At 40.0% G+C, this 260,402-nt stretch overlaps 9 protein-coding genes, 3 long non-coding RNA genes and 2 other non-coding genes across 14 annotated transcripts; 5 read left to right on the top strand and 9 right to left on the bottom strand.

Moving 5' to 3' along the window:
• Window positions 1-18,757: 18,757 nt before the first annotated feature.
• On the bottom strand, window positions 18,758-204,066 carry LOC103524768 (titin). Its single transcript, XM_026819934.1, is given in 60 exon segments — window positions 18,758-19,370; window positions 19,856-19,938; window positions 34,182-34,494; window positions 35,217-35,447; window positions 35,804-36,004; window positions 36,417-36,485; window positions 36,984-37,059; window positions 38,324-38,538; window positions 39,008-39,179; window positions 39,914-40,145; window positions 40,256-40,389; window positions 41,002-41,155; window positions 42,149-42,364; window positions 42,918-42,990; window positions 43,512-43,651; window positions 43,894-44,191; window positions 46,607-46,699; window positions 50,841-50,980; window positions 51,255-51,513; window positions 52,069-52,275; window positions 52,868-53,175; window positions 54,277-54,505; window positions 55,501-55,695; window positions 56,277-56,495; window positions 56,863-57,108; window positions 57,561-57,612; window positions 58,107-58,324; window positions 58,775-59,127; window positions 60,389-60,565; window positions 61,504-61,719; window positions 62,265-62,475; window positions 73,304-73,494; window positions 74,005-74,148; window positions 74,624-74,836; window positions 75,380-75,599; window positions 76,230-76,450; window positions 149,962-150,198; window positions 151,006-151,278; window positions 152,017-152,298; window positions 154,285-154,428; window positions 156,154-156,411; window positions 157,590-157,826; window positions 163,668-163,832; window positions 164,435-164,615; window positions 165,186-165,400; window positions 165,962-166,198; window positions 166,658-167,601; window positions 172,473-174,138; window positions 175,052-175,285; window positions 176,732-176,871; window positions 177,391-177,629; window positions 178,031-178,177; window positions 180,467-180,681; window positions 181,061-181,243; window positions 181,711-181,855; window positions 182,264-182,488; window positions 184,398-184,651; window positions 185,061-185,206; window positions 186,726-186,792; window positions 203,812-204,066. Coding segments are annotated over 60 exon segments (13,860 nt in total). The 5' UTR covers window positions 203,978-204,066; the 3' UTR covers window positions 18,758-19,229.
• LOC113465487 (titin-like) lies at window positions 20,021-21,061 on the top strand. The gene is made up of 2 exons (XM_026820027.1): window positions 20,021-20,221; window positions 20,888-21,061. The coding sequence occupies exons 1-2, from the start codon at window positions 20,036-20,038 to the stop codon at window positions 21,026-21,028; spliced, it is 327 nt and encodes a 108-aa protein (XP_026675828.1). The 5' UTR covers window positions 20,021-20,035; the 3' UTR covers window positions 21,029-21,061.
• On the top strand, window positions 29,380-30,812 carry LOC113465493. The gene is made up of 2 exons (XR_003390192.1): window positions 29,380-30,028; window positions 30,688-30,812. It is a non-coding gene; the product is annotated as an uncharacterized LOC113465493 (long non-coding RNA).
• On the top strand, window positions 46,909-50,559 carry LOC113465494. Its single transcript, XR_003390194.1, has 2 exons — window positions 46,909-47,111; window positions 50,372-50,559. It is a non-coding gene; the product is annotated as an uncharacterized LOC113465494 (long non-coding RNA).
• Window positions 85,860-86,532, top strand: LOC103524490 (ras-related protein Rab-37-like). The gene is made up of 2 exons (XM_008489506.2): window positions 85,860-85,943; window positions 86,363-86,532. The coding sequence occupies exons 1-2, from the start codon at window positions 85,885-85,887 to the stop codon at window positions 86,478-86,480; spliced, it is 177 nt and encodes a 58-aa protein (XP_008487728.1). The 5' UTR covers window positions 85,860-85,884; the 3' UTR covers window positions 86,481-86,532.
• Trnav-aac lies at window positions 119,056-119,128 on the bottom strand. The gene has a single exon. It is a non-coding gene; the product is annotated as a tRNA-Val (tRNA).
• Trnav-aac lies at window positions 119,773-119,845 on the top strand. The gene has a single exon. It is a non-coding gene; the product is annotated as a tRNA-Val (tRNA).
• Window positions 120,302-121,583, bottom strand: LOC103524500. Its single transcript, XM_008489517.3, has 2 exons — window positions 121,268-121,583; window positions 120,302-120,599 (listed from the first exon to the last, which is right to left on the bottom strand). Exons 1-2 carry the CDS (start codon window positions 121,451-121,453, stop codon window positions 120,351-120,353), a joined length of 435 nt encoding a protein of 144 aa, XP_008487739.2. The 5' UTR covers window positions 121,454-121,583; the 3' UTR covers window positions 120,302-120,350.
• Window positions 204,067-204,176: 110 nt separating the features above from the next.
• Window positions 204,177-205,326, bottom strand: LOC113465498. Its single transcript, XR_003390197.1, has 2 exons — window positions 204,620-205,326; window positions 204,177-204,363 (listed from the first exon to the last, which is right to left on the bottom strand). It is a non-coding gene; the product is annotated as an uncharacterized LOC113465498 (long non-coding RNA).
• A 17,182-nt stretch (window positions 205,327-222,508) lies between these two features.
• Window positions 222,509-227,570, bottom strand: LOC103524757 (adhesive plaque matrix protein-like). Its single transcript, XM_008489792.3, has 4 exons — window positions 227,534-227,570; window positions 225,582-227,102; window positions 224,321-224,505; window positions 222,509-223,353 (listed from the first exon to the last, which is right to left on the bottom strand). The coding sequence occupies exons 1-4, from the start codon at window positions 227,568-227,570 to the stop codon at window positions 222,592-222,594; spliced, it is 2,505 nt and encodes an 834-aa protein (XP_008488014.2). The 3' UTR covers window positions 222,509-222,591.
• A 286-nt stretch (window positions 227,571-227,856) lies between these two features.
• On the bottom strand, window positions 227,857-229,549 carry LOC103524736 (uncharacterized protein PFB0145c-like). Its single transcript, XM_008489770.2, has one exon. It carries the CDS (start codon window positions 229,129-229,131, stop codon window positions 227,857-227,859), a length of 1,275 nt encoding a protein of 424 aa, XP_008487992.2. The 5' UTR covers window positions 229,132-229,549.
• Window positions 229,550-232,040: 2,491 nt separating this feature from the next.
• LOC103524724 (titin-like) lies at window positions 232,041-233,478 on the bottom strand. The gene is made up of 2 exons (XM_008489759.3): window positions 233,380-233,478; window positions 232,041-233,232 (listed from the first exon to the last, which is right to left on the bottom strand). Exon 2 carries the CDS (start codon window positions 233,190-233,192, stop codon window positions 232,041-232,043), a length of 1,152 nt encoding a protein of 383 aa, XP_008487981.1. The 5' UTR covers window positions 233,193-233,232; window positions 233,380-233,478.
• Window positions 233,479-236,910: 3,432 nt separating this feature from the next.
• On the bottom strand, window positions 236,911-255,064 carry LOC103524702 (myosin light chain kinase, smooth muscle-like). Its single transcript, XM_026819915.1, has 14 exons — window positions 254,797-255,064; window positions 253,518-253,706; window positions 252,897-253,080; window positions 252,101-252,545; window positions 251,528-251,733; window positions 243,727-244,008; window positions 242,064-242,272; window positions 241,412-241,651; window positions 240,661-240,702; window positions 240,226-240,406; window positions 239,499-239,728; window positions 238,823-238,960; window positions 237,767-237,947; window positions 236,911-236,978 (listed from the first exon to the last, which is right to left on the bottom strand). Exons 2-14 carry the CDS (start codon window positions 253,656-253,658, stop codon window positions 236,911-236,913), a joined length of 2,547 nt encoding a protein of 848 aa, XP_026675716.1. The 5' UTR covers window positions 253,659-253,706; window positions 254,797-255,064.
• A 69-nt stretch (window positions 255,065-255,133) lies between these two features.
• On the bottom strand, window positions 255,134-256,212 carry LOC113465409 (protein krasavietz-like). The gene is made up of 2 exons (XM_026819910.1): window positions 255,948-256,212; window positions 255,134-255,322 (listed from the first exon to the last, which is right to left on the bottom strand). Exons 1-2 carry the CDS (start codon window positions 256,185-256,187, stop codon window positions 255,134-255,136), a joined length of 429 nt encoding a protein of 142 aa, XP_026675711.1. The 5' UTR covers window positions 256,188-256,212.
• Window positions 256,213-260,402: the final 4,190 nt, after the last annotated feature.

The raw sequence follows: 260,402 nt of genomic DNA, 5'->3' as shown, positions 1-260,402 counted from the left end.
GTCTTTCGTTTTGACGACCTCTTTGCGAGTTTTGTAACGTTTGCCTTTGTCTTTTGTCAGTGTTTCCTGTACGTTCCGGACTTCCGGAGCTTGTTCGGTAACAAACGGTTCGCACGTTTCTTCCGGAATTTCGGTTGTCAATGGTTCGACAACACTCACAACTTCCTCTTTCCCGTCAACCGTTTTCTTCACTACCTTCCTTCTTTTCACGGATTTCTTTCCGCGTCCATCTTGCGTGATGGTTACCTGAATTTCGGTTTTAGTTTGATCTTCTTGAGGTACAAGAGATTTTTCTGCTTCTACAGGAATAATCTGTCTGTCAGTTTTGAAAGTTTCCACAGTTTCTGGTTCCTCAATGATTTCCTCTTTACCCCCTTGAACTTTTGTTATTATCTTCTTTTTCTTAATAGTTTTGTTCCCTTTGTTATCTAGCTCTATTACCTGTATTGTTTCAGTATTCATCAATTCAGGTAAATTTTTATTAGGTGTTAGTTGTTCTATGTTTTCTGGTTCTTCGATCACAAGAGCATATTCTTTGCCATTTGTCATATATTGCTTTGTTATTTTCTTTTTAACAGAAGTTTTTCTGCCCGTTTTGTCATGTTTAACCAAGTCAACCTGCTCTGTTATTATTTTTTGTGGAACACCATCGATCTCTACTGCTGGAATATCTTCAGGTAGTAGTTCTGGTACGTTTTTCTCCAGTTCTTTTAGTTGGTTCAATTTCTCGTCAGGAATATTCAACACATCAGGTAATTGTACTATTGAAATGTCTTCTTTCCCATCCTTGATTTTTTTAATTACCTGTTTCTTTTTCAATATGTTTTTACCTTTCTCATTTTTTGTAATGGTTGCTTCTGTTATTTTTTGTTCGGGTGATTTATCACTCAGTTCTTGTTCTTCTATGATTACATAGATTTCGTCTTTACCATACTTTCCTTCTCGATTTTTCTTTTGTATTGTTTTCTTTTTCAAAATATTTAGTCCATCAATATCTTTGGTCAAAAATTCTTTAATTTCGGTCACGACAGATTTTAGTGATTTTTCTTCCATGGGTTTAGGGTATTCTATTTCTTCCAAGGACGCAGATTCATCAAGAATTTGGACAATGTCAGCTTCTTTCTCAACCAATACATTGATGTTCCCATCTGGTTTCGTAATGGAAATTTTTCTCCTTTTTGTGACTTTTTTCCCTACGGTCGTCGTCACTTCTTCTTGTATTAAACCGTTTGTCAAATCAACAGACTTCTTCCGGATTATTTCAGTTTTAGATTCGGATTTTGGAACTTTGTCTTTCTTTCCTCTTCTCCATGGAATTTCCGGTTTGTCTGAAATTAGTTTTTCTGGTACTTTTTCATCAAGTATAGGTCTCGATTTCTTAATATTAAAACTCGAGTCACTGTCTTCAGGTACTGGTTCATCTGTTACGTTTAATTCAGAGGGTACATTTTTTATAATACCTTTAATATCTGTAGGAAACTCAGTACTGATTGGTGTTACCGTAAGATCTTCTGGAATTTCTTCTGACTTTGCATCAAACTGAACATGTTTAATTTCGTCAACTCTCTGAACTATGGTCTCCTGAGGAACAACAGTAGGTTCCTTCTTTGTGAATTTGAGCTTGATGAGTGTATTGTCAGTTTCTTCTAATCCCACATCCTTTATAATCGATGGTACATCATAATCTTGAGGTGTTTCTAATAATAAGTTATCCATTGTGGTTTCTTCCATTCTTTTGTCGTGTTTAGGCTTTTGCTTTCCTCTCTTCCACATCAAAGGTTCTTCTGGCAAGCCGGATAAATCCTTTGTATCTTTTTTGACAGAATCCACTTCTTTCTCTTTAACTTCATGTTTGTCTTCTTCTTTTATAATTGCGCCACTACTATCAGGTATATCATTGTCGAGTGCAGATTTACTCAATTTCTTAACAGGTTTTAGTTCAACGGATTCAAGATTTTCTTTCTCCACTTCTTTTCTTGTAATATTTGTTTTCTTTAAAGTTATTTTTTCTTTTGTCCAAGGTTTATCTCCTTTTAAGTCTGATTTTTTATCAGCTTTTTCTTCAGTTTTTTGTATTTTTTCTGTTTTCAGAGGAACTTCTTCCTCCGTCATGTCACCTTCAGGTTGGTCTCTTTCTCTAGTTTTCAGTGAAACATCCGTCATGACTGGTTTTTTAGTATCTTGATCTAGTTTTTCTTCTGGCTTCTTTCCTTTACCTCTTTTCCAAGGAACTCCTTTTTGTTCTTCATCAGTAGCTACAGTTTCAGCTGTTTTAGGTGTTTCCATAGCTTTTCTTCTCCATGTACTGGGTTTTTCTGTGGGTAATACTTGTTCTGAAACTTTTTCAGGCTCCATTTCTTTGGGGCTTATAAATGATTCACTTTCGAGGTCCTGCAACATTTTTTCTTTCTTCCCCTTAGGTGTCAATGTTTCGGATTCTGCCGTTTCAATCCAGGGATATTTCTTATCTGCTTTGTCAACTTTCAATTTACTTTTATCTACAATTTGTTCATTTTCATCTTGAGTACTGATGATTTCAGTTTTCTTGACTTTTTCAGTTTTCTTTAGGAGGACTTTTTCCTCAGTCCATGGTTTAACTTTCTTAGGAGTTGTATCATCCGCAGTTATTTCCACTTGTTCTACAGACGAGGACAATAATAAAACCGGCTTTTTGTCTTTACTGGAATCTTTTATGTCAGTTTCTTCCGCTTTCTGATCTGATTCTTCTAATGAATCTTTTACAAGTTGTTGCCCCAACACTTTACCGATTACTTTTTTGGCCTTGGTTTTCTTAATTGATTCAATAATAGGGTTTTCTTCTACTAAATCAATTGTATCTGAGGCCTGTTTCTTCCCAATTTTTTCTTTCTCTTCTTGTTTTGTCTTACTACTAACCTGCTGTTTACTTTCATCTTCAACTACTTTCTGTTTCTTATTTCTCCATGAAACACCTTCTTCTTTTTCCCTTGCACTACGTTCTTGTGTTTCCATTTCCTCTTCTGCCAACTTCTCACTTAATACCTTATCAATAATCTCTCTAGCCTCATCTTTATCGTGAACTCCATGACTTTTCAATACTACACTTTCTAACTTAGTTCCTTTCAGTTGTTTTTTCTCTACACTCACTTTCCTTAGTTTGATTTGTTCTTCATTCCAGGGTCTCACAGCTGGACCGCTAGGAACTGGAGCACTAACAAGTGCTCTTTTAGTAGTAACTCTTGGACCTTGACGTGTTTTTCTCCATGGTAAACTTTCATCTCCTGGAGGCAAAACAATTTCCTTTTCACTCAACTCATCACTATATTCACTTTCACTAGAGGTTTCTAACTTCACATCATCTTTTACACTCTTTGGCACCCCAGTTGTTGTACTCTTTTGACCCGATGGTCCTTTTTCATCTGGAACTCCAGGTGTGTATTTTAATCCAGATTGTTCTGAAATATTATTATTAAAAAATATACTGTTCATTTACATTTCATTACAAACATAACCTATAGAAAATTACCAAAAGCTTAAAATCTTAAAATATTTTATTGAATGGGGAGAAACAATATTATGGGGTTTAAGACGTTCAAATAGGTAGGTAGATATAGGATTAAAGTTGATTTCAGTTGTACCTACTAGGTATGTATGTAGTTCCGAAACCAGTTCTGTGTCATAGCTATATAATCTCATCTATATGAACAAAATCATATAAATTCCGATGATCACTGAATATTTAATTTCCTAAGATGTAAGAGAAGTATGAAGGTAATAATAATAATAATGAGACTGGTTTATTTAACGTAACTATAAAAATATCTTCCTTTTGTTCCTATAAACAAGAAAGGGGCGAGTTAAGAGCCGGACCATTTTTCAATAGGTAATTTAAAAAAAATAAATAAAATAATGATAAATAATAGTTATAATAGAAAGTAAACAATCAACTTGGCGATTTAAAACATGAGTGGGACAAAGTCCTAATATGGCGTTAGTAAGTGCCTACAACTTACGGATAAATTTGTTGGATCATATCTAGATTTTTCCTGTAAAAATATTAGATAACTATTTCAAGTAAATAAAATTGGACTTTATTTAAAATGCCTACAGGGAAAATGAATTTCTTTCAGTCTTGTAAAAATATACCTAAGCCACAAAATTGACTTGACCTTCCACAAAGCCGATATAAGTAGGTTGGACTTCCTATTTATGTTTATTTTTCCATTTGCTAAACATATCTTCTGAACAATACCTGCTCATTATTATGAACATTGAACAAAGTTGGCAGATAAAATCCGCACTCATCCAATATTTTTTGCTGACAAGATTTATCTTATATCTGCACTATATTTGTTCTTGACAAGACATGGTAAGCAGGTCACCAGGTGACCTGTTTCAGTGAAACAGATTAAATAAAACAATTGAAAAAAAAAAACACATTAAATATTGTTTCTAGTTTCGGTCATCAGCAAACGAATTCCATTTATATTTAACGTTTAAAATAAATTTAAAAGCCTGCTCATTATTATGAACATTGAACAAAGTTGGCAGATAAAATCCGCACTCATCCAATATATTTTGCTGACAAGATTTATGTTATATCTGCACTATATTTGTTCTTGACAAGACATGGTTTCAGTGAAACAGATTAAATAAAACAATTGAAAAAAAAAACACATTAAATATTGTTTCTAGTTTCGGTCATCAGCAAACGAATTCCATTTATATTTAACGTTTAAAATAAATTTAAAAGGGTAATGACAATATGCAATGTGTATGCAGTGAAAATGATAATGTTGAAAGCAAAAATGAAAACCGCTTGAAAGAAAGACAAAATAAAAATCGGACATCAGCGAAAATGTTTGGATCACCTAATAAAAATGTCACAAGAGTTGTATCAACACTAAAAAAAAAAAAAAAAAAAAAAAAAAAAAAAAAAAAAAAATATTAACCGTGCTACCGAACGAGCTAAAAGAAATAAACAACAAATAAAGTGAAATGAAGAAGAAATTACAGGAATATTATCTCACTAACAATAATGATAGTGTAGATATATGAATAATTAATTAACAGCTATAAATATGTATGAATTAATAATGAAGATAATTGTATGATATCATACCTATGGATAAAATAAGTTGTGAACAACCAAACGACTAATCATGGGTAATGCCAAGTCATTTTGAATAACTATGATTTGGCCAAATGATATTGAAGTAGGGATAGGTACCTGCATGATTGATATAGCTTTGTAAGATTGGATTTTTGCTAAAAATAACCAAAAGTCTCATTCAAATGGCTTGAATGGTTTGTCATACAATGATGTTAATTTGTCAGCGATGTCTCATCGAATTAACATCAATGAAGTGGTCCAAAGAATGACAAAATAACAATTCTGATTTGTGAGGTATTAATGGAGTTTTTCAGTGGAAGGTCAAGTCAGCTTTGTGTCTTAGGTCTATTGGGACAAATTTTGTAAGGATGAAAAATATTAGGGTTCGTGTACGAATATTTTCGTCACAGTTGGACCAAGACCAGTAAAATAAATAATACACCACAGAATATCACACATATTGAGGTACCAATTCACCACACCACGAAGTTCGAGCCTAGGTGCATACTGCAATATTTGAGAGTAAACACAACATCAAAGTGTGATGGTAAACCGAGCCAAAATTGACAAAATAATGCTCATCTAAAAGAGAGCAAGTTTTGTGACATTCAGATTGGCACAGAAATACATTAATATAATAATATTTGTCTATTAATATTGAAATGAAAAGTTGGAAATGGACATTACAAAAATAAAAATAGACGAAGCAAAAAAAAGTGAAATTGAAATTTTGGCACGGGTGGTCGATTTGCCGTTCATACTCATCTGATAGTGAATAATACTACTATTCTTAAATAGTGAAATTGAAATTTTGGCACGGGTGGTCGATTTGCCGTTCATACTCATCTGATAGTGAATAATACTACTATTCTTAAATCATATGAAACACTCGCAGCCAGGTATAGTGCGCATACACGCAGCCCTTATCCTAAGCGTATCAGCAAATACCTCCGAAATACTCTGTAATCCCTCCCAAATGAACATTCATTCTACAAACCACTAAGAACACCGTGTATAAAAGTGAGCGCCTGTTTGAAAATTTCCGCAGAAATTTGACGGGATTGTTCTGAAATATTGTTATTAAAAAATATACGGTTCATTTACATTTCATTACAAACATAACCTATAGAAAATTACCAAAAGCTTAAAATCTTAAAATATTTTATTGAATGGGGAGAAACAATATTATGGGGTTTAAGACGTTCAAATAGGTAGGTAGATATAGGATTAAAGTTGATTTCAGTTGTACCTACTAGGTATGTATGTAGTTCCGAAACCCGTTCTGTGTCATAGCTATATAATCTCATCTATATGAACAAAATCATATAAATTCCGATGATCACTGAATATTTAATTTCCTAAGATGTAAGAGAAGTATGAAGGTAATAATAATAATAATGAGACTGGTTTATTTAACGTAACTATAAAAATATCTTCCTTTTGTTCCTATAAACAAGAAAGGGGCGAGTTAAGAGCCGGACCATTTTTCAATAGGTAATTTAAAAAAATAAATAAAATAATGATAAATAATAGAAAGTAAACAATCAACTTGGCGATTTAAAACATGAGTGTGACAAAGTCCTAATATGGCGTTAGTAAGTGCCTACAACTTACGGATAAATTTGTTGGATCATATCTAGATTTTTCCTGTAAAAATATTAGATAACTATTTCAAGTAAATAAAATTGGACTTTATTTAAAATGCCTACAGGGAAAATGAATTTCTTTCAGTCTTGTAAAAATATACCTAAGCCACAAAATTGACTTGACCTTCCACAAAGCCGATATAAGTAGGTTGGACTTCCTATTTATGTTTATTTTTCCATTTGCTAAACATATCTTCTGAACAATACCTGCTCATGCACGCCCGGGAGCCGGGTTCGATACAGTTATACATAGTTCTGTTTGGTCCGATGAGCTTGTGCTTTTTGACAAAAGTGCTTCATTACTGTTTCACGGTATTTTTGTAAAAATAGGACCATTGCGCATCGGCCATAGCCCTATGTCACTGAGACCTGATTAGATCTTTTGTGAAGTTTGCCATGATTCACAGATTTTAGCCGTTCAAATGTTTTACGATCCCCATAATCCAGCAGTTTTTTTCATCGCCCAAATTGTTTATTTTATGATGTCCAAAATCCACGACCATTCCGATGCCAGATTGCGAGTAAGCGTGAAACACGAATGTGTCCCCCGATTTCATTCATCAATGTCAGTGCAATTTGAGTATGAACAGATCAAATCTGGGGACGGGGTGGTGTTTGTCCAATTCACCAGGGAGAAATGAAATTGGACAAGAAATCACAACACGCGTCCCAAAACGGAACCTTGTGACACACCACTAATGAAATGAAAACACATCATCATTCCAGTAAAAATATCACAAACGTCATCTTTTCATCATCACAACCGTGTTATTGTCAACAAATGTGTGTATCTTCGATTCGACACAGTCAACATTAGAAAACAAACAACCAATCAAATGCTTTCGCGAGATCAAAATTTGATTTTCTCAACACAGGGTAGAGAGCGGGAAAGAGAGAGCGAGGGGGAGGGAGGGAGAGAGGGGAGAGAGAGAGCTTTTACAAATAAACTCGAACTGTTTTGCTACCAAGTTAGCGCACAGTTTCCTTACTGGAGTTCTCTTTATTTTCTCAGAATATCTTTCAGGTTTTCAGAACACATCATTAGTGTTCACATTCAGTCCATAATGTTCGCTAGGAAGAATACTAAGTCGAAAGGCTTGAGTAGAATCCGAACTTTTAGGACTTATATGATACCAGGAGAGTTAAAAAATATCAAAATTGTCATAAGATATACCTATGAGGAGGTAAATGTCTCGTGAGATGCCTGGTGCAACAGGAAGGAATTTCTGGATTAAGAGTAGGTACCGAAATGAAGTCCGATGCCGAGACTCCCTCGAAGCCAACAGAAATGGCAGGATAAGTATGGTTAAAGTAAATACCTATAGGGTATAGGGAATGCACAGATATCGAGATTTTACAGCAACAGTCGATTTTTAGTTTCTTCTAATATGCAGAATGAGCTTATCATTAGTTCATGCTGCATATGAGATCACATCATCACAAATGGAATAATATTACGGTGATTGGGAAACTGCAAACTCGCTAAAACAATTCTCAAGGGCCCCATACTTATTATTCCGTTGGTCTTGTACCAAGTAGCGAAGCTATTCATCAGTAGCTGAGGGCCAGAGAGTACCTGATGTCATTTGTGAGACTCCGTGACTCACTTGTGAGTACGAAAATACATTTTCATGAGTCACTCGTTCTCCGCTTTGAAGATTTTTTTCAATTTTTGTTAGGGAGCCAAGAAATATTTCAATTTTTGCCCTCATCCAATCGTCGCGGGTAAGTGGGTGCGAGAGAAGAAAAATGTTCTCAGTCTGATTATCTGCCCGCGAGCCCTGCCCCCCCTGGGTGAGATGACGTACGGATAAATACCACAGACATGAGAGGTCTCTTGTTCTCGATCAATTTTTAGGCTCGCGATCAACGTTTGCCGCATTGCCCCCAGTGGGGAGTTTTTTGTGTCTATGGAGCACTTTAGGGTTTGAACAATCACAGCCTTGCACGAAAAAAACCCTGACGGTCAACTGAGGTAGATATGTTTGAGATCAACTTGAGAAAAACTTCAAAAGCATTCTCTATTAGGGTCGAAAAATCCAAGTATCTACACAAGTAAGTAATTACACAATTTTTTACTAAGGAAGTTTGACTTCACAGGAACTTTCTTCCACTTAAAGAGTTATTTACCAGATATTCTGCTCATTATAATTATTTCGAGCTAATACATATTCCAAAATATCCCCACAGAGGATGTGGAGTATGAACAAAAACAAAACCGTATTTAAAATAGAACTCAGCAGTTTACAGACCACCACATAGAATTGTTCTAAAAGATGTAAGATGACAGATAAACAATTTCGAGATGAAATTAAATAGATAAATTGAGGTTGAAATTTTAGAATCCAAAAGAGGATATTTCGATTGGCCACCCTGCTCACCGGATCTGAGTGCTTGTGACTTTTTTTTTTGATGGGGGTACTTGAAAAATAAACTGTATATCCATAAACCAAGAAACCTAGATGAATTAAAGAATGCTATTAGACAAGAAATCTATGATATACCCCGGGAAATGTTGGAAAGAGTGATGACCAATTTCAAAGAAAGTTCAGACGTACCTATTCAAAATGAAGGCCGTCATTTGTCTAGCGTTGTGTGCCACACCTAATGACCATCACTCATGGAATGTCTATAATACTAAATTGCTTGTTCTTATCTTTCAAATAAAAAAAAAAAATACGAATTTATCATGAAAATTAAGCGTGCACCATTATTTTAAAAATCGTCAGGTAACGCTGGCGCACCCTGTACGTAGGTAGCATCTAAATTTCCAAAGTGTAAAAATAAAACGGAGAAAATTTCTCGATTTGGTGGGTGTGTATAGTACACTGCAACTCACTCCCAAATCCCAAATGAACATTCATTCTACAAACCACTAAGAACACCGTGTATAAAAGTGAGCGCCTGTTTGAAAATTTCCGCAGAAATTTGACGCGCTTTTCGCCCGGTGGTTGTGTCGTGTGGCGGACCTTACACGCCGGGGAGTCGGGTTCGATACAGTTATACATACTTCTGTTTGGTCCGATGAGCTTGTGCTTTTTGACAAAAGTGCTTCATTACTGTTTCACGGTATTTTTGTAAAAATAGGACCATCGCGCATCGGCCATAGCCCTATGTCACTGAGACCTGATTAGATCTTTTGTGAAGTTTGCCATGATTCACAGATTTTAGCCGTTCAGATGGAATAAATCCCGAAGGAAACCGAATCGTAAGCCCGTTTCAAAGGAAATAGAGGAATGGGATACAGAAGAAAATGGATTACTCGTGTTTCTGAGAAGACTTAACGGAAAATGGAATAAATCCCGAAGGAATCCGAATCGTAAGCCCGTTTCAAAGGAAATAGAGGAATGGGATACAGAAGAAAATGGATTACTCGTGTTTCTGAGAAGACTTAACGGAACCAAATTTTGACACCTCTGAGGAATTTCTTCCGGGAAAGTAAGAAAATGTGAAGTTTTCTAAGAAATAATTTTAGTGACAATTAAATAACATATAACTCTTTAAAACATAGTTACAATACCTTTTCGAAATCAATATCTCCATAGATATTATACATGCATTTTAATTAAATATCCATACTTAGCTAGGCCCCTATGAATACCCACCTACTTTTTTAAGAGACTCGAGTACTCGAGAGATATTTAACTATTATTTACCAATAATAATTAATAATAAGTATATGAAATTATGCATCACTACAACCATTTATGCAAATATTTTATCGTTGTGCTCTTTCTGTTATTTTTCCCATTATCAATGACGTTCGCCAGTGGAACTTGTTAGTGCCTTGTATGGGAATGTCCTTATATGGACAATGTTAGCAGTTATAAGACTTACGAGTATAAGTAACTAAATACTCACAAATAAGGTACACAAGTAGACTTTGCCTTGTAAGCAAGTCATATTAGCATTGAGATGGCTTACTGTTATTACATTTCTTACTAATAGTGATTATTTCAAGTCAAGTACGAGCCTATTTGAAGACCCAGTAAGTAGAACTAAAGTACATACCTAGGTATGTAGGTAGGTACGTACGTAGATTTTTTTTTTTTTTTTTTTTTTTTTTTTCAAAAAAACGCAATTAAATAACATATAACTCTTTAAAACATAGTTACAATACCTTTTCGAAATCAATATCTCCATAGATATTAAGTATACATGCATTTTAATTAAATATCCATACTTAGCTAGGCCCCCATGAATACCCACCTACTTTTTTAAGAGACTCGAGAGATATTTAACTATTATTTACCAATAATAATTAATAATAAGTATATCAAATTATGCATCACTACAACCATTTATGCAAATATTTTATCGTTGTGCTCTTTTTTGTTGTTTTTCCCATTATCAATGACGTTCGCCAGTGGAACTTGTTAGTGCCTTGTATGGGAATGTCCTTATATGGACAATGTTAGCAGTTATAAGACTTACGATTACGAGTATAAGTAACTAAATACTCACAAATAAGGTACACAAGTAGACTTTGCCTTGTAAGCAAATCATATTAGCATTGAGATGGCTTACTGTTATTACATTTCTTACTAATAGTGGTTATTTCAAGTCAAGTACGAGCCTATTTGAAGACCCAGTAAGTAGAACTAAAGTACATAGGTAGGTAGGTAGGTACGTAGATTTTTTTTTTTTTTTTTTTTTTACAAATAACTTTATGAGGTTCTCAATGAGTAGCGACTAAAATGAAGGTCAATTTCTCCACTAATATCAAAAACCCTCGAGAATTTCACATCATTCTTATTCGCCCACTCGGTCAGCAAAATCCACCGTTTTTCACGAAAATGTTTATTTTCATTTCAGGGTCATCGTGAGAGATAATGGAAAAATGGTCGCGGTCTACCTTGACACTCGGGCCACTCCGCCATTCCAAGTGTCGTAAATTTTACGATCCCCATAATCCAGCAGTTTTTTCATCGCCCAAATTGTTTATTTTATGATGTCCGAAATCCACGACCATTTCGATGCCAGATTGCGAGAAAGCGTGAAACACGAATGTGTCCCCCGATTTCATTCATTCATCAATGTCAGTGCAATTTGAGTGTGAACAGATCAAATCTGGGGACAGGGTGGTGTTTGTCCAATTCACCAGGGAAAAATGAAATTGGACAAGAAATCACAACACGCGTTCCAAAACGGAACCTTGTGACACACCATACTAATGAAATGAAAACACATCATCATTCCAGTAAAAATATCACAAACGTCATCTTTTCATCATCACAACCGTGTTATTGTCAACAAATGTGTACATCTTCGATTCGACACAGTCAACATTAGAAAACAAACAACCAATCAAATGCTTTCGAAAGATCAAAATTTGAGTTTCTCAACACAGGGTAGAGAGCGGGAAAGAGAGAGCGAGGGGGAGGGAGGGAGAGAGAGCTTTTGCAAATAAACCTGAACTGTTTTGCTACCAAGTTAGCGCACAGTTTCCTTACTGGAGTTCTCTTTATTTTCTCAGAATATCTTTCAGGAATTCAGAACACATCATTAGTGTTCACATTCAGTCCATAATGTTCGCTAGGAAGAATACTAAGTCGAAAGGCTTGAGTAGAATCCGAACTTTTAGGACTCATATGATACCAGGAGAGTTAAAAAATATCAAAATTGTCATAAGATATATTTGAGGTAGTAAATGTCTCGTGAGATGCCTGGTGCAACAGGAAGGAATTTCTGAATTAATAGTACCGAAATGAAGTCCCATGCCGAGACTCCCTCGAAGCCAACAAAAATGGCAGGATAAGTATGGTTAAAGTAAATACCTATAGGGAATAGGGAATGCACACATATCGAGATTTTACAGCAACAGTCGATTTTTAGTTTCTTCTAATATGATATGCAGAATGAGCTTATCATTAGTTCATGCTGCATATGAGATTATGAGATCACATCATCGCAAATGGAATAATATTATGGTGATTGGGAAACTGCAAACTCGCTAAAACAATTCTCAAGGGCCCCATACTTATTATTCCGTTGGTCTTGTACCAAGTAGCGAAGCTATTCATCAGTAGCTGAGGGCCAGAGAGTACCTGATGTCATTTGTGAGACTCCGTGACTCACTTGTGAGTACGAAAATACATTTTCATGAGTCACTCGTTCTCCGCTTTGAAGATTTTTTTCAATTTTTGTTAGGGAGCCAAGAAATATTTCAATTTTTGCCCTCATCCAATCGTCGCGGGTAAGTGGGTGCGAGAGAAGAAAAATGTTCTCAGTCTGATTATCTGCCCGCGAGCCCTGCCCCCCCTGGGTGAGATGACGTACGGATAAATACCACAGACATGAGAGGTCTCTTGTTCTCGATCAATTTTTAGGCTCGCGATCAACGTTTGCCGCATTGCCCCCAGTGGGGAGTTTTTTGTGTCTATGGAGCACTTTAGGGTTTGAACAATCACAGCCTTGCACGAAAAAAACCCTGACGGTCAACTGAGGTAGATATGTTTGAGATCAACTTGAGAAAAACTTCAAAAGCATTCTCTATTAGGGTCGAAAAATCCAAGTATCTACACAAGTAAGTAATTACACAATTTTTTACTAAGGAAGTTTGACTTCACAGGAACTTTCTTCCACTTAAAGAGTTATTTACCAGATATTCTGCTCATTATAATTATTTCGAGCTAATACATATTCCAAAATATCCCCACAGAGGATGTGGAGTATGAACAAAAACAAAACCGTATTTAAAATAGAACTCAGCAGTTTACAGACCACCACATAGAATTGTTCTAAAAGATGTAAGATGACAGATAAACAATTTCGAGATGAAATTAAATAGATAAATTGAGGTTGAAATTTTAGAGCCCGTAAATAATTTTGTCAACTCCAGGGGATGAATCAGGAATGGGAGAAATCAGAGCTCTAGAAAATTTCTGAATAATAGAGGTCTTCATTTGAATTCTGTTCTTTTAATAACTAGGATAGATTAACCATTTGCTTGGATATTGATAGCACATTAGAATTTTATCTCAATAGGAATAGTATAGAAAAATGGACACTGGTAGACTGGTACCAAAAACGATTAGAAAATCGAGAAGCCTCTAGAGGCGATCAACGTTTGCCGAATTGCCCCCCCAGTAGGGAGTTTTTTGTGTCTATGGAGCACTTTAGGGTTTGAACGATCACAGCCTTGCACGAAAAAACCCTGACGGTCAACTGAGGTAGATATGTTTGGAATAAACTTAAGAAAAACTTCAAAAGCATTCTCTATTAGGGCCGAAAAATCCAAGTATCTACACAAGTACGTAATTACACAATTTTTTACTAAGGAAGTTGGACTTCACAGGAACTTTCTTCCACTTAAAGAGTTAGGTACCTATTTACCGGATATTCTGTTCATTATATTTCGAGCTAATACATATTCCAAAATATCCCTACAGAGGATGTGGAGTATGAACAAAACCGTATTTAAAATAGAACTCAGCAGTTTACAGACCACCGCATAGAATTGTTCTAAAAGATGTAAGATGACAGATAAACAATTTCGAGATGAAATTAAATAGATAAATTGAAGTTGAAATTTTAGACCCGTAAATAATTTTGTCAACTCCAGGGGATGAATCAGGAATGGGAGAAATCAGAGCTGTAGAAAATTTCTGAATGATAGAGGTCTTCATTTGACTTCTGTTCTTTTAATAACTAGGATAGATTAACCATTTGATTGGGTATTGATAGCACATTGGAATTTTATCTCAATAGGAATAGTATAGAAAAATGGACACTGGTAGACTGGTACCAAAAACGATTAGAAAATCGAGAAGCCTCTAGAGATGAGATTGGACATCAAAAACCTGACCAATAACAATAAACCCAGATGGTTAGGTCAGTAACTTATTATTTATTGAGTCTTATAGGTACATCTGTACCTATATATATGTCTTATCTGTACCTATAACTGGTACGTATATGTACAGGGTGCGCCAGCGTTACCGGACGATTTTGTTTTGTTCACTACTTTGTTATAACTTGTCGTATCTTCTTAAAGTAAACATTTCTGGATTCAGAATCATAAGCAATTTAGTCGCTATGGAGTCGTGGACCCCACAACATCGTACTTTCGCCGTAGAATATATATGTCTTATCTGTACCTATAACTGGTACGTATATGTAATTATGTACGTAGGTAGCATCTAAATTTCCAAAGTGTAAAAATAAAACGGAGAAAATTTCTCGATTTGGTGGGTGTGTATAGTACACTGCAAGTAGGTATGTAGGTAGATAGCTAAAAAAAAAAAACTAAAGTCTCTCAGCTTAAGTGGTTGTACAATGTACATGCATGTGTAATACACAGAATCGCTTAGGCTGGCATGCGTTATGATTTCCAGGAATCTGGCATGGGGAAGTGGCATGTGTAGATTTGAGTGTGATTTCTCTCCCACATGGATAGAACACACGTCTCGGTATTGTTTCGGTAACACTCTTCATTGAATTTTGAGCAATTCTTCATTTTATTATTTCATTCCAAGTTGTGATTGTGCTCTGAGTGTTCGATTTTGTTCTTGTTTCTTCTTTTTGATTTTTCAACATAGAGGTTTGTGATTTTTTAATTATTTTTCACAAAAATGCATACCGATGTATCAGGCGTGGCAATATTATATTATACTTATTTACACACAAAAATCTCAAAATGCATAAAAGTGGAATACATCAAGCATGACAGCATGCCACTCGTCTTATTCTTGCATGCCTTATTTCACCTCCATTCTTTTCTTCTTTTTCTCGAAAAGACATGATTTTGTAAAGGCGCGCTTACAATACATACAAAAATGCATACCGATGTATCAGGCGTGGCAATATGCTACTTATTATACACACAAAAATCTCAAAATGCATAAAAGTGGAATACATCAAGCATGACAGCATGCCACTCCTCTTATTCTTGCATGCCTTATTTCACCTCCATTCTTTTCTTCTTTTTCTCGAAAAGACATGATTTTGTAAAGGCGCGCTTACAATACAATCAGCAGAAGTCGACAAATATCTACTGGAACTCAGATAAAATAGGTAAGAACAGAGGATTTTGGTGGAATGCAAAGAAAAATTGCCCGGAAGAGCTCCTCCAGGAGAACCCTGTCACTTAAAAGGAAGCAAAAGAAGAAAAAAGAGTTTATATTGGGAATCAGTTTCTGGCAATGTCGACATCGGTCGAATGTAGGTAAACATACCTTTACAAAAACGACATGACAATTCGAAATTCAATACAATCTCATTATAAACGATATCATGTAAAGATGCAAAAAATATATTTTTGAGCATCATATTTCTCTGAATACCTATTTTCGAGCTGTTTTCAGAATTCTGTAAAATCATAATTCTGTCATAAAATAAACTTCATAATAATTCAATGCATGAAATGAATATTCAAAAATTCATACGTTGGAACAAGCCAAGTATCCATCCCCACACAGTACTACTCATTGTATCTCTTGCAGAAAACAATAATATGTAGGTATATAGGTATAGATTAATAGAACAATGAAGAATATTCAACATCAATCCAAAAAAGAAATTAAAAAATTAAAATTTCAAGCAGATTTTTTGTATTTTGATAAAAAAATTAATGTTTCGCCATCACATCCATTAAAAATGCCCGTGAAATTTTGAGGAAATTTATTAACGACTCTAGGCCTAAAGGCCTTGAAATTGAAATTTTATACAAAACATTGACAGGGTAGGTTCATAAAATTCCCATTAGAGGAGGGTAGGGCAGAGTAAAATTTTCACAAGTTTTCCAGAAGTTTCAAGTCGATTTACCTGACAGGTGATAATTATGTAAAACCACCCTATACATCGAGTTAATTTTAGCGTATGTTAAATTAATAAACACAGGAACATTTTACTTTCTTCTTCAAACAATATGAAAAAGACGAAAAGATGTTCTTCGGATAGATTTATCTTACACGAAAGAAATCGTGTACCTCATGACGTCAAGAGATATTTAGGCTCAAACATAAATAAATAATTTCGTTTTTTGATAGATTTATCTTACACGAAAGAAATCGTGTACCTCATGACGTCAAGGGATATTTAGGCTCAAACATAAATAAATAATTTCGTTTTTCATCGAGATTTTTGGCCTCGGATTAATCGGCAATAAAACAACAATAAATAAAATCAACATATAAACATATACAATAAATAAAATCAGCATATAAACATATACAACAGAATCAATAGAACAACACAGTCTACACTCTACAGGGTATAAAATTATCAACAATTAAATTGGAATCGAAAACAAACAAAACAATACATAATAATGAGCAGTTCAACATGAAATTATGGCATAAACATCGCATGAAACACAACACCAGAAATTCTTCTCAGTTTCTCAGTAGAAATTTAGATATCTATCACACTCAAAGAAATGATTATCAAATGAAGAAATCCAGTAGAAAATATTATTTAAAGATAGTACCACTATATCAATACTATCAAGGGTGCTGGAAAAGAAATATCAGCCATTAGTAGGGAGCGTATTATCTGCACGAAAAAATGGCCCGAATATGCATGAAACCGGTACAAATATGCACTCATCTAGGTTCTCATATTTGTGTTACAAAGGGTGACGCAACATTTTTTAATCCTTATGAATATTAGCCATTAGATCATATGCACGAAAGATTGACCCAAATATGCACGAAAGATTGACCCAAATAAGCACGAAACTTGGCAAAATATGCACTAATCTAGGTTCTCATATTTGTGTCACAGAGGGTGACGCAACACTTTTCAACCCCTAACTGATGTCCCTCCAGACTTGCAAGTAGAACCACCGAATTATTGGATTCTGAAGTGACTTTGTGAAGATTCATCTTGAAAATAAGTAGGTACACCAGTAACTTATTATTGTGAAGAGTACAAGTTATTGGTGTTCTTCTTTTCACCGAATCATTGCTCCTGTGATTTTTTACTAACTTACCCAGAACTTTCAAGTTGGCAGTCAGGACAACTTGACCTCCCTGGTTGGTGGCAATACACTTGTATTGGCCCTCGTCCAAAATATGCACTCATCTAGGTTCTCATATTTGTGTCACAGAGGGTGACGCAACATTTTCCAACCCCTAACTGATGTTCCCTTCAGACTTGCAAGTAGAACCACCGAATTATTGGATTCTGAAGTGACTTTGTGAAGATTCATCTTGAAAAGAAGTTCACCAGTAACTTATTATTGTGAAGAGTATAAGTTATTGGTGTTCTTCTTTTCACCGAATCATTGCTCCTGTGATTCTTTACTAACTTACCCAGAACTTTCAAGTTGGCAGTCAGGACAACTTGACCTCCCTGGTTGGTGGCAATACACTTGTATTGGCCCTCGTCTTCAGGGAAGGCCTCCGAGATTCTCAACACATAGCTGTCGCCCTCCTTGGACATCTGGAAGTACTTGCTGGGCTTGATGATCTTGTCTCCCTTCTGCCACTTGATGTTGATCGCTGAAACGTGACGTGAGGGGTGTTAGAAACTGGGTCATTAGCAATGACACCCCATTTGATTTTCAGAACTATTGACTGTGCTCAATTGTTCATACATAACGTGTTGAAGACGTCCACTACCGAAAAGGAAAACCCTCTGAATGTAAAAAAAAGTCAAATAGCGTCGATTTGATAGGACCAACATTTTACTGTTTTTAGTGTTGGAATTTAAATTTTGAATGTTTACAAGAAAGACATCTTGAAACCTTGAAAGTTTTCTAAAGAGAAGTTTGGTCCTATATGTTTGTTCACAAATTCCTCTTGCAAAGATCGTCCCATAATATCCGAAGGGGTAATAGCCTGAACATCAAGTTGCTAGTGTCCAGTTTAGAAACAAATTGAACCATTCGACATCTAATTTCGGGAAATACGACAGAGAAATCGACAATAAAACAATAATAGGAATACAGGGTAAAAATTCCCCTCTTCAGACCAAGGTAACAAAAAGATATAATTTTGCACGATTTGATCAAAGGACCCACTTTTGCTGACATTTCATTGTGACAAAGAAAATAGAAATTTAAAATTGGGCCTGAAGAGGGGAGACGAAAATTTTAAAATGGGTTAAAATTGAGTAGGTACGTATAAGTCTATAAGTACTAGATTAAAATATTAGAGAACTAGGATAAGTAGAAGAGTAAGGGTCAGGAAGGTGGCTTTTGACTTTTATTATTATTACTTTCTATTTTATTTTTTCACTACTTACAAGAGGCAAGCTTTATCAAACGTAGTGTAGCTTAAACCGAGTAGCCTAAACAAGTTTTACACTTGTAAGATGCTCGCTTAATAAGCGGGAGACCGCGGTTTCGAATCACAATCAAAGTAAGGCATTTTATCTCCATACCTGGTCTTGGAATTTCCAAGAATTCAAATATGCCTATGCAAGTATGCAATTTTGAGGGTAAAAGTACCCAAAGTTTAACCAAAGTTTCCCGAGTTATTTATCAAAAGCCACCGTACAGACCTCTACCAGGAGGACAAGGGATAAAAGAGAGAGATTTAAAAAGTTCAATCCTTACTTTTGACGGTGAGCCGGGCTGTGCTTTCGACTTGACCGGCTGAGTTGACCGCTCGTAGCGTAAATAGACCAGAGTCTTCCTCATAGGTGGTGTTCAGGACTAGAGAGGCGGTCGTGCCTTCGAACGACATCTGGGAACCAAAACCAGAAGAATAAGTTAGAGGACACTCAGTTCGGGGAGTACTTGACATGCAGAAGTTTGCAAATATTTTTACGGGTTACTTTCTGGTGGTATAATGGAACAACTTGTTCTATGCTGACAGTCTAAATAAAGCACTTCTTATACTTCTTATGCTTTAACACACATAAATTCATGTTTGATTGACTCAAAAATTAGAAGATAAAAAAAAAAAAAAAGCTGGAAGGTTTTTTAGGCCAGCCAAGTTAGCTTGGAAGGTAGCGCACCTAAATTTTTCCTGCCCGGGGGTTTGTTCTCGGAAAGGCACGCTTCCTTCTATTATGTTCTCCTCTCGATTTCGGAACGATCTCCGTCGTCACAGTTCTCCATATGAAATCTCTTTCACTTAATCTAATGCACATCACCAATTGGCGCAAACTACGAACATCTACGTATATCTATTAACAACCTATCAAAAATCAAGAAGGCAAGGCTTACCTGAAAGTCGGGGCTGGTAGGTATCAGCGCGCCCTCTCTGTACCAAGATACTTTAGGTACAGGTTTGCCGGTCACCTGGGCTCCTGTAACACAAATATGAGAACCTATATGAGTACATATTTTGGCAGGTTTCGTTCATATTCGGGCCATTTTTCCGTCAATATAATCCGCTCCCTAATAATGGCTAATATTTCGGTTTCAGCACCTGAGATCCAAGAGGTTCTCCCCAAGGTGACTCCCCTGAAGGACATCGTGGTGAACGAAGGTCAACCTGCCGCTTTCCGAGCCCAGGTGACCGGCAAACCTGTACCTAAAGTATCTTGGTACAGAGAGGGCGCGCTGATACCTACCAGCCCCGACTTTCAGGTAAGACTTCTTTCTTGATTTTTGATAGGTTGTTAGGTAATAGATATACGTAGATGTTCGTAGTTTGTGCCAATTGGTGATGTGCATTAGATTAAGTGTAAGAGATTTCATATGGAGAACTGTGACGAAGGAGATCTTATCGTTCCGAAATTGAGAGGAGAACATAATAGAAGGAAGCGTGCCTTTCCGAGAACAAACCCCCGGGCAGGAAAAATTCAGGTGGGCTACCTTCCAAGCTAACTTGGCTGGCCTAGAAAACCTTCCAGCTTTTTTTTATATCTTCTAATTTTTGAGTCAATTCAAACATGAATTTATGTGTGTTAATGCATAAGAAGTGCTTTATTTAGACTGTCAGCATAGAACAAGTTGTTCCATTATACCAACAGAAAGTAACCCGTAAAAATATTTGCAAACTTCTGCATGTCAAGTACTCCCCGAACTGAGTGTCCTCTAACTTATTCTTCTGGTTTTGTCAATCAAACATGAATTTATGTGTGTTAAAGCATAAGAAGTATAAGAAGTGCTTTATTTAGACTGTCAGCATAGAACAAGTTGTTCCATTATACCACCAGAAAGTAACCCGTAAAAATATTTGCAAACTTCTGCATGTCAAGTACTCCCCGAACTGAGTGTCCTCTAACTTATTCTTCTGGTTTTGGTTCCCAGATGTCGTTCGAAGGCACGACCGCCTCTCTAGTCCTGAACACCACCTATGAGGAAGACTCTGGTCTATTTACGCTACGAGCGGTCAACTCAGCCGGTCAAGTCGAAAGCACAGCCCGGCTCACCGTCAAAAGTAAGGATTGAACTTTTTAAATCTCTCTCTTTTATCCCTTGTCCTCCTGGTAGAGGTCTGTAAGGTGGCTTTTGATAAATAACTCGGGAAACTTTGGTTAAACTTTGGGTACTTTTACCCTCAAAATTGCTTACTTGCATAGGCATATTTGAATTCTTGGAAATTCCAAGACCAGGTATGGAGATAAAATGCCTTACTTTGATTGTGATTCGAAACCGCCGGTGGCTTTTGATAAATAACTCGGGAAACTTTGGTTAAACTTTGGGTACTTTTACCCTCAAAATTGCATACTTGCATAGGCATATTTGAATTCTTGGAAATTCCAAGACCAGGTATGGAGATAAAATGCCTTACTTTGATTGTGATTCGAAACCGCGGTCTCCCGCTTATTAAGCGAGCATCTTACAAGTGTAAAACTTGTTTAGGCTACTCGGTTTAAGCTACACTACGTTTGATAAAGCTTGCCTCTTGTAAGTAGTGAAAAAATAAAATAGAAAGTAATAATAATAAAAGTCAAAAGCCACCTTCCTGACCCTTACTCTTCTACTTATCCTAGTTCTCTAATATTTTAATCTAGTACTTATACGTACCTACTCAATTTTAACCCATTTTAAAATTTTCGTCTCCCCTCTTCAGGCCCAATTTTAAATTTCTATTTATTTTCTTTGTCACAATGGAATGTCAGCAAAAGTGGGTCCTTCTTTGTTGAAATTTTGATCAAATCGTGCAAAATTATATCTTTTTGTTACCTTGGTCTGAAGAGGGAAATTTTTACCCTGTATTCCTATTATTGTTTTATTGTCGATTTCTCTGTCGTATTTCCCGACATTAGATGTCGAATGGTTCAATTTGTTTCTAAACTGGACACTAGCAACTAGGATAGTACTAAAAGACGTGGAAGTACTAAAAGACATAACAGTTAAAGCTAAGAATTTTTTGAGAAATCTGGAAACAAGTGAGAGTTTCGAAAATGTTCAAACAATGCTTTTCTTTTCCCTGGAGAAGAGCATTGGTTCTACATTTTGATTGAAATCGCATACTCCTTCTTTATAATTTCAATTCAATTAAACTCTTTTTCGCTGCAAACTTGTTCTATTTATCACTTTTATTCCCCGATCAAGGTGATAATTATTACAAGTTTGTGGGATATCCTTATTTTCTCCTCTTATTGTGGAATTATGGATATATGCTCTTGAGGCGACAGAGTAGATCCCTGTTATCTCTTAGCCTCAAAAGTATTTATCCAACGCCAACTTTTGTGACATATTCAACGCACATCCAATTTACCACATATCATGAAGTCACCTTAGTTTTGAAGTTAGAAACAATTTGAATCATTTAACGATTTCTTCATTAATCTAATCTATGTGTCGGACTCATTTTTTTCGTAAAAGGCATTGAAATGCAATTTTTTAATTGTAACTTTAGGTATCAAGTTTATGGGAAAGTAGCTCTACTACGAAGCGTCTTAAAACATGATGTGTGATACCTGGATCTAGTCGTATTAGGTACATATACAGTGAATTTTGGTAAATACCTAGGCATATTTACACAGAACATCGAATGAGCAATTAGTATCTTTTTTTTATTTATTTATTATTTTTTTATGTAAATAGATAGGTACGAATGAGTATGTAGGCTGTAGAACTTAGGTATAGGACCAACTTACCCAATCCAGGAGGACGTTAACGTTACCAGAAATTTCAAGAACAAAACTTTATTTTTTAAACTTAGTTTTTTTTGCGAGGTTAGCTTTCCGTTAGCTTATTCATATTTTTCTATAATTTCGCGCGCTATTTTACTTATGTTTTTATTTACCTTTTTTAACCGTAAAAGCTTATCTCAACAAATTGTTTTAATTGTTTTAGGTTTAAAGAAAGTTACGAATTTAATCTATTTTAAGGCTGTATTAAGTTGTGACTGACAGGTGTTTCATTTTATTTGTTTTCAGGCGTGAGAGTTCACTAGGCTGTGTTATAGCATAACCCCACCATAGCATGTCCCGGCTGGCAGCAGTTAATGCATCATAATTGACAGGGGGAATGCAATTTCCAGTGCTGTAGGATATCTCATAGGACATTTCGTTAGGGCGGATGCAATGAGTTCCAGAGTACACTGCCAAGTAACAGGATCATGGATCACGAATTGTTACCAACACTCCGTAAAAGGTAAGTAATTTACATTGGATTTTACTTATTTAAAAAGTTCAACTTTTAAACGGGGCGAAAAATTGGGTTCTCTTTTAGACGAGCTTCACGAGTTATGAAACACATTAGCTTCATGGCATGGAATTTACATCTTCAAAAGACGCGGAATATATATCTTATTATTTTCTAGATAATATTGGTATCCATTCCCAAGGGGAGAGGAGGCCTTCAGCATAATTTATGAGGTTCTCAATGAGCCTCTTTTAGACGAGCTTCACGAGTTATGAAACATATTAGCTTCATGGCATGGAATTTACATCTTCAAAAGACGCGGAAATATATCTTATTATTTTCTAGATAATATTGGTATCCATTCCCAAGGGGAGAGGAGGCCTTCAGCATAATTTATGAGGTTCTCAATGAGAATTTCCTTGTCTCCTTTCTTTTCCTTCTGGACCTGCTGGGACTTGGCGGTGTGAATCTCTTTGCCGTGGACCCCGGACGCAGAAGGCTTAATTATTTTTTATTATTATCATAGAAATTGCCTGAAGAAATACAGAAATTCCAAGAAATGCTTTTTGTTACATAATATATTGTCTTAAATTAATCACTTGTTCATAACTTTTTCATGGATCCTCTTATAAAAATAAATGAAAAATATTAGGTATAATAAAAATAAACAATACAGCAAAACAAATTTAAATTAACCATAGAATAATTATTTTTTATTATTATCATAGAAATTGCCAGAAGAAATACAGAAATTCCAAGAAATGCTTTTTGTTACATAATATATTGTCTTAAATTAATCACTTGTTCATAACTTTTTTATGGATCCTCTTATAAAAATAAATGAAAAATATTAGGTATAATAAAAATAAACAATACAGCAAAACAAATTTAAATTAACCATAGAATGCGTATCGTTTCAGATGATGGTGATGTCCAGTGTTCAACATCGGTTAATGAGCTTTAGTGCCAAGAGGATCCAGGAATTCAAGATGACTGCAGTGGATCCAGGAATCCAGGGGTTTTGTAATCCAGGATGAAGATTTGTGGCAGGACTTCTTTGTAGGAACTTCTATGGAAACATTGCCAGTAGACCATCGCCGCCAGTGATGGAAGGATCTGCTTCTAAAGGAATCCTCTGTAGGGGATATGGATATCACAGGAAGGAATTCTACATTCCGGACTTTGGACGGAGTCATGTTGATATTCAGGACATCATCGGAATATCAGGTAAGAAAATAATTTTCATTTTTCAAAATTTCCGCCAAGAGCCGCTGGGTTGAACGTGAGTTGAGGCCGCTTTTTTTTTTTTTTTTTTTTTTTTTAAAAGTGTGTATAGTACACTGCAAGTGTTCATAAATATTACACTGTCATAAATTTTCACAGCGTCATTAATGTCATAAGTACAGGCATTGTCACGTCATGAAATTTATGAGGTAGGATAAGGAGGGGTAGAGGATTGCTCAGTACATTACTTGTACAAAAATGAATAATGCTCTTGTTTATTTTATTTATTTTTGGCGGGAAATTATTTGCCAACTATGTCTCAATGAGTAAAAAAAAGAAGTTTGGCAAATTTTGTCTTGAGGGAACAGCTAAAAAGTGATATACCTACTCTCATGTAGCTTATTCCCAGTATTTTTGTACATGTAATTCATATTAATTGCTTATGTATTATTGTTGTTACAAATTCTGGCAATAAGCTCTAGTTTTTTTTTATAGCTCCTATAAACTTATAAATTACGAGATAAAAGCCAATGCTTAATTACGTACAAATTTACCAAGAAGGTATAATGTGCTCTAAGCCTCTAATACTTGGGGAAAGAAACCCCCAAGTATGTATTAGAGGAGCTATCCAAATAATTGGAACGTAAAGACGTAGGCAATTTCCACTCTTCATTTTCTAATTTTCACGTAATTAAGAATAATTTGAAGTCTTGCCACACATGCCATAAATTAAATTAGAATGTCATAAATTAATGACATTAACATGACTTAATTAAACGTAAATCATTGGCTAGCTTAGTTACGGTTTTACTGACAGCTCTAATGTATGGGGCATGGCGATCGAGAAAATCTGGAAAACATTTTCATTTCCTATTTTCAAAGCCAAAAGATGATCTCAGAATCTTCAATAAAACCGGTTGTATTGTTGAATATTTGATGAAGTTTCTTAGAGACCCGCTGTGGCTAGTCATATTATAGGCAATTAGCCATATTATGACTGTTGATCACCAAAAGAGGTACAAAATCTACTCATTTACAGACTGGACTTTAGAGGAGCGATACCTCGCCTAGACTATTCAGTGGTTTTGTCTTTCAATGGCTCTTTGCTTGAGAACCACAAGAATGGCAAAAATGGGCTAAAGTTATTCTGAAAATTACAGGGACTCTAGAGTATTAAACTCGTTAATATAAAGTTAGGTAAGGTGGACCAATTAAAAGAATTAAAGAACACTCATTTAAATCTAAAAGCATTCAATTCATTTAATCTAAATCTAAAAGAGAGCAAGTTTTGTGACATTCAGATTGGCACAGAAATACATTAATATAATAATATTTGTCTATTAATATTGAAATGAAAAGTTGGAAATGGACATTACAAAAATAAAAATAGACGAAGCAAAAAAAAGTGAAATTGAAATTTTGGCACGGGTGGTCGATTTGCCGTTCATACTCATCTGATAGTGAATAATACTACTATTCTTAAATCATATGAAACACTCGCAGCCAGGTATAGTGCGCATACACGCAGCCCTTATCCTAAGCGTATCAGCAAATACCTCCGAAATACTCTGTACTCCCTCCCAAATGAACATTCATTCTCCAAACCACTATAAGAACACCGTGTATAAAAGTGAGCGCCTGTTTGAAAATTTCCGCAGAAATTTGACGCGCTTTTCGCCCGGTGGTTGTGTCGTGTGGCGGACCTTGCACGCCCGGGAGCCGGGTTCGATACAGTTATACATAGTTCTGTTTGGTCCGATGAGCTTGTGCTTTTTGACAAAAGTGCTTCATTACTGTTTCACGGTATTTTGTGTAAAATAGGACCATTGCGCATCGGCCATAGCCCTATGTCCACTGAGACCTGATTAGATCTTTTGTGAAGTTTGCCATGATTCACAGATTTTAGCCGTTCAAATGGAATAAATCCCGAAGGAATCCGAATCGTTAAGCCCGTTTAAAGGAAATAGAGGAAATGGGATACAGAAGAAAATGGATTACTCGTGTTTCTGAGAAGACTTAACGGAACCAAATTTTGACACCTCTGAGGAATTTCTCCGGGAAAGTAAGAAAATGTGAAGTTTCTAAGAAAATAATTTTAGTGGCAATTAAATAAGTAACTATATAATCTCTTTAAAACATAGTTAACAATACCTTTTCGAAATCAATATCTCCATAGATATTAAGTATACATGCCATTTTAATTAAATATCCATACTTAGCTAGGGCCCCATGAATACCCACCTACTTTTTTAAGAGACTCCGAGAGATAATTTAACTATTATTTACCAATAATAATTAATAATAAGTATATTCAAATTAATGCATCACTACAACCATTTATGCGCAAATATTATCGTTGGTGCTTTTTGTTGTGTTTGTTTTCTCCATTATCAAGGTTCCGCCAGTGGAACTGTTGACAGCCTTGTATGGAATGTGCTCGGTATATGGGACAATGTTAGCGTGTAGAGACTTACGATTACGGGATATAAGTAACTAAAATCTCACAACATAACGGATACACAAGTAGGCCTGTGTAATGCAAATCCATATTAGCTTGAGAATGGTTACTGTTATTACATTTCTTACTAATAGTGAGTTACTTTCAAGTCAAGTACGAGCCTTTTGAAGACCCAGTAAGTAGAAACTAAAGTAAAACAAAAGTAAATAGGTGGGTGGGTAGGTCCGTAATTTTTTTTTTTTTTTTTTTTTTTTTACAAATAACTTGAGTAAGCGAAAACCATTAAATGCAATATGATCCGTGCTTAGCTCACTACAGGGTGGTAGTAAAATTACTACAAGGTGGTAATTTCTGCAAAAATGGACTATTTGAAAAAATATATAGGAAAAATCATTCCTTCAAAAGCACAATGGAGTGATGGTGTCATTTTGAAAGTAATGGAAAGTCAAACAGGCTTGCTGACTAAAAAACACCCTAAAATTCTAAATAGAAGCCTACACTGCCTGCATATCTGGATAGCTTCATCACTTAGTACCCACAACGGTATACCTATCATGTATTGTTTCTTTGCTTGTCTTAGAGATAGTTTGGCGCTAAAAGTTCTTCATTTTTCCGTAAAATATCTGCCCCGTAAATACATAGTGTGTCTTTTGAAATACATAGGTACAAAATAATCTACATATTCTCAAACCAAAGTGCATAATCCAGAAGATAGGAAATTCTCGTCCACCCTGAACCGTAGGAAGTTTACCTCAAGATTTATAACCTAAGCCACATCAAGGTGACGATATATTTTAAGCCATATATGGCGAGTGTAAGGTTTCCATAGCCATATTCAAGGCTTAACACCCAATATGAACTAGACAATACCACTGGGCAGTTCCCTACAGTCAGTACCTACTTGGGTTTAACTAATAGACAGTTTACAGTTACTAGAAAATAAATGTCAAGTGAAATTTAAGTTTTAAATGTAAAATTTTCTGGAAAGTTACTATTCTAATTACCTACAATTTACAAAATAATAAAATTTAAGTAGTCGGGTTGAGAAAAAAAATCTTATACCTATACCTGGTAGTTAAAGTTACAGGCAGCCATTTTCAAAAAGTTTTTTAATAAAATAATACAAAGTAAGTGTATACGTAGGTACATAATAGTGTGTTTGCTTTCATAATACATTACAGTTTGAAATACATAGGTAGTTACAATAATAGATCAATCAAAATAAATAATTAAGTAAGCAGGAGTCTTTTTCCATAAGAAAAGGTACAAACAAGTGATTAAATTTAAAAGAGGAGCAAAATATGGCGCTTTTAACTAAATAAAATGGTATTTCTTAAATTCTTATAGAAAAAGAAATCCCAGTTAGAACCACACCGTATTTTAAGCGAAAGAATTACCTACACGTCTTAACTATGTATGTGAGAGCCAAAAACTTTGCAAAGTTTCTCATGGTAGTACTACATATATCCGTGAATAGACATGGGAACTTTACAATGAAAAATCACCAAGTACAAATCCCTAACAATGGTTTCATTAAATACTAAGAGAATTTTATTTAAGTAAAAAATAAAAAATAATAATAATAAAAAAATATATAATAATAATAATAATACTAAGTACATACTACGTAGGTATGTAGGTAGATAGCTAAAAAAAAAAAACTAAAGTCTCTCAGCTTAAGTGGTTGTACAATGTACATGCATGTGTAATACAAAGAATCGCTTAGGCTGGCATGCGTTATGATTTCCAGGAATCTGGCATGGGGAAGTGGCATGTGTAGATTTGAGTGTGATTTCTCTCCCACATGGATAGAACACACGTCTCGGTATTGTTTCGGTAACACTCTTCATTGAATTTTGAGCAATTCTTCATTTTATTATTTCATTCCAAGTTGTGATTGTGCTCTGAGTGTTCGATTTTGTTCTTGTTTCTTCTTTTTGATTTTTCAACATAGAGGTTTGTGATTTTTTAATTATTTTTTATTATTATCATAGAAATTGCCAGAAGAAATACAGAAATTCCAAGAAATGCTTTTTGTTACATAATATATTGTCTTAAATTAATCACTTGTTCATAACTTTTTTATGGATCCTCTTATAAAAATAAATGAAAAATATTAGGTATAATAAAAATAAACAATACAGCAAAACAAATTTAAATTAACCATAGAATGCGTATCGTTTCAGATGATGGTGATGTCCAGTGTTCAACATCGGTTAATGAGCTTTAGTGCCAAGAGGATCCAGGAATTCAAGATGACTGCAGTGGATCCAGGAATCCAGGGGTTTTGTAATCCAGGATGAAGATTTGTGGCAGGACTTCTTTGTAGGAACTTCTATGGAAACATTGCCAGTAGACCATCGCCGCCAGTGATGGAAGGATCTGCTTCTAAAGGAATCCTCTGTAGGGGATATGGATATCACAGGAAGGAATTCTACATTCCGGACTTTGGACGGAGTCATGTTGATATTCAGGACATCATCGGAATATCAGGTAAGAAAATAATTTTCATTTTTCAAAATTTCCGCCAAGAGCCGCTGGGTTGAACGTGAGTTGAGGCCGCTTTTTTTTTTTTTTTTTTTTTTTGTAAAATACACCTATCTACTTAGGTAGACTTGGACATTGAAAATTTGGCACATCCACTAAATTTACATATCGGGAAATGTACGCTGTCTCTTGAATATCTGGGCGAGAGAAAAATCCACTCTTTCGGTCGGTCGATCGATATTGCATGTCGTGAAATATGATCGAACATTCCCAATATTTCAGTTCAGCGACCACGACGGACGGCACGACAAGAGGGGAAAATGTCTATATTTGGAGCTTCTACTTTTCGAAATCCGAAATTTTTTCTCGACATAATCTTTCTCTTAACGTATTTCTAACGGTTTGCGCTTCTTTTTGTATTAATTTCCGAGGGCACCGGGCCAACAATCATGTTATCTTTATTATGTTGTATGAAAAAAAGTCAAGTACTGCGAACATGTTACCTAAACATTACCCGCTTGACCATACCAAGATAACGAGGTGCTCTGTTGTTTACTCAAAGAATCGCTTGTCGTTTGTTTTTGTTTACGCAAATGAGGTGAGACAAACTAGTGTGCATATTTTGTGGCTGACGAGGGACACAAATTTCGAGGCCTCCTCAGGGTGCTCGAGATATTGCCAGTGTAACAAACGCTTCTGGGGATTTGATTTCTGGGCTCTGTCCGTGCTATAGTTGCTTTACTGACGAGACACGTGTTACGGGAATTTTTCTCCTCTTTTCCCGGTCAATTTTACGTTTTCTACTCCATAAAAATGGTGGAATTTCGCCTAAAATCGTGCACTCTGTAGAGGCAGAAGGGCAAGACAAAGTAGCTCACTTCAGGCGAAAAAAGCCGGTGCCTACAGGTTGTAACGGAAGAGTAGAACGCAGATGTGTGCGCCTACTCTACTGGGCCACGTGTGACGCTAATCAGCAGAGACCCGCTGTGGCTAGTCATAATATAGGCAATTAGCCATATTATGACTGTTAATCACCAAAAGAGGTACAAAATCTACTCATTTACAGACTGGACTTTAGAGGAGCGATAACTCGCCTAGACTATTCAGTGGTTTTGTCTTTCAATGGCTCTTTGCTCGAGAACCACAAGAATGGCAAAAATGGGCTAAAGTTATTCTGAAAATTACAGGGACTCTAGATATGTATTAAACTCGTTAATATAGAGTTAGGTAAGGTGGACCAATTAAAAGAATTAAAGAACACTCATTTAAATCTAAAAGCATTCAATTCATTTAATCTAAATCTAAAAGACACTGACAGGTGTTTCATTTCATTTGTTTTCAGGCGTGAGAGTTCACTAGGCTAGGCTGTGTTATAGCATAACCCCACCATAGCATGTCATCATAATTGACAGGGGGAATGCAATTTCCAGTGCTGTAGGACATCTCATAGGACATTTCGTTAGGGCGGATGCAATGAGTTCCAGAGTACACTGCCAAGTAACAGGATCATGGATCACGAATTGTTACCAGTTTGATTTCTGGGCTCTGTCCGTGCTATAGTTGCTTTACTGACGAGACACGTGTTACGGGAATTTTCCTCCTCTTTTCCCGGTCAATTTTACGTTTTCTTCTCCATAAAAACGGTGGAATTTCGCGTAAAATCGTGCACTCTGTAGGGGTAGGAGGCCAAGACAAAGTAGCTCACTTCAGGCGAAAAAAAGCCGGTGCCTACAGGTTGTAACGGAAGAGTAGAACGCAGATGTGTGCGCCTACTCTACTGGGCCACGTGTGACGCTAATCAGATTTGCCGAAACAACCTGTGTGTCACACACGATGCTCGACAGACTTCCTGTATAATGCAGGGGAGCACAGAAATATGAGAACATTACAGATTTATTTTCCAAAATATCACTGACAGGCCAAACATCGAAATGTGTGGTTTGATTTCCACAGTCATCCTGTATATGGTATCAAAAAATAATCCTAAATAACATGGAGAAAATGTATTGTTTTCATGTCTGTCTCTTGAAGAATTCAACATAGTGAAAACTTTCAAAGGAGACAAACACAAAACAAGTATACTTTCGACGTTCCGTTGTAAAACCAACACAACTTAATACAGCCTTAAAATAGATTAAATTCGTAACTTTCTTTAAACCTAAAACAATTAAAACAATTTGTTGAGATAAGCTTTTAAGGTTAAAAAAGGTAAATAAAAACACAAGTAAAATAGCGCGCGAAATTATAGAAAAAATATGAATAAGCTAACGGAAAGCTAACCTCGCAAAAAACAATAATAAAAAAATTAATATGAAGTTTTGTTCTTGAAATTTCTGGTAACGTTAACGTCCTCCTGGATTGGGTAAGTTGGTCCCTATACTCCCTATACCTAAGTTCTACAGCCTACATACTCATTCGTACCTATCTATTTACCTAAAAATAAAAAAAAAAAAAATAAAAAAAAAAGATATTTATTCAATTAATTGTTCATTCGATGTTCTGTGTGAATATGCCTAGGTATTTACCAAATTTCACTGTATACCTATTACGACTAGATCCAGGTATCACACATCATGTTTTAAAACGCTTCGTAGTAGAGCTACTTTCCCATAAACTTGATACCTAAAGTTACAATTAAAAAATGGCATTTCAATGCCTTTCCCGAAAAAAATGAGTCCGACACATAGATTAGATTAATGAAGATATCGTTGAATGATTCAAATTGTTTCTAACTTCAAAACTAAGGTAACTTGATAAGTGGTAAATTGGATGTGCGTTGAATAAATCACAAAAGTTGGCGTTGGATAAATACTTTTGAGGCTAAAAGATAACAGGGATCTACTCTATCGCCTCAAGAGCATATATCCATAATTCCACAATAAGAGGAGAAAATAAGGATATCCCACAAACTTGTAATAATTATCACCTTGATCGGGGAATAAAAGTGACAAGTAGAACAAGTTTGCAGCGAAAAAGAGTTTAATTGAATTGAAATTATAAAGAAGGAGTATGCGGTTTCAATCAAAATGTAGAACCAATACTCTTCTCCAGGGAAAAGAAAAGCATTGGTTGAACATTTTCGAAACTCTCACTTGTTTCCAGATTTCTCAGAAAATTCTTAGCTTTAACTGTATTGTCTTTTAGTACTTCCACGTCTTTTAGTACTATCCCAGTTGCTAGTGTCCAGTTTAGAAACAAATTGAACCATTCGACATCTAATTTCGGGAAATACGACAGAGAAATCGACAATAAAACAATAATAGGAATACAGGGTAAAAATTCCCCTCTTCAGACCAAGGTAACAAAAAGATATAATTTTGCACGATTTGATCAAAGGACCCACTTTTGCTGACATTTCATTGTGACAAAGAAAATAGAAATTTAAAATTGGGCCTGAAGAGGGGAGACGAAAATTTTAAAATGGGTTAAAATTGAGTAGGTACGTATAAGTCTATAAGTACTAGATTAAAATATTAGAGAACTAGGATAAGTAGAAGAGTAAGGGTCAGGAAGGTGGCTTTTGACTTTTATTATTATTACACAATAGAACAACACAGTCTACACTCTGCAGGGTATAAAATTATCAACAATTAAATTGGAATCGAAAACAAACAAAACAATACATAATAATGAGCAGTACAACATGAAATTATGGCATAAACATCGCATGAAACACAACACCAACAAAAATTCTTCTCAGTTTCTCAGTAGAAATCTAGAAATTTAGATATCTATCACACTCAAAGAAATGATTATCAAATAATGAAGAAATCCAGTAGAAAATATTATTTAAAGATAGTACCACTATATCAATACTATCAAAAATGATGGTAATAAAAGATTTACAGTAAGATAATATTATATATATATATTTTTTTTTTAAGCTGTCCCACCGCCACCCCTGGATTAAGAAATTAAAATAAGAGAAAATAAATTTTAAAAGTAATAAAATTTAAATTAATTACCTACCTATTTATTCTAGTCAAAGCCTTTTGCTCAGTCATGAAACTGGTTAAAATTCAGTATCCCTTTTTCCATCAGCCTAAGCGAGATTTTTTGTGACTTTGGATTTTAAGATGATCTCTTTTGAGAACAAAAGGTCAATCTTGATAATAAATTAATAATTTTAATTCCTTAATTTGTCCAGGCAGCTTTTTTTCAAACAACAACCTATTATAATGAATAACATGTATTTTGAACAATATAAAGAGTAGATATAATTATTTCATTTTTAATAAATAAATAAACAATAAGTAATAATAAAGTAACAAAAATATATGGCAGAAATACAATAATATTTGAAAGCAAACACACTGTTTAAAATACTCGCATACAGGGTGAACTCGAACATCGAAATGTGTGGTTTGATTTCCACAGTCATCCTGTATATGGTATCAGAAAATAATCCTAAATAACATGGAGAAAATGTATTGTTTTCATGTCTGTCTCTTGAAGAATTCAACATGGTGAAAACTTTCAAATGAGACAAACATAAAACAAGTATACTTTCGACGTTCCGTTGTAAAACCAACACAACTTAATACAGCCTTAAAATAGATTAAATTCGTAACTTTCTTTAAAAGAAAGACATCTTGAAACCTTGAAAGTTTTCTAAAGAGAAGTTTGGTCCTATATGTTTGTTCACAAATTCCTCTTGCAAAGATCGTCCCATAATATCCGAAGGGGTAATAGCCTGAACATCAAGAATTTTAAGAAATATTTTATTTGTAAAATTTCATTGAACAAATTAGTAATGTAATCACCTGAACATCGAGAATTTTAAGAAAAAAATTATTTGTAAAATTTTATTGAACGAATGAGTAACGTAATACTTACGAGGTTTGCCAGTGATTCTGCACTTCAGCGTCACAGCAGATCCCTCCTTGACGTTTTGATCTTTCAGTGGTTCCGCCACAGTAGGGGCTTCATCTTGAGCCACCGCCGCTCCGGGGGCCGGTGCCTGTTTTCCCGGGGCCTTCTTGGATTGGACAACCAGTTCGGCCTCACAGCGGGCCTCGCCAGCGTTGTTCATGGCCACACACTCGTAGGCACCGCTGTCTTCAACAACAGCTTCGATGATGAGCAGGGTGAATAGGTTGTCTTCTTCCAGTGTTTTGTAGCGGATGTCCGGGATGATTTTCTTTCCGTTCTGAAAATTTAGAGATAGAAGGGGGTTAGATGGGAGTAAATTCAGTTTCAACTATGTACCTACCTACTTATGTAACGATACTACTTATTTACTTACTTGGTGACATTGTACCGGACACGGAAAGTAGTGTACCAATATCCAATTTATATGGCATAATTTGCCTGAGAGCTCCTCCACTTAATTTTCGTGAGTTTTTGTGCTCATGCCTGGGAAGGTGTGGGAGTAAATTCATTTTCAACTATGTACTTATGTACAGATACTACTTATTTACTTACTTGGTGACATTGTACCGGACACGGAAAGTAGTAAGTACCAATATCCAATTTATATGGCATAATTTGCCTGAGAGCTCCTCCACTTAATTTTCGTGAGTTTTTGTGCTCATGCCTGGGAAGGTTTCCCTTCAATTCTCAATGCATTTTTTCCTCCTTTTATAATTATTTTTTGCCTTTTCAATGGATCAGCTAGTAAGTAGATAGATCAAAGCACCTAGTCATAACTGGCGCGGTCGATCATTGACTTGGAAACTACCAATCATCACTGGTTTACAAACCAGCCAGGTAAGGAGTGAAACAACCAGTATTCACTGGTTTACAAATCGCTTTGTGAATCCATTCTAACTGTTGGGTTGTATTGAAAGGAATACTAAAGTAAAGCAGAGTAGTAAAAAAAAGTAAAAGTAAAAAAAAAAAGCTTTTCCTTCGTCAATGTCCATAACTTACCTTGAGCCAGTACACATCGAGCGGTTTAGTGGCGGATATCTTGGCATCGAATCGGGCCAGCTGACCCACATTGATGACGGCACTGGAGATAGTAGTGAGGAATGAGGGGGGCACTACACCACCGCGGCCTCCCTGTCTCTTCTCCTCCACTACCAGATTGGCGCTACACTTGGCCTTGCCTCCGCGATTCTCGGCGATCACCGCGAATACTCCTGAGTCTTCCATGAACACCTGAAGAAATGGAAGTATAAGTATAAGCAGTGTCAGAAAATAAGTTGCCTTATGCTAGCAGTTTAATGTAAATTACCATCTATCTCCCTGGTATAGTAACACTTCCGGAATACTTTGAGCATATTTTCAGACATCTGCTTTGAAAGAAAGTCTCATTTTGAACTCGTACAATCGTAGACGACGTCATAAAGTTCTGTCTGTTAACTACTAAACATCAACTGTAAACAACGCCTGAAACCCGTACTAAACACTCTTAATTGGCAATGGAAGCGGATAAATTATTCTTATTCCCTCAAACACCTATGTCGTTTCATTTTTTTTTTTCAGCCTAAAGATTCCATTTTCTGCCTCCTTACCTGTCTCATGATGAGAATGGACTTGGTGCTGAACGTATGGATTTGGAAGTCAGGGGAGGATGTGATGGGGAAGTCCTCACGGAACCATTTAATGGTGGGCAACGGGTCCCCGTCAAATTCAACTTCGAACCGGGCCTGATCCTGTTCGAATGCACGACAGGGCTGGATCTTCTTCGTGAAGACGGGGGGCTTGGCGGGCTTCTAGAAAAGTGGAAGGGGAGCAAGAGAAATTTGTTACAATTTTCTACAAGGTGTCCTTACTCTTAATTGATTTGGATTAGACGCGCCAATATGCAATCATTGCTTTCTTTTTCAATGCGGATAAAAGTGTGAATTTTTTCCACCATGACTATGATCAACCTTTGCTACACTTCGTAGGAGTACCTTTGTAAAAATCAACAATCCTCGCAGAAAAATGAAATCTGACATGTTGAGAGTAAGTAAGAACCCTTCACCAGAATTAACAAGGAAAAAGAAACATCCAAATTAAGAACTTTTAAAATAAGAGAAACAATTAAACATAGGTAACGAGAAGTCCATAACCAATATTTCTGAAACAGTGTTAGTAAAATATAAGGGAAAGGCCTCCACCAGAGTAATTTCGGAGACCAACCTGCTCTGATAGATCAGAGAGAGCATAGTATTTTCTCTCCGTAATGGCATAATATCCGTCATCATCCAGCTGTAAAGGTCAAATAATTTCGGTGCTAAGTATTTTTTTATTAACATTTATTAAAGTGTCGTAGTAAGTAATAAAAGGAATATCGTCTTTGAAATTCTACATCAATAGATATAAGCTGGTTAAAAAAAATAAATAAATAAAATAATAATAATAACTGGCGCAGTCGACCATTTATGCCGAAAAATGAAACACAATCGATTTATTGGAACACTCCCACCGAATCACACAAATGAAGATCCAGAAAACACCCCAGACTAAAACTACTACAATAGAAACAAGATATATTGTCTCTGACGACCGTAAGTCCTATGCTGGTAGCAAAATAAGATATATAAGACCTTGTTTAGACTACGAGAATAAACGGACTTTCCAGTCCTATGCTGGCAGTATAAACAAGGTAGATATATTCTATTGTCTATTCTATTCTAGTAAACAATTTATATTGTATTGATTTTCAAAAAAAAAAAATAAAATAAAATAACCAATTCAAATTCTTACCTCGCTTGCGTCTACGACTCTCTCTTGGATCTTTCCCTTGTGTTCCATCTCCGTGGTTTCTGTGGCGGTGATCTTCCTCACAATTTCCTTGTGTGATGGAATTTGATTTTGATTTGATAAATTGATACCCATCCGGGAAAAAATGTACAACTGTCAAAAAGGTTTGTTGTGAGACAAATTGACAAGTAAAACTTGTAAAAAGAGATATTTTTTCGAAGCAGAGTAATAATCAGGTGGGTCTACGTTGTTCATCTGCTTTATACTTTCAGTCATGATTTTATTTAGTAAAGTGATGAGAGCAAGTGTTAGTGTTGCGAATGTCGTTTGTGCTAGGTGCTAAAGTTATCAAAAGCTGTGGGATAGCTCGATACCAATGCACTTTGTACAGCTTTGTAGCAAACCAATCAAGGAATTAGACATACTAAGGCAGCTGTAAAAAGTAGAAAGGTATGATGGAGAAAGTGTGTCAAACTGTGCTTATTCGAAGAAGGTGTGCTAAAGCGATAGTCAAATAATCGGAGGAGAAAATTGCAATTGTGACTTAACAAACTGATGAAAAACGCTCTAAAGAAAGCGGAATCAAAAAACTAGGATAAATATGAGAAATGCAAGAATAAATTGTGCACACAACCAGCTGTAAAAAGTAGAAAGGTATGATGGAGAAAGTGTGTCAAACTGTGCTTATTCGAAGAAGGTGTGCTAAAGCGATAGTCAAATAATCGGAGGAGAAAATTGCAATTGTGACATAACAAACTGATGAAAAACGCTCTAAAGAAAGCGGAATCAAAAAACTAGGATAAATATGAGAAATGCAAGAATAAATTGTGCACACAAGAGCAATTTTCTCCTTTGAAAGACAAAACCAAAAATAAAGGTAACAAGAGGTGTAAAAAATAAAAACAAAATGAAATACGCTCAGCCCAAAACAGAAGTCTAAAACCTAGAGAGAAAGATAGGTGGATATAAAAAGAGACAAATAAAAACAAAATGAAATACGCTCAGCCCAAAACAGAAGTCTAAAACCTAGAGAGAAAGATAGGTGGATATAAAAAGAGACAAAAAGGTATGAAAGCTGAAAACACAGAAAAAGTATAAAAACATTAGCGCAACTAGAAAGAAATAGACTAGAGAGCTGGAGAGAGAGAAAGCCGAAAGTAGTGAAAAGCTGAAAAATAAAAGAGAGAATAAAAATCACAAAATATGAAAAGAATCACAAATGAAGAAAAGAAAATCGTGAAAATCAAAGATGACTGCCGGTGTGGCCTGTAAGGGAACTTACGTCTGGGTGAGTTCTTGAGTACACCACGGTAATCGTCATGTCGTGACGTCACAGTTAGGGCTGCCGGTGTGGCCTGTAAGGGAACTTACGTCTGGGTGAGTTCTTGAGTACACCACGGTAATCGTCATGTCGTGACGTCACAGTTAGGTTCGTCTTAATTCGGGCTTCTCCGGAAGAGTTCCGAGCGATGACTTCAACTTCACCATTGTCGTATTGGCGAGTCTTCGGTATGTCCAGATGCCACATGCCATCGTACGTCAGTTTGTAGCGCATACCCTGGGGGAGGATGGGAAAGGGTTAGAGAAACCATAAACAATACACGGGCATGGTTAGCCAAGTGGTAACGCGCTTGCTTTCCATGCAGAAGGCCCCGGGTTCGAATCCCACCATCGACAAAAATCTGCACTCGTTTTTCGATTGCAAATATTTCAACGGCGTTATTTTCTGGTGTTCTCGTGTTGACCCTGCACCTAAATGGGAATTATTATGTCTCTTATAGCCAATTTGATGAGGGCCTACTGGATACGCATACCCTGGGGGAGGATGGAAAAGGGTTAGAGAAACGATAAACAAGTGGTAACGCGCTTGCTTTCCATGCAGAAGGTCCCGGGTTCGAATCCCACCATCGACAAAAATCTGCACTCGTTTTTCGATTGCAAATATTTCAACGGGGTTATTTTCTGGTGTTCTCGTGTTGACCCTTCTTATCCGTTTCCCTCTATCAAACCCTTTAAAAAAAACTCACGTTGACAATGGTGTGGCCATTGATGAGCCACATCACACGAGGTCGCGGGTATCCAGTGACGCGGGTACAGAATCGGGCGGGCTCTCCCTCCTGTACTTTCTGCGCTTCTGGCTGCGACACGAACACTGGGGCTTCCTTGGGCTTCTCATCCTCCACTAACTGCTCGGGGGTACTGAGAACACAAGTTATTGTTAACATTAGCACGTCATATCAACTCCGTTACTTACTTACTTATCCGTGTTCAAATGAATTCAGCATGTGAACCTCCAGAATTCTGCAACTGCTACGGCTGCAGGGCTGCTTACTTACTTTCCATTTCCTGCACTCTGTGTTTAGTTAGGTACTCTAACTAAACACAGAGTATTAGTTAAGAATGGAATGGTAGCGAGCGGCCAAAGCACGATGAATGCACCCGACCCGATGCCAAAGAGTTTCAAACTGAGAAAACTTTTTAAGAATCTTAAAAATTATCGCATGCTACTTTCCTGTTACGTCCTGTGTGTAAACACACAAAAAGTATCTTGCCGAAACCAACTTGCGCAATATTATTGCTAGTATGTTTGACATTTATAGCTTTCCCATAGCTTGTAGCTTAACTTCAAAGTCCATACACAAAAAGCCCCACTCTAAGGCTTAGGTGTGGGGGCAAACAGCCCCAAAAGATGGGTTAAGCTTATAATAGAATAGAATATACCTTGTTTATCCTGCTGGGATAGGACTGAATATAAGAATCTAAGAAGTCTATCCCAAGCTGACAGTTCAAATAGAGCACTATTTATAAACTTACTGTTGCCCTATTTAACTAACGCCGACCCTATTTAATTAGGAAAAGGCTAGAAAGAAGAAGAAGAAGAAGAAGAAGAAGAAGAAGAAGAAGAAGAAGAAGAAGAAGAAGAATACACTTACTGTTGCCAGGACGCTTCCATCTCCCGAATCTTCTCAATACTCTTCATGCCCTTGGGTAGCTGTGACTCGTAGATGATGCCCGGTTTGCCTGTGGTCTTCAGGATGGCGCGCGTTTCATCCATGCCGTACAGATTGGTGGCGCGACACAGGTACTCGCCAGAGTCCTCGGGATAAACCCAGCCGAAGTTCATGGCCACGTACCCGAAATCGTAGATCGGGTTGAATCTGTTCTCTGTGGGACAAAGGAAGGTGTGTGGTGTTAGTTATACAAGTCAAAAGAGAGTACTTCGCAGGTGGATGGATACATTTGTCAGTTAATGAAGTTGAGCAAGTTGTACTTACTGTGAGGTAATGGTTTTCCATTGAGGAACCATTCCACCTTCATGTTGGGATCTCCCACAGGGGCCAGTTGACATTCGAACTTGGTGGATTGCATCTCAACCAATTGATCCTGGGTTTTGATTTGAGTGACGAACCTGGAAAAGAGATAATGTTTCACAATTAAATTTAGGGACCTAGTGAAATAACATTCTGAAATTGAATTTCACAAAGAAATTGAATCTGTTTTCATATCAATCTACGAACTCTTGATGAGGTATCAACATTTCCATTGGCATTTTGTTTTGGTAGATACATTAATCAAACTGAGTAGGTTACTCAGTTTGCGTGGTGGACTTTGAAACTGGAGGTTAGTGGTTCGTAAGAGTTAATTCCTTCGATATCGTCATAAACATTATCTTTGCTCAAAATGATACCTAATAACTTAGGTATTTTGGCCTTTTGAAGTCATTTTCCATATTCCTGGAGTGACATCCGGCAAAGTGATCACAGTTAGGGAAATAATATCATACCTGGGAGGCTGTTTCTTCTCCGGTCCATAATCAAACTGAGTAGGTTACTCATTTTGCGTGGTGGACTTTGCAACTGGAGGTTAGTGGTTCGTAAGAGTTAATTTCTTCGATATCGTCATAAACATTATCTTTGCTCAAAATGACACCTAATAACTTAGGTATTTTGGCCTTTTGAAGTCATTTTCCACATTCCTGGAGTGACATCCGGCAATCACAGTTAGGGAAATAATATCATACCTGGGAGGCTGTTTCTTCTCCGGTTCATACAAGTCGTCTTCCGTGAGATAAATCTCGGATGTATACTTCTTGATGGCAGCCTCCATTTGAATGAGAGCCTCTGTCTTGAGCATGCCCTTGGGTACTTGGTTCTGCAGCTGAATGGTCGGGATTTCTGAAAGGGAAAAATGATTTTGGAGACATTTTAAAAGGCACTTTTAAAAGAGATGTTTTAAAAGGCACTTTTACAAGAGACGTGTTAAAAGGCACTTTTACAAGAGATGTTTTAAAAGGCACTTTTACAAGACATGTTTTATAAGGCATTTTTACAAGAGATGTTTTAACAGGTACCTACTTTTACAAGAAATCTTTTAAGATAGTGAAATGATAGATACTATGTTTTTGATGGAAACTACTAGGGTTGAGGAAAACCGGGCCTACTAAGGGTGGTATATACAGTGTCATCTTGAACATCTTTGATCAAGACGTATTTTGAGGCCCCCGCCCGCACATTGTCAATACTTTGGTCAATATTCTTGTCCTTGCTGTAGAAATATTGATAGTTTGCGGGACATTTTGACAATACTTTTTTCATAGGAGAGATAAGTATTGATATATTGACAATGACAACCCAAGTATTGATCATGTGCGGGCGGTATTAGCACTAGGTACTGTTAGGGCGATACTACCTAATTTATTGGACAAAATTTAATGATCTACAATCTACATATTTGTAATTTTGTAGGTTTCCGGCTTTTCTGTACACAGTAATATGACACGTGACGGTCATAGGTCAATTCACGGCGCTTCAAAATGTCCAATGAAACGACCACGTTTACACGATTGACGTTAGCAGCAACGATAGAAGCGAGTATTAAATATTGACGAGACTACACATGAGTACATAATTATGTTTGATCGAGGAATACATGTTAGACGAAGCTACTCAGTTTTGGACAGTGTAATGTACTTTTATCCAAATTTGGATTGGTAATGCTTGTGATGATACTTGAAAGTTGGAAAATAATTGTAATGATACAAAGAAGAGAAAATATGGAACAGTGCTTCTCAAAGTTGCCGCCTCCGCGGAACACTATTCAAGACTCCAATCTTTCCTCGGCACCCCACTCCCCCTTATAGCTTTATAGGAAATCTAAGAATGGCTTACTTTTACAGGAGATGGTGGCTTTGGTGAAAGCTTCGCCATGGTCATTGTAGGCGCGACACACATACTCTCCTTGGTCCTCAGGATACACATAGTCAATATCCAGAGACACGAAGCCAAGATCAAATATGGGATGAGAAAATATCACAGCATGCAAACAAAAATTAAAGATTAAGAAAGCAGTCGAAATATTAATAAAAGGAAAGAAAAAAGCAGTCGCTGAAGAATTTGAACAAACAGTGAATGGGAATGATTTTAATGCATTAAATTTGACAGGGAATGATTTTATTTCTTGATACACAAAGAGCTTTTGATAGACATGGAGAGATTTAATAGAAAATAAATAAATAGAGGAATGTAAAGGATGATGATTTCAAAATTCTATGTACACAGTGCTTATGACGAAGAGAAAAAGCTCCTAAATATTTACAGAACTTTCCTTGGAATTTGGGAAAGAAATAAACTAATGGATGCAAGCAAGGAAGAAGTATGGGTCCTATAAACATTCGTCAATTCTCAGACACTTAACAAGGGGTGGGGATTATACAAAGCATACAGGATCTATTCTGAATAACGAGTAACACAGAAATATTTACAAGATTTACAAGAGTAGACTTCATACAAGATTCCATGGGGCGAGCAGAGAAGTCGTATTTTGTGGAATGGAGCAAATTTTATACCGATTTTTAACCCCTATCCTACTTGATATCAAGGTCCTGGAATAGTTAGTTCCTACACATGACCCAGTCTACTTACCATTCTACTCGGAGGCGTGGATCCACTCTAGGTTCTACACGGGTTTCGAACCTGACTGGTTCTGCTTCTTGTACCGTGACTGATTCAATCTGGAACACCAAGACAAAATTAAAGTTATAAATTGAACGAAGCTTACAATTTTACCAAGAAGTGTCGCAGTTTACAAGCCATCCGGCTCCTAACATTAACCTCATCTAGCCTGAGTGGGGACAGCAAAAGCCAGCTAATCGCAATTGTCCAGATGGTCTCCCAACGGACACCAACCACGCGCAACTTTTCTTAACATCATTGAGACATTGGGAACTGATACATTCAACGTGCTTTCGCCACTGGCAGAAAAGTATTTTTACAATAAGTTATGCCGGTAAACTTTATTTTCATAGCAATTTTTTGGCAAGGAATTTTGTTTAATAAGGATTTGGACTTTCCTATAATGTCTTCCTTCTCTCTTCAATTTTGGGACCATAAGACCTTAGCATTTACAGTTCCCTCTGTCAAACCCCTTCAAAAGGAGAGGAAAAAACATTTATCTTGAGAAAGAATTTCAATTATTACATTAAAAAAGGTCGCGATTTCCCAAAATAGTGATCACTTATGAAAGGTTTCTTACCTCTGTAATAAACCTGGGAGGTTCCTCAGGGATCTCATCTTCCTCAATTTCCTCAGGCGTGTAGTTCTTCTCCAACTCCTTCAGTTTCTCAGCGGACATACTATCAGGTAGTTGAGACTCTGTCACTATATCGTGCTTGGCTGGAGGACAAACAAGAATATAACGTTAGTCCAAGAGAACATGACTGTAATTGAATTTAACCAAGAATATTGAAAAGGGTACTTTACGAGTAGACAGCTATGCGTATCAAGTTCACTACAGAACAACTGTTTAGACTGCAAGAGTAATCCCTTTTCAGTCACAATTATAAACAAGAAACATTCTACTTGCAGGTCTATTCTATTTGTCTATTTCACTTGTAGGTTCTTCACAAGGAGCAAACCACTCACCTTGCTCAGTTTGTTGTAATAGTCTTCGGTCTTGCGAGTCTTGACGGCTTGTGTCCACTCCGGCTCTTTCTTTTGGATCTTATCGCGCTTGATCATATCCGCGATAGTGCCAGCCATAAGCGCATCCGGAGTTTTGGTGGCCTGAGCCGCATGCCGCTCGTCAAAGACTTTCTCAAGTTCTGTAGATTCGTTGGCGCGTTCCTTCTGGTATTCGGACAGCTCCGAGTCGTACCAGGCTAGAGACGGGAAATATTTTGTTAATATTGGGAACTTGAACGGAAGTTTGATGCTCTTTGGATGGGATTGGAAGGATCGTGAGGTTACTAGGGTTGAGGAAAACCGGGCCTACTAAGGGTGGTATGTACATTGTCGTCTTGAACATCTTGGATCAAGACGTATTTTGAGCCTCCCGCCCGCACATTGTCAATACTTTGGTCAATATTCTTGTCCTTCCTGTAGGAATATTGATAGTTTGCGGGACATTTTGACAATACTTTTTTCATAGGAGAGTGAGTATTGATATATTGACAATGACAACACAAGTATTGATCATGTGCGGGCGGTATTAGCATTAGGTACTGTTAGGGCGATACTACCTAATTTATTGGACAAAATTTAATGATCCACAATCTACATATTTGTAGGTTTCCGGCTTTTCTGTACATAGTAATATGACACGTGACGGTCATGGGTCAATTCACGGCGCTTCAAAATGTCCAATGAAACGACCACGTTTACACGATTGACGTTAGCAGCAACGATAGAAGCGAGTATTAAATATTGACGAGACTACACATAAGTACATAATTATGTTTGATCGAGGAATACATGTTAGACGAAGCTACTCAGTTTTGGGCAGTGTACACATTACTTTTATCCAAATTTGGATTGGTAATGCTTGTGATGATACTTGAAAGTTGGAAAATAATTGTAATGATACAAAGAAGAGAAAATATCACAGCATGCAAACAAAAATTAAAGATTAAGAAAGCAGTCGAAATATTAATAAAAGGAAAGAAAAAAGCAGTCGCTGAAGAATTTGAACAAACAGTGAATGGGAATGATTTTAATGCATTAAATTTGACAGGGAATGATTTTATTTCTTGATGCACAAAGAGCTTTTGATAGACATGGAGAGATTTAATAGAAAATAAATAAATAGAGGAATGTAAAGGCTGATGATTTCAAAATTCCATATACACAGTGCTGACGAAGAGAAAAAGCTCCTAAATATTTACAGAACTTTCCTTGGAATTTGGGAAAGAAATAAACTAATGGATGCAAGCAAGGAAGAAGTATGGGTCCTATAAACATTCGTCAATTCTCAGACACTTAACAAGGGGTGGGGATTATACAAAGCATACAGGATCTATTCTGAATAACGAGTAACACAGAAATATTTACAAATTTACAACAGTAGACTCCATACAAGATTCCATGGGGCGAGCAGAGAAGTCGGATTTTGTGGAATGGAGCAAATTTTATACCGATTTTTAACCCCTATCCTACTTGATATCAAGGTCCTGGAATAGTTAGTTCCTACACATGATTTACAAGAGTAGACTTCATACAAGATTCCATGGGGCGAGCAGAGAAGTCGTATTTTGTGGAATGGAGCAAATTTTATACCGATTTTTAACCCCTATCCTACTTGATATCAAGGTCCTGGAATAGTTAGTTCCTACACATGACAGTATAAAAATTGAGGAGTTTCTTGCCCCCAAACTTTATTTATTCAAACTCTCCCTCCGTTTTTAGTTTCCATTCCACAAAAGGTCGACTCCATCATTCCATGACACAACCGAGCTTGGGAGAGGGGGACTGACAAGAGACAAGATTTACCTGTTGTAATTAGCGACATCCGGCTGAGACAATTCTCACACACAGTTATTTTACAAGTCGAAGTCTCTGACGTGGCCGACTTTTCCAAAGTTAAAACGTTAAAATCCGCAGCGGCCGGACACACCCTCATGGATTCAATGACTAGATCTTTTGCCAAGAGAAGAAAATTGTCAGACACAACGTTCCATATAGGGAATGTCCATTTAGGGGATATCCATATAGGGGAATCTCCATTAAGGGGCCAAAGTGTTTCATGGGGATGTCCATTAGGGGCCAGTTTGTATGAGCATTGATCAAAAAGCGGTTTAAAACCATGAAGGAAAAAGGAAGAATGGGCAGGGAAGGAAAGGAACGAGAAGATTTTATCTATGATGTTTTCGAAATAAAATCATGACTTGAGAAGGCGTGATAGAATTTGATTTTGATTTGATAAATTGATACCCATCCGGGAAAAATGTACAACTGTCAAAAAGGTTTGTTGCGAGACAAATTGACAAGTAAAACTTGTAAAAAGAGATATTTTTTCGAATCAGCTAAGAAACAAAGAGTAATAATCAGGTGGGTCTACGTTGTTCATCTGCTTTATACTTTCAGTCATGATTTTATTTAGTAAAGTGATGAGAGCAAGTGTTAAGACTGCGAAAATAAAGGGATTTTTCAGCCTAAACTCTAATTTTGGTAGCAAAAAGAGGATATTTATTTATTTTTGATACAATTTAGCAACAAGGCCATTTGCAAAAAAGAGGATAGAATTCTTTCTATTCTACTGAAAATTATGTAGATGGCCCAACCACTAAAGTTAAAGTTGAGCACTGTTCAGTTTGGTCTATGACTGGATGGGTGACTGATCACATGTCAGTCTACTTACCATTCTACTCGGAGGCGTGGATCCACTCTAGGTTCTACGCGGGTTTCGAACCTGACTGGTTCTGCTTCTTGTACCGTGACTGATTCAATCTGGAACACCACGACAAAATTAAAGTTATAAATTGAACGAAGCTTACAATTTTACCAAGAAGTGTCGCAGTTTACAAGTCATCCGGCTACTAACATTAACCGCATCTAGCCTGAGTGGGGACAGCAAAAGTCAGCAACTCGCAATTGTCCAAATAGTCTCCCAACGATACATTCAACGTGCTTTCGCCACTGGCAGAAAAGTATTGGTGAATATTTATTTTTGAATTCGCGCCACTCACATATTTTAAAATCAGCTGTTTGATTATTGCAACGAGGAAAAAAAAATATTTTCTCGTTGATAACAACAAACAAAAAAAACCCATCTTTTTTTGGTTTCTCTTCTCGTTCAAGTCATTGTCCAGTGCACACCATTTTTCTTGCGTGATTGAAAAAGCTCTTCAAATAATCAAAGGTTCGGTGTGGCCTGTAAGGGAACTTACGTCTGGGTGAGTTCTTGAGTACACCACGGTAATCGTCATGTCGTGACGTCACAGTTAGGTTCGTCTTAATTCGGGCTTCTCCGGAAGAGTTCCGAGCGATGACTTCAACTTCACCATTGTCGTATTGGCGAGTCTTCGGTATGTCCAGATGCCACATGCCATCGTACGTCAGTTTGTAACGCATACCCTGGGGGAGGATGGAAAAGGGTTAGAGAAACGATAAACAAGTGGTAACGCGCTTGCTTTCCATGCAGAAGGTCCCGGGTTCGAATCCCACCATCGACAAAAATCTGCACTCGTTTTTCGATTGCAAATATTTCAACGGGGTTATTTTCTGGTGTTCTCGTGTTGACCCTTCTTATCCGTTTCCCTCTATCAAACCCTTTAAAAAAAACTCACGTTGACAATGGTGTGGCCATTGATGAGCCACATCACACGAGGTCGCGGGTATCCAGTGACGCGGGTACAGAATCGGGCGGGCTCTCCCTCCTGTACTTTCTGAGCTTCTGGCTGCGACACGAACACTGGGGCTTCTTTGGGCTTCTCATCCTCCACTAACTGCTCGGGGGTGCTGAGAACACAAGTTATTGTTAACATTAGCACGTCATATTAACTCCATTACTTACTTACTTATCCGTGTCCAAATGAATTCAGCATGTGAACCTCCAGAATTCTGCGACTGCTACGGCTGCGTTTCATATCAATCTACGAACTCTTGATGAGGTATCAACATTTCCATTGGCATTTTGTTTTGGTAGATACATTAATCAAACTGAGTAGGTTACTCAGTTTGCGTGGTGGACTTTGAAACTGGAGGTTAGTGGTTCGTAAGAGTTAATTCCTTCGATATCGTCATAAACATTATCTTTGCTCAAAATGACACCTAATAACTTAGGTATTTTGGCCTTTTGAAGTCATTTTCCACATTCCTGGAGTGACATCCGGCAATCACAGTTAGGGAAATAATATCATACCTGGGAGGCTGTTTCTTCTCCGGTTCATACAAATCGTCTTCCGTGAGATAAATCTCGGATGTATACTTCTTGATGGCAGCCTCCATTTGAATGAGAGCCTCTGTCTTGAGCATGCCCTTGGGTACTTGGTTCTGCAGCTGGATGGTCGGGATTTCTGAAAGGGAAAAATGATTTTGGAGAAATTTTAAAAGGCACTTTTAAAAGAGATGTTTTGAAAAGGTACTTTTACAAGAGATGTTTTAAAAAGGCACTTTCACAAGAGATGTTTTAAAAGGCACTTTTACAAGAGATGTTTTAAAAAGGTACTTTTACAAGAGATGTTTTAAAAGGCACTTTTACAAGAGATGTTTTAAAAGGCACTGCGACTGCTACGGCTGCGGGGCTGCTTACTTACTTTCCATTTCCTCTACTCTGTGTTTAGTTAGGTACTCTAACTAAACACTGAGTATTAGTTAAGAATGGAATGGTAGCGAGCGGCCAAAGAACGATGAATGCACCTGACCCGATGCCAAAGAGTTTCAAACTGAGAACACTTTTTAGAATCTTAAAAATTATCGCATGCTACTTTCCTGTTACGTCCTGTGTGTAAACACACAAAAAGTATCTTGCGGAAACCAACGTGCGCAATATTATTGCTAGTATGTTTGACATTTATAGCTTTCCCATAGCTTGTAGCTTAACTTCATAGTCCATACACAAAAAGCTCACTCTAAGGCTTAGGTGTGGGGGCAAACAGCCCCAAAAGATGGGTTAAGCTTATAATTGAATAGAATATACCTTGTTTATCCTGCTGGGATAGGACTGAATATAAGAATCTAAGAAGTCTATCCCAAGCTGACAATTCAAATAGAGCACTACTTATACACTTACTGTTGCTCTATTTAAGTAACGCCGACCCTATTTAAGTAGGAAAAGGCTAGGAAGAAGAAGAATACACTAACTTACTGTTGCCCTATTTAAGTAACGCCGACCCTATTTAAGTAGGAAAAGGCTACGAAGAAGAAGAATACACTTACTGTTGCCCTATTTAAGTAACGCCGACCCTATTTAAGTAGGAAAAGGCTACGAAGAAGAAGAATACACTTACTGTTGCCTTCCTCACGATTTCCTTGTCTCCTTTCTTTTCCTTCTGGACCTGCTGGGACTTGGCGGTGTGAATCTCTTTGCCGTGGACCCCGGACGCAGAAGGCTCCGGGACGGATACTTTCCGTCCATCTGAGAAGATAATGAAGATTGGAGGTTCAATTGTTTACAAATTAATAGATTGAGAAAGAGACGTGCTCATAAAATGGTACGTACGTAAGGATATTACCTATCTACTTTCATTTTCAGGAGAAGACACAATAATGAACTGTTCGATCACACTGAAGATCTAGTCATCGAAAAAGAAGAATTGTTCTACGGTCATCTTGAACGATTGATCCTAAAAGATTAACCCACTGAATACACGCTTAAATTGCAAAAAAAAAAGTTATCATATCTTGAGAAAGTTAAAAAACTCACCTATAATCTTGGTCTCTTCAGTACTGACGCCACTTCTGTCCGTAAGAGATGTTTTAACAGGTACCTACTTTTACAAGAAATCTTTTAAGATAGTGAAATGATAGATACTATGTTTTTGATGGAAATGTTTTAAAACAGTGCTTCTCAAAGTTGCCGCCACTGGGGAACACTATTCAAGACTCCAATCTTTCCTCGGCACCCCACTCCCCCTTATAGCTTTATAGGAAATGTAAGAATGGCTTACTTTTACAGGAGATGGTGGCTTTGGTGAAAGCTTCACCATGATCGTTGTAGGCGCGACACACATACTCTCCTTGGTCCTCAGGATACACATAGTCAATATCCAGAGACACGAAGCCAAGATCAAATATGGGATGGTAACGGGAACCAGACGGGAGGGGTTTACCATTGCGGTACCTGGGGAATAGAAAGGGTTAAATATTGAGATATATAAATATAACTCCTTCCCCCCCTCCCCAGTATGGCTGCTTTTTTAGACTGCGGGAATAAAAGGATTTCAGTCCAATTTTATAATTTTAGCAGCGAAAACAGTTTTTTTTTTTTTACTTTCCGCGCCACTCACATATTTTAAAATCAGCTGTTTGATTATTGCAACGAGGAAAAAAAAATATTTTCTCGTTGATAACAACAAACAAAAAAAACCCATCTTTTTTTGGTTTCTCTTCTCGTTCAAGTCATTGTCCAGTGCACACCATTTTTCTTGCGTGATTGAAAAAGCTCTTCAAATAGCCAAGGTTCGCCATAGAACTCCATCAAGATTAGGCTGAAGTCTTCTCCATCCTCTCTCTTCCTATCCCGTTTTCACTTCAGTCAGATAAGTACCTATTAAAAAGTTGAACTTACCACCAACCAGGTAAGCATAAAATTCCCTATTCTTTTGTGTTATCAGACCACTTCATTTTTATAGAGCAAAACTCCAGCGACCTCCTTTGCAATTTTAAATCAACCAAGTATTCTTACAATAAGTTATGCCGGTAAACATTTTTTTCATAGCAATTTTTTGGCAAGGAATTTTGTTTAATAAGGATTTGGACTTTCCTATCCTGTCTTCCTTCTCTCTTCAATTTCGGGACAATAAGACCCTAGCAGTTACAGTTCCCTCTGTCAAACCTCTTCAAAGGGGGGGGGAAGCATTTATCTTAAGAAAGAATTTCAATTATTACTTTAAAAAGGTCGGGATTTACTTTAAAAAAGGTTTCTTACCTCTGTAATAAACCTGGGAGGTTCCTCAGGGATCTCATCTTCTTCAATTTCTTCAGGAGTGTAGTTCTTCTCCAGCTCCTTCAGTTTCTCAGCGGACATACTGTCCGGTAGTTGAGACTCTGTCACTATATCGTGCTTGGCTGGAGGACAAACAAGAATATAACGTTAGTCCAAGAGAACATGACTGTAATTGAATTCATCGAAGTTGAACCCGATTCACTCAAGTGCCTTATAGGGTTGATATTCCATTTGTAACAGAATGCTTCATAGGAGTCGTCTTTACACCTCTCTTAAAGCCCATTCACAATTAAATTACATTGCCTACAGGACACTCGAAAAAAAAAAAATAATCGGAAGAAACTCACGACAAATGTGAACAGGCCTTTACAAACTACCAATACCTCTCACACTCACCTTTACAAATGACCTTAGCCTTGGTCATGGCGGTGCCCCACTTGTTGGTGGCCCGACAGATATATTCCCCGGAGTCCCGAGCATACACATAGTCCATGTCGAGAGAAATGAAGCCGAAATCATACACGGTCTTAACACGGGACCCAGTGGCGAAGGGACGCCCGTTGAAGAACCAATCGATGCGCATGGTAGGGTCACTCTTCGGCTCCAGACGGCAGTCGAAATGAACCTTGCCCGCTTCGGGTACATCTAGGTTATCCTGTAGGGGAAACGAAACCAATTTGGTGAAAAATCAACATGGGAAATGGTGAAATGAAAATGAAACTCTCAGAATAGACTTGTTCTTGTATTATTGGAGAAGAAAAACATTAAGTACCAATCTATTACTAAGGCCAGCCCACTCACTATCCGGTAAATCTGATCAGATGTCAGGTCGATCTGAAAGAGTCAGTTCTACCTCATAGTGTATGTGCTCAATGTGCTTATGCTCATCACCTGATTGACCTGGTACTGGAGAGAGTTATACCTGATTAGGTGAACTGATCAGGTGTACCTGTCAGGTCTACCTGATAGTGAATCCCTGGCCTAAGAAATACATATGTATATTCGTCAGCCTAGTTGGCTTGGGGCCTTGTAAGCGCTAGGTTGTGGGTGTGATTCCCAACCGTGGTGAACTTTAATCTAAACAGATAACGTTCTCAGAGGCTGGCTTTCTCCTATCCTATCCTTCTAGATTTCGGGACGATAAGACCTCCGTTGTTACGGTTCCTCCTATAACACCTCTAAAATAATAATAAAATCAAGAGTTACTAACCTGTAGTTGGGAAGTGAACACGGGTGGATTCGGTTTCTCTTCGTCAGGAATAAGTTCGTCCTTTCTGTACAGAGCTTCCTCAAGCTTCTGAATATTTTTGGTTGCGTTGGCAAAGATAGCAGAAACTTGCGGCTCGACGTCTATTCCCTGACGACCTTTCACTGTCAGCTTGCACGACGTTGTCGCCTCTCCGTGCTTGTTGGTCGCCTGTGAGGGACAGAAGGAATGAAAGGGAATTAAATAGATAGAATAGAATATACCTTGTTTATCCTGCTGGGATAGGACTGAAAAGTCCTTTTCCCCCGCAGTCTAACCAAGGTCTCATATATTTTGACATATTATGGGGAGTACATTTTACAAATAAGTAAATTAAACACCTTGTCATTTCTTTGGACCTATTTGGTATCTGGATAGGTTTCAACAGTAATAGTGCTTATTATACTGCTCGCATAGGACTGAAAAGTCCCTTTACTCCATACCTCGGCAGTCACCGATGTAGTCTGAACCTATTTGATGTCTGGATAGGTTTGGGCAAAGTCGCTCGAACTTGGCACAGAGATTTGATATTATATGTAGATCAAAAGTATCACAGAAGGTACGGTTTGGCCGCTATTCCAGTGAGCGAAACATGTCTTCAAATAAAACTAACCCTACAGACCCAAGTGAAGAGTATCAGTCGTACTTGATCTCAATTCATATTGAACTATTTTCTAAGCTATCTATCTCAATTCATAGTTACTGAGTCCTACATCAAGATGAAGAACCAATTTGATTAATTGTGATAAGGACACACACTTACCTTGCAAGTGTAAAGACCAGAGTCTCGGAGGTAGACGTCGTTGATCTCCAGAATAACGAACCCGAAATCGTTAATCGTCTTGATTCGGGATCCAGCCGACAGTGCCTTCCCGTTATGGAACCACTCGACCGTCATGGATGGGTCGTTGGTGGGCGTTAGGCGGCACTCGAAATGAGCCAAGGTGCTTTCAGCCAGTGTCAGGTCGGTGGGCGTGGTTAGGAACTCGGGCGCCTTGCCTAGGTCTTCCTCAATACGGTCCTCACGTTCGTGACCATAGCCTTCTAACTCCGCGATCTTGTCGATGGTACCTGGACGTAGGTGAATAGAAAGGTGAAAATTAGAATAGAATATATCTTGGTTATCCTGCCCGAATAGGACTGAAAAGTCCCTTTACCCCAGCAGTCTAAAAAGTTCTTATTCACATTATTGATGGTTAATACAGTCATTAGTTAACACCGTAGGAGAGTACCAGTGATTATTATATTGAATCCTGAAGGGGAATTACGTTTTGTTCATGGTAGAACTTAACAGTTGAGCCATCTTTTATGGGCTAGAATCTTTAATGGGCTGCAGAGTTTGGTCAATAATGACAGAGTTAATTAACTGTCGCTACAAATTAATATCTCAGCCAGTGTCAGGTCGGTGGGCGTGGTTAGGAACTCGGGCGCCTTGCCTAGGTCTTCCTCAATACGGTCCTCACGTTCGTGACCGTAGCCTTCTAACTCGGCGATCTTGTCGATGGTACCTGGACGAAGTTGAATAGAGAGGAAATTAATCAACATAGGACGGGGGAAATGAGTTACCGCACAACAGAAGATAAGAAATAAATCGCAAACATCCGTTTTTCCACAGGCAGCTAGGTCTCAAGACTGATGGTTATAAAAGAAATTATAATTGTGTTAATACTACTTTAAATGCTCATATTGCTCATCCATCACAAATGGGGTTTCCCACTTAATACATTTCTATTTATGACTTGATTTAGACTCGAACGAAAAACCCTTCATATCCGAAGTCTATGGCGCTAACCCCTCTGTACATCACTGAGGTTAGTCGCTAACTACTACACTGCTGAGTTCGGTCAATAATGACAGGCTGTACTTCCAGATAGAAATTAATAGCAAGCATAAAAGCTGTATTGTAAAATGTTTTCAAAATAAATATATACTCAAGTACTAATAAAAAAAAACCATCCTCTTACCTTCCATTCCTTTAGGTAGCTGTGACTCCAGGATGATGGATCGTTTGCCTTGCACCTTCATACTGGCGGAGGTGACAGCTTCACCATAGTCATTATAAGCCCGACACGAGTATTGACCACAGTCCTCTGGATACACGGGTGATATCTCGTGAAAAGAAATAAATACTTAAGGACTAAAAAAAAAAAAAAAAAAAACCCATCCTCTTACCTTCCATTCCTTTAGGTAGCTGTGACTCCAGGATGATGGATCTTTTGCCTTGCACCTTCATACTAGCGGAGGTGACAGCCTCACCATAGTCATTATAAGCACGACATGAGTATTGACCACAGTCCTCTGGATACACGGGCGATATTTCCAGAATGACGAAACCAAAGTCGCAGAACGTACGGAACCGGGAACCGGTCTTCATGGGTTTGCCGTTCCAGAACCATTCCACCTGGGGGAAGTAAATTATAGAAAGGACTTGAGGAATTTTCAACCACTTGGAAGGACCACTTTTTCCCCTGGACTTGAAAATGTAACATTCATAGAAGAAAGGCTTCAAAGTGGGCGTTCTCTCCCTCTCTCAGATCGTCAATATTGGACAGGGGTACGGTGAACACGGGCGCCTGGCGGTGTTCTATATTGGAATCTTACCCTAAGCCTAATCTATGCTTCTAAGATAAGAATCCCGTCTTACCTTCAGTTTCGGATCATCGGTGGGCGTCAGACGGGCTTCAAAGTTCGGCTGTGTACAAAGCCTCTCCACCATATTCTATCATTATATTTCTGATGAATATTGATGGTGTTTGGATTTTGTCCTCTTTTGGATCTGTCTCTATTGATCATATCCTTCCACCGCAATCGCGGTCATTCTCTTCTTCTGCGGCCATTCAACTTGAGGTTGATAGAAGAAAGTAAGTAGTGGAAAACAATAGTGGGGAAAAGAAAGTGAAAGAACCGTATTGATAGCACTTTCTCCCTCAATTTTTTTTCAACCAAAATGGTTTTCCAAAACTTTGTCCCGAAAGCGAAGAGAGAAGCTGTTACTTTCAAATGGAAAGAAGAGAAAAGCTGTTGCCAGCCTAGTTAGCTTAGTTGGTAGTGCGTCTGCCTTGTAAGCGCTAGGCCGCGGGTTCGATTCCCGCCCGGGGCGGATTTTATCCTGATGGGATAATATTCGTTCTCGGAACGGCTGGCTTTCTCCTATCCTGTCTTCCTTCTCTCTTCGATTTCGGAACGATAAGACCATAGCAGTTACAGTTCCTTCTGTCAAACCTCTTTTTTTTTAACTATTTTTTTTTATGAATGCCATCCGACTTGAAACTCAGGTTTCTCTCAATACTATTTTACCTTTCCTTTTCGTTCTGTAAGTTCCTTCAAAAAGATACCAGTGGTTCTTCACAACCGGGATTCGAACCCCAGTCTAACCCATTATGCGGCTCGTCTTACCTTCAGTTTCGGATCATCGGTGGGTGTCAGACGGGCTTCAAAGTGGGCGTTTTCTCCCTCTCTCAGATCGTCAATATTGGACAGGGGTACGGTGAACACGGGCGCCTGGCGGTGTTCTATATCGGCGGTCTCTGTGCGGCGCAGATGGGCGGCATCCTCCAGAGTTTGGATCTTCTCCAGACCGCCTTCCATACCCTGGGGGAGAAGTGAATGAACGAAATGAGTGGTGGGTTTTCACGGTTTGGGCCTTACCACAATAGTAATCAAGCTAGTTATAAGTATAAGTAGTGCTTGATTTAGACTGCCAGCTTAGAGCAAGTTATTCTATTATACCAACAGTTTAATAGAGCACCTCTTTATTGATATAATTTTGTTCATATGATTTATAAGTTATGAACAATTTCCTTACCTTACCATAAAGAATAGAATAGAATATACCTTCTTTAGACTGCTGGGATAGGACTGAAAAGTCCCTCTACCCCCGCAGTCTAACCAAGATCTTATGGGATATACCTTATGCCACTTACCAAACAGAGGGACTGATTGTGCTATTTCGATTGTCTGCTAAACTATGCAGGTATTTGTAGTTGTCGAAATATTTGAAATTAATATTGCTCACTTATATCCGAAAAGTTTCTTTTGTCCTACCCATCCAATCCTAAACTACAACAGTTTGTCCCAATTCATTCATATTAACTTCCTTCAAAAGATAAGATAATCTCCCAGAGGGCAACATAATATGTATTTATAATACTCAATGGCCAAACCTGTCTTACCTCGGGTAGTTGGGACTCCAATATGAGGTTTGTCTTGGACACACACTTGAGACTGGCTTTAGTCACATCGGATCCATACTTGTTGGTAGCCCGACACTCATACACACCAGAATTCTCTTCGTAGCAGTACAGGATATCGAGGATGACAATACCAAAGTCGTGGAACGTACGGTACCGGTGACCGTGTGGCAGCTTCTTGCCGTTGTAGAACCATTCGACCTGAAGAAAGAGTAGAGAATAAATATACCTTGTTTATCCTGCTCGGATAGGCCTGAAAAGTTACCCTAGCAGTCTAAACAAAATCTCATATATTTGATGGAAGCTTCTTGCCGTTGTAGGACCATTCGACCTGAAGAAAGAGAAGAATTTTTGGTACATGGCTGGACGATAAAATTATAATAATTGGTCTATTACAAGTTTTTTTTTTTCTTTTTTTTTTAAAGCAACCAACAATGACGGTCAGAACTGCAGATTTCAGGCAAAGTCATTTAAAAAAAAAAAAAAAAAAATCGGAAGAAACTCACGACAAATGTGAACAGGCCTTTACAAACTACCAATACCTCTCACACTCACCTTTACAAATGACCTTAGCCTTGGTCATGGCGGTGCCCCACTTGTTGGTGGCCCGACAGATATATTCCCCGGAGTCCCGAGCATACACATAGTCCATGTCGAGAGAAATGAAGCCGAAATCATACACGGTCTTAACACGGGACCCAGTGGCGAAGGGACGCCCGTTGAAGAACCAATCGATGCGCATGGTAGGGTCACTCTTCGGCTCCAGACGGCAGTCGAAATGAACCTTGCCCGCTTCGGGTACGTCTAGGTTATCCTGTGAGGGAGAGGGGAGACGGATTTGGTGAAAAATAAATATAGGAAATGGTGGAATGAAAATGAAACTCACAGAATGGACTTGTATTATTGGAGAAGAAAAACATTAATATATTGATAATATGACTTGAAATATTAAGTACCAATGATACATAGTATTACTAAGAAATGTATGCATATTCGCCAGCCTAATTAGCTTGGAGCCCAGTAAGCGCTAGGTTGTGGGTTTGAATTCCCAGATTCCCACCCTCGGCGAACTTCAACCGAAACAGACGTTCTCGGAACGGCTGGCTTTGTCCTATCCTGTCCTTCTCCCTTCGATTTTGGAACGATAAGACCTCCATTGTTACAGTTTCCTCTATAAAACCTAAATAAAATATGAAAATCAATCAAGAGCTAGTCAAAAACCAATATTATAAATAAATATCAATCAATGCAGAGTTACTAACTGACGCCGCCCTTGCCGAAACATTTGATGGTGGCGCGGGTGAAGTCTTCGCCATACCTGAAGAATAGAGTAGAATAGATTAATAGAATGAAGGAAAGCGTGTTTATTCTGCCCGAATAGGATTTAAAAACCGAAGAGAGAAGGAGAACAGGACAGTAGAAAGCCGTTTAGAGAACGAACCTTATACATCTGTTTAGAATAAAATTCTCCCCGGGCGGGAATCGAGCCCGGAACCTAAAGGTTAAATGGCAGACGATGGTACCCTCCAAGGTAGCCAGACTGGCAAAAAGTCCGTTTATTGAAAGACATTTTTCTACAGTCTCATATTGACAGACATTTTGGGCTTCCGCACAAAAAAAACGTCGAAATAGGATCAACATTAGATTCGTACAAGCTTATCCCAGCTTTTGGGGCATTTGGACCTACACCTAAGCCTCAGAGTGGGCTTTTTGTGTATGGAGTTAAGCTGAAGGATCAACATAAGGGCCACTTCAGAAAAAAACTTAAATGACCAAAATGTTGTGCCAAGACAAAAAAAAAACTTGACTCACTTGTTCCAGGCACGACACACGTACTCTCCAGAGTCGTGCGACTGTACATAGGCAATGTCCATGACCACGAAGCCAAAGTCGGATACCATCTTGACTCGGTTCTTGTGGAAGATGGGCTTTCCGTTGTGGAACCATTCGACCTTGAGTTCAGGGTCATTGACCGGGGTAAGGGTACATTCGAAGTGGGCAGAGTCTCCGTCCTTGAGACCTTCCAGACTCTGCAACCAATCAGATGGAGGGAAGGTTAGTAGGTGATGAGGATGAAGGAGGGGGTGGAGTAGAATGTGACTTGGTTGGTTGTCCTGCTCAAATAGAACTGAAAAGTTACCACCGCCATGGGCGGATACAGCCATTTGGTTTTGAGGGGACACAAATTGAAGAGGATGTGTCGACGGGGGCCCACGGCCCAAAGCTGTGCCCCCCAAGGTACGGCACAACGCCTTTCTCTCATAAAAAATCTGGGGGGCCTGGGTTCCCCCGGTGTATTCGCCATGATCACTGCGTTTTTTTTTTTAGATATAAACCCAGATTTTAGCAAACGTACGTAATATTCTTCTACTATTTTCCTGATTTCTGCAATAGGATTTCATTATTAGGTTTTTCTTTTCTACCAATAGCCCTCTCTAGAGCCCAGTATTAAAGCTCACCCAGATAAAAGTGTAACTTACCTTGATATGAGAAGTAAACTTGGGCGGCTGTCCCTTGGACTTGTCCACACACTCCAGGTTGACGCTAATCTCTGCCTGACCCCACTTATTAGTAGCGCGGCACGTGTACACTCCCGTATCCTCTATCTTGGTGCCTAGGATCTCCAGTACGACCATACCAAACGCATGCACAGTCCGGATGCGGTGACTGGCCTCTATGGGTTTGCCGTTGTAGAGGAACTCGACGGTCATGGTTTGGTCTCCCACCGGGATGAGAGAGGCCTCAAAGTGAGCGATCTCGCCTTCGCTGAGGTTGCTGAGATGTTGGAACTGTAGTGAAAAGAGGGGATAGTTATGATTTACAAATAGCCTTTCTTTGGGATGGGTATTTACAAATAGCCTTTTCTATTTTATTTAATTAGGAACGTTAAAAAATGGCTTAATCTTGTAGTGCAAAGGAGTTAGTTCGTGTCTCAGATCACGCAGTTATCTAGGATTTGATAGCTCTTTGGTATTTGATTTCAAGATTCAAATTGCAATCAACGAATCCATCAGGCAGTTTTCTAATATTTTTATTGCTCCCATTAAAAATATTAATATCGAAATATTAATAAAAATATTATATTGAAAGATTAATAAAATCAACATCGAAATAGTAATAAAATATTACATGTTTCGAAAGTGGGAAGAAAATGAAATGCCAGGAATAACTGACTGCATTTTTAATATGCAGGTAGCCTAGGTTAGGCTATAAACATAGATCGAGCCTAAGGGGGGGCCCGTAAAGGCCCTTTTTCTCAGTAAGTAAAGACCTTCTTCTGAGAACTGTTGATCTCTAACTCTGAACCATTAGGAATTGTGCAGTCTGACGCAAAAACGATTTATAGTATTATTTTTTTTTTATTTAACATTTATTGACGGATACATCCATTATACATCGAAAAACATAAAACTAAGACTACATAGTAAAATCTTAAACATACTTAATCTTAACTACAGTCTTAACCTATTAATCTTAACTAAAATCTTAAACAATATATCAATATAATATCTTAACTACTAGGTAAATAAAGTCTTAAACATATTCATTTGATAAGTGATTTGGGGGTAAAATTTATGTATATAAGAAAAAAAAAATATATATAGCTTTCCTCTCATTGCATTGTTTTGGAAACATAAATTGAAACACTACAAAAATCATGGATACGTGCAAGTTGAGCTGGTAAATTAATGAAGGGTCAATAATAATCCTTGATCAAAACAGTAGACGGAAAAATGCAGGATTCAATTCGGAACAAAATGCGCTGCATGGACGAATAAGTAAGAGGACCATCACAAATCTCCAAAGACGATTTACCTATGAAATGAATCAATTGCCCGATTTCACATTAAGGTAGCAAACTACTAACTTGAACTCCAATAGATCAGATACCTATGGAGTTTATTTAAAACCGGGCAAATTTCGGTAATTTCGTGCATGAAAGTATTCCAGTACCTGTGGTTAAGATTGGTTTCATAGCTGATATACATAAAAGAAGCAGATATTTTCGTAAGTTATTTGAACATGAAGTTTGGTACACACGCTACGTATACCAATTCAAACTTCAAAGACAAAAAAATGAGTTTTTAACTTACCCAAACATTTGAGGGTGCCAGACGTGGTGGCAGATCCCTTGCTATTGGTAGCCTTCACCGTGTAGATACCAGAGTCTTCAGCATAAGCTCCTACAATATCCAGAGCCACATAGCCAAAGTCATGCGTGGTCTTGAACTTAGCACCGGCTGGTAGGGGCTTGTTATTCACGAACCATTCTGTAAAGGGTACCAGAGTCTTCAGCATAAGCTCCTACAATATCCAGAGCCACATAGCCAAAGTCATGCGTGGTCTTGAACTTAGCACCGGCTGGTAGAGGTTTGTTATTCACGAACCATTCTGTAAAGGAGGAATAATGTGACATATGAGAGTTGATTGTTTTTAGTGTGAGGACCACCAATGAGCAATAATACGTGCTTACCTTATCGGCTGGTCAAGCTAGGGACCTTAAGATCTGTCTGGGGGACCTACCAGTGTCTTACTGTGGGACTATAAACAGGGAGGAGCACAGCTAACCCTAACCAGCCTAGCTAGCTGGCAGTTTTCAAAGGGCTCTCTCTGCTTTTAAAGAACAAGCACAAGTTCTCACGATGGTTCACTGCGGTTCAAGACGAGCCAATTAAACATGGCTAGAGACCATCATACCGGTGTATGGCTGAAAAAGAGATACCCTTAATTTATTCTGTCACCACCATTCGGCTACAGCTGAAGCCACTACAACAATCAACAATAACAAAAAAAAAAAAAAAAAAAAAAAAAAAAAACGTCCAAATAGGATCAACATTATATTCGTACAAGCTTAACCCAGCTTTTGGGGCATTTGGACCTACACCTAAGCCTCAGAGCGGGCATTTTATGTATGGAGTTAAGCTGAAGGATCAACATAAGGGCCCACTTCAGAAAAAACTTAAATGACCAAAATGTTGTGCCAAGACAAAAAAAAAACTTGACTCACTTGTTCCAGGCACGACACACGTACTCTCCAGAGTCGTGCGACTGTACATAGGCAATGTCCATGACCACGAAGCCAAAGTCGGATACCATCTTGACTCGGTTCTTGTGGAAGATGGGCTTTCCGTTGTGGAACCATTCGACCTTGAGTTCAGGGTCATTGACCGGGGTAAGGGTACATCTACAACAATCAACAATAACTTACCAATCTTCATGGTGGCATCCTTGGAAGGCTCCACACGACAGTCGAAGTGTACGTTCTCGTTCTCCTTACACTCTACATCGTTCAGATGAGAAATGAACACCGGGGAATCGAACACTAGTTCGGGCTCATCCTTGCGAACCTCCTTGGGTTTCTCCAGATCTTCAATGAGAGGCAGGGCGTCCGGTCGGAGCGACTTGTTCAGGAGCCAGTGACGATCTGAAACAAGTGGGATAATAGGTTGTTAATGTTTTAAACAGAAAACCTCTCTTTTTGTCTCAATTTTGAAATTGAAAATCGGCATGAAGCAAGCATGTGCATTAGGGGCAGTAGAAGGAGGTGGAAGAATGGAGAGAGTTTGTTGGGATTCGAAGATGGGCCAATCAGTTGGTAAAAAGAACACCGACCTACTAACAAATCTATTCTGTAATAAGTTATTAAAATTGGGATTGTTGTTCTTTGTTCTTGAGGCGGTGTAGCTGCAGCGAGGGGGGTTCATGGTCTCTAGCCAAGATTACTTGGTCCGCCCCCAACCGCAGTCAACCATCATGAGGACTTGTGCTTTTCGTTTAAAGCCTGATACTTAAACCATTTGTAACCTGCAGCTCTTCAGGCTGGTTAGGGTTTGGCTGCTCTGATATCTAATTATAGTCCCAAAGCAAGACACTGGTCTGTTCCCAGTTTAAGGTCCTCCAGCCTGAGAATCGGGATTAGGGGTTCATTATTGAAAGGACCTCTATAAACAAAGTCCCAGGTACACTCACCTTCAATCTTGAGCGTGCAAGTAGACACAGCTTCGCCAAGCAGATTAGTAGCTTTGCAAGTATAGATAGCTGAATCATCGGCTCTCAGACTATTAATAGACAGGGTGACCAGACCGAAATCGAACGTGCTACGAATTCTCGATCCCAGGGACAGGGGCACACCGTTTTTGAACCACTCGATTTTCAGATTGGGATCGGCCCTTGGTTCAACCTGAAGAGAATAAACATATCATTGTATTTATCACATACATAGATTTTACAATCTTCTTCTTCTTCTTCTTCGCCTTTTCCCGTGTACAGACGAGGTCGGCGTTTTTCGTCAGCCTCTCAATCAGCTCTAGCAAGAGTGATTGCTTTGGGCTGACATTTGGTTTTGACTACAAAATTTTCACGAGTGGATACCTTTCGCACTCAACCTTTGCTATTTCTTTAGCAAGGGTGAAAGCTACCAATAGCAAGGGATCTGCCACCACGTCTGGCACCCTCAAATGTTTGGGTAAGTTAAAAACTCATTTTTTTGTCTTTTGAAAAAGAGTTGAAAAAGAAATTTTTCTGTACTCACTTATTCATCTAAAATAAAGAGTTCTTAAAATTGACGTATTCGGTCAAGTACGATTTCTATCCGAAAATTGTGTTATTTTTGACTAAAAGTGGTTTAGTGAATAAATTACAGTTTATAGTAGAATTATTGTTAATTAAATTCATGGTGAAGGCTACCAATAGCAAGGGATCTGCCACCACGTCTGGCACCCTCAAATGTTTGGGTAAGTTAAAAACTCATTTTTTTGTCTTTGAAGTTTGAAAAAGAGTTGAAAAAGAAATTTTTCTGTACTCACTTATTCATCTAAAATAAAAAGTTCTTAAATTGACGTATTCGGTCAAGTACGATTTCTATCCGAAAATGGTGTTATTTTTGACTTAAAGTGGTTCAGTGAATAAATTACAGTTTATTGTAGAATTCTTGTTAATTAGATTCATATTAGACACCCCAAATCTTGTCATTTTGGAAAAGCCTGCAAAGAAATAAATAAAAATGTCACCTTCAGTGGTTGTGTGGAAAAGCTCCTCCAAGATATCTCTGCTAGATAAAAGAAAGCCATTAAAAAAAAAAAACTTTTATTTATCTCCCCACTACAGGCCAGGAAGACATCTATCTACGAAAGACATTAAAAAAAAACTCTTATCATTCCTCCCACCACAGGCCAGAAAGACATCTACCTGGAAACGCAACACCCAATGGGTGCAGCCGGTCTGGAAAAGGTCCAAGAAGTGGAACACGCCCTCGCCGGCAAATACCAACGCCAACCATCCGGCCCCGAAGAGACCTTCGCCAAACCGGTGTTCATTGTACCTCTCAAGCCAGAGTTCAAGCTGGGAGAGGCTCAGCCATTGCATCTAGAGGCCCAGGTTGAACCCAAGAATGATCCCAACCTCAAGATCGAATGGATCTTCAATGGAAAACCTTTGGAATTAGGTATGTGTCAATTGAATTACGTACCTATGTGTCAATGTTTTATTATCAAAATATTTGATCACACTTTTTTTTTAATTGTTTGCATGGAATTACATATTCCAGTCAGTAGAAATTATACATTACGAAGAAACAAAGTTCGAACAGAGTTGGGATTAATGCCATCTATGGACTTAGTGAGGAATTAGAAGGTGTTGTGGGAAATTATTGAACACCTAAATTAGAAAGTGTTTTCTCTCTTTTTTGGTCCTCTGGGACTTTTATTACTGGATGGACATGCTACGACACAGACTCAGGGACTGTAGCACCTCTAATCACTTTGAACAGGAAAAATGTTATAAGATAAGTTTAGGGGAAATTATTATGTAGGTACATTTTATTGATACATCTTGTCCTATCTCTCGCGCGTAGGTTCCCGATTCAAGACCACAGCGGACTTCGGTTTCGTCACCCTCGATCTGACCGAAGTGTACGACCGCGACCAAGGTATCTACACCTGTCGTGCCTGGAATCTGGCCGGTGAGACCTTCACCTCTACCACTATCTACTGCTCCACCAAGGAGTCCCTCATAGAGCGTACCCAGCACCCGAAGGGCGAGGAGGGTCTGGAGAAGATCCAGGATCTGGAAGAGTCCCTCAGGAGACAACCGGCTGGAGTGCCCGACTCCGAAGATGGTCGCCCGCCCCAGTTTACTTCAGAGGTGAGTTGGATCGTTTGGTGTATAGTGTATTAGACTACTGTCCAATATTGTTCATCTAATTGGGACTTTTTCTACCTACTGAACGTTCAAAACAAGAAGTTCTTAAAAAGAAGGGACTTATTTTTCTTTATTTTTTTTTTCTTCCTGGAAACCTCTTCAATTTTTCTTTCTTTCTCCTTCTAGGCCGTTTAACAGTATGGTAGTTAACTGTTTGAAGGTTTGAAAATACGATTTATTTTTATGTCGTTTTAATTTCGAGTCTTTTGACTTCAAAAATCTTGAAAAACGAACCTACCACATTTCTGAAAGGAGCAAAGAACCTAGTTGGGTTGGGATTTTAAAGGGACTAGATTTTTTTTTAACCCTATCGATGCGGTGTAAACTGCCATATTCTCCCTATCTCTGACGCCTTTGTACTTATTACCCTTCTTCCACAGCCGGAATATTACGTAAGGAGACAAAGCTTTGCCCGAGAAGAGCCCCAATTCCCTATGTTTATTGTTCAGGTTTGATCCCCCGTTTTGATTTTTTTGGTGATGGCTCCTTTACTCCCTGGTGATGGTCATATTGTTAGAGTTATAACAAGTGAAAAATTCGGACTCGAATTTGAGAAGTTATAGCTGATATTCATAAAGGCAAAGCAACTGTTTGAGTTGCTTTGGTATACATGCTACGATAATTGGTATACGTAGCGTGTGTACCAAACTTCATGTTCAAATAACTTACGAAAATATCTGCTTCTTTTATGTATATCAGCTATGAAACCAATCTTAACCACAGGTACTGGAATACTTTCATGCACGAAATTACCGAAATTTGCCCGGTTTTAAATAAACTCCATAGGTATCTGATCTATTGGAGTTCAAGTTAGTAGTTTGCTACCTTAATGTGAAATCGGGCAATTGATTCATTTCATAGGTAAATCGTCTTTGGAGATTTGTGATGGTCCTCTTACTTATTCGTCCATGCAGCGCATTTTGTTCCGAATTGAATCCTGCATTTTTCCGTCTACTGTTTTGATCAAGGATTATTATTGACCCTTTATTAATTTACCAGCTCAACCTGCACGTATCCATGATTTTTGTAGTGTTTCAAATTATGTTTCCAAAACAATGCAATGAGAGGAAAGCTCATCTTTGCATGCTTGAGAAAGGGTTCAAATTACTGTTCTGCATCTGTACCTATGAGTGTTATTGTTATATGTTGCCTATACCGAATATCTATCTAGTTAAAATCTTCAAACAACATCAATTTTTGAGAAACTGTAAAAAGGTACTTTGTAGGTACATCTGTGTTTATATTTTGTTAAACTATAGGCTTATCTTTTAGGAAATTCGTCTATTACACAGAATAAATAAATTGAAATACATATCTGTAGTACCTCCTTTGCACTACAAGATTAAGCCATTTTTTAACGTTCCTAATTAAATAAAATAGAAAAGGCTATTTGTAAATACCCATCCCAAAGAATTTTTTTGTTTTATAATAGATTTATCCGTAAAAAAAAAAAAAAAAAAAAAAAGCTCATCTTTGCATGCTTGGGAAAGAGTTCAAATTACTGTTCTGCATCTGTACCTATGAGTGTTATTGTTATATGTTGCCTATACCGAATATCTATCGAGTTAAAATCTTCAAACAACATCAATTTTTGAGAAACTGTAAAAAGGTATTTTGTAGGTATATCCGTATTTATATTTTGTTAAACTGTAGGCTTATCTTTTAGGAAATTCGTCTCATTTCACAGAATAAATAAATTGAAATAGATACCTATCTGTAGTACCTCCTTTGCACTACAAAATTAAGCCATTTTTTAACGTTCCTAATTATATAAAATACATTCCAAAGAAAGGCTATTAGTAAATCATAACTATCCCCTCTTTTCACTACAGTTCCAACATCTCAGCAACCTCAGCGAAGGCGAGATCGCTCACTTTGAGGCCTCTCTCATCCCGGTGGGAGACCAAACCATGACCGTCGAGTTCCTCTACAACGGCAAACCCATAGAGGCCAGTCACCGCATCCGGACTGTGCATGCGTTTGGTATGGTCGTACTGGAGATCCTAGGCACCAAGATAGAGGATACGGGAGTGTACACGTGCCGCGCTACTAATAAGTGGGGTCAGGCAGAGATTAGCGTCAACCTGGAGTGTGTGGACAAGTCCAAGGGACAGCCGCCCAAGTTTACTTCTCATATCAAGGTAAGTTACACTTTTATCTGGGTGAGCTTTAATACTGGGCTCTAGAGAGGGCTATTGGTAGAAAAGAAAAACCTAATAATGAAATCCTATTGCAGAAATCAGGAAAATAGTAGAAGAATATTACGTACGTTTGCTAAAATCTGGGTTTATATCTAAAAAAAAAAAACGCAGTGATCATGGCGAATACACCGGGGGAACCCAGGCCCCCCAGATTTTTTATGAGAGAAAGGCGTTGTGCCGTACCTTGGGGGGCACAGCTTTGGGCCGTGGGCCCCCGTCGACACATCCTCTTCAATTTGTGTCCCCTCAAAACCAAATGGCTGTATCCGCCCATGGCGGTGGTAACTTTTCAGTTCTATTTGAGCAGGACAACCAACCAAGTCACATTCTACTCCACCCCCTCCTTCATCCTCATCACCTACTAACCTTCCCTCCATCTGATTGGTTGCAGAGTCTGGAAGGTCTCAAGGACGGAGACTCTGCCCACTTCGAATGTACCCTTACCCCGGTCAATGACCCTGAACTCAAGGTCGAATGGTTCCACAACGGAAAGCCCATCTTCCACAAGAACCGAGTCAAGATGGTATCCGACTTTGGCTTCGTGGTCATGGACATTGCCTATGTACAGTCGCACGACTCTGGAGAGTACGTGTGTCGTGCCTGGAACAAGTGAGTCAAGTTTTTTTTTTGTCTTGGCACAACATTTTGGTCATTTAAGTTTTTTTCTGAAGTGGCCCTTATGTTGATCCTTCAGCTTAACTCCATACACAAAAAGCCCACTCTGAGGCTTAGGTGTAGGTCCAAATGCCCCAAAAGCTGGGATAAGCTTGTACGAATCTAATGTTGATCCTATTTCGACGTTTTTTTTGTGCGGAAGCCCAAAATGTCTGTCAATATGAGACTGTAGAAAAATGTCTTTCAATAAACGGACTTTTTGCCAGTCTGGCTACCTTGGAGGGTACCATCGTCTGCCATTTAACCTTTAGGTTCCGGGCTCGATTCCCGCCCGGGGAGAATTTTATTCTAAACAGATGTATAAGGTTCGTTCTCTAAACGGCTTTCTACTGTCCTGTTCTCCTTCTCTCTTCGGTTTTTAATTCCTATTCGGGCAGAATAAACACGCTTTCCTCCATTCTATTAATCTATTCTACTCTATTCTTCAGGTATGGCGAAGACTTCACCCGCGCCACCATCAAATGTTTCGGCAAGGGCGGCGTCTACTTGGACTCTCTGCAGCCCGAATCTCTCGCCCGTATCCGCGAACTAGAGAACGCCCAAGGTCAACAACCCGTGGCCCAAGCCGCCCCCGTGGCTGAGGCGCCCAAGTTTATCACCCAGATTAGTGACGTCACGCAGCTGAAGGAAGGCCAGAGCGCTCACTTCGAAGCGCGACTGACCCCGGTCACAGATCCTGATCTAGTGGTAAGTAAAGATTTATCCTTGAACAACGGGAGAACCGTACCTTCCGGAGGCACGGCCCAGGGATCTACATATATTTTGATATACTTAATTTACCAAATCTCTGTGTAAATTGACATCTAAAATCCTGAGAAGTGCGAACTCTTTTCGAACTTTTTCCCGTCCCAAGGTCAACAACCCGTGGCCCAAGCCGCCCCCGTGGCTGAGGCGCCCAAGTTTATCACCCAGATTAGTGACGTCACGCAGCTGAAAGAAGGCCAGAGCGCTCACTTCGAAGCGAGACTGACCCCGGTCACAGATCCTGATCTAGTGGTAAGTAAAGATTTATCCTTGAAGAACGGGAGAACCTTACCTTCCGGAGGCACGGCCCAGGGATCTACATATATTTTGATATACATAATTTACCAAATATCTGTGTAAATTGACATCTAAAATCCTGGGAAGTGCGAATTCTTTTTGAACTTTTTCCCGTATAGCCCCGAAATAGCTGAACTTTGGTCCTAAATAACGGCAGAACCATACATTTCGCGAGGTCCGGGCTGCGGACACTTTTAATCCTCATAGATGATCGAATCTCTCTGCAAAATTTGAGCGACCTGAGGCTAAAGTTACAGTCTAGAGAAAAGCGAATTCCTTTGAACTTTTTCCCCTTAGCCCTAAATAGAGGTAGGTACTTTGGCCCTGAATACCGGCGGAACAGTACCGTCTGGAAGTGCGGCCCAGGGACATATTTGTTCTACATAATTTGTCGAATCTCTGTGTCAAGTTTAAATGACTTTGCCTGAAATCTGCAGTTCTGACCGTCATTGTTGGTTGCTTTAAAAAAAAAAGAAAAAAAAAAACTTGTAATAGACCAATTATTATAATTTTATCGTCCAGCCATGTACCAAAAATTCCTCTCTTTCTACAGGTCGAATGGTCCTACAACGACAAGAAGCTTCCATCAAATATATGAGATTTTGTTTAGACTGCTAGGGTAACTTTTCAGGTTTTTCCCGTATAGCCCCGAAATAGCTAAACTTTGGTCCTGAATAACCGCCGAACCATACATTTCTCGAGGTCCGGGCTGCGGACATTTTTGATCCTCATAAATGGTCGAATCTCTCTGCAAAATTTGAGCGACCTGAGGCTAAAGTTACAGTCTAGAGAAAAGCGAATTCCTTTGAATTTTTTCCCCTTAGCCCTAAATAGAGGTAGGTACTTTGGCCCTGAATACCGGCCGAACAGTACCGTCTGGAAGTGCGGCCCAGGGACATATTTGTTCTACAAATTTATCGAATCTCTGTGCCAAATTTAAATGACTTTGCCTGAAATCTGCAGTTCTGACCGTCATTGTTGGTTGCTTTTTCTTAACCTGTAATAGATCAATTATTATAATTTTATCGTCCAGCCATGTACCAAAAATTCTTCTCTTTCTTCAGGTCGAATGGTCCTACAACGGCAAGAAGCTTCCATCAAATATATGAGATTTTGTTTAGACTGCTAGGGTAACTTTTCAGACCTATCCGAGCAGGATAAACAAGGTATATTTATTCTCTACTCTTTCTTCAGGTCGAATGGTTCTACAACGGCAAGAAGCTGCCACACGGTCACCGGTACCGTACGTTCCACGACTTTGGTATTGTCATCCTCGATATCCTGTACTGCTACGAAGAGAATTCTGGTGTCTATGAGTGTCGGGCTACCAACAAGTATGGATCCGATGTGACTAAAGCCAGTCTCAAGTGTGTGTCCAAGACAAACCTCATATTGGAGTCCCAACTACCCGAGGTTCTTTCTTCAGGTCGAATGGTTCTACAACGGCAAGAAGCTGCCACACGGTCACCGGTACCGTACGTTCCACGACTTTGGTATTGTCATTCTCGACATCCTGTACTGCTACGAAGAGAATTCTGGTGTCTATGAGTGTCGGGCTACCAACAAGTATGGATCCGATGTGACTAAAGCCAGTCTCAAGTGTGTGTCCAAGACAAACCTCATATTGGAGTCCCAACTACCCGAGGTAAGACAGGTTTGGCCATTGAGTATTATAAATACATATTATGTTGCCCTCTGGGAGATTATCTTATCTTTTGAAGGAAGCTAATATGAATGAATTGGGACAAACTGTTGTAGTTTAGGATTGCATGGGTAGGACAAAAGAAACTTTTCGGATAATAAGTGAGCAATATTAATTTCAAATATTTCGAGAGCTACAAATACCTGCATAGTTAGCAGACAATCGAAATAGCACAATTAGTCCCTCTGGTAAGTGGCATAAGGTATATCCCATAAGATCTTGGTTAGACTGTGGGGGTAGAGGGACTTTTCAGTCCTATCCCAGCAGTCTAAAGAAGGTATATTCTATTCTATTCTTTATGGTATGGTAAGGAAATTGTTCATAACTTATAAATCATATGAACAAAATTATATCAATAAAGACGTGCTCTATTAAACTGTTGGTATAATAGAATAACTTGCTCTAAGCTGAGGAGACAACCGGCTGGAGTGCCCGACTCCGAAGATGGTCGCCCGCCCCAGTTTACTTCAGAGGTGAGTTGGATCGTTTGGTGTATAGTGTATTAGACTACTGTCCAATATTGTTCATCTAATTGGGACTTTTTCTACCTACTGAACGTTCAAAACAAGAAGTTCTTAAAAAGAAGGGACTTATTTTTGTTTATTTTTTTTTTTCTTCCTGGAAACCTCTTCCATTTCTTTTCTTTCTCCTTTTAGGCCCTTTAACAATATGGTAGTTAACTGTTTGAAGGTTTGAAAATACGATTTATTTTTATGTCGATTTAATTTCGAGTCTCACACATGGCCGTGATGCTTAGCGTGTAATCAAATAAATAAATAAATAAATAAATAATTTCGAGTCTTTTGACTTCAAAAATATTGAAGAACGAACCTACCACATTTCTGAAAGGAGCAAAGAACCTAGTTGGGTTGGGATTTTAAAGGGACTAGATTTTTTTTTAACCCTATCGATGCGGTGTAAACTGCCATATTCTCCCTATCTCTGACGCCTTTGTACTTATTACCCTTCTTCCACAGCCGGAATATTACGTAAGGAGACAAAGCTTTGCCCGAGAAGAGCCCCAATTCCCTATGTTTATTGTTCAGGTTTGATCCCCCGTTTTGATTTTTTTGGTGATGGCTCCTTTACTCCCTGGTGATGGTCATATTGTTAGAGTTATAACAAGTGAAAAATTCGGACTCGAATTTGAGAAGTTATAGCTGATATTCATAAAGGCAAAGCAACTGTTTGAGTTGCTTTGGTATACATGCTACGATAAATGGTATACGTAGCGTGTGTACCAAACTTCATGTTCAAATAACTTACGAAAGTATCTGCTTCTTTTATGTATATCGGCTATGAAACCAATCTTTAACACAGGTACTGGAATACTTTCATGCACGAAATCACCGAAATTTGCCCGGTTTTAAATAAACTCCATAGGTATTAAGGAGCGCGGTAGCGCTCCGCCCCGCCAAGTCAAGAAAGTTTGACCGCGTCTGATCTATTGGAGTAAGTTAGTAGTTTGCTACCTTAATGTGAAATCGGGCAATTGATTCATTTCATAGGTAAATCGTCTTTGGAGATTTGTGATGGTCCTCTTACTTATTCGTCCATGCAGCGCATTTTGTTCCGAATTGAATCCTGCATTTTTCCGTCTACTGTTTTGATCAAGGATTATTATTGACCCTTTATTAATTTACCAGCTCAACCTGCACGTATCCATGATTTTTGTAGTGTTTCAAATTATGTTTCCAAAACAATGCAATGAGAGGAAAGCTCATCTTTGCATGCTTGAGAAAGGGTTCAAATTACTGTTCTGCATCTGTACCTATGAGTGTTATTGTTATATGTTGCCTATACCGAATATCTATCTAGTTAAAATCTTCAAACAACATCAATTTTTGAGAAACTGTAAAAAGGTACTTTGTAGGTACATCTGTGTTTATATTTTGTTAAACTATAGGCTTATCTTTTAGGAAATTCGTCTATTACACAGAATAAATAAATTGAAATACATATCTGTAGTACCTCCTTTGCACTACAAGATTAAGCCATTTTTTAACGTTCCTAATTAAATAAAATAGAAAAGGCTATTTGTAAATACCCATCCCAAAGAAAGGCTATTTGTAAATCATAACTATCCCCTCTTTTCACTACAGTTCCAACATCTCAGCAACCTCAGCGAAGGCGAGATCGCTCACTTCGAGGCCTCTCTCATCCCGGTGGGAGACCAAACCATGACCGTCGAGTTCCTCTACAACGGCAAACCCATAGAGGCCAGTCACCGCATCCGCACTGTGCATGCGTTTGGTATGGTCGTACTGGAGATCCTGGGCACCAAGATAGAGGACACGGGAGTGTACACGTGCCGCGCTACTAATAAGTGGGGCCAGGCAGAGATTAGCGTCAACCTGGAGTGTGTGGTTTGGGTCGGCCCTTGGTTCAACCTGAAGAGAATAAACATATCATTGTATTTATCACATACATAGATTTTACAATCTTCTTCTTCTTCGCCTTTTCCCGTGTATAAACGGGGTCGGCGTTTTTCGTCAGCCTCTCAATCAGCTCTAGCAAGAGTGATTGCTTTTAGCTGACATTTGGTTTTGACTACAAAATTTTCACGAGTGGATGCCTTTCGCACTCAACCTTTGCTATTTCTTTAGCAAGGGAAATTCAGGCTGTTATACTCCCTGTTTAAAGTCCCAAAGCCAAACTTAAGCTGGTCTACTCCCTGTTTAAAGTCCCCTAGCCAGACTAAGCTGGTCTACTCCCTGTTTGAAGTTCCCCAGCCAGACTAAGCTGGTCTACTCCCTGTTTAAAGTCCCCCAGTGCTATTTCTTTAGCAAGGGAAATTCAGGCTGTTATACTCCCTGTTTAAAGTCCCAAAGCCAAACTTAAGCTGGTCTACTCCCTGTTTGAAGTTCCCCAGCCAGACTAAGCTGGTCTACTCCCTGTTTAAAGTCTCCCACCCAGACAAGCTATATAAGTATAAGTAGTGCTTTATTTAGACTGTCAGCTTAAAACTCTTCCCTGTTTGTTTCTTCCTGTAGTTGGTAGATCTCTGGTATGTAGTGGTAGGTAGGTAAAAAAGAACCCTTAGAAGGTAGTATAAGTATAAGTAGTGCTTTATTTAGACTGTCAGCTTAAAACTCTTCCCTGTTTGTTTCTTCCTGTAGTTGGTAGATCTCTGGTATGCAGTGGTAGGTAGGTAGAAAAGAACCCTTAGAAGGTAAATCTCAGAATCATACCTGAGCTTCCAGATGAACATGTTGGGCTTCCTGTAGTTGATGCTGATTTTCCAGGTGAGTGGTGAACACGGGTGCTTGCTGAGGACGGGTGTCGATGAACATTTCAGGCACCTTGTTCATTTCCGCCTCCTTCAGTTGGATCTTCTTCCAGGCATCGGGCTGAAGAGATTCGCTTACAATGTCAGATTTAGCTGCAAAAAGGCCAGACATGTTTCATTACTTTCATTGGTAATTCGTTAATTTCACCATGAGTGTCGATGAACATTTCAGGCACCTTGTTCATTTCCGCCTCCTTCAGTTGGATCTTCTTCCAGGCATCGGGCTGAAGAGATTCGCTTACGATGTCAGATTTAGCTGCAAAAAGGTCAGATATGTTTCATTACTTTCATTAGTTATTCGTTAATTTTACCATGAGTAAAGGGATGCGAGAGTTTGTAAGGGTGATTATAACCGGATCTAAGTTTGTGGTTACCATGAGTAAAGGGATGCGAGAGTTTGTAAGGGTGATTATAACCGGGTCTAAGTTTGTGATTCCAACAACTCTTTTGATACTAGCAAAGTACATTTTTCATTTCTTTAACAAGTTCCCAACTTAGATTAATCTTCTATTGAAAGATTCTAAAGCTGTGTTCACACATAGTCCACCTTGGAGACCTCCCACAAAAGGAGAGTTGAGGTTCGGTTAAAAGTATTGAACTTACATTTGACCTTGAGCGAAGTGGAAGAGACTGCCTCTCCAGCTCTGTTGATAGCTTTACACATGTACACACCAGAGTCTGCCGGTACACACTTGGTAATATCCAGAGTCACGTAACCAAAGTCGTGTTGGACGTGGAATCTGGAGCCTGCGAAGGTGAAACATATGTTAAACATAATTTAATATGAAACATAAACAGGAAGAGGTGAACCAAATGTTAAACATAAGTTCAATATTAAACATAAACAGGTGGAAGTAAACCAAAGCTAAACAGGTGGTAGTGAAACAAAGCAAATGTTAAGCGTAAGTTACGAACGTATGAAACAAAAATAGATGGAAGTATGGTGGAAGTAAACCAGAGAAAATACGAAAAAAAGCTAAAGAAGTGGATGGTAACTAAGGAAAATATGGACATAAGCTAAACGTTTGGAAGTTAACAGAAAAAACACGAGGGAAAAAATCAAAAAAATATTAATTCGGTAATTGTTTAGGAATTCAAGAGTAGTCCACTGTGCATAAAGAATTTGTTTAAATTGTTCACTTGATAGATAATTAATATTCGAAGTTTTTCAAAGCACTATTTCGAGAATAGATCTACGGATATTGAAAACCCATAAACTTACCCATCTTGAGTTCGACTCCATTCACGAACCACTCGAATCGCATGGTAGGATCTCCCACGGGGACAACACGACAATCGTAATGGGCACTCTGGCCTTCCATGATCTCGGAGGTACCGGTAAGCAACTGAGTGAAGATGGGTTTCTCATATTGCCTCTCTGGTTCCTGAGGCATGGGGCTGGCTGGTTGTTCCAGCTCTTGAATCTTCTTCAGTCCTGTGAACAAGAAAGATGGCGTTTTTGTTGAACAAGTTATTATTTTATAATTGGACAACCTATTGGTAACCTCTAAAATAAAGGTATGCCCAAACATAGTCGACCGGCCGGTCATCCATCGACGAGATATGTAAATCGAGGCAGTGTGGACGGTTCAGTCGACATCGATCGACTGCGTGACCATCCGGGCAATGACGTGCTGTTGACATTTCCCGGCCTCACTCAGGCGCTGTGAGTAAGCAGGGTTAACTTGACTAGGCGGATAGCTTGCAGCCGAATGGATATTACAACCCCTGTCACACTACCATTACGTAACATGAGGGTAGTACTTTGAACTACACCTTTCAGACTTCACGTGACGTGATAGTAGTGTGTTTCTACCTTAACAGTTATAGAATAGAATAGAATATACCTTGTTTATCCTGCCAGAATGAGACTGAAAAGTCCCTTTACTCCCGCAGTCTTGGTTGAGCTGGGAGAGAGAGAAGAGGAGCAGTTATACAGTGACTTTAACCCTCTAGAATTTTTGCTTCCATCACTTACCTTCAGGGTGTTGAGTCTCAAGCTGCAGACCAGCCTTGGTTTTAATCTTCATGCTAGCGGTAGTGACAGCTTCACCCAGAGCATTGGTAGCTTTACAGATATAGATGCCCTCATCCTCAGCACGGACATGGGATAGGTCCATAGCGACGTAGCCAAAGTCATGCTTAGTAGTGATACGGGAACTGTCCTCCAGGGGTTTCTCGTTGCGGAACCATTCCACCTGAACGCGAAAGGGTTAAGATTTGAATTTAATAACAGTGAACTAGGCACTCTAGGCAGCTTTAAGAGTTGAGAGAATGGAGGGGGAGAAGAGGGCGAGAAAGACTGAAGAAAAGGTGGAAAATTTATGTGAATCAAGACTTGGGTGAGAAAAAATTATCAGGACATGAGCACATAAGGTACACAATAGGCTGCCTGGAAGAGGCTGACAAGAAACTATTTAAATAGGAAAAGGCTAGGAGGAAGATAGAGGGATCTGTAACAACTAACAACAGAAGTCTTATTGTCCTAAAATGGAAGAGAGAAGGAAGATAGGATAGGAGAAGGCCAGCCGTCCGTCCCGAGAACAAACATTATCCGTTCAGGATAAAATCCGGCCCGGGTGAAAATCGAACCCGCGGCCTAGCGCATACAAGGCAGATGGACTACCAACCAAGCTGACTAGGCTAGCTTCTCGCAATCGTAGCCGTGTGTACTGTTACTGTGTACGTGTTACAGTCACTCACTATCAGGTAGACCTGACAGTCACTCACTATCAGGTAGAACTGACAGGTACATCTGATCAGGTCCGCCTCTCAGGTCTACCTGATAGTGAGTGGCTGGCCCAAGGTTCGATAAGAAAATATCTCACCTTAAGAGTAGGATCTCCCACTGGGATTAGGCGGCAGCTGAAGTGCGCGTTCTTGCCTTCTTCCACTGCGTCGATATTTTGTAGCGGCTTAGTGAACACGGGTCGCTGCTTGGTAGCGTTATCGTCCACTTCAGGTCGCTTGTGAGGTTCAGTGTCTTCCAGTTTGCGAATCTTCTCGAGACCCTTCGGGTGTTGGGTGTCCGTGATGATGGTGCCTTCACCTGTGTCAATGAAACAGGTAAATACCGATAAAACAAATGGCTTTGTCACAAAGATGCAACTGCTGGATTAAAGGGACTTTTCAGTCCTATGCGAGCAGTATAAATAAGCACTATTTATTTATAAATAAGCACTATTATTATTGGTAACTACTGAGATATAAAAGGTTGCTCAACTTACCGATAACTTTAAGCTGAATGGGTAAGTTTTAGTTAGAGGTATAAGTAGGCGTCCACAATAGAGAACCGAAAATCAACCCTAGCCTGGTCCCGATCCAAGAGAAAATAAACAAACCATGCTAATAAGCGTAATCAACGGAGCCTTGACCATAGCTCCAACCCTCACAGAAAAGAAATTGAGCCTGGTATTTTTTCTGCGATGGTCGATGGTGTTGTACATATTTTTAAGAACATTCTAACCTCAAATTTTTCAAGCGTATCTAAATAAGCAGGAGGTTCCAGGCTCCGTTGTGGACACACTGGTGCGAAGGTCGATAGTCCGGATTCGTAGAAGCTTAACCCATCCTTTAGGGCTGTCTAGCCCCTACACCTAAGCCTCAGATTGGGCTTTTTGTGTATGGAGTTAAGCAATCTATGGTTCAGGTTCTAGACTACGGTCGATGGTCCAGGGTCAATGGTCCATGGTCACCGTTGTGGACGCGCACTTACCTTCAACTAGTTCAGTAGGTCCATTGAGTTGTACAGTGAAGCTAGGTTGTTGAGTGACCTCAACTTCTTCCTCTTCCTTTCTCTTGAAGCGGGATGTATCCTCCAGGTTTTGTATCTTCTGGAGTGCAGCCTCATTCTGAGTGTCCAGCTGTAGGGAGGCTTTAGCTGTGAGGAAAAAAATGAGATACGTTACTTGTTTAGAAAGAGACTAGGATTAGGAAATCGAGGTAATGTTTTACCACGACGAAGGTCTCGTATCAGATTCCCCACACGGACGAAAAATGGTTCCACACGGCTCGAAATGTTATGAGAAAATTCTCCGTATGTGCCTCCTCAAAGGTTTATATTGTGTGTCAATCTCAATAAAAATTGGACCAACTTATTCGACAGTTATGTCTGTCATTATTAAATAATCAGACAAGCTAAATGCAACCACCTAAGCATCAAGTCAGACGATACCTAAGCAAGGTTTTTCGTGCAGAGCATTTGGTCGTCTAGCGGAGGAATTCTGCGGCCGTATTGGGGTCATTTCTCCAATCAGGTGTTTTTAAAACAAAATTGTAGAATAACAATTTATTTCGCGGATTCGATTCCCGCCGCGCCGGGGCGGATTTTATCCCAAATAGATAAGGTTCGTTCTCAAAATGGCTGGCTTTCTAGTACCCTGTCTTCCTTATCTTCGCTTTCAGGACGATAAGAACTAACTCCGTCAGAAAAAAAAGCTTCAACTTACATTCAACAAACAGTGTAGATGAAGTGACAGCCTCTCCCAGCTCATTGACAGCTCTACAAGTGTAAGTACCAGAGTCCTCAGGATAAGTATACTTGAAGTTCAAGGCGACGTAACCAAAGTCGTGCATTGTGCTGACCCGGTTCGATGCCTGGATGGGGACACCATTTCTCAACCAAGTCACCTGCGAATTAAATCAGCAAAAATTATTTATGTGCTGAAGATGTGTAACATTATTAGATTCGATCCAAATTAAACTAATTGTTCAAAAGTTATTGCAGAATAAACAACGGAAGACCTACAGGCAAGCCAACCAGAAAGCTGTAGCTGTAGCCAACTTCTGGAAATTCAAAATATTTACATGTATTTATTTATAGTGAGAACCCGGAAAGTAAGTAAAGAACAAACTCCCTTTGTACGTCAGTGAGCTAAACCCTCGAAAACAAGACCCGTAAGTGGCCCCATGGTCCAATGGGACCCAAACATTAATCAGCAAATTTTAAATTAATTGAAGGTATTTTATGTTTTCGTTCATTATGTTTCCCAAGGGATGGAGAAGGGAGAAGACATTAGATAGGAGGGTATGGAGGGTAACACCGACCCCAAATGAGATTGGGAAAAGGTGCAGTAAAAGAAAAAGATTACGTTTCCCAATATCTTAAACGGTACCTATACGGACTTGGACTGTTTGAGGGTATCTATTGAAGACTCAGTAACTTTGTGAAGTTTCATATGAACACTAAGGGTAACATACCTTCAGTTTGGAATCTCCCACGGGGATCAGGCGCGCTTCGAAGTGCGCTGCCTGGTTTTCGGCCACATGTATGTCGCGCATAGGTTGTGTGAAGACAGGGGCCTGGGATACCGTATCCTCAATGATAGATGTACGCTGGTACCGACCCTGTTCTAGCTGTTGCAGACGGCTAAGAGATTCGCCGTGCTGGGTTTCCGTTTGGATGGATTTCTTGGCTGTGAACACGAGAGAGAAGAGAGAAAATGGAATTTGATATTTAATCCACAAGGATCTTTCCAATATTTGTGGATATTACATCGTAGCTCAGAGTCTCCTTTCCTAAGGCCAGCCACACACTATCAGGTAGACCTGATCAGGTCTCAGTTATACCTGATAGTGTGTGTGCTCATCAGGTATCAAGTAACCCGACATTCGGACATTTTCAGTCGTACCTGCCAGGTCTAGATGATAGTGAATGGCTGGCCTAATTCTGTTAGACGGTCAAACTTTCTTGACTTGGCGGGGCGGAGCGCTACCGCGCTCCTTAATTAGACCCTCCTTTACTAATTCTGTCAACTCTAGGAATTTTCTTTTTACTCTGTTAATGCTGCCACTGGTCGCTAATCGGTTAAAGTGGCAATCATTTAAGCACAGAGCCGAAAAAACTTGCAACTTGCCGAGAATTGAGCCCGGGCCTCCGGCGTGTAAGCCCAGTGTAATACCCACTAAGCCACGGAGACTGATTGTCGGAGCGGATTTTAGGCGATGGATGCTACTTTAAATAAATCAATACTTACAGTGTACAAGCAGATTGCCTGAAGTAACGGCCTGACCCAGTGCATTGACGGCGCGACACGTATACACGCCCGAATCTTCAGGCAGGCACTGCATGATATCCAGCGCGACAAAGCCGAAGTTATTGGTCTCGGTAAATCGAGATCCAGACTTGATGGGAACGTTGTTGTGGAACCATTCCACTTTCATCGTGTTGTCCGATACTGGGATTAGACGGCACTCGAAGTGAGCTCGCTGACCTGAAGGGCGAAGAAGATTGATTAGAGGTCAATAAAAAGTTTGATTAAAGGTGAATAAGAAGTTTAATTAGAGGTCATAATTAGGGGTCAATAAGGAGTTTGATTAGAAGTCATAATTTGGTTCACAGAAATTAACATAGGTAACTCCGCCTTTTCATTAAGAAAGACAAGTACATAGTTAAAATGGCCCTTATTTATACTGATCAAACGAGTCCCTTTGCTCCAGTAGTAGTCTACTACTTACAACGATAAAATTCCATGACGATAAAATTCCATGCAGCGACTGGGATTGAACCCATGCCCTTATTATCAGGCGAGCGACTTAGCCACTACATCAACGAGGCAGTTGTGATAGTAGTGATGCCTTAGTCGTATTATAAATTAGAACAAAGGACACTCCAATTTTCTCGAAATTTGATTGTAAAATACTACCATAGATACTCAATGAGTTTGACTTACCCTCTTTGATTTCACAGTTCTTGAGTGACGTAGTGAAGATGGGAGCCTGAGTAGTTGTCTCCTCAATATATTCTCCTCTCTGATACTTGCTCTTATCTTCCAAGTATTGAATCTGCTCTAGACCAGTCTCATTCTGTGTCGAGGTCAATATGCCTGCTGATCCTCTACATTGCAGAGTTGCCTGCACTTCAGCAAAACCAACCAAGTTGACGGCACGGCAAGTATATGTTCCAGAGTCTTCAGGTATAGTATCGATAATGTCTAGGGCGACGTAGCCAAAGTCATGAATAGGACGGAACCGATGTCCAATAGTCACGGGACGACCGTTCTTGAACCATTCCACCTTGAGATTAGAATCAGTCACTGGTTCTAGTTTACATTCAAAGTGCGCATGTCCTCTCTCCCGCAGATTCTCAATACTCTTGGGTTTGGTAACTGTGTAGTAGATAAAGTTCTTCTTCTTCTTAGCATTTTCCTATTTAAAAAATGATAATTTTAACTGTGTAGTAGATAAAGTTCTTCGTCTTCCTAGCACTTTCCTATTTAAATAGGGTCAGATAAAGTTAAAAGGAAAAAAAAAATCACCAACCTGGTTAGTTTGAACTGTTTGGAGGTCGTTTCACATTAGGTGACATAAGGAATGAAAAATAGGCTAGTAGTTAGCTTGGAGGGTAGCGCATCTGCCTTGTAAGCGCTAGGTCGCGGGTTCGATTCCCGGGGAGGACTTTATCCTAAACGGATAAGGTTCGTTCTCGGAACGGCTGGCTTTCTCCTATCCTGTCTTCCTTCACATCAATTCTGGTGTCCCCTTAATTAATGAGGGGTCAATTCCCATCCTTTTTTGATAAGGTAAAGCAACACGGACTGTTTTTAATATCTGAACGGGTGACTGTCCGAGGTGTCCGACTTATATCAAATTTGTTATCTACAGTCGTGTTCTTGGATCATACCGGGAAAGCCATCTGGTATAAAACCCTTAAAAAAAAAAAAAAAAAAAAAAACAAAAAAAAAACAAAATTTACTCACCTGTTCCTTGGACCACTCAGGTACCGGCACGTTCTGCCAGTGATAAGATGTTTCCTTCTTGCTCGACAGATAAGGGGAGCTGTCTTGGGGATTCGGGGGGCTCCACACATCTCCTGAATCTGAAATAGAATAGAATAGAATTAAATAGAAGTAATAGAATAGATTAGAACAGAACAGAATGGAATAGAATAGACTGAAATAGAATAGAATAGAATTAAATAGAAGTAATAGAATAGATTAGAACAGAATGGAATAGAATAGAATATACCTACCTTATTTATCCTGCCAGAATGAGACTGAAAAGTCCCTTTACCCCCGCGATCTAACTAAGGTGTTGTCTATTTTGACATTTTATGGAATAGGTACACTACAAATACAGGAGAAGACTAAAGGAAAAAAAAATAAAACAAACAAAAAATATTGAAACTAGATCTTTTATTTTTATCGAATTGCACATTAGGGAAAAGGTGTAGAACGCCGACCCCACTTGAGTGGGAAAAGGTGTAGAAGAAGAAGAATTGCACATTATATGTCAGTGTCAATAGATCAGTTGGGTCATGTTTCAAAGTCATAGAGCAGGAAAAATGAGGACCAACGGAATTTTTCTTTTTCTTCTATGACTTCTAGATACCGAGATAAATCGATTTAAAAAAATACCGGTAAATCGTGAAGCTTGACGTCACGGCATACGCTCCCGTAGGCGATGACGTCATTATTCATGACTCCCGCTTCGTTTGTTTGTGCGTAAGCGTTTCTGCGCATTTTGACGTGAAATCTGACGTCACATATCTTTAAACTTTTCCATTAGAACGGCAATTAGAAATTGAATTTTCGACCTTTTAAAGTTACTTTTAGCCAGCCTAGTTAGCTTAGTTGGTAGTGCGTCTGCCTTGTAAGCGCTAGGCCGCGGGTTCGATTCCCGCCCGGGGCGGGGATAATGTTCGTTCTCGGAACGGCTGGCTTTCCTCCTATCCTGTCTTCCTTCTCTCTTCGATTTCGGGACGATAAGACTTCTATTGTAAGCGCTAGGCCGCGGGTTCGATTCCCGCCCGGGGCGGATTTTATCCTGATGGGATAATGTTCGTTCTCGAGGCGGTAAGCGCTAGGCCGCGGGTTCGATTCCCGCCCGGGGCGGATTTTATCCTGGATAATGTTCGTTCTCGGAACGGCGCTAGACCCGGGTTCGATTCCCGCCCGGGGCGGATTTTATCCTGATGGGATAATGTTCGTTCTCGGAACGGCTGGCTTTCTGCCCGGGTTCGATTCCCGCCCGGGGCGGATTTTATCCTGATGGGATAATGTTCGTTCTCGGAACGGCTGGCTTTCTCCTATCCTGGCTTCCTTCTCTCTTCGATTTCGGGACGATAAGACCATAGCATTTACAGTTCCCTCTGTCAAACCTCTAAAAAAAAAGTTACTTTTTCGCGTGATGTTTCAAAGTCATAGAGCAGGAAAAATGAGGACCAACGGAATTTTTCTTTTTCTTCTATGACTTCTAGATACCGAGATAAATCCATTTAAAAATACCGGTAAATCGTGAAGTTTGACGTCACGGCATACGCTCCCGTAGGCGATGACTTCATTATTCATGACTCCCGCTTCGTTTGTTTGTGCGTAAGCGTTTCTGCGCATTTTGACGTGAAATCTGACGTCACATATCTTTGAACTTTTTCATTAGAACGGCAATTAAAAATTGAATTTTTGACCTTTAAAGTTACTTTTTCGGAGTTTTGACCTCAGATTTGGATTTTTCACAACTTTTTACATAGAAATCGACCTTTTATTAATAATATTTTCCCAATTGCAACTCCTCCATTGCAATTGCATATTATGTGCGAGGGTTAAACAAAAATCTACTAAAGCTACAAACAACACAGACCTATAGCAAAGTGTTTTCGACTGAAATGGGTTTCAGTGGTGTTAGGGCAGGGGAGTGTTGGTGGGTAAATGGGAAAAGTAGTCAACACAAGTCAGGGAAAATCCAATAAAAAGAAGGGAGAAAAAAATCCAAAGTTAAAACTTGCGCTACGCTGGATTAGGTAAAATTAAAATCCACAAAATGGGAAAAGTAGTCAACACAAGTCAGGGAAAATCCAATAAAAAGAAGGGAGAAAAAAATCCAAAGTTAAAACTTGCGCTACGCTGAATTAGGTAAAATTGAAATCCACATTTATTTTCAAAGCTTCAAACTTAGTAATGAGTTAGGAAAAATCCAACAGAAATCCAAAATTCAAATTCGCGTTAGGAAAAAATCCATGTTAAAGAGGGGCTTTAAAACACGTAGTTTTTGTGTGTGTTAGGGAAAATCCATTCTATTTCCAAGCTTCGAATTGAGTTAGGGAAATCCACACTCCAAACTTGGTGGTGAGTTGGGAAAATCCAACAGAAATCCAAAATTCAAATTCGCGTTAGGAAAAATCCATGGTAAAGAACGGCTTCAAAACGTTTAATGGAGTTAGGAAGATCCATTGTAATTTCAAGCTTCAAATTGAGTTAGGGAAATCCATACTTCAAACTTGCGTTAGGAAAAATCCATTGTAAATCGACTGCACTGTCCAGCTCTTCACTCGCTTTCTCTGGTTCCTAGAACAGAGATACAATGGAAAGCTATAAATAGAAGGTAAGTAGCGACCTGTAGCGGCCAAGTCTGCTTTGCCTCGGGACAGGGAACTGTCCAGGAGTTCATGCTGAGGGACTGCACTGTCCAGCTCTTCACTCGCTTTCTCCGGTTCCTAGAACAGAGATAGAACGCTATAAATAGAAGGTAAGTAGCGACCTGTAGCGGCCAAGTCTGCTTTGCCTCGGGACAGAGAACTGTCCAGGAGTTCATACTGAGGGACTGCACTGTCCAGCTCTTCACTCGCTTTCTCTGGTTCCTAGAACAGAGATACAATGGAAAGCTATAAATAGAAGGTAAGTAGCGACCTGTAGCGGCCAAGTCTGCTTTGCCTCTTGACAGAGAACTGTCCAGGAGTTCATGCTGAGGGACTGCACTGTCCAGCTCTTCACTCGCTTTCTCCGGTTCCTAGAACAGAGATAGAACGCTATAAATAGAAGGTAAGTAGCGACCTGTAGCGGCCAAGTCTGCTTTGCCTCTTGACAGAGAACTGTCCAGGAGTTCATGCTGAGGGACTGCACTGTCCAGCTCTTCACTCGCTTTCTCCGGTTCCTAGAACAGAGATAGAACGCTATAAATAGAAGGTAAGTAGCGACCTGTAGCGGCCAAGTCTGCTTTGCCTCTTGACAGAGAACTGTCCAGGAGTTCATGCTGAGGGACTGCACTGTCCAGCTCTTCACTCGCTTTCTCCGGTTCCTAGAACAGAGATAGAACACTATAAATAGAAGGTAAGTAGCGACCTGTAGCGGCCAAGTCTGCTTTGCCTCTTGACAGAGAACTGTCCAGGAGTTCATGCTGAGGGACTGCACTGTCCAGCTCTTCACTCGCTTTCTCCGGTTCCTAGAACAGAGATAGAACGCTATAAATAGAAGGTAAGTAGCGACCTGTAATGGCCAAGTCTCCTGACTTTTCCAGTCTCCATGAAATTCCCTGACTTTTCCCGGTTTTCCCGGTTTTCCAGTCTGGTAGACACCCTGGGAAAGACTTTAATCAGACAAAGAAATACGATATTTACAAAAGGAAGGCATTCGTTGCTTAGCTAGATGTAAACATACACATTACGCCAGCATTAAGACACAGTGACAAGACATGTGCTTTGTAAATGAAGAAGACCAGTCACCAAAAAGAGTAAAAGTACCTAAGTTAGAAAATAGCTTGGTTTTTCAAAGTCACAAGATTAGTGGAAAATTTGTTAGCTTAGTGGAAAGGCTGTTAGGTTATCCAATCAGATAGTGGAAAGACTTTAATCAAACGTCTTCAACAACAATCAATAAAGTATATTAACCTCCCTGTAACTTTCTGTACCCCTTTAATACTGATTTTTTTTTTTTTTTTTTTTTATATATAAAAACATACAAGTGATCCGTCCATTCCTGGAAGGTAGAAAATCTTTCGCAGAATCTATTTTTTTATTCAAGTGTTTTTTCCCCATTTTTTTTTCAGAGTACATAATAGAAATAGATTATTCTAAGAAATTTGTGTTCTTTCTCTTCCTCTGCCATTTTCCAGTACCGTTTCCGTAAGCACCGTCAAGGTTAGCCCAGTGGCAATGTGCTTGCTTGCCATTCAGAAGGTCAGGGCGTCGAATCCCACTATGTACAAAAAAAATTGCACTCTTTTTTCGATTGCAAATATTTCAACGGGTTACTTTCTGATGTTCTCGTGTCTCTGGTCGCCCATCTGATGAGAGGCATACTAAATGGGCATGCTATGACACAGATCACAAGGGTCTAATGTAGCAGTTGTTTCATTCCTACGAAACTTTTTTTTTTTTAAATTTTACTTTCGTAATCCAGATAGAAAAAAAAATAATAATAAAAAAAAAAATCTGCCTTCCTGTTTTGGTTTGAGATCTACTTGTGTCCGCATTACCTCTAGTTACCTCGGTATTTTTTATGGTTCCTGTCCGAACAAACGCTTTGAAGATCAATTCCCGTGCTCGGCGAACTTTCTGATAAGGTTCGTTCTCGGAACGGCATGGCTTTCTCCTATCCTGTCTTCCTCTCTCTTCGAGGATGAGACCCCCGTTGTTAGAGGTCCCTCTATCAAACAATCAATCCTCTAAACAGTCTAGACTCTAGAAAAATTACTAATAATCACAAGGATCAAATTTAAGAAGAAAAAGAAAATTTAAGAAGAAAAATAGCTCGGGAGTACAAGGTCACCTACATGGAAACGTCGGCCAAAACCGGCCTTAATGTGGAGCTGGCCTTCATGGCCATTGCACGGTAAGTGGCCGTCAGAGGCTAAAAACAGAGTTGAGAGCATAGAGAGCTTTTTGCTCTCCGTTTAATGCGATTTGAAGATGAAAATTCGGGAACTCCGAATCACAGGAAATGGGAAATACCAATGGATTATTCCCAGCAACAACCTACCTCGGTGTTGTAATGGTTGAGACGCTCACCTGGTAAACCAAGTGCCTAAGGCTTTTCATGAGGTTTGTTTGATAAAGGAAACTGTAACTCCTGAGGTTTTATCGTCCCCAAAACGAAGAGAGACAAGGAGGACCGGATACGAAAAACGACCTAGTCCTCACAAGGCAGATGTGCTTCCCGTAATTTTCCGTAGTCAGCTTCCCGAAAGCAAAATACACCTCTTTCAAGTTAATTAGGGCTGGTTATTACTATTATTTATTTACTTTTTCCAGAGAGCTCAAATCAAGAAAGGCGGGGACCAAGGACGGGGGCACATTCAATGTTCAGGAGTACGTGAGAGAACAAACGCAGAAAGTGAACTGCACACTGCCAACCTGTGGCTCATCATAATCTGATTACTATTGCTGAAACTACCATTATTATACAGTAGAACCTCGATTATTTCAACTAATTGGGACTGAGGCAAATTCCTCAGGGACATCACGGGAGCTCTTCCAGAAATTGTACCGGACGCAACATTTCATTTAAATTCTTCCTTCAGGATACTCCAGGTAAAACAGGGCTTGTCAAACTGTGGGCCGCGAGATTTGGGATTTTTCCTTATATTAGCTTAACTCCAAACACAAAACTAACTCAATCCTGAGACAATCCCTGATACAAATTCACGTTATATTAAGCCGAGCTGTAACTAGGGTCTCATCGTCCTGAAGGCGAAGTGAGAAGGAAGACATGATGGGAAAAAGCCAGCCGTTCCGAGAACGAACCTTATCTGTTTAGGATAAAATCCGCCCCGGGCGGGAATCGAACCCGCAACCTAGCACTTACAAGACAGAAGCGAAGGTCTCCCAACCAAGCTAACTATTAGGCTGGCATAGAACTTTTAACACAGATCATAATTATTTATGAAAGCTCATCTAGGTACGATGGTACTGCGAGGCTTAATAGCTTAACTCCAAACACAAAACTAACTCAATCCTGAGACAATCCCTGATACAAATTCACGTTATATTAAGCTGAGCTGTAACTAGGGTCTCATCGTCCTGAAGGCGAAGTGAGAAGGAAGACATGATAGGAAAAAGCCAGCCGTTCCGAGAACGGACCTTATCTGTTTAGGATAAAATCCGCCCCGGGTGGGAATCGAACCCGCAACCTAGCACTTACAAGACAGAAGCGAAGGTCTCCCAACCAAGCTAACTATTAGGCTGGCATAGAACTTTTAACACAGATCATAATTATTTATGAAGGCTCATCTAGGTACGATGGTACTGCGAGGCTTCATAGTAGGTACATACTTAAGAGGTAATACCTACCTAGGTACAAGATGAAGTAACATCGGTCATCTTGAATAATAATGGCATTCAAGGTCATTCTGGTAGTCACTGGAAGGGAGCACAACCAGCAGGTTCAGGATTCGATGCTCGGTCAGTTACCAGAATCACTTACCCCAGAGTAAGTTCTATCTCAGATCGGGCGGGATTAATCGCGGATCGATCGATTTGAACGAAACAAAATCGGCGGATAATTAAGTAGGTAATTAATTTTTTTCCGGTTTGTTGCGATTTAGAATTTTTTACTATTATTATTTATTTTATTTAAATTTAGTTGACTAGTTACCTTAGGGAGCTATAGCGGGGATTAATAATTATTAATAATTTAATAAAGTAACATTTTTGGTTGTAATTAGGTAGTGTTAAGCGCGTTCCATTTTCGTCGCTCCCTACAGACGGAGTTTCATTTTCCGAGTTCCGTTCGTCGATTTTGTCCAGATTAGCTTCGGTGGAACCTCCGTTACCAGCCGTTTTGGCCAAATATCGGTCGGATTTGCTTTTACACATCCTGTGCAGGACACGAACGCCAAAAGTTTCACGTTTGGGCTTCTCTTTACGGACGTCTTCCAAGCTGCCTTTTCCAGCCCTTTTACTTGTTGAGATATTGGGAAAATCCTACAATGCTGCAGTGAGCACCAAAGTTGTGACATAATAACACAAAGAAACTGCATTTACATAACTTCACATGACATGACGTAACGTGAGTTTCATGGTTATAGGATAAGGAAAGTAAAAATGGGAAAATTTACGAAATACCTAGTTACCATCAATTTCCAATTTTTCTAAAATTCGGTTGTAATACCAATTTCTCACCAATTTTAGTCGTAAACTGAGACGATTTTTTCTCTTCTGAAGCTCCTTTCCCCTCTTTTGGCGTTTTAGCGCCTGCACTAAGCCATTGGAAATCCAAGATGGCGCGCCAATCTTGAAGAAGGGAAATCGTTTCCGTTTCGAAAAGGAAAATGCAGTTTTTGTAATGTTTTTCATTGCAGAAAATCTGTATTCTATTTTCATATTTTCAACCTAAACAGAGATAGAACACTATAAATAGAAGGTAAGTAGCGACCTGTAGCGGCCAAGTCTGCTTTGCCTCTTGACAGAGAAATGTCCAGGAGTTCATGCTGAGGGACTGCACTGTCCAGCTCTTCACTCGCTTTCTCTGGTTCCTAGAACAGAAATACAATGGAACGCTATAAATAGAAGGTAAGTAGCGACCTGTAGCGGCCAAGTCTGCTTTGCCTCGGGACAGGGAACTGTCCAGGAGTTCATGCTGAGGGACTGCACTGTCCAGCTCTTCACTCGCTTTCTCCGGTTCCTAGAACAAAGATGGAAGGGAATTTAATTTGAAGTCAAATTCGATGATCAATATACGAAGGCCATTACAAATTACAATGAATTTGGAATATTTGGATGTTTAAAACGGGATTATAACAGCAAAATTAAAAAAAAAGGTCAATGAATACAGATAATTTTCGAATTAGATTGTTCATAAAAGCTGTGAAGTGCTGAATGTATTACAAGTTTGTATTGACAAATTTATTACAATCTACATTCTCATGATTTATATAAATAGGTACACAAGTAATAGTGATTTAGTACAGATGTTATGGATTTATCCAGACCTTTTACATATTGTTTTTCTTGCTTCTGTAATACGGAATTACTTTTGACAATGGTATTACGTAGATTTCCAACTTTTGTGCTGTATGGGGTACCGTGCTGACATATTCAAATTTGGAACACCAGATATTGGTACCCATAGACCCCATAATCATAGGGTCATACCTGTTTTGAGTAATCATTTTCAAATTAATTTCAAATCCATCTCAATAGAGGGCGGGCCTTCCCGTGCGCCTGCCCTTTGACCCCACCTCTCTCAAGTTGGCCACGCCCCCCACTACTAACCTAGCCAATAGACCATCGGTAAGTATTCATAGGGATGAGAACCATAAAATAAGACAAATGAAATTCAGACCCAAAAATGAAATTTAGACTTTCGGCCCTGATGGCCTCCGGGGGTGAAAATGGATGTTTCGAAATTTCATTTTTGGGACCGAATTTCAATGTAAATTATTAGTGGGACCTATTTGAAGCACAAATCACCAATCAATATGAATTTCCCATTTTTGGTGTTTCCCCTATTGGCGGGAGAACATGGAAAAATAAAAATTCGAATAGGCAATAACTCCGGCCCTGATTGTCGGATCGAGCTCAAACTTGAACCAAAGTACTACGTTCTTTAAGACCTTTAATACGATGAATCAAAAGTAGGGGGTTCTCATTTTAGATGTTAAAGTTGGCCCCCTGAGGCCGACCCTGAAAAATGTTCTGAACTTTTACAAAAACTTGATGATTTATTCTTCTATTCTCCTATACAGGCACCACCAGTACGTGCTGAGGAAATTGTTGCAGAGAAACAGTTTGATAAAAATCAAGACATTGCGAGTGATAGTGAAGAAATTGACTATGGCGGAAATGTGAAAGGAAGTAAAAACCCTGACGATAGAAACGTGAGAGAAAGCAAATATGCTAATGGAAAACTCAAAGAAGATAAACCTGGGCAATCCGTCAAAGTTATAAGCAAACGGACGGACTTGAATGAGGACACGAAAAGTGAACTCGCTAACACCGAAAACAGTATAAACAGTGAGAAAAACAACCAAGCCATCAAAGATATTAACAAGAAAGATCTGCCTGAAGACAGCGATATTGCTGACAGTAAAAAGAGACTTGGTAAGAAACATGAAGGCAAACGAAAAAGCGCGATTGAAGACATAAAAGGAAAAAACAACACTGAAGTAGATCACAAAAGTGATTCTGATAATATACGTGTTGAAAAAGAATTGAAAATTGCCAAACACAACATCGGAAATGTAGGTAAAAGAACAGATCTGGATGAGAACAACGAAGAAGAAGACACCCAAGACAGTCAAGTAATTGAAGAGGAAGAAAATGAGGAAGAGAATGATCAAAACAGAACAAAAAGAATTGAAAATTGCCAAACACAACATCGGAAATGTAGGTAAAAGAACAGATCTGGATGAGAACAACGAAGAAGAAGACACCCAATACAGTCAAGTAATTGAAGAGGAAGAAAATGAGGAAGAGAATGATCAAAACAGAACTAACACAGTCAAAAGAAAACCAGACATAGGAAGAGAGATGGATAAAAAGAGTAGCATAAGGAAGACAGAGAAAAGCATAAGCATTGCCAATATAAACAGTTCGAAAGAGGACATAAATGAAATAAATAGTGATATAAAGAACATTAGGGATGATATAGAAAACAGAACAAACACAGTCAAAAGAAAACCAGACATAGGAAGAGAGATGGATAAAAAGAGTAGCATAAGGAAGACAGAGAAAAGCATAAGCAATGCCAATATAAACAGTTCGAAAGAGGACATAAATGAAATAAATAGTGATATAAAGATTATTAGGGATGATATAGAAAACATCAAAGATGGTATGAACAAGATCAAAGATGGTATGAGCAATAAACATGGAAGCATGAACAATATAAATGAAAGAAACAACTCCAATCTAAATGAAAGCAGAACCAACTCAAATGATGATATAAACAACAAAAATGAAAGAAACAACACGAATCTAAATGAAAGCAGAGACAATATAAATAACATTAAAGCTAACATCATTGTAAATCGACACTTTAAACTTAACAGTGAGTTAGGAAAATCCAAATGTAAACCACATACTTAGTAGTTAGTCAAATACGTAAGCCAAATTCCTAACCTGGTAAACCAATTTTGGCGCGAAAAGCAGAATCGAACCCATAGTCTTCGTCAGTCAGGAAATCTTCTTCATCCACCATCTCAAAATCCTCTTCGTGTATGCTTCCATAGACGTAGTTGCTGTCAATGCTAGTCTTGGAGTTCCTGTGGAAGGTTCTGGTTTTGGTGTTTTTTGTGTTTGTTTGAGTGTTTGGAGTGGTAATGGTGTCATTGTTGTTTCTGGTTTCATTTATACTGTTCATACTTCCATTTTTGTTGTTTGTATCAACGTTTCTGTTTTCATTTATATTTTTCATGCTTCCGTTTTTGTTGTTTTTAGTATCATTAGGGTTGTTTCTACTTTCATTTATATTGTTCATGCTTCCATTCTTGTTGTTCATCTCATCTTTTGTGTTAGCTTTAATGTTATTTATATTGTTTCTGCTTTCATTTAGATTCGTGTTGTTTCTTTCATTTTTGTTGTTTATATCATCATTTGAGTTGGTTCTGCTTTCATTTAGATTGGAGTTGTTTCTTTCATTTATATTGTTCATGCTTCCATGTTTATTGCTCATACCATCTTTGATCTTGTTCATACCATCTTTGATGTTTTCTATATCATCCCTAATAATCTTTATATCACTATTTATTTCATTTATGTCCTCTTTCGAACTGTTTATATTGGCATTGCTTATGCTTTTCTCTGTCTTCCTTATGCTACTCTTTTTATCCATCTCTCTTCCTATGTCTGGTTTTCTTTTGACTGTGTTTGTTCTGTTTTGATCATTCTCTTCCTCATTTTCTTCCTCTTCAATTACTTGACTGTCTTGGGTGTCTTCTTCTTCGTTGTTCTCATCCAGATCTGTTCTTTTACCTACATTTCCGATGTTGTGTTTGGCAATTTTCAATTCTTTTTCAACACGTATATTATCAGAATCACTTTTGTGATCTACTTCAGTGTTGTTTTTTCCTTTTATGTCTTCAATCGCGCTTTTTCGTTTGCCTTCATGTTTCTTACCAAGTCTCTTTTTACTGTCAGCAATATCGCTGTCTTCAGGCAGATCTTTCTTGTTAATATCTTTGATGGCTTGGTTGTTTTTCTCACTGTTTATACTGTTTTCGGTGTTAGCGAGTTCACTTTTCGTGTCCTCAATCAAGTCTGTCCGTTTGCTTATATCTTTGACGGATTGTCCAGGTTTATCTTCTTTGAGTTTTCCATTAATTCCAGCATATTTGCTTTCTCTCACGTTTCTATCGTCAGGGTTTTTACTTCCTCTCACATTTCCGCCATAGTCAATTTCTTCACTATCACTCGCAATGTCTTGATTTTTATCAAACTGTTTCTCTGCAACAATTTCCTCAGCGTCCAATTGTTTGGCAGCAAGTTCTTCCGCTTGGAACCGTTTCTCAGCAATGTCCTCAGCTTTGAACTGTTTCGCAGCAATTTCCTCAGCTTCGAATCGTGTCTCAACTATTTCCTCAGCTCCGAACTGTTTCGCAGCGATTTCCTCAGCCAGTCGGGTCTCCCGCTCTCTCTCCAAGTCCAGGTTCGACTCCCGTTTTCTCTCCTTCTGTTGCTTCCTCTTCATATTCGTGCACTCGTTTCTCCCGCTCCCGTGTTCCGCTTCGCTCGGCACATCCCACCGCTTTCTCGATTTCTTCTTCAACCGTTTGAACTCGTTGAACAACTTAACCAAATTGCTCGCCGAACCTCGGTAGAGATCGTCACTCTTCGACTTTTTCAAATTGGAACTACTACTGCCAGGTTGTTTCGGATTTTCGCCACCCACAGCGCTACTAGGATCCGTTTCCCTCGTTCCTCTTTGTCGCGTTCCATTTTCGTCGTTCCCTACAGACGGGGTTTCATTTTCCGAGTTCCGTTCGTCGATTTTGTCCAGATTAGCTTCGGTGGAACTTCCGTTACCAGCCGTTTTGGCCAAATATCGGTCGGATTTGCTTTTACACATCCTGTGCAGGACACGGACGCCAAAAGTTTCACGTTTGGGCTTCTCTTTACGGACGTCTTCCAAGCTGCCTTTTCCAGCCCTTTTAATTGGCTTTCCTTTGTCCACATCATCGGTTTCCGCACTTGGTTTCCCACTTTTCCCTTTGTTTTTAATATCATCTGCTACTTCTCCAACTTTTTCTTCGATATCATTGTCCTCTTTTTCATTTTCAGTGGTACTGCCGAGGGCACCAATTTGGTTTTTAGACTCCGTGTTCACATTTCTCACATTATCTTCTCTTTCCCTGTTTACTTGTTTACTTCTGACGATTTCGGTTGGATTTTTAGCTGTTAATTCATTTGTTTTTTGTCCAATAGATGTATTAGTTGTCTGTTCGTTCAACATATTGGTGGCTTGTTCGTTTAATCGGGCCCTTTTACTTGGCTTTCCTTTGTCCACATCATCGGTTTCCGCACTTGGTTTCCCACTTTTCCCTTTGTTTTTAATATCATCTGCTACTTCTCCAACTTTTTCTTCGATATCATTGTCCTCTTTTTCATTTTCAGTGGTACTGCCGAGGGCACCAATTTGGTTTTCAGACTCCGTGTTCACATTTCCCACATTATCTTCTTTTTCCCTGTTCACTTGTTTACTTCTGACGATTTCGGTTGTATTCTTAGCTGTTAATTCATTTGTCTTTTGTCCAATAGATGTATTAGTTGTTTGTTCGTTCAACATATTGGTGGCTTGTTCGTTTAATCGCTCAACTGATAGTTCGTTCAATATATTGGTGGAGTGTTCATTTGTTCGTTTGTCTATTTCTTCGTTTGTTTCGCTAGATTCTTGGATTATCGTACGTACGGTTTTATCCCCGTTCAACTTGGTGATGGCACAGATCACCTCGTTAACTTTGGCAATCGTGCTGGCGGTGATTCCGTACTTCTCGAGAACGGGAGGTACGCTAGGTTTCTTCGAACCGGCTTCGAGAACGAACGAGGGAAAGAAAGAGGAAAGAAGAGATTAAAACCTTATACCCGCGAGTTAGATGTGAAACTACCTACCTAAATACCTACTTTTTTTTTAGCAAGACAGGTACCTCTTCTTGATCCTTTGTGTGACGCGTTCATTTTTGTTTAGGTCTATTGCACTGCCAGCAAGATACCTAGTCCGATGCCAACTTTTTTTTTAAACGGGCTTGTATAAAACTTTTTTTTGCCAATTTTTTTTCCCTTAATCTTTGATGGAATTTTAAACCAACCGTCTTTGGTTGTTTCGCTAGATTCTTGGATTATCGTACGTACGGTTTTATCCCCGTTCAACTTGGTGATGGCACAGATCACCTCGTTAACTTTGGCGATCGTGCTGGCGGTAATTCCGTACTTCTCGAGAACGGGAGGTACGCTAGGTTTCTTCGAACCGGCTTCGAGAACGAACGAGGGAAAGAGAGAGGAAAGAAGAGATTAAAACCTTATACCCGCGAGTTAGATGTGAAACTACCTACCTAAATAATACCTACTTTTTTATTATTTTTTTTATTTTAGCAAGACAGGTACCTCTTCTTGATCCCTTGTGTGACGCGTCCATTTTTGTTTAGGTCTATTGCACTGCCAGCAAGATACCTAGTCCGATGCCAACTTTTTTTTTAAATGGGCTTGTAGGCTTGTATAACACTTTTTTTGCCATTTTCCCCCCCTTAATCTTTAATGGAATTTTAAACCAACCGTCTTTGGACTGTTGTTGTTGTTGTTGTTGTTGTTGTTGTTGTTGTTGTTGTTGTAGCGGCTTTGACTATAGTCAAAAGTGATGACAAAATGGAGAAAATATCTCTTTTACCAGCCAGAAACCAGGGTGATGGTCTCTAGTTTAATTGGCCCGTGGCTGTGTCCGTGTGTCATTGTTAAATAAATAAAACAATTGTAATGTAAAATTTGACTCACCTGCCGAAGACAGACTAGACGGGGAGCTCGCCATGCCCCCGGTCGCACCAGGCACCCAGGTCACGGCAGCTCGCTTCACGCGGGCATTAGCCTCGTTCACCGCCGCCTTCACCTCCTCGGCTAGATGCAGCGACGAGAGAGATGAGTCAAGCGAAGACGGAGCTCCGCCCCCGCCGAGAGAGGAGGCGTGGGACCCCGCGATGTTTGGCGGGCAGGAGGTCTCGGTCCCGCCCGAGTAGCGACGTTCCCGCTCGGCCAGTTCTCGTTTGAGTTGCTCCGCGAGCGAGGCGGGAAGACCGGTGGGCCGGGCGGCTGCGGAGAGAAGGATTGATTAGTTGAAGTTGAAATCGAATTTTATAATAATTATTTAATCGATAATATTTATTATTCACAAGATTTTCTAACTTTTTTTTTAATAAAGGGACTTTTCAGACCTATTCGAGCAGTATTACAGAGAATTTTTTTATGTTATAATGGCAGGATTCTGACTTTGTGAGCGCTTCCACCCAACCAGTCAATTATAAAAATAATAGATAAATAAAATAAAAGTAGGTATGTACTTATTTATAGTAGTGCTTGTTTATACTGCTCGCATAGGTCTGAAAAGTCCCTTTACTCCAGCAGTACTATTATTGTGGTCAAATTAAATTGAGGATAAAATTCCATACCTCAGCTGGGATTGAACCCACGCCCTCTTCTCACACTATAATAAATCTAAATAAAAAAAAAAAAAAAATATTCTCGGTAGTGCCGAGGTTGAAGATTTTTGAAAGATAACCTCTACATATTGAGACCATAAATAAATGGAAAATATTCTGAGTTTATAACTTACCCGGTTGGGCATTTTCCGTTCCACAGTGGCGGATTTCTGGGCATTATCCATCCGATGATGATGTAGTAGGGACTCTTCAAAACTTTCATCCGCATCAGACAGTTCTGCCCCGAGTGTTTCTAATAGAGGTCGTACTGGAGGGGCCTGGATAGGGGGAAATGGATAGATCTCGATTAGATGGTTGAGCAGCGTTACCAGATGAAAAAAAATCCCTATATTCAGCTGATTTGGTAAAAATTGGGCGGGCACCCGTCCACATTTTAACGGCAGACATCGTTGCTTAACCGTTCAGCTTGTCAGCGGAAAAAGATGTCGAAAAATTATACATCTTTCTAAGCGCATTTAATCATAACTAAAGTTCATAGCCAAAATTTCCCTACTTCTTAACTGCAGGCCAGACTTCAAAACTTTGGAGTTCACAATAAAAATCGCGGTTCAAAATAAATTATTGTCTTCTTCTTTTTCTTCGCCTTTTCCAGTGTTCAGACGGGGTCACCGTTTTTCGTCAGCCTCTCAATCAGCCCTACGGTGAGAGTTTTAGGCTGACATTTGGCTTTATCTACAAATTTTACGAGTCCACTCAACCCTTCGCACTCAACCTTTGCTATGTCTTTAGCAAGGGAAATTTCAGGCTAGTATTCTCCCTGTTAAAAAATCCCTAGCTAGCCAGCCAGCCAGACAAAAAAATCCAAATTTTCGAAGTACATTTTTCTTATTTTATGGTTTCCCCCTTATGAATACTTACCGTGGGTCTATTGGCTAGGTTAGTAGTGGGGGGCGTGGCCAACTTGAGAGAGGTGGGGTCAAAGGGCAGGCGCACGGGAAGGCCCGCCCTCTTTTGAGTTTCGACTAGTTCCTGTTCTATTTGAATGACACGATCCTTGAGAGCCTTCACTAGGGAATTGTACTCCATGTCTTTCTCCTGGTGGACAGAAATTGAACCCAAATAAGTTCATGAAGTATTAAAGTCGTATTTTATTATGTGACTTCTTTTAGATTCAACATGTCTGAACCAAGGTTCTGCCGAGGCTGCCACCGGGTCTACATCTTCATTGCGACGGTCGTACTCGTTCATGGAAAACGTTGAGTATACCTGGAATAGAATATAGAATATAATAGATTAGAATAATATACAATGGAATAGAATAGAATATTCTGCCGAGGCTGCCACGGGGTCTACATCTTCATTGCGACGGTCGTACTCGTTCATGGAAAACGTTGAGTATACCTGGAATAGAACAGATAGAATAGAATAGATTATAGTAAAATAGAATAGAAATATTATACAGTAGAATAGAATAGATTAGATTAGATTAGAATAGAATATTCTGCCGAGGCTGCCACGGGGTCCACATCTTCATTGCGACGGTCATACTCGTATTCGTTCATGGAAAACGTTGAGTATACCGAACCAAGGAGATTCACCTTTGGACGTCCACTGCCACAGGCCACTTAAAGTCTGTCATAGGTATCTAAAAAAAAAAAAAAACTTGACCTGTTTACAGGGTCACCAAATCCGAAGTACATCATCGTATCTTCCTTCACAAATCTTCAGAAAATAACCGGTTTTATTTGTGCCACAGTACGAGTAACGAAAGACGCTTTGTGGTTGGTTCAAAGGTTTTCGTTGGGGCCGCTTTTAGTTTTCTTTTCCAGATGTGACAGCCTGTAGTAATGCTGTGATATCCACCAAGGTTGTAAAAAGCTCTGCTTAACCACAAATAATTCATGGTTTGATTTGAAAGGTTTAAAAAAAAAAAAAAAAAAAAAAAAAAAACTTGACCTGTTTACAGTGTCACCAAATCCGTAGTACATCATCGTATCTTCCTTCACAAATCTTCAGAAAATAACCGGTTTTATTTGTGCCACAGTGAGTAACGAAAGGTGCTTTCTGATTGGTTTTCGTTGGGGCCGCCTTTAGTTTTCTTTTCGAGATGTGACAGCCTGTAGTAATGCTGTGATATCCACCAAGGTTGTAAAAAGCTCTGCTTAACCACAAATAATTCATGATTTGAAAATAAAGACGTGAGATCTAACCTGTAATAATTGCTGATAGAATTCTTCTCGACTGATGAGGTCCAGTTCTCGCTGATGAAACTCTCGGATGAGACGTTTGGCTTTGGTATATTTCTTCTCCAGCAGTGTGTATTGACCCTGTAATAGGAGACAATAATGAACTTTAGTTATGATTAAATGCGCTTAGAAAGATGTATAATTTTTCGACATCTTTTTCCGCTGACAAGCTGAACGGTTAAGCAACGTTGTCTGCCGTTAAAATGTGGACGGGTGCCCGCCCAATTTTTACCAAATTGTTGCAGTCACGTCCTTGGACCTTACGAAAAGCATACGCTCTACAACACACCATTTTATACTTCACTTTTTATATACCTTTTGTCCAAAATAGCAGATGTTTTATCGTAATGAAACAAACAAGTGAAACATTTTATTTTGTTTTTATTTTATTTTTTAAAATAGAATCATACATAATTTTTTCAATACCTGAGATTGTTCGAGCATTTCTTGATAGGAGGCCGCTTCTTTCCTCGCTGCAAACAGGGATCTTTCCACTTCTCTCAGCTTTAGACCAGACTGTCTCAACTTCTCTGCGTACTCCTCCTTGTTGGCTCCACTCTCTTCTAGTTCTTCCAACTGAAAAAATACAGTGAAATATGTATAGATAAATGATTTATATAATTATCATATTTAAAACATTTTATTTATGATCCCTTTTGGCACGGCGGAAGTACGTTGAATCCAGCTGCTCCTTCATTTTCCTTGCCTTTGCCTTCAGACGGGGTCGGCGTTTTTTATCAGCCTCTCAATCAGCCCTAGCTAGGGTGATTGCTTTGGGCTGACTTTACATTTGGTTTTTCGAGTGGATGCGCTTCGCACTCAACTGCTATTTATTTGGCAAGGGAAATTTTAGGCCCGTATTTTCCCTGCTTAAAGTCCCCCAGCCAGACTAGCTGGTCTACTCCCTGTTTTAGGTCACTCAGCCACACTCGATTTATCATTCAAGTATTGCGACAGGAACGTTGAAATATGACAAACGGGACAAGCCACTTTTGACAGACGAGTACGATCGAAGTAAGAAATACGCCAACTGAAAGTGAAATATGTATAAAATATAAATAAATGATTTATATAATTATCATATTTAAAACATTTTATTTATGATCCCTTTGGAGAACAAAAAATTGATTTGGCACGGCGGAAGTACGTTGAATCCAGCTGCTCCTTCATTTTCCTTGCCTTTGCCTTCAGACAGGGTCGGCGTTTTTTATCAGCCTCTCAATCAGCCCTAGCTAGGGTGATTGCTTTGGGCTGACATTACATTTGGTTTTACGAGTTTTTCGCACTCAACTGCTATTTCTTGAGCAAGGGAAAATTTAGGCTGGTATTTTCCCTGCTTAAAGTCCCCCAGCCAGACTAGCTGGTCTACTCCCTGTTTTAAGTCACCCAGCCACACTCGATTAATCGTATTGCGACGGAACGTTGAAATTGACAAACGGGACAAGCCACTTTGACAGACGAGTACGATCGAAGTAAGAAATACTTGGGCAAACTTTATCCTAAATAAATCGCGTTCGTTCTCGGAACGGCTGGCTTTGCCCTATCCTGTCTTCCTTCTCTCTTTGATTTCGGACGTTAAAGCCTCCGTTCTTACAGTTCCCTCTATCAAACCTCTATTCTTCTTACCTGGGAGGAGGAGTGTAAGTTTTGAAGGAGAACTGGGGTCCCATCCAAAGTCTTCTGTGAGGACCTGCATGGGTTATAATTTCCACCTGAAACATAATCCACACACAAAGGAGGCAAGTTAGACCAAAGAAACAAATATTTTACACCAGAGCCATACAATGCAATCATTTTTTTTTTCTTTTTTATATTGTATACAGGGTGGTTCGTGATTTTCGAACCACGCTTATATCTCAGAAACGGCTGGGGATTAAGGAATGAAATAAACGGCATCATGTAGATGAAATTTTGATGATTAAAATGGCTTTTTTTAAATTTGCAATTTTTTTTGCAAAATGGCCCATTTTTTGCCAAATATAGGTCACTCTTATGGGAACCCCTATTTTTTATTTAATTTTTGGAATCAGCATAAAATTTTAATTAAAAAAATGTATTCACTCGAAAAAATTTGCTCTGCAAAAATTTGCACAAATCGCGATTTTGTGTGCGTCAGTGACCCCAGATTTGATGAACAACGCAGTTGGTCCTGAGTTAGAGCGAAGAATGCCTTACTGTGTACAAACAGATGGATCTCATTTTGAACAGCTTTTATAAATTTGTTTGTTGTTGTTGATTGTTGTTGAAATAGTTAAGTGAATAATACAAAAACTAAAGAAATAATTAAGAAATTGTTTTTCTTTCTCACAGTGTACAGAATTTTTGTAGAGCAAATTTTTTCGAGTGAATACATTTTTTCAATTAAAATTTTATGCTGATTCCAAAAATTAAATAAAAAATGGGGGTTCCCATAAAAGTGACCTATATTTGGCAAAAATGGGCCGCTTTGCAAAAAAATTGCAAATTTAAAAAATGCCATTTTAATCATCAAAATTTCATCTACATGATGCCGTTTATTTCATTCCTTAATTCCCAGCCGTTTCTGAGATATAAGCGTGGTTCGCAAATCACGAACCACCCTGTATATGTATATATAATAAAATAAAATGCAACATTGAAAAGGACCGTTCACAATAACTCACCTCACGCAGGAGCTGTTTTAGTGAGTCCGCATTGCTGTGTATACTGGAGTTGAAAGATTCGTTCACACTTGAATTCATAGAGCGCGGCGCTTCGCTACCCATATTGTTGGAATTGTAGTTTTCCATTCGCCTCCTCTGCTCTTCTCTCTCCTTGTCAGCCTGAAATTAGAATTAGACACAATTAATTGTCTAGTTTAATTAGTTATTCTTTACAATTTTCGCTTAAATAATATTAACATAAATAGTATTAAATTTAAAAGAGTAGAATGAAGTTGAAACTACATAATTATTATAAATGAACTCCCCATCCGTGGCACAAGCTCTGCTTTTACGGATGGGTATACCATTTATACGAATTTTGTATGTTCTGATGTTGTTATGTTATAAAAATAATAAATGGAAACTTGTTAATAATTATTATACCGAGGCACTAGATGTTCCCATTTCTTCTTTAGTGTTCATCTGTTAAGGAATGTTGGTATTGGTTATCATGACTTTGTTGGCTGGTGCTTTGAAGAATCCTACTGTGTGGTGAACCCGGTTCTCAATTTTTTTTTTCCAAGATTTTTTACTTTAAATATGTAGAAAAAAGGAAACTAACCACTCTCAATTTTCCTTTGACGTGACTTCTGAACAAGTACCGTTCTCGATAATATTTATTATTCACAAGATTTTCTAACTTTTTTTTGTAATAAATGGACTTTTCAGTCCTATTCGAGCAGTATTACAGAGGATTTTTTTTGTTTTAATGGCAGGATTCTGACTTTGTGAGTTCTTCCACCCAACCAGTCAATTATAAAAATAATAGATAAATAAAATAAAAGTAGGTATGTACTTATTTACCTATGTAGGTACCTACATATGTAGGTACCTGCCTATGTAGGTACCTATCTACCTACCTATAGTGCTTATTTATACTGCTCGCATAGGACTGAAAAGTCCCTTTACTCCAGCAGTAGACTACTACTATTATTGTGGTCATATTCTCAAATTAAATTGAGGATAAAATGCCATACCTCAGCTGGGATTGAACCCACGGCCTACTGTTTACCAGGCGAGCGTCTTGACCATTACACCACCGAGGCAGGTGAGATGAACGGTCCATTCAGTCCTATTTCATCAGTAAAAAGTCACTCTACAGTTTTACTCACCTTTCGCACGCCCTCCTGTTTACCAGGCGAGCGTCTTGACCATTACACCACCGAGGCAGGTGAGATGAACGGTCCATTCAGTCCTATTTCATCAATAAAAAGTCACTCTACAGTTTAACTCCTCACCTTTCTGATAGATCCAAGGGTCAGGGCTGGACTGCGCCGAATGCAGAGAGCCGGCAGACTGGCTGTGCGCATGCTCCAAATACTCCCCGTACATCTTCCTATCAGAGTCCAGAGAACAGCTAAGCCCCTCCCCCTCGGCCCTGGAGCCGTTGATAGGCCACGCCCCCGACCCTCCCTCTGGTGCACCTTCTTCACCCTCGTCAGACGTGTCGAAACTGTCGTTCAAACTGTAACCCTGAGGGGAGGAGAGAATAGAAAAGTTGTTATGGACAAGGTCAAATCAAATCTCAAATAAAGCACTACAAAAATATATATTTTTACAGATAAAAAAATCAAGGTTTCCCTCTCCAAGAATGCTTGCGGCATTCCCCCGCAGATTGTTTGTGGTAAAGCAGAACTTTTTCACAACTTTTGTGGGTATCACAAAATTACTAAGTGCCTCCTTTGCAATCAATTTTCATATTTCAATAATCTTTTTGCACTACTGTCCCTGGTCACTACTTGATTAAAGTGCACCCCAAGCTCCAAGTACAGAGCCGAAAAACTTAGACCCCGCCGGGAATCGAACATTGGACTTATTATTATAATGTGACATAAAATAAACTTCAATATTATTATTATTATTATTATTATTATTATTATTATTATTATTATTATTATTATCACACGCACTAATATGGACACGCACACATGGATCACACGCACTACTAATAATCACACGCAAAGGAGGAGGAGAAGGAAAAGAAGAAGAAATAGAAGAACTCGAGCAACAACAACAAGATCCCAGGATCGTCAAAGAGACACACCAAAAAACAGACTGAGGATACCAACAGAAGGCGAAAACGTTGAGTTGAGATCCTTAGGTCAAAAAGGGGGAAGGGAGAAAGAGAGAGAGAGAGAGAGAGGCATGAAGATTATAGTGAGATAAGCTGATGCTAAGTACTCCTGCAATGACATTAATTATGTTTCACTATCGTCTATAGACAAACACGATAGATTACAAAGGCTACCTATGTATGTTTTACAGGGTACAGTATGAAAGGAATTTTTAGAAAATTTTAACTAATGCCAATTCGTCTCGCTGGAAGACGTAAAACTGAGACAAAACCAGCCCTGTCAAGCCACAGACAATAACACTGGCTCTTTTGAGGGTACCTGAATGGGACTATGGTCAAGTCCGTCTCAGGAAGTAGGGTACAACGACATAATTATGTACCTGAATATCCCTCATCAGACCCCTACGATTTAGGGGCCCTGAACTAGCTCTCTGGCCTCGATGACACCTCTTGGTATCCTCTTAATGGGATAGTAGATGAACTCACAGATTTTCTCTAGAATAAACCTGAGTGTGCAGACTCTTTAGAGGTGCTACAGGTGAATTTTAGAGAAACTGGGGAGGTTGAAATATACCAGTGAGGGTACTTCTAGGTTACATCAAGGCCTTGGGATAACAGACCTATCAAACCCCTCATCCCTCATTAGACCCCTTCAGTTCGGGGGCCCCAAGTAGCTCTCTGGCCTAGGCACCTCTTGGTATCCTCTTAATGGGATAGTAGATGAACTCACAGATTTTCTCTGGAATAAACCTGAGTGTGCAGACTCTTTAGAGGTGCTACAGGTGAATTTTAGAGAAACTGGGGAGGTTGAAATATACCAATGAGGGTACTTCTAGGTTCCATCAAGGCCAGGGTATAGCAGCTTGGGCAGGGGAAAAAATACTGGTCACAATAGATCTACAGAGGTCGCAGTGTTAATTGCATACTCTCTTGGGAGAGGAGCAACCAGTCCCATAATAAATAAAATAAAATTCTTTCACCTTGGATAAGGTTATTTCTGATGTCATGAGGAGAACGGTTGAAGCGTGCCGGAAAGCGCGCGAACGTCAAGAGCTATAGGATTTTTTTTTTTTTTTTTTTTTTTTTTTTTTTTTTTTTGAGTGAATATTTAGGTAGGTTGTTTTTTAGATGTTCTTTTAATTTGTTTTATTTATTTCAGAAGTTTTTTTTTATTTATTCTTTTACAACGTGTCTTTTCGACTTTTAGTGTTTTCGTGATCTAAAACTTTCGTCGTAAAAGTGGTGTGACGAGCATTTTGGAGACTCCCCATAACTTCACATGACATGACGTAACGTGAGTTTCATGGTTATAGGATAAGGAAAGTAAAAATGGGAAAATTTACGAAATAGTTACCAATTTCCAATTTCTCTAAAATTCGGTTGTAATACCAATTTCTCACCAATTTTAGTCGTATTTTCCTTTCGAGAAACTGAGACGATTTTTTCTCTTCTGAAGCTCCTTTCCCCTCTTTTGGCGTTTTAGCGCCTGCACTAAGCCATTGGAACTCCAAGATGGCGCGCCAATCTTGAAGAAGGGAAATCGTTTCCGTTTCGAAAAGGAAAAAATGCATTTTTTGTAATGTTTTTCATTGCAGAAAATCTGTATTCTATTTTCATAGTTCTGTAAAAAGGTAATTTTTTTTTTTTTTTTTTTTTTTTTTTTTTTTTTTTTTTATCAATCTTATCTTTGATCGATATTATAATAAATTATATCTCAATCTTTTACCATCGTTATTACCAAACAGAGAGTAGGCGAGCCTTATAGTCTGGCTGGGGGACTTTAAACAGGGAGCATTTCACCCTGAAATTTCCCTAGCTAAAAAATTAGCAAAGCATGAGTGCGAAGGGCATCCGCTCGTAAAATTTAGTAACCAAGACAAAATGTCAGCCCAGAAGCGATCAGGGCTGAATGGCTGATTGAGGGCTGACAAAAAACGTCAACACGGGAAAAGGCGTTGGGTCTAGGCTAGGGTGGAGGATCGGGGCTCCGTTGTGGACACTTACTTGGTTTTAAAACCAATTACCTAATCTGGGGGACTTTAAACAGGGAGCATTTCAGCCTGAAATTTCCCTAGCTAAAAAATTAGCAAAGCATGAGTGCGAAGGGCATCCGCTCGTAAAATTTAGTAACCACGACAAAATGTCAGCCCAGAAGCGATCAGGGCTGATTGAGGGCTGACAAAAAACGCCAACACGGGAAAAGGCGTTGGGTCTAGGCTAGGGTGGAGGGTCGGAGCTCCGTTGTGGACACTTACCTATTTATAAAACCAATTACCTAATTGGGGTTAAAACCGCGTCACCTACTGAACGTCAGCAATAATGCAACATGATGTTGTTTCGATGTTACCTAATTAGTGCACAAACCACAAAAGCTAATCTTCCACGGTGTTGTCAAGTTATCACACTTATAAAGTTGTCAATTTGTGGTCTGTGGTTATTCCGGGTCCTGGAGTTAACCAACAACGAGCGTGGTGAGCATCTGAGCGGGTGACTGTCTGTACAGTTCACAAATTGCTTGCAATTTCAGGGAGCGCACTCAGTTAATTCCAGCTTACTAGTGCTTCATGGTAAATTTTCATCGGTCTGTAAACCTAAACCTTCGACAAATGGAGTCTGCCTGTAAAGGCATTTGATGTGTTCCAATCCATTCATCCCTAAAAAGTTATTTTAACGGAGTTTAGCTAAATATTTTGACTTGATTGGGACTCAAACCACCAACCTCCATACCCGAAGTCCACTGCGCTAACCACTAAACCACTGAGGTTAGTTAATATCATAATCAAGTTATTGGTACAAAGGCACCCCATTGATTTTGTGACCACGGCCCCAGTAGGTCAGGTTCTTACACTAATTATGTACGTTTATGTTTGATATATAGTTGAGTATGTAGGTAATAGATAGGTAGATATCCAGTGGCGTAGCGTGTATGTATGGCGTGTATGGCGGCCATACCACTCAAAAGTTCACTCTAATGCCAATAAATATTAATGGCATGGCATGTACTGTGATGGGACTTGGTAGACCTGTGTATGAGCCCTACACGCCTTACACTTGAATTTAGACCACGCTACGCCACTGTAGATATCTATTTAATTTATCGAGTCCATGTTATAGGTACTGATTCTTTTGTATCAAGATCAGCTAGGAATGTGTTCACCCATATTTTAATTATCTTTTATTGCTCTCCAATACCTATAATCTATATTGTACCTATAATCTATAATATAGGTACCTATAAAATCTATAATTTATTGATAGTTACATCACGATTTTGGTCCCGAGTCTTATGTGGATCAGTTCGAGATGCTAAGGACTAACCAGCATAACCAGCTAAGCAATCGAGATGATAAGACTATAACCAGCTATTAATTGATAAATCTTTGCTGGTCCCATAGATCTTTAGTTCGATAAATGCCCTTAAAGGCTTAAATGTTCGATAAAGTACGATGTAAACTAGGCTTTTTCTGGCTGAGATTGTGAGGTATTTATATGTGAATGGTTTTAAAGATGTAGGGTGGGTATTAGGTAGGTATTTAGGTATTTATGTGCCTGGATCCCTACATTTTTTTAATATTATTAGGTATTTTTTAAATATCTACCTTCTCCTAAAATTTTCAGTGCCCTCAGAACTGAACAGTCTCAAAACAATACAATATTTTTTCTTACTTATTCTCTCTATTTTTTGTTGAAAAAGTTAGTATAGGATACAAAACAAAACTCCCATAAGGTATAGAGCAGAAGGTCTTTAATACAATTTTATAACAAAAACACAAAACTCACAATTATTTTTCATTGTTTGAAATTATGAAGTAAAGTTAGAACTTACCAGGTAACAGGTACCTACTTGTTACAGTATGTGCCATAAGTTCTTCTTGACCCCTGCATGGATACTTTTGAAAGCATTTTATGTTATTCATTCATGAAAGCATTTCACGTTATTCGTTCATGTTCATTGATGGAAGCATTTCGTGATCTTCATTCATGAAATCGTTCTTCATTCATGAAAGCATTTGATATTATTATGATTATTTCTAAATATTAAAAGGATTATTGTCAAATGGTTGGTGATGTCAATAGTTTCCAACCCCGCCCCACGGAGGCGCTAGAGGTAAATTTCTGCAAATTAAATAGGCTTGTGATGGTTCCAATCCTCTCAAGTCACCAAACCCATTTACCCACTTAAAAGGGAGGTGAAAACACCCATCCTCTTTTTTTACACACTGTAAAATAACTTATACAGAGAGTACCTCTTCTAATAAACTAATAACTTACCGTAACAAGCAAAAAAATAAAATCAGAGTAACAATAGAAAATATTCACAATATTCTACGGACCCTTAAGAATAAGAACGGACTGAATTTCAGTCCAGAAACTCAAAGCTCAGTTAACTTTCGATTTCAGCAAATTAGAAGAGAGTGTAAGTTATTGTCTATTCTGCTGATGAAGGGGCCTGGTGGGAATTTTTCACACCGAAATTTTCATTGTTATTCACATCGTTATCAGGTGCTTACTGATGGCTCTACCTTTCATTCTATTCAATTTAAAGTTTTGGTAGTAAGGTAGTTTGCAAATACATAAGTATACTTATCTACGCTTTTTCCAAAACTCACTTCAATCTGCTAAAATATTGAAGTAGATTCGTAGAAGCTTAACCCATCCTTTAGGGCTGTCTAGTCTAGCCCCTACACATAACTATTAATGAATTACCTACTTCTCTAGGAGAGTCAATCTGTCAAGTAGCAACATAAATTAGTATAGGTAAAAGAACAACGTCTTCACTTGACAGAACGGACTGAATTTCAGTCCAGAAACTCAAAGCTCAGTTAACTTTCGATTTCAGCAAATTAGAAGAGAGTGTAAGTTATTGTCTATTCTGCTGATGAAGGGGCCTGGTGGGAATTTTTCACACCGAAATTTTCATTGTTATTCACATCGTTAGCAGGTGCTTACTGATGGCTCTACCTTTCATTCTAGTCAATTTAAAGTTTTGGTAGTAAGGTAGTTTGCAAATACATAAGTATACTTATCTACACTTTTTCCAAAACTCACTTTAATCTGCTAAAATATTGAAGTAGATTCGTAGAAGCTTAACCCATCCTTTAAGGCTGTCTAGCCCCTACACATAACTATTACCTAATGAATTTATTTAATTTTGACATCCTTTGTAAATACTATTTTACTTGCCTCATTATGCCACATATGCCACATAAATACCTACACATAAGCCTCAGATTGGGCTTCTTGTGTATATGGAGTTAAGCTGAATATCAAAGTAACTAGACTATTGAAAGAACAAGGTGATTTCTAAATTTTAGTTCGACAATTTTGCATTTGTCTGTCATTATGGCTCCCTTAGGGAAGCCTCTTTCTGATGGTCTACCCAGTGTTTCTTAATTAGTTTGGCCCGCGGAACGCTTTTCAAAAGGGTCGCGGAACATCTTTGCGGAACCCTGAACTTTCAAGATTGCACCCCCCACCCCCACAGTTCCCTCTATCAAACCCTTTAAAAAAAGCTGTATAAGATAAAATACCTAGTCTAAGATGGTCGTTTTGAAACTCCGTTTATTCTGGTCCGTCATGTTTGACATCCCCCTTGAAACTTTCACCAAACTCCGTTTATTCTGGTCCGTCATGTTTGAAACTGCATTTTATCTAGTGTATGATTTTTCCAAAATATCTCGCGGAACCTTGCCGTCAGCTCGCGGAACCCCTAGGTTCCGCGGAACACCAATTAAGAAACACTGCCTACAGAGTACATAATATAAGTCAAAATGTTATGCAATTTAAACAAAATAATCAAAAGAGATTCATAGTTACCTACGTAAAGGAATTTTAATTGTGTTAAGCATAAAAGCTTGTCACAAATGTCGTTCCCTGCTTAATGGACTACGTTAAATTTTATGGCTTGACTTGGACTCGAACCACCAACCTCCAGATCCGAAGTCCACCGTGCTAACCACTACACCACTGAGGTTGGTATAATTACCTACGTTTGTGTACCTAGGTGTCATCTACAAAAGGTCTAACCACCAAAGCAGACGATCTCATGTCAATTGCTTTGATCTTTCTGGTGACAACTACAAACCACTCAATCAATCAATATTGGTCTCCAAATTTATGTCATCAATTAAGCAATCCATTCCATCAATTAAGTTCCAGGTCACTAAAGACCTCAGCAGTTATACAGTGACTTTAAACCTCTATCAAGTTATACCTAGACAGTTACCAAACTTTGGTTACAGGTAACTTTGGTTACAGCTAGCTCCATCCATCAGGTAGAGCTAATCTATTCAAATCGACAAAACCGCAGACTTCTCGAACTTCTCTGCTGAAATGACCACAGGAAATTTAGAGCTATTAGGTATAACTGTGGTGCCAAATGGACTACAGGAATAGTACCTAAAGACGGACATACCATAGACGGGTCAAAGAACCCAAAAGGAAGTGGCAAGACATAAACTGAAGACAATCTTCCTATTCAAATTCAGCAATCTAACGTCCTCTTTACCATAACACCAACAACCGTACAAAGCCTGGATTACGTTTGAAACATCTAAATTAAAATTTATATCCAAAGCTGAAACGAATTCCTCAGAAGATATGAGTATGGTACGTTTTCCTACGTAGGCATAGGATACGTGGTTTATGCTCAGAAGAAGACATTACATTTAGATGACATCGTATTTTATATTCAGTTTTGCTCTGGATGTAAGGAGACTAATTATCTCAACTCCTAGCAGTTTACTAGAGTGTAGTAGGTGTGTAAAACTCACTCAGAAAAGAAGCCCCTGGAAAAATTAATCAACAGAAAGGTTTGAAGCTGAAATTCCTCAGAAAGATATCTGGAATTACTCCACAAAACAACTGAACCCTGACAGCACACCAAACGAGTTCAAAACAACACACAGAGAAACTAAAAACATCCATAAAGAACAAGAAGAAAAGCGGGAATATTAAAAGAAATTGCAGTAGAAATTTCCAAGAAAGATATCAAGCCAATAGAAGACATTACTCAAAAAGATGTCAATAAGGAACTACTCCACAAAACAACTGAACCCTGACAGCATACCAAATGAGTTCAAAACAAAACGCGAAGGTTGAACCAACTGGAAGACAAGCAAGTGGAAGAAATTACAGCACCAGATAAAAACGAAAGTGAAATGAAAGTTCCAGTGTGGAGTAATAAGGTGGAATATCGTAATAGTGATAGACATCCATACATAATATATCTGTTATGCTATAATACCTATGCTTATCGTATAAGTAGTGTGTGGAGAGTATACAGGGGGTCTCCTGTTGTTGTTGCTAACAGAATTTTCAATCTTCTTTGTTAGTGCCAATTCCATTTGTTCTACATAGATCTAATTAAGGTACTGAAGGTGTAGTTACAAATTCGTGTTGATATTTTTTGAAGAGATTTGATAGAGGGAACAATATTGCAACGGAGGTCTTATCGTCCCGAAATTGAAGAGAAACGGGGATGTTTATAGTGAAGTTCGCCCCGGGCGGGAATCAAACCCCAGACCTAGCACATACAAGGCAGTTAGCTTGGTAGAGGACCTTTAGAGGACCTTTCAAGCTAACTAGGCTCATAGGCTGGCTAAATTCATTAAATTCTGATCCGAGTTGACCAAAATTCAGCTTCTGGGGCGCGATGACCGTAATGTTTGAGCCTCCCTGTTTAGGTGCCTCAAAGTCTGTCATTTATGATGGACCTCACCCTGTAGATTTTTATTATTATTATTTTTGATCACAGATGACCCCAAACTTCACCTTCTAAATTCTGAACGATCCTTCTAAGCATGTCTATATCTATATCTATCTCTAGTTCTACACATATCTAAGATCTATACATGTAAGTTCTACACATATCTAAGTTCTTCTATACATGTAATTTCCATACGATATCTAATTTATTATTCCACTGAACGATCCTTCTAAGCATGTCTATATCTATAAATATCTCTAGTTCTACACATATCTAAGATCTATACATGTAAGTTCTACACATATCTAAGATCTATACATGTAAGTTCTACACATATCTAAGTTCTAGGTATATACGTACATGTAATTTCCATACGATATCTAATTTATTATTCCGAAGACACAACCATGATGGTTGGTACAAGAGAAAGAGTCTTGTTATGCCAAAATATCTGAATTTGTTTTTGCGATTATGTTCGCGGATTTGGCAATTATGTTCGCGGATTCGCGTCCCGAATCGACATTTGGATATTTGGCAAGCCTACGTATTAACCTCTTATTCAAGCCACTCACACTCAGAATGTAGGAACCTCGGAACTTGTGTGGCCGTAAAAGCTTCAGACCTATGTCTCTCAGATAGTCTGAGCGGCTTTTAGAAACATTAGAATACTCGAAGATTATGCACGAAAACTGTTCGCCAAACAGTATTTCAGCACCCGCAGAGATTACGGATGCCACACCTTTATTAAAAGTTACTAAAAGTAGGTTCATATTACCTGTACGCTACGGCAGCTTTACCGCAGTGCCGCGGATAAACAATACGGATCCTATAAACAATAAACTCACCGTAAAAGAATTTTGTTTAGTTTGAGATAATGGTCAAGTACAATATCATACATATGTATTTCTGGACATGCTCTTCACTTGACTGGAGTGAATATCTGAATTTGTTTTGCCATGGAACATGGACGTGTGTTGAACTTTTACCCACACCGGAACTGAGGCTTTCACTAGGTTTTTTTTTTTATTTTTTTTTATTTTTTTTATTTTTTTATTTAGAATGCCTAACAATATTGCTTTTGTTTTTTGTTCTTTTTATCTCCTAATAAGACTGATTTTTTTAGAGAGAGGGGAACAACCTGTACAGTTCACAGGTATAACTGATTTTTCCCCCTTCTTATATGTATTTTTAAAACTGAAGTTATTGTAGATGAATACTTGGTTAGGTAACTATAACCAGACACTCACTATCTGGTAGACCTGATCAGGTGTCAGGCCTACCTGACAGTGTGTGTCCTCATCAGATATTATCAGGTAGACCTGACATTCGGACCTTTTCAGCCGTACCTGTCAGGTCTACCTGATAGTGGGTGTGTGCTCATCGGGTGTCCGGTAAACCTGATCAGGTTTACCTGTCAGGTCAGCCTGATAGTATGTGGCTAGCCTTATTATGCAGGTATTTTATTATCATTATTTAATGTGTATCATGTGTGCTAGCTATTACGGGTAAGAGGCCAATAAAAATAGAAATTGCACCGCTTATCCGATATTAATTGGCGAAGAGAGTTGGCCAATATACCCTATGCTTTTTTACCTACCTAGGTACTTATTATTACTTACTTTCTATTTACCTACCTATATGCAAAGGTTCCAAGATAATGTTATTACATTACATTACACTAAATATTATCTCTACGCAGCTTTTGTGCGCTTCGGTCTCACTCCAGTTTTATGATTTTTGTTAGCGGAACTTATTTTATTTTATTTATTTTTTTTACAATTCGGACCTGAGCAGCACTCCAGCCATACTCAATGCTCCCTAAGTAGCTACTTGGGTATTTTATTCCATTATTTTATGATGTTAACTTTAAGTTGAGACGTATTCTGACCAAATCACCGAATGGTATATTAACTTTACGATTCGCGTGACTTGACAATCTTGACATTAACAAGACAATTAGACATCTTGTGTGGTCTGCATGACATCTTACATGCCTGACATCATGCATGCCTGACATCTTGTGAGGCATGCTTGACATTATATGAGTGACATCTTATGTAAATGTTTGCCATGTTAAATGCGTGACATCTTGCATGCGTGACTTGATCCGAAGACCAATTTATGCTGAAATTTCTTTTGAACCATTTTACTGAACTTATTTTTTTTTAAGAGGTTTGGTAGAGGGAACTGCAACTGTAAAGGTCTTTTCATCCCTTTCGGATAAAATCCGCCCCTTGCGGGAATCAAACCCGCGGCCTAGCACCCACAAGCTCCAAGAATCTTTCTTTCCAAGATCTTTCTACCCTTTATTTTGCCCCTATTTACCAGCACAATGAGCAAATATCAGCAGAACAGTACAAATAATATCACTTTAATTGGTTTTAATGTAGTGATAGGGTAGGTGGTACTTATGTTAATAATGTTGGAATTTGTGTTTTCCCTCAAAGCTCCAATTTATCACATGAAAATTTTAATTAAATGAAAGCATAGGTACTGTTCGTCAAACAAAGTAATTATTCTCTTTATGAGTTTTATCATTATGAGTAGGTAGCTAGGCAATAGGTAGGTATCATACCCACAGGGGTTTGGGAATTTGCAGTATTTAGAATTTTAGACCCTTAGGCCAATTGTACAATTTGTCCGAAATTCTATCTCTAGCACCTTTTATGGACACTTGACATGGACAATGAAGGTTCACCTTGAGGTTGCATTGGACTTCGGATCTGAAGGTCACTCGATCGAGTCAAAGTCAAGTCAAAAAATTTAGCGAGTTGTATCAATTTTAGAACGACACTAGACTTGTGCAAGTTGTATATTGGTGGTTGTTGCATCAGGTCTTGCGATATCATGCAACTATATTTACGAGGATGAATAAATTCTAGATCATGCATTGCTTGGCAATATTGCTCCTGGACTTGGATTGCTTTACATTGAACGTAATAGCAATATCTTCAAGAGCTCACATGGTTTTGCCTGTAATAGGAATTTCACATTCATAGGTACTACTCGTATAGCCGAGTTAGCTTGGAGGGTAACGTGTCTGCCTTGTAAGCGCTAGGTCGCGGGTTTGATGCCCTAGCGGGGCGAACTTTATCCTAAACAGATACATTCATGTTATTCGTATAGCCAGCAGCCAGCCTAGTTAGTTTAAACTGTTTAAAGGGTAACGTGTCTGCCTTTTAAGCGCTAAGTCCCGGGTCTGATTCTCTCCCGGGGTGAACTTTATTCTAAACAGATTAGATTCGTTCTCGGAACGGCTGGTTTTCTCCTATCCTCTCCTTCTCCTCTCGGTGCTTTCGGGACGATAAGGTCTCAGCAGTTACAGTTCCCTCTATCAAACCTCTTTGAAACTGAGACATTACTTAAATCGGTCAGTAATACCCCCACAAACCAAACAGCTGTAGCCTCAGGGGAGGCAAATTTTGAAATAAGTTTACCTACCTTCAGCGTACCTTCCTACAGTTTTATCGGTCTAGTCTCTAAGAGCTCACATGGTTTTGCCTGTAATAGGAATTTCACATTCATAGGTACTACTCGTATAGCCGAGTTAGCTTGGAGGGTAACGTGTCTACCTTGTAAACATTAGGTCGGGGGTTTGATGTCCTGGCGGGGCGAACTTTATCCTAAACAGATAAGGTTCATCCTCGGGACGGCTGGCTTTCTCCAGTCTTCCTTCTCTCAGCGCTTTCGGGACGATAAGACCTCAGAAGTTATAGTTCCCTCTATCTAGAAAAGCCCAAACTGAGACAACACTCAAATTAAATCGGTCAGTGATGCTGCCACAAACCAAACAGCTGTAGCCTAAAGCCTAAAGGAGGCAAATTTGTAACTAAGTTTACCTACCTTCAGCATACCTTCCTACAGTTTTATCGGTCTAGTCTCTAGATTCATGTTCTTAGTTCTTCTTGCTATTGACTTTAGGCAATATGGATAGATATCTTCAGGCATTTTGTCTATACCTGTAAGCTCTACGTACCTACGTAGTTACATGGGTATATATTTCATTTGAATTAATCCAACTGAGTCGTAAGTATCTACATAATTACCTATGTCGATTTGTCGATAGATTCAACAGTCGGTATCTGTAGATATTGGCAAATAATTGTTCTGGGTATTTCCATTCTATCTGTGATATAGCACATTGTATTTGTGATATGCTGATATAGTATCTGTGAGCTATATGCTGATATAGGTAGTTTCTGGTTTAACCCTTTCACCCCTAAAGGGAGAATACGTCTCACAGAGGAACTGCAACTGTAAAGGTCTTTTCATCCCTTTCGGATAAAATCCGCCCCTTGCGGGAATCAAACCCGCGGCCTAGCACCCACAAGCTCCAAGAATCTTTCTTTCCAAGATCTTTCTACCCTTTATTTTGCCCCTATTTACCAGCACAATGAGCAAATATCAGCAGAACAGTACAAATAATATCACTTTAATTGGTTTTAATGTAGTGATAGGGTAGGTGGTACTTATGTTAATAATGTTGGAATTTGTGTTTTCCCTCAAAGCTCCAATTTATCACATGAAAATTTTAATTAAATGAAAGCATAGGTACTGTTCGTCAAACAAAGTAATTATTCTCTTTATGAGTTTTATCATTATGAGTAGGTAGCTAGGCAATAGGTAGGTATCATACCCACAGGGGTTTGGGAATTTGCAGTATTTAGACCCTTAGGCCAACTGTATAATTTGTCCGAAATTCTATCTCTAGCACCTTTTATGGACACTTGACTTGGACAATGGAGGTTCACCCTTCAGTAGGTATGTACCTAAAGACCTATGTCCTGTTCAGGGTCAGTTTTTTTTTTTTTTTTTTCTCTCTCTCTCTCTCTCTCTTTTTAATCAAACTAAATTATTCATGTCATAAAAATGCAAGAAAAAAACTGAACTTAAGGGCTCTGTGGTGCACTGGACTTCGGATCTGAAGGTCACTCGATCGAGTCCAAGTCAAGTCAAAAAATTTAGCGGGTTGTATCAATTTTAGAACGACACTAGACTTGTGAGTCACAAGTTGTGACAACCATTATTTCTTTCTGAAGAAAATAAACAAACCCCTTTTTTGGGGAGAGGCAAAAAGCCTCAGTTGTGGACACTGTCCAATCGACAGTCTCTGCCACCCAACCCTGTATACATCAGCTGGTGAAACATATTATGATTGATCACGTTTCAAAAAATTAAACGCAAAAATGAAACTTTGCATTACTCATCCCTACACAAATACCTACCCATGTCTGTATTCGTATGTAACATGTATGTACATACCTAGGTAAATTTACGTTGAGGTAGGTATACAAAACACATTTTGTATCAAATTTTTATGCATACAAAATAATTAATTATTATTTTATGAAGGTGTGTCCACACATAGTCGACCGGCCGTCGATCGATGTCGACTGAACCATCCACACTGCCTCGACAACATAGATTTACCTCGTCGATCGACTATGTTTGGACATCGATCGACTACGTTTGGACATCGATCGACTATGTTTGGACATCGATCGACTATGTTTGGACATCGATCGACTATGTTTGGACATCGATCGACTATGTTTGGACATCGATCGACTATATTTGGACATCGATCGACTATGTTTGGACATCGATCGACTATGTTTGGACATCGATCGACTATGTTTGGACATCGATCGACTATGTTTGGACATCGATCGACTATGTTTCGACATCGATCGACTATGTTTGGACATCGATCGACTATGTTTGGACATCGATCGACTATGTTTGGACATCGATCGACAATGTTTGGACACAACTTTAGAATAATGTCTCGTCTGTCAGATGGTCTGAGCTTGAGTGACGCGTATAAGGCCATCAGCATCTGGACGAAGCCTGAACTTGACCTGGCTTACGATGCTTCTTATTGATGCGGTTGACTATCAACCGCTAGTCTACCACCGTTTTGAGACATAGGGAGCCAGACAGGTTGTTGGTTCAACCGATGCGCGATGGTTCACCTGGTTGATGCGGTGGATATTGAACCACCGTTGAGACATAGATGGATAGGTTGTTGGTTCAACCGATGGCTCACCGCGATAATTACGGTTGATCAAAATGTTAATTTGTTATCGCACCCATAACGTAATCTTGAGGTTACTGGACTGGATAAAGTTCATCACTTTTGCATGTTTCGTGTGGTTAAAGGAAACTACAGCATCGGTCTTTTGTTTACTATATCATGCTAAACTATATAATTATTATTTTACTAAATATTAACCTCTTATGCCAGCCACTCACACTCAGAATGTAGGAACCTCGGAACTTGTGTGGCCGTAAAAGCTTCAGACCCATGTCTCTCAGATCGTCTGAGCGGGTTTTAGAAACATTAGAATACTCGAAGATTATGCACGAAAACTGTTCGCCAAACAGTATTTCAATGGGATAATGTTCGTTCTTGGAACGGCTGGCTTTCTCCTATCCTGTCTTCCTTCTCTCTTCGATTTCGGGACGATAAGACCATAGCCGTTACAGTTCCCTCTGTCAAACCTCTTTAAAAAAAAAAAAAAAAAAAAAAAAAAAAAAAAAAAACACACACTGTTTTTCAGTACTCGCAGAGATTACGAATGCCACACCTTTATTAAAAGTTACTAAAAGTAGGTTCATATTATATTACCTGTACGCTACGGCAGCTTTACCGCAGTGCGCCGGATAGCTCTTTTTACGGATCTTATAAACAATAAACTGAATAAACTCACCGCAAAAGATGTAAGAACCATTTCAAACAGTCATTAATCTATTTGCGACGGACATGATGTATATCTGGTTCAGAATCTCAAGGTTTTGGTCTAATGATCTGATTTTCTCCGGACGGGTTGTTTGATTTTTCTTAATGGTTCGACCATCATCACGACTTTTACATTCAAGTCTTCACATTCAGCTACTTTAATATCAAGAAGAAATTAAGTATCTGTGTATCGCCATTATATTCCATATCTACACAATGTTCTAGTTATCTAGTAACTAGACAGGGCTGTTTGCAGCTGAAACGGTCACATTCAAGTCTTCACATTCAGCTACTTTAATATCAAGAAGATATTAAGTATCTGTGTATCGCCATTATATTCCATATTTACACAATGGAAGGCATATTTACACAGTTGAGTCAAATATATAAGACCTTGTTTAGACTGCGAGAGTAAAGGGACTTTTCAGTCCTATGCTGGTAGTATAAACAAGGTATATTCTATTCTGATTCGGAGCCAGTCACGGAACCATAGTGGCTACCTCCCAGTGTGGAGATTGCCTAATCCAAGTGTTAAACGGAGTTTAAACTCACTCTGTGTCCCTCGGCCTGAGAAGTCTATTCACTTTGTTAAAATAAAAAGCTAATGTTCAAGAATCACATAGCCAATGTTAAGGATTTGGGCTAGGATTTCTTTCATTTAGACATAAAAAAATGACTCGACACTAACCTGATTCGGAGCCAGTCACGGAACCATAGTGACTATCTCCCAATGTGGAGGAGGCCTAATCCAAGTGTTAAACGGAGTTTAAACTCACTCTGTGTCCCTCGGCCTGAGAAGTCTATTCACTTTGTTAAAATAAAAAGCTAATGTTCAAGAATCACATAGCCAATGTTAAGGATTTGGGCTAGGATTTCTTTACATTTAGACATAAAAAAGATGACTCCACACTAACCTGATTCGGAGCCAGTCACGGAGCCATAGTGACTATCTCCCAATGTGGACGAATCGTATTTGGAATCCTCCAGAGTATTGGTCGAACCCAGGTCCCTGGCATAGGAGTCCTCCAGAGTGGTGCTGTGACCGCTGTACGAGTCCAGAGTGGCGTTCGATCCAACCATATGACCACTGAAATTAATAGAATATAAGAGGTTTTATAATTTTGTTTAACTTTTTCTTTACAAGCACAATAAACATGGAGCTGATGCCTAAACTGTAACTTTAGCCTGCCAGCCTAGTTAGCTTGGTTGGTAGCATCTACCTTGTTAGCGCTAGGTTACGGGTTCGACTTCCGCCCGGGGCGGATTTTATCCTGAACGGATAATGCTCGTTCTCGGAACAGCTACCTTTCCCGTTTCGTGTCTTTCTATAGAATAGATTAGAATAATATACAATGGAATAGAATAGAATATTCTGCCGAGGCTGCCACGGGGTCTACATCTTCATTGCGACGGTCATATTCGTTCATGGAAAACGTTGAGTATACCTGGAATAGAATAGATTAGAATAATATACAATGGAATAGAATAGATTAGAATAATATACAATGGAATAGAATAGAATATTCTGCCGAGGCTGCCACGGGGTCTACATCTTCATTGCGACGGTCGTAACTCGTTCATGGAAAACGTTGAGTATACCTGGAATAGAATAGAATATAATAGATTAGAGTAGAATGAAATAAAAAGAAAGGAAGGAGGAAGGAAAAATGAAGAGGAAGAACAAAAACATCAAGTTATTAAATTTGTTGGTTTACTTTTTGGACTCGTCTTAGCCTCGACAAGGTCCTTTCCATTATTCAGTTCACAGACAAACTGGAACTAATGGATTTGGAGATGGAGACAAATTGTTGCTAAAAATATTAATAATAATAAAACCAATAAATAAAATAATCAAATAAGTGAAAAACAATTAATAAAAATTATGCTAAAAAAACCGAGCGGTGAAAAAAAATTGTTTCCGCCCGGGATCGAACCGGGGACCTTCTGCGTGTTAGGCAGACGTGATAACCGCTACACCACGGAAACTTATTGAGAGAAGCAGCAAAAATAAGAGTATATAAACCACCACGTTCATACAAGTATTTTAGATTAGGTCGACAGTGGCGCGATCTACTGGATGTCAGGTGAAGTTTTTGAAGAAATTGTTCAAAGTGGAGAATATTATTTTTATGTAAGGAAGGTGAGTGTGTATTGCATGAGAGTGTGTTTTGTAGTTGGGTGTGTATTTAAAAGGGAGAGGGGTATGGGAGGGAGAGGAGAGGAAGAGGGAGGGACAGAAGAGTAGTAGCAAAACGGAGGTCTTGTCGTCCCGAAATCGAAGAGAGGACAGGATAGGGGAAACCCAGACACTCCAGACAGTCCTAGAACGATCCTTATCTGTTTAGGATAAAGTTCGCCCTGGGCGGGAATCGAACTCACGACCTGGGGTTTGCAAGGTAGGCGCGCTACCTTCCCAGCTCACAGGACTGGCTTTAGACTTTCAGAGTACATTAATAAAATATGGCTTAGAGTAAACCTAAAGTTCAAAGTTCACGTTTCTGATTTGATTATCAAAATCAAGTCGTAGGTACCTACCTATACAAAATCACCACACCATATCAAGTCACGCTTGACTGTTTACATAACAGTCTAGCTTTAAATACCAACTTCATCACTACCTTGGACATCAAGTTTCCGTTATGTAGCGGTTATCACGTCTGCCTAACACGCAGAAGGTCCCCGGTTCGATCCCGGGCGGAAACAATTTTTTTCCCCGCCTTTAAATCTTTCCTTAAGGATTATGAAAAGATTAACTCTACTTGACAGTTTCTTTATACCAAAAAATTGGAACAAAGAGAAGAAACCCTGGGATAGTTGCATATGGAGTTTACCACAGAGTGACAATCTTTGAACTTTTTTTTTAAGAGGGAACAGTAACTGATAAGCTCTTATCGTCCCGAAAGCGAAGAGAGAAGGAAGACAGGATAAGAGAAAGCCAGCCGTTCCGAGAACGAATCTTATCTGTTTAAGATAAAATCCGCCCTGGAGGAATGACCTTGGCTTCTCTCAGGACTGGTGGGGAGGTTCTGGGAAGGCGTGGAGGGGAGAAGAATAGAATCTCGATGGGTGGGGGAACATTGGGTGGAGAAATCACTTTGAGACGAATTGGAATCTATTTTGAAGGGAGACGAATTGGGAGGGGTGAAAGACTGGGTTTTGGGAGGGGTAGAAAACAGGTAGTTCGCTTCGGGAGGGGAGGTATCGTCTCTCAGTTGGCTGGAAGGAAGGGAGTGATGTTTAGGTGAATTAGGAGGGAGATGGCCTTCACTAGAGGGGAAAGTACCTTCATTTGGAGGGAAATAACCTTCACTGGAGGGAAAATTACCTTCTCCAGAAAGGAAATAACGTTCACTAACGCCGATATGACTTTCAGGAAGGCTGGATTGAACATTTTCATAAGAATGGTTAGATGAAAGACGCGATTCTTCAGGATTACTACCGGGAAGCTGAACTTTAGCTTTAGGATGAGTGGTAGGGGGCTTAATTTCAATATTCCTAGAAGGAAGATGATCTTTAGGAGGGCTGGGAAGATGATTTTCATCATGTCTAGGGGGAAGATGATCTTTAGGAGGGCTGGGAAGATGATTTTCAGCATGCCTAGAAGGAAGATGATCTTTAGGATGACTGGGAATTGGATAGAAATTTGACAGAATTGAAAATACCTACCTAGATGTGTTCTTCAATTAAATTATTCTTCTTTTTCTTCGCCTTTTCCCGTGTACATACGGGGTCGGAGTTTTTCGTGAGCCTCTCAATCAGCCCTAACTAGAGTGATTGCTTTGGGCTGATATTTGGTTTTGGCTACAAATTTTACGAGGGGATGCCCTTCGCACTCAACCTTTGCTATTTCTTTAGGAAGGGAAATTCAGGCTGATATACTCCCACTTTGACTCAGGGTAAAGGTCTCAACTTACCTGACTAGTAGGACTAACATCCGGTGGTAAGTTATAGGGTACCTGCTGACACTCTCCCGTGGCAGTACCATGCGATTTCTTACGTTTAAGAGTGAGGGTACGCTCATTGAATGTCAACTCGTTGTCATTATACTCAACATCACTTAGGCGACCTGGGAAGAGAAAGTATAAATGGATTAAAAATCGTCCAGCCTAGATTAAAGTCCAAAACCTTTAGGATGAGTGGTAGGGGGCTTAATTTCAATATTCCTAGAAGGAAGATGATCTTTAGGAGGGCTGGGAAGATGATTTTCATCATGCCTAGGGGGAAAATGATCTTTAGAAGGGCTAGAAAGATGATTTTCAGCGAGCCTAGAAGGAAGATGATCTTTAGGATGACTGGGAAGATGATTTTCATCCTGCCTAGAGGGAAGATAATCTTTAGAATGGCTGGGAAGCTGATCTTTAGGATGGTTGGGAAGGTAAACTTCTCTAATCTGGTTTAGAGGCGGATTATCTTCTCTAATCTGGTTTAGAGGCGGATTATCTTCCCTTATCTGGTTTGGAGGGCCAAACGTGTATTTTCCTTTCGGGAATCTCTTGACTCTTGGAAACTGGAAGCTTGTTCTGCGGTGGTTGCTGTGAAAAAGCTTTGGTTTACCACAAATAATTTGAATTTTAATCTTGATAGAATGTTATATTCGTAACCAAATATGATTTTTCCAATCACAGTCCCAATTCTGATGGCTTTTCTTCCACTGGAAGTAGTGACAAATGGTGTCTTTCCCCTTATACCACCATTTTTTTTCTACCAGTTACATAATTTTATTTTATTGACATTTGCTTCTTGGGGAGGACTAGGAGGGACGGGGGAGAGGAGACGAACCACCTCCTTTGCTTCCTCGTCGGATAGAAGGGCAGATTCGTGAGGGAGCCTGAGATTGGGGAGAAATAGGGGAAGATAGAAAGAGAAGGGGAAAGAGACGAAGAAGGAGAAAGAGATACAGAAAGGGGAAGATAGAAAGAAGGGGAATTGAGGAGGGATGGAGAGTGTGTGAGAGAGAAAGGAAGAGGTAGAGAAAGAAAGAATACGAGGAATATGATTTTCATCCTGCCTAGAGGGAAGATGATCTTTAGAATGGCTGGGAAGCTGATCTTTAGAATGGTTGGGAAGGTAAACTTCCCTAATCTGGTTTAGAGGCGGATTATCTTCTCTAATCTGGTTTAGAGGCGGATTATCTTCCCTTATCTGGTTTGGAGGGAGATAATTTTCATTGGGAGGACTAGGAGGGACGGGGGAGAGGAGACGAACCACCTCCTTTGCTTCTTCGTCGGATAGAAGGGCAGATTCGTGAGGAAGCCTGAGATTGGGGAGGAATAGGGGAAGATAGAAAGAAGAGAAGGGGAAAGAGACGAAGAACGAGAAAGCGAAACAGAAAGGGGAAGATAGAAAGAAGAGAAGGGGAAAGAGACGAAGAAGGAGAAAGAGATACAGGGAATGACCTTGGCTTCTCTCAGGACTGGTGGGGAGGTTCTGGGAAGGCGTGGAGGGGAGAAGAATAGAATCTCGATGGGTGGGGGAAGAATGGGTGGAGAAATCACTTTGAGACAAGTTCTCTGGGGACGAATTGGAGTCTATTTTGGAGGGAGACGAATTGGAATCTATTTTGAAGGGAGGCGAATTGGGAGGGGTGAAAGACTGGGTTTTGGGAGGGGTTGAACACAGGTAATTCGCTTCGGGAGGGGAGGAATCGTCTCTCAGTTGGCTGGAAGGAAGGGAGTGATGTTTAGGTGAATTAGGAGGGAGAGAAACCTCATTTGAAGGAAGATGGCCTTTACTAGAGGGGAAAGTACCTTCATTTGAAGGGGAATAACCTTCACTGGAGGGAAAATTACCTTCTCCAGAAAGGAAATAACGTTCACTAACGCCGATACGACTTTCAGGAAGGCTAGATTGAACATTTTCGTTCGAACCCAGCACCCTGACCACTAGACCTTACCTTCGAGACTGCTGAGTGCAACACTAGCTGTTTCATCGTGGGTGAGAGGCGGGGAAGAGGACTCGAAATGAAACACGCCGCTGTCACACTCGCTGGACTCGGCGAAACTCTTGTACCTCTGTGAAACAGACCAGTGCAACAGCTATTAGGAGTGGATAGGAAGAAGGAGAAAGAGATACAGAAAGGGGAAGATAGATAGAAGAGAAGGGGAAAGAGACGAAGAAGGAGAAAGAGATACAGAAAGGGGAAGATAGATAGAAGAGAAGGGGAAAGAGACGAAGAAGGAGAAAGAGATACAGAAAGGGGAAGATAGATAGAAGAGAAGGGGAAAGAGACGAAGAAGGAGAAAGAGATACAGAAAGGGGAAGATAGATAGAAGAGAAGGGGAAAGAGACGAAGAAGGAGAAAGAGATACAGAAAGGGGAAGATAGATAGAAGAGAAGGGGAAAGAGACGAAGAAGGAGAAAGAGATACAGAAAGGGGAAGATAGATAGAAGAGAAGGGGAAAGAGACGAAGAAGGAGAAAGAGATACAGAAAGGGGAAGATAGATAGAAGAGAAGGGGAAAGAGACGAAGAAGGAGAAAGAGATACAGAAAGGGGAAGATAGATAGAAGAGAAGGGGAAAGAGACGAAGAAGGAGAAAGAGATACAGAAAGGGGAAGATAGATAGAAGAGAAGGGGAAAGAGACGAAGAAGGAGAAAGAGATACAGAAAGGGGAAGATAGATAGAAGAGAAGGGGAAAGAGACGAAGAAGGAGAAAGAGATACAGAAAGGGGAAGATAGATAGAAGAGAAGGGGAAAGAGACGAAGAAGGAGAAAGAGATACAGAAAGGGGAAGATAGATAGAAGAGAAGGGGAAAGAGACGAAGAAGGAGAAAGAGATACAGAAAGGGGAAGATAGATAGAAGAGAAGGGGAAAGAGACGAAGAAGGAGAAAGAGATACAGAAAGGGGAAGATAGATAGAAGAGAAGGGGAAAGAGACGAAGAAGGAGAAAGAGATACAGAAAGGGGAAGATAGATAGAAGAGAAGGGGAAAGAGACGAAGAAGGAGAAAGAGATACAGAAAGGGGAAGATAGATAGAAGAGAAGGGGAAAGAGACGAAGAAGGAGAAAGAGATACAGAAAGGGGAAGATAGATAGAAGAGAAGGGGAAAGAGACGAAGAAGGAGAAAGAGATACAGAAAGGGGAAGATAGATAGAAGAGAAGGGGAAAGAGACGAAGAAGGAGAAAGAGATACAGAAAGGGGAAGATAGATAGAAGAGAAGGGGAAAGAGACGAAGAAGGAGAAAGAGATACAAAAAGGGGAAGATAGATAGAAGAGAAGGGGAAAGAGACGAAGAAGGAGAAAGAGATACAGAAAAGGGAAGATAGAAAGAAGAGAAGGGGAAAGAGACGAAGAAGGAGAAAGAGATACAGAAAAGGGAAGATAGAAAGAAGGGGAATTGAGGAGAGAGGGAGAGGGAGAGTGTGTGAGAGATAGAAGGGGAGAGGAAGAGTGTGTGAGAGAGAAAGGAAGAGGTAGAGAAAGAATAAGAAGGGAAGGAAGGGGAGAGGGGGATGGAGAGAAAGGATAGGTGATGGAAAGAGGGAGGAATGGAGGAGGAAAAGAAGGGAAGATAGAAAGAGGGAATGGAAAGAGAAAAAACAAAAAGTAAAAACAAACAAAAATTAGTATCTACAAATGGTACCACACACAATTTCAAATAAATAAATAAAATCAACTAAAAAGTATCTTTACAAGTCTACAGTCTAAATAATTATCATTACCATCTAAAATAGAAATAACAAAAAGTTAAGAAAAGAAAAAGAAAAAAAAACAGGAAAGAAAACTTGTAAAAACTAAAATTCACAAGGATCAGGTGAAAGTTTAGGTTGTCATAAAAAGAAGCTTTTCTTTTCCACGGACGTGACTTCTGCATAATTACCGAAACAACCAACTACATAGTTAACAAGCTACCCGCCTTCTCACATGAACCTCACCCAGCCTGAGTGGAGCCGCGAAAAAGCAGCATCTGGCGATTGCCCAAATGGTCACCCACCCGAATAATAACCACGGTCAACGTTGCTGAACTTTAATTTTCCATTGGAAAGTGGATTTTTTTTCTAATTTTTAGGATGCTACCTACATTAGACTCGTGTGGTCTGTGTCGTAGCATGCCCATCTCGTAGTATGTCCCTCATCAGACGGGCGATAAGAGACACAATACTTCCCATTTCGATGCTGGGTCAACACGAGAACACCAGAAACTCCAGAGAGTAAAGCCGAAAATTTGCAATCGAAAAACGAGTGCAAATCCGCTGGCTTCAAGTATTATCACAGAGATTGAACTTGACACTGGCCCCCGTGTGTTGAGACCCTGAGAGGAGAAATAAACACAGTTTATCATTTATTACCGGGTCCACAAATAATAATAATAGTGCTTATTTATACTGCTCGCATAGGACTGAAAAGTCCCTTTACTCCAGCAGTAAGCTGCTATGTACTATTATTGCGGTCAAATTGTCAAATTATACTGAGGATAAAATTCCATACCGCGGCTGGGATTGAACTCACGCCCTCCTGTTTACCAGGCGAGCGTCTTGACCACTACGCCACCGAGGTAGGTAAAAAAACATTCCTACATCAGCATCAACTGCTTGTTAACTAAAGGTGGAAAAAATGAGGAGGCGCTAAATATGGACACCCACCTGGAGCTCAACAGATGGTCGGCTTCATCGGGTGTCATCAGGGGTTCGGATGTGGGTGTGACGTCTGGCTTATGGTGCGACTGAGGTATGTTAATGAGATCAGGAACTTTGCTGCACGGCAGTGAGGCACTCATCTGAAATATTAATCGATTGAAATAAATAAGTAAATCTATAAATCTAACCCATTGATATAAATAATAAGTATTAAGTAAATCTATAAATCTAATCAATTGATATAAATAAGTATCCAATCAAAATATAAAATTTATTTGTGTTAAAGCAAAGCCTGTTTACTAATTTTTGAGGATATTAGAGCATTACTAAGTGAAACGAAGTGAGGATACTAGAGCATAACTAAGTGAGGATATTAGAGCATTACTAAGTGAAGATCAGTGCAGCGGTTGGAGGCATTTCGGCCGCTTTTCGGTTCAACCTACTGACTAAACGGTAAGAGATGTCAAAAAAGTTATGGGAGGAGAGCCCCAAAAGCATACTTAAAGGAGTGTCCAAACATAATCGACCGGCCGTCGATCGACAAGGTAAGTCTATGTGGTCGAGGCAGTGTGGACGGTTCGACATCGATCGACAGCCAGTCGACTATATTTGGACACACCCTAAGAAATCCAGCTAAGCATAATTTATTAGGATGAGTAGAAAGTCGTGTGATGTTCACACCGGATTATTACTTTCTGTCTGCTCGAGGGGGATCTAAAAATAAAGAATTCTCTCCAAATCCGTTCAGAATTGATATTTTACGAACAAAGAAGAAGGCGGAGGAGAAGAAAAGAAGACGTAGAGGAGGAAGCAGAAGTGAAAGAAATAAAGAAGAAAAGGAGGAGAAGAGAAACAAGAAGAACCTAGGCGGACGGACGGAAGATCTTGAAGAAAAAGACGAAGGGAAGGAAGAAGAAAAGAAAAAGAAGAACGAGGAAGAGGAAGGATGAGCAGAAGAAATACGACGAAGAAGAATGTTAATGAGGAGGAGGAGAAGTAAAGGAAAGAAAGAAGAAATAAATAAATAAATAACCTATACTTTTGGACCACACTATACTATTCACGTAAATCACGGCATATAGGAAATTATTCTCATCAGTGGGTGAAAACCTCAGTATGGCTCTGGCTAACCAGGTGGGTGACCCATACTGACCCATGAGAGGGGCAACCCACACTTGTCATCTTCTGGTTAGGCGCTAAGTCTCACTACTCGGTAAGAAGCCAAGCTAATCACTAGGCAGAGTAAGGCGCTAGACTTCTATCAATATTTATCAAGCGTGTTGAGCATGCTGGCAGGCGCGCGACCGTCCAGACTTTCAGGGGCCCTAACAACTATCCGGTGGTTAAGGCGCTGCTCAGTCTCACTGATCAGTAATTAGGCCACTCACTCACTGAGTAGAGTGAGTAGTTATCCAGTTAAACTTCTATTAAGGTCCAGCCTAAGACCTCCGTTGTTACAGTTCCACCTATCAAATCAAGCGTACTAGGAGACGCGCGAGGGAACTGTAAGGTCTTATCGTCCCGAGATCGAAGAGAGAAGGAAGACAGGATAGGAGAACGCCAGCCTTTCCAAGAACGAACCCTATCCGTTCAGGACAAAATCCGCCCCGGGTGGGAATTGAACCCGCAACCTGGCGCTTACAAGGCAGACGCGCTACCATACAAACTAACTAGGCTGGCAAATTCTGGGCCTGAAAGACACAAATGGGGTACAATGTTTAGTAAAAACTTGGAGCTAGCACTGTTTGCTCAAAAATAATTATACTAATAACAACAATAATATGACTCAATTTTTCGACATTACGGAAAACTCATTTCAAGCGTCAGTGACTCAATCGAATTTTAAAGGGAGCCTCACACGGTCAGATAATTCGTCAGAATACCTAACCAGACAACTCGAAATTTGATCAATTCTGGGACCCCAAATTTGACCTTGAGACGTGCATTGATATTTTAAATTCTTGTACTAAATTTCATCCAAATCGAACCATACAATCACAAGTAATAGAGGAGAGGAACGAACAAACAAAAATCCAAACCAAATGCAAACCTGTCAAATCAAAACGTAGACCTCACTATCCTTCGGCCGATAAAGTTTGATTAAATTGTTTAATATTTGAACGTGTGTCTTCTTCTTCGCCTTTTCCCATTTCAGAGGACCGGCGTTTGTCGTCGGCCTCTCAATCAGCTTTAGAGTGATCGCTTTGAGGCCAACTGGTTTTGGCTAAACAAATTTTTTCGAGAGGATGCCCTTCGCACTCAACCTTGGCTATTGATATAGCATATTTGAACGTGTATGGGTGGCTTAAACAGACACACTTGTGACAAAGACACAGGACTCATTATGAGATGAATATGGAAGAAATGGATTTCTTTTTCAGTAGCTTGGGCACACTTCCAAACCATAGAATACACTCCGCCATACACTCGACCCTTCTTGTGCACTATGGCTCCCTTTACTCTTTATGTGTAATTATGTAAAGTACATACAGGGAGTTAAAAGAAGTGCGCCTGAAAGAAATCCTGTCCTATTTAAAGTGACGAAGGAAAAAAAAAACAACAACAAAAACAAAAAAAATTGGTTTGAACATCACACGACTAGAACAGTTGCGGAAATAACTAATAATAATAATAATAATAATAATAATAATAATAAAAATAGCTTTGACACAGGGGAGTATCGAACGCGTAACTTTTCAGCAGCGAGTCCGACCGTGATGAAAGTGATTTTAGATCACAGTATGTAAACTAATTGTAGAAACCTAGAATAATAAGTGGCAAGCAATAGTCAACTTCTTTAAGCTAGTTTTTTACTTTCCTTATCCTATAGGAAGGAAAGTAATGTAATCGGGACAAAACCGGGAGTTTCTCGTCTTTTTACTTTCCTTATCCTATAGGAAGGAAAGTAATGTAATCGGGTCAAATTTTCGATGGTCAAATTTTAGTGCCAAAACACGTTTTGAGGTCCCTAGAGCCTAAATCCAAAGTTTCAGCCATTGGTCCGTGTGTGTGTCTGTCTGTAAACAAAATATCTCGAGAACGGTACTTAAAAGCCTAAATCCGAAGTTTCAGCCATTGGTCCGTGTGTGTGTCTGTCTGTAAACAAAATATCTCGAGAACGGTAAGAGCTAGAGACTTGAAATTTGGTATGTAGCTGTCAAATGTGACAAGGATGCGACACGAAACTTTTGGTTATGATCGGTGCAACGGTTGGCGGCATTTTACCGCTTTTTTGCGGTTTTCGGTGTAATTTAACAATATATCTGGAACGGTATGAGCTAGAGACTTGAAATTTGGTATGGAGTTTACAAATGTGACAAGGATGCAACTCGAAACGTTTGGTTGAGATAGGTGCTGCGGTTGGCGGTATTTTGACCGCTTTTTGGTGGTTTTCTTTTACTGGTATTTATTAAATCGATTTAGCTCCGGATCTAGAAGTCGTAGAAGACAAAGAAAAATTCCCTAGTTCCTCATATTTTCTGCTCTTTGAAACCTCACCTAAGTAAGCACAACCGTTCTATTTCTGCTTACCTGTAGTTGATATTTCCGCCGACAGAAACCCCGAATCTTCTTCACTGAGGGAGTTACTAGCATGGGGGGGCACTGGGGGTGCACAGTCATCTCTAGCGGGGGCACTCACACTGGTATTATCACAGAGATTGAACTTGACACTGGCCCCCGTGTGTTGAGACCCTGAGAGGAGAAATAAACACAGTTTATCATTTATTACCGAGTCCACAAATAATAATAATCATTTATTACCGGGTCCATTTATACTGCTCGCATAGGACTGAAAAGTCCCTTTACTCCAGCAGTAAGCTGCTATGTTCTATTGTTGTGGTCAAATTATCAAATTATATTGAGGATAAAATTCCATACCGCGGCTGGGATTGAACTCACGCCCTCCTGTTTACCAGGCGAGCGTCTTGATCACTACGCCACCGAGGTAGGTAAAAAAACATTCCTACATCAGCATCAACTGCTTGTTAACTAAAGGTGGAAAAAATGAGGGACAATTTTCGCCAATGTCAGTTGGAGACAATTTTCGCCTAGGCTGAGATTCGAACCCAGCACCCTGACCACTAGACCTTACCTTCGAGACTGCTGAGTGCAACACTAGCTGTTTCATCGTGGGTGAGAGGCGGGGAGGAGGACTCGAAATGAAACACGCCGCTGTCGCACTCACTAGACTCGGCGAAACTCTTGTACCTCTGTGAAACAGACCAGTGCAACAGCTATTAGGAGTGGATAGTAAATTTGACAGAATTGAAAATACCTACCTAGATGTGTTCTTCAATTAAATTATTCTTCTTTTTCTTCGCCTTTTCCCGTGTGCATACGGGGTCGGAGTTTTTCGTCAGCCTCTCAATCAGGCCTAACTAGGGTGATTGCTTTGGGCTGACATTTGGTTTTGGCTACAAATTTTACGAGGGGATGCCCTTCGCACTCAACCTTTGCTATTTCTTTAGGAAGGGAAATTCAGGCTGATATACTCCCACTTTGACTCAGGGTAAAGGTCTCAACTTACCTGACTAGTAGGACTCACATCCGGGGGTAAGTTATAGGGTACCTGCTGACATTCTCCCGTGGCAGTACCATGCGATTTCTTGCGTTTCAGAGTGAGGGTACGCTCATTGAATGTCAGCTCGTTGTCATTATACTCAACATCACTTAGACGACCTGGGAAGAGAAAGAATAAATGGATTAATTTTTTTTTTTTTTTTAAGAGGTTTGACAGAGGGAACTGTAACTGCTATGGTCTTATCGTCCCGAAATCGAAGAGAGAAGGAAGACAGGATAGGAAAAAGCCAGCCGTTCCGAGAACGAACATTATCCCATCAGCTTAGTTGGTAGGATAAAATCCGCCCGGGCGGATTTTATCCTACCAACTAAGCTAACTAGGCTGGCAAAAAAGATCTTTTATTTTCACTGCCCTGACGCAAAGACCAGTCCCTTTTTTTGTTTTTTTTTTTTTTTTTTTTTTTTTTTTTTTTTTTTTTTTTTTTTAAGAGGTTTGACAGAGGGAACTTTAACTGCTATGGTCTTATCGTCCCGAAATCGAGGAGAGAAGGAAGACAGGATAGGAGAAAGCCAGCCGTTCCGAGAACGAACATTATCCCATCAGGATAAAATCCGCCCCGGGCGGGAATCGAACCCGCGGCCTAGCGCTTACAAGGCAGACGCACTACCAACTAAGCTAAGTAGGCTGGCTAAATGGATTAAAAATCATCCAGCCAAAATTAAAGTCCAAACGTGTATTTTCCTTTCGGGAATCTCTTGACTCTTGGAAACTGGAAGCTTGTTCTGCGGTGGTTGCTGTGAAAAAGCTTTGGTTGACCACAAATAATTTGAATTTTGATCTTGATAGAATGTTATATTCGTAACCAAATATGATTTTTCCAATCACAGTCCCAATTCTGATGGTTTTTCTTCCACTGGAAGTAGTGACAAATGGTGTCTTTCCCCTTATATCACCATTTTTTTCTACCAGTTACATAATTTTATTTTATTGACATTGTTACACCTCGGGGTTAACGATTCAACGACCCTTGTTGAAAAATAAATATGAAAATAATTTTCAAAACAAAGCATCAAATAAATCGCTATTTAGTTAACAAAATATTTATTAACTTCAGATTTTTTTTTCTTGGCAAAAATACTGAAAAAATGGAAACATATGTATGTAGGTAGAGGTAGCCTTTTGTTATACGTTATACGGCTTCTACGAACAGGGAGGACCCCAAAAATTTCATTTAACAAGTAAGCATTAAGAATGTATAAAAGTTGTGCTTTACATAGACTCTCTTTTATTTTTTATTTTTTTTTTTTACTTTCTATTAAACTATGTGGGAACGTAACACGTGAACAATTTTTGCAAATCCGATTTTTTTATTATTATATTTCTTCTGCAATTCCTAACTGTAATAAAAAAATAAGTCAAAGTCGTGTAATGTTAACACCATTTTTTTATACCACCCTTTGGACAAAATATGGTGTAAAAAAAAAAAAAAAAAAAAAAAACATTCTATTTTTATTTATTTATTTATTTTTGTCGTCTCTTACTTTTCCGTTAATTTTTCACGTTCCACTTTCATTAAAAAATAGTATATAATTATTATTTAATAATAAAATTAATGATAATAAAAGTGTTTCCTTTCATAATTCTCTTTTTACACACTTCACGCAATTTGTCCAACTTAATAAATGCTCCCTGCCCCCAGTGCTCCCTATCAAAAAAACGAGTGGGCTTTAATTTTGGCCGTGTCCGGGGGGTTTTTTTTTTTTTTTTTTTTTTTTTTTTTTACTTGTTTCATCGCCTTTTTTTCTCGGACAAATTGTTCGATATTAACTCTCGAATGGTTTGTCCGATTTTTATACGTATTTGGAGAAAATATTAAGAAATAAAGGAAATTTTGAAAATTTCTCTTTATTAGGACCTGAGCAAAGGACCTTTGCACCTTTGCTCATTAGATTTTAGGCTGGATTGGACTAATGGGAGTCCTGTGAAAGAGATTTTAGTGAGTTCTAGATTTAGTGAGTTTAAATGACTACAAACTACATTAATACAAAAACAATTATTACCGAATATGAAAAATACTAACTGTAGCAACAGAGGCGAAGTAGTTTCGACCTTTTCATGTCCAGTAGGTAGGCATTAGATAGGATTTGGTGAACACTATTTTGCCACCAATAATTTTCAAAGAATTAAGATTCCACAATTCATAGGTTCATTATTCTTATTTTATTAGTTTCCCATCTATTAGATAGTACATAGGAATTATATTTAGACCGTCTTCAATCTCGACTTAGATATAGTAATCTCCAATCTACTACTCCCCCGCGAAACAAAAACAGAGAAGAGAGGGCTACACAAACACAACCGAAGAATAGGCAAAAAGAAGAGCCAACTAAACGGACGCAAAACTCCCTATCCCCCGCAAAAGAAAAGTAAACACGCCGAAACGAAAACGAAAAACGAGGCACAACACACGCTAAAAACGAAGATGCATACACGCCAAAAACGAAGAAATAGATACACGCTTTAAGACGAATAGATACACGCTTGAAGAGGAGACAAGACAGAGGCGAATCGACGACACACGCTCAAAAACGACACGCACGGCTAACACGAAACACACGCTTGTCCCGGCCAACTACACAAAACAACAGAGTCACAGTCACTCGCTCAAAACACAACACACCGATGTGGCGAGACAAAAGTACAAAAATTGTTTCTTTTCAGGACCGTATCAAGGTTTTTGTAAAGGGGGGCGAGGGCCCCCCTCCAGCTTCATTTTTCTCGTTTACTGTACATCAGACCAAAAATGGGGGGTCGAGGGGGCCCGGCCACCCCCCCCCCCTTCGAGTATCCCCCTCCCCTCGACAAAATCCTGGATACGGTCCGGGGCGCAAAGAGTGATGTACCGGGGGGGTGGATGTTCCCAAGTTTCGGAGCCTGGCCTGCAGTAAAGGAGAAAAATGAAACTCGAGGGGGAAGGCAGGCCCCCTCGGCCTTGTCCCCTAAAAACTGCCCTGTTTCTTCTGTCTGCTCGAGGGGGATCTAAAAATAAAGAATTCTCTCCAAATCCGTTCAGAATTGATATTTTACGAACAAAGAAGAAGGCGGAGAAGAAGAGAAGAAGACGTGGAGGATGAAGCAGAAGTGAAAGAAAGAAATAAAGAAGAAAAGGAGGAGAAGAAAAACAAGAAGAACCTAGGCGGACGGACGGAAGATCTTGAAGAAAAAGACGAAGGGAAGGAAGAAGAAAAGAAAAAGAAGAACGAGGAAGAGGAAGGATGAGCAGAAGAAATACGACGAAGAAGAACGTTAATAAGGAGGAGGAGGAGGAGGAGAAGTAAAGAAAGACAGAAAGGAAGAAGAAGGAGAAGAAAAAGGGGAAGGAAAGAAAGAATAAATAAATAAATAACCTATACTTTTGAACCACACTGTACTATTCACGTAAATCACGGCATATAGGAAATTATTCACATCAGTGGGTGAAAACCTCAGTATGGCTCTGGCTAACCAGGTGGGTGACCCATACTGACCCATCAGAGGGGCAACCCACACTTGTCATCTTCTGGTTAGGCGCTAAGTCTCACTACTCGGTAAGAAGCCAAGCCAATCACTAGGCAGAGTAAGGCGCTACACTTTTATCAATATTTATCAAGCGTGTTGAGGATGCTGGCAGGCGCACGACCGTCCAGACTTTCAGGGGCCCTAACAACTATCCGGTGGTTAGGCGCTGCTCAGTCTCACTGCTCAGTAATTAGGCCACTCACTCACTGAGTAGAGTGAGTAGTTATCCAGTTAAACTTCTATAAGGTCCAGCCTAGTTAACTTGTAAAGTAGGGAGCCCGCCTTGAAAGCGCTAGGTCGTGGGTTCGATTCCCGCCCGAGGCGAGCTTTATCCTAAACACATAAGGTTCGTCCTTGGAATGGCTGGGTTTTTCCTATCCTATCCTTCTTTTCTCTTCGATTTCGGGATGATAAGACCTCCGTTGTTACAGTTCCACCTATCAAATCAAGCGTACTAGGAGACGCGCGAGGTAACTCCTAGGGTCTTATCGTCCCGAGATCGAAGAGAGAAGGAAGACAGGATCGGAGAACGCCAGCCTTTCCGAGAACGAACCCTATCCGTTCGGGACAAAATCCGCCTCGGGTGGGAATTGAACCCGCAACCTGGCGCTTACAAGGCAGACGCGCTACCATACAAGCTAACTAGGCTGGCACATACTGGGCCTTAAACACACGAATGGGATACAATGTTTAGTAAAAACTTGGAACTCATTGTTTGCTCAATAATAATAACAATAATAATAATATGACTCAATTTTTCGACATTACGGAAAACTCATTTCAAGCGTGAGTGACTCAATCGAATTTTAAAGTGAGCCTCACACGTTGTGATATTTTGTCAGAACACCTGATCAGAGAACTTGAACCCTGGGACTGGGACCCCGAATTTGACCTTGAGACTGATATTTTAAATTCTTGTACTAAATTTCATCAAAATCGAACCAGACAATCACAAGTAATAGAGGAGAGGAACGAACAAACAAAAATCCAAACCAAATGCAAACCTGTCAAATTAAAACGTAGACCTCACTATCCTTCGGCCAATAAAGTTTGATTAAATTGTTTAATATTTGAACATGTATCTTCTTCTTCGCCTTTTCCCATGTTCAGATGGGGTCGACGTTTGTCGTCGGCCTCTCAACCGGCTTTAGAGTGATCGCTTTGAGGCCAACTGGTTTTGGCCAAACAAAATTTTCCGAGTGGATGCCCTTCGCACTCAACCTTGGCTATTGATATAGCATAATATTTGAACGTGTAGGGTTCGCTTAAACAGACGCACTTGTGACAAAGACACAGGACTCATTATGAGATGAATATGGAAGAAATAGATTTCTTTTTCAGTAGCTTGGGCACACTTCCAAACCATAGAATACACTCCGCCATACATTCTACCCTTCTTGTGCACTATGGCTCCCTTTACTCTTTATGTGTAATTATGTAAAGTACATACAGGGGGTTAAAAGAAGTGCGCCTGATTAAAGAAATCCTGTCCTATTTAAGGTGACAAAAAAAAAACAAAAAAAAAAAACAAAAAAAAAATCTGGTTTGAACATCACACGACTAGAACATTTGCGGAAATAACTAATAATAATAATAATAATAATAATAAAAATATCTTTGACACAGGGGAGTATCGAACGCGTAACTTTTCAGCAGCAAGTCCGACCGTGATGAAAGTGATTTTAGATCACACTATGTAAACTAATTGTAAAGTCCAGACACCTAGAATAATAAGTGGCAAGCGGTAGTCAACTTCTTTAAGCTAGTTTTTTACTTTCCTTATCCTATAGGAAGGAAAGTAATGTAATCGGGACAAAATTTCGATGGTCAGTTTTTAGTGCCAAAACACGTTTTGAGGTCCCTAGAGCGTAAATCCAAAGTTTCAGCCATTGGTCCGTGTGTGTGTCTGTCTGTAAACAAAATATCTCGAGAACGGTATACTTAAAAGCTAGAAACTTGAAATTTGGTATGTAGAAAGCTGTCAAATGTGACAAGGATGCGACACGAAACTTTTGGTTAAGACCGGTGCAACGGTTGGCGGCATTTTACTGCTTTTTTGTCAAATGTGACAAGGATGCGACACGAAACTTTTGGTTAAGATCGGTGCAACGGTTGGCGGCATTTTACCGCTTTTTTGCGGTTTTCGGTGTAATTTAACAATATATCTGGAACGGTATGAGCATAGAGACTTGAAATTTGGTATGGAGTTTACAAATGTGACAAGGATGCAAATATATCGGGAACGGTATGAGCTAGAGACTTGAAATTTGGTATGTAGTTTACAAATGTGACAAGGATGCAACTCAAAACGTTTGGTTGAGATAGGTGCTGCGGTTGGCGGTATTTTGACCGCTTTTTGGCGGTTTTTTGGCAGTTTTCAGCTATACCGACTAAACGGTTAGAGATGTTGTAAAAGTTTGGTTATAAGAACAAGAACACCCAAAATAAGCATCATTCAATAGGATGAGGAAAGTCGTGTGATGTTCACACCAGATTTTTTTCTACGAAGTGGGTAGGTAGGTAACTGATCTTCAGCTGATGAACTGATCTGAAGATAGAAATTATAGAAAAGTAGATAGATCTCTTACCTGGAGAAGATGATATGACTGATTTGTTAGGAGAATCATCGGGGGTGATTTGTTCCGGACTTTTCACCCTGAAAGATTATAATAAACAATCAGTAGATAAAGACTGATTTGTTAGGAGAATCATCGGGGGTGATTTGTTCCGGACTTTTCACCCTGAAAGATTATAATAAACAATCAGTAGATAAATATTACATAGGCAATTACTTAGGTAATCTATAAACATAATTTTAATTATTGTCTATAATCAGTAGAAAATGGTCGATAGAATTAAAATTTAAACTGAATCGATAAAATTGTTTTTCTGAAAATAAAGCTTTCTCTTGGAGCGAACAACCTACTGACTGTAACTTCCGTAGAGAGCTTTTGCGGCTTAACCAGTTAGGATGAGGGCTAAAACAAGTCATTAAATTTAGCGTAGTTTATTTAGCGAGGAAGGACATTTGTGACAAGCATTTAATGCTCAACACAATTAAAATTCCTTTTTCCAGTAGATAAATATTAAATACGCAATTAGGGAATCTATAAACATAATTTTCATTATTGTCTATAATCAGTAGAAAATGGTCGATAGAATTAAAATTTAAACTGAATCGATAAAATTATTCTTCTGAAAATAAAGCTTTCTCTTGGAGCGAACAACCTACTGACTGTAACTTCCGTAAAAGAGAGCTTTTGCGGCCTAACCAGTTAGGATGAGGGCTAAAAAAATAAATAAATAAATAGTAATAATAATAAACGAATAAATAAAACTTACGTATCATGAACGCCACTGTCCTCCAGTCTGTCCACTGAAGGGAAAAAAAATAAATAAATAAATAGTAATAATAATAAACGAATAAATAAAACTTACGTATCATGAACGCCACTGTCCTCCAGTCTGTCCACGGGGGCTGAACAGACTTCACTGATAGGAACCTCAGGTACCACCTCATTGGTCGAAATCCGCGGGCTCTGATTGGCCACTGGAACCGGTTCCAGAGGAACTGAAGAAGTTGATATGCTAGGCGAAGAATCTTGGATTGAACAGGTATTGGAGTCTGACCTAGTCCGCTTCGGACTGGCTGGGGAGTCACAAGGGACTGAAGAGGAAACGATCGATTCGAGATTTGAACAATCGATTCGAGACTCCAAATTCGCTTCCGAGTCGTCCGATATCGATTTTCCATCTTCAACACCTTCAGGGCGAACGGGCGTCTGACCTAGTCCGCTTCGGACTGGCTGGGGAGTCACAAGGGACTGAAGAGGAAACGATCGATTCGAGATTTGAACAATCGATTCGAGAATCCAAATTCGCTTCCGAGTCGTTCGATATCGATTTTCCATCTTCAACACCTTCAGGACGAACGGTCGAAGAAACACCGGTCAGAGTTGACACCCGCTCACTAGGCACGGGAGGCGACGCGGCAGTGCCCCTCCGGCCCCCGGTCTCACTGGCAGTGGTAGGAATAGGTATGGGCGCAGACACGCTCCCGGCCCCGGGCGGGGGTTTGGCTAGACCGGCAGGCGACACTCGCCCGATGAACGCTTTTGAGCCCGCCGAGATAGGGAGATTTGGCTTTGCGGGAATCGCGGGTGGCGGGGTCCCCGCGCTGAACGGTTTCGCCGGGTCACTTCTCGGCGGGGTAAAGTGACTCGGGTCGCTGTTATACCGCGGTCCTGTCTTCGTTCGGGAAAAGTGCGACGTCCAATTCTTCTGCTTCTCAATGAGCTCTCGGCTGTTGAACTTCCGTTCGGGCTTTTCCGGCTTGTACGGGCTGGCCGCTTCGATCTTTCCCGGGCTAGCCACGCCCCCTGGCGGGAATCCTGCGCTCCCATTGGTGAGTTTGTGACGCGCCTGGTCATGCTGGAAGTGTTTGACGGCGGACGGACTAATGAGGGAGGGTACGGAGGAGGACTTCTGCGTTGGATGAGTGGAGGAGTGGTGGTGGAAACCGTTCTGGGGTTTCTCGTCCGTGGAGGGGAAACCGTTCGAGCGCTGAGACTGTGGAGAGGGAGAGAAGAGTGGAGGGGGGAGAGGTTGAAATAATTATCAAGGTTAAGGGGTTGTTGGCAATGCGACATAAATAGACTGAACATTTTATAAAAGCAATCTACGAATTGAGAGCATTTAAGAAGCAATACAAGTCTTCTTCTTTTTAATATTATTTTTATTTCTTTTTTTCTTACAAGTCTAGGAGAATACAATGAATATGAGAACCAATAACATCATTTGAATTCACTGATTGGAATCGAAGAAAGCTTACACAACCTTTTTTTCAATGATAAAAAATGCCTTCTTTTTCTTCTTTCGTTATTAAAAAAATAATAATAATAATAATAACAAGAGAGAGAATGAGAACTGTGATGTCATAATATGTTTTTCTTTTCTTTAAGAATGGGGAATTGGGGAGAGGGCCTAACTTTATAAATAACCTCCCTTTTCATTACTTTTCGATAACGGCAGACAAGAGTGTAAATATTGTGCCTTATGTAGACGAGTCAAACACTCCCGCAATGTCTAGATACGTAGCGACGTAGCGTCTGTGCCAAAGTAATCCAGGTTATGAGACTTAATGCTTCTGAGACATGAGTTTGTGTAGATTTCAGAGGGGTTGAATGGAGGAGTTGCAAATGGGGTAAAAATTATGAATAAATGGTCGATTCCTATGTAAAAAGTTGGGAAAAATCCAAATCTGAGGTCAAAACTCCAAAAATAATAACTGTAAACGATCGAAAATTCAATTTTTATTTTCCGTTCTAATGAAGATGTGTGACGTCAGACTTAACGCAGTTGTTTTTTTCGTCCGTTAGGTAGCGCGAGTATGCAAGCGCTCTAGCGGAGGAGCAGAAAGAACTGCGCACAAACACATTAATGCGTTGCCTGCAAGGGAGCTTTGCTCGGGACATTTGATGTGACATGTGACGTCATCGCCTACGGGAGCGTATGCCGTGACGTCAAAGTTCACGATTTACCGGCATTTTTTTAATCGATTTATCTCGGGATCTAAAAGTCGTAGAAGAAAAAGAAAAATTCCGTTGGTCCTCATTTTTTCTGCTCTATGCCGTCTGTCAGGTCTACCTGACACTTGGGGGAGCACACACACTATCAGGTAGACCTGACAGATACAGCTGAAAAGGTCCGTCTATCAGGTCTCCAGGTTATGAGACTTATGCTTCTGAGACCTGATACCTGTGAGAACACAAACTATAGTCTGACAGGTGGACCTGATCAGGTGTACCTAACAGGGCTACCTGATGGTGAATGGCTGGCCTTAGAATTCGCAGGTATACTCACCGTATAAGCATGAGCAGGAGGGGAAGGAGAGCGGGAGGGGGAACGTTTGCCTCCCCCTCCTCCTCTCTCCTCTCCTAGGGAAGAATTGGCCGAGGAGGATCTGGACCGGAGATCGCTCAGACTTTTCACCTTCTCCCCTGGCTTGATGGACCGAGATTCTTCGTTACCTAGGCAACACACAAACAAAACAGAAATATGACTTTAAAAGAAGTCCACCTATTTTTTTGGAAAAAGTTCTGTTTCGAATAACTTGAGGACTCTGATTAGCACTTTTTTTAGCATTATGTCCTAGTTAAGAACATAGAACATTGTAATACCTCGGTGGTGTAGTGGTCAAGGCGCTCGCCTGGTAAACAGGAGGGCGTGGGTTCAATCCCAGCCGAGGTATGGAATACCTACCTCGGTGGTGTAGTGGTCAAGGCGCTACCTACCTCGGTGGTGTAGTGGTCAAGGCGCTACCTACCTCGGTGGTGTAGTGGTCAAGGCGCTACCTACCTCGGTGGTGTAGTGGTCAAGGCGCTACCTACCTCGGTGGTGTAGTGGTCAAGGCGCTACCTACCTCGGTGGTGTAGTGGTCAAGGCGCTACCTACCTCGGTGGTGTAGTGGTCAAGGCGCTACCTACCTCGGTGGTGTAGTGGTCAAGGCGCTACCTACCTCGGTGGTGTAGTGGTCAAGGCGCTACCTACCTCGGTGGTGTAGTGGTCAAGGCGCTACCTACCTCGGTGGTGTAGTGGTCAAGGCGCTACCTACCTCGGTGGTGTAGTGGTCAAGGCGCTACCTACCTCGGTGGTGTAGTGGTCAAGGCGCTACCTACCTCGGTGGTGTAGTGGTCAAGGCGCTACCTACCTCGGTGGTGTAGTGGTCAAGGCGCTACCTACCTCGGTGGTGTAGTGGTCAAGGCGCTACCTACCTCGGTGGTGTAGTGGTCAAGGCGCTACCTACCTCGGTGGTGTAGTGGTCAAGGCGCTACCTACCTCGGTGGTGTAGTGGTCAAGGCGCTACCTACCTCGGTGGTGTAGTGGTCAAGGCGCTCGCCTGGTAAACAGGAGGGCGTGGGTTCAATCCCAGCCGAGGTATGGAATACCTACCTCGGTGGTGTAGTGGTCAAGGCGCTCGCCTGGTAAACAGGAGGGCGTGGGTTCAATCCCAGCCGAGGTATGGAATACCTACCTCGGTGGTGTAGTGGTCAAGGCGCTACCTACCTCGGTGGTGTAGTGGTCAAGGCGCTACCTACCTCGGTGGTGTAGTGGTCAAGGCGCTACCTACCTCGGTGGTGTAGTGGTCAAGGCGCTACCTACCTCGGTGGTGTAGTGGTCAAGGCGCTACCTACCTCGGTGGTGTAGTGGTCAAGGCGCTACCTACCTCGGTGGTGTAGTGGTCAAGGCGCTACCTACCTCGGTGGTGTAGTGGTCAAGGCGCTACCTACCTCGGTGGTGTAGTGGTCAAGGCGCTACCTACCTCGGTGGTGTAGTGGTCAAGGCGCTACCTACCTCGGTGGTGTAGTGGTCAAGGCGCTCGCCTGGTAAACAGGAGGGCGTGGGTTCAATCCCAGCCGAGGTATGGAATACCTACCTCGGTGGTGTAGTGGTCAAGGCGCTACCTACCTCGGTGGTGTAGTGGTCAAGGCGCTACCTACCTCGGTGGTGTAGTGGTCAAGGCGCTACCTACCTCGGTGGTGTAGTGGTCAAGGCGCTACCTACCTCGGTGGTGTAGTGGTCAAGGCGCTACCTACCTCGGTGGTGTAGTGGTCAAGGCGCTACCTACCTCGGTGGTGTAGTGGTCAAGGCGCTACCTACCTCGGTGGTGTAGTGGTCAAGGCGCTACCTACCTCGGTGGTGTAGTGGTCAAGGCGCTACCTACCTCGGTGGTGTAGTGGTCAAGGCGCTACCTACCTCGGTGGTGTAGTGGTCAAGGCGCTCGCCTGGTAAACAAGGGACACTCTGGGAGATGGTCGCTATTTGGGACCCCTTGGACCCGACGGTGGGGGGGCGGGGCTTCTTGTCTTCCATCATTGTGGAGGGGCGCGGCTGCTGAGAGAGTTAACAAAAATTAGTACAGTCTGAATTTACCATGGGGGGGCGGGGCTTCTTGTCTTCCATCATTGTGGAGGGGTTATTAACATTTATTTAACAAAAATTAATACAGTCTGAATTTATCAAACAAAGCCAAAGAGATTATAAGGGGTTATTAATAAAGTTGAACCTGGATATATTCTTGTCTTCCATCATTGTGAAGGAGGGGTGGGGCTAAAAGTTCAACACAAATCAATGCAGTCAAAAGTGAATAATCAAGTTCTTGTCTTCCATTATTATGGAGGGTTGTAGAGACACTATGGGGTAGATATTAGTTCAGTCAAATCTGGATAAGTTGCTTTCCAAGATAAAATCAACAAGATAAAAATTAAGTTTTTTCTTTCATTCAAAATCCTACGAAAGCAGATCAAAGAAATTTTGAACTTCTTTTGGCGCCAAGGAAGTACTTAGTTAACTTTCTCGATTCAATAAGCTGAAAATCATCGAGAAAATACTATAAAAAACAAATAGTACCTAGGTATCTCATAAATAAACAAGAAAAAAAATAGTTGATTAAAAGACAACCAAAGTAAAATTGAATTCTTACCTAATGAAGAAAAGATTCATGACTTGATCCCACAGGGACCAAGGGACATACTTGGACCAAGCATGATCAGGGTTGAACTAAGTCCCAGATCCATTCGATATATCCTGAAACACAAGAATTATATCATATGTGGATATTTAGCAAAAAAAAATACAAGTAAGAAGTTACAGGGTACAGTGCAATAGAGTCAAACCTGGATATAAGAGAATCTTGGATGTAAGAGAAAATTTCCTGGGCCCTTCATTTTTGAGAAAAAAAAACCTGGATATAAAAATCTGGTGTGAACATCACACGACTTTCCTTATCCTATTGAATGATGCTTAGTTGGGTGTTGTTCTATTGTAACTTTTACAATATCTCTGATCGTTTAGTCAGTATCGTTGAAAACCGTCAAAAAACGGTCGAAATCCGCCAAAAAGCGGTAAAAATATCGTTTACAGACAGACGAATGATGCTTAGTTGGGTGTTGTTCTATTGTAACTTTTACAATATCTCTGATCGTTTAGTCAGTATCGTTGAAAACCGCCAAAAAAACGGTCGAAACCCGCCAAAAAGCGGTCAAAATACCGCCAACTGCAGCACCTAGTTTGTCACCGAACGAAGGGTTTGAACACAAGCCTTCCTATCAGAAAGATTTTAATTTGTTGAACGTGATTGCCAAATTTCATCAAAATCAGAACAACCATTTGGGAGTTGTGATGAAGCAAACGGACAGACAAACATGAGGAAAAAAATCGCCAAAACACAAAACTCGTTTCTTTCATTCAATGTATGTTATGGGACCTCAAAACGTGTTTTGGCACTAAAAACTGACCATCGAAAATTTGACCCGATTACATTACTTTCCTTCCTATAGGATAAGGAAAAGTAAAAAGGAAAAACTACATATAAAGAAAAGAAGGATAAACCGGACTCAAAGAAGACGATAGAGACTGAGAAGAGAAGGAGAAGAAGAAGAAGGAGAAGAGGAAGAAGAAGGAGAAGAAGAGGAAGAGGATGAAGAAGGAGGAGAAGAAGAAGGAGAAGAAAAAGAAGAAGAAGAGGAAGAAGAAGAAGAGGAAGGAGAAGAAGGAGGAGAAGAAGAAGAAGAGGAAGAAGAAGAAAAAGGAGAAGAAGAAGAAGGAGAAGAAGAAGAAGGAGAAGAGGAAGAAGAAGGAGAAGAAGAGGAAGAGGATGAAGAAGGAGGAGAAGAAGAAGGAGAAGAAGAGGAAGAAGAAGGAGAAGAAGAAGGAGGAGGAGGAGAAGAAGAAGAAGAAGAAGAAGAAGAGCAAAAGGAGTTCGAGGAAGGGAAGGAGGAGTCGACAGCGGAAGGTACCCTTTTCTGTAAACGTTGAAATCTAGTTTTCTTATGCACTGTGAAATATTTATGAAATGTCGGATGTTAGGACTTGGAAGAAAATATGTATCCTGTATACAGGGTGATTCAGAAAAGTCAGAATTTATTCACTAATTGAAATTGGAAGGATGTGCCAGCTTGTGCCACAGCAAAAAGGTGTAGTTTTGGACTAGGTATGTTTTGTCGATTTCCACCCTCGGCGTTCGTTCTAACCAGATAAGGTTCGTTCTCGGAACTATGGGCTTTGAATATTTATTTATTGTGTTTCAGTATACAATATTGTATGTGCACAAATATATTAAAAAAAAAAAAAAAACAATACAATACATAGTTATGGTAAATACTGATAAAGTTAAGTTAAGAAGATGGTAAATACTTTCTCCCTAAATCCTGTCTTCCTTCCCCCTTAGATTCCGAAACGATAAGACTGTAAGAACGATCCGTTGTTACAATTACTTCTATCAAATCTCTTAACCTGTGTTTTTTTTACAATTAGGTACTTGCTTTCTGAGTCACTCTGTAAATTATAGACGGAAAAGGGAACTCCATAGCATTTATAATAGGGGGAGGGAACGTTTGTAATCAAGAAGACCTTGCTCAGGCTGAACCTTGGGCTCTTTTTGGATAAAATGGCTTTTCTAAAATGTCTAATGTGGAAAATGTCTAATGTGGAATATTGTTGAGAATCAGCCCCAAAAATAATCATGTTGATATGTCAATTATGAACAAGGATACACTTTTTGAATTTTAATAGAAAAACGGTAAAAGCTATTTCACTCAAAACTCCATTTTCGTTGCACATTAAATGCACACCAGTTCCCCATGGATCACTGAAGGTAAGCAACGTTGCACGTGGTTAGTATCCGGATAGGTGATCAACTGAACAATCGTGTACTGCTGGCTTTTCCCGGCCCACTCAGACTGGTTGAGGTTAATGTGAGTAGAATAGAATAGATCTTGTTTATGCTGCTCAAATGAGACCTTTTCCCCAGCAATCTAAACAAGGTCTCGTATTTTATATGTTTAAGAACATGGTACATAATGTTACATCAGAATATCTTGCTTCATTTAAAAAAAAAAAGCAATTTTTGTCTTTAGGTCCTCCTTCAATAAATCCTTCCAATTCTGACATGCATATTAATTATTCTGCATGCTAATTGGTCCCTAACCAGATAGCCACCAATAGGATATCGCACCGACTGGTCTAGCACGACCGATCAGCTCGGTTAAGCAACAACGGGACGATATCGGTATCTGAACAGGTCCCGTGCGGATTTCATATGTGTGACGGTCTGTTCTATTTCTGGTTTTCAAGGAAACTTAGAAACCAGATTGCCAGCCTAGTTAGCTTAGTTGGTAGTGCGTCTGCCTTGTAAGCGCTAGGCCGCGGGTTCGATTCCCGCTCAGGGCGGATTTTATCCTGATGGGATAAAGTTCGTTCTCGGAACGGCTGGCTTTCTCCTATCCTGTCTTCCTTCTCTCTTCTATTTCGGGACGAAAAGACCATAGCAGTTACAGTTCCCTCTGTCAAACCTCTTAAAAAAAACTAGATTAGATAGCTAGGGAGTTAACGCGCCTGCCTAGATAAATCACGGTTTCCATTCTTGATCCCCGTCTCCAAAAAAGATTCGTTAAAGTGACCAAAACATACCCTCTTATTGAAATCCATACGCAATATGCTAGGGTAAGATTCCAATATTGTAAAGAAAAAATTAATAATAAGTTGTAGAGTGTAGAATGTAAATACTTAGATACTACTAACATAATGGCCAATAGGCCATAGTACATATAACAATAAAAATAAGTACATGTACTCATTCATATTCAACCAAGTCGTATCTAAGGACAAAGAGGAGGCGGGTTTACCACGAGTACCTCAGGACAAAGAGAGGATACCTAATAGAGATGATACCAAATTAGCATACTCCATCAGTATCTTCCGTATTGTATAATACATGGCTATCTCATATACGTACCGAAGTAACAAGGTACCTACTCCTATCCAGAAATACATACCTATCTAGCTCAGAGGTTCTCAACCTGGGGTATGAGCAGAGACTGCAGACCCCAGTCCCTGGGCAGTAATCGAACTCGCCAGTCGCCACCTAGCGCTTACCTAGGGGTGATACCTTCCAAGCTAACTAAGCTGAACATTTGGATTATAGCACTTCTAAAGCTGCGTCAAAACATAGTCGACGCCGTCGATCGACCGTCGACTGAAACCGCACACTGCCTCGACAACATAGATTCACCTCTTCACCTCGTCAATCGACGAGGTTGACTATGTATGGACACAGCTTTACCTAAGTGATTTCTGATGACGATCAGAAAATGATAGGTAGGTATATGGAGTTTCACAAAGTTACTTACTAAAGGTGTGTCCACACATTCTCGATCGACGAGCTGAATCTATGTTATCGAGGCAGTGTGGACGGTTCAGAAGACATCGATCGATTTCCGATATGGAGTTTCACAAAGTTACTTACTAAAGGTGTGTCCACACATTCTCGATCGACGAGCTGAATCTATGTTATCGAGGCAGTGTGGATGGTTCAGAAGACATCAATCGACTATCTGTGGACACTCCTTTGGTCTTCAAAAGAGACCAGAAATTTTTCAGATAGTACCTGCTTAACGTCTCACCCTGTATATTCTATTAATCTAGACATAACGTTGTGGTTAAGATGATATGGGAGGTAATTTTCAGAGATGTACGACACGGTCGTGCGTCACACGTCAAATTTCTGAGTTGGGAACTGAATTTGCATCCACATTACTTCTCAAAAAAACCTTCGGGATTTAAGGCTCATTGTGTATAGTTGATCCTAGGACCTAGATTATTTAGGCATTCTTTTTAAAGTTTCGGAGGTAATTTTCAGAGATGTACGACACGGTCGTGCGTCACACGTCAAATTTCTGAGTTGGGAACTGAATTTGCATCCACATTACTTCCCAAAAAAACCTTCGGGATTTAAGGCTCATTGTGCATAGTTAATCCTAGGACCTACATTATTGAGGCATTCTTTTTAAAGTTTCGTAGAAATGTGCCTTTTTCTTACTAGCTATCAAGGTGACCTAAAGAAAAAGTTCTCTTAAAGTTAAGTAACTGCTCTAGGCTCAACTGATTGAAGTTGGATTTTTAATCTTATTAGTTATTTTTTCCAGGCTTCTTGATGGGTTCGATTGCAAATATTTCAACGGGTTACTTTCTGGTGTTCTCGTGTTGACCCAGCACCTAAATGGAAAGTATTGTGTCTCGTCTCGCCCATCTGATGAGAGGCATACTACGGAGGCCTGCACCCAGGTTAAAAACATTGCACTCAAATTCCTCGTATAGGCAGAGTCTTGATTACTTCCGAACTTTATTACATAATTATTACTTTTTTTTTACTATTATTATTTTAATTATAATTAGGTAATTTCGAAATTTTGAATTTCTTCCTAGAGTTAGATCTACCGCTGTTCATTGTACGTTGTACAGGACTACCTCTATTACTTATCTAAGTGAACGAACGAATAGAATTCTATGTTTTAACTCAAATATTTAGGTACTTAGGTACTGACATTCTTTTACTCAGCTCACATATCAAAAAGCCAAGATGGAAGTTTAGGAATAAATCATATAAACTAAAATTACAGGATAGAAGAAATAGGTGGAATAGGATAAGGAAGGGGTCGAAAAACGAAGGTCTAGGTCAGGGGTTTCCAACTAGCGGCCCGCGGCCCACATGTGGCCCGCGAAGCTTTTTGGGATTTGTACAAACTTACCTGAATGTAAAAAAAAAATAAACTTTTTTTTTATTAACATTTATTATAGTGTGCAAACATTATCCTGCTCGAATGAGACTAAAAAGTCCCTTTACCCCAGCAGTCTAAACAAGGTCTCGTGTATTTTATGGGTTTAACATGGTACAGTGCATAATTAATACAGTAGACCTTGCTTAATTATAAAAAAAATGGGTACAGTGCTTTATTTAGACTTCTCCATAAGAGGTTTGATGGAGGGAACTGCAACTGTTCGTATCGCCCCGAAAGGAGAGAAGGAAGATAGAATAAGAGAAAGCCAGCCGTTCCGAATCCGAAACGAACTTTATCTGTTCAGGATAAACTTCCCTCCGCGTAGGAACCGCACACGAAAATTTCTTTATGCTGTGTCATCTGACAACCCAAACTTTGGGAAGCTCATCAATAAATTTTATTGACTGTTTCTCTAGGTGTTGAAAGTGATTGCCAAGTTTCATCAAAATCAGAACAACCATTTGGGAGTTGTGATGAAACAAACGGACAGACGAACATGAGAAAATCGCCAAAACACTAAACTCGTTCCGTTCATTCATTATATGCTATCTTCTGGTTTTCTGTAGCGGAAACACAGTCACACTCCGGGCAATAGCAAATTTACTATCATTACGGAATTAATACAATTATCACATGCACCATGATTGAACGTTTGTAATCAAGAAGACCTTGCTCAGGCTGAACCTTGGGCTCTTTTTGGATAAAATGGCTTTTCTAAAATGTCTAATGTGGAATATTGTTGAGAATCAGCCCCAAAAATAATCATGTTGATATGTCAATTATGAACAAGGATACACTTTTTGAATTTTAATGGAAAAACGATAAAAGCTATTTCACTCAAAACTCCATTTTCGTTGCACGTTAAATGCACACCAGTTCCCCATGAATCACTGAAGTTAAGCAACGTTGCACGTGGTTAGAATCCGGATGAGTGACCATCTGAAAACAATCGTGTGCTGCTGGCTTTTCCCGGCCCCACTGGCTGGTTGTTCCAGCTCTTGAATCTTCTTCAGTCCTGTGAACAAGAAAGATGGCGTTTTTGTTGAACAAGTTATTATTTTATAATTAGACATCTTATTGGTAACCTCTAAAATAAAGGTATGCCCAAACCCAAACACAGTCGACCAGCCGTCGATCGACGATATAAATCGAGGCAGTGTGGACGGTTCAGTCGACATCGATCGACTGCGTGACCATCCGGCCAATCACGTGCTGTTGACATTTCCCGGCCTCACTCAGGCGCTGTGAGTAGGCAGGGTTAACTTGACCAGGCGGATACCGAATGGATATTACAACCCCTGTCACACTACCATTACGTACCATGAGGTGTAATGTTGCGAAATTCTGATACCGATCATCTCATCGAAGATTAGCGAATACGCGACTGTATATATCCCTTTCTACGCTTCGACACTGCAAAACAAGTTAAAATGCCACGAAAACTAGAAAGCGAACTACTTTTCTTCGCGTATGAATTTGGTAACATTTGGTAGGGCTACATAGAGCCTAGTTCTTTACTGCTAGACGCCATGAGGATTAGAGGATTAGTCAAGAGTAGTACTTTGAGCTACACCTTTCAGACTTCACGTGACGTGATAGTAGTGTGTTTCTACCTTAACAGTTATACAGTGACTTTAACCCTCTAGAATTTTTGCTTCCATCACTTACCTTCAGGGTGTTGAGTCTCAAGCTGCAGACCAGCCTTGGTTTTAATCTTCATACTAGCAGTAGTGACAGCTTCACCCAGCGCATTGGTACATTGGTAGCCTTACAGATATAGATGCCCTCATCCTCAATAATAGTAGCAGCCTACTGCTGTAGTAAACGGATTTGTTAGTCCTATCCGAGGAGAACAAGCACTACTGGACGTACTTACCTTCAGGGTGTTGAGTCTCAAGCTGCAGACCAGCCTTGGTTTTAATCTTCATACTAGCTGTAGTGACAGCTTCACCCAGAGCATTGGTAGCTTTGCAGGGAATAATGTGACATATGAGAGTTGATTGTTTTTAGTGTGAGGACCACCAATGAGCAATAATACGTGCTTACCTTATCGGCTGGTTAAGCTAGGGACCTTCAGATCTGTCTGGGGGACCTTAAACAGGGAGCAGACCAGTGTCTTACTGTGGGACTATAAACAGGGAGGAGAACAGCTAACCCTAACCAGCCTAGCTAGCTCGCAGTTTTCAAAGGGCTCTCTCTGCTTTTAAAGAAGAAGCACAAGTTCTCACGATGGTTCACTGCGGTTCAAGACGAGCCAATTAAACATGGCTAGAGACCATCATACCGGTGTATGGCTGAAAAAGAGATACCCTTTATTTATTCTGTCACCACCATTCGGCTACAGCTGAAGCCACTACAACCGTGATGATGGTGCCTTCACCTGTGTCAATGAAACAGGTAAATACCGATAAAACAAATGGCTTTGTCACAAAGATGCAACTGCTGGACTTTTCCCTTTAGGGACTTTTCAGTCCTATGCGAGCAGTATAAATAAGCACTATTATTATTGGTAACTACTGAGATATAAAAGGTTGCTCAACTTACCGATAACTTTAAGCTGGATAACCGACTCGGCCTCTCCATAGAGATTGACAGCACGCACCATATATTCTCCCTCGTCCGCCGCCACTGCCTTGCTAATATCAAGCGATACGTAGCCAAAGTCAAACGTAATGTGGAACCTAGAGGCGGAGGGTAGGGGGTAGCCGTTGTGGAAGAAGTCAATGCGAAGACACGGGTCATGTAGGGGCTCCACTTGACACTCGAAGTGCGCGGTGTGTCCTGTGGGAAAGAAAACGAGAGAGGGTTAATTCTATTATTGAGTTTAGGGAATTAAAGTCCGATTGCACTTGTCGTTCGGAAAAAATCGTGTCGTGTAGTGGGAACTCTCTCATTTAAATTACATTGCCTACAATGATATACGAAATTAATAAAAGCCCATGTATCTAGCATTTTACTATCTTATTATGTAGCCGTTGTGGAAGAAGTCAATGCGAAGACACGGGTCATGTAGGGGCTCCACTTGACACTCGAAGTGCGCGGTGTGTCCTGTGGGACAGAAAACGAGAGAGGGTTAATTCTATTATTGAGTTTAGGGACTTAAAGCCCGATTGCACTTGTCGTTCGGAAAAAGTCGTGTCGTGTAGTGGGAACTCTCTCTTTTAAATTACATTGCCTACAATGAAATTAATAAAAACCCATGTATCTAGCATTTTACTATCTTATTAACATGTTACTTGACGTGGTATCTCGTTTCCAGAAGAAAAGCACATGATTAAGGTAGGTACCTACCCCTTAAGAGCCTTATGTATGTTTAAGTACCACGGAGTACATAGCATCCCATTATTTATTAATTTTCCATGACACAAGAATAATAAAAGTTCCATGGTGACGTGGTATCTCGTTTCCAGAAGAAAAGCACATGATTAAGGTAGGTACCTACCCCTTAAGAGCCTTATGTATGTTTAAGTACCACGAAGTACATAGCATTTTAGAGGTCTTATCGTCATAGCATTTTAGAGGTCTTATAGCATCCCATTATTTATTAATTTTCCATGACACAAAAATAATAAAAGTTCCATGATTTACCTTCCAAGACCTCCGTGGTGCCTCGCAGGTCCGTCAGGGTGGGCGGAATCTCAATGGGTTCTTCCACTTCCAGTCGGGCAGGATGACCCTGGGCTTCCAGTTCTCGTATCTTCTCCAGAGCGTCTGGGTTGTGGGGTTCCAGGTAGATGTTCTTACGGGATTGTACAGTGACTAGGGAAGTATTGACGGCTTCACCTAGGAGATTGCTGGCCTTGCACATGTAGGTGCCAGAGTCCTCGGCATAGGTGTAGAGAATGTCCAGGGCCACGTAACCTGAGGGATGATGATGGAATAGTCCGGGAATAAGCAAAAAGTTAGCTTGGTTGGTAATAGGAGATTGCTGGCCTTGCACATGTAGGTGCCAGAGTCCTCGGCATAGGTGTAGAGAATGTCCAGGGCCACGTAACCTGAGGGATGAAGATGGAATAGTCCGGGAATAAACAAAAAGTTAGCTTGGTTGGTAGCGCGTCTGCCTTGTAAACGCTAGGTCGCGGGTTCGATTCCCCCCCGGGGCGGATTTTATCCTGAACGGATAATGTTCGTTCTCGGAACGGCTGACTTTCTCCTATCTTCTGTCTTCCTTCTCTATTCGATTTCGAGACGATAAGACCTTAGCAGTTACACTTCCGTCTATCAATTCCTTTCTCACTCATTGTCAAGAAACAAAGGGTTCTCTCTGCTTTTAAAGAATAAGCACAAGTCCTAACGATGCGATGGTTGACTGCGGTTCAGGACGAGCCAATTAAACATGGCAAGAGACCATCACCCTGGTGTATGGCAGAAAAAAAAGATATGCTTTCTTCACTCTTCCATTACCAGTAGACTACAGCTGAAGCCGCTACAACAACTCCTAACGATGCGATGGTTGACTGCGGTTCAGGACGAGCCAATTAAACATGGCAAGAGACCATCACCCTGGTGTATGGCAGAAAAAAAGATATGCTTTCTTCACTCTTCCATTACCAGTCGACTACAGCTGAAGCCGCTACAACAATAATAACCAGAACTCACCAAAGTCGTGCGTTGTCTTGAACCGATGTCCTGTCTTGATGGCCACTCCATTGACAAACCACTCAATCTTCAAGTTGGCATCATTAACGGGCTCAACCCGGCATTCCAAGTGGGCATGGTCGCCCTCCTTCAGACCCTCACAGCTGTTCAGGGGCGTAATGAACACGGGCTTCTGGCCTACATCTTCCACAGGGGCGGGTTTAGGACGCTCGTAAGCTTCCAGTTCCCGGATCTTCTTCAGACGGTCCTCATCTAGAGTGCCTAGCTGTAGACCGGCGTTGGCTGTAGAGAAGGGGGGAAGATAGTAAATAGTCATATTACCTACATCTTCCACAGGGGCGGGTTTAGGACGCTCGTAAGCTTCCAGTTCCCGGATCTTCTTCAGACGGTCCTCATCTAGAGTGCCTAACTGTAGACCGGCGTTGGCTGTAGAGAAGGGAGGAAGATAGTAAATAGTCATATTCGAATGGTTCAGTACAGATGGGACAGTTTATTAGAGGTTCCTCATCTAGAGAAAGATAGTCATATTAGAATGGGCAAAAGGTGCAGTAAAAATTGTAAACAATTAAATAAAGGTTAAGGTGGAAGATATGAACCTAGTTAGCTTGGTACAATTCACAGCTGTCAATGTAAATCTCCAAAATTTCTGCGTTTTTTACGAGAAGTAAAGGATACCGTCTGGTAAACTAATACCTGGTAAGACCATGAATAGTAGGTCAGAGAAGAAATGGGTAACCTATCTAAGAGTCTCGTACGCAATGCCTTTGAAAAAGATCTATTAGTATACTTGTTTTGTTCTTATTTATCCACTTACCAGGTCTTCGTACTTGAAGTGTGAGTGGTAAAATAATTTGAAACTACTATTTACAATCTAAAGAGCATGCAATGAATAAGTAATACTTACATATAACAGAGACAGAGCAAGTAGTGACGGCTTCTCCATCACCATGAGTAAAGGGATGCGAGAGTTTGTAAGGGTGATTATAACCGGGTCTAAGTTTGTGATTCCAACAACTCTTTTGATACTAGCGAAGTATATTTTTCATTTCTTTAACAAGTTCCCAACTTAGATTAATCTTCTATTGAAAGATTCTAAGGCTGTGTCCACACATAGTCGACCTTGGAGACCTCCCACAAAAGGAGAGTTGAGGTTCGGTTAAAAGTATTGAACTTACATTTGACCTTGAGCGAAGTGGAAGAGACTGCCTCTCCAGCTCTGTTGATAGCTTTACACATGTACACACCAGAGTCTGCCGGTACACACTTGGTAATATCCAGAGTCACGTAACCAAAGTCGTGTTGGACGTGGAATCTGGAGCCTGCGGAGGTGAAACATATCTTTTAAGATTATTGAATATAAACTAATATGAAACATAAACAGGTGGAGGTGAACCAAATGTTAAACATAAGTTCAATATTAAACATAAACAGGTGGAAGTAAACCAAAGCTAAACAGTTGGTAGTGAAACAAAGCAAATCTTAAGCGTAAGTTACGAACTTATGAAACAAAAATAGATGGAAGTATGGTGGAAGTAAACCAGAGAAAATACGAAAAAAAGCTAAAGAAGTGGATGGTAACTAAGGAAAATATGGACATAAGCTAAACGTTTGGAAGTTAACAGAAAAAACACGAGGGAAAAAATCAAAAAAATATTAATTCGGTAATTGAACGACATAAAAATAAATCGTATTTTCAAACCTTCAAACAGTTAACTACCATACTGTTAAACGGCCTAGAAGGAGAAAGAAAGAAAAATTGAAGAGGTTTCCAGGAAGAAAAAAAAAATAAAGAAAAATAAGTCCCTTCTTTTTAAGAACTTCTTGTTTTGAACGTTCAGTAGGTAGAAAAAGTCCCAATTAGACGAACAATATTGGACAGTAGTCTAATATGAGAAAATACGAAAAAAAGCTAAAGAAGTGGATGGTAACTAAGGAAAATATGGACATAAGCTAAACGTTTGGAAGTTAACAGAAAAAATATGAGGGAAAAAAATAAAAAAATATTAATTAGGTAATTCACGAGAAGTAAAGGATACCGTCTGGTAAACTAATACCTGGTAAGACCATGAATAGTAGGTCAGAGAAGAAATGGGTAACCTATCTAAGTGTCTCGTACGCAATGCCTTTGAAAAAGATCTATTAGTCTACTTGTTTTGTTCTTATTTATCCACTTACCAGGTGGTCTTCGTACTTGAAGTGTGAGTGGTAAAATAATTTGAAACTACTATTTACAAACTAAAGAGCATGCAATGAATAAGTAATACTTACAGATAACAGAGACAGAGCAAGTAGTGACGGCTTCTCCCACAGAATTCTTAGCACGGCACATGTAGGTACCGGAATCCTCAGCATATGCATACAGAATGTCCAACGCCACGAAACCAAAGTCGTACGTGGTTTTAAATCTGTGCCCTGGAATACAAAGACATTAAATTGTATAGAGGATTAATGGCTTGCACAATTCTTATTATACTCTTTCCAAAAACAATTAGAACACCGATTCAACCACCTAATTAAGCGAAGCTAAATTTAACTGCTGAAACAAACTGCCCTATCCCGACAGTCTAAAGCACTATACGTACTTATTCTGGACTTGGACTCTAACCACCAACCTAAAGATATGAAGTCCACCGCCCTAACCACTGGGGTTCAGAGGTTGGATTATTGTAACAAAGAACAATGATAAAGCCTGATCTACACTAGCCCTAATATTACGGAAGCGATATCTTGCTCGGTAATTGTTTAGGAATTCAAGAGTAGTCCACTGTGCATAAAGAATTTGTTTAAATTGTTCACTTGATAGATAATTAATATTCGAAGTTTTTCAAAGCACTATTTCGAGAATAGATCTACGGATATTGAAAACCCATAAACTTACCCATCTTGAGTTCGACTCCATTCACGAACCACTCGAATCGCATGGTAGGATCTCCCACGGGGACAACACGACAATCGTAATGGGCACTCTGGCCTTCCATGATCTCGGAGGTACCGGTAAGCAACTGAGTGAAGATGGGTTTCTCATATTGCCTCTCTGGTTCCTGAGGCATGGGGCTGGCTGGTTGTTCCAGCTCTTGAATCTTCTTCAGTCCTGTGAACAAGAAAGATGGCGTTTTTGTTGAACAAGTTATTATTTTATAATTGGACAACCTATTGGTAACCTCTAAAATAAAGGTATGCCCAAACATAGTCGACCGGCCGGTCATCCATCGACGAGATATGTAAATCGAGGCAGTGTGGACGGTTCAGTCGACATCGATCGACTGCGTGACCATCCGGGCAATGACGTGCTGTTGACATTTCCCGGCCTCACTCAGGCGCTGTGAGTAAGCAGGGTTAACTTGACTAGGCGGATAGCTTGCAGCCGAATGGATATTACAACCCCTGTCACACTACCATTACGTAACATGAGGGTAGTACTTTGAACTACACCTTTCAGACTTCACGTGACGTGATAGTAGTGTGTTTCTACCTTAACAGTTATAGAATAGAATAGAATATACCTTGTTTATCCTGCCAGAATGAGACTGAAAAGTCCCTTTACTCCCGCAGTCTTGGTTGAGCTGGGAGAGAGAGAAGAGGAGCAGTTATACAGTGACTTTAACCCTCTAGAATTTTTGCTTCCATCACTTACCTTCAGGGTGTTGAGTCTCAAGCTGCAGACCAGCCTTGGTTTTAATCTTCATGCTAGCGGTAGTGACAGCTTCACCCAGAGCATTGGTAGCTTTAACCGGAATCCTCAGCATATGCATACAGAATGTCCAACGCCACGAAACCAAAGTCGTACGTGGTTTTAAATCTGTGCCCTGGAATACAATGACATTAAATTATGTATAGGATTAATGACTTGCACAATTCTTATTATACACTTTCCAAAACAATTAGAACACCGATTCAACCACCTAATTAAGCGGTGCTAAATTTAACTGCTAAAACAAACTGCCCTATCCCGACAGTCTAAAGTACTATACGTACTTATTCTGGACTTGGAATCTAACCACCAACCTAAAGATATGAAGTCCACCGCCCTAACCACTGGGGTTCAGAGGTTGGATTAGTGTAACAAAGAACAATGATAAAGCCTGATCTACACTAGCCCTAATATTACGGAAGCGATATTTTGTCCATTTGTCTTACCTTGAGGGATGGGCTTTCCATTGCAGAACCACTCGACCTTCATGGTGGGGTCGTTGACCGGGGTAAGGGTAGCTTCCAGATGAGCCATCTGGCCTTCAGGCAAATTCTCAACGCTCTTCAGCGGCTTTCCAAACTGAGGTTTCTCAGAGATGGCCACATCTTCTTGGACTTGCTTCTTGTAGCGGGAGTCATCTTCTAGATATTGGATCTTCTTGAGGGCGCCCTCGTGTTGGGTTTCCGTCACGATGGAAGACTTGGCTGTGGGAGAGAAAGAGGGAGGAAGGAAGGGTGAGATTAGATTACACAGTGATACACGCTCGCCTGGTTATCAGGAGGGTGTGGGTTCAATCCTAGTCGAGGCATGAAATTTTGGCCTCTTTTGTTTGAGAATTTGCATTAAATTTACATTCCTTTACCCTGAAAACCTTTTCTGAATGTTATGAAAATATTTCTCAGCGTTTTTTTGGTACCAGCTAAAAGCCTAAATTGTTGTCTTCATGATCTTTCGTTTCCTACAAAGTTGGCTTTTTCTCAAGCTCAAGGAAACATTTCTTGATATCGAAAAAGTTCCCTATACAACAGGAGGGTCCAAATTTGTAAATTTACATGAAACATTATTAGATTATCATCGTTTTTCAAAAGCTTACAGATTCTACTTACATTTGACATTCACTTTAAGGGCGGACACAGCTTGTCCCAGTTTGTTCGTAGCTCGCACGCTATACTCTCCTGAGTCTTCGCCATACACGGTCAATATATCCATGGAGGCAAAACCAAAGTCATAGGTGGTCCGGAATCGATGCCCATCTCAACGCTCTTCAGCGGCTTTCCAAACTGAGGTTTCTCAGAGATGGCCACATCTTCTTGGACTTGCTTCTTGTAGCGGGAGTCATCCTCTAGATATTGGATCTTCTTGAGGGCGCCCTCGTGTTGGGTTTCCGTCACGATGGAAGACTTGGCTGTGAGAGAGAAAGAGGGAGGAAGGAAGGGTGAGATTAGATTACACAGTGATACACGCTCGCCTGGTAATCAGGAGGGTGTGGGTTCAATCCTAGTCGAGGCATGAAATTTTGGCCTCTTTTTGAGAATTTGCATTTAGATTCCTTTACTCTGACAACCTTTTCTGAATGTTATGAAAATATTTCTCAGCGTTTTTTTGGTACCAGCTAAAAGCCTAAATTGTTTTCTAATTGTTTAAAAAATTTTTTCCTCTTTTTTTTTTTTTTTTTTTTTTTTTTTTTGGTACCAGCTAAAAGCTTAAATTGTTGTCTTTAAGATCTTTCGTTTCCTACAAAGTTGGCTTTTTCTCAAGCTCAAGGGAACATTTCTTGATATCGAAAAAGTTCCCTATACAACAGGAGGGTCCAAATTTGTAAATTTACAAGAAACATTATTAGATTATCATCGTTTTTCAAAAGCTTATGGATTCTACTTACATTTGACATTCACTTTAAGGGCGGACACAGCTTGTCCCAGTTTGTTCGTAGCTCGCACGCTATACTCTCCTGAGTCTTCGCCGTACACGGTCAATATATCCATGGAGGCGAAACCAAAGTCATAGGTGGTCCGGAATCGATGCCCGGTCTGTAGGGGTTTGCCATTGTGGAACCATTCCAGCTTGAGCGAACTGTCCGGCCAAGGGGCAACACGACACTCGTAGTGAGCACTTTGACCTAGGGGGATAAAAGATATAAGTTTTAGTTAGAGGGATACATTGAGGTAAGTTTTTGGTAGAGGGATAGATTCAGGTAAATTTTTATTTAAAGGGAATTGAGGTAAGTTTTAGTTAGAGGTATAAGTAGGCGTCCACAATAGAGAACCGAAAATCAACCCTAGCCTGGTCCCGATCCAAGAGAAAATAAACAAACCATGCTAATAAGCGTAATCAACGGAGCCTTGACCATAGCTCCAACCCTCACAGAAAAGAAATTGAGCCTGGTATTTTTTCTGCGATGGTCGATGGTGTTGTACATATTTTTAAGAACATTCTAACCTCAAATTTTTCAAGCGTATCTAAATAAGCAGGAGGTTCCAGGCTCCGTTGTGGACACACTGGTGCGAAGGTCGATAGTCCGGATTCGTAGAAGCTTAACCCATCCTTTAGGGCTGTCTAGCCCCTACACCTAAGCCTCAGATTGGGCTTTTTGTGTATGGAGTTAAGCAATCTATGGTTCAGGTTCTAGACTACGGTCGATGGTCCAGGGTCAATGGTCCATGGTCACCGTTGTGGACGCGCACTTACCTTCAACTAGTTCAGTAGGTCCATTGAGTTGTACAGTGAAGCTAGGTTGTTGAGTGACCTCAACTTCTTCCTCTTCCTTTCTCTTGAAGCGGGATGTATCCTCCAGGTTTTGTATCTTCTGGAGTGCAGCCTCATTCTGAGTGTCCAGCTGTAGGGAGGCTTTAGCTGTGAGGAAAAAAATGAGATACGTTACTTGTTTAGAAAGAGACTAGGATTAGGAAATCGAGGTAATGTTTTACCACGACGAAGGTCTCGTATCAGATTCCCCACACGGACGAAAAATGGTTCCACACGGCTCGAAATGTTATGAGAAAATTCTCCGTATGTGCCTCCTCAAAGGTTTATATTGTGTGTCAATCTCAATAAAAATTGGACCAACTTATTCGACAGTTATGTCTGTCATTATTAAATAATCAGACAAGCTAAATGCAACCACCTAAGCATCAAGTCAGACGATACCTAAGCAAGGTTTTTCGTGCAGAGCATTTGGTCGTCTAGCGGAGGAATTCTGCGGCCGTATTGGGGTCATTTCTCCAATCAGGTGTTTTTAAAACAAAATTGTAGAATAACAATTTATTTCGCGGATTCGATTCCCGCCGCGCCGGGGCGGATTTTATCCCAAATAGATAAGGTTCGTTCTCAAAATGGCTGGCTTTCTAGTACCCTGTCTTCCTTATCTTCGCTTTCAGGACGATAAGAACTAACTCCGTCAGAAAAAAAAGCTTCAACTTACATTCAACAAACAGTGTAGATGAAGTGACAGCCTCTCCCAGCTCATTGACAGCTCTACAAGTGTAAGTACCAGAGTCCTCAGGATAAGTATACTTGAAGTTCAAGGCGACGTAACCAAAGTCGTGCATTGTGCTGACCCGGTTCGATGCCTGGATGGGGACACCATTTCTCAACCAAGTCACCTGCGAATTAAATCAGCAAAAATTATTTATGTGCTGAAGATGTGTAACATTATTAGATTCGATCCAAATTAAACTAATTGTTCAAAAGTTATTGCAGAATAAACAACGGAAGACCTACAGGCAAGCCAACCAGAAAGCTGTAGCTGTAGCCAACTTCTGGAAATTCAAAATATTTACATGTATTTATTTATAGTGAGAACCCGGAAAGTAAGTAAAGAACAAACTCCCTTTGTACGTCAGTGAGCTAAACCCTCGAAAACAAGACCCGTAAGTGGCCCCATGGTCCAATGGGACCCAAACATTAATCAGCAAATTTTAAATTAATTGAAGGTATTTTATGTTTTCGTTCATTATGTTTCCCAAGGGATGGAGAAGGGAGAAGACATTAGATAGGAGGGTATGGAGGGTAACACCGACCCCAAATGAGATTGGGAAAAGGTGCAGTAAAAGAAAAAGATTACGTTTCCCAATATCTTAAACGGTACCTATACGGACTTGGACTGTTTGAGGGTATCTATTGAAGACTCAGTAACTTTGTGAAGTTTCATATGAACACTAAGGGTAACATACCTTCAGTTTGGAATCTCCCACGGGGATCAGGCGCGCTTCGAAGTGCGCTGCCTGGTTTTCGGCCACATGTATGTCGCGCATAGGTTGTGTGAAGACAGGGGCCTGGGATACCGTATCCTCAATGATAGATGTACGCTGGTACCGACCCTGTTCTAGCTGTTGCAGACGGCTAAGAGATTCGCCGTGCTGGGTTTCCGTTTGGATGGATTTCTTGGCTGTGAACACGAGAGAGAAGAGAGAAAATGGAATTTGATATTTAATCCACAAGGATCTTTCCAATATTTGTGGATATTACATCGTAGCTCAGAGTCTCCTTTCCTAAGGCCAGCCACACACTATCAGGTAGACCTGATCAGGTCTCAGTTATACCTGATAGTGTGTGTGCTCATCAGGTATCAAGTAACCCGACATTCGGACATTTTCAGTCGTACCTGCCAGGTCTAGATGATAGTGAATGGCTGGCCTAATTCTGTTAGACGGTCAAACTTTCTTGACTTGGCGGGGCGGAGCGCTACCGCGCTCCTTAATTAGACCCTCCTTTACTAATTCTGTCAACTCTAGGAATTTTCTTAACCAAAGTCGTGCATTGTGCTGACCCGGTTCGATGCCTGGATGGGGACACCATTTCTCAACCAAGTCACCTGCGAATTAAATCAGCGAAAATTCTTTCATGTGCTGAAGATGTGTTAAGTGTAAAATTATAGGTCCGTTCCCACTTACCTACAGGACATTCGGAAAAAATCGGATGAAACTCACGACAAGTGGGAACTGTCCATATCAGATTCAATCAAAATGTATCCCAGGCTAATTAGCGTCGAAGATACGTCTACCTTGTAAGTGCTAGATCGCGGATTCGATTCTTGCCCGGGGCGGATTTTATGGCTGGCTATCTCCTACCCTGGCTTACTCTTGAAAATAAAAAGAGTCATCAAAAGTTAACGCGGAACAAACTTGCAAAATGCAAAATCCTTCGAGGTTGAGGGGACTGCCTTCCTTAAGACTCAATTACTTTATGTCACTGCAGTGTATCGTGGACGCTTAACCCATCCTTTAGGGTTGTTTGTCCATACACCTAAACCTCGGATTGGGCTTGTGTATGAATAGAACTGCAGTGTACTAGAAGGATTATTTGAACGTAACGTACCTTCAGTTTGGAATCTCCCACGGGGATCAGGCGCGCTTCAAAGTGCGCTGCCTGGTTCTCGGCTACATGTATGTCGCGCATAGGTTGTGTGAATACAGGGGCTTGGGATACCGTATCCTCAATGATAGATGTACGCTGGTACCGGCCCTGTTCTAGCTGTTGGAGACGGCTAAGAGATTCACCGTGCTGGGTTTCGGTTTGGATGGATTTCTTGGCTGTGAACACGAGAGAGAAGAGAGAAAATGGAATTTAATCCAAATCATTTTTTAAAGAGGTTTGACAGAGGGAACTGTAACTGCTAAGGTCTTATCGTCCCGAAATCTAAGAGAGAAGGAAGACAGGATAGGAGAGAGCCAACCGTTCCGAGAACGAACATTATCGAGCCGTACCGAGAACGAACGTTCAGGATAAAATCCGCCCCGGGCGGGAATCGAACCGGCGGCCTAGCGCTTGCAAGGCAGACGCGCTACCAACCAAGCTAACTAAGCTGACATACCCACTAGGCCACGGAGACTGTGGGAAAGTAGACATCATACTTACAGTGTACAAGCAGATTGCCTGACGTGACGGCCTGACCCAGTGCATTGACAGCGCGACACGTATACACGCCCGAGTCTTCAGGCAGACACTGCATGATATCCAGCGCGACAAAGCCGAAGTTATTGGTCTCGGTAAAGCGAGAGCCAGACTTGATGGGAACGTTGTTGTGGAACCATTCCACTTTCATCGTGTTGTCCGACACAGGGATTAGACGGCACTCGAAGTGAGCTCGCTGACCTGAGGAACGAGCAAGAAGTTTGATAAGAGGTCATAATTTTGTTTGTTAGAAGAGATTATCTCTTAGGGAATTAATTCAATTCAATTCAATTTTATTTTATTGTGATTGTTACAACATTATACACAATTTACAATTTTACAATACTACATTTAGGTTTTCTATAAATATTTTTATATAAACCCACCTCTTCATTATAATAACACTCTGTGTACAAACTTCTTAAAACTTCGTGTACAGTGAAAATTAAACTTCGCTAAAATTTAGGCCTTGACTTGAACTCGAACCATTCTTCAAAGTAGGACAGGTAAAGTTCTATCAAATAACTCTTGTACAGTATCCACAAAAATAATTTAGGATCTTACTTGTATACCAAACTAATAGGAAGAATAGCTAAAGTAATTGAAACCTAGGGCCAAATTTAGTAAAGGGAACTGTAATTTTATGGAAAATGAATTCTTAAATAACTACCATAGATGCTCAATGAGTTTGACTTACCTTCTTTGATTTCACAGTTCTTGAGTGACGTAGTGAAGATGGGAGCCTGAGTAGTTGTCTCCTCAATATATTCTCCTCTCTGATACTTGCTCTTATCTTCCAAGTATTGAATCTGCTCTAGACCAGTCTCATTCTGTGTCGAGGTCAATATGCCTGCTGATCCTCTACATTGCCATAGCGACGTAGCCAAAGTCATGCTTAGTAGTGATACGGGAACTGTCCTCCAGGGGTTTCTCGTTGCGGAACCATTCCACCTGAACACGAAAGGGTTAAGATTTGAGTTTAATTTTTAAAATATTGATGACACAAAAGGGTTAAGACTTGAATTTAATTTTTAGATTAAAAAGAAGAGGTTTGACAGAGGGAACTGTAACTGCTAAGGTCTCAACACCCTGAAGGTAAGAGAGAAGGAAGACAGGATAGAAGAAAGCCAACCGTTCTGAGAACAAACATTATCCGGGAATGAAACCCGCGGCCCAGCGCTTACAAGGAACATGTGCTACCAACCAAGCTAACTAGGCTGGCTTACTCCGTCTTTAATCCCGCTCAAGAGAGGTTGACATTCCCTCTATCAAAAGTACAATAGGACTTTTCTCACCTTAAGAGTGGGATCTCCCACTGGGATTAGGCGGCAGCTGAAGTGCGCGTTCTTGCCTTCTTCCACAGATGCCCGGTCTGTAGGGGTTTGCCATTGTGGAACCATTCCAGCTTGAGCGAACTGTCCGGCCAAGGGGCAACACGACACTCGTAGTGGGCACTTTGACCTAGGTGGATAGATCAAGGTAAGTAAGGCAAATTTTAGATCGAGGTAATTTTTTGTCAGCCTCTCAGCCCTAACTTGGGAGATTGATTTGTCAGCCTTTCAGCCCTAACTAGGGTGATTGCTTTGGGCTTACATTTGGTTTTGTTAGTTAGAGGTATAAGTAGGCGTCCACAATAGAGAACCGAAAATCAACCCTAGCCTGGTCCCGATCCAAGAGAAAATAAGCAAACCATGCTAATAAGCGTGCTCAACGGAGCCTTGACCACAGCTCCAACCCTCACAGAAAAGAAATTGAGCCTGGTATTTTTTCTGCGATGGTCGATGGTGTTGTACACATTTTTAAGAACATTCTAACCTCAAAATTTCAAGCGTATCTAAATAAGCAGGAGGTTCCAGGCTCCGTTCTGGACACACTGGTGCAAAGTTCGATGGTCCGGATTCTTAGAAGCGTAACTCATCCTTTAGGGCTGTCTAGCCCCTACACCTAAGCCTCAGATTGGGCTTTTTGTGTAAGGAGTTAAGGAATCTACTAGGGTCGATGGTCCAGGGTCAATGGTCCGTGGTCAATGGTCCGTGGTCTATGGTCATCGTTGTGGACGCGCACTTACCTTCAACTAGTTCAGTAGGTCCATTGAGTTGTACAGTGAAGCTAGGTTGTTGAGTGACTTCAACTTCTTCCTCTTCCTTTCTCTTGAAGCGGGATGTGTCCTCCAGGTTTTGTATCTTCTGGAGTGCAGCCTCATTCTGAGTGTCCAGTTGTAGGGAGGCTTTAGCTGTGAGGAAGAAGAGAAAAGAGATTAATAGCTGTTTTGAAGTCCTGAGTTTTAGTCAGTAAAATCTACTGTCACGATCTTTGGTAATCACTGTCACACTGTAGTATTTTGAAATATCTCATTCTATCGACCAATCAACCTAAATTCAAATTAAGTTGATCCAAAGGGTAAGTTAAACCTAGGCCTTTCACAAAAGCAGTGTGCCTGAAGCCATGTGTTGTGTTCCTAAGTTTCTATCCACTCAAACTCAATGTTTTACCTATTTTGCTTGCGATGTGTGCATTCAAAGTACATAGCTATTCGCTGTGCACATTCAAAGTACATAGCTACTCATCTTCCTCACGAGGCTGAGTGGGCCCCTCAACAGCCAGTCACGGAATCGATTATTTACATGTTACAAATGTTTAGATCCCGCCGTAATTTGAAGCCGAGTCTCCCGCGTGCAAGGATATTGCAATGATCGAAATACCTAGGTAGACGAAAGGAGCGGACTTTTGTTTTTAGAATCGCAAAATGGCTGGCTTTCTAGTACCCTGTCTTCCTTATCTTCGCTTTCAGGACGATAAGAACTAACTCCGTCAGAAAAAAAAGCTTCAACTTACATTCAACAAACAGTGTAGATGAAGTGACAGCCTCTCCCAGCTCATTGACAGCTCTACAAGTGTAAGTACCAGAGTCCTCAGGATAAGTATACTTGAAGTTCAAGGCGACGTAACCAAAGTCGTGCATTGTGCTGACCCGGTTCGATGCCTGGATGGGGACACCATTTCTCAACCAAGTCACCTGCGAATTAAATCAGCAAAAATTATTTATGTGCTGAAGATGTGTAACATTATTAGATTCGATCCAAATTAAACTAATTGTTCAAAAGTTATTGCAGAATAAACAACGGAAGACCTACAGGCAAGCCAACCAGAAAGCTGTAGCTGTAGCCAACTTCTGGAAATTCAAAATATTTACATGTATTTATTTATAGTGAGAACCCGGAAAGTAAGTAAAGAACAAACTCCCTTTGTACGTCAGTGAGCTAAACCCTCGAAAACAAGACCCGTAAGTGGCCCCATGGTCCAATGGGACCCAAACATTAATCAGCAAATTTTAAATTAATTGAAGGTATTTTATGTTTTCGTTCATTATGTTTCCCAAGGGATGGAGAAGGGAGAAGACATTAGATAGGAGGGTATGGAGGGTAACACCGACCCCAAATGAGATTGGGAAAAGGTGCAGTAAAAGAAAAAGATTACGTTTCCCAATATCTTAAACGGTACCTATACGGACTTGGACTGTTTGAGGGTATCTATTGAAGACTCAGTAACTTTGTGAAGTTTCATATGAACACTAAGGGTAACATACCTTCAGTTTGGAATCTCCCACGGGGATCAGGCGCGCTTCGAAGTGCGCTGCCTGGTTTTCGGCCACATGTATGTCGCGCATAGGTTGTGTGAAGACAGGGGCCTGGGATACCGTATCCTCAATGATAGATGTACGCTGGTACCGACCCTGTTCTAGCTGTTGCAGACGGCTAAGAGATTCGCCGTGCTGGGTTTCCGTTTGGATGGATTTCTTGGCTGTGAACACGAGAGAGAAGAGAGAAAATGGAATTTGATATTTAATCCACAAGGATCTTTCCAATATTTGTGGATATTACATCGTAGCTCAGAGTCTCCTTTCCTAAGGCCAGCCACACACTATCAGGTAGACCTGATCAGGTCTCAGTTATACCTGATAGTGTGTGTGCTCATCAGGTATCAAGTAACCCGACATTCGGACATTTTCAGTCGTACCTGCCAGGTCTAGATGATAGTGAATGGCTGGCCTAATTCTGTTAGACGGTCAAACTTTCTTGACTTGGCGGGGCGGAGCGCTACCGCGCTCCTTAATTAGACCCTCCTTTACTAATTCTGTCAACTCTAGGAATTTTCTTTTTACTCTGTTAATGCTGCCACTGGTCGCTAATCGGTTAAAGTGGCAATCATTTAAGCACAGAGCCGAAAAAACTTGCAACTTGCCGAGAATTGAGCCCGGGCCTCCGGCGTGTAAGCCCAGTGTAATACCCACTAAGCCACGGAGACTGATTGTCGGAGCGGATTTTAGGCGATGGATGCTACTTTAAATAAATCAATACTTACAGTGTACAAGCAGATTGCCTGAAGTAACGGCCTGACCCAGTGCATTGACGGCGCGACACGTATACACGCCCGAATCTTCAGGCAGGCACTGCATGATATCCAGCGCGACAAAGCCGAAGTTATTGGTCTCGGTAAATCGAGATCCAGACTTGATGGGAACGTTGTTGTGGAACCATTCCACTTTCATCGTGTTGTCCGATACTGGGATTAGACGGCACTCGAAGTGAGCTCGCTGACCTGAAGGGCGAAGAAGATTGATTAGAGGTCAATAAAAAGTTTGATTAAAGGTGAATAAGAAGTTTAATTAGAGGTCATAATTAGGGGTCAATAAGGAGTTTGATTAGAAGTCATAATTTGGTTCACAGAAATTAACATAGGTAACTCCGCCTTTTCATTAAGAAAGACAAGTACATAGTTAAAATGGCCCTTATTTATACTGATCAAACGAGTCCCTTTGCTCCAGTAGTAGTCTACTACTTACAACGATAAAATTCCATGACGATAAAATTCCATGCAGCGACTGGGATTGAACCCATGCCCTTATTATCAGGCGAGCGACTTAGCCACTACATCAACGAGGCAGTTGTGATAGTAGTGATGCCTTAGTCGTATTATAAATTAGAACAAAGGACACTCCAATTTTCTCGAAATTTGATTGTAAAATACTACCATAGATACTCAATGAGTTTGACTTACCCTCTTTGATTTCACAGTTCTTGAGTGACGTAGTGAAGATGGGAGCCTGAGTAGTTGTCTCCTCAATATATTCTCCTCTCTGATACTTGCTCTTATCTTCCAAGTATTGAATCTGCTCTAGACCAGTCTCATTCTGTGTCGAGGTCAATATGCCTGCTGATCCTCTACATTGCAGAGTTGCCTGCACTTCAGCAAAACCAACCAAGTTGACGGCACGGCAAGTATATGTTCCAGAGTCTTCAGGTATAGTGTCGATAATGTCTAGGGCGACGTAGCCAAAGTCATGAATAGGACGGAACCGATGTCCAATAGTCACGGGGCGACCGTTCTTGAACCATTCCACCTTGAGATTAGAATCGGTCACTGGTTCTAGTTTACACTCAAAGTGCGCATGTCCTCTCTCCCGCAGATTCTCAATACTCTTGGGTTTGGTCAGGAAGCGTGGCTTAATGTTAACAATCTCATCAATAGTCTCTGACTTCTTGTAGCGAGAGCTGTCCTCCAGGTATTGCAGCTTCTCTAATCCACCTGGATGTTGACTTTCCAGGATCAGATCTCTCTTAGCCATGATCTTGACAGAGCTAGAGGTGACAGCTTCACCGAGTTGGTTCCTAGCGAGACATGTGTACACACCAGAGTCCTCAGGATAGACACTGAGTAGATCTAACGCAACATAGTCAAAGTCATGGGCTGGTCTGAACCGATGTCCTGTCTTGACGGGTTTACCATTGACCAGCCAGTCTACCTTCATGGTGGAATCTCCTACAGGTTGTAGTCTACACTCCAGATGTATGTTGGTACCTTCCACTGTCTCTATGTTGTGGAGAGGTTTAGTAAACTGAGGTGCAGCTAGGATCTGAGTTTCTTCTTTACCTACATGTTGGTATCTTGAGCTATCCTCCAAGTATTGGATCTGTTCCAAAGTTTACCATTGACCAGCCAGTCTACCTTCATGGTGGAATCTCCTACAGGTTGTAGTCTACACTCCAGATGTATGTTGGTACCTTCCACCGTCTCTATATTGTGGAGAGGTTTGGTAAACTGAGGAGCAGCCAGGATCTGAGTTTCTTCTTTACCTACATGTTGGTATCTTGAGCTATCCTCCAAGTATTGGATCTGTTCCAAGCGTTCTTACCTCCTTCTACTTGTTCGATGTCACTCAGCGGTATAATAAACTGAGGTGGAGGATACAGTCTCTCCTGTTCTTGTCTGGGACCTCTGGGTTTAGCTCGTTCTACGTGTCTCAGATAGATTACTTCTGGACCTGGCTCAGGCCTGTAACACGGAAACAAAATTTGTAAGACCAAAAAATTGTCATATCAGTTAAAATTCAACAAATAGAAATGAAAAAACAAAATTTGTAAGACCAAATTGTCATATCAGTTAAAATTTAACAAATAGAAATGAACAGGTTGCTCTGATTAGCAACTGTAACAGCACAATTTGAATATAGGACAAAGGAACCATTCAAATTTGAACTTATTTTGCGTTCCGCAAGGATCAATTTTCGGTCCATCATTTTGGAATGCAAAAACTTAAGTGTTGTTTGTAACTTTAATAATTAAAATGGACTGTTTTTAACCATCTTTAACAAAGTATTATTTTGAGTTACTTAGTGTCTTATTTAAACTGTCATCTTAGACCAAGATGTCTCAATTTTCTATTACCTCAGACACAATACTCTGCGATCCGTTGCTGTACGCGGTTTTCTCGGAGCGGTGCTGTTGCATTTGTTGCATGCGTTGCTGGTACAGCGGAACGTTGACGCATTCTGGCTGGATGAACACAGCGCAGATCGCTTCCCCGAATTCGTTCCGTGCGCAGCAAGTGTACTCGCCCTCATCCCCCGGACCGATCGAGTCGATAACCAGACCCACATTCCCTGACTGTGGGTCATACGACATCTGGTGCTTACTCGAGTCTGCAAAAAGAAGGGATGAAGGGTTTGAGAACCTGCTTATTAATAACTTGTGTGGGTATCACACCATAACTAAGGCCAGCCACTCACTATCATTTAGACCTGAGGACAGGTACACCTGGTCAGGTCCACCTGATAGTGTGTGTGCTCATCACGTATCAGGTGGACCTGACAGACGGACCTCTTCAGCCGTACCTGTCAGGTCTACCTGATAGTGAGTGACTGGCCCAAGTGCCTCCTGCAATATCAATTACAAATTTGAAGTATTTTTTTTTTTTACATTGGTAAAGTCGCCACTGGTTGCTACTCATTATCTAGTAGATAACTAAATATGAAGCTGAATTCCCATTGAGGTCGTTTGGCTGAATATCTATGTAAAAACCCTGAATTGAAAATATTGAATTACTTTGAAACATCACCCAAGTAAGCGCAACTAATCTATTGGATACCCTTCGCCCTCAGCCTTTGTTATTTCTTTAGCAAGGGAAATCTCAGGCTGGTATCCTCCCTGTTTAAAGTCCCCCAGCCAGACTAAGCTCCTAAGCTGGTCTACTCCTTATGTAAAGTCCCCCAGCCCGACAAAGCTGGTCTACTCCCTGTTTAACGTCCCCCAGCCAGACTAAGCTGGTCTACTTCCTGTTTAACGTCCCCCAGCCAGACTAAGCTGGTCTACTTCCTGTTTCAAGTACCCCAGCCAGACTAAGCTGGTCTACTTCCTGTTTAAAGTACCCAAACCAAACTAAGCTGGTCTGCTCCCTGTTTAACGTCCCCCAGCCAGACTAAGCTGGTCTACTTTAGAGTCCCCGTCCCCCAGCCAGACTAAGCTGGTCTACTTCCTGTTTAACGTCCCCCAGCCAGACTAAGCTGGTCTACTTCCTGTTTAACGTCCCCCAGCCAGACTAAGCTGGTCTACTTCCTGTTTAACGTCCCCCAGCCAGACTAAGCTGGTCTACTTCCTGTTTAACGTCCCCCAGCCAGACTAAGCTGGTCTACTTCCTGTTTAACGTCCCCCAGCCAGACTAAGCTGGTCTACTTCCTGTTTAACGTCCCCCAGCCAGACTAAGCTGGTCTACTTCCTGTTTAACGTCCCCCAGCCAGACTAAGCTGGTCTACTTCCTGTTTAACGTCCCCCAGCCAGACTAAGCTGGTCTACTTCCTGTTTAACGTCCCCCAGCCAGACTAAGCTGGTCTACTTCCTGTTTAACGTCCCCCAGCCAGACTAAGCTGGTCTACTTCCTGTTTAACGTCCCCCAGCCAGACTAAGCTGGTCTACTTCCTGTTTAACGTCCCCCAGCCAGACTAAGCTGGTCTACTTCCTGTTTAACGTCCCCCAGCCAGACTAAGCTGGTCTACTTCCTGTTTAACGTCCCCCAGCCAGACTAAGCTGGTCTACTTCCTGTTTAACGTCCCCCAGCCAGACTAAGCTGGTCTACTTCCTGTTTAACGTCCCCCAGCCAGACTAAGCTGGTCTACTTCCTGTTTAACGTCCCCCAGCCAGACTAAGCTGGTCTACTTCCTGTTTAACGTCCCCCAGCCAGACTAAGCTGGTCTACTTCCTGTTTAACGTCCCCCAGCCAGACTAAGCTGGTCTACTTCCTGTTTAACGTCCCCCAGCCAGACTAAGCTGGTCTACTTCCTGTTTAACGTCCCCCAGCCAGACTAAGCTGGTCTACTTCCTGTTTAACGTCCCCCAGCCAGACTAAGCTGGTCTACTTCCTGTTTAACGTCCCCCAGCCAGACTAAGCTGGTCTACTTCCTGTTTAACGTCCCCCAGCCAGACTAAGCTGGTCTACTTCCTGTTTAACGTCCCCCAGCCAGACTAAGCTGGTCTACTTCCTGTTTAACGTCCCCCAGCCAGACTAAGCTGGTCTACTTCCTGTTTAACGTCCCCCAGCCAGACTAAGCTGGTCTACTTCCTGTTTAACGTCCCCCAGCCAGACTAAGCTGGTCTACTTCCTGTTTAACGTCCCCCAGCCAGACTAAGCTGGTCTACTTCCTGTTTAACGTCCCCCAGCCAGACTAAGCTGGTCTACTTCCTGTTTAACGTCCCCCAGCCAGACTAAGCTGGTCTACTTCCTGTTTAACGTCCCCCAGCCAGACTAAGCTGGTCTACTTCCTGTTTTTTTTTTTTTTTTTTTTTTTTTTTTTAAAATACATAACCATTTATTTATTAACAAATACACAGTAAAATTCAACATCATTAAATATAATACAGTTATGGCTTACTCTTTATCCATGGAGCATTTAAAAATTAAAGCTCTGTATCGGACAAAGCATAGAAATTTACTAACAGCATAGAAATTTTACACAGTTCTAAGTCCACACGTACCATTATTTTTGTGATCGTACAATCAGAACTTAAGGTGCGTCCACATGGTCGACCGGCCATCGAGCGATGTCGACTGAATCGTCCACACTGCCTCGATAGTATAAATTCGCCTCGTCGATGGACGTCTATCGACGGGCGGCCGATTATGTTTGGACACTCCTTTACAATAAAGATTGTACGAGTGCTACCACAGTGTAGGTACCAGCATCCAGTGCAGTCACACTCATGATGTCAAGTGCTACATAACCAAAGTCAAAGTAAGTTTGAATCCTGTTAGCCACATTGAGTACCTTGCCGTTATGATACCATTCAATCTTCATTGTGTTATCATTCAGAGGTTCTACACGGGTTTCAAAGTGGGCACGTTGACCTTCCACAATCTTGTTTGTTCCCTTGAGAGGTCCTAGGAATCTGGGTTTCTGTGTGATCTTCACCTCTTCCTCTTGCTTACGCTTGTACCGAGAGGAATCTTCCAGGTATTGAATCTGTTCTAATCCCACAGGATACTGGGAGTCATACACAATATCTTTCTTGCCTAGCACTGTCAGCTTAGCAGAGGTAGAAGCCTCACAAGTCCAGCGTGGTGGCTCCTCCGTCTACTGTGATGTTCATGCCGACACCGGATTGAATTTGTACGCCATCCTGGAATAGAATAGAACCATTATACCCTGTTCAATATTGACCGTGTGAGAGTCACAAAAAATCTAACCAGGTCGCAGTGACATAGGGCGTTTATTATAGCCGATGGTCCTAGTTATACTAATACCAATTGATCGTGTGAGACTGACCCTAGCCGTCTGATGAGAATAAGAATGGGACTTGCGGATTAAAAAGGATCTAATAGATTCATCCCGGGTTCATCCGATGACGCCCTAAAGAGGACATTTTTACTTATGTTCCTCCAATGTCCAGGATAAATTAGCATAAGTTTTCATTTACTTTAAAAAGTAAAGAAATGTGTATTCCATTGATTGAACAGAAATTCCTTCATGGACTGGCGAGAAAAAAAAAAGTAGTAACCACTTATCATTCTTACCTTTTGCCAAGTGATACGAGGGATGGGGGTGCCCACAGCTCTCGCGTTGAGAACCACTGGCTCTCCTTCGTTCACAGTGACCGTGGTGAATCTCTCCACAAATTTGGGAGCCACTACCAGTTCCTTCTCGATCACGGTCAGGTTGCACTGAAACAGGGAGCAAATAGAGGAAATGAAATTGGGAATTGTAATAATGGAGGTCTTAATAGAGGTAATGATGTTGGGAATTGTAATCACGTCTCGAAACTGAAGAAAGAAAGCGGACAGGATAGGAAAAAGAACCTAATCTATTTAAGATAAAGTTCGCCCGGGGCGGCGCTACCCTCCAAGCTAACTAGGCTCTAAGCTAACAGAGACACACAATGAAGATATGTCAGCACTCGCACTACCTTCCAATTTTCATTTGAATTGAAGGCCAATGGATTTTTTAAAGGAGGAAAGGGATTTTTAACTGTCCTAAATGCTTGTCACAAAAATCTTTCCCCAATTTTTACACATAGATAAATTTTATGACTCCTGTTCCAAAGCAGACTCGTTCTGTGTATCAGTGAGGATATCAGATTGTGATATAACACGTACTCCAGCACTAGTATGTGCTGAACCAAGATGATTGGTAGCACGCACAGTGTACTCGCCAGAGTCCGCTGCAGTCACATGGATAATATCCAACGCGACGTAACCAAAGTCAAAGTAAGTACGGAACCTCGAACCCACGGTCACTGGTCTACCGTTCTGGAACCATTCCACACGCATGGTGGGGTCTCCCATAGGTTCTAGATGACACTCGAGATGTATATTCTGGCCCTCATGGACAGGGGCGGGTTCCTGGAGTGGTTGTACAAACACAGGCTTGGACTTGGAGATTTCCTCAATGTTATAAGTAGGTTCTACATGGGCTCTCTTATCTAGATGTTTGGTTTTCTCATAGGTACCACGATGCATGCTAGTGGTGTCAATAGCAGCACGGGTTTCTATTTCCATCGTGGCAGACAGTTGTTCTTCTCCCAATGCATTACGTGCTACCACAGTGTAGGTACCAGCATCCAGTGCAGTCACACTCATGATGTCAAGTGCTACATAACCAAAGTCAAAGTAAGTTTGAATTCTATTAGCCACATTGAGTACCTTGCCGTTATGATACCATTCTATCTTCATGGTGTTATCATTCAGAGGTTCTACACGGGTTTCAAAGTGAGCACGTTGACCCTCCACAATCTTGTTTGTTCCCTTGAGAGGTCCTAGGAAGCGAGGTTTCTGTGTGATCTTCACCTCTTCCTCCTGCTTACGCTTATAACGAGAAGAATCTTCCAGGTATTGAATCTGTTCTAATCCAACAGGATACTGGGAGTCATACACAATATCTTTCTTGCCTAGCACTGTCAGCTTAGCAGAGGTAGAAGCCTCGCCTAGTTGATTATAAGCATGACACGTGTATGTGCCTTGGTCAAAGGTTGTAATCTGCTTGATAGTGAGGGACACATAACCAAAGTTACAGAACCATGTGATACGAGAGCTAGCCTCTACAGGCTTACCATCCTTCAACCATACAACTTGCAGTGTAGGATCATTGACAGGTTCTAGACGAGTTTCAAAGTGAGCGAACCCGCCTTCCTTGATGTTAATCTGATCCTTGATAGGTGACTTGAACACAGGAGGTGCTAGTGACTCTGGGGGCTCATACACTGGGGTTCTCGCCTGACTTTGCTGTTGATAAGCTTCTAATGCTTCTACTTGTTCAATGTAGCGTTGCTGTTCTGGAATACCCAAGTCTCCAGTGACCGAGCTCCTGGATATAACTTGGATAGATGATTGACTGATAGCTTCTCCCCAGCGGTTCACAGCACGCACTGTGTATACACCACTGTCCTCTGTTCTCAAATGTAAGATGTTGAGAGACACGTAACCAAAGTTGAAGATGGTCGTGGTACGGGAACTTGCTGTGATTGGTCTGCCGTCCTTGAACCATTCGACCTTCATGGTGGGGTCACTGACCGGGGTAAGTTGACCTTCAAAGTGAGCGTTCCTGCCTTCTTCCAGCTGTCCAAGGTCATGCAGGGGTCGAATGAAGGTGGGACGTTGAGCATTAGCAGCATCAGAGTCCTGACTATCAGTTCTCTGGTATTTAGAGTAGTCCTCGAGTTGTTCAATGTATTTCAAGCTGTCTGGATATTGGCTTCTCTTGTCAATGACGTCACGACCTGCAATAAACATATAATTAGATGTGAATAACATGGAATGAAGATAGAATTAGATATGAATATTGAATCAGATGTGAGTAAAAATAAAACATTATTTCATTTCAACGACAATATATTTCTACCCTACAACCTACATACTTGGGATGCATTGAAACATGATATCCATTCCCTTATCATGCAACGAAATTGTTTGCTCGCATTTGGCACTCATTCAAAATCTATTGCTTCATGGAGAACCTTCTTTACTAAGGGCGTGAGATAATTTTTTGTCATCAAATTCTTGCTCTTTGATATTTTATGATTTTTGCATAGATTACTTGGGGCTCGGACCACAACCTCAGGATTAAGGAATCCGATTGGCTAAAAAGTTACATATTTTTACAATTGGATACCCTTCGCCATCAGCCTTTGTTATTTCTTTAGCAAGGGAAATCTCAGGCTGGTATCCTCTCTGTTTAAAGTCCCCCAGCCAGACTAAGCTGGTCTACTCCTTGTGTAAAGTCCCCCAGCCAGACTAAGCTGGTCTACTCCTTGTGTAAAGTTCCCCGGCCCGACTAAGCTGGTATACTCCCTGTTTAACGTCCCCTAGCCAGACTAAGCTGGTATACTCCCTGTTTAACGTCCCCTAGCCAGACTAAGCTGGTCTACTTCCTGTTTAACGTCCCCTAGCCAGACTAAGCTGGTCTACTCCCTGTTTAAAGTACCCCAGCCAGACTAAGCTGGTCTACTTCCTGTCTAAAGTACACCAGCCAGACTAAGCTGGTCTACTCCTTGTGTAAAGTCCCCCAAACAGACTAAGCTGATCTACTTCCTGTTTAGAGTCCTCCATCTCCTAGTTAGACTAAGCTGGTATCCTCCCTGTGTAAAGTCCCCCAACCAGACTAGGCCCACCTGATTGAACACTATCACTTACCTTGTACGCTAAGCAGTGCGGTAGACTCAGCACTACCAGAGTTGTTGGTAACGCGCACCGTGTATTCGCCACTATCATGCAGTACAATGCTGAGCAGGTCAAGAGATATGAAGCCAAACTTGAAGGTTGTAGTGGCGCGGGAACTGGCAGGTAAGGGTCGCCCGTTGATAAACCAGTCGACTCGCATGCTAGGGTCACCCACGGGTTCGATGCGGGCCTCGAAATGAATTTTACCTGGGGAAGAAAAAGTACCAAATTATTTGCAGTTACCTCCGAGTTTAGAGTATCAGTTCAATTTATACAAACTCTTTAAACCAGATTTATACGTTTTTGTGGGTCCATCATGCCATTTTCAAATCCTTTAATCTATACTCAGAAGAGTTATTTAACGAGGCCTTAGAAGACAGTAACGAAGGCATCAGTATCAATGGCACAATCATCAATAACATCAGATATGCAGATGATACTGTTATTCTTGCATCAAATATAAATGATCTCCAAAGCATCTTGAACAAAGTAGTAAGAAGTTGTGAAAAATTTGGATTAAATATTAATACCAAGAAAACAAAGTACATGGTAATAAGTAAAGAAAACCAGAGTAATACAAATCTATTGATGAAAGGTCAACAACTGGAAAAAGTAGACAAAATCAAGTATTTAGGATGCAACTTGAACTCAGATTGGGAACCTTCCAGAGAAATAAAGAGTCGAATTGAACAAGCACGAGCAACATTCACCAGAATGCAAAATATATTCAAATCACACAACCTTAGTATGGATCTGAAAATAAGAATGATTAGGTGCTATGTGTTTCCTGTGTTACTTTATGGAATGGAGGCTTGGACCATAACCGAAACAATACTTAAGAAAGTGCAAGCGTTTGAAATGTGGATTTATAGAAGAATGCTTAGAATCAGTTGGAAAGATAAAATCAGAAACACAGAGGTGATGGCTAAAATGAAGAAAAATGTAGAACTAGTGGACACAATCAAAGCAAGGAAATTGGAATACTTCGCACATATTATGCGCAATGAACACAAATATGGATTATTGCAGTTGATATTGCAAGGAAAGATAACAGGAAGAAGATCGAGAGGAAGAAGGAGAACATCATGGATGGGGAATTTGAAGGAATGGTACAAGATGTCAAGCGAAGAATTATTTAGAGCGGCAGAAGATCGACAAAGAATCAGGAACATGGTCGTCAACGTTCGACAACGGACATGACACACCAAGAAGAAGAAGAAGAATCATCCAAATTGGTTTTATTTTGTCTCTTTTGAGGTAAAGTGATGTGCCCACACTTCATCCGCTCTTCACCCATCCGCAAAACATCCCTTCCCTACTGATCTTAAACTGTAACAAATTTTCCCTGGATTTTAATCACCTAAATATTCCGTTAGAAGATCGTAAATCCCCAAAACAGACATCCTCTTCATTAGAAAAGAAAATTATGATACATTCCGGCACCAAAATATCCGCCTCTTTTGATCCCTCACTAATAGACCTCTATTTCATCCTAAGACAGGACTGCAAAGGTCTATTACAAAGGCCTAAAAAAAAAAAAAAAAAAAAAAAAAAAAAAAAAAATGTTTGCTCTCCGTATTTGTTAGATGAAATTACCATTTGACTACCCCATAAGTCAGCTATCTATTTTGAAGGTGTATTTGACGTTCTTACCTCCTTCTACTTGTTCGATGTCACTCAGCGGTATAATAAACTGAGGTGGAGGATACAGTCTCTCCTGTTCTTGTCTGGGGCCTCTGGGTTTAGCTCGTTCCACGTGTCTCAGATAGATTACTTCTGGACCTGGCTCAGGCCTGTAAAACGGAAACAAAATTTGTAAGACCAAATTGTCATATCAGTTAAAATTTAACAAATAGAAATGAACAGGTTGCTCTGATTAGCAACTGTAACAGCACAATTTGAATATAGGACAAAGGAACCATTCAAATTTGAACTTATTTTGCGTTCCGCAAGGATCAATTTTCGGTCCATCATTTTGGAATGCAAAAACTTAAGTGTTGTTTGTAACTTTAATAATTAAAATGGACTGTTTTTAACCATTTTTAACAAAGTATTATTTTGAGTTACTTAGTGTCTTATTTAAACTGTCATCTTAGAACAAGATGTCTCAATTGTCTCATTATCCTAAGGCCAACGACTCACTATCAGGAAGATCTGACAGCTACACCTGAGCAAGTCCGCCAGTCAGGTCTACCTGATAGTGTGTGTGCTTATCAGGTGTACCTGTCAGATCTACCTGATAGATAGTGGCTGACCTTACAGAGTAAGTTAAAGGTAATAAGTAGGAAGTAAAGATTTGATTATCCACTTACTCAGGTTCAATGACGCGGGTAGGTCGCGGTAAGTTGAGTCGTCTATCCTGGGGCGTCTCCTGGTATTGGGGTTTTTGCACAAACAGTCTGGCCCGAGTGGCCGTAGAGCCGGCCATATTCTGAGCGGTCACCTGGTACCAGCCTCCATCCGAGGCTCTGGCACGCGGCAAGTCCAGCGTGGTGGCTCCTCCGTCTACTGTGATGTTCATGCCGACACCGGATTGAATTTGTACGCCATCCTGGAATAGAATAGAATAGAACCATTATACCCTGTTCAATATTGACCGTGTGAGAGTCACAAAAAATCCAACTAGGTCGCAGTGACATAGGGCGTTTATTATAGCCGATGGCCCTAGTTATACCAATACCAATATTGACCGTGTGAGACTGACCCTAGCCGTCTGATGAGAATAAGAATGGGACTTGCGGATTAAAAAGGATCTAATAGATTCATCCCGGGTTCATCCGATGACGCCCTAAAGAGGACATTTTTACTTATGTTCCTCCAATGTCCAGGATAAATTAGCATAAGTTTTCATTTACTTTAAAAAGTAAAGAAATGTGTATTCCATTGATTGAACAGAAATTCCTTCATGGACTGGCGAGAAAAAAAAAAGTAGTAACCACTTATCATTCTTACCTTTTGCCAAGTGATACGAGGGATGGGGGTGCCCACAGCTCTCGCGTTGAGAACCACTGGCTCTCCTTCGTTCACAGTGACCGTGGTGAATCTCTCCACAAATTTGGGAGCCACTACCAGTTCCTTCTCGATCACGGTCAGGTTGCACTGAAACAGGGAGCAAATAGAGGAAATGAAATTGGGAACTGTAATAATGGAGGTCTTAATAGAAGTAATGATGTTGGGAACTGTAATCGAAACCGAAGAAAGAAAGCGGACAGGATAGGAGAAAGCCAGCTATTCCGAGAACGAACCTAATCTATTTACTGCCTTCGAACGCTGCGGTGCCGCCTTGGGCGAATCTGGAATTCTTGAACACCTGCTCGAACACCGGTGGCGAGCCGCCTCCAGGACTGAAAGCACAATAAACAAAAGCCACCGAGGTCAACTTGGAACTTCAGGCCAGAAAAATGAAAAATTGGGTTTCAATACCTCACGGTTTGTAAATGGGGATTTCAGCACAATCTTCTTTTGTTTGTGTGGTAAAACAAGTACTACCTATGAGTATATTGGATTGTATTGAACGAGTCTGTGTCATAGCCAGTATACCCCTAAATAGCGGAACTTCGGTCCGGAATAACGGCCGAACCATACCTTCTGGAAACAGGGCCCAAGGATATTTTGATCTTCATAATTTTTCGAATCTCTGTGCCAAGTTCGAGCGACTTTGGCTGAAATCTAAAGGCCTGAGCATTGCGAACTCTTTTTGAAATTTTTCGAAGTTTTGGCGTTAAATAGCGGCCGAACCGTACATTTCTCGAAGTTCGGCCAGCGGACACTTTTGATCATCATTGATTATGGAAGCTGTCTGCAAACTTTGAGCGACCTGTGACGAAAGGAAAAGTCGTGAGAAGCGCTAGTCGTGAGAACCTTTTGAGCTTTTTCCCTGTATAACTGATTGCATGCCTAATTGCCTATCCTGAAGAGCACTCGTCAGCTGATGACTTTTAAATTCAAGACAGCTGTTCTAATAAGCTTAATAAGCTGTTTCCTACATACTTCGACACTGTCTATTTTAACATTTTCTAGCTCGAAGGGCCTAATGACGATTCCTGCCCATTCCTCTCGTCTATCGCACTGAATTTTCTGTGTGAGTGCCAAAGAATGTCAATACCAAGCTCCCATCAGACGAAACACATTGAGATGTTTTTAGTGCTCAGTAAAATTGATGTTATTTTCGATTTTTAGGAGCTGCTCTAATGGGAGCGAGTGACCTGTTGAAAATTTAGATGAGTGTTGATGACAGACAAAATGAGGCTCAGCTTTGTCATAACCATAATGATATACAGATAATATGTCCGCACTCGCACTACCTTCCAATTTTCATTTGAAGGCCAATGGATTTTTTAAAGGAGGAAAGGGATTTTTAAATGCTTGTCACAAATATCTTTCACCAATTATTACACCACAAATGTCACAAATATCTTTCCCCAATTATTACACCTAGATAAATTTTATGACTTGACTTGAAAACCTCCATATCCAAAGTCCAACGCGTTAACCACTGCACCACTGAGGTTGAAGGCAAATGTTTGAGGCCAAAATAACGCTGACGGTGTCTATGGTAACATACCTGGCAAGAGGTTTCCCCCGCCTTGTTGCGGGCTACGCACGTCATGACTCCGCCATCTTGTCTATCGACAGCGGTTATCATGAGCGAATGGTTGCCGGATTCGTTGACTAGAGTCTTATGAGTGCTATCGTCTAGTACGGGTCTACCGTTGATGTACCAGGAGACATCCGGATAGGGCTTGCCGGTTACACGGACATCGAATCGGGTCATCTTGCCTGGAAATATGACACAGAATACAAGTGAGGGGAATGGAATAGAAGGGAATTTTTATATTTGTTTGACCATAGTCTTACAAAGACGTTCCTGACTTGATTATTTTTATACTGCTGCTGGGATTCGAACCGCAGAGCCCTCAGATTCTTATAAGCTTAATTCCAACACCTAAGCCTCAGAGTGGGATTTTGTGTATGGGGCGCCCTCAGTTATGAAGCCAATGCCATTGGTCCCATAAAGAGGTTTCATGGCCAGCCTAGTTAGATTTGATAGTAACGTGTCTGTCTTGTAAGCGCTAGGCCGCGGGTTCGATTCCCGCCCGGGGCGGATTTTATCCTGAACGGATTATGTTCGTTTTCGGAACGGCTGGCTTTCTCCTATCCTGTCTTCCTTCTCTCTTCGATTTCGGGACGATAACATCCTAGCAGTTATAGCTCCCTCTATCAAACCTCTTCAATGCAAAAAAAAGGGGTTTCACCCTACCGGTTTTACTGCCACTTACCTTCGGTGACTTCTCTATCGGCCGGAACTCGAGCAAAGTTGGGTGCCAACATCTTTCCCTCGGGTACCGGGGCAGGTGCTTGACGCTGACGGTGTCTATGGTAACATACCTGGCAAGAGGTTTCCCCCGCCTTGTTGCGGGCTACGCACGTCATGACTCCGCCATCTTGTCGATCGACAGCGGTTATCATGAGCGAATGGTTGCCGGATTCGTTGACTAGAGTCTTGTGAGTGCTATCGTCCAGGACAGGTCTACCGTTGATGTACCAGGAGACATCCGGATATGGCTTGCCGGTTACACGGACGTCGAAACGGGTCATCTTGCCTGGAAACATGACAGGAAATAGAAGTGAAATCAAATCAAATAATAATAGACTCTTGAGCGGAAGGTAACCACTAGGCGAGGTTAACACCAGAGGCGTTCTCTATCACATAATCCTTAGACTTCCATTATTGTCGTCAAATTCTCAAATAAATGAAATCGAACCTGGGACCTCCGGTGTATAAACTTGGTGTGATATCCAATCGAAAACGACGATTGCTATGTCAGCCTAGATATCTAGATACCATTCCATTCTAGAGTTGTATGGAATGGAAAACGAATACTACTTCACTTTGTTCGTTTTCCATACAACCCAATAGGTAGAATGGACCTTCAGTCCTTCACAAAGTTAGTCTTCAATCAACTACTTCCACTAACTTACCTTCGGTGACTTCTCTATCGGCCGGAACGCGAGCAAAGTTGGGTGCCAACATCTTTCCCTCGGGTACCGGGGCAGGTGCTTGGGTAGCCAGAGACTCCTGTAGCATCTGAGTCTGACGGTTCACTTCTCTTTCGTAAATGTTGTCTCCTTCTACCGCGAGGTAGGCGGAGGACACCACACAACCTGCGAAAATGAGATGAGAAGGATAGAGGTCAGTAAGTTATAGAGTTGGAATGGCTTAAAAAAAAACCGCCCCGGCCCTGACGGTTCACTTCTCTTTCGTAAATGTTGTCTCCTTCTACCGCGAGGTAGGCGGAGGACACCACACAACCTGCGAAAATGAGATGAAAAGGAAGGGAAATAGGTCAGTAAGTTATAGAGTTGGAATGGCTTAAAAAAAACTGCCCCGGCAAGAATTTCCTTTTTCCAGTGCGTAAAAATACCCTTCTTTCATAGAATAGAATACACTGTTTTTCCTGCTCGAATGAGACTGAAGAGTCCCTTTATCGAAGTCTAAACAGGATCTTAGTATGTACTTTTTGGGTTCAGTGATACAAAATACCAGATGTCTCCTCTTTCTCAGTTGGTAGTCTTTTCTGTATGAGTGGCGATGAAATTACCACAATCTAACTTATTGAAAATCATCTTACCTTGTGGGTTTTCGGCAAGCAAAGTATAGTGACCGGTATCATCAGCAGTCACCTGGCTGATTTTGAGGGACGCTTGCTGATTGGTGTAGTTGATCTGGTACTTCTGACTGGGAACGAGACGCTGTCCGTTCTTGAACCAAGTCAACTGCACAGGGAGAGAGAAGAGATTAGAAAATAATACTTTACAGGTGCTTTGTTAGACCAGAATAAAGGTAGGTATTAGAGCACCAGTTTCATATGTACAATGTCATGTGTAACAGGTGTATAATGCCATGTTGAGGTTAAATACCCTTATACAATAAATGCCGTTTTTGTGTTTGGTGAAATCACAAATTTGGTGCTCACTGAAGCATTGTAGGATTTTTCAAATTTCCAAATATCTCAATAATCCTAACATCCATGTTAGAATGTTGTAACATCCTACCATTCTGGCACCGATCCCTATGGGCATTTATATCATACATAGCTACTCATTTTACCCTAAGTTTAGGGTTCTTAGAATAGCTAGGGGCCTTACTCTAGGTTGATTTCCTATTCTAGGGCAGACACTTACTCTAGGTTTGGGGTTGCCATTAATCGTGGCCACAAAGGTGGCGTCGTTGCCTTCGGTTTGTTTCGAGTTTCGTGGTTTCTGCGCAATGAACGGCGGACTCACAGGTCCCGGACCTGGCTTCGTGTTGATGATGGTATCGGTTTCGCCTACGTAGCGGCGCGTGATCGTCTCCCTGTACGACACCTCACGCAATAGACGATACTCGAACGTGTCCACCTTGAAGTCCTGGGAGGTCGAAACAAGCATGAAGAATGTTAGTACTGATTTTACCTGCTTAGTAAACGTAATTTACTAGAAATAAAGAAGTTCTATTCCAGTGCATTATCAACCCTATCAAAGGCCTATGGAAGATCAATATCAAGAGCACTTTTGACTGCAGAGGACAAGAGAATGACAAAAACCTACAAGGATTCAGAATCGACTAAACATTGCGAGACATCCTGACATCACTTAACCACTGATCCTGCAAGGATGTAACGATTGTTACGTTATCGAGGTCGAGTGGATACGAACACATCGCATGCCTTCAGGCACACTCCATTTGTCAAGGGCCTAGGTTTTCCTTGCCCTTGGGATCAATTTCATTTGAAGAAACTATTTATTGGTGAAAATTTGTAATGAAACAATAATGGCGGATTTCACCAATGATTTAATGAGAGATTTCACTAATGGTAGAATTTATAATGATCCAAAAAGGAGTTTTTAATAATCCAAATAAAAGTTTTTAAAAACTGCTCCCTATTGGATCATTAAAAACTCCTTTTTCTCCCATTAGTGAAATCTCTCATTAAGTAATTGGTGAAATCCACCATGAGTTAATCTTTACTAACTTACCTCAGACTGATACCTATTGGTCTTTTGAAATTAGAATGCCCTTTGCCCTTAATACCAACCCTTTGTTATTGTGGGGGCGGTCAGGGAGGTTATACCTGATACCTATTGGTCTTTTGAAATTAGAATGCCCTTTGCCCTTAATACCAACCCTTTGTTATTGTGGGGGCGGTCAGGGAGGTTATAGTTGCAATGAAAGTGTATACTTAGCTATCTCAAACTCTTCTATTATTTGATTTTCATGTAAATTCCCTTTCGGGATGAGCTATTCATTTTCTAGTCTCATCATGTCTCACTTTGGTCCGCGGCTCAAGGCAATCTCTGCCAACAAGGGAGTAACACCAAACGGCAAACCCCAGTGTCCAAGCCAGGTATCTGGTCTACATTGACAACACCATGTATTCGCCATAAACCTATGGCAAATTCTAAGTATCCAATCACGTTTTTGGCATTGAGCCGCCCATATTTGGCTCATTTGTTCCAATCCATATTGAAAATTATAGCCATATGATGCACACAGTCACCGTCACGACTAGGAACAAGTTCTTGTTTGTATAAGTCTTGATGAAGTCATCACGGAATGTACAGTGGTTCGATGCCTGGTATATTTCAAGTTTTTAAAGCTCTTGTCAGCCCGCGGCAGACTTTGGATGTGCCAGTTCCCAACGGATCACTAAAGTTAGCTACGTAGCGGCGCGTGATCGTCTCCCTGTACGACACCTCACGCAATAGACGATACTCGAACGTGTCCACCTTGAAGTCCTGGGAGGTGGAAACAAGGAGAAATAAGGTTAGTAATGATCTTACCTGTTTAGTACATGTATAACTTACTACAGCTAAAGAAGTTCTATTCCAAAACAGTTTCAATTCTATCAAAGGCCTATTGAAGATCAATCTCAAAAGGACTTTTCAAATGACACAAATATTAGTACATACTGATCTTACCTGCTGAGTATCGGTAACTTACGACAGCTAAAGAATTTATATTCCAAAGGAATTTCGATCTTATCACAGGCCTATTGAAGATCAATTTTAAAGTGAGTTTAAACTCGCTTTGTTAACTCTCGGATTAAGCAATCTGATTGGCTAACATTTTTGGAATCAACCAATCAGATTGCTTAAACCAAGTTTAAACTCATGGTAGAATTTATAATGATCCAAAAAGGAGTTTTTAATAATCCAAATAAAAGTTTTTAAAAACTGCTCCCTATTGGATCATTAAAAACTCCTTTTTCTCCCATTAGTGAAATCTCTCATTAAGTAATTGGTGAAATCCACCATGAGTTAATCTTTACTAACTTACCTCAGACACAATACTCTGCGATCCGTTGCTGTACGCGGTTTTCTCGGAGCGGTGCTGTTGCATTTGTTGCATGCGTTGCTGGTACAGCGGAACGTTGACGCATTCTGGCTGGATGAACACAGCGCAGATCGCTTCCCCGAATTCGTTCCGTGCGCAGCAAGTGTACTCGCCCTCATCCCCCGGACCGATCGAGTCGATAACCAGACCCACATTCCCTGACTGTGGGTCATACGACATCTGGTGCTTACTCGAGTCTGCAAAAAGAAGGGATGAAGGGTTTGAGAACCTGCTTATTAATAACTTGTGTGGGTATCACACCATAACTAAGGCCAGCCACTCACTATCATTTAGACCTGAGGACAGGTACACCTGGTCAGGTCCACCTGATAGTGTGTGTGCTCATCACGTATCAGGTGGACCTGACAGACGGACCTCTTCAGCCGTACCTGTCAGGTCTACCTGATAGTGAGTGACTGGCCCAAGTGCCTCCTGCAATATCAATTACAAATTTGAAGTATTTTTTTTTTTTACATTGGTAAAGTCGCCACTGGTTGCTACTCATTATCTAGTAGATAACTAAATATGAAGCTGAATTCCCATTGAGGTCGTTTGGCTGAATATCTATGTAAAAACCCTGAATTGAAAATATTGAATTTTACTTACTAGGGAGTGGAGCACCCTTTCTGGTCCAGGAGATGGTGGGCTTGGGCACACCTCTGACTCTGCCTTCGAACGCTGCAGTGCCACCTTGGGCGAATCTGGAATTCTTGAACACCTGCTCGAACACCGGTGGCGAGCCGCCTCCAGGACTGAAAGCATAACAACCGAGAGCCACAGCGGTCAACTGGGAACTTCAGGAAAGAGAATTTGGCAAGTTTCAATACCTCACGACCTCACGTTTTGTAAATGTGCCTTTCAGCATAATCTTCTTTTGTTTGTGTGATAAAACAGGTACTAACTACGAGTATATTGGATTGAACGAGTCTGTATCATAGCATGCCCATTTGCCCATCCTGAAGAGCAATCGTTGTCAGCTTACGACTTTTAAGTTAGAAACAGCTGCAAATAACTTGTTTTCTACATCTATCTATTTTAACATTTTCTAACTCGAAGGGCCTAATGACGAGCCCTGTCCATTCCTCTCGTCTCTTGTCTATCGCACTGAATTTTCTGTGTGAGTGCCAAAGAATGTCAATACCAAACTCCCATCAGACGAAACACATTGCGATGTTTTTTAGTGCTCAGTAAAATTGATGTTTTGCTACGTAAAATTTGTAGGAAACAGAATCGTTTTATCGGCACGTCCACTTTCATGGTTGGAGATATTTTTAGTGGTTGGAGCAAAGGTTCCGAGGAGGTTATACGTGTGTTACTTGATAGTTTTTTGCTCTAACACTATTGTGTCGTTCGCGCTGTGTGGTTTAGGGGTAGGAATTAGATAGGAAATAAATTAGTCTTTAAATCTTTCGCACGTTGACTGTATGTACCAGCTCCTGAACGTTCATTAAAGTTAACAACGCCAGAGTGAAGACCGATTGACTAATGGTAATCGACCAAAGTTAAGAAGGTTGCTCCTCAAAGACTGTTGGAACAATAGGACTTTTAGCCGTCATGCGTCAGCATAAATGAGGTATATTGTGTAATATTGATAATAAATGGATCTACTGGAATAATATGTTACCTGAGCTGGAAATGGTAGTGGCGGAGATTCTAGTCCGTGTCACAGTCCTCTTCATGAGGAATGGGGGAGGAAAATAAGACTTGATCATGGTGACTAAGTTAGGGGACTATTTAGCAAAAGTTCTCAACATCAACTTAAATCCAGGACTACCATGCAAAGGTTCCACATCAGTTTACGAGCAACTTTTTAAAATTGATACCGAAAGTCATGCTAAGAAGAAGTAAATAAAAAAGGATTTCAGCTTTTTATAGCACCCTAGTTATTAGCTTATTTATCAGTGCTAAGAGTTTCAATAAGGAAACGAAAGATTCTACACTAGGTTCTTGAGTACTTTTTACAAAATGATCATACAGGAAAAGGAGGGGGGGGGGAGAGAAGGAAGACCAAAACTGAACTAAGAGTTTCAATAAGGAAACGAAAGATTCTACACTAGGTTCTTGAGTACTTTTTACAAAATGATCATACAGGAAAAGGAGGGGGGGAGAGAAGGAAGACCAAAACTGAGACGGGGATATGCTTAAGGTTGAGAAAGACTTTGCGAGAGATGAAATAGAGAAGAGAAGCATTGGATAGAAGGGTATGTAGCCTATGTACTATGGAGTACTCCAAAGATAAAAGAAGGTACACAGAAAATTCAAGTAACTTACAGAGGTCCTGTAGGTAGCTGTTGTTGTTGCACCGGTTGGTAGTGTGTCTGTGTGAGTTGAGGTACAACTGTGAACAAGAAAGCAACACAAGACGCATTATTAAAACGGAATCAAAAGGTAGAGATGATATTGTTGATGATGATGACCCCGTAGACACCATTACTGGCAGGGGTTTCCCTTGTAGGCCAAGGGATGTTTTGGTGGGTAGAGATACTAGAGATAAATTTCAGCTACAAGATCGTAGGCATTGAAAATATATTGACTTTAGGAAAATTAGAGTCAATTCAATGCCCGCCAGTACGTTTAGACCGTCTGACAGACTTGGGTCTCCAGCTTTTTCCGCCATTAAGACGGTCTCAGCTTGAGTTACTGGCCCAAGAGGCAGCGTCAAATTGTCAATTCACACGAATGGCTTTACACATGCCTAAAGCCTGGTACACACAATAATTTTTCTTATAATATGATCGTACAGTTTTCCTCCATATTTTTTTTTTTAATACATAACCATTTATTTATTAACAAATACACAGTACAATTCAACATCATTAAATATAATACATGTTATGGCTTACTCTTTATCCATGGAGCATTAAAAATTAAAGCTCTGTATCGGACAAAGCATAGAAATTTACTAACAGCATAGAAATTTTACACAGTTCTAAGTCCACACGTACCATTATTTTTGTGATCGTACAATCAGAACTTAAGGTGCGTCCACATGGTCGACCGGCCATCGAGCGATGTCGACTGAATCGTCCACACTGCCTCGATAGTATAAATTCGCCTCGTCGATGACATCTATCGACGGGCGGCCGATTATGTTTGAACACTCCTTTACAATAAAGATTGTACGTAGAAATCGTAGCATGTGTACCAGGCCTAAATGGTGACGAGCTAAATGAAATCAGTGAAACCTTACACTACATAGGTTTACCTAAGTAGCAGCATGAGCTAAGCGTACTTACACCTGAACAGTTTATCTCTTTATCCTAACCACAACATTGCCAAGGAATACACGAGCTAAACCTCAAGTAAATCTAGGAAATGATCAGTGATCAAAGCTAGGGCATTTCAAGCGATTAGGTAGGAAATTCTTTGTGGTGAGGTTGAGAATCTTTTGGTATGTTTGTGGGCATCACATCACCAATGGTGACAAGAGAGTACCCATCACCTAAAGTTTGTAAGTTTGAGAGTATGTTCTATGATAAGTTTGTGAGTATTAAATCACAGTATGATTGTGTGTCCGTGCTAGACCACTTTGATAGTGTAAAAAATCTAGGTAGGTATTTCCTGAATATAGGTGATAGATATTCTGATACCTATTGGTCTTTTGAAATTAGAATGCCCTTTGCCCTTAATACCAACCCTTTGTTATTGTGGGGGCGGTCAGGGAGGTTATAGTTGCAATGAAAGTGTATACTTAGCTATCTCAAACTCTTCTATTATTTGATTTTCATGTAAATTCCCTTTCGGGATGAGCTATTCATTTTCTAGTCTCATCATGTCTCACTTTGGTCCGCGGCTCAAGGCAATCTCTGCCAACAAGGGAGTAACACCAAACGGCAAACCCCAGTGTCCAAGCCAGGTATCTGGTCTACATTGACAACACCATGTATTCGCCATAAACCTATGGCAAATTCTAAGTATCCAATCACGTTTTTGGCATTGAGCCGCCCATATTTGGCTCATTTGTTCCAATCCATATTGAAAATTATAGCCATATGATGCACACAGTCACCGTCACGACTAGGAACAAGTTCTTGTTTGTATAAGTCTTGATGAAGTCATCACGGAATGTACAGTGGTTCGATGCCTGGTATATTTCAAGTTTTTAAAGCTCTTGTCAGCCCGCGGCAGACTTTGGATGTGCTAGTTCCCAACGGATCACTAAAGTTATGCATCGTTTTACATGGTTTGTATTTGAACAGGTGACAAAAAGGACATTCTGAACAGGTAAGGATTTTGGTCATTTGGGAGAAAGCGCGCTGCTGGCTGTTTCGAAGTGCCCTCAGCCTCTTGAAGACAATAAAAAATCAAGAAGCTGGTTGAAACCTTGCGAAAAGACGAGGCATAAAAGTCCGACCTTAGCAGACAAAAGGCTGCTACGGTTGGGCTGCCCAGCTTCGCAATCTAGGCGTCAGTAAATGGATTCGATTCAAAGATTTCAAAGGCATTGTTCAAGTCCATAAAGAATTCCTCAAAGTCAACTTCATACCTGAGTACGAACTTCATGAATATCAATATGAATCGATATAATTCTTCTGATTGATATCACAAAGATTATTCCAATGATAAACTAACATCATTCAAAGGAATTCCATAATTCAAATTAATTCTCCTCGCGTAAACTAATTCGTAACAAACAATTCTTCAAAACAATTATTTCATTTTAGCGGTCTTACCTGTCAGGACAACTTCCCATATAGGGAAGATCCCTGGTGTACGGACCAAAGTTATGGTTAGGACCGCTTCTAGTAATCATAATGTCCGTGAAGCTATGACAGATCATCAGTAAGGTAGAGAAGGTCAGGTAAGGTCTAATGTCTAGCAGCGCCACACCAATATGGGTCAAGGTCATTGGCGATCGTCTCTTGCTGATTTTCAAATGAGCTGTGGCACCTTCAATTGAGCTGTAGCAGCTTTAATGGGGGTAGTTGTAGCCTTTCAAATGGGCAGTAGCAGTACCTACATAATAATTATGTAGAGAGAAACAATCAATAAAATTTGTTGACGGACTGCCCAAAATAATATGTATTCTAAATGAGCATGAAATTCAATGTGTTTTGTCGCGTTAGCTGAGTATAAATCCGCGAGCTAATACTCGCTTAGGCAAAAGTGTTGAAACTTGACCACTGAGCCACCAAAGTACATATATTTAAAATTAAAACACCTAGTAATCATAATGTCCGTGAAGCTATGACAGATCATCAGTAAGGTAGAGAAGGTCAGGTAAGGTCTAATGTCTAGCAGCGCCACACTAATATGGGTCAAGGTCATTGGCGATCGTCTCTTGCTGATTTTCAAATGAGTTGTGGCACCTTTAATGGGGGTAGTTGTAGCCTTTCAAATGGGCAGTAGCAGTACCTACATAATAATTAATATAATTATGTAGAGAGAAACAATCAATAAAATTTGTTGACGGACTGCCCAAAATAATACGTATTCCAAATGAGCATGAAATTCAATGTGTTTTGTCGCGTTAGCTGAGTATAAATCCGCGAGCTATTACTTGCTTAGGCAAAAGTGTTGAAACTTGACCACTGAGCCACCAAAGTACATGTATTTATAATTAAAACACAACAAACTGTACAATCAGACAGTTAAATCCAAAAGATTATCCACTTGAATTATCCATTGTTGTCTACTTGTCAATCGCTAAGAACAAGGAGAACCAATGAAATTTGACCGCAGACCAATTGAAGGTGTTTCAATAACGCGATGAATGGTCGGTGAATGAAACAATAAGACGATTAAGAACTACCTTGTAAGGAACTGAGGCGTCCACCCGCAAATTGCATTTCTTAGGCCAGCCACTCACTATCAGGTAGACCTGACAGGTACACCTGATCGGGTTCGCCTGTCAGATTTACCTGATACCTGATGAGCATTTGAGTACACACACTATCAGGTAGACCTGACAGGCGGACCTGATTAGGTCCACCTGTCAGGTCTACCTTATAGTGAGTGGCTGGCCTCAAGATTTCGAGACTTTCGTTGAACAGCGCTCTTACTGGGAACTGAACTCGGACCTCCTACGTCCTAGGCTAGTGTAGTGACCTTTTCTCTGTAAGATTCTCCCCTCTCTATGGAACAAGTATTAGAATTTGATTAGGATCATATTTATCGGAATGGTACCATAGAATTTGATTTGATTTTCCGTCAAAGGAAAACAAGACACTTTGCCATAGCGTGTGACAATACAAATTTATACCTTTAAATCAAGCAAATCCTATTGAGCCACCCTGAATACTTTACTCCTATCTACCTACCTCATATTTACAACATCTACAGTGTATCCAATGTAAACACAAGGAGAATGGTTTACAAGTTCCTAGGTAGCTACACCATATAGGATATAGGTGATTTCTAGCTTTATTTTTGCATCCAGCATATGTTTTCCCACAGTGTATGCATTGTGTTTTGAGGCCGCCACTCTGGCTTCTCATATTTCATTCAAAACTTGAGTTGAGGTACAACTGTGAACAAGAAAGCAACACAAGACGCATTATTAAAACGGAATCAAAAGGTAGAGATGATATTGTTGATGATAATGATGAAGGCTGCTACGGTTGGGCTGCCCAGCTTCGCAATCTAGGCGTCAGTAAATGGATTCGATTCAAAGATTTCAAAGGCATTGTTCAAGTCCATAAAGAATTCCTCAAAGTCAACTTCATACCTGAGTACGAACTTCATGAATATCAATATGAATCGATATAATTCTTCTGATTGATATCACAAAGATTATTCCAATGATAAACTAACATCATTCAAAGGAATTCCATAATTCAAATTAATTCTCCTCGCGTAAACTAATTCGTAACAAACAATTCTTCAAAACAATTATTTCATTTTAGCGGTCTTACATTTTGAAAATTTGGACCGATTGCAATACTTTCATTACTAGTATAGCTCCGCTATACTGTAGTAATAGAAAGTAAAAAATATATATTCCGAAATACAAACAAGCTACTTTCACTCATGGTTAGACCGGGCTTCTAGACAATATAAAACTTTAGATAGATTAGATGTATATCTGGTTTTATCCTGATCGAATAGGACTAAAATGTCCCTTTACTCAAGCAAGTCATCACGGAATGTACAGTGGTTCGATGCCTGGTATATTTCAAGTTTTTAAAGCTCTTGTCAGCCCGCGGCAGACTTTGGATGTGCTAGTTCCCAACGGATCACTAAAGTTATGCATCGTTTTACATGGTTTGTATTTGAACAGGTGACAAAAAGGACATTCTGAACAGGTAAGGATTTTGGTCATTTGGGAGAAAGCGCGCTGCTGGCTGTTTCGAAGTGCCCTCAGCCTCTTGAAGACAATAAAAAATCAAGAAGCTGGTTGAAACCTTGCGAAAAGACGAGGCATAAAAGTCCGACCTTAGCAGACAAAAGGCTGCTACTTACCTCAGACACAATACTCTGCGATCCGTTGCTGTACGCGGTTTTCTCGGAGCGGTGCTGTTGCATTTGTTGCATGCGTTGCTGGTAGAGCGGAACGTTGACGCATTCTGGCTGGATGAACACAGCGCAGATCGCTTCCCCGAATTCGTTCCGTGCGCAGCAGGTGTACTCGCCCTCATCCCCCGGACCGATCGAGTCGATAACCAGACCCACATTCCCTGACTGTGGGTCGTACGACATCTGGTGCTTACTCGAGTCTGCAAAAAGTGGGTATAGAAATAGATGAACGGTTTGTCAGATCGCTGTGTATGTCCCAAAAACAATCTAATCTATTTATACACTAGTGGTGAAGCCTTCAGAAACTCCTACCTACAACTTGTGTAGGTCTAGGTATCACAGTATTACCTCCTCGACTTTCGGTTGAACAGCGCTCTTACTGGGAACTGAACTCGGACCTCCTACGTCCTAGGCTAGTGTAGTGACCTTTTCTCTGTAAGATATGCCCCTCTCTATGGAACAAGTATTAGAATTTGATTATTAGGATCATATTTATCGGAATGAATTTGATTTGATTTTCCGTCAAAGGAAAATAAGACACTTTGCCATAGCGTGTGACAATACAAATTTATACCTTTAAATCAAGCAAATCCTACTGAGCCACCCTGAATACTTTACTCCTATCTACCTAATATTTACAATATCTACAGTGTATCCAATGTAAACACAAGGAGAATGGTTTACAAGTTTCTAGGTAGCTACACCATATAGGATATAGGTGGTTTCTAGCTTTATTTTTGCATCCAGCATAATATGTTTTCCCACAGTGTATGCATTGTGTTTTGAGGCCGCCACTCTGGCTTCTCATATTTCATTCAAAACTAATTAAAAAAATATATATTCCGAAATGCAAACAAGCTACTTTCACTCATGGTTAGACCGGGCTTCTAGACAATATAAAACTTTAGATAGATTAGATAGATTAGATTTATATCTGGTTTTATCCTGATCGAATATGACTAAAATGTCCCTTTACTCAAGCCATGTAAACTGGGTTCTGTAAAACTCTTACGTGATTATGTGTGAAAAATTGAAAATGGAATGAGGGATCATAGGAAGAAGAAATGATTTGTTAGCACATCCACTAATTTCATACTTGTGTTGGTGGATGTGCCAACATTTCTAGGAATCTTGCAAGTAAAATTTGTAGGAAACAGAATCGTTTTATCGGCACGTCCACTTTCATGGTTGGAGATATTTTTAGTGGTTGGAGCAAAGGTTCTGAGGAGGTTATACGTGTGTTACTTGAGAGTTTTTTGCTCTAACACTATTGTGTATTGTGTCATTCGCGCTATGTGGTACAGTTTGAATGCATGTAGTTTAGGGGTAGGAATTAGATAGGAAATACATTAGTCTTTAAATCTTTCGCACGTTGTCTGTATGTACCAGCTCCTGAACGGTCATTAAAGTTGAGCAAAGACAATCCTGCTGCGCAGGAAACACCGCCAGAGTGAAGACCGATTGACTAATGGTAATCGACCAAAATTAAGAAGGTTGCTCCTCAAAGACTGTTGGCACAATAGGACTTTTAGCCGTCATGCGTCAGCATAAATGAGGTATATTCATATTGTGTAATATTGATAATAAATGGATCTACTGGAATAATATGTTACCTGAGCTGGAAATGGTAGTGGCGGAGATTCTAGTCCGTGTCACAGTCCTCTTCATGAGGAACGGGGGAGGAAAATAAGATTTGATCATGGTGACTAAGTTAGAGGACTATTTAGCAAAAGTTCTCAACATCAACTTAAAACTTAAATCCAGGACTACCATGCAAAGGTTCCACATCAGTTTACGAGCAACTTTTTAAAACTGATACCGAAAGTCATGCTAAGAAGAAGTAAATAAAAAGGATTTCAGCTTTTTATAGCACCCTAGTTATTAGCTTATTTATCAGTGATACTTTAAGGAAATCAAAAGCTAAATAAACTAGTGATCAAAATCACGCAAAGAAATTGATAGAATGTGAATAAATATTAGGAAAACATTAAAAGTACACACAAGAATCTACTCGTTGAATGAAATTTAAATAAATAAAAATCACACAAAATTCACAAATGATAAGCACACTGTTAATAAACACTTGGGTAATAAATAAAATAAACAAAAGATAAAATTAAAATAAATAAAAATTAATTAAATAAGTAAAATCAACTTCAATAACACGAACTTCTGAGTAAAGTAAATCACACAAGGTAAGCAATTGTGAAAACACACAAATAAAAGTTAAAATATAATTATTTGATTGATCAACAAAAGTATTTAATTGTTAAAGGAAAATATCTATTGATTAGGATAATCGTAGGATTAAGCTACAATTATTGATTATTTTGTTCAATTGTTTTTACTTTTTTTTTTCTCTCCTTTCGAAGTTTAAAATCCGTTAAAGGAAAATATCTATTGATTAGGATAATCGTAGGATTAAGCTACAATTATTGATTATTTTGTTCAATTGTTTTTACTTTTTTTTTCTCTCCTTTCGAAGTTTAGAATCCATCATTATCACTCGTAGCAAATTAGCATCTTACATCTTTCAGGTAAGTCCAGATGAAATTTCATGTGAACTTTACATTGCTTTCTCTCAAGTATTCCATCAATTATGAAGATATGTTCAATATTACTTCCTAGGCTATATTTCATCTTATGTGCAGTAATTGTGCCTATATATTTACATGAGTTTACATATTTTTTACATGGATAGGATACAATTACAGTACTTACAATATTTAGCAGAGATGCAGTCTATTTACAAAGGTCATTGTTATGACTGAAACACGATATCTTAATCTCGTCTTTAGTTCTCATCTATTGTTTACCTACTTTGATTCATTTAGACAAGTATTTTTAATTTGTTTGTTAGTTTTCTCGCAAGTTCTTATGTATGTGTTTCATTCTTCAATCAAGTTAACCAGAAGGCAGAAGGTAATGTAGTAACTATTTAGTATTTAGTAGGTAAACACTTATGACGAAGATGTTTAATATTAGTTCCATTAAGGAGCCTAATAGGAACAGTTCAGCCACTAGAAGACGAAAGTTAACAGCGGGTTTGATTAATTTTGATTAATACCCAGGGTGGATTTTATCCTAAAGAGATAAGATTCGTTCTGAGAACGGCTGGCTCTTCACTTTCGGGACGATAAAACCTTAGCAGTTACAGTTCCCTCTATGAAATTTCTTCATTAACAAATATTTTTAGTGGATGTGCTAAATTTTCCAGAAATCTCTTATCCACGAGTATTTCTATTAAATATTTCAAAAGTAGTGTAAAGTTCAAAGCCATAGCAAAGGTCAAAGCTACGTCTATCAAGAGAGGAAGCACCAATAGATTCAAGTGAAGAACACGGTACTTATATGGAAACAAAACCAAACCTTACAGTTGTTTAGCAAGGACACAGCAAGAATTACTATGACTATTTTTTTTTATTATTTTTTTTCATGTACCTACTGGGTTTCTGAGGTGACTGAAAGGTGTCATACCTGTAAAGTACTTAGTGGACTTTGAATGGTAGTATTGTAAGAGGGGAAAGGCTTGTTTGACTATAATGGCAAATTTACAAAGTTTAGGATCTGGAATAATCAAAATTTTTTGCCACTAATCCCGAAATATGTACATCAATTGATGAAACTAGCTTTTTCTGTAGGTTAAAAGAAATCGACAAGGGAGGGAAGGAAGTTTTCCATGAATTCCACCAAAAGAGGATATTTTATACCCACGTTTAGGGAAAGTTAAATATTTTGGTGGTGAAAAGATCAACTCGTAAAATGGTCATATTTGAGTGATTTTTAGATATCGAGCAGGCATTTGACCTGTTAAGGCCGTCTCTTCTTGATCCCTTGAGTGCCGCGTGCATTTTAGTTTGGGACTATTGCACCACAAACTACAATACTACATTAGGCGAATTTTTATTTTTTTTTTTTTTTTTTTTTTTTTTTCATGTACCTACTGGGTTTCTGAGGTGACTGAAAGGTGTCATACTCGTAAAGTACTTAGTGGATTTTAAATGGTAGTATTGTAAGAGGGGAAAGGCTTGTTTGACTGTAATGGCAAATTTACAAAGTTTAGGGTCTGGAATCATCAAAAAATTTTGCCCCAAATCCCGAAATACATACACCAATTGATGAAACTAGCTTTTTCTGTAGATTAAAAGAAATCGACATGGGGAGGAAGGAAGTTTTCCATGAATTCCACCAAAAGAGGATATTTTATACCCACGTTTACGGAAAGTTAAATATTTTGGTGGTGAAAAGATCAACTCGTAGAATGGTCATATTTAAGTGATTTTTAGATATCGAGGAAGCATTTGACCTGTTCAGGCAGTCTCTTCTTGATCCCTTGTGTGCCGCGTGCATTTTAGTTTGGGACTATTGTACTACAAACTACAATACTATACTATTGCTATTGCAATACATTTGTTTAGGACTATTGCATTTGACCTGTACTAACAAACAACCCGGTAGGTACCTACACATCACCCTGTAGCTTAGAGGTTAGGAGGCTACCTAGGTACCTCATAAATTAGACATCCCCCCCTATCACCCAATGTGGGTGACTCAGCCACCCCCCCTCCCCTGTCAAGTTCAATGTTTGGTTCTTCAGGCAAATTCGTGAACCTACAAACTTTTTACTTTCCTTATCCTATAGGAAGGATCTAATTAGTGCCAAGAATAGTAGACATCACATATCCTGAGATCAGACCAGTGGGAAATCTTACTATATTGGTCTTCTCCATGAAAAATAAATTAAATTCACTTTTTTAGTTAACCATTTATAAAATAAACAGATCTTTCCAAGTTCATTTTTAAGCAAATATTTTATACAAAAAGTCACATTGTTCAAATTTACCCCAAAATGTTTGTTACCTATCGACCAAAAATGGTTGATAACAAAGCAAGTTATCCAGAATATCCAGTAATCCACTTTAAGTCATGGTTCAATAATACAGTTAAGAGCAAATCAGGTCAAATAACTACTAGTCACAAGGTAATTGTTATTGTTTGGTTCAGTTTACCAAGTTCAGTATAATATTCAGCACACACGATAACTTTGGTTGTCAGCAAAATTTGCTGTCAGCAAAAATTTTGCATTGTTTTAATTTCTGATCGAATTATATTGATCAGATTCGTAATGGCCACCAACTCTACCACCTAATATGAGGCATGAATCATGCTCTTACTTTTAACCCACTACATAGGAGTCAGCAAAAGAGTTTTACCTGAAAAATGTTTGCTTTGTTGGGATCATATTTTGGGTGGACCGGCACAATCCGGACGACTCCCGATCCCAACCCAAGAAATAGAATTTAATCCTGGAATTTGACCAGAGCAATAGCAGATCTTACCTCCTGCTTAGGTTATGGGACCCGTCAGTCTCATTTGAGCACTTTACATAAACATTATTACAATCAGAGCATCAGAGCATCAATCAGAGCATTATTACCCATCCGTGGCACAAGCTCTGCTTATACGGATGGGTATACCATTTATATGAAAAATGTATGTTCTGAGTTTTTTGTCAATCAAATATAAATGGAAACTTGTTAAAAAAAAATGTCTTTATTCCTAATAGTAGTGACCATGACTACGAATATAACAATTAAAATAAAATCATATTATAAAGCGATATGGGTATTTGAAGACCAGTATACCATAAACATTTACCGTGGATATTATACTTAAGGAATCACAGACTGGTATATCACAGATTAGTATAGTTCACCGTACGTATACTGGAAGGATAGAGCGTGCCTTCATCTTCTAAGCATGTGTGCAAAGTTCCAGCTGTTTTAAACCGTCGCGCGTCACGTCGTGCAACGATGCATGCAATCATGATGATCCGATACTGACGGTATAAGATAACAGAGAAACAAGATACCAGGCCGAGATATAATATGGCTCTCTGGTGGTCCTCAAACTTTTAGCCTCATGGAATGTACGTTTGACCCTTATTGTGTTAATCAAATAATGTTTGCTCCTCTTGAGCTATTTTCGCTAAAGTTTTAAACGAGGAGGATTCAGCTCAAGGTTTATTGAGCTTGTGAAAGAATATTGTTAGATGAAATAAAATGAATAAAAAGTGTAGTTCCCCGCTTGATACACCACGATAAATTTCCTGATAACTTGGACTCAAACCACCAACCTCCAGATCCGAGGTCCACCGCTCTAACCACTACACTGAGGTGTTTGAGTACTCGTATGATTGAAATATCAAAGTTTTAGGAAGTGCTGTGCTATCACATTGCTAAATTGCTATCTACCTGCAGGATCACTACCTAGATCTGATTGTAAGCAGGCTTGTTGAGGGTGATTGTAGATTGGTATCAGGATGATGTTATGACTTTAAAGGTGGATTTCCACCAACGCGATTTTTGCCGCGCGACAGGGTCAGAGCTAGAGACTTGAAATTTGGTATGTAGCTGTCAAATGTGACAAGGATGCGACACGAAACTTTTGGTTAAGATCGGTGCAACGGTTGGCGGCATTTTACCGCTTTTCGGCGGTTTTCGGTGAACGCTCCAAATCGCAAGCATCCAAATCCTATTCGTCTTCTGTGTGATTGATTTGGGTATTTGGTTTTGGCAACCAAATTTTTAATAATGTATGCCCTTCGCACCCAACCTTTGCGATTTCTTTAGCAAGGGAAATTTTAGGCTGGTATCCTTCCAACATAAAAACCCTCAGTTGCGACCATGCGACTTCTATCCGATAAAAGTCGGTCCGGATCAAAGGAATGTCGCGTAGCAATGCCAGTGGAAACGTGTCGCGCGACTATGCGGCACTATGCGGCAAAAGTCGCGTTGGTGGAAATCCACCTTTATGCTGATTGCTTATTGTCTGGATACAATTACGTGAATTGGTAAACACAATCTCAAATGAGCAGAAGTTACTGCACCGTTTCGTGTGAATCTTGAAGTTTAAACTCCTCTTCAGATGTTGCCCCCCTCAGTCAGACATACGAGTAAGCCAATACTTGTAGTACCTACATTATTAATACATTTTGGGGGGGGGGGAATGGCCCGAGGGGGGGCATACCCCCTCTTAAATAAGGCCCTGGCGGCAAATAAACATCTATGTGACAACCGCTGCACTAGAAAACCTATTTAACAGGTAGAATAGGTAGGTGTCCAGTGTCCAGGAGGCAGTGGGTAAGTTGATGCTATGGAATTTTCAATTTATGTAAACACAATCTCAAATGAGCAGAAGTTACTGCACCGTTTCGTGTGAATCTTGAAGTTTAAACTCCTCTTCAGATGTTGCCCCTGAATATTCAGATATTCAGGCTTGAAATGGCATTCCAATATACCAATAGGTATAGGTACTTTACTGTGTAAGTACTTTACTAGTTTACTGTGTAATACGAGAGCATATAATCAAGATCAATGTTAATAATATGAGATGATAAAATACATAGATATGCTCATTTGAGTCCATTGTGATCTATGAATTGGAGTCAAATTACAATAAAGTTTCGAGGAATTTTTGAGCAAGCGTGCATAGGAATAATTTATCCTCACTTTCTAAAGATTTTGACCATAATAGCTTTCTACTCTTTCAAGACATTTCTGAATCCCTAATCCATTTTACCCCTAAAGCTTTCTTCAAGTGACAGTTCTTCCATAAGCGTTACGTATACGTAAAAAAAAGATGGTACCTTGACAGTCGATAGCGGATAGCCAGTATGTTAGCTGAAACATGTTTTAATTTTATTTGATCCGTCATCTCTTTGTCAACAAAGTACCACCCTCCGATCAGTTTAAATCCTTTTCATTTTGAAACCTAATCATGATTGGGGACTTTTTCTGTTTGAACGTTCTATTACTAACACTTTTATTACAGATATGGACATATCAATGCGGCATATTTAGTTTCAGTGTTTAGGTCTTGTAACACTCTTGGTGTATTCGGTGCTTGGCAAGCACGTCTTTCTCAGTGAAGTAAGAAATGAGCCAAATGAGAAAATATAAAAATAAGAAAATGAGTCAAACGCGAAGTGACTCAGACAGAAGTACACTTGTGTGCAAAAATTTCAGGACGGACTGACTTTGGAATATTTTCAAGAGCAACAATAATTTCCATTGAAAATAGAACCAGATAGAAAACCAAAGACGAGATAGTATAATGGTATATTGAAGACAATATGAGCTTTTAGCTGATGATCAAAAAGGTTTAGAAATTAGAACTACAACAGTAGTAGTCTACTGTCGAGGTAAAGGGATTATTCAGACCTCTTCGGGCAGTATAAATAAGCAATGTTATTAACACACATCGGGATGTCTGGCTAGGGGACGTTAAACAGAGAGAAGACTAGCGTCTGGCTGTGGGACAATAAACAGGGAGGAGAACAGCTAACCCTAACCAGCCTAGCAAGCTGGCAGTTCCTCAAATGGTTCTCTCTGCTTTTAAAGACCAAGCAAAAGTCCTCACGATGGTTGACTGCGGTTCAGGACGAGTCAGCCAACTTAACATGGCTAGAGCTAGAGACCATCACCCCGGTGTATAGCAGATACAAAAAGACATCTTTTCTTTATTCTGCTATCGCCAGTCGGCGAAAGCTAAAGCCGCTACAACAACAACAACAACAGAAAATGAGTCAAACGCGAAGTGACTCAGACAGAAGTACACTTGTGTGCAAAAATTTCAGGACGGACTGACTTTGGAATATTTTCAATATCAACAATAATTTCCATTGAAAATAGAACCAACTAGAAAACCAAAGACGAGATAGTATAATGGTATATTGAAGACAATATGAGCTTTTAGCTGATGATCAAAAACGTTTAGAAATTAGAACTATATTTCAAACATTCAGGAAAGTCTGTCAGATCAGAATAAATGATTTTTTTTAAAGGAATTTTAATTGTGTTAGGCATAAATGCTTTTCACAAATGTTGTTCCCCGATTGATAAGTTTTATGATTTGACTTGGACTCGAACCATCAATCTTCAGATCCGAAGTCCACCGTTAGCCACTACAACAGGGAGGTTGGTTGTCAGAATAAAGGAATGGAAATGTAAGTTGTCCCGTATTTTTCGCCCTGCAGTGTAGATTTAAGGATATTCGTGATTATTTTCAGTTGTGCTGTGCTTTAACAGTAATTTGACTCCTGGGACATTCTCTCATAAATCACTAGGGTTTTATGGTTGTTCACTCCACTCTCATGCCCCTCTAGAAGAGTGCTACTTCCAAGGAGTTGTAAAAATCAGTGGTAAATATTGGTACCCTTGTGGATCATGGTTATTACCTTGTGGGTAATTCGGACCTCAGCAGTGTGATAATTTGGCCACAATACTACTAAGTAGCCTACTGCTGGGTTCGGCAATTGGGGTAAAGGGACTCTTTAGTCCTATTCGAGCAGAATAAAAAACACTATTTATCTAAGGATGTACATATTCAATTTCAAACACAGAAATACGTGTTAGAGACAATTTAGATACCTACATAGGACATAAACAGCTGTATGTATTTATTTTCAGACATCCTCTGACTAAGGCATTGAATAAAGTCATTCAATTTGGAACTATTAAAACACTATGGTGGCAGGCATTTCCTTAGTGATACATTAATACCTCCAGGAACAAAGATTTCTGGTCCAGGAGGTCCGGGTTTGAGGCTCGTTCCAGTCCCAAAATTTAGAACAAATATAATGCTCCCATTTTGTTTCTTTGTACATGGTTTTCTGTTCAAATTTTGTTTTATCTGAAGTAAAGATGTAGGTACATATGATGCAAGTACATAATAATATGTATGTATGGAGGTTCTTGTTAGAATTAGAATTATGGCTGTTAGAAGTATGGAAGCAAAAGTTTCAAGTGTACGTATCTACATTGGCACTGGAAAATGTTGGCAAAATAGGACTTTTAGTCTTAGCCGACAGTAGATATAAATAATAAATGTATGTACTTTACGTAATCATTTTATCGATTGCTTGTACCTCGTCGTCAGTTATTTCGTTGTAAGCTCACCCAATTTTGGCACTTCAGAAAGTCAACGAAAGTTCGGCTTTGAGGTCGCCAAAAGCGTTCAGAAATCTTAATATGAACTTTCAGTTAGAGTACATAAGTGGGGAATCTTTTAAGCATAAAGGACTTGACTGCAACAGTAGTAGTCTACTGTCGAGGTAAAGGGATTATTCAGACCTCTTCGGGCAGTATAAATAAGCAATGTTATTAACACACATCGGGCGTAAACTGATTGATACGTAGTCCAATTAAAATTCGTTCAGCAAACGGATATACTGAACATTTCCTACAAGGATTAGCACAGTAACAGAGCCCTAACAGCAATAATAGCTAGCAAAAAACAGAGTCTTAACAGCAATAACAGCTAAATAACGACGTCCAGAAGAAATGATCTATTTACGAATGATAATCACGACTTAAACCGAATTAAACTAATTAATTAACTTGTATATAGTTGGGGATTCGCTCATCGTAATGGTTTCATCAGTTGTGCTGTGCTTTAACAGTAATTTGACTCCTGGGACATTCTCTCATAAATCACTAGGGTTTTATGGTTGTTCACTCCACTCTCCTGCCCCTCTAGAAGAGTGCTACTACTAAGGAGTTGTAAAAATCAGTGGTAAATATTGGTACCCTTGTGGGTAATTCGGACCTCAGCAGTGTGATAATTTGGCCACAATACTACTAAGTAGCTCACTGCTGGGTTCGGCAATTGGTGTAAAGGGACTCTTTAGTCCCATTCGAGCAGAATAAAAAACACAATTTATCTAAGGATGTATTCAATTTCAAAAACACAGAAATACGTGTTAGAGACAATTTAGATACCTACATAGGACATAAACAGCTGTATGTATTTATTTTAAGACATCCTCTGAGTAAGGCATTGAATAAAGTCATTCAATTTGGAACTATTAAAACACTATGGTGGCAGACGTTTCCTTAGTGATACATTAAATGAAATAATTAGTGTGAAGGAAAGAATTGCTTTGAGCACACCAAGTAATGGGTTGAGGTACTTAAAGTAAAATATACACTTTGGAATAAGTAGGGCTGCAGGCGTACGATAGGTAGATATTAAGATGGAGGTATCTACCGATTTTAATCAACTGTTAAATGCTACTTTTTTTTGCAAATGGCATATTTTGCAAACACCTACTTTGCTATTAATAACAGTGATTACGATTATTAATGCTGTTCGAATAACTCTAAAGAGTCCTTTTACGTAGTACTCCAGGAACGAAGATTTCTGGTCCAGGAGGTCCGGGTTTGAGGCTCGTTCCAGTCCCGAAATTTAGAACAAATATAATGCTCCCATTTTGTTTCTTTGTGCATGGTTTTCTGTTCAAATTTTGTTTTATCTGAAGTAAAGATGTAGGTACATATTTATGATGCAAGTACATAATAATATGTATGTATGGACGTTCTTGTTAGAATTAGAATTATGGCTGTTAGAAGTATGGAAGCAAAAGTTTCAAGTGTACGTATCTACATTGGCACTGGAAAATGTTGGCAAAATAGGACTTTTAGTCTTAGCCGACAGTAGATGTAAATAATAAATTAATGTATGTACGTTACGTAATCATTTTATCGGTAGGTATGGAAAATTTCATTTTTATCATGCTTTGAAGAAGCGGAAAATCCTAATTATTGCATTACATGCACCAAGGGTTAAACGAGGAAAATGAACCTCTAAATCAAAAGTTTTTGAGTTCAATAAAAGCCGCTAAAGTTTGAATTCAAACTTTTGATACTTCCTAAAGTTTTACACACTTAATGTGTTTAGAAAATCACACGTCCATACGAAAGACGAAGGATTTTACAACCAGGTGAAATGGAATTTTCAGTAAACTAAAAAGTCAATCAGCCATTATATCAAAACTTGACAAAGAGTCAAGTTCTAGACACAAAGCTCAAAGTTCAAGCTCAAGCTATACCAGTTTCTTTACCTTGAACATGTTGCTCCACACGTCTCAGACTTTGCTGCTGAGTGGACGTGGTTTGGATCTGAGATTGTTCATTGCGCTGCTGAACAAAAGCTCTCTGCTGAGTCATCTCCTCCTGTCGATACACCTGCTGCTGATTTTGCTGCGGCTGGGAGTTTTGTCGCTTCATTTTGAAGCCGTATGATCGACAAAGGGTTAATAAATCCAATCAAGATGAACAATCACTGAGCACTTTTTATCACTTGAGAATTAAAATTCACTTTGTTCATTTTGAAGCCGTATGATCGACAAAGGGTTAATAAATCCAATCAAGATGAACAATCACTGAGCACTTTTTATCACTTGAGAATTATAATAATTCACTTTAAATAATCACAAATAATTGAAATAAAAGTTGAAAATTAAAAGGTAACACTTTCACGTTTAAAATTAAATTCCACGCCCGATCATAAATGAATCGCGCGGAAACAAAAAATCGATCAGAAATTCTTTCAAGTCATTTTGAATGCGAAAAAATCTACGAGCCGATAACGAAACAAATCAATTAATCTAAAACTTAAAAAACGAAACAAAAATTAAAACTAAACAAAAACAAAAAATAATCTAAAGTACGTCGGTCGAAAAGAGGATCGTTAAATGAAGAAAAGAAGATTTTTACACATACACAATTTTCCCTGCGTTAATTAAAAAGAAAAATTAAATATTACTCACACAGGCGACGATATGTGGCGGAATTACACGAAAACGTCGAAAAAATCGTGTAGGAAGAAAAAGAAGATGCAAATATTCCGAAAAATTAAATATTACTCACACAGGCGACGATATGTGGCGGAATTACACGAAAACGTCGAAAAAATCGTGTAGGAAGAAAAAGAAGATGCAAATTAATATTCCGAAAAATAATCGAAATTTCGAACCGATGTCAGCGACGGGTAGCCGAATCATTCTTTGGAACACATTTCGAGGTTTTGTATAATTTGTTGTTTTCTAAAAATAAGCGAATTCGTCGCGGCTACACAGGGACCCCCTCTGTTATATGTTACGACACAGACACACTAAAGTTTAAGCAAGGCACACTGGTCCGGTTTTATTACTGATACGGTTCTGGATTTCAAGTTCCCAGACTGAAATCTCAATTGTTTACTTTTCCTTTCATATATTAGCTGCTAGCTAGCTTCTACACGATGCACCTGTATGTTGTTTTCTTCTACACTAAGATTTCCGTCGTCTAATTAGTGCCAAGAATAGTAGACATCACATATCCTGAGATCAGACCAGTGGGAAATCTTACTATATTGGTCTTCTCCATGAAAAACAAATTAAATTCGCTTTTTTAGTTAACCATTTATAAAATAAACAGCTGGATCTTTCCAAGTTAATTTTTAAGCAAATATTTTATACAAAAAGTCACATTGTTCAAATTTACCCCAAAATGTCTGTTACCTATCGACCAAAAATGGTTGATAACAAAGCAAGTTATCCAGAATATCCAGTAATCCACTTTGAGTCATGGTTCAATGATACAGTTAAGGGCAAATCAGGTCAAATAACTACTAGTCACAAGGTAATTGTTATTGTTTGGTTCAGTGTACCAAGTTCAGTATATTCAGCACACACGATAACTTTGGTTGTCAGCAAAATTTGCTGTCAGCAAAAAATTTGTATTGTTTTAATTTCTGATCGAGTTATATTGATCAGATTCGTAATTGCAACCAACTCTACCACCTAATATGAGGCATGAATCATGCTCTTACTTTTAGCCACTACATAGGAGTCAGCAAAGAGTTTTACCTGAAAAATGTTTGGTCTGTTGGGACCATACTTTGGGTGGACCGGCACAATCCGGACGACTCCCGATCCTGACCCAAGAAATTAAATTTAATCCTGGAATTCGACCAGAGCAATAGCAGATCTTACTTCCTGCTTAGGTTATGGGACCCGTCAGTCTCATTTGAGCACTTTACATAAACATTATTACAATCAGAGCATTTAATGTCTTTATTCCCAATAGTAGCGACCATGACTACGAATATAACAATTAAAATAAAATCATATTGTAGAGCGATATGGGTATTTGAAGATCAGTATACCATAGACATCTACCGTGGATATTATACTTAAGGAATCACAGACGTATATCACAGATTAGTATAGTTCACCGTACGTATACTGGAAGGATAGAGCGTGCCTTCATCTTCTAAGCATGTGTGCAAAGTTCCAGCTGTTTTAAACCGTCGCGCGTCACGTCGTGCAACGGTGCATGCAATCATGATGATCCGATACTGACGGTGTAAGATAACAGAGAAACAAGATACCAGGTCGAGATATAATATGGCTCTCTGGTGGTCCTCAAACTTTTAGCCTCATGGAATGTACGTTTGAACCTTATTGTGGAAAATACATATTTCCAATTAAATTAGAGTGAAGGCGCTGACAAAGTAACCTTATCATTGAGACAACCACTTACCTAATAAGATAGACAGTTGATATTTTCAACATCAAAGAGGACTGTCCCATTCGTCAATTTTCATGCTAACAAAAGCTAGTTACTTTTCATTCATTCTTTTATCCCATTTGCTTGTACCTCGTCGTCAGTTATTTCGTTGTAAGCTCACCCAATTTTGGCACTTCAGAAAGTCAACGAAAGTTCGGCTTTGAGGTCACCAAAAGCGTTCAGAAATCTTAATATGAACTTTCAGTTAGAGTACATAAGTGGAGAATCTTTTAGGAATAAAGGACTTGACTAGGTAAAAAATCGTGAATTCCTTGCAATAAGTACCTAAAAAGCTCAAAATCATTCCACGTTTTAAATTGTTGTGAAACATCATTCCGCGTTTTGAATTGTTGTGAAACCATTTCCACCGAAAAATCCATCACTATGTATTTCGTCCCGTCCATTTTGAACAAACTGTGGCAGGTGACCGGCCTTCTGCCAATCGCACAAGAGACCTCTGGTAGTTCTGCAAAACGCCAGGACGGAAAAGAACCAGTAACGAGCACGCTACGTTGGGATTTGAAATTCTATCTCCTAAGTGCGACGATACTTGGCGTTGTGATTGTGCTGGCGCACAAGAGACCTCTGGTAGTTCTGCAAAACGCCAGGACGGAAAAGAACCAGTAACGAGCACGCTACGTTGGGATTTGAAATTCTATCTTCTGAGTGCGACGATACTTGGCGTTGTGATTGTGCTGGCAGTGAAAGATATTCGACATTACTATCATGTGTGGAAGAATGAGGAAATACGAGAGTTCTGTGGGAATAACACTGGAGGTGTATACCAGTTCAGGTAAGCCTGGGGGATAGGAGCAAAGTGGTTGGCAACAAGGTAAGTATTATGTCCGCCACTCACAATCAAACCGTCTGACAGATCTAGGTCTTTCAGACAGTCAGTGACAGAAATATCTTGAGACCTAAGTCTCACATATCTGGAGCTTTTGACTGTCTGAGCATGAGTAGCTCACATTAGAGGTAATGTAGTGTTTTATTCAAGCTATCGTCATTGGATAGGTAACCCCAGCAGAAGCTAGTTGCTAGCAAAACCATTGCAATTACATTCCATCTTTTGAAGATTTTTGAATACACTCTCCCAAATGTTCCGATAAGCTTGCACCTTGCGTAAGGGATTAATTGCGAACTGGTCTGTCCATCTGAAGTTTTTTATTGTATCTAAGTAGCCTGAAGGTTTTGTTTTTCCAATTTGGGCTATGAATGATCATGAGTAACTTTCAATTTTCGACAAAAGCTTATTGGTCATGATTAGGGAGTTATAATGAAAACTCATGTGTTTCAGTTTACAACAGAGTTTTTCTTATAATCCTTTCTTTGGTTCCAGACACTACAGCAGTGCCCACGCCGACTCCATCTCCTGCAAAGCAGTTGACGAGATATCCTTCATGAAGATCCTTAATTAGGTCTTTCAGACAGTCAGTGACAGAAATATCTTGAGACCTAAGTCTCACATATCTGGAGCTTTTGACTGTCTGAGCATGAGTAGCTGACATTAGAGGTAATGTAGTGTTTTATTTAAGCTATCGTCATTGGATAGGTAGCCCGAGCAGAAGCTAGTTGCTAGCAAAACCATTGCAATTACATTCCATCTTTTGAAGATTTTAGAATACACTCTCCCAAATGTTCCGATAAGCTTGCACCTTGCGTAAGGGATTAATTCCGAACTGGTCTGTCCATGTGAAGTTTTTTATTGTATCTAAGTAGCCTGAAGGTTTTGTTTTTCCAATTTGGGCTATGAATGATCGTGAGTAACTTTCAATTTTCGACAAAAGCTTATTGGTCTTGATTAGGGAGTTATAATGAAAACTCATGTGTTTCAGTTTATAACAGAGTTTTTCTTATAATCCTTTGTTTGGTTCCAGATACCACAGCAGTGCCCACGCCGACTCCATCTCCTGCAAAGCAGTTGACGAGATATCCTTCATGAAGATCCTTAACTATCTGCTCCTGGCTGTCATGGTCACTCTGGGTATCATAGAACTCAACTTGAACTTTGAGAATCAAATCAAGTTCTACAAAACGGTGGAAACGTTTCAGAACTATTTCGACTTTTCGTTGGAGAATTGATATGACAAAGGAGTCTAGGGATGAAAAATTAAAGAGGATTATGGTGGGTCCAGACTTGTGCAATGCAACGTGCAATGCAATGAAATTCGTTAGTTTGGACGTGTTTGAGAAAGTTGCAGCAAAGTTTTTGAACATTGCAGCAAACGTTTGTGGGTATCCGAGAGGTTGGCGGTTTTCTGGCGAATGTCTTTGATGTGCGTTGCACTAGTTTGGAAGTGTTTGCAAAGCATCGTGCAATGCAATGCAAATGATACTATAGGCTAGTTGCTAGTTGAGTATCGGTACAAAAATTCTCGGATACATGAAAAACGTTCGCATTCGTCAGATTTGATTTTACGTGCAACGTGCAATGCAAATGCTTTGCACGTTGCTTTGCACGTTGCATTGCACAAGTCTGGACCCACCATAATATGTTGTTGTTCTTGGTTGAATTGTTGCTGTTGTGGCGGTGTAGCAGCACCGAGGGGGGTTGGTGGTCTCTAGCCAGAGGACATCATATGTTTATAACCCGTTTCTTTTTTATACATCTTGAGGTAGATCTCCAACTTGGTTTCTGGAAGCTGTATTTATATTACTTTCCTCCCTTCCAACACCATGAACTAAGTGCTATGCCTATCTCACGGACAAAAGAAAGTAAGAAAGCTGTACTAATGCTGGGGTTTATCAACTTGGGATTGAGATGAAACGAGGATTTCCCAATACTTAATAGCCAGGTCAACCTTGGATTGAACTCAACCCTGAGACAATCCACAGAGGTAAAACTCGACGTAAAACAGCTTACCTCATCTCACATCATAAGGCTACAAGAACAACCGAAGGGATTTCAAATCGCCCATGTATCAATGTATCATGTAGCACCCATAGAATATTCCAATAAACTCTTGTATCGCCCAAAAACCAGTGTGTTTTGCTCCAATGTTACATAAGTTGCAACTCAGGTCTCTTTCCAATGAACAAGCTGTTCTATTTTGGGCGTCATGAGAGAGAAGTTTACGATGTGCCAAATAGTTTTCACTCGAAATCATACCCTCCGCAATTTTGCTCTCGTGTTTTGAATGTTTTTTGCTTGTGAGAGTTACAGCCCTGATGAGAGCATCCTTTTAAATAAATCATTGATTGTATTACGTCTATATGTGTTGAGATTATTGAGTGTATGATAGTGTATGTCAATGGCATCCTCGTAAATATGACGAACTTATTGATATGTCACTTTATGCTAGCAATAAAAGATAGTGCTTCTACCGAATTCAGCGATCCCACTATCCCGCGAGGGGGAGACGAGAGGGAACATACCCCGAATATTAATATTTCGCAGACAGAACATGAGGGAATTTAGATAAGGAATACCAACAGGATCCATTTTGAAGGGAAAGAGGGACAAGGCTCAGTTGAATCGCCACGAAGAATGGCTGAACATAAATGACATAAGGAAGGACATGAATATAACAATGACCCATTTCTGAAAAGACTTCTCATTCTAAACTTCGACTTCAAAATAAATGACATTTGTTGCACGAGTGGAAAAAGGAAAATTTAGAATGAAAAGTCCTTTCAGAATACTTTAAAGTTTAATTAGCACCATAATAAATTGATCTTTTTTTAAAAGTTTAACTAAAGAAATCCCAAAGATATAAGGTAGAGAACTTACCAGGGCTGGAATCACTTTTCTCCACACTGCTACCGATCTCTTCATCGGAATCATCTTGGACGTCACCGGGCCTAGTTTTCGTCAGCTCATTATCCTCAGGTGTGACGTCACGGACTTCAGCCTTGCCTTCTACACCATCACTGGTCAGCTTCAGAGACTGAACTGTGATTTCATCACCCTTGGTTTTGGTCAGCTCACTATCCTGAGGTGTGACGTCAGTACAGACTTCAGCCTTGCCGTCTACACCATCAATGTTGGTCAGCTTCAGAGACTGAACGTCATCGCTCTTGGTTTTGGTTTGTTGAGGCACGTCCTCACATTCAGTATCCGTCTGGTCAGATTTGTTCGTGATGTCATCATCCTCATCGGCAAGATCTGAGATCATGTACTCTTCATCTCCATCAGAACCCTCTGGAAGAAAAGCAGAAGAAACTTTTTAGTAGCAGCCTTGAAAGTACTGGTAATTTAAACCAAAAGCGAACAGAAAATACTGAGGAAAATAAATAGACAAAACCTAATATATCCCGTGATTCCTGTAAGCGATTGAAAAGTACATCCTGGCGCCCGTTTCTGAAAAAAACGGTATTAGCTTGTAAAATACAAGACCATACCAGGAATGTACCCCTAGCATTTGGCCTAACCCCTAAGACCAATACAGCCTGTCAAGAGTACTAAACAGATAGCAGAGTCAATGTCGATAGTATATGTAGACGAGTTTTTAAGCCAAACCTAATGTCGGCCACTCACGCTCAGGCCGTATGTCTGTCAGAGAGGAGGAACGTGTGTTGCAAAAAGTTTCAGACCTAGGTATCTGTGACGGTTTGACAGACCTATGTCTCTTTTATTCAATTCAAAAGGGATGGTATTCATTTTATAAAATTTATCCGTCTAGGGATCCTCTGGTCAGAGGAAGCAAGAGTGAATTATGACACGTAACTAAACATTGCTTGCTCTAAATGCTCTCATTTTGACAACCCTGACAAATACACCTCTCTAGATCGTCATGGCTCATAAAAACTGCCATAAAACAGACATAAAATGGAAAGACACTTCTGTGAAATCTCTGGGAGATTTTCCAAACCGGCGCGGCGGAAATTTAAATCACACCATTTTCACATAACACCTGAAAGAAAATTGCTGTTTTTCCTACTTTATGTCTGCTCTACTGAACGGCGATTAAAATTAGTGACATTAAAACGGCGAACATATGAAAATGATCGCATACGTGGCGTAGATTTTGGATAGTTTATAAATAAAAAGTAAAATGTCAGAAGTCAGACTGGTCATGAAAATTACACCGTGTCTCCATTACTTTGTTTAATTATTTATTTAATTATCCAAGTTTATTCTAGTGAGAGAGACTGAGAATGTTAATCGACTTCATGGTAAGCGAACAAGGGTAAGGTGGTAGAGAACGCCTTTGGTGCGGCGTTAACCTCGCCTAGTGGTTACCCTCCACTCAAGAGTCTATTCCTTTATTTTTAATAAGGTTCCTGTCCAAGAGCATTCAAATTCAAAGTTCTAGATTTCATTAGAGTACATCAATGGTCAAATTTGATCTCTCTGATATCTATTTACCAGATACATACGAGTATATCCTCTTGGGTCACATTTACTAACAGTGGGCTTCCATTGAGGTCATTATGGACATGCTAATGCACAGGGATTTCAGTTTAAATAACCGTGCTAATTACCCAAGGTCCTAAATGACAGGCGACAAAAATATCGAAAACAGTTAGTGCAGCGTATCTGGCTTAGCAAAACCATAGTGCACAAGTACGCGATAATTTTAATTTAGTGTTGCGTAACATTTAATTTAAGCCCAGAAGATTTTCACTGTCAACAAAATCCAGTGTCGAAACTCCAGCGGGGCTTATTTTTAGGGCTTGAGTAAAGGCTAATGGTGGATACGTATGAACCTATTCTTAGGTTGTAAAGTTACAACCTAAGAATAACAGAACTATAAGAGAACATCTATCCTTAGGGGGTCACTAAAAGGGACACCTTGCATAGAGCGTAATTGCACCTCCGCCCCGCTTATTGCGGAAGTGCGGAGGACCAAAATATCTTCGAGCATTAAGGGCATATTTTTTAAGAATCTTTAGGAAAAGTCAAGGGAGTACCTTGGATTATTTCAAGAAGTAGGTATACAAGTAAATATTGAATGATCAACTTCTGAGAACAATTTTTTTCGGCTTTTTCATGCTCAAAACAGCATCACTGAGGTCGTCCATTTTCTAAAGACTTCAAATCCAACTCTTACTAAAGACTTCACCTAAATGAGGGTTCTCTTGCACTGATTGGTTATTTGGTTAGCAACCACCCACACCACAGATGTAACTCCGAAATATGAATGCCACATGTTGTCAACACGGATGGAAAATCTTTTTTATTCCATTACAGATTTATTACATCTTGCTGAGATAAATAATGTCCGAGGGTATAAAAATAACATTCGTTTTCCTCACTTTAAGTAGAATAGATTACGCAAAAAGAAAAGAAAATCATGTTTTCACAAACTTGAAAAATAAACATGACGCAAGCCCCTTGTCAAGTGGAGATGGAGAAAACATGACTCCATGAAATGACAAACATGATGAGAAAACATGACTCCATGAGATGACAAGTCATGTTTTACTTCTTGACATGACATGATAAAAATCATCATGAACCCACATTACGAATGAGTTGTTTTGGTTCAATAGGCTATTGTCACTTGGTACTCTCATGCCCGTCCCTAACTCTCAGACCGTCTGACAAACCGCGGTCTCACAGACCTAGGCCTTTCAGACCGTCTTAAAGCGTGTGGCGGAAAAAGCTCGAGCCCTTGGTGTGTCAGATAGTCTGAGCATGAGTGGCAGGCATTAGGAGGCCAGATGGACGCACAAAACCTAACACCTTGCTTAGATCACAGCAAAACTAAAAGCTAAACGAAAATTTTACAGCAAACTTATTCTAAAAACTTGAACGCTTTGCCGAGGATCCCAGGTTCCTCTTCAGATAAATGCACAGTAGGTCTGAGGAGTCATAGTTAAGCACAAACTTTGTGTATGATTTATCATACAATATGTCCAGAATAAGCAAGGTGCTAGGTTTGGGGCGCTAATTTGGATGTCCACTTGGCTCATGATAATTTCAGCTTCAGAAGTTGTACACAAACAACAAGAGCTGAAACTGACATGAAAGCATATAAAAATCATCTGAAGCAGATAGCACGGGGTCAATTTGCTCATGAAATACGCATAGCACAGTTGACGATCAACATCGTAAAAAAAAATTAAAGAATATAATCGCATTAATCGCGTCCCAACGGTTGCCAAAAAACCGTTTGTTTAGAAACCGTGCAAAATAATAGGCCAGCCACTCAAGGTAGACCTAAATAAGGAACGGCTGAAAAGGTCCATCTGTCAGGTATACCTGAGACCTGAGGTGAGCACACACACACCATCAGGTATATCTGACAGGGACGGCTAAAAAAGTCCGTCTATCAGGTATACCTGAGACCTGATGAGCACACAAACTATCAGGTAGACCTGACAGGCACTGCTGAAAAAGTCCGAATGTCAGGTGTACCTGAGGAAAAATACCTGAGGACACACACTATCAGGTATACCTGACACCTGATCAGGTCTACCTGATAGTGAGTGGCTGGCCTTACGAGTACAACAAAATGTACGACGGCTAAAAAAGTCCGTCTATCAGGTATACCTGAGACCTGATGAGCACACAAACTATCAGGTAGACCTGACAGGCACTGCTGAAAAGGTCCGAATGTCAGGTCTACCTGATACCTGATGAGCACACAAACATCAGGTAGACCTGACAGGCACTGCTGAAAAGGTCCGAATGTCAGGTGTACCTAATACCTGAGGACACAAACTATCAGGTAGAACTGACTTTATCAGGTATACCTGACACCTGATCAGGTCTACCTGATAGTGAGTGGCTGGCCTTACGAGCACAACAAAATGTACCTCGGTACAATTCATAAATTTCTTATTTTTAAATTCTTTAAAAAAAAAAAAAAAAAAAACATCGAAACCTATGAGTCAGACGAAAAGTTTTGGCAAAATTCCGCCATGTTCAAGATTTTTCATGAAATGCATTACCAACTGATTTCTGAGTTGCACTTAAGTAATTCGTACTTGTGACAAAGTGACATATTAGATGCTAATTTTATGCATCGTAAAGTACGTACTAATGTAAGTAATAAACTAATAACTTACTGTAAAATATTACAGTTGTCATCTAAGTAGACAGATGCACAATTCCAGGAATCTAGGCCGGGTTAGCTTATTTTATTTACCCTACTAATAACTTACTGTAAAATATTACAGTTGTCATCTAAGTAGACAGATGCACAATTCCAGGAATCTAGGCCGGGTTAGCTTATTTTACTTACCCTAGATATAAGTAAATATCCAGATATAAGTAGGGAATGCCCTATTTATGTACAATTTGACTGTACAATGGTTAAGTTACCCAGAGTATTTACTCAGCAAACTGAAACAAAGAGCTATCGAAAGGGTACTGTAAAACGGGTCATTATAAGTAGAATAAATTCAGACAAAGATGTGGAATGCATAAGAATTTATTGACTTGAAATTAAATCTGGAGATAATTAATAAGAGTATTTTGTCTCTATCAGGGGTCTTCGCCAGCCTTTTGCCAACGCCAACTTCAGTAATTATTTTCATATTTCATAGTTTGAAGAGTTTATCGCTTGTTCTTTCTAGGAAACCATGTCGTTGGCTCAACATTTATGTGGTCGGCGTAACCTTTTATCCTACCCCTCCATGCCCTCCTATCTAATCCCTCCTCTCTCAATCTTCTCTCTCCATCTCAATTTTGGTCTGAATAGGGTTCTGAGACTGCCGGGGCGGGGGTTCAATTTGATTAATTTTCGGGCTCTCTCTTTCCCTCATCGTTTTGGTCTGAATGGGGTTCTCAGACCACCGCCGCCGGGGCGGAGGTTCAATCAAATTTCCGGACAATAATCTATTCGTTCATTAATCAATTTATCGTTCCATTCGAACCCTTGCAGTGACGTCATCTCCAATTTGATCATTAAACGGACATGAGTAAGACAGGGGAGGGGGGAGTCAAATAAATTACCAAAAAGCCTGAGACAGTCGGAGGCCGAAACTCGCACCATGATGTTGTTTCATATTTTGGGCGCTCACCAAAGGGCGCGGGGCCAAAAAATCACAAACAACAAATTCGAGAAGAAACCCCCAAGATTACAAAATGTACCTCGGTAGCTAAATAATGAGAAGATTTTAATTTGCAAGCAATGTAGTTGTGTTTCATAGATCACAAAGCCCCTGAATTACTAGTTGCGGTATCAGAAGCGAAGAATATTTATGACATGCAATAAAAAAGAAGAAAATGTAAACATTGTAGAGGGGCTTGTTAAATGTAAACATGCAATTTGTAAATGTTAGTAGAGAGAAAATGGGAAAAACAACCCCACGTCCCATCCCATGCACAAATATGCAAGTACAATACAAATACTTACCTTCTTTGTTACTTTTACGATGAATTTTCCTCAAGGACACCAGGTCAAATTTTCAGATTTTCTTGAAACTTTTCCTTGCCAAAAAGAGCAAAGAGTGCAAAGACGAGAACTGATCTTTGAGTAGAGAGGGTTAAGCCCTTCTTGCTGGCACCTTTAATAATTCTAGGGTTTAATATAGGATTATTGAATTTGCCAAGCAGTTGATCAAAGCCCTTTAACTAGAGAGTAGATCATTTTGTCTAACATTTGCCTACGATAACTTTAATAGGTATTTGCCCATCCGTTGAAAGCTGTTGTACGTGCAAATCTTACAATAGATAACCAACCATATTTGGTTCAGAAAATTTCTCTGGCCATCCAAAGGGGCAATTGCTCGAGCATCATGAGCACATTGCCCTCCGGAAAGATATTAGACGAAGTTTTTTTTTTCTATCTATGAAAATCTAACATTTGCCTACGATAACTTTAATAGGTATTTGCCCATCCGTTGAAAGCTGTTGTACGTGCAAATCTTACAATAGATAACCAACCGTATTTGGTTCAGATAATTTCTCTGGCCATCCAAAGGGGCAATTGCTCGAGCATCATGAGCACGTTGCCCTCTGGAAAGATATTAGACGAAGTTTTTTTTCTATCTATGAAAATAAATTGAAACCAATTGCAGTCAATCGTAATAGGACAACAGCGCCATAACAAGGGTTAAGAGAACCTCACCCAATTCCAATTCCCTTGAGGCGAGGAGGTAACGGGTTAAGCTCTGTCCGAGTTCGTATTCTCGGCTCTTTTCCAAATTGAAACCCATTGCAGTCAATCGTAATAGGACAACAGCACCATAACAAGGGTTAAGAGAACCTCACCCAATTCCAATTCCCTTGAGGCGAGGAGGTAACGGGTTAAGCTCTGTCCGAGTTCGTATTCTCGGCTCTTATCCAAATTTAGTTTCGAGCGCCGAGAGAGAAATTTGAAATCTCTACGCGGACGACGAGTCATTTTTCGGTGGAGATAGGAATTCTATTTTGGTCCCGTGCTCATCTTTCAAAACAACGTGTGAGAATGTACAGGGTGGGAGATGGCATACGTGATTGGCCACCACTTTCTCAAATCTACAAGATACCCCCGGTTTCGAAAGGTGAATAAAATAAAGGTTAGGTAAGCGGACACAAACCGCGAACACAGCGAACAAACCGCGGATACCACGAACAAGCAGCGAATACCGCGAACAAACCGCGGATACCACGAACAAGCCGCGAACGCCGCGAACAAACCGCGGATACCGCGAACAAATCGCGGATACCGGAAACAAACCGCGAACACAGCGAACAAACCGCGGATACCGCGAACCAACCGCGGATACCGCGAACAAACCACGGATACCGCGAACTAACCGCGGATATCGCGAACTAATCACGGATACCGCGAACCAACCGCGGATACCGCGAACAAACCACGGATACCGCGAACATCGAGCCAACAAACAACTCAATTGAAAACTCCAAAAATATTTTTATTAGCCCCTTCGCATAATGAACAAAATTTCGATAATAAAAAGCCGGTTATTATGGCCCACAATTGTGAATTTAAATAGGCCAAAAATTGAAGAACCTTCCAAAAAATGTTTATTGGTTTCCATCATAATCTTCTCTGATCATTATCAGCTGGTTAATGGTAAATGCCCTAGAATGCCTAGAACTAGAACGGTGTTCTTTTGCAGAATAGAATCTTGTCGTGATGGTAGCCTTTTTCTGTGTAATAGTGTACCTACAGATAGTTGAGACAACAGTTTTGATGTTTTACTCAATCCAATGAGATTAATCAATCAGAATTCAGGCTGCTGGTCGAATGTATCCAAGCTGATATTCCGACACCATTTATTCAAAGCGCCGTGAATCTCACCGATGATACCATACGCAACACGTATGCTTTAATAGAGTGATCTGTTCTTTACCTATACCTTTGTATTATATCTACTGAGTCCTTATCTTCCCAAAATCCAAGAGAGGAAGGAGGAAGACAGGATATGAGAAAGCCAGCAGTTCCGAGAACAAACCTTATCTGATTAGGATAAAGTTCGCCCCGGCTGGGAATCGAACCCGCGATCTGGCGCTTACAAGATGCTCTACCCTCCAGGATAACTAGTTTGGCTAGTTTGACACTGTTTAAAATACATTTAAACAATTGTTCAATTTTTTAACATTTTTCGATGTTTACTTACTGTCAAGATATGGGACTCATGGCGTATGTTAGCCTGGGAAAGAAAACCTTAAGGAAAATGCAATACCTCCACCATCACCAATACAACATAAGAGATGCATGCAATAGAAAATAGGTCTATACCACTTAAAATAAACAATAAAATAATTTTGAAGACAGAAAAAAGAAACATTGAGAAACACATATATGAAACAGTATATTTTTTTTGTCCTTAAAATTATAAAAAAACAACAAAAATAAAATGTAGTTTTATAAATGTAGATAATAGAAATAAATAGATATTATATCTGCAGTTAATTAAAACATAAGTTGTGAACATTAGCACACCAATACCCTGTGAGTGTTAGATTTCCAAACATTAAGACAAAAGTATTCATTCTGGTGGGATATGAGCCCAGGACTTGATATCGCGAACTAACCACGGATACCGCGAACTAACCGCGGATATCGCGAACTAACCGCGGATACCGCGAACTAACCGTGGATACCGCGAACTAACCGCGGATATCGCGAACTAACCGCGGATACCGCGAACTAACCGTGGATATCGCGAATAACCGCGGATATCGCGAACTAACCACGGATACCGCGAACTAACCGCGGATATCGCGAACTAACCGCGGATACCGCGAACTAACCGCGGATACTGCAAACATGCCGCGGATACCATGAAAAAACCGCGGACATTTTGAAAGGAGACAATGTAACAGAGGAATCGATGAGGACTTTCCACTTTGAAAATTGAAGGAGAAATGAGCAAATGCCCCATAGGAGAAACTTCCCCTCAACCCCCTACATTTCCCCAACCTTCTACTATCATTTTTGGTAGTAGGGGGTCAAGGGGAGGTTTCTTTAAACCTAAATTTTTGTCAGAGCTCATTCTCTTTTCTGATTTCAGGTTGGAAGGTTCTCTGTTCCTGCTCTATCTCTCTAGTATGACTTCAAATATTTCAACATGGTTTTTGGAATTATCGGACAACAAGAGTGTTCCCAACATAGTACTTTGATTACCAAGGAGTCTTTCCTATGTAACTTTTCTCTCTGTTCCTGCTCTATCTCTCTAGTATGACTTCAAATATTTCAACATGGTTTTTGGAATTATCGGACAACAAGAGTGTTCCCAACACAGTACTTTGATTACCAAGGAGTCTTTCCTATGTAACTTTTTACGAAAAATCAATTGCTATGCATAATTTATCAAAATTCAATGTTATCCTAACCCACGAGTAGGTACACATTATTCTATTAGGTATGTACAACTGAACAGGTACATGGTAAATCTTTGGGAACACAACTTCTATTTTTAGATCACCCTGTATACAGATTGTTCTATTGATGCCATCATTTCCTTATTGTTTCTGACGTGAGATGCTTGCTTTGACAATGGGCTCGGCCTAATAAAAAGTCCGAGATTAGATCCCGTGTCTGACCTTTTTTTTGTACGGGTAGCAATCACAAGAGCAAATGCTGTACTCTGAAATGAGGGTTTCTCCCATCACCTATTCTCTTATGAAGCTTTATTTTGCAAATTGTATTGTACGAGTATGGGCGGAGTTTATTCTAAACAGAAAAGGAACGGCTGCCTTTTTCCTATCCTGTCTTCTTCCTCTGTTCGATTTAGGGACGATAAGACCTTAATAGTTGCAGTTATCCCTATCAAACCTCTTAAAGAAAAAATTCAAGAAGTACATAGGAGTACCTATTGCATTGTTTTTGGATTCCATATGGAATTATGTGGACCAGATGAACATTTTCTTTTACGTAACAGAAAGGCCGCCATTTGATACACGAATTACATAATGCGACGCTTACAAAATACAAGCATGTCACCAATAGTTTCTTGGGATTTAAATTTATACAGAAAAGTCCTTCTGAGGATTACTTAAATGTAAACACAAATTTTTGACAGACAACCTTACACTGTAATGAAGAAGTTAATTTGAAGCTACATAGAACAAAAAGGAACATACAACACAAACAGCAGCCGCCCATATTCCATCACCACTAAGCTTTAAATTTAAACAAATAAGCTGAAACATTAAAAAAATATCATAGATGAAAACCTTTCGTGGTTGCCAGAGCGCCCGTGGATATGCAGGGTTTGGTTCGAGTCCAGGAGTAGATAGAGGAAGTGTACATTGGACTAGTAGTGGTAGAAGATAAGAATGGTAGAACGTTGTTTGGACCAAGAGGTGAGTTTTGTAATGACCCTGTATTTGCATTGCTACTCCAAGTCGTTGAGAAATAATAGGGCGAGAAAGTTTGGTGGGTAGTTCCAACATGTGGTGTGGAAGTTGGGTGAACATTCCCAATTTGTGGTGCAGGACTTTGGTGAACATTTTCGAAGTTGGTTTTTCGTTCGGATCGTTCTAAAGGTCGCAGATTCGTGTCGGAGACAATTCGTTGTTCGTTCAAACACTTCTTCGTAACTTCGTCCATAATTTTGACTACATGCACTTTTGGAGGAGCCACACTTGGCGACAGTAAGGTATTTGCTGTCGGTTTGAAAGGGCTTGACAGAAGGTTTGGAAAAGATTTGGTTGAGCTGCTTAGGCCAGCGGAATGATGACTTTTCACCAAATTCTCTCTCGGCATGCTACTTGTTTTCATGGGAGTTTCATGGATAACCGGTATTTTAGTGGCAGTTTCATGGATGACTGGTATTTCAATGGCATCTGTCATGGTGGGAATGGCAGTTAATGAATTTCCCAGAGCGTTGGACTTGGAAATAATTCTAGGAATGGCACTCCCTGTTTCACACACCATATCGTACTTCTTGAACGGAAGTTTGAGCTCTTTCAGAGACAATGCGCCTAGGAAGAAATATTATCATGCAAACAAACCATTTGGAATTCAGATAGAGAGGAAAAAGATTGGGACGTTGGTTGGTAAGTTATGAAATTGAAGCAGGAGATTTTACCTTTTTGGGAAACTGCCTACAGCTATACATAGGAATCTATGGGGTACTGGTTCAAAATATGGCGATAATAAGGTAAAATAAAGCTAACAGTGATATAATGTTCAAAGAGGACCCAAGTAGAGTCCCTTTACCCCAGATATAAGGTACTATTATTGTGCCTCTATCTACTCCTGGACTCGAACCAAACCCTGCATATCCACGGGCGCTCTGGCAACCACGAAAGGTTTTCATCTATGATATTTTTTTTTAATGTTTCAGCTTATTTGTTTAAATTGAAAGCTTAATGGTGATGGAATATGGCGGCTGCTGTTTGTGTTGTATGTTCCTTTTTGTTCTATGTAGCTTCAAATTAATTTCTTCATTACAGTGTAAGGTTGTCTGTCAAAAATTTGTGTTTACATTTAAGTAATCCTCAGAAGGACTTTTCTGTATAAATTTAAATTAGTAAGGATATTGTTAACTTACTCGGTGAATTATGTACACCAGTATGTCCAAATAACAAGTTTTGCAAAAATGGAAAATCCGGCCCGAAGGACCAAATTTTTTCCTACTATGTAGCAAAAGATCTCGTTTTAAACCTTTGTAGCTTGTTTTATGTTGAAATGTAATGAGTAGTTAGGATTTTAACTGTTGAATAACGCTCTTTTGAGTGAACGTACATAATTTATGTATCCATCAATTGTAAATTTTGTACCTTTATTCTTCAATGTAGTTCATGCTCGAATGGCTTCATCTACATATGTTATTCTCTCTTTTTTTCTCTAGATATGCTACACCAGATTATATTTACTTTTAATAGGATGTCCAATATAAATCCGGCCCGAAGGACCAAAATTTTTTCCTACTATGTAGCAAAAGATCTCGTTTTAAACCTTTGTAGCTTGTTTTATGTTGAAATGCAATGAGTAGTTAGGATTTTAACTGTTGAATATAACTGCTGAATAACGCTCTTTTGAGTGAACGTACATAATATGTATCCATCAATTGTAAATGTTGTACCTTTATTCTTCAATGTAGTTCGTGCTCGAATGGCTTCATCTACATATGTTATTCTCTCTTTTTCTCTAGATATGCTACACTGGATTATATTTACTTTCAATAGGATGTCCAATACCTTCATCTTTTGCTGGCTTTTCTTCTCAGTTCTTCTGTGTATCTATATTCTACCTAATGTACCCTACTTGATACTTTTATTGTATATCTCTGTTTATTTGTGTTTAAATCTTTTATTTTTATTGCTAATTTTTAGTTTGTTTTCATTCTATCTTGTAAATCACTTTAGTGTAGATAATTTAAGAAGATGGTAGATAACTTTATCTAAAGAAGTTGGGATTAGCAGGGTATTTGATAATTTTCAACTGTGGGTACTGAACTATTAAGATCCTTTCCTCCATTCGTAACTTTATCGAAATACTTGTCCCCTCACAAAACCTATACCAACTTCATCGCCACTGATTTGTGATACTATTCTTCACAGGATCTCCCCGGAAAGAAAAGGTCATCACCCTCACCGACTCTTGTTTTGATACTGAACCCCCCAGAAGATTACCTATCTTTATAACGGTGAGTACCTTGGTACATATCTTTACAACGGCAACAATGGGTGTCCAACAACGGAGGTCGTATCGTCCTGAAATGGAAGAGAGAAGGAGGCACAGGATAAGGGAAACCCAGCCGTTCCGAGAACGTTAGTTGTTTAGGATTAAGTCCGCCCCCGTGCGGGAATCTAACTCGCGACCTAGCGCTATCAAGGCACCTATCGGACTTTTTGTTCACACCTGGTAACATTTCATATGAAGAAAGATATTTTCTTTGATCCCAAACAATATTTTGAAAGATTGGACCCTAGAAGTAGGTACTCCAACTGTTCTAAGATAAGTTACCCGGTGTGGTCCTGGAACAGATGATTTCTACTTACATGACGTGGTTCCAACTGAAGGAATGTGAGGAGCTGAGAATAGTTCCCCTCCTGTGCTGTGCTTTGCCTCCATCACAGTTTTGTCTTCAAATCTCCTCTTCATCTCTTCAACGCGTTGCAATCTTCTCTTCTCTGCATCTAGCAGGGAGTCCCCATCCACCAAACCATTGCTTGTCATTATCCTAGTGCTTTGCTGAACATTCATGGAGCGATGAAAGTTTTCTCCACTCTCACTCTGAGACATGGACTGAGTGTCCTCAAAAACTTTCGGCTCGAAGTTCTGCACAGAATGATATTGATTAGGAGGGGGAGGGGGGCATACAAAGTCGTTTCTCTTCACCTGAACGCTTTTACTGAAACTTGAAGTCTTGGCACCAGAAGGGTTGACTATGTGTTGTACGGGGACTGGTCTCATGTCAGTGATGACAGGAGGTTTGTCAAATTCTAGCGGACACGCCACTGGTTGGGACAAGTGTAGGGATCTACGTTTGGGTGCGGACAAGTTCGGTCTGACCGGTCTGTATGTGATTTCTTCAGTGTCGGAGTCATAAGGGCGCCACTTGGGTTTGATTTTACTCTCGTAATCACTTTCGTAGTCACTCTCGCGAAATTCGCCCCTGACAAATTTGGACGGGTTTCGCGGAGGAGGACAATGTTTGCGTTGTGATTTCGAATAGGTTTCCGTTCGTGCAGATTGTTCGAAAGATTTGTGTCGTGGTGAGGAAGGCTGTGCTTGGGAAGCTATGAGCATGCTCTGTGAAATGAGAAAAACAAACAAAGCCAAGGTGCAACATGAAGGTGCGATGCAAGGTGCAGCAGGCAAGGTTATAGCAGAACAGAGCCCCCTAATCTCTACTCATCCTACCACTTTTTCCCCCACCAGATATTAGTTCATAGTCCACTAGTGATAGTGATAGAGTTCACAAGATAATAGATACCTATCAATCACCATTTTGTTGCAAGTTCAAGTTCGTACAAAGTAACATGCATTAGGGGTTACGTTTATTTGAACTGCGCGCTGCGTCCGAAGCAAACTCCTGTACAGTTCAAAAGGTTAAGAGCTCTGAAAAGTAGTTATGTAGATACCTTCAAACAGCTTCAACTGAATTGAGAGAGCGTTGCGATTGGCGGAGCATGCAAAATCAAGTTCAAAGTATCCTAAACACCTTTTACCAATTTTAACGTGACCCATTCGTTACAGACTTCCGCATTATTTTATACCTTAATCAGTGATATACTGATAATTATCAAATTATCTTAGCAATTATGTACACTTAGATAAAGAGCAAAAGTACGAAGAAATTAATGATTCTGTAATTCATTATTGTTTTGCCGTTTTCATTTTACAAAGATAAGCAAGTATTGTTCATTTAAAATGTCAGCTTTAAAGCAATTTACCATACATTTGTACCGGAACTTCGTGGTCAAACAAAAACGGCAAAACATGAATGTTAGTAACAAAAGATAATAATTATGTACACTTAGATAAAGACAAAAGTACGAAGAAATTAATGATTCTGTAATTCATTATTGTTTTGCCGTTTTCATTTTACAAAGCTAAGCAAGTATTGTTCATTTAAAATGTCAGCTTTAAAGCAATTTATCAAACATCTGTACCGGAACTTCGTGGTCAAACAAAAACGGCAAAACATGAATGTTAGTAACAAAAGATAACGAAAACACTCAGGTTAGAAACAACCAGGATTAGGAACACCTCGAACCTTTTTTTGTGCTGAGCTAACGATGGATCCATCCTGTGACATCTTGGACTGGAAGGATTCCTCAGTGTCTGCCATGTAGCCACTGTCTCCTTGGGTGTAACCCTTCCTCTTCACCTTGGGTTCCTGATGAGAATAGAACTGAGAGGCGTGCAAGATCTGAGGTGGAGAGCCAGGCTTGAGTCCAGGGCGTAATTGAACGTGATAGAGAACTACCTACATGAAAACGACTACTTTGTGGCGTATAATATCTCTTGGTAGCGCTGTCAAGTTTTGACTTGGTGGGGCGGAGCGCTTCTGCGCTCCTTAATTTCCAGGGTTGACAAAAAAATTTGCACTCGTATAGCCTTCAAAACAGACTTCAGTGACCTTATGATTCATTTGCTATCTCAGGGTGTCTACCAGATGGAAAACCGGGAAAAGTCGGGGAATTTTATTTTTCCATTTTGGTAGACACCCTGTTATCTTTTTGATTCGACTTTCCAGAATCCATCTTCCCTCCAGTCATGTGTCGACGTCTCCTACCCCAATTTATCTACGTAGGGGATCGTCTAGTAATGGAGGTGGAGATAGCAGGCACCCCCACACCCACTGTCAAGTGGTTCAAGGACAACATACCCATTGCTCCTCATTCCCAGGAGTACCGGCTGAGACAGCAGGGCAACAGTTATGCTGTCATTGTAGAGAAAGGTAAGCATATTCTTTAGAGGAGAACAGACTCACTCAATGTACAAGGGTCTAAGGCATGTTCTACCACCTAACTTTTAGAGCAATCCGAGGTATATCTGTAAATGAGAATAAAATTGGATATAATGAAGCGGTACTACGAGTATATTGAACTGTTGCATTAAGGGACTACCTGTCAGACAGTCTAAATAAAGAACATAAAATGATTAAACTTGATGTATTCCGTGGATTATCCCTGAAGAAGATGACATGTGTATTCAACCATCCACCAATAGGTAAAGACTAAAGACTCAAACTGGCATATTATCTGCTACGCTTTTATTAATTCATCATTCATATTTGACTCTATTGTCCCTTATCTTGGTTTCCACAGCAACTCAATCAAACAGTGGCACATACAAGGTGACCGCTACGAACGAAGGCGGAGAGGCCCTCAGCTCTGCGGATGTGAAAGTCACTGAGAAATCTGCCCTCACCACCACTCCGGCACTGCTAACGTTTAGCCAACCCTCTTCGGTAAGTATAAGTACCTACCTTTAGTGTTTGTGTCTTCTTCTTCCTACCCTTTTGAGTCCAGGGATAACATCCGATGTATCCTGGTTGAATCTCTGCGTGTGAGAGCTTTGATAGTCAACTTTGCTGAACGAATTGGACCTGCCGAATGTCTTGGGCAACGTGCCATAGCCAGCAGCAGAGGAAGGACGCTCCGGTCTCTTCAAGCTGCCAGTTCTGCGGATTTCAGAGTCACTGCTGTCAAACTTGGAGTCGTAATCACTCTGGTAGTTTTTCTCTTCAAAGGCGGCTATCTTGGATTGGAGAGAGGATCGGGCAGGGGGAGGATAAGAGAATTGTTTCTCTTCCCGTTGTACTGTTCTCTGTGTTTTGATTTCTTTCTCTACATATCCATTGTCTGTTTTGGCCACTTCGTACGAGTAAGAGCTTTCAGTGACGGGCTCTGAGGAAAAGCTAGGGACCACAGGGGTATAACTGGACGAGGAGTTCTGTACAAGAGGCCACACCTTCTTAGCGAGAGAAGGTTTCAAGTGATGCTCCTCGACAACTGCTGATTCAGAGAAGGAAACGGGTTGCTGTTGAGAGCTTGAGAACTGATTACCACCTGATTGATAGGACTCTCTGACTGTTTGAGATGAAAAGCTTTGCTGTACCACACTAGAGTTGGACTGGTTTGAGTTCTGACTAGAATAAGGACTGTAGTTGGGGGCTCTGAATTGTTTGGTCTCATTCTCTTGACTTTCCGTCTTGTAATATTGATTTGCCACAGGTTTTGGTTGGTACGGTGGGGTGTAGGTGTTGGGTTTGAACTGGATGGGTTTCTGCTGAGTGGAAGAACTGTAGGAGCGATCTTCGGAGGAGGAGAAGGTTTTATTGATAGTCGAGTGGGAGGGAGTAGAAGGAGGGGATGGTTTCACCCATGGAGGAGTGACAACGTTCTGAGAGGGTTCACTTTTCACCCATGGAGGGCTTGCCTTCTGATTGCTTTGGAAGGAGGATTGCTTGTAAGAGGAAGTTTGATCGAAGGAAGATTGCTGTTTGAGTTGTTGGTGGGGTGGGGAAACATGATGAACTGGCGCTTTATAGGGAGGAGGTGGAGTAGCCACATAGGCAGGTTTAGGAGTAGGGGGTGGGGGTTGTTTGGCAACTGGAGGATTGTAGACAGGGGCAGGAGGATGATACGCAGGGGCGGGAGCAGGAGCAGGAGGACGATAGACAGGTGCAGGGGCAGGTGTAGGAGGGTTATACACAGGAGGTGGAGATTCAATAACAGTTTTCTTGACAGTTCTAGTTGTGACCTCGTCCTCCGTCAGATATTTCCTGGACCAGGCAAGTCGTTTAGCTTCTTCATCCTCATCATCTTTCTTTACAGGAACAGGAATCGCCGGCATGAGAGATGTAGGATGAGGCGTGTGATTGGTTGCCGGATGTGCCCACATTTTGTCCATTTTCACCCCCTCCGCCGATGGTCTCGGAGAAATACATCTTTTGATTTCTGTATGGGAAGTCTCGTGGGTTTCATTGATGATGTTGTGTTTAGGAGATGGAGGTCTAGCGAGAGGGGAAGCAGGGCGTATCCGCAGAGCTGAGGGCCTCTCCGCCTTCGTTCGTAGCGGTCACCTTGTATGTGCCACTGTTTGATTGAGTTGCTGTGGAAACCAAGGTAAGGGACAATAGAGTCAAATATGAATGATATGTAGATTAAAAAAAGCGTAGCAGATAAATATGCCAGTTTTAGTCTTTACCTAATGGTGGATGGTTGAATACACATGTCATCTTCTTCGGGGATAATCCACGGAATACATCAAGTTTAATCATTTTATGTTCTTTATTTAGACTGTCTGACAGGTAGTCCCTAATGCAACAGTTCAATATACTCGTAGTACCGCTTCATTATATCCAATTTTATTCTCATTTACAGATTTACCTCGGATTGCTCTAAAAGATAGGTGGTAGAACATGCCTTAGACCCTTGTACATTGAGTGAGTCTGTTCTCCTCTAAAGAATATGCTTACCTTTTATCCGGGCTTGGGCTTGGGCTTTGCCGTTCATCGTGTAGGGCTAAAGCCTTGGTCCTAATAATTTCTTTCAGGGCATACTCCAGTCCTAGTACGTTCAATTTCAATGAACGGTCAAATAGCGGCGATTAAGGCTCCTTTCACATCTAGACTGCAACTTGTAGCACACTGCAAACTTGAAGTTTGAAGTTTTGTGTTCTATTCACATCTGTACTGCGTCGAATCTTTAGATTGAATGATATTCATAAAGTGATCTTTAGACTTTTCTTGGTCTAACTTAGATTTGATAGCGAGTTCTTTATTTGCCTGTTCTGATTCTTTTAATTTGAGTTCCAGATTTTTATCGAATCTTTAGATTGAATGATATTCATAAAGTGATCTTTAGACTTTTCTTGGTCTAACTTAGATTTGATAGCGAGTTCTTTATTTGCTTGTTCTGATTCTTTTAATTTGAGTTCCAGATTTTTGATATCAGCAGTAGTTTGGTTAATCATTTTTTCATTTTGAAGAATTTTTTCCTTTAATTTTGTTACAACATCTTCATTTTTACGTTTCTCATCTGTAAACTCCACAAGTTTGTTTTGATGTTCATCTTCGAGAGCTTTGTTTTTTAAGTCCAACTGTTTAATTAATTCTTCCTTTGTAGAGATATGTTTATTAGAAACATCTAGAAGTGATTGTAAATCGCTTATTTTCTTATCTTTATTATGTATTTCATTCTTATATTCTTTAATGTTTTTGTTCTTTTCATCAATGTCTTTTTTCAGACATACATTTTGATTATTGACTTCCTTATACTCTCGTTCAATGTCTGATAAGAGATTATTTTTACTTTTTAATGTCTCGATGTATTTCGTTTTTTCTTGGACTTCTTTTTTCTTGTTTTCAATGATTTTCCTTAAACCCTCTATTTCTTCTTTCTTACTAGCGTCTAGTTTTTTATTTTTACTTTCTTCCAAGAGCAGTTTATTTTCTAGTTCTTTAACTTTTTCTTCTTTGGTATTCAATGCACTCTGAAGATGTTCGTGTTTCTTCTCTGATTCAAGTTGGAAATTATCTAATTTTGAGTTTAATTTGGCGATTTCGTTGTTTAACATTTCAATTTTTTGTTGGAAATTTTCTGTTTCATTTTCATTATTTTTAATTATTTTATCGCGGGATTTCAACTCTTCTTTCATATGTCTGATCTCTTCCTCTTTGAATTCCAATTTATCTTCGTATCTTCTTATTTCGTTGTTTTGTTTTTCAAGAATTTCTTCATGGTCTTTAATAATATCTCTCTTTGTTTTGTTTTCCATTTCCAGTTTGTTTATCAATTCCTCTTGTGTTGTTCTTACTCGATCTAACCTGTCCCTCAGTTGTTCTTCTCTTTCTATGAAATTGTTCTCCAGCGTGTCCCATCGTTCACTGAGATTTCGAATTATTTCTTCGTTCTTCATCAATTTCGCCTCTACATGATTCTTGTACTTCAAAAAATGTTTCTTGTTGTCAGAAAGTTCAGCATCCTTCTGTCTCAATCTTTGACGTTGCTCAACCAGCTCGCGCTCATACGTTTCCAATTTTTTCTTCAGTTTCTGTTTTCCGAAGGGTAGCATTTTTCTTCTGGGTTACAATTTCCCGTGGTACAAATTTTACTTCAATTTTTATTTGGATAAAAACAAAGGTTTTACAAATCCATTACGTTATCCTATAATTTTCATTATTTTAAATAAATGGCTGGAAAACAACGATACAAAAAATAATTTAAGTACTACATCTATCTATTTTAAAATTATGATTTCATTTCAGGTCATCCAACCCCGGACGTGAAGTGGAGTAAGAATGGAGCGCCTCTGGATTCGATTCCCGGCAAGATCACGCTAACGTTTGAACACAACAAGGCCAGACTAGAACTGAAGAACGCTACTACAGAGGATGGTGGTAGATATACGTGCACTCTGGATAATCCCACGGGATCCGCAGGATCTACGGCTGATCTGATAGTCAAAAGTAAGCTCGTGTATCTCCAGTAATGTTTTCGAAGATCGTAATCTAATGATAGCCCTGTTCAGCTTTGAGACGACACCGAAGCGAATACAATAGTCCGTCCACTATACCTTTTATTATTAGTAATAATAAAGGAAGGACGGACTAAAAATAAATAAAATTGTTGTGAACTTGAATGATGTTCTCATAATAAACTGGAAATTTAGGACCCTGTAAGTTCACGGAACCAGAGGCTTTGATTTCGGCTCAAACCTTCTTGTTTCCCCAAGGAAAACGTGTTGGGCTAACTGGCTAATCCACCTTGATACGATACCTTCAGCTTCAGAGTTCAACGATACAGATATCATTTTACCCCTTGTAATTGTTTTTACACTGCACATTGAATTAGAAATTACAACCAAACCAATAAAGATTCTAAATAAGAAATACCCTACATCTTGTTTGTTTCTCGTTTCCAGTCTGAATCCGAACACATCAAAGAGTACAAGAACATCAACGGCGTCGAAACGCGAAACGAAAAATCGACAGAATCTTCTTCGGCCAACTTTGGCGAGCTGATCAGCAAGCACGAGATCCTCAGCTCTGGCGGATCGTACGGTTCGATTCCCGCCCTGGCCAAATCCACTTCCAATTCGTCCATCACCAAGTCCGGGCCGTCGAAACGCGAAACGAAAAATCGACAGAATCTTCTTCGGCCAACTTTGGCGAGCTGATCAGCAAGCACGAGATCCTCAGCTCTGGCGGGTCGTGCGGTTCGATTCCCGCCCTGGCCAAATCCACTTCCAATTCGTCCATCACCAAGTCCGGGCCAGCCGTTTTTGTTTCGTAGCAATTAAACAACTGCTACATTAGACGCATGTGGTCTGTGTCGTAGCATGCCCATCCCGTAGTATGCCTCTTATCGGATGGGCGAGAAGAGACACAATACTTCCCATTTAGGGGCTGGGTCAACACGTTATGTCCTGTTGAATTTTTCCCAATCAACTCTTAATTCACTCTTCGGTTTCAAAATTGAAAAATGTGAAAACATGGTTTTCTCCATGTGTAGTTAACAAAGTGCCAATGTAGTAGGTAGCACTTGAATCACTCAAATATGCACAGAGCACTTGAATCACACACATATTCACACGCCAAATACACTAGAAGTAGAACACTCATACACAATCACTTCACACATTTTTTGCACGAGCCATATTTAGGTGATGGTGAATTGGTGATGCACGAATTTATTTTCATACTAGTGACCTATATGTTGGTGATGGGGTATTCGTGGCCGGGTTCACAAAGTGAATTTAAACTCAGTTTAACTCTAACTCTCGGATTAAGCAATCTGATGCTTAATTCGAGAGTTAAACAGTGTTTAAACTCACTTTGTGGCCCGGCCATCAGTGCTTTGGTGATGTTTGGTAGTAGTTTTGGCCAGATGATTTGTCACAATAAATGTTCAGTCTAAAATCTTGAAATCCGTGTCTTCCACACTAAACAGGTGATGGGGTATACCTACAGTCCTACACTACAGTCGATCGACATCGACGGGTATTCGTGGCCGGGTTCACAAAGTGAATTTAAACTCAGTTTAACTCTAACTCTCGGATTAAGCAATCTGATGCTTAATTCGAGAGTTAAACAGTGTTTAAACTCACTTTGTGGCCCGGCCATCAGTGCTTTGGTGATGGGGTATACCTACAGTCCTACACTACAGTCGATCGACATCGATTAGAACCTGGAACCCATATAAAATACCTAAGATCAAAGGATTTCTTATGGGGAGTGAAAAAAGTTTATTGTGTGAACGGGGTTAAGATTAGACGAATAGACGATGTCGATGGACCAAGTGTAGGCATAGCGGAAAATTTTCTTTCGTGAAAATGATGTAATATCTTGTGTCTCTGTGTCTCAATTCAATATTCAATTTTCAATGGATCAATTCAATACTCTTATGGGGAGTGAAAAAAGTTTATTGTGTGAACGGGGTTAAGATTAGACGAATAGACGATGTCGATGGACCAAGTGTAGGCATAGACACTGCTTGAACCCTGTTATTTTCTTTGGTAATGGGATATGTGTAAAATCTATGGAGGTTTTTAGGTTGGGAGCAAAATTCACCCCTTTAAATTTTTGCCTGTTAAGCATATTTTCAAGGGATGGATTTGCTTTGTGAAAAGATTGGTGGCGTTTTTAGTAAGAAAATTTGTAATAACAATTTCAGATTCACGAAAGTTTTACAATACGAAAACTTGAGACAATTTTACCAACCATATAGATAGGGTTTGGAAAAGGAGAAAGAGCGGTTTATACTAGACTAAGATTTTTAAGATGTCCATTGATTTTCACGTGCAAGCAAATCCATCCCTTTCCTCTGAATCTTTTGGTGAAGGTTGTCTAATATTGTACTTGTGTTGTTCCTTCTCTTCCTTTCTTCAATAAAGCTTCAAACCGAAAATAAACTCGAACAACGTGACTTTACCAACTCGTCCACCTTTTTCAAGCAGCAGCAGCAGCAACAAGTACAACAACATCAACAACCACTACAACAAGGATGAGGCGTGTGATTGGTTGCCGGATGTGCCCACATTTTGTCCATTTTCACCCCCTCCGCCGATGGTCTCGGAGAAATACATCTTTTGATTTCTGTATGGGAAGTCTCGCGGGTTTCATTGATGATGTTGTGCTTAGGAGATGGAGGTCTAGCGAGAGGGGATGCAGGGCGCGTGATCTCACTTTCCTTGTGAAGTTTCGTCGTCCAAAGCTTCTCCATGGATACACCTTCAGCAGAGGGTCTGGGACTTGTAGGTCTCACATGGATGTCTGCTTGTGGTCTCAGTACAGGACCATTGGTAGGAGGAGAGATAACTTTTCTACCGAATGTATAGTCACTTTGTCCTGAAGACTCCACTTGGGTTTTAATACATCGTTCCTCCACAACGGGTTTATGATCATATGCAGGTTTGAATGGTGGTGGTCTGGCGGGTTCTGGTGCCTTGTACACCGGTTCTCCCTGCTGTTTGGGGAAAATCTTGATTCCACCTTGAGGTACTTCAGCAGTTGACAGTTCTCTATGTGATTCCTCCATCTTCTTAATCCTTTCTGTAAAGTTCTCTTTGGTTTTAGGCGCAACTTTGGGGACGTAGCATATCTCAGGAGGAGGGCCAGGTTCCAAATAGAGGGGCGTGTCATTATAAGGTTGTGGCACAGGGGATACAGGTTTCCAGGATTTCTCAAAGCTCTTCGTTTCTACTCGCTCGTTTAGAATATTCCTGGCGAACTCTGGTGGGATCTGATCATCACTGTGAGGGAACACAGGGGATGTAGGTCCAGGTTGATACTGATTACTTAGCAGTGACTCTGTCTTCTCCACATGATGATGTATTTCCTTCTTCTTGTCAGTATGGAAGCTTGGAGGCAATTGCTTCTCTGTTTCTTTCAAGAAGTTCTGCTCGCTTTCATTTTCCTTGATAATATTCTTGAAGAAGTCCAGTGCACACTTCTTGGGGATGGTTGTATGTTCTATGCCTTCCTTCGCAGCCTCGTCACTGTTTACAACCTGTGTTGTAGATTCGGTCTTTTGATTCTCAATGTAAGTTTTATTATCAGTCTGAATAGGAATGACAGTTTCCTTATGAGTTTCAGTACCAGATGATTGTATACTATAGGGCATATTCAGCGGCATGAATTCGTTGGCAACTTTCAAGTTTACATTCTTGTCTTCCCTTGAATCCTCACAGCCTCCTGATGTTGATGTCTTGACTGAATCCTCACAGCCTCTTGACATTGATGGCTTGACTGAATCCTCACAGCTTCTTGACGTTGATGGCTTGATTGAATCCTCATAGCTTCTTGACGTTGACTTGTCTTCCTTGAGTAGAGTTTTCGACACACTCAGATTTTCCTGCGTGGAATAGGAAGACAGATTTTGCTGTTGTTGTTGTTGTTGTAGTGGTTGTTGATGTTGTTGTACTTGTATCAGAACAAGCAAATAAAGAACTCGCTATCAAATCTAAGTTAGACCAAGAAAAGTCTAAAGATCACTTTATGAATATCATTCAATCTAAAGATTCGACGATAGAAAACTTGGAGATTTGCAAAAAACGAGCTTTTGAAAATTTGGCACAAAAAAACGATATAATTACACACATGGAAAGAGAAATTAAAGACAATGAAACACAGTTATCTAATAAAGAAAACGAATTGAATAACATTAAAAAGAAATTAGAAGACATAGTGCGCCAGAATGAGGTACTTGAGTACAAAGTCAATCAAATAGATGAATTAAAAAATATAGAAATTAACACCATAGATATAATACTCAGAGAACAAGTTAGACTGATAAATCATGCATATCAGATTGAATGGGAGACTAGAGAACATCAGACATTAGAGTTCATCAGAAATATTGAACTTTTTGTAGGTAAACAAATTGGAAATCATGAAAAACGATTAAAGATTATTGAGGATGTGCAGCAAGCTACGGATCAATTAGTATTGAGTACAAATAAAAAGATTGAAGAATGCACTAATAAGATGAAGGAGCATAAAATTCATCTGGAATCTCTACAGAAAACCATTACTGAAATAAAACTCGAAAATAAAGAAATGAAAGAAGAGTTGGAGAGAAAAGACATGGTACATGGAAGGCAAAAAAGGCAAATGAACGAAAACTTTAAATTACTACAAACGGAAATTTTAAAATCAGAAATTGGAACACCGCTAACAGAACTGAATAATGAAAATAATATGGATGCACCTGCAATGGAAAATATTCTTCGACAAATACACACAAGAAATGTTGTTATGAAAGAGCTTAGAGAAGATATTCAAGCAAAACAAGACACTATTCTTAGACTTCAACAGAAATATCAGAAGCTTTCGGAAAAAATCAAACGAGTCGTTATAACAGTCACGAATGCAAAATTTGCATATCAAGAACTGGAAAAGGAGAACAAAAGACTAAGGAACACGCTGGCTCAAAATAAAAATATAAACGAAACAATAGAAGAGACTCGAACAAGTCCAAGAAGAGCGAGACCAACAATCTCTGAAAGTTACAGTGAATATGATATCCGCAATAGAAAATTAGACGCACTATCCAACATGACATCTGATCTAAAATCTGATAACACCTCTGTCACTCCCCCTTTGCAGGCACTATGTGAAGAACTTGAGTCCATCAGAGAGACAAGCCAGAAACAAATAGAAAATGTAGAGCAACATACAGGACTGCAGAAAAACATCGATTATTTGAAGACGGAAATTCAGAAAGAGAGGAAACTGAGGAAGAAACAAGAAGCATTATTCTCAAGTGTGCTGAACACTTTGAACTCGGCCTCAACAAGTTTCCATCCAGACAATCCTACTTATCATAACGATATACAATAATTAATGAGAGAACCATTGTATACAAATAAAAAGTATGAAATTTAATGTAAAACATCCAAGTGCCCAATGATTTATCCCCCTATTTTGGCAACTAAAATTTAGTGGTTGTTTAAAATCATTAAATCAGTTTACAAAAATTCAACGGAACAATCTCATATGGTGCAATAAAATCAAAGAAAGAATTCGTGTGAATCATTGTCCAGAAATCGAGCAACAATGGTCACCCTGTAAGGCAATGCACATTGCCAAAACATGAACAAACTACACAAATATAACACATTATTCATACACGCAAATTATCTTTTCGAAAAAAAAAAAAAAATAAATGTATTCTAATAATTAACAGTAAGAACTATAAATAGTTGATGTGTGTAGGTATACGCAGCATGCAGGCAAGTTGAACAGGGAGGAATAGGCTTGCGGTTTCTTCAGTTAAATAAAGTTCATCCTTTGTAGGTTTATTTATTTAAGTACATACCTAATTTATACTGTTGGCTAAGACTAAGAAGTCCCATTAAGTCAACAGTTTGAAAATGTCGCATTTATTTACATACAAATATAGGTTCACCAGACAGCGACTTTGCAATTGCACCATTTCTCAAAGGATCACTTAAGCAACTTTGTGTATGGTTGACATCTGATATATCACATTAATAAGACTACATGCTCAAACAGATTACCTTCAATGATAGCTGAACGTACTAGGACTGGAGTATGCCCTGAAAGAAATTATTAGGACCAAGGCTTTAGCCCTACACGATGAACGGCAAAGCCCAAGCCCGGATTTATCCTCTAAATAGCCTGATAGAACGGCAATCTAAATAGTATCCACTTACAATTAATTAGTTTTTTTCACAGTGCACAGCGAAAATCTACATGTAAAAATAAACCGTGTCTTTATTTCAAAGAGAACACACCACACATACACACAAGATAACGAACAAAAATCGTGTCGAAAACTAAAAACTATTAAAATATTTTTTTGAACAATTTATTTTTTTGTCGAAATCTTGAAAAAATAAAAATACTGCTCGAAAACATAAAAGCGTAAGATAAAGATAGAGGATAGACTCATGAGAGAGATAATGCTATGTCTTGGGCGTTGAGGGGGGGGGGATGTGGAGGTTATTTTGGGAACAGACAGAATAACATTGGAGGCACAACACGGGACCGCGGCTGAAGTAGAAGAGTAGAGCCCCGGGTTCGAGCCCCGGTAAGGGCATGAAAATGCGGTTATGCAGAATTTGGAGAAATGCCAACTTGTGGTCCAACATCTGACCCCTCTTGTACAAATGTACACGTGCTATAAAATCAGGGGAAGAATAATTTATTGGTACCAAAGAAGATTTTGACCCTTGAGGGGTTTTGATGGAAGCTAGTAGAAGGCTTTTGTACATAATATACCAATCCTAAATGCATCAGGCAGGCAGTTATTTACGTGTTTCTTTATCAAACGCATTATTAATATCAAAGGAAACATGAAGAAAATCAAAGTTGCCTGTCTGCCCATGCAATTTTGAGGAAGTTCTCGAGAATTTGACACCGAGAGCGCACACAACTCTCTCTACTTTCTCCACCTACGTTCTAGGATGACAGCATTTTGATCCCATGACACGGTGCCAGAAATTATTTTCGAGATAGAAAAATGCATCGATGAAAATCAAGATGAAGCTGAACATTGTTTTTATGATTTGTTTTCAGAAATAAATTTTTCAAAAGGGAAATTCGAGTATAAACACCTAGAGCCCAGGTGTCATTGACCCCCCATGTTAGCTCTCAGCTCTCGACTGTGGCGTTGTGTTGTGAAATTTGATCGACACATAAAATTGAAGAGCCGGGTGCCGGTAAATTCCTCGGTTTTAAACGTTACGTTTTTAGGAGAGCCTCAAATTGGCCAGTTTCTGCAGAGCCTACTGACATAGTGAAATATTGTTCGGTCGAACTGCAGGAACATAATGCTGCAATTGAAGAGCCGGGTGCCGGTAAATTCCTCGGTTTTAAACGTTACGTTTTTAGGAGAGCCTCAAATTGGCCAGTTTCTGCAGAGCCTTTTGACATAGTGAAATATTGTTCGGTCGAACTGCAGGAACGAACAGGAACAGAATGCTGGACTTCAGTCGATCATTTAAGACCGGTTTTAGCGTCACCTATATTAAGCTACGCCGAGCAAGGCCAATAAATGGATGGGTGACTTAAACATTATATAGGAAATAAAGGGAGAACGGGCTCTAGTCTTGATTTTAAATCATTACATGAAAGTAAAATCAAAAAATGAAATCAAGAATGATAATAAACTGAATATTAAACAAATTAGGTAGGTACATAGGTATTCTTTAACCAAGATCGAATAAACTACGGGCTAAAAAATTTCCGGAGGGACGGACCCAGCTTGTTTCTTTCATTCCTGAATCGGCACTATTTCGTGAAATATTGTATATTTCGGCATAAGAAATTTCATGAAATAGTGTCGATACTAATGGGAGGTTTCTGAAATAAACCATTCCCTCTAATGTTCCCTGAGCATAGGTACACGTTATTTCATACACACTTAACATTGGCACAAGAATGCTGGAGATGAGTTGACAGGTTGACATCGGTTGACATTTTTCAGGATTTTGCCAGCTCAGCAATTTAATAAATAAATAGGCGCATAAAACAAATATGGACGGAAATGCAGCGGTAAAACACAAGATGGAAACCTCGCACCGACGAAGTGTAATAGAAGTGGGGAAAAGTAGAGTTGAAGAACGAGATTTAAGTATAAGTAGTGCTTTATTAGACTGTCAGCTTAGAACAAGTTGTTCCATTATAACAATAGTTTTGATGGGAACAAACAAACAAATAAACATAAAAGAAAAACAAACATACTTGTAACTGTTAGCTGAGCAGTGCACGTAGCGCGACCAGCTTCATTTTCCGCCACACAGGTTATACGACCGCCACTGAGGTACATAGGCGCAGTGGGTATACTACACACTTGTCTGGCGCCACTGGTTGAGATCAGGAAGTCTTTGCCGGAGATGGGTTCCTCGTTGAACAGCCACTTGATCTGGAAACACATGAGAAGTTTCGAATATAGAAAAAAAAATTAACCCAAAAACAGCACCCCGACCCAAACCTTGGACTTTTTCCACACGAAAGTTGGCGATCATTCTGGCAGTATCATCTCTGGATCTAAGGCCAGCTACTCTCTATCAGGTAGACCTGACAGGTACGGCTGAAAAGGTCCACCTGTCAGGTCTACCTGATACCTGATGAGCACACACTATCAGATAGACCAGACAGGCGGATCTAATCAGGTGTACCTTACGTCAAGAGTAGTTTGTTCGACAAGGTCGGCGATATAATAGACTCTTGAGTGGTAAACACTAAGCGAGGCATTAGCCTCAGTTGATATTTTACCAACCATTAAACAATTTTAAACATTAAAGTAACCAGCCCCAGTCGCTCAGAAGAATGGTGGATTCCTAATTCGGGGGCTAGGAATCGAGTCCCAGGAGCGACACAAAAATTTAGTATCACCATTTTAAAGTGAACATTTGCAAATTAATACCTTCTATCAAGACTAACCATTAGAGCTTCATTATTTGATCAAAATTTCAAATAAAAGATAATGTTTGTGTGTTCATCTGGAATCAGGCGGACCTGATCAGGTCTACCTGATAGTGAGTGGCTCGCCTAATGTTCCATGCTTCGAGCTGGGATTGAACCAGTGCCTTCTTGTTCCTCAGACAAGCACCTTGAACCCTCCGCCCACCGGTGTTCATTATGTATTCAGTGCGGAGGAGGCAGAGACATTTATTTTGAAGTTTCAGAGACATTAATTTTGGAATTTTGAACAGTCTCATTTTGTCAAGGGGATTTTTCAATAGAGGCTGACGCTGAGTTGAACCCGGAAAAACTGAGAGGGAAATTTATCATGACACTCTTCACTATGACGTGAGAGAAGCACTTGGATTCGCCCAGTGAGTTGTCTGCACGCACCGTGTACAGGCCCCGGTCTTGCTGGGTCACGTTCGAGATGGACAGTGTGGCCTTGCCGTCTTCCGGGTTGAATTCACTCTGGAAAAGGGGGAAAATGAAACGTTGGGCATTAGATCAAAGTCCTTATAGCTGGAATACACGAGACCAGCAAGTAGTCTGAAAATTGGTCTCGAGTAAACACTAAACACCACTACCGTTCAGTAAAATTTCAGTCAGTTAGTTGGATAAAATCAATTAAATTTCGCAGCTGTACAGAAATGCATTTTGTCCAACTGGACTGGAATATTACTGGACGGAATGTTACTGGTGATTTATGTACACGAGTTCGTGACCATCTGGGCAATCGCTTGTTTCTAGACTTTCCCAATCACGCTAGGTGAGATTAATGTGAGGAGGCGGATAGCTTGTCATCAAATGGAGAGTAAAAAACCCCATTACTGAAAACTTTAGCAGTTATAGAGTGACCCCTTAAAAAATAATAATTCAGCACATAAAGTTCTGTTAAATACGTGAGAACTATATTGAACAAACACACCAAGAAAACTTACCTTTCGTAGATTCGTATAAGCTTAACCCATCCCCTTGGGGCAATTGCCCAATTAAAGGGTCAACTTACCTTTACTCGATCATTATACACGATGTCCTTATTATTCAACGTCCATTTCACACTGGGAGTCGGATTGCCCTCAACACAGCTTTCCAATAACACGTTATCCCCTTCCCTCACAAGAACGTCAGTCAGTAGCTGCGTGAACTTGGGTAGAGTGTATTCTTCTTCAGTGGGAGCGGCTGGGGTAGCTACTTTACTCTGACGAGTAGCGACCGGCTCATTCTGTTGACTTATGACTGTAAGATAAAGATAACCCGGATAACTTAATTAACTATTCATGTTAGTTCAGTCAAAAAACACAATTAACTATTCATGTTAGTGCAGTCAAAAAACACAATTAACTATTCATGTTAGTGGAGTTAAAAAACACAATTAACTATTCATGTTAGTGCAGTCAAAAAACACAATTAACTATTCATGTTAGTGCAGTCAAAAAACACAATTAACTATTCATGTTAGTGGAGTTAAAGCTAGACAACTAGACACTGCATAATCTATTCTGTAGTGAGTCTTTGGGGGAGGGGAGGGGCAAGTACCCGAAGAGTAGCTTATCAGGGGGGTGGATCTTCGAAATTATAGAGTGATAGCGATATATTTAGTATTAGGTATTACTCATTTTGGGAGCAAAAAAGGTCCCGGGGGCCCCCCCCCCCCCCTAAATATGGCCCTGGTGTATTGTACACTACCTACAGACACGCTACGTTCCACATCCTTTGTAAGCTGAATTTCTTACCTTGCACTGTAAGGTTACAGGAGGACGAAGCTTCACCGGCAGAATTTATAGCCACCACCTTGTATTCGCCTCCATCTTCCACAAATGCCTCCTTGATGAGCAGAGAGCACTTGTCTCCTTTGAACAGAAGCTGGAAGTCTCCTGATTCCTTCACCGGTCGGCCGTTGTGATACCAAATCACCTGGACATGCAACCAAATTTTGTTTATCTTTTGGCCAGCCACTCACCATCAGATATCAGGTAGACCTAATAGGCGGATCTGATTAGGTGTACCTGTCAGGTCTACCTGATAGTGAGTGGCTGGCCTTACAGGTATGACAAAATAGAGCATACAGACAACGAAAATTTCCATAAAGTTTACTATCGGCTTCCTGTTAATATACCTGGGCCGGGTGATCAACCTCAGAACAAAGTACGATCAGGGGAACTACTTACCTCTGGTTCAGGGCTTCCCACTATAACACAGTCCAGCAGCACCTGGGCGCCTTCAAACAGAGATACATCTCTCAGTGGCGACGATATGGAAGGTTTGACAGGCTCTACATTTTCCGTGGCTTCAGTGTCGGATGTTTCGCTGGGGAGAAGGCCTTTGACCGAGACGTTACAAGAACTGGTGATGGAACCAGCGGGGGACTCTATGGAGACTGAGTAGGTACCAGCGTCTTTTGGAAATGCTTCGGATATGAGTAGTGTGAGGTTGGTGTCTTCGGAGAAAGTCTGGGGAAATTAGACAGAATGTTTAAGTCGGCATGGGTCATACACGAAAGCCCACTCCGATGCTTAGCTGTAGGGGCGAAAGGCCCTAAAGGATGGGTTAAGCTTCTAAGAATTTCTAATAGGATAGGTTTTGTTCGACTATCTTTTGACCAATATGACTTGTACCCTTCTTGCTTTCCGTTTGCGTTTCAACTTGGCTTTTCACTTGCAGCCATAACCCATAACACAGCGGAAACAGCACATTGAATGCACCAGTTCCCAATGGATCACTGAAGTTAAGCAACATTGCGCTTGGTTAGCATTTGGATGGGTGATTATTTCAGCAAATCACATGCTGCTCCCATAAAAACCTGAGTTATACACTACATAGTGAAGTTAAACCCCTTGAAAAGTATGGTACGAGTTTATTTATGTTATTAGAACACCAAACTCACTTTCACATCCCGACTGTTGTCCAGTCCAGCAGCACCTGGGCGCCTTCAAACAGAGATACATCTCTCAGTGGCGACGATATGGAAGGTTTGACAGGCTCTACATTTTCCGCGGCTTCAGTGTCGGAGGTTTCGCTGGGGAGAAGGCCTTTGACTGAGACGTTACAAGAACTGGTGATGGAACCAGCGGGGGACTCTATGGAGACTGAGTAGGTACCAGCGTCTTTTGGAAATGCTTCGGATATGAGTAGCGTGAGGTTGGTGTCTTCGGAGAAAGTCTGGGGAAAAAGTCGGCATGGGTCATACACGAAAGCCCACTCCGAGGCTTAGCTGTAGGGGCGAAAGGCCATAAAGGATGGGTTAAGCTTCTAAGAATCTCTATTAGGATAGGTTTTGTTCGACTGTCTTTTGACCAATATGACTTGTACCCCTCTTGCTTTCCGTTTGCATTTCAACTTGGCTTTTCTCTTGCAGCCATAACACAGCGGAAATAGCATGTTGAATGCACCAGTTCCCAATGGATCACTGAAGTTAAGCAACATTGCGCTTGGTTAGCATTTGGATGGGTGATTATCTCAGCAAATCACATGCTGCTCCCATCAAAACCTGAGTTATACACTACATAGTGAAGTTAAACCCCTTGAAAAGTATGGTACGAGTTCATTTATGTTATTAGAACACCATACTCACTTTCACATCCCGACCGTTGTTCGTCACTGGCTTTCCATTGTACAACCAAGTCACTCGCGTGTCATCAGAGCTGTCCAAATGTTCCACCTCACATTGCAGCTTCAGTTTTTGGCCCGCTCTCACCATGGCTTCATGAGGCAAAGGTACGAGGAACTTAGGCTCTGGCAATGCCCCGTCAAGTTCTACCTTGGCGGAAGATATTTCCGTGCCTGGAAATGTGCCCGACAGGAATGGGAAATAATAAATAAATGTTCCAATATTACAGCCATTTGCTCAAGGTATGTTTAAATTCCTTAACAATGTTCCAATATATTTCTTCATTTTCTTAGTCTTTTGGGCTACTGATTTTTGAAAAATTCTGATAGATAAAATGGAAAGTAAAAAAATGTAAGCAAGTGATTTCTGATCTGGCGTAAATTAAACCCACCTCCCCTGGAAAAAATTGTGGACGTTTTTAAAATTGAGTGGTATATGTATAGGTAGGTACCTGCATGCAAACATAGGACACATATAGGAAGATTCCTAATCTACGCAAAACACTGATCTAATCTACCATAAACACAAACCCATGGCATGAACTTATTAGAGCTTACAAGCTTACATCCTACAAAAGAAACATTAACTCAAAAATGCAAACACAAAATGACAGTAAAAACCGCTAGAGAGGTACCTAGAACCATGCATTTTTAGGTCATACCAAAATTGTACCTATATTTATTTGGGAAAGAGTACCTAAAATAGATATCACTGATTTTTAGTCCGTCCTTCCTTTATTATTACAATAGTAATAAAAAGGTATAAGGGACGGACTATTGTATTCGCTTCGGTGTCGTCTGTCTGTCTGTCTGTCTGTCTGTCTGTCACTCTGTCTGTTCCCATAGAAGGACTTATCCAAACCTAGTCGACCTATATATCAAATTAAAGGTCTTTTTACCAGGAACACGAAAATGGTGGTGCAAATTTTGTCCAGAAAACCATAAAGCCAAAAAACCAAAAAAACTAGTTTTTGGGGGATTTTTTTCACATTTTCTCACACAAATGAGCTCTGATCTCGAAATTTGTCGCGACGACCTATAAACTCAAAGCGAGAAAGTTTTAGATAACACTTCAGCCGATCATTTAAGACCGGTTTTAGCGTTACCTATGTTAAGCTACGCCGAGAAAGGCCAATAAATGGATGGGTGACTTAAACATTATATTGGAAATAAAGGGAGAACGGGCTCTAGTCTTGAAATTTTTCGCGACGACCTATGAACTCAAAGCGAGAAAGTTTTAGGTAACACTTCAGTCGATCATTTAAGACCGGTTTTAGCGTTACCTATGTTAAGCTACGCCGAGGAAGGCCAATAAATGGATGGGTGACTTAAACATTATATTGGGAATAAAGGGAGAACGGGCTCTAGTCTTGATTTTAAATCATTACATGAAAGTAAAATCAAAAAATCAAATCAAGAATGATAATAAACTGAATATTAAACAAATTGGGTAGGTACATAGGTACTGATCGAATAAACTACGGGCTAAATAATTCCCGGAGGGACGGGCCCAGCTTGTTTATTTTACAGGAAAAAATTTCACGATTTAATTAAAACTATGACTAAAGGAGCATCCACAAAATGGATTTACCCTTATCCAATGGCAAATGATAAGAAATGTTACCAACCTAATCGATTGGTGGCTTGACACTCATACACGCCGGGCGTTTTCCGGGACGGTTCCAGTATCTCTAGAACGGCCACACCGTCCCGATAAGACGTCCTGTAGTGACGGCCTTCTTCTTCACCCGCCAGACAGTCGACGCCATCTTTCAGCCACTTTATCGTTGGCAGAGGGTTGCTACTAACGCGGCAGAGTAGCTGGATGGGGGTACTCCCGGGGGAAAATTTAACGTCCTGGAGTTTTAGGGAAAACTGTGGCGGCGTGATCTGCTCACCGGGTTCACACTCTGGAAAAGGGCCGCGGGCAAACACATGAGACACGTCTCGCGGGGAATAGGGCGGTGGAGATTGCCTTGGGCAATAATTTTGTCCTTTATTATTATTTGTTTTACTGCCTAAGCGGAGACAATATCCCCTTTATGATCACATATTTATTTAAGCTAATGACACAGGAATTTATTCTTCTTGATTTTTGCTAAAGAATTTGTTAAGATCATCTCAAAATGCTTCAAAAACCCTGGATTTTAATTTGCATTGAAATCGGACCACCAGGGGCGGTCCCATTATTGTATTTTATCCATCACAAAATAAGTACTACCTTAACTAGGTCCAATTTTCCAAAACTGTATACATACAAGTGAATTGGTTCCCCCAAATTTTTTATGGTGAAGAGGATGAAATTACATGCCTCGGTTGGGAACCCGCGTCCTCCCACTTATCTAGCTCTCATTATTTGACTAGCTAGTGCAAGTTGAAATATGTGCACAATAAAAGAGTCGTTTTTAATTTCTGAACGATTAGGGGAGGGAAAAGAAGTACAAAATAAAAACCTCGTTTTGAAAATGTTACAAAGAACAATGCAATGTGTTTTATTGAGCAAACAAAGATTTAACAATCAAATTAATGGACAAAAACTTGAAAGGATGACAGGAGTCGTTCAGAAAGTAAATAACGCTTCTTTAAGAGGAATAAATACATAAAACACTGGATCTGAGTCCTATTCCACGGAGGACTTATTTCAAAATTAGCACCTACTACACATTCCTCTAGAATTATCACGAAAACAAACCAGCTGTGAGTAAATTTTACTCACGTCTACCCTTCTAGGGTTAAATTTAGTTTCTTACTTCCAGTCTGGAAAAATATTTACAACAGGTAGAAAATATAATTTTATTATATTGGATTAATTTGTTACTTGCTCCAGAAGCTGGGTTTTGAAATCTGTTTAAATGTCACAAAAAAAGTTATCATCTTCTATTAGTATTTTATTGAAAAGTTTGGTTTAAGCCAGCCAGTATAAATTGGCAAGACCAAGCCACAAGGGGTAAAAATTTCATTTACTTTCTAAAATCATCCCAAACGTACAGAGTGGGAGCGGCTGGGGTAGCTACTTTACTCTGACGAGTAGCGACCGGCTCATTCTGTTGACTTATGACTGTAAGATAAAGATAACCCAGATAACTTAATTACTCTTCATGCTAGTGGAGTCAAAAAACACAATTAACTATTCATGCTAGTGCAGTCAAAAAACACAATTAACTATTCAACTATTCATGCTAGTGCAGTCAAAAAACACAATTAACTATTCAACTATTCATGTTAGTGCAGTCAAAAAACACAATTAACTATTCAACTATTCATGTTAGTGCAGTCAAAAACACAATTAACTATTCATGTTAGTGGAGTTAAAGCTAGACAACTAGACATTGCATAATCTATTCTGTAGTGAGTCTTTGGGGGAGGGGAGGGGCAAGTACCCGAAGAGTAGATTATCAGGGGGGGGGTGGATCTTCGAAATTATAGAGCGATAGCGATATATTTAGTATTAGGTATGACTCATTTTGGGAGCAAAAAATGGTCCGAGGAGCCCCCCCCCCTTAAATATGGCCCTGGTGTATTGTACACTACCTACAGACACGCTACGTTCCACATCCTTTGTAAGCTGAATTTCTTACCGGGAACAAAAAATGGTCCGAGGACCCCCCCCCCCCCCCTAAATATGGCCCTGGTGTATTGTACACTACCTACAGACACGCTACGTTCCACATCCTTTGTAAGCTGAATTTCTTACCTTGCACTGTAAGGTTACAGGAGGACGAAGCTTCACCGGCAGAATTTATAGCCACCACCTTGTATTCGCCTCCATCTTCCACAAATGCCTCCTTGATGAGCAGAGAGCACTTGTCTCCTTTGAACAGAAGCTGGAAGTCTCCTGATTCCTTCACCGGTCGGCCGTTGTGATACCAAATCACCTGGACATGCAACCAAATTTTGTTTATCTTTTGGCCAGCCACTCACCATCAGATATCAGGTAGACCTAATAGGCGGATCTGATTAGGTGTACCTGTCAGGTCTACCTGATAGTGAGTGGCTGGCCCTACAGGTATGACAAAATAGAGCATACAGACAACGAAAATTTCCATAAAGTTTACTATCGGCTTCCTGTTAATATACCTGGGCCGGGTGATCAACCTCAGAACAAAGTACGATCAGGGGAACTACTTACCTCTGGTTCAGGGCTTCCCACTATAACACAGTCCAGCAGCACCTGGGCGCCTTCAAACAGAGATACATCTCTCAGTGGCGACGATATGGAAGGTTTGACAGGCTCTACATTTTCCGTGGCTTCAGTGTCGGATGTTTCGCTGGGGAGAAGGCCTTTGACCGAGACGTTACAAGAACTGGTGATGGAACCAGCGGGGGACTCTATGGAGACTGAGTAGGTACCAGCGTCTTTTGGAAATGCTTCGGATATGAGTAGTGTGAGGTTGGTGTCTTCGGAGAAAGTCTGGGGAAATTAGACAGAATGTTTAAGTCGGCATGGGTCATACACGAAAGCCCACTCCGATGCTTAGCTGTAGGGGCGAAAGGCCCTAAAGGATGGGTTAAGCTTCTAAGAATTTCTAATAGGATAGGTTTTGTTCGACTATCTTTTGACCAATATGACTTGTACCCTTCTTGCTTTCCGTTTGCGTTTCAACTTGGCTTTTCACTTGCAGCCATAACCCATAACACAGCGGAAACAGCACATTGAATGCACCAGTTCCCAATGGATCACTGAAGTTAAGCAACATTGCGCTTGGTTAGCATTTGGATGGGTGATTATTTCAGCAAATCACATGCTGCTCCCATAAAAACCTGAGTTATACACTACATAGTGAAGTTAAACCCCTTGAAAAGTATGGTACGAGTTTATTTATGTTATTAGAACACCAAACTCACTTTCACATCCCGACTGTTGTCCGTCACTGGCTTTCCATTGTACAACCAAGTCACTCGCGTGTCATCAGAGCTGTCCAAATGTTCCACTTCACATTGCAGCTTCAGTTTTTGGCCCGCTCTCACCATGGCTTCATGAGGCAAAGGTACGAGGAACTTAGGCTCTGGCAATGCCCCGTCTAGTTCTACCTTGGCGGAAGATATTTCCGTGCCTGGAAATGTGCCCGACAGGAATGGGAAATAAATAAATGTTCCAATATTACTGCCATTTGCTCAAGTTATGCTTAAATTCCTTAACAATGTTCCAATATATTTCTTCATCTTCTTAGTCTTTTGGGTTACTGATTTTTGAAAAATTCTAATAGAAAAAATGGAAAGTAAAAAAAAAAAAAAAGTAAACAAGTGATTTCTGATCTGGCGTAAATTAAACCCACCTCCCCTGGAAAAAATTGAGTGGTATATGTTGTATAGGTAGGTACCTGCATGCAAACATAGAACACATATAGAAAGATTTCGAATCTACGCAAAACACTGATCTAATCTAGCATAAACACAAACCCATGGCATGAACTTACTAGAGCTTACAAGCTTACATCCTACAAAAGAAACATTAACTCGAAAATGCAAACACAAAATGACAGTAAAAACCGCTAGAGAGGTACCTAGAACCATGCATTTTCAGGTCATACCAAAATTGTACCTATATTTATTTGGGAAAGAGTACCTAAAATAGATATCACTGATTTTTGATTTTACAGGAAAAAATTTCACGATTTAATTAAAACTATGACTAAAGGAGCATTCACAAAATGGATTTACCCTTATCCAATGGCAAATGATAAGAAATGTTACCAACCTAATCGATTGGTGGCTTGACACTCATACACGCCGGGCGTTTCCCGGGACGGTTCCAGTATCTCTAGAACGGCCACACCGTCCCGATAAGACGTCCTGTAGTGACGACCTTCTTCTTCACCCGCCAGACAGTCGACGCCATCTTTCAGCCACTTTATCGTCGGCAGAGGGTTGCTACTGACGCGGCAGAGTAGCTGGATGGGGGTACTTCCGGGAGACTGTTGTCCGTCACTGGCTTTCCATTGTACAACCAAGTCACTCGCGTGTCATCAGAGCTGTCCAAATGTTCCACTTCACATTGCAGCTTCAGTTTTTGGCCCGCTCTCACCATGGCTTCATGAGGCAAAGGTACGAGGAACTTAGGCTCTGGCAATGCCCCGTCAAGTTCTACCTTGGCGGAAGATATTTCCGTGCCTGGAAATGTGCCCGACAGGAATGGGAAATAATAAATAAATGTTCCAATATTACAGCCATTTGCTCAAGGTATGTTTAAATTCCTTAACAATGTTCCAATATATTTCTTCATTTTCTTAGTCTTTTGGGCTACTGATTTTTGAAAAATTCTGATAGATAAAATGGAAAGTAAAAAAATGTAAGCAAGTGATTTCTGATCTGGCGTAAATTAAACCCACCTCCCCTGGAAAAAATTGTGGACGTTTTTAAAATTGAGTGGTATATGTATAGGTAGGTACCTGCATGCAAACATAGGACACATATAGGAAGATTCCTAATCTACGCAAAACACTGATCTAATCTACCATAAACACAAACCCATGGCATGAACTTATTAGAGCTTACAAGCTTACATCCTACAAAAGAAACATTAACTCAAAAATGCAAACACAAAATGACAGTAAAAACCGCTAGAGAGGTACCTAGAACCATGCATTTTTAGGTCATACCAAAATTGTACCTATATTTATTTGGGAAAGAGTACCTAAAATAGATAGGGACATTGGCCGCTTCTTGACCTGTTTGATTTACCTCGTGTGTCATCTCAGATATGTTCTTCTCAAGCTGGGAACAAAAATTGAATAAAATATGACCCTGTTTATACTACCAGAATGAGACTGACCGGCGCGAACGACCTTATCACAAAAGTGTTAAAGCGCCTAATTCGAAAAAAAAAAAAAAAAAGAATGAGACTGAAAAGTCCTTTTTTCTCGCAGTCTAAACAAGGTCAAACAAACAAAACAAGGTCAAAAAATGAGTTTTTGAAGAGGTTTGGTAGAAGAAACCGTATAAAGGATTAGTAGATTCCTAGATAAGCTTAAAGTCCTTTTTTCTCGCAGTCTAAACAAGGTCAAACAAACAAAACAAGGTCAAAAAATGAGTTTTTGAAGAGGTTTGGTAGAAGAAAAAACATCTTTTGGGGCAGTACACCTAAGGCTCAGAGTTGGCTTTTTGTGTATGGGCTTATAGAGTTAAGCTGACGGTACAAAGGAGGTCTTATTGTCAACAAATTGAAGAGGAAAGGAGGACAGGATAGAAGAAAGCCAGCCGTTCCGAGAACGAATCATAAAGGGCGGGAATTGAACCCGTGACCAAGCGTTTACAAGGCAGGCGCGCTACCTTCTTAACTAACTGGGATGGCTTGTTCCATATCCCATGTTATATCTCTTAATTTTATGCTTGGTCTTCGTTTTGAATGCTTAGGAAATCATGTCCTAAGAGTTCTTTGCAGGACTGAGAATTTTCTATTCCAATAGATAGATACATAGATAGTTTACCTGTAAGAAGTTCTGGAAGAAGGTCTGATAGACTTCTAGCATGGCCTGGTAGTCAGCAAAAAAACATGAAAAGGCGATTGAAAAAATGATATACACAGAAAGCCATGCACTACACAAATTTAACAAATATAAAGAACAAACAGGATATTCTAAATACCTAGTAAGGCACATTGAGATAAAGGAATAAAAGAAAGGAGGAATAGAGGGAAGGAAAAATAGGAGGGGGAGAAAGAAAGGGAAAGGGAGAGAGAGACTTTGAAATAGATAAAAGAGTACAGGACAGAGAAGAGAATGTAAAACAAAAACTATAATAATACCTACGTTGCGAATAAAACACGACAATAAAATCCCCAAAACAGTAACTTATGTGTGCAAATCAAGCTCAATATGAAAACCCAAAAACAGAATTATGTGTGCAGTGAAAACCCAAAACATTAAAAGCTCAACAACGTTGTGTTTCAAACGGAGAATAGCGCAAAACCCTAAATACAAAAGAAACCCAAAAAAAAAGCTAAATATAACACCGTTCCGTGTTTTGCGCCATCCTCATGGAAAAAATACAAACACACAAAACAAATAAAACCCAAAAATAAATCTGTTATTCACCAGTTATGGATAGAAATGCTGACGTTTCAGCAACACCAGAGCTGTTCTTCATCAAATTAATGGACAAAAACTTGAAAGGATGACAGGAGTCGTTCAGAAAGTAAATAACGCTTCTTTAAGAGGAATAAATACATAAAAGACTGGATCTGAGTCCTATTCCACGGAGGACTTATTTCAAAATTAGCACCTACTACACATTCCTCGCATAACGAAAATATTTTCTTTTCTTCTAAGAAAAAGGCCAAGAATATTTTCTTTTTCCTTCTGAGAGTAAAGGCCACCGGCCAGCACGCCGACCGAAAAGTAAGTATAGTTAAATTCATGGAACAGGTCTCGGGGCTTAACCCTAGAAAGGTAGCCTGTTTTTTAGGTAGACGTAATGTTCACTCACTTATGAAAAAAGAGCGATTTTTTGCGACTGAAATGGAGAATATGAAATGGATATGTTTCAAGTTTCAAAACATTATTTTTTATTATTAAAAAAAAAAAGAATTATCACGAAAACAAACTAGCTGTGAGTAAATTTTACTGTCTACCCTTCTAGGGTTGAATTTAGTTGCTTACTTCCAGTCTGGAAAAAATTTACAACAGGTAGAAAATATAATTTTATTATTTGGATTAATTTGTTACTTGCTCCAGAAGCTGGGTTTTGAAATCTGTTTAAATGTCACAAAAAAGTTATCATCTTTTATTAGTATCTTATATCTTATTGAAAAGTTTGGTTTAAGCCAGCCAGTATAAATTGGCAAGACCAAGCCACAAGGGGTGAAAATTTCATTTACTTTCTAAAATCATCCCAAACGTACAGTATCTGGTGCCTATCTTTGCCATTTTCCCATCAGCAAAAAAGCATGAAATGGCGATTGAAAAAATGATATACACAGAAAGCCATGCACTACACAAATTTAACAAATATTAAGAACAAACAGGACATTGTAAATACCTAGTAAGGCACATTGAAATAAAGGAATAAAAGAAAGGAGGAAGAGAGGGAAGGAAAAAGAGGAGGGGGAGAAAGAAAGGGAAAGGAAGAGAGAGACTTTGAAATAGATAAAAGAGTACAGGACAGAGAAGAGAATGTAAAACAAAAACTATAATAATACCTACCTACGTTACGAATAAAACACAACAATAAAATCCCCAAAACAGTAACTTATGTGTGCAAATCAAGCTCAACTTGAAAACCCAAAAACAGAATTATGTGTGCAGTGAAAACCCAAAACATTAAAAGCTCAACAACGATGTGTCTCAAACGGAGAATAGCGCAAAACCCTAAATACACAAGAAACCCCAAAAAATAGCTAAATATAACACCGTTCCGTGTTTTGCGCCATCCTCATGGAAAAAGTACAAACACACAAAACAAATAAAACCCAAAAATAAATCTGTTATTCACCAGTTATAGATAGAAATGCTGACGTTTCAGCAACACCAGAGCTGTTCTTTGCAGTACACGTGAACTTGGCAGAATCCTCGGCAAAGGTCTCATCAATGGTGAGCGTACACAGGCCGTCGAAGTAGCTGGTCTGATAGTCCAAGTTGTTCTTAATAGAGATGCCGTCCTTGAGCCAGGAAATCTCGGGAGTTGGGAATCCAGATACCCTGGGAAATAGAAAAGAGAGAGCCAGATTAGTTAGCTGGAAGAGTAGACCGTTTGCCTTTTAATGTCTACCGGACACTCTGGGAAATAGAAAAGAGAGACGGACTAGACGTCTGCCTTGTTTGCGCTAGGTCGCGGGTTCATTTCCCATCCGGGGCGAACTTTATCCTATACAGATAAGGTTCGTTCTCGGAACGGCTCGATTTCTCCTATCCTGTCTTTCTTCTCTCTTCAATTTCGGGACGGTAAGACCATAGCAGTTACAGTTCCCTCTGTCAAACCTCTTTTAAAAAAAATAATAATACATATAAACCAGTTTATTTTATTATATTAAAAAAGATTACAATAATATCCTAGTTGATCACTCACTTGCATCTGAACGTAAACTTGGCTCCTTCCTCCACAACAGAATTCCTCAGCGGTTCCACAAACACAGGCGCCTTAGCTACCGGCACTATATCCTCAGGACTCACCAGGGCCGGACTTTCACCTCGTATGCTTTCAATCTCCTCGATGTGAACCGAATGTACCGGCCCTGGTTTTGGACTATCCGTTCGGGCATCTTCGAAAATCGGACTTCGGACGCCCTCGGGTTTTGTTTCGGCCATCTCCGGTGTGTCTTCGCGTGTGATCGGGATATTGTGTACAGTGCCTGATTGGCTGGGTTCTGGTGCTGCGCTCTCATTGGTGGGTTCCTGTTGGTCTGGTTTCTGATTGGCCAATTCTTGTAGTTCTTGTTTGAGGGACGCGAAACATTCGTTCAGTTCCGCTCGGTCGTTTTTGATTTGGTTGATTTTCGTTTCGATGTCACCGCCTGAAATGAGTAAATAGTTATTTTTCAAGAAACACTGATGTAATCAAATAAAACTTTCTGTCCTGCACTAAAGTCCAGCAACAACATCGTGGGAGAATGACCTAATGGCCAAGTTCCCGACATTTGACGACAACAACAACATTTAGTGGGATGCATGGCCCTTCTTGACTGGCGGATTGTTAAGGAACCTATGAAATATGTACCTCTTCAAAAGGCGGTGCAATATGAAACTGTTGAACTAAATGTTACGGCCCTACGTCCCCCCTAGGCATTCAAGGATATAAGTAAAACAAATTAATGAACATGTTCTAATTCAGTTATCCTGCATGAGGAATCTGCCCCCCTTCTTACCAGTACTATGAGAAGCTAGCTGTTGCAACTCTAGTAAAGTCTCGTTTAGCTGAGTTTCTTTGGGTCGCAGGAACTGTTCGATTTCAACCAGTAGTTCCTCAGCATCTTGTGGCGATTTGACCAGATGAGACTTCATCGTTACCGTGGATAGGAATTGGCGATTTTGTTTGCAAAATTCGGACACCTGGAATCAGCGAAAGAGGGAGAAAGGATGTCTAAATTAAATAAATTTATTCATAGAGATGGAGAAAAGATGAGCTTTTTTAAGAAGCTTGATAGAAGGGACTGTAAACTGCCAAGGTCTTATCATCCCGGAAGCGAAGAGCGAAGGAACACAGGATAGGAAAAAGCTAGTTATTCCGAGAACGAACCTTATCTGTTGAGGATATAATCCGCCCCGGGCAAGACTCAAACTCACCAACTAGTGCTTACAGACGCAATACCCTCCAAGCTGAAGGAAAATAACCCAATATTAGGATGAGACTAAACTCTCGAACCCTCAAGATAAAATGAACATTAGCATAGAATTTATATGACTCGACATAAAATCGGTATTCGGCTGGAATTGAACCCACGATCTGCGGTTTACCAGGCGACCGCTATTATTTCTTTCCATCTTACCTCATCCACTTTGGCAACATATTGAGCACTCGCGTCCACCATGTTCTTCGTGTGTTTGACTTGGTTTTGCAATTCATTCCATTTGAATTTGAGCTTGTGGATTTGGGTTTCAATGTGAGAAGTGTCAGTCTCGAGTTTCATGATGGAGTCTGCACCGGTGACAAACGTCTCGATACGTTCTGCTAAGAGCTGAAATAAACAAGCACAAATTTACTATAATAAGCAAAACATTCCACCCTAGTTAGCTTGGTTGGTAGAGCATTTGCCTTGTAAGCGCTAGGCTGCGGGTTCCATTCCCGCCCGGGGTGGTTTTATCTTGAACGAAAAATGTTCGTTCTCGGAACGGCTGGCTTTCTTCGACCCTGTGTTCCTTCTCTCTTCAGTTCCGGGAAGATAAGACCTCAGCAGTTACAGTCCTTTCTATTAAACCTCTTCAAACAAATATTTATACTGTCCCTTACAGCATTATACCAACAGTTTAAAAAAACCTCGTTTACTGACATGAAATTATATGTTGACAATACTATCAATATAGGTCATTTACCTGTTATTTAAAACTTATATAAGTATATATTGTACCTATAAATAATATAATCACCCCCAAATAAAGGTTTATTTATTTACCTGTAAAGTCTTCTCAAAGTAATGCAGCAGGATGAAATGAGGATCAGCATAGCCAAGCAACGCAGGATAATAGACATGTTGAGCCGGGAGAAACAAGAACTGCTACTAGCAGCCAGAGTCAAGTAAGTGATAGAGCAGCTAGGGTCAAGTAAGTGATGGAGCAGCTTGGATAACTTCTCATCCAGTTCCTTCAGACGTGGTGGTACTCCTTCACCCAAGTTCTCCACACCTTCACCTGAAATACAACATTGTAATTATACTGATGAGAACTTGTATAAACAACAAGATTGTAAATATACTCCTGTTTAACAATCTCAACACGGCGCTGATTTAACTAGTACAGTTTGTAAACAAGGATTCTGATCAGATTAGCATATTGTTTTTTCATTCCATTTGAATTTGAGCTTGTGGATTTGGGTTTCAATGTGAGAAGTGTCAGTCTCGAGTTTCATGATGGAGTCTGCACCGGTGACGAACGTTTCGATACGTTCTGCTAGGAGCTGAAAGAAACAAAGTATCAAGGGTGGTATCATAGGTACAGTATTGGGACAATCTTTTTCTGAGAGTATTCCTCAAGAAATTCAGATCTTTATGGGAAAAACAAATTGATTTTATGATCACCCTCCAACATAGGTATACAATTTAGGTCATTTACCTGTAAAGTCTTCTCAAAGTAATGCAGTTCCAGGCTGGCAGCCTGTACACCGTTGTCCCCCGTATACTTGTCCTGGATAGCACTCAGCTGAGACGTCAACTCATCCAGGTTGCTATGGATCGACTTCAGATCTGCATCGAATTGAATCAAATGTTTCTTGGACTCCAAATCATACTCCTGATTCGTGTACAAATGGTCGAGCTGCTTTCGCTTGGAGTTTAGAATTCGATTGACAATGGAAACGTCTTTTTCTGCACCTTGATCTGGTTCCTGTGTTAGATTTATAATAATGAGTTAAAATAATTATTTAGTCAAGTGAAGACCTATAATTCTCTTCTTATTTTAGTAAAATAATTTTAATGCAGAATTCCTGGACCTTGAGCATGAGGGCCAGTTCTGCGCGGGGCGCCGTGTCTGTGAACGCGCCAAACAGGGGCGTGAACTGTTTCAGATGTTTGAGCGCTTGCTCGGCCACCAGCTCTTCCTTCTTGTTCCACTCGACCTGGGCCATCACCGTGCTCCATATCTGACCAACAAGTGAGGAAGCATGAGATTAGAAACGCTGACCCTGTTTTAAGGGACTGGCAAGAAACGCCGATGGCGCCGACCCTATTTGAATAGAAAAAGCCAAGAAAGAGAAGACTCAGTTGTTCACTCGATTCTAACCCATCTTTAGGAGCAGTTGAGCTTAGCTTATCATTGGGGGCAGTTGCCCCTACACCTAACCCTCACAGTGGACTTCTTGTGTATAGAATTAAGCTATTATGTAACTGTTCTTTTCTTTTGTAAGTAATGATAATAATTAATTACCAGTCAAATAAGACCTTATTTATTATTTAGACTGCAGGGAAAAAGGGACTTGGCAGTCTCATCCTAGCGTTATAAATATAAATGAGGTATAATCTATTGTCTGTTCCTCGGGTGCCCAACCTTTTCAGAGAAAGATCGACTTGAATTTTCAATAGTCTTGTGACCTCATTCGACTTCACTCTGAATTTGGTCCACAAGTTTAGAGTAATTGGGTGTGTAAGATGATATTGAAAGGTTCAAACACTGCTGGGTGTGCTGGTCGCGATCGACATAAAATCAATCCGCGATCGACCGGTTGGGTAGGCCTGGTCCATTCTATTCCTTATTGAATTCAGACTCACCAATACTATAAGCTCTTGGTCCGGGATGCAGTGCTTGTTGGCGATCTCCCGTATGTCGGCCACGATGTCCTTGATGGAGGCGCCCTCGCTGATCTGCTCCTCCAGTTGCTCCTGCAGTTCCTTCTTCGCCTCCTGCGAGGCCTGCGCCATGTGGAGCTTGACAATGTCGGCCAGACCCTTCTCCTCAAACACGGTACGGAAGTACTCGTCCGAGCGTTTGTTGGGCGGCACAAACTCCATCAGTCTGAAATTATCCGCCAGTTAGTAAAATTGTATACCTAAAGTTCAAAAATGGACAAATTTTATTCTATGTATAAAAAAAGTTTGATATCCCTAACCGTTAAGCTAATAAAGCGATTTTTGTCCTCAAAATTATAGATATCACCACCAAATTTTTACCATGAATATACTGATCTATATCAATACCAATATCTATGAATTTCATAATTGGTTCCCATACTTTATTTATGGCCACGATTTAGGGTGTTCTGCTCCCACTATGCATCGCAGAAAAAATACTAGGCTCAATTTCTTCATTTTCTACACGGCTCTGTTGAGGACGCTTTGATCAATTAATTGTTTGTTGTTGTTACTACCATGGTTTGTTTATTTATTTTCGTCCATGGCGTAGTGGTCACTGCGCTCGCCTTGCACGCGGGAGACCCGTGTTCGATTCCCGGCGGGGTCAAGAAATTTGTATCATGCAAATGATTGATTCCGTGACTGGACGGTACGGGGCCCACTCAGCCTCGTGAGGAAAGTGAGTAGCTATGTAATATAAATGCGCATAGCGACCGGTGCCAGCATGGTAGGTAATTGGGAGCTGGATTATTGCGATATATGTATTTGGAAAAATCCTACAATGCTGCAGTGAGCACCAAAGTTGTGATATAGTAACACAAAGAAAAGACATTTATTTTATTTATTACTAACCACATAAAGTTGCTCAAACTGCACAAAAACTGTATTATCGTCACCTTTCCCTATTTTAACTATCCTGCTATCTCTTTATCTTCTCCTTTTCCCGTTTTAACTATCCTATCTCCGGTTGGGTGGAAAAGCTCACTGTAAGAGAATCCTGCCATAAAGCCTTAAAAAAAATCGACTGAAATCATGTTCTCTCACCTTGCCCCTGGCCCAGAAGATCCTCGGCAGTTTTGATTCTCAGCTTGATTTCGGCCAGAGCGCGTCTTATTTCAGGCAGAACCACCCGGTATTTGTCTGCAATATGATTGAGACCTATAACAATCCGGGAATGGCACAGTTGAAATTTCTTTCGGTTTTTTGTTGAAATATTGAAATAAGCAGTTTAAATACGAGTAAATGTTTCTCTTTTACTTTCCTTACCTTTGTTTGATTTCTGATTTCAGATAGGAGATTCCGACACCTATCTAGACATCGAACGAACCCGAACCTGTATCGACACTCTGCTAGACCATTTCGACAACCGAAACCTGAACATCGACTCCAAATACCACTCGTACCAAATCCAGATATCCAAGCTGCAGGACACCAAGATTAGACTCATGCAGAATATGGCCGACAGTAATAAGGTAAGGATGTTGGCACACTAATAAATTAAAAAAAAAAAAAAAAAAAAATCTCTCATTCTGTATTTTTCCACGAAGCAAGTTGGTTAAAAGCATTTGTAACTCAAGGTAGGAACACACTACTACCATGTCACGTGAAGTCATGGGGAGTCAGAAAGATGTATGTAGTTCAAAGTTTTCCCATAATATTGTAGGTAATTTCGTTCAGGACAGCCACACTACCATAATGTTAGGTCACGTCACGTGAATTGATAGTAGTGTGGCTGTCCTGAACAAAATTATCTACAATATTATGAGAAAACATTGAACTAGGTACATTATTCGTAACGTTGACGGTAGTGTAGTTTACCTTTAGTATCTGAAGACAACTATAATGAAGCCCTAAGGCAAGGCGCTTACATACATAGGTAATAATATAACAATAAACTCGGCATTTATAGGTATCCTGTTTTAAGGGGGAAAATAGAGACTGAAATCATGTTCTCTCACCTTGTCCCTGGCCCAGCAGATCCTCGGCAGTTTTGATTCTCAGCTTGATTTCCGCTAGGGCGCGTCTTATTTCAGGCAGAACCACCCGGTATTTGTCTGCAATATGATTGAGGACATCCTGAGAGGACGAGAGATCATCGGACAGGATGGGGTAGAGTTGAGCGTCCAGTTTAGACACCCAGTCAACCGTCTGAAATCAGATTGAGACATAGAAATCATTGGTCTGAATTCTGAAATAAGTTTAAAACTTGTCTTTTATTAAAAAAAAAAAAAAAGTGTACAATTCATATCATCTTCCTGAGGAAATGTGGACAGCATTACAATAATAGGCCTACTTAAGTACTTACATTGGGTCTCTCGCCCACTCACGCTCAGACAGACCGCTGCGCAGTCAGAACGTGTGTGGCGGAAAAAAGCTTCCGACCTAGGTCTCTCAGACTGTCTGACAGACCTAGCTTAGCGTGATTGGCGGGCATCTCACTGGAGTTGCACGACTAGGTTCCTAGGTCGCAGACTGTCTTGGACCCCGGAGGTCTCAGGTTCGATTCCCGACAGAGTCAAATTTTCAACTCTCCAGCTCCACAGATATTTTCTTCTGTTTGTAAGAAAGTTCAATTAGTACTCGTACTGCTTGAAATTCCGCTTACATTGTAAACGGATGTGCCTCTCTTACATCAAAGATCATTAGCGAAGATACGTGTGATGTTTTTGATATCTCAAATTAATTTTATTTTAGGGAATTAGGGAGTTAATGACGTATTTGATGCGTGTGAAAATGTTCCCGTGTGGGATGAAGTTCAAGGAAAGGTAGGTAAACTGTGAATGATGTAAAGACGAAACAGTGTCTAAAGCGGAAGAAGATAGAATTTACATAGGCAATAGGTACTGGGATCTCTTGGTTACTCAGTAAAATGGACCGAAATCTGAATTCGAAGGCGATCAATGCTTAGAAGGTTTAGGCCAGCCACTCACTATCAGGTAGACCTGATAGGTACACCTGATCAGGTCCGCCTATCAGGTCTACCTGATATCTGATAGTGAGTGGCTGGCCTTAAAACAGGTATTGTCCATTTTCAAGCCTTGGCCATTGATACCTTTGATCTGCACCCCAATCCCTAAAGGGAATCAATCTGTATGCAAAATGTCAGCGAATTTGACCACAGTAACCTTACACCCCCATCTGACCAATTTGACATCTCGCAGATATCTTTCAAACTCTACTGCCTACACAGTACACGTACACACACATGAAACAAACTGCGTCCAAATCCCTCCATGTTCCAGAATTTTCTGGCCTGGAATATTATATTCAACCTGGCATGGAATCAAAACATCACGAATCACACAGGGAGAAACACTATTATGAAGAGAAATTGACAAAATGTTAATTTACAATGACAGATATAGTGCGTTTGATAAGTTGCAATGGTAAGACAAAGCACTCCCTGTCGTTTTTGAGGATCGGGGGGACTTTGGAATGATGGTAATTGAATGCGTGTTTAGGCACATTAGGAAGATGAATGCGTTTTCCAGATCAGATAATAAATTTGTGGATGCAAATGGATTTATGTGCTTATTGTGCTTCTCTCGCACAAGACGTTTTGAGAGATAAGACGCACAAGATCTCACAGTTCCAAAATTTGACATCTTATTGTGAACGGGAGAGATTTAAGATGGTGTTTCAGAAATAAATGAATAAATGAGGGAAAACTGTCTGACATCTTCTTCGAAGGAGGTTAGGACCAAAAACTTGAGAAGTTTTCCACCCCCAGACGTGAGGAGCAGTCACCCCCATTCCTCGTAAGGCCAGCCACTCACCATTAGGCAGACCTGACAGGTGCGGCTGAAAAGGTCCGCCTGTTAGGTCTAAATGATACCTGATAATGAGTGGCCGGCCTAACCAGGTCAGCGGTCAGAGCGTGAGTGGCGAGCTTAAAAGAACTTCTCACAAAACGAAGTACATTCTGCGAGAGGAACTAGATTACTAGAAGTGAGATGGGTCCTTCGTAAAATGAGCCTCAAGTTTTTGAAAGTAACGAATTCATTTTACTAATTTAGTCAAAAGTAATTTCCTCTCTTCGGCACTGACTGGTACCTTGGTAACAAACAAGACACCTCCTCACTCCCTTAGTATTACCCCCAATGTTTTCATTCAGCCTGTTCGATCAAACGAAACGACACGAGACATTTCCTAAGTTGAATAGGAGGAAAAGTGGAATACGCTTTTTGGGGGACTATCGAGAGTCGAGACTTCTTTAACTTTCATCAGTTACATAATTATGTGCATATTCTGTTTCCGCCTCGAGTTTTTGTCAAAGCCCTAAGTTTTAGTGGAAGGAAATCATTTACCCTTTCAAACTTGAGTACCTAAAACCTATTTGACATTTTGTTAAGAGCTCCGTTTCTTCATGGGCTT

The sequence above is a fragment of the Diaphorina citri genome, unplaced genomic scaffold, assembly GCF_000475195.1.
Source record: "Diaphorina citri unplaced genomic scaffold, Diaci psyllid genome assembly version 1.1 scaffold6, whole genome shotgun sequence".
Lineage (NCBI taxonomy): Eukaryota > Metazoa > Arthropoda > Insecta > Hemiptera > Psyllidae > Diaphorina > Diaphorina citri.
This window is presented reverse-complemented; position numbering and strand designations above follow the sequence as displayed.

Excerpts from the sequence above, each read along its gene's own strand:
- LOC113465487 (XM_026820027.1), top strand. The coding sequence starts at position 20,036 with ATGGCTAATATTTCGGTTTCAGCACCTGAGATCCAAGAGGTTCTCCCC. Across the intron at positions 20,222-20,887 it reads CTACCAGCCCCGACTTTCAG|ATGTCGTTCGAAGGCACGAC; the intron begins GTAAGACTTCTT and ends TTTGGTTCCCAG.
- LOC103524490 (XM_008489506.2), top strand. The coding sequence starts at position 85,885 with ATGGAAACGTCGGCCAAAACCGGCCTTAATGTGGAGCTGGCCTTCATG. Across the intron at positions 85,944-86,362 it reads GCCTTCATGGCCATTGCACG|AGAGCTCAAATCAAGAAAGG; the intron begins GTAAGTGGCCGT and ends TACTTTTTCCAG.
- LOC103524500 (XM_008489517.3), bottom strand. The coding sequence starts at position 121,453 with ATGAAAATCATCTTCCCAGTCATCCTAAAGATCATCTTCCTTCTAGGC. Across the intron at positions 120,600-121,267 it reads CCCTACCACTCATCCTAAAG|CTAAAGTTCAGCTTCCCGGT; the intron begins GTTTTGGACTTT and ends CTCATCCTAAAG.
- LOC103524757 (XM_008489792.3), bottom strand. The coding sequence starts at position 227,570 with ATGAACGGCAAAGCCCAAGCCCAAGCCCGGATAAAAG. Across the intron at positions 227,103-227,533 it reads AGCCCAAGCCCGGATAAAAG|CTCTGCGGATACGCCCTGCT; the intron begins GTAAGCATATTC and ends AGAGGCCCTCAG. Across the intron at positions 224,506-225,581 it reads GGATACATCGGATGTTATCC|CTGGACTCAAGCCTGGCTCT; the intron begins CTGGACTCAAAA and ends TTCAATTACGCC.
- LOC103524736 (XM_008489770.2), bottom strand. The coding sequence starts at position 229,131 with ATGCTACCCTTCGGAAAACAGAAACTGAAGAAAAAATTGGAAACGTAT.
- LOC103524724 (XM_008489759.3), bottom strand. The coding sequence starts at position 233,192 with ATGCCGCTGAATATGCCCTATAGTATACAATCATCTGGTACTGAAACT.
- LOC103524702 (XM_026819915.1), bottom strand. The coding sequence starts at position 253,658 with ATGAAACTCGAGACTGACACTTCTCACATTGAAACCCAAATCCACAAG. Across the intron at positions 253,081-253,517 it reads ATGTTGCCAAAGTGGATGAG|GTGTCCGAATTTTGCAAACA; the intron begins GTAAGATGGAAA and ends CGCTGATTCCAG. Across the intron at positions 241,652-242,063 it reads ACAACGGTCGGGATGTGAAA|ACTTTCTCCGAAGACACCAA; the intron begins GTGAGTATGGTG and ends CTTTTTCCCCAG.
- LOC113465409 (XM_026819910.1), bottom strand. The coding sequence starts at position 256,187 with ATGGAGTTTGTGCCGCCCAACAAACGCTCGGACGAGTACTTCCGTACC. Across the intron at positions 255,323-255,947 it reads ACCAAGAGCTTATAGTATTG|ATATGGAGCACGGTGATGGC; the intron begins GTGAGTCTGAAT and ends CTTGTTGGTCAG.